Raw genomic sequence first — 254,204 nt, forward strand, 5'->3', positions numbered from 1 at the left:
AGCTGCTTCGGAGTATTTTTTGCAATGTAAGTAATCAATTTTGTACCCAACATGTCTTGTCCAAGAATACTTTCTCTGAACTCATGCACATCAGCCATTTATAATACAACAAAGAATACACTGATTATATTCCAAAACATATAAAATATTCAGTGGATAATAAACTAGTGGGGCGCATGGCACCGTAAGACTAATTGTTGGAACTTACCGTACCGTAATTAAATATTCGAAGAATAAAAATAATCAGTCAACAAAAATATCTATGAATAAATATTATAAAAACTAGAATTTACATTATTTGTTCCTTGTAGACAAATTGTGAAAACTTATTAGCTTTTAGACGACATTGTTTATATATGTTTGAATGAAATGCTGCCCCATCCAGCGACGGAGCCAACAATATGTAGGTTCTTCCTGCTGCTAAGCATCAAGCTGGTCTAGGCTGTGAAGGCGAATCAGTAAAACAGATATAGGCTTTTGATGTTTATGTTTATTTCATGATTCTTGTACACTTTACATATAACTTGAACACTGAACTTAAATATAACTCCGTTGATTACTAAATACTACTAACTCATTAACTGAACGTTAAGATAACTAAATTATAAATAGATAAAATTTTGATTAAGTTTTTATAATATTTATTCATAGACATATTTGTTTACTGATTTTTTTATTCTTCGAATGTTTAATAACGGTTCGGGAAGTCCCAGCTATTTGCCTTAAGGCACTTGTCAATTTTTTCGTGTTGGTTTTCTTGCATTTTGTGGTCGACATTCGGGATTGACGTGCATCTTGTAGATTTATGTATTCTTGTGGATACCTCTCGCATTTCTGACTATTAATTATTCATCTGGCGAAGAACAGTATAAGCCGAATAAGTAGCTCGATATACTCGGATCATAGTATCCAAATTAATATGTATCATTGCAGCTTTCAAAATCAAAGGCTTCTTAGCTCTCATTTGAATGAGCATAAGTGCTTTTCTTGTCTTAATGTCGTATTCATACCATGGAGTTTTATATACAGAAATCGCGACGTCGGCACTCTGAAAATAATTTTTAAAATTAGAAGAAAACCTATTTTATTTTGTTATTCCCTCATATTTTAGAGAAATTTTTCCAGTGCTCTAAAGATATATATGTTTTAATAAAGATTCCTTCAGATCATAACGTATCTAGTCCGACTATCAATTCAAATATACAACAAATTGGACTAAATGTTGGAACCAATTTTAAACCTAAACATATGTAGTTAGACCAAGCTATCAATAATCGACAATATATTCAGTGTTATGGTACATTTGTTTCAATTATTGAGTATTTTTTGCATTCATTTTACCTTCAAAATTATTTCATTTGCCATCCAGTATGTAGCGACGACTATCAAAGAGTAACAAGTTCCAAAACCAATATTTATTATCAGTTCCATTCCGAAGGGTAACTAAAATAAATAAATGTAAAATAATATTATCTGCAATAAATTGAATCAACTCTTTGAATTTTTGAAGAAGTTTAAACTACCACTTTCATTAATTATACAATAAAGAGTTCATTTTTGTGGGCTAAAAGTTAGCCCTTTAAATGTGTAATACGTGAAATAAAATTTAATAAATTTCTATGCATAAAATTATTTACTATTACACATAAATATAACTTGATCATTCTCCAACTCATTGTCGCCTATGATGCATTTGAAGATACAAGCTTCTTTGTAAAAAATCTTGTTTTTTATATATACTATTTGAGTAACACTGTTTTTTCAATCAGTTGGTGTAACTAGCGGGGTGGGGCACGATGGCCTCGTGCCTTAAGGCAAATTGCTGGAACTTCCCGTACCGCAATTAAAAATCTTAGTACGCAACCCAAAAACAAATAATACAAAACATGTACACATAATTAAAATCTCCGTGAAGTATCTGATAATTTTATGTACATATGTCCAATAAACATTTTTGTCATTATGCCAAATGACATTTTTTTAACTTATTTTTATTGAGAGTCCATAACCGCTAAACCTGCCCAAAAATTTAATCAGTTCTTCATCTTGTCAATACAAGTAAAATGTTTTTTGAATTAAAATTAAAACTGAGTTACCGTTTTTGGCACTTTTTGCCGTGTATCCTGCCTTCGCCAATAACTAATCAGAATGACTCCTTATCAATACAAATCGAATGTTTTTTTAATTATTCAAATTGGTTGATTCGTGTTCCCGAATTTTTTTTTTATTAACTCTTTTATTTACAACTGTCCAGTAAAGGACATTTAGTAAATTTAATGAATTTACAATAGTCCGCCGAGAAGGGACATTGTATATTACATTGTCACGTTGGAAAAAACAACTCAGTAGTTGTTTTTTCCTTTCTATATAAAATTCACAAAATTTTATTATTGAATAATTACTTATAAATAATGATTAAGTTATTTCTTTTTTTTTCTCAGGAGAGTTGGAAGAAATTGAAATTGTCGACGAAAATTTGTATCCGCACACACACACACATACATCCATTTTTTTAAGGTATGCGATTACTATAACTTGCCCTACGGGAAGTTAAATATTAGTGATATATTTTTAAAAGGCACCAAATCTTACATAAGACAATAGTAGTTAATTCTATCAAATTTAACTCCGGTGCTATATGAAATACAATATAAAATCACGTAAAAAAATACAACTAAAATTTCTTTCTTTACTTTAGTACGTTCAGAGTTTACTTACCAATGTCGATCCTAAAACCGTAGACGTCAACATAAGTGTAAAAACTGTTAATTCTATCGCCAGAACTGTCTTGTATACATATTGCACGCCCTCTACAAATCTAGAAAAACAATATAGTTTTGAGAAATGTGAAAATATATTATAATTATATTCTTGTTTCCTTACTCAATACATTCCAAATGATACTGAACACATCTGCAAACGTAATCATATCTTTTTTTCATCAATTCTGCTTCATCCTCCTGGGGATCAACAGTAACGTTCTTGATGTCTTTTATGCGAAAATTTAGTAAATCCATTTTGCACTTGCCATAAAATAAAAACAGCAAGATGTACGAATAATTCGTATAAAATCCATGGATACCGACTGTTGTAATGATTATTTGTAAAATAATATTGAGGTACCAATATTTATTCTCATCATATGGATGCCACAAATGAAAAGGCATTACTTGAACATTCTTCCAAACTGCAAAGCTGACTATAACATATGCATAATAAAAAATTGCTATAGGAGTCGTCCATATATATATTACAGTACTAATCTTTTTATACAAAATAATGAAGCGTTTCATGATGTCTTTTGATCCTTTGTTTCCATAGTTCTCCACGAAGTCCATTTCTTTGTACATTGAAAGCATTAGTTTGTTAAATTTATCCTGATTCACCAAATAAGTATAAATTTTAGTCAGGTTTACGGTCTGCATGAGGCAGGTACCCCAAGTTAACATCATATTTAAAGCCTCATCCCAATGTATGAACAAATATATGTACATAAAGGCATTCAAAATTGTATATATTATTAAAACAATGTATCCCATAATTCTAATCAAGCCTTCGAATCTCTCACCCTTGTAATGTACTAGAAAAAGGGCGCGCAAAAACAACAAATTCCTGTTTAATATACTATTTGATATTAATATGGAGTCCATTTCAATTTTATTTTATTTTGCAAAAGTTTAATTACTAATATACACTAATTATTAGTTAATCAATGAATAAACATCACTTAAATACGACTTCGATTCTTAGATGCAATTCATAACGTTTGAAAATAATTTTTCTAAATAATGTCCCATAAAATAGTTGAGGATTTTTTTTGGTCTACTAAATCAGAGTCGTACTGAGTGAAATCTGATTAATTTTTCAATTCTCTTTGCCTAAATATGTACATAATGATAAACTAAAAATTAAACTATTTATTTAAGCTTATAAAATAGATCGTGTAACAAAACAATGATAAAAAATATATTAGCTAAAATAAAAAATTACAATTACCATGTTTAAGATTATACCTAGATACGCTGCTGATCTTATAAATCTTTCTATGAAATAAAGTATATGTAATCAAGAAACACTAGAATTTATATAATAATAGCTTATTTTCTCAATTCGGCTCTAAAGAATACTTCTTTATATGTTCTGATGTCTTAACTCCATAGTATTATTTTCAGTAATAAGAAATTCGATAATTTGACTTATTTGAATTATATATGGAATTGTCTATATATTACCTTTTTAAGGTAAATGCTGTATCACCATGGATCTTAACAAAAATTACCGTGCTTAATATAGTAATTATGATATATAATATTATTATCAATGAAATAAAAAATTAATGGTTTTTATACATATTATATTTATACTTTATGATATTGTATATATAGTACATACAACTGAGGCATTTATTTTTTATAAATAAGTCCTGTACTCAAATTATGTCTAAAGTCATTTCATACGCAACAAATTCATGTATTCCTATAAAGTTGAAAATATTAATATATTTGATTTAAAGTCGTATTAATTTACGCTTTATAATCAGACTGATATATTTAAATTGACATGTTTTCATAATAACTATTTTATGCAAATAAGAGCAATTAATCACACAATACCTGGATTGGATATGAACTTTATTACATAATAAAATAATTAAGCAAAAAACTCAAAAATTAAATCTTTCTTAATTCTTTTATTAAAAATAATTAAGAATGGATTTATTTAATATTCATTCTAATGAAAACTTATTTATATCTTTAATAAAACTTAATTTTACAAATATGTAAAACTCTAAATTAATGTTTAATATCTTTTGAAAACTTACTGAAAAATACTCTGACTGTATTCAATTTAATCTAATTTTGTTTTTCTAAATTCTTTTATTTTTGAAATATAGAGTTTGCTCAAAAACATCTTTATAAATTAGAACTTTCGGAAATTCAAAGCAATGTCCAAAACTTAAATGACGTGTAATTTTAATGGTAATTTAAATAGAAGCAATGTGCCTTATTTAATCGTCAATATTACAATAAAATTCACATTTTTTAATCCCAAACTAATATAAAATCAGAATATTTTAGCTACAAGCGCATTTGTTAAAATTATGAAGTTATTAATAATAACTAGAGTAATCTACAATATTTATTTTGCAACTGCTAACTACTTACATAAATAAAATAAAGGATAATCCCGAATACATTTTATGAAGATGTCAGTCTTGAGTATTGAATCATGTTAATAATATTTTTGAAAAAAAAAACAATCGATTAAAATACTGTAAATTCTTATAAATATCTCATTACATTAAATATACATCTAACTGCAATATATGTTTCATATATTATATCAACATTGTTAACTTCTGTAAAAGTTTTCTGTGTGCATAAAATTAATAACATAGATAATAAGCTTTGTTCTAAAGATACTCGTATATATTAAAATTTATCTATAATTTATTTTATGTATATTTAAAAAACACTCTATAATAAATTTTCCTTAATAATTAATATTGACTATCAATTTTTGTTTCATTTTATTTAAGATTGTTGAATTTGTTGCTAGTGATGTTTTGCCCAATTTAGAAATTTTGTGATATTGATATTACTAGAAAACATGAATATTTTTTTAAAAATCTCACATATATTTTTTTTATCATAATGAGATTAGTAGGAGCAATGATGTAATAAATTTCTTCGTTATCATTTTTTATGTTTTTTAACTAAAAACAAATTGTTAACAAAGTAGCTACTTTTGATTGAATAATAAAAATTAGCAATAGGGGCCGTTCAAGTATTACGTAAGCACTATAGGGGGGCGGGGGGTTATTGATTTGCTTATTTTTGGCATTTTTGCTAAGAAATTTGCTTACTTTTGATGACAAAGGGGAGTGGGGGAGGGTAAATAATTGTAATAAATCTGCTTACGTAATACTTGAACGATCCCATATAAAAATTTTTTGGAGGAAAATTTGAATACATATTTTTTTCGATGTTTGGTCATTATTTTTAAGATTTTATATTACATCTGTATTTCCTCAAAATTATCTACGTTTTTATTAAAACCTAAAAATCGTACTTTACTTCAGTAATCCAGAGTATTATTTTTTGCATTTACCATTAAAAGTAAAAATTATTTAAATGCGCATTCATTTCCTTAAATATTTGTATACATTTAATAATCCAAAAAAATCTTTTTGATACTATACCAAATTTTAAAATATATAATTCGGGTGCCATTACTTCAAATTATTAGTCTATTTTTGCAAATATGTATGTAATAGCTTTAATCAAAAATCTATTATTTTATGTAACTATTAATCATTTTCCGTGGTTTGCATTTCTCACATGCCAAAAATGTTAATCAGAACTAAAAATATTGCTTATGACATTTTGTACAGTTCTTATTGCTCACGAAATAAACAGCTAGAAAGCATATATAATAGTATTCCTAGTTATATCTAATAAAAATGTTAGTTTAAATACCTAAATACCACATTTTTCAAAGCTCGTAATTTTGATTCTACATACAGACTAGTATTACGTTTCATATTTACACCCAACTAGTTAAATTATTTCTATTTGTTTATTATTAAAAGTCTTTCGAAGAGGCCATCTATAATATAACATTTAATGCATAAAAGCATATGTAAGACATATTAAATTTTCTACTACTTAATTCAAGAGAAACTAAAGATAAATAAATAAAAAATATATATAATAACTATTTATATAGCGTATAATACAATAATGAACAAACTAATTGATAAAAAAAATTGATCAATTTGTACAAGAATAATTATCCGTAGATACTCGATCGACATATTTGTTTAAATATTATTCGATATCAAATATCAAATTCATGAAATAGAAAAATTATAAGAAATAATCTGCCTAGGAATAAAAGATGAAAAGTTACTTTGCCTATTATTACTCAATTAGACTAATTATAAAAAATTTAATACACAATATATTTAGACGTAAATTACTTTACATATAAAGTCTATCGTTATAAAAAATTCTTATTTAGTTCTATGTGGTGCAATAAATTTCATTACGGACGTTTTGTGCATATTATAAAAAATTTGGTTTATCAGTAAAATCACATACAGTTAAAAACTTCAATTGTTTAAGACTTGGTAAAATCCATATGTTTTCTATTACTAATACTATTTTGATAAATTAAAATTATGAATAACATCTGAAAAGCTACAAAATCAAACTATAAAAGACGCTTGGTCTTGGTATTGACTACGAAAATAATGTGACTATAAGCATTTTATCACAAACCAATTAGGCCAAAACATGACAAACATATATTCCTTATTATTTTTTGAGATCTCTTATTTAGAGGGATTTAGTAAATTTTCATCATACATTTTATCACGTTAATTACTACAAACATACTAAATCAAAATTTCCAAAAATAGGAAACAGTTTCATTCACAATTTATACAGGGTGTCCCAGACCTTAACGTTAAGTCGAAACGGGGCGATAGTATTGGCCTTCATAAAAACGTGGGGTAATTGTGTTATTAATTTTTATTGTGGTCCTAGAAATGTTCACGATTATGGTTCCAAAGTTTAATTAAACAGAATTAGTAAAAATTAACCACAATAACCGAAAAATGGTCATAAGTTTTACTAGGTTGCGCTCAAACAACGTGAGATAATTTCCTTTTCTAAATTTTTTCAGGACAGTTAAAGTCAATACTATCGCACCTTTTCGGCTTGACGTCGAAGTCAGGGACACCCTGCAAATATAATTTTACGACTAAATAATAATGACTTCAAAATATTATCCTTTTGAGATTATTACCGAAAATAAATAGCAAAAAGATTATTTAATACCCTACCTTCGATTCTTATATGTATACCATTGTGCCTCAACTAAAGTATTTTAAACCAACAACCAAAAGGAACTTTTCCAAAAATAATTCAGAATCGAGGACTGCGATGTGTGCAGCTCTTCCTATGAGTGCGTTGGCTGTGTTTGGCAGAGCATGATGGACATCATATCTAGCTAAAGTAAGACTTCTTCTTGATAGCATTGGTGAAAGAATGTTGTGCACCATTTCTCGGTATGCTTTTCCGGCAGGTGATGGGTCTCGAGCAGCAGCTCTACAATCAACATTTTTGAATTAAATTAAATATGTTACATTTCAAATACGAACTTTATGATTATTAAAAACATACCTGCATAGTTCGAGCCGAGCAGAATGCGCTGGAACGTATCTGTCTTGACCAGAACTACAAAGTAGTACATGTCTAAAATGGTGTAAAGTACTTCGTTCACTTAATCGATACAAAAAGCATTGTCTGACATCAGAAGCATCTCTTAAACATAACTGCAGCAAAGAGCCAGATTTCTTCCACTTTTGCATGAACCACATTCCTAAAATTAGCATTTAATTGTAATTTGTAACTGTTGCTATTAATTTCAAAATATTATCAAAATTTTGCATACCCATATTGACCAGTCCACTCGAATTATATAAGGTTCCTAAGTGTGGTCCTGACAAAGACAAGAATGTATGTAATCGCGGTAGCAGAGGTCTCATTTGAGGTCTTGCAAGCGCTGAACGAACTATAATAGTACCCAGTGAATGGCCGACAAAACTTATTCTTGATGGGTTTAGACCTAACGCTTCTATGTGATACATAATTTCCCCAACAAGCCTGTAATAATAATACAATTTCTAAATTCTATTACAGTAGAACTCCAATTATCCGAATTAATGGGGACCGGGACCCATTCGGATAATCAAATATTCGGATAATCGGAGTTTTTTTTTAAATTGCCATTGGAGAGAAAAAAAGTTACGTTTTGATATTACACTATTTTTTTTATTGAATTAAATGAAAGAAACATGACATTTTCACATGTTTTAAATATGAATAAAATGTTGTAAATAAAACTTGTACTTATGTACAAGTTTAGAAATAAAAATCATTGTTTTGTAAACATCTCCGTCAAATCAAAACAAACAATGTGCCTACACTGGCTTTGTTGGTGGAAGAATAATAGCGCACTTAGACTTTTTTTGGACATTTTTTTTTCTGAAAGTGATTCGGATAATCGGCGATTCGGATAGTCGGAGTTCGGATAGTCGGAGTTCGGATAATTGGAGTTCTACTGTAGTTACCTCCATATATTTAACTGTTTTGCACTTACCTGTCGGTCATACTTTCAAAATCTGAAAACGTATCGCCTTGATTTCGTTCTGACATCAAGAACTCAAGCCTAGCGCCGGGCAAACCGAGTTCTAAGTATGTTTTAACAAGGCGTAGATCGGCAGAATTTCCATCCAGACCATGGACGCAAACGATAAGATGGACTCCACTACCAGGAGTCAATGCGCGTTCAGCGTCGCCAGTTCCTCCAAGTAGATGCTGAAAGTAAGGTCTTTCTGACGCAAACGCTTTTCTGAAAATAAATCATTTTAAAATCAATATGTAACTAGCTGTAAGTGGAATTTTGTCTTAAGGCAATTAAGGCATCGTGCCTTAAGGCAAATTGCTCTAGCTTCCCGTACCGCAACTCAAAATTCGAGTAATTAAAAATAATCAATAATAATAATCAATAAAAGTTGATCAATGATTTAAAACTTTTAATAGAATTTCGAACCATATTAAATCATTCTATCTCAAATTATATATTTTGAAATATTTTGGAAATTCTAAACTTTTTTTCAAAGCAATCGTACTGCTTTAACTGAATAAAGACGAAATATTAAAGCGCGTAAGCGCCGCGTCGCCGTCTAACGCGTAAACATTGGTACGTAACTCATAGGAATGTAAACAAAATTTATACTTATTGTTAAAATCTCTATAAAATAATTTGATGTGCATATGTCTAATGTTCATTTTTGACCGCCAAATGGCTCATTTTTTTACTTTTTCCTCCATATCTCCATAGTTATTGCACCTTTCTTTCCAAAAATTTGAACTTATACAAAAATTATTCAAATCGGACACTCCGTTCTCTCAAAAACTGAGTTACCGTTTTTGGCACTTTTTGCCCCGTATCTTCGGAACGGCTGGACCTGCCTTCGCCAAAAACTAATCAGCACGTCTCTTTATCAATACGAATCGAATGTTTTTTGAATAATTCAAATCGCTTCATCCGTGTTCCCGAAATCGTCGACGAAAATTTGTATCCGAACACACACATACACGCACATAGACACATACACACACACGCACACATACATCCATTTTTTCTAAGGTATGCCAAAATATGCAGCAACCTTTGAAACGTATAGATATATAAAAATTTTCATTTTTAATTTTTTTGCGATTACTATAACTTGCCCTACGGGAAGTTAATATTATTCAAATATTTATCGAGCATTAAATTGATAGTGCTAAATTTTTTATATACATTCGAACAAAATTTTAAGCGATAAATAATTTGTGTGATTTAATAGTGTTAAGTACGTACTTATCCGCATAAAGTGATGAAGCATAATCCGCACGTAACAATCGTTTAAATTCTTCTCTTTTCCGAACAAAATCCTTGTATTCTTGTTCATCTTGTTCCGTGATAGCTTCATTTCGCTCAGAGAATTTTTTAGACGTTGGCAAATGGTTATTTGCAATAGGAACTGATATTATTGACCGTGATAACGCTTGTAATTCTCCACTACTTCTCGACTTGCATACCGGCCTTGATCTGATAATGAATCGTTGAATATAGTTGTATAACTTAATAAAATATTGTCATATCATAAATGATTAAATATTTTTATTGTACCTAAAATTAATTTCAGCTAGCCTCTGTTCACAAACGTGATATAGTGGATTATCTATTGAATCCGGAATAGGATCACGAAATGCTTTTGGTGGTCTGGCAGGAGCGGGGGTATCTCTAAAAGCTTTTGGTGGAGGTAAATTTACCGTCTCTTCCGCATGCCTACTATCTGTAAGATCATATTGAGATCGTGATCTTTCCCCAGGTGCTTCTATTCGCGAAATATCAAAAGACGGCGGCGAAACGAGGCAGTTTTCAGTTATTATGTCCTTTTTATTGCTGTGTATGGTTTTATGAATAGATTTTTTGGTTTGTCTACGGGGTTCAGTTCCATATAGCCTATAAATTTTCAATACAGAGTTTAAATAATGTCATATGTGATTATTTTATTTAAAGTTAAATTTTTATTATATTTAATATTTACCTGCAACCGTTTCCATTAACAATGTGGTTGTTTTTTGTTTGTCCATTTGTTAATTGTGCGTTATTGTGATTAAAATGATCAGAATTTCCATTTTGAGTACAGCTAGCAAGCATTAGTTGCTCTAATTTTTTTCGTAATTGTTCGCCGTTTAATTGCCGCTGTCGACGCACACTATTTGAAGTCTCTAGTGTATTGAATCTAAGAAAAAAAAGTGTATTTATATATATCAAAAGAAAATAAATGATATATTATAATTATATTACTTTCTATGTTGTTGGATTTCTTGGGGTCGGCGATCTTCAGCGCTGGAAGACGAAGCCCAGCCACTTCTTTCGCTTAGAGAAGATGCCGAAGTATCGTCTTCACCATTTTCTCTTGAACCATCAGCTTTAAGTAAATTTGGTAGACTTTCGCTATGTACTTGAGTTCCGTTTGTGCTGCCACTATAAAGTGCCTATATAAAACGTATATTAGTTTCTTAGTTTTGATTACGCACCTCTAAATTTATATAAAAATAGTTTATAAATACTTGAAGTCGGAATGGTACACTGGCTGATGCACCCATTCTGCTTTTATTATTGGTGTCATCATCGCTACTTGATGATTCTCGTCGCCATTCGACACCGTTTAGATAAACATCTTGGGGAAATTTGTATTGATGATTGCGCGCGTAACTTTGCGATTGATTACACCTATTCTTTACCGGTGGATATGAGTTCCTAAATAAATTTCAAGAATTCCTTTGAATAAAATTATCACTTGTTAGTATTATAATTTAAAAAGTTAAAGTTTGAACCTAGGAGGTCGAGTTATGTCTTCATCTTCATTATCTAAAGAAACACCACCACGAACTCTTGCGGGTGCATTTCTTCTTGGTAGAGAAGAAGTACTTCTCAAATGGTCAAGACTTTTACTGTGACGAGTAGGCAGTGTACTGCATGCTAAACTAGTTTGGAAATCATCCAAAGTAATTGTTGCAGCAGGCTTAAAAATTTATTTTTAAAAATGTCATTGTTTATTTGTTTAAAATTTAATATTTTTATTAATATTATTAAAGCATACTTTGTATTTGATATGTTGTTGTAAAGGCAACTGTTGAACTGGATGGATATTGCGAGGCTTGGGAATGGGTTGCTCTATAATCGGTTGAGTTGGGCACGAACAGTCAATAGAAACTTCAGCAGGGGCCGTTGTATTGACTTTAATATCTTCGTTCAATATCGATGTATCCTATTAATATGAAAATAAATTGATATTAATTTCCTTTATATGATGTATTATTAAAATTTATTATGGGGTACCTGTTGATAACGATCTTCAAATATAACAGGCATACCAGCTGGATCTCCGTCTAGAGCTGCACAATGTACAGGAAGAGCAGGTAAAGATGGCAAATATCTTGATCGCACCAGGTCCGTGACGGCTGCACGGGCCTGATGTCCTCCATCGCTGGCGGTTGTTGCTGTGTGACGCGGATGAATCAGAACAAAAAATGCTTCAGCAAATCTACGTACTCTGTAGTGAGCATAAATATGAAAAATAGTGTTATTAATTAAATTTTTGTAAGATGAAGATGATTTATCAATTTTATACCTCAACTGGTGATGTCTTTTTGCGAGCAACTGATGAATAACAGGTTGGCTAGCGGCTTGAAGAAATAAACGCCATTGTAAAATATTCTCGGCGCAAAGTTGCGCTATGTCTGAGTTTGCCCGAGCCAAAAAATCGTCTTCGGCATCCAAAAACTGAAATTTCAGAAATTGTAAATAAAAATTGTGTAACATTATTATAAACAATTTTCTCTTTATATTGCGGTATTAAATGGGTTACCTTTGCTAGATCAGCCATTTTTTTAAGGCGATGTGCCGGATCCGTTCTCAATATGGCAGGTGTTGATTCTATACGTCTTTTCCACTGCGGCATAAGATTGGCATAATCATCCATTGTACTTCTTAGAGAATCCAATGAACTGAGAAGAAGCGCACACACTTCTTGATGTACTTGCCTAAAAATATAAATTGATAATTCCAAATTTTTTAGTTCCAAATAACTGAGGTGTGCCTTTTTAGGTTGTTAGTGTTACGATATAATTAAAAAAATTAACCTGGCATGAGCGATTTTCGTATTGCTTCCACCGCACTTAGGGCCTCCTCCTTGCATTACACCTTCCAAAGCGGTTCCTCTTGATGGTAATCTGCTCGAACCCATCCATGACTTATTACTTCGTGGCGTACTAAAAAGTTCATGTGAGAAAAAAAATTATCTAAATTTCAATAATGTCCAATAATCTAAATGTTGAAATTAAATAAGGCGCATGCAAGTGCTATTAATTTTAAATAATTATTGTCAATTAATTAACTAATAATTAATTTTATCATTGAAATTGAGGATAAAATATTGATAAAAAAGCACAATATACGACATGTTAAATATTTATTGTGTTTATATGTATAAGCCTTCTTAGTATTTCTATTAATATTCATAACGAACTTGTCATAATACATTTTCTTGCTGTCATGATATTACAAGCCAAGTTAAATAACATGCATAATTTAGAAATATGACCCATCCATGTAGAGCTAGGTTATCCTAATGTATGTACATATATATTACATATACAGTACACACACTAGAGAATGCAAAACGTATACATTCCTTAAAATGTCTGCAAGCGTATTTAAAATAGATTTATATAAGTAGAAAGTTAAAAAAGCCAAAATAAATAAACAATCAATCTTAAATAATTTTATATTTTGAGTAAACTCACCAACTCTGGACATATTGCAGTATACTCTTCCTGTGTTATTGTACAAGCAAAAATTTTTAAATATTTCAATATTTATTCAAATGCATACATTAAATTTTCATCATCAGGAAACACTTACTTTATATAAGGTTGATGAAGTGCAACTAGACTACCGTGGATGCTCATACTAACAGCGGCTAAATGAAAATAATCAAACAGGATAGGCAAGTGATAATGCAGACCTTTTAAAGGGCATACTTGAAGTTGTAGGGTGCGCGTAGATACCTAAAATTAAAAATTATTTAAGCAATAAATTTTAGTTTTCTAAATCAATAATTAATGTTGATGTTTTCTAACCTGAGATAACGTTGTTGGCGTTGGTCCTCCGTTCACCACAGGTTGTTCAGCAAACCAAAGTTCAACAATTAATGAAAACTCGGCTCGTCTTAAAGATTCTGTCACGTGCCGACTGTCCACTGAAAAAATAAAAAATAAATTAATAAATATAAATTAAACAAGATAGTGTCCAATCAGAAACAATAATTCACTAAAACTATCATATTTTATTCGATCAAACTTGTCTATTTGTATATTTATTTATTCAGACAAAAAGTTGAGCAACTTAAAAACTTGCCAAGGAGATGTACTCTAAAGAGCAGCAAATCCCTAAGCGGTACTTCTTCATTCCGATATAATATTTGAAACGTTCTGCTTCCAGCAATGCCTGCTCCAAGTAGACATGCAGCTCCGCCACCGCTCTCTGGTAATGCTGCTTCAACTTGAGCTGGGGCTGGTCGAGAACTAGCCCGCAACGAAACGCGCACCTGGTACAGCCTAATAAAACATATAAAAATATGCCTTATTTATTCCATTTGAAAAAATGTTTAAATATTACATAATAGTTCTTTTATTACCCTCTCTGAAACAGATCGACATTGTAGAACTTGCACAACTCTACGGAGAACTCTAATGTAGCTTGCAGGTCGCCCATGCTACCAACGGCACGGGCGCGGTCCTGCTAGCCTGCTTCAGGTGCGCGTCGCCTCCTGCGCTAGCTGGACCTTGTCGAGTGCAATTTATTCGACCGCGTGGAGCGGTGCGCTTCGCCGTTTTTACGCCAAACCATTATCTAATTGACAACAATCATATTTGATTTCGGTGTCGCATTTCCTAACTGATTATTATTAACAGTATTATTTCATATTCAGAAAATTTTAAGAATCGTAAATTGTTTGGAAAGAAATTGATGTTATACATTTTTACACCGGATATGAGAAAAATATTAGGGTAGAGCGGGACTAGTTGAGCATAGGGGCAAAGATAGAGGTTTGAGAGAAATAAACATCCCGCGATCGCTAGTGGCCGCTGGACAAATGAGTGAGGCTCGGGCGTTTTGTTTATTTTGAGACCAAAAAGTAAAAAGTAATTCATCACGAGTTTTCGTCTGGTTTAGTCAAATGTTATTTATTTTTAATCAGGTAAATGGTATTCTTCCATATTATTATAGTACTTTTAATATGCACAGAGATTCTGGGTATAATTCTCACTTTTTTTTTATAAACTCACGTTTATTTTGAAATTCCGAGTTCGGGTTAGTTGAGCACAGTTGCTAACCTTGTTCTGTCACTAAGACAATTACCATTAACTTCCAGAAATTAATTATTATTTTTAGGATTTAATCTAAGTCTATTAGTAATAATATAAAGAAATAATGATTTTAAACAAAAATACTGAATATAATAGTAAAATAATTCCTAAGATACAATATTGTTTTGTTGATTCTACTTTTCGTTAATTATTCAAAGCAAATTACTATAAGTTTTGTTTTCTCTGTCAATAAAGACTACAAATATAATACTGGTTATTAAAATTTTATTTTATTTCATCACTAATCGACATTGAACCTATGATTTTATTATACTTTCTTAGTGCTTAGTACATTGAGCGTACTTGATTTTTTGCATTTAAACAGCTGTAGCTTTCAAATTTTGCTTATTACCAATAAATAGTATTAATACTTTTGTTAAGCGATAAACAACAAATCCATTAAGTCGTATAGCAATTTATTGAGACTTTTCATTGAGGAGCTACATCCGTTTAAGTAAAAATTTGCTCAACTAGCCCCGCTCTACCCTATCTAAATTATTATTATTACGTAAAAATGTAATTTGTACACAGGGTGTTATCTCAGACCTTGACGTCAAGACGAAACGGAATGATAGTATTGACGTTAACTATGCCCTGAAATTTTTTTTTTAAATTATCTGACGTTGTTTGGAATTTATGAGCTTTTAAACCTAGTGCTATTAGGTTCTAGTTACCTAGAGTTTTGGTGAAATTAGCATCCTTTTGGTTTATTGTAGTTAACTTTTATTAACTTTGTTCATTTAAACTTAAGTAATAAAATAAAAACCTAAAAATGACATGTTTTTTTGCTAGTACATTTTATTCACAATTCTAATCATCGTACGAGTAACCTTCAACGTGCGAGAGAGAAACTTTATTTTTTTATCTAAAATCATGTCGTTTTTAGATTTTTATTTTTTACTCGAAATTGTTCAATAATAAAATTATCAAGTATATTACTTTAATACTTTTTCTGAAGGAGGGCCACCCAAAGTCCAACAATTTTAAAAATTCTCCTTCCGCTCCTCTAAACGGCGGCAAAATACATAATAATTTCCGAATTGGCGAGTGAAAAGGGTTAATTGTTGAAAACAGGGGGAAATTATGTTATTATTTTTGACTGCGGTCTTAGAAATGGTATTCACGGTTATGGTTCCAAAGTTTAAACAAACAAAATTGAGAACAGTTAATCACATTAACCAAAAAACGATCATAACTTCACCAAAGTACTAAGTAGCATGTGAAAGCTCATTATTTCCAAACAACGTGATATATTTTTTTCCTAATTTTTTTCAGGATAGTGAAGGTCAATACTATCACTCCATTTCGGCTTGACGTCAAGGTCTGGGATACCCAGTATGTAAACGAATACATCAATTGCTTTAGTATTGTTTAGAACTATTTTTGTTTATAAACTACTATAATTTAAAAGTTGTGGTAATAATTTAAAAATTTATAATATTTTAGACGATTTTCGTGTATATAAATAAATTGATTAATTAATAAATATATAATAACATGAATTATATTATAATAACATATTCAAATGTTGAAGATCGATTCAAAATCCTAACTAGAAAACCAGCTTTTCTGTTATCTTCTCTGCGTATATTATCATACTCGATGTACAGAATAGTTAGTGCAATTGTTCATAATTAGAATAAATATTATGGAGAGCAATTATACTTTTGAGAACGTCTATTATTATAATAGAAAAGCAAATATAAGTTGTTTCTCATTTCCGATAGCGCAGTTAAATATTTGAGAGTGATCCGCATGAAACAGAATTCATTTTGCGTAACCGTTGTTACGGCTCATTAATACAGATATGCTAAATGTATGTTTAATTAATGTTGAAATGAAATTTATGCGTTAATTGACAAATTTATGCATATGGCAACGGTATCACCATTTGCTTAATGTGCCGAGTAATTCAATCGGAATTATATTAAAGAGATCGTTTTGAAACGATTATTAGATTACCGAATTACACCGCATGGCATGTCAGGCAATTCAAGTAAAATAAAGCATTGTAATAAGAATAAAAAGCTTATATCACAAAATAATCATAGTATTGATATCTCAATTAAGTATCAATGTCATAATAATAATTTCATCAATTGAGCCGATTTCAGTTCATATTCTACATGCTTATATGTTCCAAAAACACAAAAATTCTACGAGTTGAATGATGTGTTCAATAATAAAATAAATTATAAAAAATAATTCAGTTGAGCATATAAAAGTTTACTCCCATATAAATTAATTGCACTTGTGGCAAAAAGTTGAATATATGTTCGAGAAGTTGATAAACTATAGTAAAAATACAGCTGAATTATTTGATTCGATGAACCTTTATTTTGTAAATCATAACGAATAATAGTGATTGAAACAAATAAATGTAATGTAAAATTAATTGATATATTAGGAGCAATATGAGGCATACAAAACTTTGTTTCCAGAACAAAGACTAAAAGTTGAAAAAATAAAAAGTTAAATTTAATTAGCCATGATATTATTTTGAATTAATTGACATAATGTTGAAATATTGTGCCATACGGCGTTCTGGTCTGGCATATTTCAACATTATTTCAATTAATACAAAATAATATCATGGCTAATTGAATTTATATTTTTATTTTGTTAATTAACTTCCCGTAGGGTGAGTTATAGTAAGTGACCAAAAATTAAAAATGTACATTTTTGCATATCTTCACGTTTCAAAAGTTTCTGAGCATTTTGGCATAACTTAGAAAATTTGATGTGTGTGTGTATGTATGTGTGGATACAATTTTTCATCAACTATTTCAATTTTTTAATTTTCTCATTTCCTTTTCAATTCAGTTTATATAATTCTTATTAATATGAAATAAGTTTCTTCATTCTAACTCCGCTTGATCAAGTTTTGTTTATTTACTTATCATGTAAACATATATAATCATCAACATCCAATTTATAAGCTTTATATTATCTCTATAAAATACAAATAATTGAAGTTACAGAATTTATAATAATCTATTTGGAAGCATTTAATTACTACGGTACGGAAAGTTTCAGCGATTTGCCTTAAGGCACGATGGCATGCACCACTAGTTTCAATTATTCTTTCAAAAATGTATTTTTTACAAGATACCATGCCAAGTTTAAGTGAATTTGTAATATTTGCAATAGTAAATGTGGGTAAACCTACGATTCTGGGGGTGGATATAGAATATCGAAGGGTATAAGCTCATATCACGCCATTGTGTTTCCATGTCTGAGCTTCTTTATCGTTTACGAGCTTCCTACTCGTAAATTTATATTGAGGAGTATTTCCCAGGAAAACCCATTACTTATAACGCGTTTGACTCATATGACTCACGGCCTTTTCTATTATTCCGATTTCCCGATGAAAGAGATTTGAACCAATTTTATTGCTTAACTGATTTGATTGCATTTTTTTAATAGTAAAGGGCGTATATAATAAGAGATTTATGAAAAATTACTTTTGTTTCAAAAATAAAATTTATAATTTTCAATAAATTATCGTGGAAATTTAAAATTATTTACAAATTTCTTGTACGTCCGATCCTATCAATTATAAACTCTGTTATAACGTATAAAAATTCATTATAAAATTACTACCATAAAATCAAATGACAACACAAACGAATACTATGAGTGAAAATGGAAAAAACAAGTAGAAAATATAAATTTTTGAGAATTTTCATTATATACTTAAAATATTTCTAAATTAATGCTTAAGTATATAACATGTTCCTGAAACATCATTTAATCATTCTAAATCGACCAGAGTTCGTCGATTAATTTTTGAAGCCATGTAGGTGTAAAAAAATAGTAGTTCCGAGTTCGATCCCAGCCCCCGCCAGCTTGATATCAAGCAGTATGTTATTATATTTTTACCGGGGGAAATAGATCTCAAATATGATATCAAGTGAAATTGCCTCTCGTGGGCATTGTTGCTACATATATATGTTCATCACAATTTGATAAACATATCAAATATAATCTGCACATATATAGGTAAGTGGTTCATCGCTAGATTGCCCTCTCGAGATTATAATAGGATATTGAACAGAAATACGTTAAAGCACACATACTTTTGATTGATGTTAAAATATAAAAAAAGGAAAAATATCTAGTACTAGCATTCTCTAATATAATATAATAGTATAATAATAATAATCTACTAAGATAATGTGCACACGTAAGCAGTAGCACGTCTTCTGTGTCTATATACAATGTAGCTCATGTAATAATTCATAGCAATCATGTAAGTCAAGGTTCTGAAAGACGTGTAGTAACTTCTTTGCATCATATATTTTAGTAATATTATGCTCTTTCAATAATAACGAAAAAGTTTTAAAATGTAACAATAAAAACACACCAACTACAATTTAATTAAAAATAGAAATTCTCGTTTTAGAGACCAATGCATCCAAATCGTCGTCGGCTCGTATACCAAAATAAACGTTTTCGATTTAGAGCTGCTTAAATAATAAATGCCTCTTTCACAAGTCTATGCTGACCTGCCTCAATTTTAATATAGCATAAGACACGTGTTACGTATTTGTATAAATTTGTAAATGGAAATGGGAACAAGTCATTAAGTTGATATGATTTAATACTACGATAATTGGGGAAAAGATATAATGTAAACATCATCGTGTCAGCAAAATGTGTGAGAAATTTTAATTTACTATAATAGATTACTGTAGAATAATGGATTATGTAATCTATATTAAGTAACATAGATTTGATAATTTGCAAAACTTTATTTATTTAAATTAGCTTATAAGTTGTAAATTTGGTAAGCGTAAATTGTAGTTTGGATTTTCTTCTAGTCTTTAGAACAAAATTGTCATACACAATTGTTTTGATCGTTATGCTGAACCACTTACAAACTAACATCAGATAATGAGTGTATTATAATACTTTTTTATTTGTTTCAACAGAAAGAAGAAATAAAATACTATTTCAACGAGATGTCAACCCAGCGGTTAACTATTTTTCCTCGTGTGTCGATTATGTTAGTATCTAATAGTTATGGGGGTATGTTGCAGCAATGCCCTCGCAAGAATATTTCCACTTGAGGTCATATTTGAGGTCTATGATCCTAAGTGAAAATCGGTTCTCTGGGGTCGAACCAAAGACTAAGAATTGCCAAACCCACGTTCTCCATCGACAGGCTCGTTATGATGCAAAAAAATATTTAAAACTATGAAATAATTATAAAGATTATCTATGATTCATCATCAACAATTAGTATAAACAATTACTTTAAAATTTATGATATGGAATATCAAAAGATCTTGATTCTTCTATGCCTTACTACCACACGGTTTCAGTTATTCATCGTCCAATATGCTGTCGAAGCATTTTGAGATTTCCAATATAATTTGTAAGGCACTTGTACAACAGTTATTTTCATACAATGATGGATCGCATATATTTTGATGTGGGTCGGTGACTTTCAAGTGAGATCGTCTCAATTCTGAGCTACTCGACTCATAATGTTTATTCAGCAAATGTACAAGCATCAAAAGCAAATGAGCATAGATACATCAAAAGTAAAGTTACCATAAACCAAATGATTTTAAACTAATGATTGTTTATATGAATTTATATAATAGAGTACCAGTTTAAATACAAATACATCACAAATACTGAAATAGAAATTTTTTGCACTGCATTGCATCGTGTAATGAGATTCTTAAAATATTATCATCGTTGCATTTCTTATCAAAAAAATTATATCAACTTTCAATATATTTAAATAGAACTATTTAATCAAATATTTTTATCAAAACCTATTTTATACTTGTGTTTGAACCAAACATGTATACAAATATTTATATCAAATTCTAATGACGTTAGCAGTAAAGATTTTTGCTATTGACGCTTGCAAAGGTGTGAAGAATTATGTTTTTTTCTTATAGACTATAGTTTTTCACTATTGTGCTTTTTTTTCAGGAATTAATTTATTACTTGAATCCAAGTATTGAGTATATTTAGAATATTACTAGAACCATATTATGATTCTTCAATATACATTATAATTATATTTAATTCATCTTATCCAATTTATGTCGATTGCTTTATCTTGTACCATATATTTTCAAATTCGTAACCTTGTTTAGATAAAATGTTACCTTTAATTAAACGTGAATTTGAACCTCATAATTATATTAAATCAAATAATATAAATTTTAAAATTCAATTAAAGTTATAAAGGATTTTCATTTATCTCAGTACGTGCAGTAATACTGGCGGAAGAACGAATTTATAGATTATTCATGAAAAGCAATTTCTACAGAAAGTTTGAGTTTCATTCACAAGTTATTTTTAATTCAATTTGAAGTCAGTTATTTTCTAAAACTATTCATGAGAAGGTTCTAAGTAAAATTATATTTTTTAATTACTTTTGATATAGATAAAAATAATTTCTCACACGCTTCTAAATATTCTGCAAATATCCAATAGCCTGTTTTATGGCCACTTCGATTATATGAGACTCAATAAAACATTTTTCTATATTTTGCCTAAATTATGATTTTAACGTCATTTATTCTTATAGTAACTTTGCAGAAAATTGAGCTTTCTGGGTATATAAAATCACTCAGGTTGTCATGACCGTTACTCGCCGTAACTGCTTGATAATTTAATATAAACTTACTTTATGACTGACGTTTTCAGCTTTTAGATTTAATTTAATAAATTTCAACGTTTTGATTACTGTCGGGGTAAATATTTTATAAATTTAGCTATTTTCATTGAAAAAATAGATAATGTTTCGAATTATTTTAACTAACAATAATAATATAATACTAATTGAAGTAAAGTAAATAGCTCGATCGATTAAAACTAATACACAGTATATCATTCAAAATATTTTTGCAGACATCGAAAACACGCAAACTTTAGTGATTTATAGACAAAAATAGAATTCTAGAAGAAAATAAATAAGCATAGCACTAAATACACTTTTGCGACCTTTATTGCAACAAAGAATAGTGATATTATTAAAATAAATAATAATGATTAATTGAATGATAGTAATCATATTTTGAATAAATTAAATGCAAACGGCAATTAATAAGCAAATATCAAATACATTTTTGTGACCTTGGTTGCAATAAAAAATATTAATTTTATAAAAATAAATAATAATCATTAATTGAATTTTGCTAATCATATTTTGATTTATAAACTTTAAATGAAAACAACGCCTGCTAAAAACAAAACACAATTAGAGTAAGAAGCACGTTTCATAATAGTAGGTACTCGGAATTGAATTACTGTATATCCGAATGCAAAAAGTCATTGATATATTTGATAAATATTTGTATTAAATAAAAATAATTAAACTATAGATATGTGTTACGCGTTTGCACATATATGGATACATTATATATCTATATTACTAATTAATTAACAACATCATTTTTCACTAATTATTCATCAGCATTAACGCAAACTCTAGAATCTAAATCTATTTGCAAAGAATTCACGAAATGAATCAATTACTCAAATCGAAAATGTTAAACTATCAATTTTGTCAATTTGAATCCATTAAGAATCTAATTAAGAAGTAAATCACAAATACTAAGTCGATCATATATGTATATTATTAAGAAATAGTTATTAAAATAAAAATCCACCATGTATCTGAATGTTATAAAATATTTGATCAACTTAAGTTATAATCTTAATTTATCTTGCTGCTGCTATTAATGCTATTTCAAATTTTAAATAGTAAGGCAACCAAACTTTAAAAAAACATGTTATTTATCATAATTCTATTTATTGCCGTTTATTTTTGAAATTAACAAAAATATATTGACCTAGTTTATCAACTCACCTTCCTTAGAAAACGCAATCAACTTAATTCATAACTCCAAACATGTATCATCAAAATTAATCATAATTTCAATTTATGTCCACGTTATTTCACATCATAATTTGTTTCGCGCTTTATGTAAAATTAATAACAGTAATAACACTGAATTTAATTCAATGTAATGATTTAGTAAAAATTATTTTATAATTAAATTCACTACAATAAAGAGTGTATAAGGGTAAGAAATTATTCAAGATCACTTAATTAACCATCTACGTTGCTGCCCCGTAGCACACGCGTAGTTCTGGATTCGTTGTCCGGAACTCCAATCAAATTTATTGGTTATTGTATCAAATTTAGCGTAGAATGCACAAGTTCAAGTTATAATCGTAGCACTAGTATGTTTGCACGAAGGAGTAATACGAAAATTGGCCCATTATTTTGGTAAAAGTACTCTATTTTAGCATAAAATTAATTGGTGTTATTTGCAATCTAGCAAGGAGCGACTTGCTTGTCAATACTACTCGCATACCAATTTTCACGATTTTGATTGTGACATTACGCCATGACATCGCGTAAAAACGCGGTGCGGTGGGAGGAAAAGCGGACGCATGCGCTCAGATCAAATGCAAAGATCTTGCAGTGTTTTGGTACATTTATGCTTAAATATATAAATTTTCTTCTCAATCTTTCAGTCAATCCCTAGAAGATAATGAGATGCTTCGAATTATGTATTTTAAATTTAATTGTAATTGGTTAAGGTTTGACTAAAGGTGACTAAAGGGCAAATTGAGGAATCGGGCAAAATCACCCCCTGATTGGATCAGAAGGTTGCATTGTTGCGTTATATTATATGTAACTCTACTTCGGATGTTAACATAAAATATAAATTCAAAACTAATCTTGTAGTGTTTGGCATCGTGCCTTAAAGCAAATTGCTGGAACCTCGTGTGCCGAAAATTAGAATCTTTAGAAACACTTTATAACAATATTTAAACTTTGAAAATATTAGATTTTTGAGAATTTTGAAATATTTTTCTCTAAAAATTTCTATAAAATATCTTATAATTTGATGTGCATATGTCTAATAATCATTTTTGACCGCCAAATGTTTTTTTTTATTTTTTTCAGTCGATCTCCAAAAAAGCTGGACCTGTCTTTCCAAAAATTAAATCAGTTTTTCATTTTGGCAATACAAATAAAATGTGTTTTGAATAATTCGGATTGGACAGTCTTCTCAAAAAACTCAATTGTCATTTTTTTATTTTTTTTGCATTTTTCCCCCGTGTATTTGCGATGCACCTGCCTTTGCTAGAAATTAATCAAAACGCCTGCCATCAATACGAATCGAATATTTTTAGGATTATATAAATCGGTTGATCCATGTTTGCAAAATCGTCGACAAAAATGTGTATTGGTACATACACACATACATCCATTTTTTGCGATTACTGTAACTTACCCTACGAAAAGTATAAAATATTAATTTTAAAACTTAATTTTAAAATTTCTATTAAGTGGTTATCATTATTTTATAATCACATTTTTGCTTTTTCAATGGTTTATTTAATCCAAATAAACATAAAAATGCATGTAAAATTATGCATATTATGCATATCCCAAAATATCCGTTTCAAAAAATAGTAAAATTGAGCGTTATATAAAAAGTATTATATATAAAATATGTTTGTCGATTACTTGATAAATTTTATATTTTTATGCCATGTTTCTACTCTTTGAAACTTGAGCATCAAGTATCCTTTTCTTAATTCTGTATTTCGTGCCTGGAATAATAGTTCAATTGAGGACAGCTTATCATATATACATTTATACACATATACATAAATACATATGTACATATATAAATAATGGAAATTCGCTCATTTAAAAGATAAGTATAATTTAACATTCTTGATACACCCCCCCCCCCCCACGAAGTAACGCCTATCGACGGTTTCCGTGGGGGCCAGGGGCAAGGGTAAAGCGAAGGTTTTAGTCGGTATTATACCTAGGCAGTATTGAGTCCGACATACCCAGACAAAAGACCAGTTTTGGTTGCATAAAGGCATTTTTCTCGCTATACGACAAATATATATATATATATAAGAACCGCACGTGAGAGATAGATAATATTCGCCTAATATTCCTTCAAAATTTAAAACAAGAATTCAAAAATATATCGATTACTAAAATTTATATTTACCTGTTGAACGCGCTCATTTTTCAATGGTTCTGTAACTCGTGAAATTACACGACATCCTTCTCCTCCCGCGTATTGAATTATATCAACTTGAGGTCTGAAATTGACCTTCTTCGTCTGCTTCTTCTTACTCGGATAAGCTTGATAGCAATATGGTACTGAATAATTAAAAAATAATAATGAAATTGGTACTCAATTTAAAGAAAGGTTTACGGTTTATCTACCTGTTTCGTCAAAGAAACTCCTAATTCCAATATCACCACCATCTCTTTCAATTAGCTCAGAAGATTTTTTCTTCAGAATGCTGTTAAAAGGTGATAAATCTTGGCCTTCACAAGGGATGCTTTTTCCAATATTTATTTCACTCTACGATGATGAGGTAGATGTTTATATTATGATTATCAAGTAAAATTTAAAAGTATATACATATATAAAGAGAGCGCGTGAGATGATAATCTGCAAAAAATGGTTTTCATAATACCTTTTAGAAAATTTGATGTAAAATGCTCAATCCAATAACAACTTGACCAATCATTATTGGCGCTATATTTTAAAATCGATTCAAACACCGTTTAATTTTTTTACGAAAACGTGAACGGAAAACAATTTTTTTACTAATAATTATACCAATCCCGATTAATTTTAATATTTTTATCGTTTTTAAAAAATTTAGTCAATTGTTATAATATATTAAATAACGTATATGTAAAGTTATTACATTATCATCAGATTTTTCATCTTTAAATATTTTTTTTGGCTCTCCAGGGTTACTTCCGATAACGATGAAAGAGCATGTCTTTGCTTCAGATATTGAACTTAGTCCTTCACTCGAAGAACTTGCTATACCTTCAAAGTAAAAAAATGTGTAGTACATTTAATTTTCTTGTGATACTAAATAATAATTAATTATTTAACTATGGAACAATAACAATTTTATCATACTTTCATCAGAACTGCCCGTTGCGTGGCAAAGTTCGTCTAGCAATGAGTTCTCTTTACAAATTTTAGATTCTTTTCCGAGAGAATTATCACATGCAGAAGAAATTCTCAAAATGGTAAATTTTTCACAAAAAGCATCATCTGAATTTTCTGATATTTTAGAATTTGGTGGATTTACATGATTATCATCTGAAAAAAAAATGAATTATTAAAATAATAATTATTCAATTTAATTAAAAAAGTATAAATAAGGAAATAATTTGTCGGCTTTATTATCACATGTAGAAGAAATTCTCAAAATGGTAAATTTTTCACAAAAAGCATCATCTGAATTTTCTGATATTTTAGAATTTGGTGGATTTACATGATTATCATCTGAAAAAAATTGAATTATTAAAATAATAATTATTCAATTTAATTAAAAAAGTATAAATAAGGAAATAATTTGTCGGCTTTAACATTAGGTAAAAATTTTATGAAAGGTTTGATCGACATTCGCGCTGGCAGAATTTGCAAAAACAGAGACATTTCTACTATTGGTATGACCAAAATAAATTTAGAAATTTAATAACTACTCCCATTTGAAACGAGCAAATTCAAAATATTATATAAAATCCATTTCAACATACTTGTAGGAAAGTCGCAAAATAAACCAGCGCGTTTGGAAGCTTTCCGTGTCGATTCACCTTTTTTATTTTGTCCCGCAGCTATTTCCGATGGGCCTGCTGATTTTCTATTGGCATTACTAGGAGAATTAGTTCTATTCAAACGTCTTTTGTTTCTAATCCCTTTTTTCGTTTTCCCAAATCTATTGTTTGTCTTGGCCGGTTCACGTTTCGTATTAGTTTTCTTGAGAGGCATTTTGTGGCCCTTGACACTGCGCTGGCTCTATATGGTGTTGATCTTTATGTAATACATTTCTAGTATATTTTTATTGTGATGACCTGACAGATTTTGATTTGAAGGCCTAAACTTTTTCACCGAAACAAAATCGGACGTTGCGCTCTTATCTGAGTACGCGTTGAATAAAAATAGTTTCAAATCTAGATAACTTTTAGCCGAGAAATAGAGAATTTCACTTTGAAACGTCGTTGGAAACGTAACATTTTTCATAATTATTGCATGATTTCAATTATTCAAGAATTTCAATCTTGTGTAATTACTTTTTTTACATAAAACTCTCCGAAAACTTTGTTGAAAATATTAAACATTTACACTTGTAATAGCTGTTATGCAGTATTTAAGGCATGTTATATTTGGTTGTCAAATATCTCCCTTCCGCCTTTTTGTATTATAAACCAATAGCAAAAAAGCGGAAGGGAGATATTTGACAACTTAATATTTTTTTTTTTTTTATTATTTCTGTTAATTTTAACAATCAGATTACAATACAATCTATAAGTTAAAAGTTATGGTATTGAAAATCAAAATCAAAAAGAAAAAAAAAAATAGAATGAAATTCTAATACAAAACAGGGAAATTATGTTGTTGACGGTAGATCGCTGGGCCATTTTCTTTTCAGGCGTTTTAATTTTTCGGCTGTTTGTACTATTTGCATTTCCGGATTGACGTGTGCATCCAATTTGTTTTGAAAGATAAAACTTCTGAACAACCTAATATAAAAGCAAAATAAATTTCGTAACTGATATGAATTTTCTAAATGAACCTTAATGTCAAATATGTTGATAAACTTATATTTTGTGGGTCTTTCATTTTAGGACCCTTATATCAAACGAAAAATATATATAAAAAAAACTTCTTGCTCAGTTGTATTCTTTGTTTTTACAGAAGCAGTTGTTTGAATTACAAAAAAATTTTTTTCATATTGTATCTTTTTTTTTATATATATATATGATTTATTGGCTTTATAAGCTAGTACATTAGCCATATACTAAAATACATAATATCTACACTATCTCTTAAAGTCTTACGTATACAAAAAATATAAAAGCTTTTATAAAAATATTAATTTAGAGACAGATAAAAGCTGGAAGAGAAAATCCAAAAAAATATGTAATATCTTTCCCCATATTACTGAAAAAAATATTATATAAATATTATTAAAATGAAACTAGGAGTAACATTTTGCATTTATATATTCTCTAACTAATATTATAATGATAATTATGACTATTGTAGTAAGGTGTTGCCTTTAGGTTTCAATTTGCTGTTGATTATTTCTTGGCGTTTAATTTCTTCTTGTTCTTTCAATTTTGCACTTCTCTCTAATGCAAAATCTATTTCTGAAGAAAGAGTAACTATTTGTTTAGCAATTTCACGCTGCTTAGTTATCTTTCTCAACCGATTCATCTGTAATAGAAATATGACTAATGTATATACATATGTACACACACACACACACACACACACACACACACACACATATATATATATATATATATATATATATATATATATATATATATATATTGCGCATGCAAAAAATACAAGGAATTGAATTTAAAGTCTTATTTCAAAAGTGAATGGGGGTAAATATATTTGGTGCCCTCATACCGCAAATTGTGTCTTAGAATCCAGAGGTAATAATAATAATCACAATAATACTAACAATATATATATATATATATATATATATATATATATATATATATATATATATATATATATATATATGTATATACAGTATAATCTCACTAATCTGGCATCCAATAATCCGGCACCCAACGCCTCACTATTTTTTAAATTATATAAAAAAATTAAAACAAATATGATTTACATGTGAGAGATTGATGTCTGGATAATTTTAAACAAGGAATTTGCATTATATCCATTTATCCAGCATTTTAAAAACAAATTAGAAGAACTTGCTTTTCTTCCTGACCAAATCTATAACTCAGACGAGACTGATCTGTTTTATAGGCCGTTGCACAATGAAATGCATTATTTTATTCATAATATCACTATGACTTTTTTGCTATAATCCAGTAATTCAAACATTTTAATAATCATGCACCCACCCATGTTTAATAGTGCTGTATTATTGAGATTACACAGTATATATGATTACTATTTAGTAATTATTATGTTACTGTTGATTATTATAGACTTATTTGTAAAATGTTATTATGTTAATATATAATGTTAAAGGTAATAATGTTAAAGCCATTCTCTAAAGTCTTTGGAGGCTTTAAAGTATTTAATAAATTTTAGACAAAATATGATAATTCGTTTACTCCTAAAGGTGTGGGTCTTCCATCCAAAAATGTATAATCTGGAAGATTTGCTAAGGGTCCACCACGATTTGGGTTTTCCGGCAAGTCTCTTTGTTTTCTCCATTCTTGATTTAAACCAACTTTGAAAATTTTATGTTTGGAGCGTGTGATTAAAACTGTAAAAAAGGGGATAATAACTCAAATATTTGTAATACTTGTAATATACAATAGAACCTCGTTTATCCGGACCTCAGTTATACGGATTCGCGATTATCTGGACTCCCAACGGCGATCAACTTATATGTATATTCATACCTACAAGTCGAATTTTTGCATGAATATATATGTACATACATAAAGAAGCTTCAATTTTTAATAAACATTAATTTTCGTTGATATCTAGGTATGTATTTCTTATTTTTAATAGATACACAACATTATTGTTCATACATCCGATTATCCGGATTTTCAATTATCCGAACGACAATTAGTCCGGTTAATCGAGGTTCTACTGTAGTTCAAAATTTCTTAAATGAAAGATATAGGTTAGGTACTTACAATAAACTTGAGAAAGGCTCTTTTTCGCAATTATCACACTTGAATTCATTTTGTCCAAATAATTAACAAAATGAATTTATATTAAATATTTCTAATTGTTGTGTTAAATACTAATTATTCAATTATTCGTATTTTACATATTAAAAACATATGATCCAGTATCGACAACTGTCAAAAACACCATTATGTATGTTCAGAGCACAGGAACAAACCGGGGTTGCCATCTATGAGAAAATTGATTATTAAAATATTATTGCAGTTTGATTTTACTTTGTCACAAATTTTATTAAAATATTCATCTATTTTGCAACTACAATTATAAAAGCGTTAAATTTTTTTGTCAGCGAGCAACTAACTAACTGATATAAATGTCTTATTGCGAAAAAATATTTGTTTACCTTAGGTAAGAATGTACTATGATAACAAAAGGAAATGCATATTTTGATTATGGTGAATTAATAATAACAACCATTTGAGTACGATTTATTGTCAAATACTTTGCTGTAATTCAAGGTATTTATGAAGTTTTAGTTCAGTTATAAGTAGCCATCCATATCCATGTTGTTAAAAAAAAATTGACAAATTAAAAGATGGGTAACAATGTGAGTACTGCTACAAACAATCGTGAATTAGTGGAGAACTTGATAGCCTCTAAATATTTACAATCAAATGAAATTGCTGATGGATTTAGAATTGTCGATAGAGGAGATTATGTATCACCTTCAAAAAGAGAATTTGCTTATGCAGACTGTGCTTGGAAGTATAACGACCTACATCTTTCAGCCCCTTCAATATATTGGTAACTAAAACTATTTTAAAGTTAATAACATATATATCTAAAGTTTTATTAAAGCTTTATACCCTTTATAAATTTCACTATAGAGTCTATGTTCAAAATTAATTATAATTTTGGTTAAAATGTTTTCTAACGCTTGGAATGGAAGTTTGTTTGATTGTATTTAAAATACTGCAAATTTCTAAGTCACTCCGCAAATGATTTATATAATTTTTGTCTATGCCATTCATAACACTTCTGTTATGTTAACATGTATATCTTATACTAATTCTAATACTCATGAATTTAAATATAATTATTGCTCATATTCTATTTAGATTATCACCATTTGTATATATTACAGTTTTGCGCTAGAAACTTTACAAATAAAGCCAGGCATGTCTTTTTTAAATATTGGATCAGGTACTGGTTACCTAAACACCATAGTTGGATTGCTGGTCGGGGAATACGGTATAAATCATGGCATAGAAATAAATAAAGATGTGATTGCCCATGCCGAAGTGTGTATTGATAGTTTCATGGCAAATACTTTGCCGCAGATAAAAAATACTAGTTTTTGTAGACCTACACTTACACATGGTGATTATTTTTAAATAATATATTTTTAAATCATTAAGAAACATCAGAAATATAGCATAAATAATTAAATATTATTATTAGTAGCAAATGCGAATCATTCATTTTCTAATAGGCAATGATATTTTAAATTGCAATTATTATTGTTTTGTAGGTGATGCATTTGCGATACTTCCTAACATGTTATATGACAGAATCTATGTAGGAGCTAAATGTACAGAAGTTATGTCTAACTATTTTAAACAGTTTCTTAAGGTAAAATAACAAAATATTGTAATATTAATCTTAAATTAAATTGAGTATATTTTATTTAAAAAATAATGTCAGGTTGAAGGCTGTTTAATATTACCTATATCAAATTGTCTTTGCTTGATACAACGATTGACTTCTAAACTGTTCCATTCGTCACTAGTGACTGGAGTATCTTTTGCATCTTTAGTTTCAAAAAGTCCAAAAGATCCAGCGGGAGTTAGAAACATTGCACGTAAGTATGTGATTCAACAAAATGCTTTGCATCAATTTTGAATAATATTATATTGCAGCTTTTGGTTGTCCATTGACTTTAAGAGAATCGTGCAGAAAGAGCATTCGAGACTTGATAGAAAAAGAAACACTAGCCAGAATTTCAGTTGATAAAGATTTTCAGAATATCAATGATACAAGTGAAAAGTTAAAAGACAAAGAGGTAAAAAGTATTTTTCTTTCCAAAGTGCCATGTATTCGAGCTGATCTTGTATATGAAAGAAGAATTCGTGAGTATTTTAAATTTTCTGTTCCTTAAATAAATATGTGCAATATCATTTAAAAGTAGTTCTTTGCTTTGTTGATTTAGTTTTGATAATAAATTTGCATGGTTGGTTTCATAACTATACAAATTTTAATAAGGTAATTAAGTCTTGACGATAATTACTATTATTATTATAGAAAGCAATAGTACAGATGGTGAAAATGGAACACAGCTAAGAAAAAATAATGTTCAACTCAATATGTCTGAAAAAGATATAGGTCAGTTCAGTCAATAATTTTATAAACATCTATGCAATGTATTTATAAATATTTGTTACTATTATTACTTATTTTTGCAAATTTCTGCAGAAACTATTAAAAGTGAGCACATGAATAATTGTTCTACATGTACAAAGTACATTATTCAAGATAATCAAGCCCAACACATGGAAGTAAGTATTTTTCATTTATTTATAACAAATATATAAGAATATAAAATGCATTATTAAAAATAGTCAGATGATGAAAATCCAGTTGAGTCACTTGAAGAACTAGAAATGGATATTGCTAGGTTTCGAGATCGATTCCGATGGTTACTAGAAAATGTAACCATTAGAGATGAATTTATTAGAAGGCATCAAGAATCCATTAGACATGAATTTATTAGAAGGCATCAAGATTTGGTATTAGAAAGACAGGGACAGAATGGGACTGGGAATAATCAAAATAATGATGATATACAGCCTCAAAATGAAGATAATAAGACTGATGATACAACTAATAATTGGCAATTAATAGATTTGCAACAAGATATTACAGACTGGAATGATAATGAAAATGTTGAAGCTGAACAATCAATCACCAAATGCAAAACTATAAGCAAAAATTTAATCAAAGATAGTTCAACCATAAATAATGCATCTTGTTCACATGAAGGTGAGCTTATAATATAATTCTTATTAATTCCATATTATTTACCAATTTTCTCTTCAGAAAAGGCTCCAAAACGGTCTTCAGATTTTGATAATGAGAGTGAATCAAAACGTTTTGGGACTTCTCAAAGTAGTAGTGATGAGGTATGCATTACTTTAAAATTATTTGTGAACTGATCTGAATTATCAATCTATAATTTTTCATTTTAGGACGAATTAGAGTTTCTAGATGACATAGATGATGAGAAATTACCCTCATCATCTTCATCTTCATCTTCGTCCTCTACATCATTCACTTCTTCAACATTGGACAGCCCCCCAAATACAGACACAACAGATTCAATGGAATCAATCTATGCATTTTCAAATCAAAATTTAGCGCGACATTTGCTATTAGATCCTGATGACTGTCAAAACGTTTTTCTTACTTACCAACAGAAAAAAGAACAAAAAACACAAGAATCTAAAATATCAAAGGAAATTTCTAGCTGGCCTGTTTATAAGCAGTTGACGTAAGTATAATATGAAGATTTATGAAGGTTTTTGGAAACACAACTATTATTAAGCTTAATTATCTTTAGAGATAGAATTTTAACTTAACTGATGTATGTTTTCTTCCAGATTTATTAAAATTTTTAATAAAGTCGTTGATGAATTGCCGCTACCTCCACCCATTAAAAACTATATCATGATCATTGATTTGAATTACTTAGTACGCTATGATTAAATTAAAATTTGTTTTAAGTTAAAAATATTTAATTATTCAAAATAGTGTCCTAGTTTCTGAAGTATAAAAAAAATTGTGATAAATAACAGGTTTATTTTATAAATTGAAATGTAATATATATTGAGAAGTAAACATTATAGTTATATAGCAATGGTTTATCTTCAAAAATATTTAATTCGCCAAACCCAACAATCAATAAATAATAACGATCATGCAGCAAATCCAGCAAAGAAATCCGAAGCATCTTTCATTTTGCTAGAGGGTAAATTTTTCTTCATTTCTTTCTTTTTATTGTGTTTTTCTTTAGTGTTTGCCTTTTCATAATCTTCAAAGTATTGTATATTCCAAAATTTAATATCATTATTATGAGATGACGAAGCAATTATGGTTCCATCATTTGATATATCCATTGATTCAACAAATAAATTATGTTGCCCTACCACTCCTAAATGTCTCTGAGGGCTCAAATGCGTTGCACGAAGTATACCATCTTCTCCAGAAGAAACTACAATATTTTCTGTTACCGGTATTAAACAAGATATTAATCTCTTAGGTCCAGGTAAAGAATCACAATGCAATCCAAATTCATTCCAATTAAAACTATACAAGCGTCCTTTACTGCTACCTGCCACAATTTTGGTTTCATAATTATAAAGTCCTAAGCAAGTAAGTTCCTCCTCATATTCTTCTGATTGCACATGAATTTTTCTAAGTAAGAATAATTCAAATATGTAAATATATTTATTTTTATATACAGTAATTTGATCATTAGTTTTGTACCTCATGTTTATATTTATTGTTGTCAGTGACCCATCACCACTTGAGCAGACTAAATATTTTTTGTGGTCATTAGTTATCATGTCAGAAATATAATCCTCGCACTTTTTTAAAGAAAACAATGGGTCTTGCTCTTTGACTCTTAAATCCCAAATTTTAACACATCCATCATCATCTCCTATGTGAATAATAGATCTTTATATGATAAATAAAAAATAATAAAGAATATATATAATACCTGTAGCAAATATATTTTCATCAATAATTGTGAGGCAATAAGCAGGTACCTCATGTGCTTCTTCATAATTTCGTATAAATTTACCACTTTCAACATCAGTCAAAACTATCGATTTATCCTATTGTAGAAATATATTAGAAATAAATAATAATTGTCATTTAATAAAATTATCAAACGAATTTGATATACTACTGTAGTAGTCAAACATGTAACAATTTTTATGATAAATCTGAATTTCAATCACTTTTGCATGTATTATCAACTTATTACAAATGCACCTCCTATTTTCTTTACGAAGCTAATTTACATAGTGTGTTTTATATTACCTTTGCAGTAGAATATAGAATATTACCATCATCACTGAATTCTATATCACGACATGATTTTAGATGGCATTCGTGTGTTGCTATAAGTTCATTTGCATCTGTACTATATTTATAAATTTGTATATCTCCTAACATATTTGCTACTCCTAACAAATCATTTTTGGGATGAAAACATATATCAGCATTAAACTCTTCTGTGTTTATATCGGGTGGATGATTTCTTTGGAATTGTTGTGCTTCTTTGATTGCTTTAATCAATTCATCTTCATCTTCTTCTAATTAATATATTGAAGAAAGATGATTATTGAAAAGTATTGCAATTATGATTAATATTATTAAGATACTACTAACCTTGATTCTGTAAATTGTTTTCGGAATCACTATCACTACTTTCAGCATCGTTTTCTTGTAAAATTTCATCATCTTCACTACTTGAATCTGACATTTTTATAATATTTTGTATATATTTATTATTTTTTTTAAAGATTTTGTATCTAAATTATTTATTTAATATTTTTATAAGTGCGTGTATTTTATAGGTTAGAAAAGGGTATATTGGTAAATAAATTTCCCGAGGTGTCATAAAATTACTTAAACATAAATATATTTTTATATACATTCGTAAATAATATATGATAATGGCTGAATTATTAAAATGACGTAATGTATTATAAATATAACTATGAATGGCTTATTTTCATTGATTTTAATCCTATAACAAGAAATTACTTTTTCGAAAATTTGCCCAAATCAATCAGTTAGATTAGTTAATTAATAAATGAAAAACAATATGATTAAATATTAATTGGTTGACTGTAAAGTATATTGATGTAATTATATATAAAAAAAATCAATTATATTTTTAAATAAACCGCTCTTATAGTAGCAATAACATACCACAAGAAGATTAAATGCGGTAACACATGCGATCTCGATCTGTCGAATCTCATGCAACTCGAAATAGATTATTTTTGGAACTTTTTTCAGAATGTGCGAAATCGGGATTATATCATGTTAAAACAACAATTTCCATATTAGTAACTTATGAATAAAGTCCTCAAGCGGCCTTCTTGCCGCTAGCACGAAACATTTTTAAAATAATTCACTAAAATGGCAGCAGCGGGTGATAATTTCAGCGTCTGGTTAAATGACAAATTGCAAAAATTAAATACTGATGAAACTGTTTTTGGCTCTTATATTACTGGAATTCTCGAAGGCGATGAAAGTCATGAAGAAAAAGTTGAAGCTCTAGAAGGAATTTTGTCAGAAATAATTGTAAGAGTTGTATACCTTTGAAAGATAAATATACCTATTTGATTCTAAGATATATTCGTTATTACGCAAAAATATGACTATGAAGAATTATGCATTAAACTATTTCATGTTAACTAGTAACAGATATGCTTGTTTCCCTCTGGCAATCTAAAATTATTTGCAGATCAGTGACATACCAAGTGTGGTAAAGGAGATAGTTGATAAATGGATTAGTACAAGACCTAACCAGGAGGAGAAACTTGCATCAGAAGTTGAAGATGTCGATACTCGATTAGCACGTCTTTTAGAATCTCAAACTTTAGCAACAACGGTGCAGAGACAATATACAGCAGATGAACTTCGTATTAGAGAAGCAGTATTAGCACAATATAGTCAGTTGTCAGACGAGGTGTGTTGTTGATATTCAATATGTAAAGAAATAATATTTGATGCTAACATTAATCACAGTACAAGAAGTAGTTAGCCATCTGCTTCAAAGCTAATAAGCAATGCCACTAAAGGATTTTGTTCTAACTCCAGGGTGAAGATGAAGAAGCATCAGGGTCGGATGCAGAATGTGATCTGGTGAAAAATACGAACGTTTCTGATGTTCTTCAAGCCAATAAAGAGAGAAGAGAGCAGGCAAAACTTGAAAGCCAGAAAAAGAAAGATAAAGACAAAGAAGACAGGTAATTTGAATGGATGTTGGACACTGCTGTTTTAAACTATAACAAACAATTTTTTCATGTGATTTTTATATTATTTCTTACTATTGTTATTCTAGAGAAAAACAAAAACAACAAAGAGAAGAAAAAAAGGAGAAAAGGAAGACTCAAAAAGGTGAAAGACGCAGGTAGCATGTTCGATACTCATATTTTCTAAATCATTGTGGTTGTATTTATTTCATTTTATAATTTATTTTTCCTATAATATTGGTAAAATATAGCAGGTTTTGTCACTAGTCAGTACTTGTTAGACCTTATTGTATATATAGCAAAATTTTGATCAAAATATATAATCAATATTTTAATAATTATATTCAAGATTTAATATGTTTAAAATAGAACTTGTTACTTGAGTACATTATTTTTTTGTAGTTTGTCTTATCTATTTCAGGTACTTCAGCAACAAATGTATTTCTTGCACAGTGAAATATTAACTGCTAATTTGTAATTATTTAATTAATTGCATTTAGTTGCAATGCAATTTCAGTATATTATTCTTATATATGAAAACAAAATTTGTATTAGTTATTAAATTTAATACTACATACATTTGGAAAAAATAGTATTATAAATTTTGGTCAGACACCTTCAGAGTGTCAAAGTAACGCTCCTTCAGAGCGTCAAAGTGACTCCTTCGGAATATCTCGATCAATTTTAGTGATAATTGTTTTCTTTGTTAATTCAACGATGACAGATCACAATGAGTACAAACTCCACCTCAAATTTTACATACAGCATACTTGTGTTTCATTATTAATTTAATGAATATAAATAAGAAGAAAAAATATAGTGTTTCGGGTTAATTTTGAGAGTTTTGTTCATTTTTGCTTCAGAGATTATAATATTTGATGCTTAGCTATTCTGGTCAATTTCAGACCAAAGTTTTAATCAATATTTAGTTGAGAAAACAGAGGCAAATTACTTTTAGAAAATACCTAATTTCACGAAAAATCGATGTTTCTTTATTCCGTTCGGATCATGTTCCACTGTGGCACTGTTGCTACTTTGAGAAAGACTTTGTTGAACTTGAAAACTATATTACTAGTCTATAAATATTGAGGTTTCACAATTGAGGTTTTAGCACATACTCTAAAATATAGAATGCTGGTGCCTAAGCTAGCGGTCCATCGCCTTTCCTTTCCTTTCATTTTTGTCACGCGATTATGACTTTGTTTACAATTATGACTTTGTTTACAAAACCGATGAGGGATACTATACCTACGGGTATAAAATATCCGAACAATGTCAAAAAAAAAGTAATGTTTCTCAAAATTCATGGATATATCAAATATTCGAAGATATTCTATCCACAGATTTTTTAACAAAGTTTTTGCCTCTTATTTTTATGAAATATTCAAAGATATCCAAAAATTGGTGGATAATGCGTGGATACCTTTAAATATTTTATTAACTTCCCGTAGGGCAAGTTATAGTAATCGCAAAAAAATCGGAAATGAAAATTTTTATATATCTTTACGTTTCAAAGGTTTCTGAACATTTTGGCATACCTTACAATTAGAAAAAATGGATGTATGTGTGTGTGTGTGTGTGTGTGTGTGTGTGTATGTATGTATGTACGTGTGTGTATGTATGTGCGGATACAAATCTTCGTCGACGATTTCGGGAACACGGATCAATCGATTTGAATAATTCAAAAAAAAATCGATTCGTATTGATAAGGAGACGTGCTGATTAGTTTTTGGCGAAGGCAGGTCTAGCCATTCCGAAGATACGGGGCAAAAAGTGCCAAAAACGGTACCTCAGTTTTTAAGAGAACGGAGCGTCCGATTTGAATAATTCAAAAAACATTTTATTTGTATTGACAAGATGAAGAATCCATAAAATTTTCATGAAGGTAGGTCCAGCGGTTTCGTAGATATAGAGAAAAAAGTAAAAAAATGAGCCATCTGGCGGTCAAAAATGATCATTAGACATATGCACATCAGATTATCAGATATTTTATAGAGATTTTAACAATAAGTATACATTTTGTTAACATTCCAATGGGTTCCGTACCAATGCCTATGCGTTAGACAGCGACGCGGCGCTTACGCGCTTTATATTTTGTCCCTATGCAGTTAAAGCAGTACGATTGCTTTGAAAAAAAAAGTTCAGAACTTCCACATAATGTCAAAATAAAGAAAAAAAATTTTTTTTCAAAAAAAAAAATTAAATTTTTTTTTTTTTTTTTAAAAAAAATTTTTTCAAAAAAGGTAATTTTTTGTCCAATTTATAGTTTCTCAAAAATCTCATTTTTTCAAAGTAATTTTTTTTCAAAAATGTTAAACGTTTTTAAAAAAATAATAATTCTTGGTACGGGAAATTCCAGCAATTTGCCTTAAGGCACGATGCCTTAATTGCCTTAAGACAGAATTCCACTTACAGCTAGTTTGAAAATAAAAACACAAAAACTCAGTCAAAAAATCCGTGGATATCTTTGAATATTTCATATAAATAAAACGGTAAAAACTTTATTAAAAAAATCCATGGATTGAATATTTCATAAAAATAAAACGACAAAAACTTCGTAGATAGATATCTTTGAATATTTCATAATAGTCCATGACTTGAACTTGATATTTATAATATATTCATGTTTTTGTTAAATTAATATTCATCATATTCATGCTCAATTTGAATATAAAAATATCAAGTTAAAACCTTAGGTATATCCATAGAATAATTTTTTATTCTTATTACGGGTGCTTATGACTTGTAAGAATGAATAATGTAAGAAAAAGGAAACAAATTCTGGGTCTCTCTATAGTAGAGGAAAAATATAATGAACAACATATCACCGATGTGCATGAGACTCAGGTTTAACGGAAAATTTTTGTGTTTAAGTGGTGGCGACATTGAATCATGGCGCAAGGGATTGTTTGTAAACCTTCTCGTTTGACATTGTTGACATAGGACCTTACAAAGAACTTACAACATACAAATGTTTGTGGCCTATTTTTTTTGGTTTTATTGATTATCACTTGAAATTAAGAATTTTATTATCAATATAATCTTGTCATACTATATTCTGTCAACGTTTGGTTCATATTAGTTGTTAATTTCTACAGTTTATTGCATTTCATACTATATGTGATAAAATGACTACTGAAGAAATGGATTTTAATAAAATTTGCCGAGTATGTTGTAGTGAAGGAGTTATGATGTCTTTATTTAAAGTTCAAATGTCGAAGAAATTAATGGCCTGTGCCTCAATACAGGTAATGCCCAGATCAATGACTTAAAAATATTGTAATAAAGCAATTATCACATATTGATTTATTGAAGGTTTGGCAAAATGATGGTTTACCACCTCAAATTTGTAATAAATGTGCTGCAAAGCTTCATATAGCCTTCCAATTTAAAAAGCTGTGTGAGCGTTCAGATGCACGCCTCAGACAATATATAATTAATCCTCAAGCAATGTCTCAAATTCAACATCAGCAACAACAACAACAGCCACAACAACAACAGCAAACTGCACCTCCTCAACAAAATCAAGGTTGTGTTTATGTTGAATGCACCCCAGCTCTAGATAATTTAAGCGAGCCTAAATATTATGAAAATTTACAAACAGTTTCATCACAGGTTAGCCCTCTTTATTTTCAATTATATAACTCAAGAGTGCTAAAAATATTTAATGAATTATCTTTAAAATTGCTTTGCTATTCTAAATAATAACATTTCTATTTAACAGTTGTATGCACAATCAAATTCTCTTCAGCCTTTACAATCATACAGCATTCAAGGTTTACATGTGCCTTCAGTTCAGTTTCCAGTTTCATCAGCTCAATATAACACAGTTCATCCAAATGGACATATACTAATTGGACAGTTGCCAGGTATTTGATCATATAAAATATTTTAATTGTCAATCTTTTTATACTTTTTTCTTGCAGTATCTTCTGCAGGACAAGTGGTAACTCTAAATAATGCTCCTGTTCAGTCAGTAGCGCAAATGCCAGATAATATAATGAAAAATACAAGTACTAACAGTATGCGAATGATCAAGAGGAAACCTTTGCAAGGTGTTATAAGATCTACAAATGAGAATGATGGATTTAAATGCTCTATATGTTTTAAGGAGTTTAGTTCTGCTTCAAAGTTAACTAGACATGTTAAAACTCACTCAGGGGAAATGCCTTATAAATGCAAAGTATGTCACAAAGCTTTCTCTCATAGTGGAAACTTTAAGGTATTTATTGAGATCAAAATTAAACTAAATTTTTTATCAGTATCAATAGATGCATACAACTCTTTTTTGCAGGTCCATATGCGAATGCATACTGATGAAAGGCCTTTTGTTTGTTCAGTGTGCGATAAAGCCTGCAGACAGGCGCAAGACTTGGAAAAACATATGCGCACACATACAGGGGAGAAGCCGCATGTTTGTCCTGTTTGTCAAAGGGCTTTCTCTACTTCCAGTAAGTCTGAAGCATGAATATATATTTATTGACCTATTTTATTTCTATATTTTTGTAATTTTGCTCCCATTTGTTATCTTTTCCATTAGTCAAAAAAAGTATCAATATATTTACTTTGTTTTTATTAGGTAACCTCATAGCACATGGGCGTATTCACACAGGCGAGAAACCTTATGTCTGTTCTGTATGTCAGAAAGCCTTTTGCCAATCAAATGAATTGACAAAACATGTTAGAACCCATACCGGTGAAAAGAGTCATGCTTGCACAATTTGCCATAAAGGTTTTAATGGCTCTTCTACTTTGATTGTTCATATGAGAAGCCACACAGGCGAACGACCCTACATATGTAGTATCTGCAATAAAGGTAAATAGCTTGATAAAGGCCATTTTGCTAAGAGCATTCAAGATTTAATGTATTTCATTATCTAATTTCATTTTATTTACTATTTATTTGTTCACTAACTGTTTATTAAATACCTGAACATAATCAATTCAAATTTCTCAAAATACACCACTTTGAATACAGTGGTTAAATATTTTAATCCAATTTTATATATTGCAGAAATAAATAATAAAATGTATTAAGTTTTATGAATCATAGAATTTTTAAATTAATAATTTAATTCATAGTCCTATTTTATTAATGTATGAATTTGTACAATTTGAAATGCATGGTTATTATATGTTATATTTATTACGGTTATTGTATACTCTTTATTCTATCACTTCAATTTTAATTATAATTTCCTTTTTAGGCTTTACACAATCAAGCTGTTTGGCGGTGCATATAAAACGACACACTGGAGAGAAAAACTTTCATTGTGAAACATGTTCTCGTTCATTCGTAACAAATGCTGATCTAAAAGAGCATATGCTTACCCATAGCTCTGACAAACCCTTTGGATGCAATATGTGTAATAAAAGATATTCTAGAGCAAATGATTTGAATAGGCATACAAAAACTCATGCATTGTAAAAATAAAAACTAAATGTACATCGGGATCTTTTTTTAATATTATTTCTCAGTTATAATGTAACTATAAAAATATGAGTAGCATACTACTACTGATATGATATATTATATATCTAGATAGATATAATATATATATATATATATATATATATATATATATATATTATATATATGTATATGTACATAATATATTATATAGATATATATAATATATTATATCTATCTAGATATATAATACATCATATCAGTAGTATATTATATCTATCTAGATATAATATATATAATAATTTTACTAATAGTAACAATAGATTAGAATATATCATTTATTTATGCGTTTTTCTATAAATTATATTACCGCTATTTAATTGTTTCACATTGGTCAATGCCGTTTTCCGAAAGACAAAAGTCATTAGTGTAGATTACTCGACGTACATACACAATCCAAATGTTAACATCCACTAATGGCAGCCATATTGGAAACAAATATCATTTTGACGTCGTCTACCGTTTGGTAGTGTTGATTTTTATTAAGAATTTTTTACGTTTAATGTTACTTTGATATCAGTTTTTACACATTAAGTAATATTGTGACTCAAATTACTAGAATTTTAGTGCAGTGACAGTTCTGTGATAGTTTGAGGCAAATATTGTGCCACTGTTATTGCGGGACCTTGAAGTCTACAAGTGAATTTTTCTTTTGTTTGGATATAATATATTATGCCATTCTTGTCAGGAGGTAGGATAACATTGCAATAATGCACCTATATACATTTACCGAATGCATGTTTTATTGCGTGTCAATTTTTGCGGTAAAGTTAGGTTAGCTATATCTGTTTCTGTCAACCTTCAAAACAAGCTTTTGGAGGGGACCGATATGTTTATTCGACTGTTCACAGTGCCTCTGATACATTACGACACATTGCGACATATCATAAATTTGTTATAAATTAGCTTTAAATATCAGGTTAGAGATGTCTCATTTGTAAATTAGAACTAAATTATGTCAATTGTAGCCTCATACCAACTTTCTTGTTACTATTGATATTTTACATGTTATTGAAGTAATTAATTTGTCAGGGATCTCAATTTATTATGCAGAATCACGAAAATGCAACTAGAGTTACTTTTACCAAGCAAAAACAATTAAATTAAAGTATTTACATTTGACGTTTCTAAAGTCATAGAACTCGCACTTGCTATTGAAAAATGACACAAATTTCTGGATGCAGATATAAAAACAGAGCACTGTGTACTATGTACAGCCTCATTCATCATTGTAAGATGACTGTAATTAGTTCTTTTCTTCAATTTTTTTTCATAAAGAATTTTTTTGAAAAAGTCAAAATTAACATTGTCAAATGATATGACTTATTCACTCTTTATACTAATAAATAAATTAAAAAAAATTTTAGATTTATGATCTTTTATTTCTCGTAAAACACACTTACCACTTTAAGATAGTTATTATACTTTCTACTAAAGAATACTAAAGAATCAGAGTACTTCAAGTATTTCTTTAAGATTTTTTATATGAAGAGTAATTTATTAAAATAATTATTTGTGCATACTAGTGGCACCATTATATAGAAACCCTCAATGAAATGAACAATTTATTTTATTTACAAATTGTAAAAGATGTTTCTAATTATTAAATATGTTAATCTATAATTGAGCCTTTCGTTTAAATTGTACCCTTCTTTTACTCATTTATATAAAAAAGTTAATTCAATTAAATTGCAAATATATCATTCTATCTATTTTATGGCAAATCTATCGACTATAGATATATTTTTGATAAGTAACATGCATTATGTTAATAACTTGTCTGAAATTAGAGTGAGCAACTCGAAACTGACATTAATTGTCGACTTATGTGCTCTTTGTTAATTTAATGAAACTGTACTTGATATTTTGCAAAAATTTTATCTCTAAAAGAACTAAAATCCGTAGCTTTTAATCTATGCAGACTTTTTTCAAAGTCAAACTGAATTCTTCTATTATCTCGTTACCATAAAACAAAAAATGCTGTAAGCATTAAATAAGTTGGAAAAGTTTGCTCAAAATTATGAGAACATTCCAATTAATTATATTGCAATCAAACAGCTACTATAGCTGTAAACATTTATTTTTATGAAAAACTTTGATTTGCATTACATCTTGTAATGCGATATGTAAGATTATAACATTTCATTATGGTTCTATTTTATTTATATTGCCCTTGAACATATTATCATTTTTTAACATTGTTGTAAACATTTTACGTTATTACAAATATATAATAGCAATATAATATTGCTTTGAAATTAAAATAGTAATTTAATATCTCTACAGCTGCTTATAATTTGAAATTTAAATATATACTAAATGAATAAACTTTTAATAGTAATATAGTTTATATCTTTGTCGTAAAATCTTTTATGCAATTTTGCATTTAAGGGGGTTGTTCTTTTTTTTTGTTATAAAAAGTGCAAGGTATTTGTTTTTGTTTTTCTCGAAATGTATTGATCATAGAGACATGCGTTTTTTTTTTAAACAAAAATTACAAAATCATAAAATATTAAGAAATTTTATAATTTTTTTTGTCGCCGTCATTTGTTAACCAGGAGGCGCCAAAGTGGGCATTGAAAAATCGATCTCTTTTGCGGTGCCACAGATAAATCCATTCGAGAAGCTTTGCAAAAATTTTTTGCTTAATATTACCAAGTTGTTTGAGGTAGGGGGACTAGGTATTGCAGTGGTGAACAAATTAAAAAAAATGCAAGTCGATCCGACTTGCATTTTTTTTTTAATTTGTGGCACCGCATTGGAAAAAGACAATTTGAGAAAAACCTATTTAAAGTTTTTAATATAATGTACAAAATACAACATTTAATTTAATGTACTAAATACACCATGGTGTTCAAAGATGCTGACACATTAAAAAGGTCATGTGCATGAGGTATTATAATGAAAAAGAGAGCAGCTGGCATACAATAGCTCCGGAGCAATGAAAAAAACGGTTTCAGAGGATCATACATATAAAGATATATATAAATATAACTTCGTCAAAAAACTAATGTTTTTATCTTTCCTAATATCAAAAAATCTCAAAATCGAAAAAAAAATAAAAAAAGAACAACCCCCTTAAGAACGAATAATAACTTTTCGAATAACCATTTTACATGGACTTTTACGAGTTAGGTGTTTTCTAATTATAAGAATCCAATATAATTTGAAAAAGTATTTCATGAAAATATAGTTTTGTATTATGAATTTTCTTGTAGTAAGGCTTTCCAAAAGGTTATTAACAAATAGCTGCTTTTTATTTGACCACGTGGTTACTTGGTACCTAGTATATCATCCGATGGAAAGTTATCTGTTTGCCTAAGGGGCAATGAAGTATTAAACTTCCTAACATATTCAAGATTTTGTAAAATGGTTCTTTAAAGTGTATCATCTGGTAACCTCTTTGACCACCGGTAAGATGTCAGCGCCTGCCATTATCGGTCTGCACTCGAGTTTTCCGGCAGGTTAAATCCAGGTAGTGTGGCGCTCTCTTCCAATGCTCCGTCCGCGGTAAGCGCTCAAGCTCAGAGCACACCGGACGCTTACCGCTTAGGTAATGACCTTCGTTTCGTGACGTACTCGACCGCCACTCGCTCTGTCGGAAACCGACGAGTGCTTCATGCCGAGCGCACACGAATGGATCCGGGTCAAAGCCGAACTCGTGCCTCAATCAGCGCAGATACAGCGGCTCTCAACGTTTTGCAAATAAAATCAACAAAAAATGATAGTTAAGAAATTCATATTTCATGAAAGTACTCGTATATCCATTTTCAAAATTTGACAATGGTCAAGAGATTTTGTATTTTTAACTTCCCGTAGGGTAAGTTATTGTAATGGGCCGAAAATCGAAATTGAACATTTTTACATTTCTCGACGTTTTGAAGGTTTCTGAACATTTTGGCATGCCACAGAAAAAATGGATGTGTGTGTATGTATGTATGGATACAAATTTCCAGTCACGTTTTCGGGCGCACGGATCAACCGATTTGAATGGTTCAAAAAACATTCGATTCCTATTAATAGGGAGATGAGCTGATTAGTTTTTGGCAAAGGCAGGTCCAGCAGTTACGGAGATAAAGAGCAAAGAGTGCAGAAAATAGAAATCGAGTTTTTGAGAGAACGGAGCATCCGATTTGAATGATCAAAAAAACATTCAATTAGTAATGATTGGGAGAAGTGGTTATTAGTTTTTGGCAAAGGCAGGCGCAGCTATTTCGAAGATTCGGAGCTAAATGTGTAAAAAATGGCAGTTTTTGAGAGAACTAAGCGTCCGATTCAAATGATTCAAAGAACTTTCTGCTTCTCTTAACAAAATAATTGGATTTCAAAAAAAATATTTTTGTATATCAAAAATAATTCAGATTTTATTTTTAATTCTGACTATAGTTCTAATATACTTTAAACAAATAATTTCAACTTTGCAATTCAGTTTATATAATTCTTATAAATATTACACAATGTTACAATATTAATAATAATCTATTTGAAAACATTCAGTATTCCTCGAAGATTTCGTTACGGCACGGGAAGTTCCAGCAATTTGCCTTAAGGCACGATGCCATACATCCCACTAGTTTTAAGGATATTTTTTCCACAGTTTTACTTGTTGTCCATTTCAGGACAGATGTAAAAACTACTTGAACGTTGTGTTGTAAAAAGTTGTAAAAAAAACAGTTGTTTTTGGAAAAATATGTTTCCTTTTTTGGGCACCAACTTGGACCAGCTCAATGATATCTAGTCTTTCAAAATTTGGCTCAGCTGATAACAAATATGATTTCCAATCATATGCAATAATTTCTATTCATAATCCCTAATTATTACGAATATTTGAAATGTGATAGTTTATTCTTACAGTTGTCAAGAAATCAAAATATCTGTATTTAAGGTGATTATATTGTGTGCTAAATCAGGTTGCAAAGTAATTCGATTAGTAACTAATTCTCTTTATATAGTGTAATATGTACAAGTACCCACGTTGCCTATGTTTGCTATATTAATTGTTATGGTTGACATCCCACCGCTGCCACCATGTAAAGCTGGTACCCCAAACTGCTACCAAATAATGTTGTGCCACCGATGATGCCAACAATATGTAGATTCTTTCTGCTGCTAACAAAGCTGTCACCAATCTGCGTAGTTTGTATTCTGACCATCATGGTGGCTTATTATGTTATTTATAATTATTGCGAACATATCCCTTACAAAGTATATAGGTAATAATTACGAATATTTGAAATTTGATAATATATTCTAACAATAGTCAAAAAATCGAAATATCTTTATTTTAGCTGATTATATTTTCTGCTAAAACAATATGTCCAAGATTGCCCATGTTGGCCAAGAAATGTGTAATATGTACAAGTTGCCAATTTGAGGATTTTTATTCCTTACGTGTATGGTATCGTTTCTTTCGTTTATCTTACATTTATTTATCATGTTTAAGTGTTTATTTCATTGATTTGAACAGCAATCAGAACTTAAGAGTCAGTAAGCTGTTGGGCTAATTTCTTTTAATACTACGCCGGTTTTACGGATGGCAATCCAAACAGTTGTCTATCTTTGTGTGATAAATTTTATTAATACAATTTCTGTAATAGGGCGAATATTTTATTGATGCAATAGTGCCGGATGAGGACTATTTTCACTTGGAAATATATATATTTTTAAGTGAAAACTGATGTCACTCCTGCTTGACATCAGACTCCTCGAAGCAGGATCGAATTCGAATCCTCTGATTCAGGTCCAGTCGCCTCAAACACTTACAAACGAGTGAACCCTATATATATATATATATATATATATATATATATATATATATTTCAAGTTTGAGCCGAAAAATCTTTTTGTATCTCTGCTTTATCTTTGAGCGTGAGCTATGTTTATTCTTCGCGCACAGACTGAAACTACTCTGCCTTTTTATGATAGCAATATGACTACATTTCTTCTTCTGTTTTATACGTAATTGTTCTTTATTATTATTATATTACGGCTAGAGAGACAATACACGCACACGAGCTTTTCGCAATTGTTATTACAAGTCTCTCAATGCGACGTCCTTATATAACCAAGTTGAGTGGTCTTACAGTTTGCTAAAACTTGCATATGATTCATTACAATCGAAACTGTTATCTGCATAAAGTTTCAATATCGTGATTATTGTTTATTATAATTTATCCAATTGTTATCTTAATTAAAGTTTTCAAATTTTAGCATATAGAATCTTCAACTTTTTTAAAATTTTAGCTTTAACTTTATAAATAATCAATTTATTTATTTAATTTATTTCAATCAAACAGTCGTTTATCCATGAATTTGATAAAACTGCTCTTACAATAACTAAAATATCTACACTAATTCATTGAAAATTGCGCTTTATGAATCATGCATTTAAAATTCGTTATTTAATCTTGCATTCCCTCATTGTAGTTTATTCTTCATGCGATCGATACTGCTCGTATGCTCTAATTTCATTTCGTAATAGTTTGTATTTTATACTTGTATTTTGAGTATAGCATGGTTTATAATCATTTATAAAATAATTTCATTTTCAAAAGTAAAAAAAATAAGTAGAGTGATTTTTTTATAATAGATACTCTTACTGATTGCTACCACTGTAGGTAGAGTGATTTTTTTATAATATATACTCTTACTGATTGCTACCACTGTAGGTAGAGTGATTTTTTTTATAATAGATACTCTTACTGATTACTACTCTAATTAATTTCTAAATGATTTGATTTCTAAGATTCACCTAGAAGAGTGAGAGAACTGTGAAAATGCCAAGCAGTGTAAAAAATCTTATCATTTTATACTTTTGCAAAAGTTTTTTTTACTGGTTCTCAATTTATAGATCTTTACCAGTCCAGGATTTTTTTATGTAATTATGATAAATGCATTAATCCCAGCATTTAGTAACCGCAAAAAATAGAAAATGAAAGTTTTCGCATATTTACGTTTCAGAGCTTTCTGAAAATTTTTGCATATCTTTGCGTTTAAGAGGCTTCTGTACATTTTGGGATATCTTAGGAAAAATTGATGTACGTATGTGTGTGCGTTGTTTGAATACAATTTTTGTCCACATATCGGGAGCACGGATTCAAAAAACATTCGATTCGTATTGACGGCGAGATGTGCTGATTAGTTTTTAGCAAAGTCAGATCCAACCTTTACGGAGGTATGGAACAAAGAGCGCCAGGTCAACCAGTTTCTGAGAGAAAGGCACATCCGATTAGAATGATTCAAAATGCATTCGATTTGTATTGGTTACATTTTTGCGCAAGGTGGTCCAACTGTTTGGGAGGTACGGAGCAAAAACAAACGAAAGTAGTTCTTGATTGTACGGCGTATCCGATTAGAGTGATTTAGAAAGCATTGATTCATTTTTATTGGTGATTGATTATTTTTATTTTGCGAATGTTCAATTACAGTACGAGAACTTCAACAATTTGATTTGTTGCCAGTTTGATACTCAATTAATATCTCCAGTGAATCTTAATTTGAGTATAGACTCTTCTTTATAAAGGGTTTTTTTTCGTTTACTTAAGGGGGTATTCTAGTATACAGCGATGAATTTTAGGTCATTTTTAAAGTGTCATAAAAGAAAGCAATGGATGTTTTTACTATCCATTTTTTTACCACTTGTTTACTAATATTATTAAAATACAAAACAAACATTAAAAAATAAAAAAGTTGAAAATTGTAAAAGCTAGCAGCTGATGAAGTGGGTGGTCTCAAAAATTTGCCACCTCAGTCTTGACATGATTTCAGCCCTCCTAGCTATCGGAAATGCAAAAAATAAAAAGATTATTAATCTACAATGATGTCGCAATCGGCTGAACTAGCGATAAGTAAAAAAATTTTTTTTCACAAATTGGCGACTGTTTGAAAAAAAAAAGGTTTTTTTTACTGTTTTTTTGGGTTTCTCGAATTTTTTAAAAATAGTAAAAAATAGGAATTTCGGGATGATTCTAATTCAGACTGTAAATAGATCTATAAACAAGACTCTCTGAAAATTTCAAATAAATTGGTCGAGTAGAACTCTAGAAATCGTGACAAGAGTACTGAAAAACTATGTTCTGAGAAAAACGCTTTTAAAGTTTTGCGTGAAGCCAAACCAATATGGATACCGAGTCAGTAAAATGCCTATATCTCCGAAAATAATTCAAATTTTCAAAAACCTTCTCGTGCCCATATTCTTAGATAGTTAAACTCTGAAAATATGAAATTAAAAAAAATCGATTTTTTTGAATTTCTACACTAGAATACCCCCTTAACATTTATTTAAATAATTTACGCATTTTGTTGCTATTTGAGAGTCTGTGACAGATTCTCATTTGTAGGCAGGAAAGCAGGCATGCGGCGGGCCACATTTGCTTCTTGTATTGCATGGTGTGTGGAAGTAATCACAGTTGTTTCACAGACATTACACACTAGCACAGTGATCTCACATTATAGCTGAGTTCACATTATGATCATTGAATTAGTTTATTTCTAATATTAATGAAATTAAGAATTTTCTGGCGTAATTTTAGTTTATCTCGGAATAGATTTGAAAATGCTATCTACCATTTTTGTTATTTTATATTCTATCTGAATTCTACGATAAAAGGATTAAGTTTGTCTAATTAGGTTTCATTCCAGTGATATTATATGAAGTAAAATAAACGTTAAAATGGTAATTGATGATTAACTTCTCGAGGGAGAAATTGGTTTTCGCGAAAAAATCCGATTTGTTAATTTTATGTTTTCTCGACGTTTCAAGTCATTCTGAAACGAATGAGACCAAACTTGTAAAAAGTATGCACGTTAGCCGATTTTTGACTTTTTGTCCACGTTTTCTCGAAAACGGCTAGACCGATTTCAAAAATTTAAAAGCCTGTCAATGTATTTTGATGAGGACTATCGTTGGCCAGTTTTGCACGACTATTGGCTGAGCTGTTTCTTTGAAATTAGTAAAAAATCTTATAATTTTTATCCACAATTCTGAATCGATCGAATTTAAAAACTATTTGAAATATGTTAATTGGGAATCGTGTTGATTTATTTTTGGTAAAGATCGGCCAGGTCGTTTCTTCATAATTAAGTGATATTTATGAAACTTTGTATGGCGATAGATTTCATTCTCTGAATAGTATGTTATATACTGAAATATTATATTATTAGTAAAATATTATAGGCCTTCGAACGATAAGCGGTTGAATTATAAAAATTCACCACAGTTGGGAATTGCGCCCCGCGCTTAAGGGGGTATTCTAGTGTAGAAATTTAAAAAAAAACGATTTATTATTTCATATTTTCAAAGTTTAACTATCTAAGAATATGGGTACGAGACGGTTTTTGAAAACTTGAATTAGATATAGGCATTTTTGGCATCACGCAAAACTTTAAATGCGTTTTTTTTTTCAGAACAGACTTTTTCAGTACTGTTGACACGATTTCTCGAGTTTTAATCGACCGATTCACTTGAAATGTTCAGAGAGTCTTGTTTATAGACATATATATAGCCCGAACTAGGATTATCCCCATATTCCAATTTCTACTATTTTTAAAAAAATCGAGAAACTCAAAAAAAGGTAAAAAAACACATTTTTTTTTCAAACTGTCGCCAATTGGTAAAAATTTTTTTTTTACTCATCGCTAGTTCGGGCGATTGCGACATCATTTAGATTAATAATCTTATTATTTTTTGCATTTCCGATGGCTAGGAGGGATGAAATCATGTCAATCAATTTTTTGAGACCACCCACTTCATCAGCTGCCTGTTTTTACAATTTTCAACTTCTTTATTTTTTAATTTTTGTTTTGTATTTTAATATTATTAATAAACAAGTGGTAAAAAAATGGATAGTAAAAACATTCATTGCTTTCTTTTACGACACTTTAAAAATGACTTAAAATTCATCGCTCTACACTAGAATACCCCCTTAAGCGATTCTAATCAGAATCTATGCCGTCGTGCATATGCCTTGTAGGTGTCAACTGATTGCAGTTGACGTCCGCATATAAATAAAATGGATGAAATTAAATGATATCATTTGAAAATCACATTGTTTAATTTTAAATGAAAGCAAAAATATTATTTTGGAAACAAACAGTTGAACATTTTATCTAAATAGCTGAACCTCAATTCGTATTGATTAAGTTGATTATGAACACATCGTGAAATTAGTCTAACTTGCGTTAAGGCAAAATGTTACTTACAACTAAATTATTTGAAGTAATGAAATTGGTTTAACAAATTCACCAGGTTGATCATCGCAATGCATTTTGATAATGCAATTTTTTATATGATGAATGTGTAAAAGCTTTCGACGCGGACCTAGCCTTCGAGCTTTGCTGCGCTATCGCACATAACGCAACTCCGCGGTCCGACGTCAGCGTCACACATTTTGGAATGAATCAGTCCAACGTCGACCGTCAAACGTGTCAGGTCGACCATCAGAACGTAGACATGAAGTTCTATGTCGTGCCGGTCTATGGCGCCAAAATCGAATCAATTTAACATTTTACGAACAATCGTTATTTTTTAAAAACACACGAAATATTTTTGCAAATTAAATTCTATAAAACAAAAAACTGTTCGAGTACGATAAAGTGTTTGAGTTTCATTCATCATCTCTATGTGCTGTGTGCATTGTGCAAGAGTTTTGTTACGCATTTTCTTATTATTATGTAGTGCATGTGATATTCTTTGTAGTGTTGTGATTATTGTTTCAAGAATTTATATTATAAAGAAACGTTGTTTTTGTGGGATTATAGGCACGTAGCTGCGGTACACCTGCTGGAAGTATCACAAAGGTAATTTTAAATCAGGTGTGACGCGATGTTGAGTTTGAGAAATATTGTATATAGAAATAGCGTACACACAAGGTGCCCGTGTATAGCAGGTTGCCAATACATAAACAGATGCTTGTAGAGAAAGAAAACACTTCTCGAAAGACAAACAACATTCGCTAGATACTTGAAAATAAACAGTATAAATAAAGCGAAAAATTTGTATAACGTGTTTTTTAAATGTTCGAAGCAATGCTTCCAAGGTGAATTAGATATCAGAACATAGAGATTATACAGTTATTAATTTAGGGTAGCAATCAAATGATCTAAATAAATATAACCTTTTTAAAACGTTCAGTGAGACGAATAATCAGCAAAATGCCTAATTAAATTAAAGAATTGAGTACCTAAACTTTCGTTATGATACAGAAATTATTTAAAACCGGCAAAGAACATGCTTCTAATATTATACAACATTTTTAAACTGATATTCGAAAGCAACGTCATACCTTGATAACTTTCTACAATGTACTTTTATAATGTGCGCATATCATTTACAAAATATTCAATAAACGATTGAATGAAATGCTAACTTTGTATGTATTTTGCAATCTTTAATTCAAAATGTAATTATGTGTTCGTATAATAAGTTTGTGATGTTTTATGTGATGTGGTGTGTTGATATTAGATTTTTTTAATTGTCAAAATATGTATCATCAATATAAATATCGTTCAAAGAAAGCATCTTATTTGTATCATTCATTTATGTGTAGAGCACATAATCTATGTTTAGTTCACGAAAGTGTCATTATTGTAATTTGTATTCCCTATATGTGAATTTATTTCATTTTATAATTCACGTTCAAAATATTTAATATATGAAAAATAGAATAGGAAAAATTAAGTTGTATTCGTGGGCAATCGTTGTTGATTTTGCTCATGAAATTATTAACCATGTGGTGTACGGTTGTAGAAAAAGTATCTTCTAATTCAATTTGGTTATTTTTTAAAAATCTGCAGAATTACTAAAAATTATGTTCTGTATTAGTAATCCAAATTTTCTTATCTATCTTATTTCTATATTGCCCCATTATCTATGTCTTACACATTCCTAAACTGAATGAGATCGCATATTGAACTTTGATAGAACTAGTAAGAAATCCACAAACAACATAAACGTGTTGAAAATTTTAATAAAAATTATTTGAGCGAGATCAAATTATTTTATGATCGATTGTAGGAACGACCCTTGCAAAAAATTTCAAGTTCCTATATATTATTTTTAAATTCATTTAAAACAGCAAATATGTATTAACATTGGTTACAGTTTTTGTTTTATATCATGAGTTATCAACATTTATATGAATAATCAGACCTACTGCATTGCTTTCTACTTTCTAAAGTTTCCTTATACATATGTTCATATTTTTCCAATTTTAATTTTTCTATAAAGTAAAGTATTTTTTACTTTCCGTAGGGTAAGTTATTGTAATGGGCCGAAAATCGAAATTGAAAATTTTTACATTTCTCGACGTTTTGAAGATTTCTGAACATTTTGGCATACCTCAGAAAAAATTGATAGGGAAAAGAGCTGATTAGTTTTTGGCAAAGGCAGGTCCAGCCGTTACGGAGATACGGAGCAAAGAGTGCAGAAAATAGAAATCGAGATTTTGAGACACCCCACTAGTTTTTTATTTGGTATACACCAGTCACAGTATCATATCTGAAACACGAGGAGAGCTTTCATATCTTTTTTAATACCGATCAGAACTATGTTAGTCCTGTAGCTTGTTGTTTGATAAATGAAAAACTAGCTTAAAAAAGTCCATAAAGGTCTCATTTCGCAGGACTACATAGGTAATAAACAGTATAAGTACGGGGATAAAGTAATGGTAATACGAGATTCCCAGGTCGATATGTATATTATTCTCGAGAGCAACTTACAAGAAAAGTTTTTTTTTGAAATTTTATATCAATCGTATGATTTGCGACATGTACTTTTGTGGTAGCAATATCATTTGTACAACGCAGTGGATGCCAAGATTATCAATCTTTATTGAGAAAATAACAGTAATGATATAAAAACTTTGATGATGTAATTCATATATTTCATATATCATTTTTTCTTGTGCGTTTTGTACATTGCTTTCCTTTGTAATATTTTCACTTTAAATAGTTTATTTCTATAAAATTTTCGATTTTAATTTCAGTTCCAAAGTTGGTCTTTATACAACCTATATCTATAGATATAGGGTAGAGCATTGCACGACGGTCCATTTTGACTTTGAGCAATTATATTGTCAAAATCAAACTAATTACATCACAACAAATAACACATATCAAACAAACAATTCGACTATGTTCAGTAAACTTCTAGTAAATTTATCGTTTATAGTAAAACAAAATTCACCTGTTGCTTTCTAACTCATAGGCGAGCTAAAATGGGACAGCCAGGGGACAAACAGATCCAAAGCCTTATTTTTAATTTTAAGGGATCTATGAAACAATAGCCACATTATTAAACCAATGTAAGATATATGTGTTATGGGTACAGTTTTTACAGAATTTACACTGTATATAACCTAGATCTGGTATTTTGTCAGAAATATTCACCAGCACAGTTGAAATTTAATTTATCTTTTGTAAAATTGACTTTTCCCACTTCTTACTTTTTTATTTACAATTTTTTTCTGTTCCTTTTCCAGAGTAAAGATTCAACTTGCTCTTTCTACCCCACCTATGTGTAAGCTTTTATAGAGGTTATATAAAAAACTGTTGAATCGAACTTATAACTAGTGGGATGTATGGCATCGTGCCTTAAGGCAAATTGCTGGAACTTCCCGTACCGTAGCGGAATGTTCGAGGAATACTGAATGTTTTCAAATAGATTATTATTAATATTGTAACATTGTCTAATATTTATAAGAATTATATAAACTGAACTGCAAAGTTGAAATTATTTGTTTAAAGTATATTAGAACTATAGTCAGAATTAAAAATAAAATATGAATTATTTTCAGTATACAAAAAAGTTGAAACAATTTTTTTCCAAAATCAATTATTTTGTTAAGACAAGCAGAAAGTTTTTTGAATCATTTAAATCGGATGCTTAGTTCTTTCAAAAACTGCCATTTTTTACACATTTAGCTCCGTATCTTTGAAATGGCTGGGCCTGCCTTTGCCAAAACTAATAAACACTTCTCCCAATCATTACTAATTGAATGTTTTTTAGATCATTTAAATCGGATGCTCTGTTCTCTCAAAAATTCGATTTCTATTTTCACACTCTTTGCTCTTTATCTCCGTAACTGCTGGACCTGCCTTTGCCAAAAACTAATTAGCTCATTTCCCTATCAAAAGGAATCGAATGTTTATTGAACCATTCAAATCGGTTGATCCGTGCGCCCGAAAACGTGTCTGGAAATTTGTATCCATACATACATACATACATACACACACACACATTCATTTTTTCTGAGGTATGCCAAAATGTTCAGAAACCTTCAAAACGTCGAGAAATGTAAAAATTTTCAATTTCGATTTTCGGCCCATTACAATAACTTACCCTACGGGAAGTTAATTATCAATACAGCTTATAAAACAATTAAAAAACATATATTAAAAAATTATATTAACCAAAAAAGAAAGAAAATACTTTTGTTGTGGATTTTCAAACATTGCCATTTATTTCCTGATAGCGTCGTCAAAGAATCAAAGTGATGGCTGGTTATAAATATTTTTCCTTCTACTCAAATATTGTTAAAAAAATTTTAACGTTACTGGTTTTTGAGATATAGTTGGTGGACCTTTTTACCCGCGGACCATTAAGCTTTGCTCTACCCTATAGATCTTTTTTTTTATTATCTCTTTTATTTACAACTGTCCAGTAAAGGACATTCAATAAATTTAATGAATTTACAATAGTTGGCCGAAAAGGTACATTGTATACTACAAAGGCATGTTGGAAAAAACAACCCAGTAGTTGTTTTTCCATTCCATATGAAATTCACAATATTTTATTGGTAATTATATAATTTTAACTATCTACTTATTAAATAATTTCTTATAAATAATGATTAACTTATTTCCAATTTTTATGAGAAGAGTTGATGGCTTAAATCCAGTGGCGCTTTTCTTTTCAATCTTCTTGGATAGTTCTCTGTTATCAAGGAGTTTGCTAATGAATTTGGGTGACTGATTAGCTTGTTTCTATACTTGTGTGCTGTTTTTGTTATTACTTCATTTATAATATTATATTATTATTATTTAATTAAGGCATAAAACACATATTTATCAAAATGAAGCTAATTATTTTTCTTACTATTCGAATGCGCTCAACGAGTTCAGATAATTTACCGCATGTAACATCTTTTATGCTGTTATGTGTGCCATTGCCGTTGGTATTTCGCTGCAGGTCTTACTGACTGCATCACTGACCAGTACCGTTAATATTTTGCTTTATTCTACCTCCTCCAACAAACAAGAGTTAAATGTGTACACTTGCCATGATGATTTTTAACTAAAATGATATCAAGCTCAAAATCATTTATTGGAATGAATATTAAAAGTAAAAAAATGAATTAACTAGCTCAGATGAGAAAGTACATTGGATGAGAATGAGTTTTGCTTTTATTCTGCGCTATTTTTTGTCATAATTAATATATCTAATTAACTTAATAAAACTAGTAATAATGAGCGGATAAAACCTGAAATTTAGGCGAAGAGATTGTAGAGATGTTCTACTTGATTCAACTGAATGCACAATTTATATGAGGTCGACGTGTACAAATATAATAATCAACAAATAATCAGTTGTATTTATTACGATATTACCATGTTTTTGTTAGTTTAGTTGGTAGTGGTATAGGAAAATTTATTTTAGTTTACCTATTATTTCTAATATTAAACTAAATTTTTGGACATGAGCCTGTGATGTAGAGACTAAATTAACCGTTTAAAAAGGAGACATTTCTTGATGAACGAAATTTAGTTGTCGAAAGACATCACAGACGCTTAAAAAATATTCTAACAATTCTCCTGCCAAACTGTCTCCAAATGTCAATTGGGCGAACAACTCGTTTACTTTTCTAAATCATTTGGCCCAAAAATAGATATGTCGTTAGCGTAACGACAATCACCTAGTATCTTTCATAGAATTAGAATATCGCTATATCATTGCAAAGTGATAATGTTGATAAAAATCCATATTGAATTTGTTTATATGTTTGAACTCAATAATTTCAATATTTAGTATCATGACTGATAGTTAAAAAAAATAAATGGAAATTTTTACTTTATTCCGGCTAATAATTACATATTTTTAAATTCAAGACTTTTCAAGTAACTTGTTCTTTCTGTTGTATCTTCATTCAAATAATTTTGAGTGCCTTAGAATCGTGTGATAATTAATGCCAAATACAAATGTTTCCTCATTAAGGAAGATTGTAGTTCATGCATGTACGTTTGTTATATTTATTTATATTATTACAAAAATTACATAAGTATACATTTAGTTCACCATCACATAAGACATCAGATGTACTAGACAAGAAGTGTAATACAACATTTCTGTCTAAAAATTGGAGCGATTCAAAAAGTAATAAAAATTAAATAGTAAATAAGTAAATTTTTTTAACATTGTCTCTGGATCGTGGATTCTAAGAACATAGAGAATGTTATATATTTTATTTAAAATTATTTCACTGTTTTTTATTGTCTGTGCACAGCACATAAAGAACTCTAGTATTTACATAACTTCATAAGGGAGTATTGAAGTTCACACATATGTGCTAGACTAATAAATTTGAACCGGTTGCACAAGTCTATTGTTACCATTTTGAGGATCACACGCAATCTGCCGGCTGCCTACTTAATACATTTTCTATGAACTTGCTAGTACATATCATACATACATTATTATTTATCAATATTTAATTGCTCGCGAATTTTTTCTTGTTTAGATAACATTTCAAACTAAATCCGAGAGTCACCATCGTCTTGAGAGCTGGTAAAATAAAGTAACATCATCGCGTTTTCTATTTTGAGTCTTTTTTGAGATTTACTTATAAGGTATATGGATCCTCGCGGATTTATTATAGACCTTAGAGAGCAACTCGCAACTTCAAAAGAGAAAAACTACCGGTTTACAAAATTATTAAAATATAAAAAATAGAGATGAAAAAAAAAATAGATAAGAAGAGAAAAAAGCGATGGAAAGCAAAAATAGAGATAGAAAAAAAAGAGATAGAAAGAAAACAGTGAAAGAGAAAAGATAGAAAGAAAGTAAAGAGAAGAGATAAAAAGAGACAGAAAAAATTAGAGGCAGAAACAGATAAAAAGAGAGAAAATAGTTAAAAAAACCTTAAAACGTTAAAAAAAGAGACACAAAAAATTAGAGACAGAAACAGATAAAAAGAGGAAAAATAGGGTAGTTAAAAAACCTTAAAACGTTAAAAAAAAATAGATAGAAAAAATTAGAGACAGAAACAGATAAAAAGAGAGAAAATAGGGTAGGTAAAAAACCTTAAAACGTTAAGAAAAGACGGAAACAATTAAATAGAGACAGAAACAGATAAAAAGAGAGAAAATAGGGTAGGTAAAAAACCTTAAAACGTTAAAAAGAGAGAGAAAAAATTAAATAGAGACAGAAACAGATAAAAAGGGAGAAAATAGGGTAGGTAAAAACCTTCAAACGTTAAAAAAGAGATAGAAAAAATTAAATAGGGACAGAAACAGATAAAAAGAGAGAAAATAGGGTAGTTAAAAAACCTTAAAACGTTAAAAAAATAGATAGAAAAAATTAGAGACAGAAACAGATAAAAAGAGAGAAAATATGGTAGGTAAAAAACCTTAAAACGTTAAAAAGAGAGATAGAAAAATTTAAATAGTTAAAAACAGATACAAAGAGAGAAAAAAAATGGTTCATAATCATTCATTTTTCTTCTCAATTACATTATTTTATACAATTTTGTTATCTAATTATTACGTTTTTCTATTTATCATTTATTTGGCCACAAGTATATTAGCAATAACCAATACATAAACCTGTGTTGTTTGATACTATAAATGTGCATAGAGCATTGTGTATTGTTTAATAAATACTAGTTTATTACCTCTTTTTAAACAAATAGTTTGCATTAACTTCCTTCTAATCTTACAAAGCCATGAGATAGATGGCGTTGGTTTGATGAACTTTAAATAATTATTAATAAATACTTATTCATTACCTCTTTTTCAAAAAATAGTTTGTATTAACCTTTTCCACTCGCGAATTCCGAGATTTATATGAATTTTGCTGCCGTAGCGGCGGCTTCCGAGTTGAAACGGTTAATTTTTTTTGTAATCTTACAAAGTCATGAGATATATTATGTTGGCTTGATTAACTCTAGATAATTATTAATAAATAGATACTAATTTTCAATAATTACTAATTAACTTCCCGTAGGGCAAGTTATAGTAATCGCAAAAAAATCGAAAATGAAATTTTTTATATAAATTTATGTTTCAAAACCTTCCGAACATTTTAGCATAGCTTAGAAAAAATGGATGTATGTGTGTGTGTATGTGCGTGTATGTGTGTGTGTGCGGATACAAATTTTCGTCGACGATTTCGGGAACACGGATGAAGCGATTTAAATAATTCAAAAAACATTCGATTCGTATTGATAAGGAGACGTGCTGATTAGTTTTTGGCGAAGGCAGGTCAAGCCGTTCCGAAGATATGGGGCAAAAAGTGCCAAAAACGGTAACACAGTTTTTAAGAGAACGGAGCGTCCGATTTGAATAATTCAAAAAACATTTTACTTGTATTAACTGATCGAATTTTCATGAAGGCAGGTCTAGTGGTTTCGGAGATCTAATAAAAAAGTAAAAAAAAAGCCATTTGGCGGTCAAAAATGATCATTAGACATATGCACATCAAATTATCAGATATTTTATAGAGATTTTAACAATAAGTATAAATTTTGTTTACATTCCTATGGGTTCCGTACCAATGTTTACGCGTTAGACGGCGACGCGGCGCTTACGCGCTTTGATATTTCGTCTTTATGCAGTTAAAGCAGTACGATTGCTTTGAAAAAACAGTTCAGAATTTCCAAAATATTTTAAGATAAATGAATTAAGATAGAATGATTTAATATGGTTCGAAATTCTATTAAAAGTTTCAAATCATTGATCAACTTTTATTGATTATTATTATTGATTATTTTTAATTACTCGAATTTTGAATTGCGGTACGGGAAGTTCCAGCAATTTGCCTTAAGGCACGATGCCCTAATTGCCTTAAGACAGAATTCCACTTACAGCTAGTTAATCTTACAAATCTCAATTCAAGTGTGAATTATAAAATAGTAGTTAAGGTAACGAAACTTTGTTCGTAGAGTATATATTGAGTCAATACACTGGAACTGGCATGTTTCTGGTGCGCTCCAGCCAGCTCCACGTGCGTCTGCATATCCATATATTACATACATTAAACATTTCTGCGTAGTTCTTGTTGTGTTGTGCTCGATCGGCGATCGCGCAACGTCGACCGTGTATGCCTTGCATATGTCCGCGAGCTGATGGCTTGAGTCAGGAGCCGAGCCGCTAGCGACGCGTCGTTCTAGGTTGTGTGCGCACGCGTTTGATGCGCCGTTGCCAGGTGTAGTCTACCATATCGCGATAGAGTCTTAATGGGTTTGGGAAGCGCTTTGTGACTCTAAACTTACGGATATACAAATTTTAAGTTTTTTCATACTTTTGTACTCTGAATTAATTCTGTGCCTTTGCTGTGCTTGTAAAAAGGATATTTCTACTCAATCATCAGAATTCAAAATTTTTGAACTATTTTTCAGCGCAATTGATGAAAATAATGTGTGCAAATGTAAAAATCATTGACTATCTGTATTGACTAGTAGTATTATTTTTTCTGATTTAGATGGCATCTCATGAGTCCATTTCTTCTTATATAATTATGAAGATGGAAATATATTTTTTATCCTGAAGTCAATTACAAAACATATAATGTGTTAATTATTTGCACAATTGCTTTCCAATACGTAAATGTAGCAAGCATCAAACGCAAATGCAAAGTATTAACATCTTCTGTTCAATCATTGTAGATAATACAAAAAAAGAAATTCATACCCTTGAATGTTTAACAAAATATTTTTTTGATTTGGAAACATTAAGAATATATATTTTTTCAAATTCGATACCAGTTAATATATGAATTGATTTATCATTTGATGGTTAATTATATCATAGGACTATAGTAAAATCTTAACTTTTTATATGAGGTCAGTATTAAACTGATCTGCTGATGTATTTATCTGGGCAACTCATATCACTGTCATGACTACCCTTATTAACTTATTATTCCTTAATAACTAACTATTAAGGAATTGCAAACAAAGACAATGACAATTGAACTTACTGTTGTTTTTTATGTTTATTGTTTATAATTAATATATATTTTACGAGTATGTGATTTGTTTATATATTTTTTTAACAGCAATCAGAACCTTAAGTCCTATGAGCTGTTGGGCTGAAACTTCTCCTCACTTCGCATTTTTTAGATGGTAACCCAATGGTTAATCCATCCATATTTGATGATATTTGTTTTTAGAATTAATCTAATAGGGCTGACTTTTTTTTATTGGTGCAGCAATGCTGGGCAAGGGCTATTTTCACTTGGAAACATATTGCTATCTATATTTCCAAGTGAAAATCGTTGTCACTGCTGCCTGACAACAGGCTGTTCGAAGCGGGTATCGAACCCGGGACTTTGTGAAAAATTTATAAACAATTTTTCGTAAACCATTTTTCAATGGCAAAAGTTTCCAAAAATTTATTTTTTGTATTTCAATTAACAAAAATTTTAATTATATATAATTTTAAGACATTTTTCAATTTAATCTGATGTTTAATTTTATCATAGAACAATACTAAATTCTTATCTTTTTTGAAATGAGATTATTATTAAACTGGAGTGTATTTATCTAGACAACCCATATCACTGTCGTGACTACCTATTTATTAATTATTGAGGAATTGTAAATCAAACTCGATACCAATTGAACTTAAATGTTATTTTTTATGTGCAGTTGTTTTTAATTAACAGATATTTTTTTAGTCAGTGTTTGTGAAAAAATTATAAATATTTTTCATTCACTAGTTTCTAATGGCTATTATTTTCCTCTTGTAAGCCTGTGCTTATAGTTTTTGTATAAATAGTTTGCAGAAATATGTTAAATAAAAAAAATACAATTTCAACTAGTAAAAATTTAGAAAAAATATATAAGTTTCATTTAATTATAATTTGGACATTTTTTAATTTAACCTGATACAGCTATGATTTGTGAATATTACATAGATATTAATTTGAACTAATAATTTGAACTGGAAATATGAACAAACAACACTTTTTTTTGCACTAATTTATTAAATAATAATTTTCACAAACGTTTCGAGACTAGGTTTGTCTCATCATCAGTGTGTTATAATTTAAAATTTAAAATATTATTATATACTATAATTATAACACACTGATGATGAGACAAACCTAGTCTCGAAACGTTTGTGAAAATTATTATTTAATAAATTCGTGCAAAAAAAAGTGTTGTTTGTTCATATTTCCAAATTAATATCTATTATCCACTCAGAATACATTTATTACATAGATATATACATTACACAGTCGAATAATCGAAATTTACAGTTGAGACACATAAACGCTTTATATGAGCCATAAGTGCTTTTATAGACAGTAAAAACAACATCATAGCGCAAGCCACATAGACGTTGAAAAAGTTATGCAAACCTACAAACTCGAAGCATTTGTCTTGTGACGTCACTTCTGTCCGAACGAGAGGGGGCCGATAGTGAATTCGTTATCGCTGGTCGCGGATGCTTCTTCGCTTATCGATATTTTTCTACTATATGTATGTACACACAAGCCGGAGTGTTTTTGTTGTGTTTGAGTCTATCATATGTATGAAGTATAGATTCGGCCGACTAGATGTTGATTTATCGTGTTTGACGGTGCGCTATCACGCGCTTAGAGAATAGGTTAGGGATAACGCAGACTATTCTACCATAATCGGCTAGAGTATTAATCAGCTCTATATTTGTTTAAAACCACGGATTAAGTGCATTCGATATTTTGTCCTACGATCTTTAGATTTTGCTATGAACTGCTAACACCTTGCTAGACCACTTATGGAACGCCCATTGATCATATGAACGGTGTTTTTTTAATGATTTTTGAACAATTTTTCTTCTTCTTGGTGATATTTATATTATGATAAACATCTTGTTTGACAAATTTTTTTCTCTGCTTTGTTGTTCACATAAACTACGAGCTATTATATTTCATTTTCAGTTTTTAGGGGGGTATTGTAGTGTAGAAAAATCAAAAAAATGTTTATCTTATCTAACAAATTTTTTTTTTTATTTTCAAAGTTCAACCATTCAATAATATGTGTACAAGATGATTTTTGAAAATTTAAATTATTTTTGGAGATATAGCTGTTTGAGCATGATAATCCTCTTCTGTTTCCTTACTTTTGCTAAACTTTAAACGCGTTGCTCTCAAAACTGTCTCTTTCAATACGATACAATATTGTAAAATTCTCGATTTTATACTAGCCTCATCGCAAAATTTCAATTTTTACTATTCTCAAAAAATTCGAAAAGTGATAAGAAAAATGATTCTTTTTTCAATTAGTCTCCATTTTGCTAAATATTTGTTTTTTAATTTATTCTTATTATAAGCCACTACGACATAATATTTCTAGATTAATAATATTTTTTTATTTCGGATTACTAGGGGGGTTGCAATCGTGAGCATGGTTACGAGTCAATTTTTTGAGACCCCCCACTTCATCGACTGCTATTTTTTTTCTTTTACTTTTTACTTTTACTTTTACTTTTTTTTCTTTTACTTTTTACTTTTTTTTGTACCCTCGTAACTTTGATGAACTACCTAAACCTTATGCTTTTACAATAGAATACCCCCTTAAGTTATAGACCACATAACCCACCACTCATTCTGTGATACTTGGTGATTTTTTAAAATTAACTTTCTTTCCCCCACCCGTGTATTTCAGTATCTAAAAAAATTGTAAATTGTAAATTGTTTGAAAATTATGGATCTTTTTCATAAAATTTTGTTACAAAATAAATTTCTTTCAAGATCTTTCGTGATTTTTGGTGAAGCTTCTTCTTCCCTTTTAAGTTTTACTTGATTAAAGGATGGTAGTTGTAAGAAGAATAAGCTAAAACATTGTTTTATGTAAAAGTATTATATAAACTAGTCCAGTTGCGTTTGATGATCTTGTATATATTTGTTATATACTTTTTAATGTTTAAGTTTTTTGATTTGATCTAGGCTATCCATATGATCTTCTTCAACGTCTGACAGAGGTTTTAAATACTTAAATACTATATCATTGCGATTTTTTTTAGTAATAATAGCGATCAAGATAAGCTATTGTTACATAAAAAAGAAAAAAAAAGATAGAATGGAAAAAAATAGTAATTTAGAGTTCATTCCATGGAGAAAATCTAGAATGAAAACTTAACATTAGAAAATTACTGATTTCAATAGGGTGTAAACTCACTAGTGTAATACTTTTATATTATAACAAACATTTTGTTTGACAAATTTTCCTCTCTGCTATAATTTTTATCCTCTTCACTTTGCATAATAATAAGACATTATTTTAATATTTAGATTTTAATATTTTACATTTAACAGACTATTAATTCCAAATAATTCAATTTCATATTTCAATAACTGAATAAGATTTAGTAGCAAACATAAAATGCAGTTTTTAATGGAATCTTATTATACGTTTCAGAATGAACGACGTTTTATTATTATTTTCTATTCGAGTTTTATAATTTTTTTTCAATTATAAATAATTAGATTACGCATTCGGTATATGCAATTAACATAAAGCGGGTGTCCTTATTTCATTATCAGTGCAAATAACATGAAACGTATTTGCCTGTCTTGAGAATTATTAAATTTTATCTACATTGACCTATTTTTTACTTCTACTTAACAACTTAATATTCGCTACAAAGAACACAATGTTTTAAAATTTTATGATTCACACAAATTAATAATTATTGACAATAGTGTTTCTAGGAAATGTGATTGGCAACAAATGTGAATATTTTCAATAATTATAACTAGGTGTAACTTCATCGTATATTGTAAAAATTCTTGAAGATAGTGTATTTCAACATTATAATAACATGTATCTGTATGACTCACATTAAACATTATCTATTCAAGCAATAATAATTCTGTCCCGATAAATCTGGAATTCTGATTCGTACGATCCGTATCATTTACAATTCTAAGCAAACATCAAAGCTGTTTTAAAACAAACTTCTTATATAGTTAACAACCGATGATCGTGTATTGTGAAATAAATTATTGTGACGACGTATTACGACTAAACGCTAGAGCAAAATAACTATCTTTTAACATATCGATAAGAGAAATGAAAGCGATATTTAATTGTTATATTCAACAATATATAAATATATCTATATTTTTACCTTTATTCGGGTTAAATAAAGATATCTTAGCAAACCCTGATCTCTATAAATCACATTGATAGTTGACAAAAATAAATATTTGTGTCAACTTACTAGTGTAATACCTTTATATTATAATAAGCATATTGCTTGAACGTTTTTCCACTAAACCACCAACATTTATTTCCTCGTTTTTCCTCCAACCAAAAATTTACTAACTTGCTTAAGATTCAGGAAGAAAGAATACTTTCTTCTTGAATCTTAAGCAAATAAGTATTTTTTTGAGTTGAAATTGATATAGATAATGCAACCTACCATAAATGTATAAAAGTAGTGAAAACTCTAAAATAACATTCAGGTTTATAATTTCGTTTTATCTGACATGTATGCTAACTTCGATAAGGCGATATAGTAGTAATAGTCAAAAACATTTTTAATATTGCTATTGAATTAAAGTATTGTTTTTGACAATGTACCTGTTATCGTTTATTAACTTTCCGAATGAGGAATTTGTTTCCGCGAAAAAATATGATTCGCTAATTTTGTTTTCTTGACGTTTTAAGTTATTCTTAATGAGATGAGACCAAATTGGGAAAAAGTGTGTGTGTGTTGTGAATAGAATGAGACCGAATTTTGACCTTTCCAGTCAAAAGACTTCTTAAAAACGTCTGGACCGATTTCAAAAAATCTATTTAACCCACAATTCGTTTTTAATCGATTTTACAAATTCAAAAGCTGTTCTAAAGATATTGATTAGTCGTTGATTAGTCTTTGGTTAAATATCGAACGGGCCATTTCTTCGAAATAAAATGTTCAAAAAATGGTCAAAAAAATTTAAGATTTTTATGAAACTTTTTATAACGATAGACTTTGTAGATTGAAATAAGCGATTGAATTATAAAAATTCATAAAAATTTATAAATTTTAGCGTGAGCTCGAGCGATTCTAATCAGAATCTAGGCCAAAGCATATATATGGTGTTTTGTCGATAGCTACTGATTACAGTTGACACAGACACTTAAATATAATACATTTTTAGAACACGAAATAGATGGAATGAATTGCGTTAAACAAATTAATTTATACAATTAAAGTTATCAGAAGTAGGGAGAAGTCTCCTAATGGCGGACACCTAAGGTTTTATTTATAAATAAATCAAAAAATATTTTACGAAATGTTTATTAAATTATGATTTATGTTAGATAACAAAGTTAGAAATTTAAATAAATTAGCAAAACCGCAATCTTTGCTATAAAATAATCAATACTATCGATCAAACTTTGGTATCAAAAAGTATGATTTTAAACAGTGGCACCTATTACCGGACATTCCAAAATAACCTGCATTGATCACATATGTAGCCATCTCCACACTCTGGAATGTATGTAAATGTGTGTTTGACAAATATTCTTATATATTGCAAAAAAATCACTATTCATCCACCCTTTTTGCTGGACCACACCGATGCTCTCAGCTGGAGCATTCATTATAAGATTTTCATTCTTTGACTCCAATTAGAAAAATTGTATTGTTTTTTTTAGTGAAAGTGAAACTTCTATTTTCGAAAAAATAGTTGAACTCAATTCTTGTTGATTAAACTAATTGTCTACAAGTATCGGGATGTTGATGCAACTTGCCTCAAGGCAAAATGCTACTTACAACTAGTTATAAATTTAATTTACAATTTTTTAAGGTGATAAAGAGCACTAGGCGAAATAGCTTTGTCACAAACGCGTTGTAGCATGTATTCCCTTCTTTTTGTGTTTATTTCATCTTTTATTTTTATTAACTTCCCGTAGGGTAAGTTATAGTAATCGCAAAAAAATCAAAAATGAAAATTTTTATATATCTTTACGTTTCAGAGGTTTCTGAACATTTTGGCATACCTTAGAAAAAATGGATGTATGTGTGTGTGTGTGTGTGTGTGTGTATGTGTGTGTGTATGTATGTATGTGTGTGTATGTATGTGCGGATACAAATTTTCGTCGACGATTTCGGGAACACGGATCAACCGATTTCAATAATTCAAAAAACATTCGATTCGTATTGATAAGGAGACGTGCTGATTAGTTTTTGGCGAAGGCAGGTCTAGCCGTTCCGAAGATACGGGGCAAAAAGTGCCGAAAACGGTAACTCAGTTTTTAAGAGAACGGAGCGTCCAATTTGAATAATTCAAAAAACATTTCACTTGTATTGACAAGATGAAGAATCGATCAAATTTTCATGAAGGTAGGTCTAGCGGTTTCGGAGATATGGAGGAAAAAGTAAAAAAATGAGCCATTTGGCGGTCAAAAATGATCATTAGACATATGCACATCAAAATATCAGATATTTTATAGAGATTTTAACAATAAGTATACATTTTGTTAACATTCCTATGGGTTCCGTACCAATGCTTATGCGTTAGACATTGACGCGGGGCTTACGCGCTTTATATTTTGTCCCTATGCAGTTAAAGCAGTACGATTGCTTTGAAAAGAAAGTTCAGATCTTCCACAATATGTCAAAATAAAGAAAAAAATTTTTTTTCAAAAAAAAAAAAAATTTAAAAAAAAATTTTTTTCAAAAAATTTTTTTTTCAAAAAAAGTAATTTTTTGTCCAATTTATAGTTTCTCAAAAATCTTATTTTTTCAAAGTAAATTTTTTTTCAAAAATGTTGATCGTTTTTTAAAAAAATATTAATTTTTGGTACGGGAAGTTCCTTAAGGCACGATGCCCTAATTGCCTTAAGGCAGAATTTCACTTACAGCTAGTTTTTCTTTTAACTCTGAGACTACCGACGCTATTTGGATTTAACAGCGCATGAGTATGTGAGCCGGGCGACGGAAATACCCGAATTCTATTTTAGAAAGTGCTTTTCGTTTGCAATTTCTCTGGCGCGTGTCTCGGCCGCTATTGCTATTGCGACACGGAGTCCTCGTGACGAGAGATGTAACACGCAAGATGTGTGCGTATACTCGCTAATTTTTTAAGACAAACGTGGAAAGAAAGGATTTTGTTAAGTTAAAAATCAGGTCTTAATGGCAGTTTTTTTTTTCAAATCAGATGACTTCGAAAATTTTGTAGTCATACGAACAAAAAGAAATGAAATTTTTTAAAACGAGATCAACTTAATAATAATTGTATTAATAAATGATGAGGACTGATACTTCTATATTTCTAAAATATGTATAATGTCACTTTTTAGATAAATGAATTTATTTTGTACCAACCGATTCACTTCTTTGTAAAATCTGAGGTGCTGAAAATTTTACAGTATGTTCCGTATGACATTAGAAAGCTGCTGTAAAAATATTGCGATTGTAGTTCAAATAATTGAGATATACGCATTTAAAAAATGTGAAAATTTGAAAACGGGGAGGGTGAACTAACTCAAAAGTTCTTGCATTGGTTGATAGATATTTTGAATATCTACATTCCTTTCATAGACAGCAGCCCTGTTGCAAGCGTTTAAGGGGGTTGTTCGGTTTTTATTTATTTTTTTCGATTTTGAGATTTTTTGAAATTATGAAAGCTAAAAACCTTAGAATTATTTTAAAAAAAAACATCTCAATATCTATTTTTTTGACGAAGTTATAGATATATATATCTCTATATGTATGATGCTCTGAAACCGTTTTTTCATCGCTCTGGAGCTATTGTATGCCAGCTGCTCTCTTTTTCATTATAATACCTCATGCACATGACCTTTTTAATGTGTCAGCATCGTTGAACACCATGGTGTATTTAGTACATTAAATTAAATGGTGTATTTAGTACATTATATTAAAAACTTTAAATACGTTTTTCTCAAATTGACTTTTTTCAATGCGGTACCACAAATTTAAAAAAAAAACTACAAGTCGGATGGACTTGCATTTTTTTTAATTTGTTCACCACTGCAATACCTAGTCCCCCTACCTCAAATAACTTGATAACATTACGCAAAAATTTTTTGTGGAGCTTCTCGCCCCAAAAAAAGGCCTTTTTCAACACATTTTTTAAATAGCTGCCATTTTTTTCCTTCTTAATAATTTTTGTTTAAAAAAACCGCATGTCTCTATGATAAATACATTTCGAGGAAAATAAAAACAAATACCTTGCATTTTTTGTAAAAAAAAGAACAACCTCCTTAAATGTGTTTGGCGTTAAAAAATCGAACAGTCCCTAGCGAACGGTGAGGGGTATTAGAGAAATGATTATTAAATATATATTTTTTTTTAATTATTTATAGCAAGGGCGAGCAACCTTTTTAACCCAAGGGCCAATTTAAATTTCAAAATTTTATGGCGCACGTAATTTATATATATATATATATATATATATATATATATATATATATATATATATAAAAAAATAAATAACTAATTTTGTATGTATAAATATGTGGTATATAAATGAAAGGGGCAGCTAATACAAATTACATTGATAATTTACCCACTGCATTATACTTAGTGAATCGAGTGAGATTTCAATAACTGTCCAGTTTTCTCTCAAAATCTGTAGTTACTAAATGCTTGGCGGGCCGCAGTTTACTCATCCTTGATTTATAGTATCTATACTGAAATATTATTTTTTTTTATAAATTATTAAACTAAACATTATCGCTAACAACTTTTGCAATATGTAATCTCACTTGTTAAACTATGAACACAATGAAATACGATTATTATTTCCCAAAACAATTTTATCGCCGGTATTTTTTAAAATTCACGTACCATGATCAAATGTAAATCCGAAATGGAAAATATTGTTACGCAAGTTTAATCGATTACGTAGTTTTTTTTACGTTGGCCCGGCTAGCAGTGAAAGTAATGCCGAAAATAATATGCGGAGGTGAAAGTTAATTTGTTCTTATTAGAAATCTGCGTAATTATTTTGACAGAGCAACTTGGACTAAACATATAATTTAGATTAAAATTTAGTATATTAGATACTTTTTGATATTTAATGTAATTTTAATTACATGCTTATATTATTATTGATTTAGCTTTACATCGAAATTAATTACCTAAAAATATACTGACTTAGTAGCGTTTTAAATATTTTATTGAATCCAACATGAAGGTGCACCAATTACATTAATTCAATAACTTGATTAGAAACCATGTGCTGTGAATTTATTATATATTTTTTGGTAATTTAGTTGTCGCAGTTAATGCAATATTCCATCCTATTAATATTTAGAATTTCACATTTGACTGTAAGAGAAATTACTGTTCTAGTTGATATGCTAATTCAAAACTATAAATGATCTAGTGGCGTGTTTTTATGTTTGGATGTAATATTTAAAATTTATTACAGATTATTTAACATGTTCTGTTTTTGTTAAATAAATTGAGTTTGATGAAGTGTGTTCAGTTTTAGATGTTATTTTTTACATATTTCATGATCTTTCGTGATGTATAAGATAAACGTAAAAGGCAAAATATAATAGAGCTTTTATTACATATATGAAAAAGGAGAATATTTATTGGACTAAGTATTTGAACTATAATTATAAGGTAAGAGATTAGAAACACTCATGGAATAATGCCGTTTATGCCTAGGATTGGGTAAGAGGGATTCTAATGCAGAATATCCTTGAGAGCTATATTAATAAACGCATACATTAAGAAAGATATTTCATTAAACGCGATCCAGTACAAACGTGCTTTTGATTCATATAGTTGAGCCATGATTATAACCATAATTGTTATGGAAGGCTTTTAAGGCATAGAAGCTTTCTCGTAGTACATATTTAATAATAAGTGATTAGTTATGCAGTTTTTTGTGTTCTGCATTCTGAGACGGATCGCGTCACAGGCGCAAAATAGCCAGTGGACGCGGCCGACCGTGAAAATATTAAAAGTGAATCGGGAGCACGGAGTGCAACTTCGCCGACTCTTCCTTTCATTCTGCGCATTGCGGATGGTAAAGGACAAGATTTTTATGATGGAATGAATCATTCCTGAAAAGATATTTACTAACTGCGAACTTGGACGTTCATTAAGTTTCTTGATTCTAAACACACCTTTTTTAAGAACTTAGTTGATAACACCGCTTACAATGAACATACAAAACGCATCTATTTTTTGCTAACTAAAATTTTATAAAGTTGTTTGGATTTTTTTTTAATTCAATAACTTGTTAACTTACCGTAGGGCAATTTATAGTAATCGCAAAAAAATCGAAAATGAAAATTCTTATATATCTTTACGTTTTAAAACCTTCTGAACATTTTGGCATACCTTAGAAAAAACTGGATGTATGTGACGATTTCGGGAACACGGATGAAGCGATTTGAGTAATTCAAAAAACATTCGATTCGTATTGATAAGGAGACGTGCTGATTAGTTTTTGGCGAAGGCAGGTCTAGTCGTTCCGAAGATATGGGGCAAAAAGTGCCAAAAACTGTAACTCAGTTTTTAAGAGAACGGAGCGTCCGATTTGAATTCAAATTGAATTTTACTTGTATTAACAAGATGAAGAACTGATCAAATTTTCATGAAGGTAGGTCTAGCGGTTTCGGAGATCTAATAAAAATAATGCCATTTGGCGGTCAAAAATGATCATTAGACATATGCACATCAAATTATTAGATATTTTATAGAGATTTTAACAATAAGTATAAATTTTGTTTACATTTCTATGGGTTCAGAACCAATGTTTATCCGTTAGACGGCGACGCGGCGCTTACGCGCTTTGATACTTCGTCTCTATGCAGTTAAAGCAGTACGATTGCTTTGAAAAAAGTTCAGAATTTCCAAAATATTTCAAAATAAATTTTTCTTCAAAAAGACTTTTTTTTCAAAAAAAAAGTAAATTTTTGTCAAAAATTTATAGTTTCTCAAATATCTATTTTTTTTCAGGGTAAATTTTTTTAAAAAATGTTAATCTTTAAAAAAAAAAAATTTTTGGTTCGGGAAGTTCCAGCAATTTGCCTTAAGGCACGATGCCATGCGCCCCACTAGTTTTTACAACAATTTCACGTATACTTCCGATAAGTGCTTTGAAAACAATTAGCAAATTGAATCACAGAACAAATAGATATGAATGAACATAAAAACCAATGATTTACCCTGTATAGTAAATCGCAGTTTTGACGGAAATCATTCTATCACTGATTAGTCTTTGTGTCATACTATTTATAATTACTTTTGTCTGTTAATGTAGTCGACGTATTCGACTACGAGAAGGAAATTTAGGCAATCCATAAGTTATTATATAAGCTTGAATCATAAAAAAATGTACTTCAGGTGAAGAAAGTATGTAGCATTCCGAAATAATATTTTGAAACAAATGAATGTAATCATACTTTTTCTGATAGGTGAATAAATAAGTATTAAGTCTCATCATTATTAAGCAAATAATGGAATTGCCTACATTCACATACATGTTTCTAAATTTGTTTATATATATTGAAATTCTTTCTTATAGAGTTACTGCTTACTGTCTGCTGTTAAACATTTTTTATAATAAAAATGTTATTTCAAAACAGATAATTTAATAATGAATTGGTTAATCCGTTAGATAATTTAATAATGAATTAGTTTTACCATTCCAAATTTTGTAAAGTGTTGTGCGAAGATTTGTTTAAATTTATGTTCTCAATATTGACATGTCTGATGATTGAACTCACAATTATTCGACATATGGTTAAAACCAGTTTTATTAAATTTTGAATAAATTATAATCATACGCCAAAATATTTAGAATAATTATACACCATCACTTTCCATGCGGAATGTCACATACAAATGACTTCTTATTTGGTCTTTTTTTGTAGAGAACTTCTTAGTCGTTTTTATACTGCGTTGTTAACTTCATTATTATGCTTTTTCTAATTTTATTATATTTTTTTGAAATGATTATTATACATAATTATCGCAAAGTATTGCAACACTTAATTAATTAATTTCAATAATTACATTCTATTAGTTACAAGTTCCCAATTGGTTTATATTGGTGCGCCGTTTGGAACGGCCTTATATATCACCAATTTTTTAGATTTTTTTTTATCCTAACCGATATTCAAGAATGATAATAGCGCTCACATCCGATAGAACACGCTTAATTATAAATTTACTAATAACTATAGACTGAAATGACGTAATTTTGACGAAACCAGTTTGGCTATAAGAGAGCATTGGTTGCTAGATTCACGGAGGTATATTAAATCCATAGATGTTCATCTCGTGAACATTTGGTCTAAAAGACTAATTTTTGGAAAAAATCATATCACGATTGCTATTTTTCTACTATTCTGTTAATAAAAGTATTTTGTTTGAAATATTATGATAAATAATTCTAAGATTTTACCATCGCATGAGACTTCACTGGATTTTATTTTAATTTCATTATATTATAGAACTCATGATTACTGAGGAATTCGCGATGGTATGTTTATATTGAGCCCGGATCAGAATATTTAATAAGGCTCCGACTGTAGATGTATTATGCCATCTCTTGTATCTGTTTGATACATAATGAAAAGTTTAAAATGTATCACATATTGTTTTGTAATGCGAAGTTGAAAATTAAATATTGTATCACTTTCATTCTTTTATATCATTTATGTAGCTATCAAAAAATAAAACAAGAAACAAAAGCTCTGAATTTAGAGCTATGGGGGCGTCCATTAAAAATTACGAAATATTACATGGTGGAGGGAGGGGTATTGTAAGATATTACGTGTATTTATTTTTTAACTAATTTTTTTTAAAAAGTTCAAACATTTTCAAAAAAAAAAACAAATTGTACAATTTTTTCACGTAACTAAAAATACACGTGATGTTTGGTGGGGGAAGGAGTTAATTTTGAATATCACCATGTATCACCAAGGGAGAGGGGGGGTCCAAAAATCCTTAAAAATTCGCTTACGTGATTAATGGACGCCCCATATGGGGTTTGAATCAGAGGTCTTAAGTTTGATACCCTTCAGCCTGATGTCAAGCATAAATGACTTTTGTTTCTTTTTTTTTTGCAAATATAGATAGCTAAGTGGAAGGCCGGCATTACTCCGTCAATAAACATTCATCACTATTACAGAAATTGGAATAATGAACATTCATCATATATGGAGATGGGACAACTGTTTGGGTTGCATTCTATCAAAACCGGCGTGTTAGTCGAATTTTTCTCTTAATGCTTTTTTAATCTAAGAATTTTTGCACATTGTATAAATAAATCAAATGAAAATTGTCTAAGGATGGTAATGTATCTTGTTTTTTGAAGCATAGGATCGCCTCTATGGTTTCGGTTGAGATTATCATTATTTTTTTTCGTCCCATCCGTCTTCGAATCGCGTGCGGTCTGGAATCGTGAGCGGACTCCAAGTCTCCGAATGATATTCATCTTCACGGTAGCACGATCACTGTTTTATCTCTAAACTCCAGTACATATATGAATTAGTATGAACAGAGACGTAGGAAAAACTTTTGGGAAAACTTTATTAAGCAGTAGAATCTTTGCAAATTACGTTATTGTTTTTTGCAAAGCTGTTGTTCGCGCCAAACCAAAGCGTGCGATATATTGATATAAACAATAAAGCGAACAATCAAAAATCATATAAAATTGTCAATCATTACTATATTTGTTTACATTGAAATTATTATAAATACAATCATAACTTGTAATTAATATAAAGTAAATATATACAGCTATAATTAAAGTATTTTAAAACAAATTCGTTTTTCAAAATTCAATCAATCAAACAATCATTGAAAAAACATTGGTCCTTCGAACCGGATTTGACATCCAGTAAAATCATATAAAAAACAGCTGTTTTGTAGAGGTTTACTTATCTTTATAAATTGATTTTAATGTGTAGTACATTCGCAAGAAGTTTTTGAATTTTAAATAATTAGAACTGACTAAAAACTTACTCTCGCAATGAGAGTAACGGCGAGAAAGACATTAGCATGTCATATGAAATTTAGCGTACATTTGACAATAAAATTCATTAGTATATCCATCATTACAACCATTTCTTTCCATGAGCAGTTTAATAATTATTTTTGTAATATATTTGTTTTTATAATAACTTTTTGTGTATTATATTTCTTGATTTTGTAATTTTGTTTTAAATATCTTCAAAACTTCAAATTAAATTATATATTTAAAAATCAACAGTATATATTTAACTTCCGTAGGGTAAGTTATTGTAATCGTCCAAAAATCGAAATTGAAAATTTTTACATTCCTTCTCGTTTTGAAGGTTTCAGAACATTTTCGCATACCTCAGAAAAAATGGATGTTTGTGTGTGTGTATGTATGTATGGATACAATTTTTCGCCTACGTTTTCGGACGCTGGTTGGTTCAAAAAACATTCAATTCCTATTGATAGGGAGATGTGCTCATTAGTTTTTGGTAAAGGCAGATCCAGCCGTTCCGGAGATACCGAGCTAACTCTGCAAAGAATAGCAGTTTTTGAGTGAACTAAGCATCCGATTTGAATGATTCAAAAAACTTTTTGCTTGTGTTGAAAAAACAATTGTCTTTGAAAAAAAAATTACTTCTAATTTTTTTTCCAACAAAAATTTTTTTTTGTATATCGAAAATAATTCAGATTTTAATTTTAATTCTGGCTAAAGTTCTGGAGCTCACTTATATACTTTAAATAAATAATTTTAACTTTGTAATTCAGTTGATAATCTTACAAATATTAAAAAATGTTACAGTATTTATAATAATCTATTTGAAAACATTTAATATTTTTCGAATACTGGAATATTCTCACGGTACTGGAAGTTCCAGTAATTTGCCTTAAGGCACGATGCCATACACTACTAGTTTATGTTAATGTTTATACATAATCTTTCTACAAATATTATGATAAAATTTTATATAATGTATATAATTAATAATAATTATTTGCATAATTAACCAGAAAGTAGATGAAGGACTTACGAATTGCGGCTCTGTTAATTTTATTTATGTACTTTTATACGAGAACCATGAATATAAGACACATATTTTAAATAAGTATCATATGCAATTATTTTAATCATGTTTTGTAATTTTGGAGTTTGAGTTCATTATTTATTATGATGCCATATAATTATAGTAGTATATTTCACAATTTATATAATCACTTTTGATTATCTGTGTATTAGCATTTCCTAATATTCATTCAAACCGAGCATTGATATCGTTTGTACTTGCGTTTTTGAAGTAGTATTTGTATTTTATTAATAAACAAATAAAATAATCGGTAAGATATATTCAAATACCACCCAGAACAAATATTTCATAATTATAGTGCCTATAAATTAAAATAACTTATGATATTAATGCAGTAATAATTACTTCTATCTCTGGAATATTGATGATTATTATACACTTTCATTGTCACGCTATGGGCGCCGCGCCTGATAGATTAGATTTATTATTTTGCCATTTGCAAGTATAAATATATTGATATATAGTGGGTATTGATAAACAGTTTGTCATTCATTAACTTAAGTATTATATTTGCAAAGAGATTTATCGACTGATCATTTCTCGCCAGTTAGTCAGTTTTATGCAAATTGGGTTTTTTCTACTTCGATACTTCTGAGTTCAGTGGTTTATTAATTCGTGACGTCAGAATGGCTTTATAGGGTTAGTAACTTTGATTTTTAAGCGTAGGGAATTAATGATTTTGCGGTAGTAAAAGTAATAATGATTCTTTCTTATTTTGCAAATCAAACATCGAGTTCAATTCCTGGATACTAATTTATTTTGTTATATGCCCAAAATCTGTATAACTGATGTTAAATTAGGACTATCAATAAAGTTTCTTCAAATTCAAATATATAATAATATTGGAAACTATATTTTACATAAACTTAATAAAAAAATATCAGGTATTTTTTTGATTTAAGAAACAGCAATTCAATTAATTTTATTCAGTATTTTCTTTTATCTTTTAATTGTGCTAATTTACAATCTAATTGTTTAATGTAGTAATAATACTAATTCAAAATAATTTTCAAAAAAGATTAATAGAAGCGGTATAATATTGTGATATTTGTTCCCACAGACCATCATAATTTATTTTGGATTGTATAAAATTTAAGAAAGTTTTGTCTCAAATTTGATTTCTATTATCTATTTATAATAAATTATTTAAAATAATAAGTGCTTTCGGGCATATTCTGTCTGTACTATATAGTCCATAGCACAAGCGAATTATATTGAAATAAGATATAATTTTCGGGCAAATATAACATCTATTGGGAAATCAAAATCTAATAACGTCCACGTATACATTAGCATTTAAATTATTGGATTACCTATATAAAATACACAAGCTATACATATGTATATATACATGTGTGTGTATATATAAATGTATATAAGCGTAAGAAATAATTGAAGTCATGATTTTCCTAACAAAGATGTGTAACCAATATTTTGATTTAAAAACAAAGTTCTACTCTGTGTTTAATAGACACGACGAAGAAAAAGTAGTTGAATGTCGTGGAAAGTGCATTAAAATTATGCACCGTGACGCGTGGTATTTAAGATGCACTTTTGTGTATTAAATTTTTAAAATCTCATAATAAAAATATCTATAAAGAACAGAAATATGAATTCAGTAATGATTATGGTGACAATAAAAACTGGATGTGAAAAAAATATATTTATCTTTTAATTAACGAACGATGGAGATATATCAATAAGATGTGATTGCACAAATTGATGGTAATAATTATATGAGAAATTTTTATTCACTCACTGCCGACTTATATTCTCGATATTGGAATAAGATATTTCCAATGGGCTTAAGCATAAACTCGTTGACAATAGGCGTATCTATTCTCAATAGGTTTCACAAGTGTATAATCGTACTATTTAAATGCACTAAGCCGATTCCTGTTACATGAAATTGCAGTCGCGTGAATTAGAATAATTACATGTGAGTTGTGAGTACGGATCGAGATTAGCAAATTACGAAGTGCAACAGCTGTAATAAACCAAGTTGTTCTGCTCTCAGATAATTACACACTGAATACGAATCTTTGTTATATATTAAGTACTTTCAAACTTTTGTTTACTGCGTGTACGGTAATGGCATCTATTTCAGTCTTAGCTAATTGTATGAAGTATTTATTCATTTAGGTATACAAAATCATTCACAGAATGAATTATTCATTGATGAACTTCTCGCAATCTGCTTTATTTTGAAACCTTTAGATTATGAAAAAGTTATTAACTAAATTAAAGTTTTAGATATTTAGAATAAACTTTTTTTAATATTCTAAACGCGTTATACCTTTGCCTTTCATAGATGCGTGTAAATTAAAGGTTAATTTAAAATTCTAGCAGTGGCCAAAATTTCAATGCACATCAAGCATACATATTTAATCATATGTATGAGTTTGTTTTTATTTAAAACAATTACTGGATTCGTGATACTTTTCTAAATACTATACTAATTTTTGAATTTGTTTGGTTTAAGAATATTAATCAGATAAGCGTGATTTATTGAACACATGCCACATGCATGTACTTACCTTTTTGACCAGTCCTTCTTGCATTAATTGGGTTCAGTTATTATATTGCATTAATTGTATTAAATATCATATTGCGTTACTTCTGTTTTTGTTAAATAGAATATATCTCAAAAAATGAGCAAATAATATTTATTTCGTCTTATTTAACAGGTGGCCGCTGCAAAGCCCCAAGTGATCTGCACAGTCCCAGCGCGTGTCCATGAGAGACACATGTCCATAGCCGTCTCCGAGAATGCAGGGTAAGTTACCAATTTTCAACTAAACTAGCTGTAAGTGGAATTCTGTCTTAAGGCAATTAGGGCATCGTGCCTTAAGGCAAATTGCTGGAACTTCTCGTACCAAAAATTATTATTTTTTCAAAAACGAATAACATTTTTGAAAAAAATTTACTTCGAAAAAAATAGATTTTTGAGAAACTATAAATTTGACAAAAAATTACTTTTTTTTAAAAAAAAAATTTTTATTCGAAAAAAAAATTTTTTTTTGAGAAAATTTTTTTTTTTTTTAAAACAATAAAATTTTTTGAAAAAAAAATGTTTTCTTCATTTTGACATATTTTGGAAATTCTGAACTTTTTTTCAAAGCAATCGCACTGCTTGAACTGCATAGAGACGAAATGTCAAAGCTCGCAAGTGCTGCGCCGCCGTCTAACGCATAAGCATTGGTACGGAACCCATAGAAAAGTAAAAAAAAATTATACTTATTGTTAAAATCTCTATAAAATATCTGAAAATTGGAGGTGCATATGTCTAATGATCATTTTTAACCGCCGAATGGCATTTTTTTTTTACTTTTTTCATTAGATCTCCGAAACCGCTAGACCTGCCTTCATAAAAATTTGATCAAATCAACATCTTGTCAATACAAGTAAAATATTTTTTGAATTTTTAAAATCGGACGCTCCGTTCTCTTAAAAACTGAGTTACCGTTTTCGGCACTTTTTGCCCCGTATCTTCGGAACGGCTAGACCTGCCTTCGCCAAAAACTAATCAGCACGTCTCCTTATCAATACGAATCGAATGTTTTTTGAATTATTCAGATCGGTTGATCGGTGTTCCCGAAATCGTCGACGAAAATTTGTATCCGCACATACATACACACACGTACATACATACACACACACATACACACACATACACACACACATACACACACACACACACACATACATCCATTTTTGCTAAGGTATGCCAAAATGTTCAGAAACCTCTGAAACGTAAAGATATATAAAAATTTTCATTTTCGATTTTTTTGCGATTACTATAACTTGCCCTACGGGAAGTTAATAATAATTAAAAATCACTCATTTATTATATAGCTGCTACTCATGATATTCTAACCAATAGTCTTCAAAGTTGTACAAATTTAAAATAAATTGAAACCCATGCGCAAAATATGTAAACAAGCTTATCGTTCAAGTCAAACAGATTTTGTAGCACATTGTGATTGAATTGTAATATTTTGCTTTGAAAACACGCTAATTAAAAACAAAATTAATGACGTGCTAATTTTGGTTCTTAAAATAGGAATTTTATATCTTCACGTAATATATGTGAGTTTAAGGGGGAATTTGGGGATATTCATAATTCTAGTATAGAAATTATAGAAAAATCGTTTTGTTTTTTTTTCATATTTTGAAAGTTTAACTATACGTGTACGAGAGGATTTTTCAAAATTGAAATTATTTTTGAAGATACAGCTGTTTAACTAGGTAAGCCTCTTCTGTTTTTTTCTTTTCGCAAAACTTTGAACGCGTTTTTCTCAAAACTATCCTTATCAATAAGATGCCCACGATTTCTCGAGTTCTACTGAATCGATTTACTTGAAATTTTCAGAGAATGATCAGGTTCAGAGAATACACTTCTTTATAGAGCATACTAGTTTCATCTGTAAATTTCAATTATTACTATTTTTTAAAAAAATCTAGAATATAAAAAAGGTGGTTAAAATGATCTTTTTTCAGTCGTTATTTTGTCAAAAATTAATTTTTTAACTTAATCCTAGTATACGCCATTGCGACATCATTCTAGATTAATAATTTTGTTTAGGATTACTAGGAGGGCAATCGTAGGCATGGTCACATGTCAGTTTTTTTAGACCCCGACTTCAACTACTGCAAATTTTTAAAATTATTATTTTTTTAAATATTTTTTCTGTATTCTTGTAGCGTTTATAAATAAATTTAAATATAAATGATATTAAAAAAGTATTACCTTTTCTATGATGATTTTAAAATGACCTCAAATTCATGCCTCTACCCCTTAAATATTTCAAACGTGCAAGATCATTATTTAAATTAATTACTATTGTGTTCAAACGAATGTTTCATTCAGTCATTATACACATCTCGTATATTATATCTTAATAACTTTATTGAACTTATGGGCTAAAATAACTCAGGGTGAATAATTACTATGATAATAATCAATATAGTTTATGGCCAATATTTATTATATCATTATATAATTTGCCAGTTGTAATCCATGTATAAGTTGATGATAGAGACGTCTGAATTTTCTATTGTAGTTCTCTTAGTGCGCAGTTACATATGTTTTAATAGAATGCCATAGATATGCATTCAGATTAGTGTTCGTCACATAATGACTTTTGTTAAGTTGACATTATCTATATGCCGGTTGCAGAAATGTATTTGAAAACCATATCAGATCGTATATAAATCATGAATAATTTCTCGTATGACTCGTATGACTCGTTGTAACAATAATCATTTTCATCAACTAATGCACTTTGTTATAAGATGATGGTATGAGTTAAAATGTTAAAAATTATAATCACTTTTCAGTTTCCGCAGTCTTCAGATATATCTAATTGTTGTTGCTAATACTTTTGACATAAAATTTTGTACTGATTATAATAAATAAATATTTTTTGATGAAAAATAATAATATTGAAATCAACAGCCATTTCTGGTATAATTTACATATTATTGACATGAAGTATAAGAAAAAATCTTACTTTTTCACGAAATTTTGGTCTTCCTAAACCAGTTCCCATTTTTATTCTAAAGTCATATTTATTTTGTATTGTTGCAATTAATTGTATAAATTAAAATTATATTTTCATAATGTAATTTTAATATCATAGTTAAATCTTTATTGGTGCTCTCTGCATTTGTGTTTTAATTTGAAACGCGTTAGAATGAAATGAAATTGAAACTTTTCATTATTGATTTTATGTGTGCATTTATAACTTTGTTATATATGAAGGAAACAGGCCGTTTATTATATGCATAAAACGTTGAAACGATGAATGCAAAATATTAGCTATAACTAACGCAATATTCTGCAATTTTATATGCTGTTAATGCAATTTAGAATATCAGTATATAATAAAAATAATAACATAATTAATTTTCTATTCTCTGACTTATTGGAATTTAATACAGAAATTGTATCTGCTGATTTAATTTTGTATTTTATTGATTCATTTGATGTTAATTTTGCGTAGTGTAGCTGAATCCTTGGTTATTTATTTCTATTTGCAAAGAAACATCAATGCCCGCGCTCGGTGTAGTTCATAAATCTATTTGTAATTTACAACGTATCAAATAGTACATGATGAAGAATGAATATAAATTTTGCTCATGGCACTACATGCATTTACTTATATTCAGTTCATGCAAAAAATATCATCTCTAGTGCTTTTATATTTAAATTTGATATTGAATTAGAAATCTTTAATATCTTTATGTGTTTATATATTATATCATATACACTTTCATCTAGAGAAGTATTTTTGTACTGTTTATTTTCACATAAACGCGTATAAAATACGTACCAGATTCGATATCCAATTCAAACGGTGTGACTAGTAAACTAGACCTAGATACGCACCGATCTGGCGATAATTTTCAATTGAGAAAGAGTTCTCTTCCGCAGTCAAGATAAATGAAGAGCTAGATGACTTTTGCTTTCGATTTTTCTTTATTTTATAAGGGCTTAAAAAACAGTATTTGTCGAAGCTAATTACAGTTAGACAATGGAATTATAATAAACATTTATTTAAACTGGTTGTTGAACTATTATTATTGATAATTTGATCCTAATATTCCTAATGCTATTTACGCTTTAAATATGAAGTTTAAATTTCTGAAACTTTGTTTTATCATTATTTCGCTAAACCAGGTTATTAACTTCCCGAAGGAGAAGTTTATGTTTTCATCAAAAAATCCGATTCGCTAATTTTATGTTTTCTTGATGTTTCAAGCCATTCTGAATCGAATGAGACCAAATTTGGAAAAAGTATGTGTTTATGTGTGAACAGGTTTTTTTCTTTAATAATTATACCTACACGCACATACACACACACATGTATATATAATATATATAAATTTCTTCTTATAGAATATTTTCATTTTCCAAAAATAATAAGCTACAAAAAAAGCTCCTAACCGATGATATACTACCTCAAGCTCTCGCCCTTCTAGATTAGTATCCATGCTGCAGATAATCCATATGTAGATATTGCATGTCGTTTATTTATGTCGTTGGTGCTGATTTATTTTTAGTATCAGGAAAGTGAACTCTAAGCAACGTCAATTTAAATATAGCAATTGCATATGCGTACGTACATAAATGTAGTATGTCTTCCAGCGAAGTTCTACAAGCCAAAGTTTATAGCTGATGCGGCGGTATAACTTTCTATATCAGAATCTTATAAGAAAGAAATGACCGATTTGTTGTGTCTTTTAATAGCATTATTGCATATTTTGTGATTCATTTTTTTGCATAAATATTTGTAATGGAATTAAATTTCTTATATGTATGTAAATTAGCAACTCGTTTTTATTCGCGAATACTTTTATTTAAATTATTATTATAATGATTTATAATTATTATTATTTTTATATTATTTCTATATTATTTCAATTATTTTTTCTTTAATACATACATATTATAGCTCTGTGACTCATAGAGTCATTTGACTCTCATTGTTATAATTATATAGAATAAAATATTATCTATATTCACGATGTTAATAATATGTATTTATGTATCTTTATTTTTCTCATTTTCCTTCAATAATTTTAATATTCAACACGTTCGCGGACAGTAGAATTTTCAGTAATAAGGCTCAAAAAAATGATTTTATTTTTAAATTTCTTGTAATACTCAAAATTTGATTAAACACCGTTTATAAGTGTAGTCAGATTATCATATTTTAATCGTTAAATTCTATGGATGCTATAGCATTCACGTCAAGTATTTTGCTTCTAATTCTTGTCCAAGCTAATTAGTAACTACAGGAAAGGATAAGATAATTGAAAAATACCTAAAGCATCAATTAGTCATTACCTTGACAGGTATAATAATTACAAATTCGTGAGGTTATATAAAATTAGATTTATAATATTTGACTTTAAAATTTGAATGCTATAGCATCTACATCGTTCTGCATTACAATGAAAATGTATGCTATAGCATTCACGCCCTCGTACGTGATAAAAGGCAAAAAGAAAGTGGATATTTTCAGAGATGTTGGCACATTAAATATTTCCTTATTTTATAATTGAATTTTGAAAAGCAATAATTTCTGAATTAGTCCATCAGCCCCTTTGAATCCAGCTCCCACTATACTGAGTCGTTATATGTTTTATTGCTATTTTGGTATTTCCATCTTGTCTCATGGCTTGGAACTATATATCCGGTTGAGTATTCATACTATTTCATAATAATTGTAATGAGTTAATTTTTTATGTTTTATGCGTTCGACCGTAGAATTCGTCAGTGGACAATAATTGAAACTATGTGAAACCTGAACTAATTCAGAGATTTTTGTTTCCCAATATTTGAATTTAGAAATGAATTTAATGTTTGAATTTTGGTAATGAACTAATTATAGATGTAGATAAAAATTTATTATTTTGAATAATTTTGTCATCTCTTTAACTATAAAGCATTATATATGGTGCGTGACGCTTAAAGTCTTTCTCTACGTCTTAACCGAAGTTTTGTATATTCAAAATTATGGCTTATCTGTGTCTTCAGGCATTTTTTTGATAGTTTCACTGATATATGTGAATATATATCTTGTAATACGTGAAGATGTATGACGTTTTAGCAGAAATCTAAAATTGTTTTATCACGACTGAATTTTCAGAATATTTGTACAACAATCAAAAAACCCTATTGCTTCACATCGTGGAAATGATTCAGTTGGCCGGACATATATTTATTGTATGTTCCTAGAATATGTTAGTGCGTAACATAATTTAGCAAATCCACCAAACCGTACATATATTTTATCAAAACACTTAAAATGTTTTTTTTATGTTGTATTTTTCGGTGTGATAACTTTTGTCAACAGCTCTATTTTCGTCTCTTTCATTCTACCAAAATCACGCCTTGACATAGTTTCGATACCAATGACAACTTTTTAATGTAGGCTAATATTGTGCATGCAATAAGTGGGTTTAAGCAAATTCCACTCACACCCGCCAAAATTATTTTGAATTCAAGTAATATCTATCATCGCTCATTTGTGTTAATTATATATACCAAACTATTGAATATTTTTTATTTCATATTGATTCAGTGCGATATTAAAAATCGTGGTTCTTTTGAGCTCGTTAGGTGATCGTTTTTAATTATCTGCTATAATTAACATTTTACAATAAGCCTCTTCGTGTTGTGCAATAATATCAATTTATTTTTACTTAGCAAATAAATTCTTTAATTTACTTTATTCTTTAGAACTTCTCATTTTGTATTTTATTATTCCACATGTGTGTATAAAGAATTACAATAATCATTATTTCGTATATCATTTTAACATGCAAAAACAGCATTATTTAGCCACACGTAATACATGGTTTGCGGGCGATTATTATTTGTAATCGCCGAGATACGAGGAAAAACAATGTAAATAGTTTTGAAATATTCAGGCATTATTGGATCAAAATTATATGGCGTTAGTAAAGCTCTATAAGTTTAAATATAAACAATTGGCTTGTTGAAATCATCGGAAGGTCAATAATAATTGTACTCTGAAAATAAGTATGCTTAGGCCTATTATGCTATGTATACTCATATCTTTTTTATATATAAGGATACTATCTATTTTCACATTGAGTTTTAATTTAAAAAAACTTACTATGTAGACAAATTTCATCACATACTGAAAAGTTCAAAATGTGTAATGCAAATTATGTCCGTTGAATACTTTTATTGCTGTCTAACAAAGTAAAATGTTAATTACAATTTGCAATACTTTTTGTATTTTTAACCTTACATTTAGAGATAGAAAGTTAATTAGAATGACTATAAAACTACCTTGGGAGGGTGACTAATAATAAATAATTATTTTCTGCGTACAGATATAATAAAGGTAATTACAGTATAAATCATTTGCATCAATTAAGTTATATATTTAATTGTAAAGCAGAAGTATTAATGTTATCGTATTGCTGTTGATGCTATCGTTAGTGTCATAGAGTGATAGTTGATGGATATTCTATTCATTTTTTTTGTACATTTAACGCCTATAAATTGAGTGATACCCGCTAATTATAAATTATTTAAAGCAATGAAGAAATATTTATATGTAGCATAAAGTTGCCAAATACTATTTTCGTATCGAACATAGTATTGTAGGTGATTGTATAAAAATGCATGATGATAAAACATATAAATATTGAACACAAATTTTAACTCGCAATTAGAAGAAATTGTTTTATGATTCTCTAAGTTTAAATTTTGTATATTTTCTCAAATATTTTAGATAATATAAGTTCTTGGATTATTATACTAGAAGCTGATCGATAATCCATCAATGGTATACTAGGGATTAATTTATTGTTTGCCCACGCTTGCTAATATAAGTGAAATCGCCTATTGACCTTCCATCATCTCTGCGTGTGTAACATATCATTGCATTATGTACGTATTACATTTTTTATGATCAAACCTATATACAGACAGCTTATAAGGAGGTTTTACCAATATTTTTAGATACTGCTTTATTCTTACATGTTATGATACTTGATACTCTTTCACTTATTAATTAATATAAGCTTTCTTTATATTATCATATTAGAAACCTAACCTAACTACCAACTACCAATACTAAGTTTTAAGGGGCACAACTAGTGTAACCGCCTAAAAAAGGTGATTTTTGGGAACTTATATTAAAAAAACTACTTTATCAATCATTTCAAAATTTCAGAAATATATTTATACATGTTTTAAGAATACATAGTAAAATTTTTGAAGAAAAAAATTAAATTTTTTTTTAAGTTATCGTCGATCTCCAACGGCGCGACAAAAAAAGGCCCTTCACTGCTGCAGTGATTCCAGCCTTCTACGTGGATGAAATTAAAAAAAAAAAATCTCATTAAACTAGATAATATTGTCTGTCAAATGAACTACGATAAAGAAAAAAATCAAAAATTGACAAAATGACGACGTTTTTTAAAAAAAAGTCGAATTTTACCCAAAATTTTGGTCGTTTTTGGACTGCCAAAATTCGATTTTTGATCCGATCAAAAAATCGATAGTCATTTTACGGAGAACTATATATAGAACATGTAAAAAAAAATTGTGATCGGATCATTTGTTTTTGAGTAATCGCTGCAGCAAATTCGGAAAATGCTGTTTCGAGAAAAACGCGTTTAAAGATTAAATGATCGTTATACTATATACTATATATATACTCTTTAAATGGTTATGATTCAAAAACTATTTAAGATATCGATTTAAAATTTTGGTATGTTATTTTTTAAGGTATAACCTATCGAATTATGAAAAAAATGAAAATTCGATTTTTTGAAAATTGCACACTAGTTGTGCCCCTTAAATCAGTAGCCTTTTATATAGATGTGTTCAACATTTTCTTAAACTGGAAGATGATACGAATTCTATAGTCGCTTAACTTCTTGAGATACCAGTTTTAAGAAGACTGAAAAAGAAGTTTTCAAAATTCAATACTCAAGACCATTAGCATTATTACATTTTTGGAGAAATGAGTGGAGTTGGTGAATCACACATTGTAGTGACAACTATTGACATATTAAGATTTAGCACAATAATTTCACTGAATTGGACCAAATAGCTTATAGGATATTATATTCTGATTGCAGCTAAAATAAACATAATAAGAAAAAAATCTGTAGGTAATTGAGACTTATCGTTCAAATTACTTAAATATGTATGAATAATTGCAACATAGTATATGAACCTAGAAATAATGCCAAGTATGGGGAAAATAAAGATTACTGATATTTGAGCGGCAAACTTACATAATCCTGCTTCTTGTTTGCGACTTTGCTGCCGGTAACCCACGCACGCTCCACCTGTGCGTGCTTGTGATATGTCACGAGCTTTGACTGTTTATTTTCAACAACGATCTGCGATTGAGTTGTATGAGATTATCCTGTGTGATTTGCCCACCTTTTGCAATGAAGCCCTTTCGTCGGCTACAAGTCATGTCTCGAACACGCGCTCAGGTTTAGACTAGATATACATTGACGTTATTGATCTCTCTTCAAAGCTAAGATGGTAAAATCTTATTATAAATTATGGCAATGTTTTTATTTTTTAAAATATTAAATTTATTCAAATTTTATTGGCTTATTTGTAAAAACAAAATAATGGATTAACTAGTAGAAGTACAGTTGAACTCGATTTGATGTCGTCAGTGACTTGGATGGATTTTCATAATTCATAAGTTTAAAAAACCATTTCATTTGAAACGAATTGATGCAATTAATTGTAAATAAAATATATGTGCAATATATCTTTTAAGGTTCTACTTTTACAAATAAATTCAGATAAAGTGATTAGACTATTACTTATATATCTTATGCATAATTACGATTGTTTTTCATATTATTTTTTTCGATCTATATCTTTTTGTTTTCAAGCCTTAATAAAAAAGAATAAAATTCTGTTTAATTTTCTTCATAATTAACTTATGTTAATAAAATTTATCTCATCAGTCACCCAAATTCAGTAGCAAACTCCATAATAACAGAGAACTATCGACGTAGGTTGAAGAGAAAAGCGCCACTTGATCTAAGTCATCAATTTTCTTGATAAAGACTAAAATAACTTAGTTATTATTTATAAGAAAAAAAAGTTAAGATTACATCATTGTCATTAAAATATGGTTAATATTAATAATTAATATTAAACTATTGAGTTGTTTTTCCAACATGTCAATTTAGTGTACAAAGTCTCTTAACTGACAGTTGTAAATAAAATAGAGAATAAAAAAAATCACTTATGCCAGTCAGTTAAAAAGTTCTTTTTCATATTTTTTGATAATGCTCGTAAAATTTAAAATAAAAAATCGAAATTATGAATGTGGAGGCTGTTTTGGTATATAGCCCTTGGAACTTTTCATTCGCAAATTTTCTCATTCATAACGCATACTTTCATGTAAGTTTGCTTTACGCTTTATATTATTTTCAGATATTTGATGGGGTGTTGTAATTTTATTAAAAGCAATTGTAAACATTCAATTTCAGCCAATATTTTTCAAACAATCCGGGACAAAAAGGTTAATCCGGAACAAATATAGGTTTTCGAAAAACCCGGAGACACAAGGTGGAAATTTGGGTACATATGGTCACCTTAGTTAAGACTATTTTGCAAAATTCTTAGTTTTTTAAATATGTTTTTATTAATTATTTTATAATTTATTTAATTAAATTATAAACTAAAAATTATTGATGTTATTAAACTATAGTAGTTAAAGATCTAATGTACATTTTGCGTTTGAAGTTGTGCTTGATATGTGATACTAGCTTTTAACAATCTTTCCACCGTTTGTCTGTGATCTCGGCTTTACGCACACAAGTCTTACCAATTATCTTGTTTAATCCGGTGTAAATTCTGTTTGATTATAATTATCACAGTAATTGCAAATATGTTCAAAGGGGTAGGTACCCTTTAAATTTGTAATTTTGTGTCAATTTTGCCGAGCGTTTTAATTAGATTTTTAATTACTGTCGTCTTCATCATATAAAAATATCGTTTGCTCAAGACTTTTACATCATTATTAAAAACAATGAAATTGTTTATCGCTGGAAAAATAAATTTGCGTTTTGACGAAGGGTTGTATTGAAAATGGAATTATTTACTTTCTCCTTGTTATTAAAAATTATAATTAAAAATGCTTTTATTTGAAGAAAATGGTATTTTGTAGAATTTTTTTGAATACGATGAAAGCATAGGTCACATAAAATTACAAATTAACATACGGAATATTTACTTATGATGCAATAAGTGTTTGTATGCATGTTATTGGTGTGCTAACTTGTTAAAATTAACAATTGCATGTTTGAACGATAAACGGTACTATTCGGATCTAAAGATTTCTTGTAGTCAATTATTACGGCATTATTTCTAATTATGCACAGCGTTCGCTTCGTGGGCTCCATGTAAAAAGATGATTATTTAATAAGACTCTACGTGATATACGCGCTTGAATTTCATACTAAATTATTATTATATGAAATGGGTAATTGCATGGCATCATGCTCTTTTAATAATATTCTATTTCAACAGCATGGTCCGTAACGCGTGTTAGCCACAATACGAATTCAAAATTAATGTAATAAAAGTTTATGGTAAAAATTTAAATGAAATATCTAATTCATTGTGCTTTTGATGCATTCTATTTTCTTTTGATGCATAACATTGAGTTACACTTTTCCCAGACTTTTTAATATATAATTCGCTCGAAATAAATCTCATTTTTAAGTATCTACATATGACTTCTTGAATTCACTTTTGCATACCTTATCAAATCACATGAAATTAATTTATCTTGGTTTCAGGTGTTTGTCGTGTTTCTATTGTAATAGAGACTTTTCCTACGCATTCCATAATTTCTGCCTCAAATAAAATCTTTAAAAGTTATTACAACTTTAGTTATTAATTTTCCATAATTAATTCCAGTTTTAGTATTACTAGAGTTATGTTTGTTATAATTATTATTATTATTGGTGTGTTTTTGCTTGTATTTCCCAATTATTTATATCCACTGATGATAGCTTGAACATATATGTCGAAACATATGGAATAGTAAAGATTATTTAAACAATATTTCTAATATATTATGTTACAGAATAATTATTTTATCAATAATTGGTACGCAATTTATGAACAAGTCAATAATTGATAATAATATTTTTCACATGAAATTAAATGAACAAAGATTTTCATTGAAATTGTATTCTGCTGATAGTTTCGCACAGACAACTATGCTATTGTGGTAATCTCTAGAAGACGTAGCATGGCACCAATGATGCATTAATTTTATTACAAGTTAATAAATAAATTCAAACTAAAGACTTGTTCTGTATTAAGTCTGGATAAAACTTGTGTGATCTTCTTGCTGTGATTTCCAACCATATTTTGTATAAATGTAACAAATTTTGCTTTGAAATGTAATGAATTTTCCAATTTGTTTCAAAAAAATATAATATGGTTAATCAAAATTTCATACGTAGCAGAATGCTCATAACTTTCACCTAATGATAAATACTTTATTTAATTATATATGTATATTAATATTATTGTTAAACTATGTCGAACCCAATTATAACGGTTATTAAATATATATCATTATATGAAGTTTTTTTCTTCCTTAACAAATATTTTTCTACTCCAGATCTCCCTTCTAGAATAAAACTATTTATATCACCTCTTATAACATTAATGATGTTACATTTTGATAATGATACGTAACACAAGAAAATAATAGAATCAGTTCCCCGTAAATAAAGCAGATCTCAAATGACATTTTCTACGGTACACCGAGTAATAATGCAATCAAGGAGATAACAGTTTTCCTATTCCCTTGGTATAAAAGCATAGGATACATCCTTGGCATTAATTGGGACTGTGTATATAAATTCTTACAAGTTGTTATTAAGTTTTGTTAGAGATTTTTGCTTCACTTTCTTCGTGGTAATGATGTTATTGAGTTCTAGGACTTAAGATTTTTTTAATTGAAGTTTTCTAAATATAAATTTTCTACAAATATATAGGTCATGCTTAATCATTTAGTATCTGGTATATTTGAAATTCATGACAATGGAAAAATGTTCATCAATGAGGTAGAAAACAAGAACAGTAATCATAACAAACGCATTCAGTTTATTATGTGATCAATTATTAGATGATTGTTTTCTCTCTTAGTTACACATTTGTTTTATTTGGAATCTGAACATATGATTATCCAAATCTTATGCTGTAGTAATTCAATTACGGATTGCTTGCGCTGAACCAGAATTCAAACTATTTGCATTCCTGTTGGTTTAACGTGGAATTCTTCAATATCTCGAGAGCGCGTATCATTCGAATCACTGAAATAAGACAACGGCTGACAGCAGATTTATTCAAGTCCATTTATGCTACTTATTGTGCTTTTATGACCACAAATCCAAGAAATTGAGTCTGTAGAATATTCATGAAAGGAAATAAGTTTAATAAATAGTAGAACCTGGGTATACCAATCAAACTCTATTACTCTATTATTGCTATGAATTATAAGCAATTGTTTTTTTTTGTTGAACAGCAATTACAACTTAGGAGCCCTAATAATCTGTATGGCTAATTTGACTCCCAAACAGTTGTCTCATCCCTATGTGATAAATTATATTATTACAATTTCTGTAATAGAACGAATATTCTGTTGATGCAGCAATGCCGGATGAGGTCTATTTTCACTTGGTAACATATTCATATCTCTACCACTACTTGACATTAGGCTCCTCGAAGCAGGATCGAACCCGGGACCTCTGATTTAGTTCCACTCGCTCTAGCCACTTAGACAAGAGTCGGTCAATAAACATTAGTTAATTTTTTTTGTCTAAATTGTAGTTTATATATGAATATCTGCTGTGGTATTGAAAATTCAGTGAGAAAACTTTCGTTATTAGTGGTTTTTCTAGCTTCTTATTTTAAGGTTTCATTCTATCACCAGCAGTGATTTTTTTTTTTTTGAATCAGAACCTAATAGTCCTATAAGCTGTTGTGCTGATTTTGACTTGATGCTAGTCTGTTTGATAGATGGCAACCCAATCAGTTGTCACATCTCTGTATGATATACTATTATTATAATTTCTGTAATAGGGCGAGTATTTTTAATATTGCTGCAATGCCGGGTGAGGGCTATTTTCACTTGGAAACATATTGCTATTTATATTTCCAAGTGAAAATCGTTGTCATTAACCAGCAGTAAATGAAATTAAATTTATTGATTTTAAAATAAATGTTTGTCAATATATGTCAAATTCGTCTGAGGGATATGCGTTCAGCTGTGATCAGTGGATGTAGGCATCTTTCTACTACTTCGACTAGTTATGGTTTCTTCTGCAATACTTTTCATATTGTCTGCTTGATCGTCTAAATGCGCATCGTTTTTTCAATTAAATTGTAATGTCGATTATGAACAGAGATCATTAATTAAACTTTTCGCAGATTTCCAATTCAAAAATAATTTACCGACTCTCATCTTAATCTGCATGTGTTGTGCTGTGCGCACCGTGATTTTGGCGGCCACCAACCATCATTCGGCCAATCAATGCCGCGGACAACTTTCACTTCTGCGTGTTACGCGACGGCCATGTTCAACTGATTTTAATGTTAACAACGAACAACCAACGAACTCGCTTTTGTATTTGTATATATTTGTTACGTGATCTTACGTGGATAATAAATAAACTACGAGCGAATATGTACGTGTTCCCAAAGTACTTTTCTATGTATTGTGCTCGAGTTCGCTCTAACTCTAAATGCTTGTTGATAAGTCATAAGACCAGAAACTGTCAGGTGGTAATCGTTTGCAGAAAAAAGGTGTATTATGATCCTTCAGCTTCAGTCCAAATACAGAAATATTTAAATTTAAATTTAGTAATGATAATTTTTTTTAGATCCATGATTTAATATAGTATTAGAATATGATCTTTCATTTGTGATGAAAATATATAACTTTAGGAGGGAGAGGTACAATTTTAAGGATTTTCAATCACGCTCTTGCGTTAGTTTAAAGATCACATCGTGTATTGTAATATTCTTAAGACGAAGTGTTTTTCGTTCATGGTATTGTGAATGCCTTATGATTTTGCATGACATTGCATGCGGTGAATTTTAATTCATATCGTCATTTTTGTCTTTGTTCAGACCTTATTTGGTTCCATCGTAGGTTGCTCAGTTGACAAATTATGAATTGAATATTGAATAAATATTGTTGGTAATGCAAGAAATTTTTAAAAATTGACCGTCAGGATTTACTTATTTTTATTAAAACAAATATTTTCAATTTATAGTACTATAATTGTACTTTTTTCAAATAGTATTTGATTTCATAAAAACCTCATAACTAAAAGATGAAGCAAGAGAATACATATATAATTAACTTCCCGTAGGGTGAGTTATTGTAATGGGCCGAAAATCTAAATTGAAAATTTTTACATTTCTCGACGTTTTGAATGTTTCTGAACATTTTGGCATACCTCCGAAAAAATGCATGTGTGTGTGTGTATGTATGTATGGATACAAATTTTCAGTCACGCTTTCGGGCGCACGGATCAACCGATTTGAATGGTTCAAAAAACATTCGATTCCTATTGATAGGGAGAAGAGCTGATTAGTTTTTGGCAAAGGCAGGTCCAGCCGTTTCGGAGATACGGAGCAAAGAGTGCAGAAAATAGAAAAGGAGTTTTTGAGAGAACGGAGTATCCGATTAGAATGATCTAAAAAACGTTCAATTAGTAATGATTGGGAGAAGTGTTTATTAGTTTTTGGCAAAGGCAGATCTAGCCATTTCGAAGATACGGAGCTAAATATGTAAAAAATTGCAGTTTTTGAGAGAACTAAGCGTCCGATTTAAATGATTCAAAGAACTTTCTGCTTGTCTTAACAAAATAATTGATTTTGGAAAAAAAAATTTGTTTCAACTTTTTTTGTTACAATATTAATAATAATCTATTTGAAAAAAATCAGTATTCCTCGAACATTACGAGATTTACGGTACGAGAAGTTCCAGCAATTTGCCTTAAGGCACGATGCCATACACCCCACTAGTTAAAGAATTAATTACAAAATAGACATGATGGTTGATAAGTCAGGTCTAATTATCTAGTTTATTACTTTATATATAAACTATGCAAAAATATAATTGATTTTCTTTTGTTTCAGGTAAGTTCTATTTCTTGAAAATTATGCTTAGTAACTTCTGCGGTTGCGGTTAAGGTTTGAAATATTTTTTGCATGGTAATCATTTGCCATAAAAACGGTAACTAATAGTTTATTCCAATCCAAAAGATAAGATTGATTGTTATAGCAAATGATATTATATATTCAAGCATGTCGGAAATTCAAATTATTTCAAATGCATCAAATCGCGGAGTCAAGTAAAACTGTAAAAAGTTTAGGTTGGTAATTTTGTGAACTCTCATTGGTCAGTCGTTGCTTTTAATACTGAGTAAGATAATATTACAAAATTATGTTATTGCTTTATTATAATAATCGAAATTTTTAATTTTCTTGGATATGAAACTGGTTTCAACTTTCTTTGTATCAATTAGAATTAATAATTTTTAAATTAATTGATTAGTTTGTGTAAGTGGTTTTCATCTCTATCACATTTTTGTTCATGATTATGTTCTGTTCTTCAATTCATATATAAACTTGAGTTGGGCAATGATCGGTTATCATTCCATACACTTCGTTACACGCTATGATTTATTATAACCCTGAATCGCGTTTATAACATTTCTGCATGCTATTTTATGGATGAGATCGAATTTACAATTACCAGCAAATGTAAACTAAAATTTAAGAATTGACCATTCAGCGTTTTCATGTGTTTGTCTCTGTTTCCTTGTTCACATACGGATACTATTGATTAGAAAATGACTAGTTTCGTGGTTAATCTAACATTTATAAATATTCAAAGTGGCTCCATTTTCTATTTTCGTTGGTAATCTTTTAGACTCTATTTAATGGAAAATATACGAGTGCGAACAGTATGATAATCGCGTTTAAAGTTGTTTCAGAGTATAATGTCGCGCAAGGTCAGTTACGGTGCAATGCACAGATATAATTAGTGCAACACTGTGTGGATCGCGCACACGATTCTTTTCCTGTAGATTCTTAGCGTTGCTACTATTAAACGTATATATTCCAATGGAATTGATAAAATAACACAAAAAAATATTTTTTGTTACACTTTAAATATGTATTTATTTCAACTTATTTTATTAGCCTAATATCCTGCTCTCTCTAATAATATTTGTAAAAACTTGCTCGATAGCACATGGTAAATAAGTTTTTTATACAAATGGATTCATGGAATTTATTTTAATAGAATACTACGTGATCATAATTAGGTCATATTTTATAAATTGTAACAATATTTTGTATTTATACTTTGTAATTGTATATTCAAAATATTTGTAGCGCACGTTTTTCATGACATACTTGACATAAATATTTGTTTCGCAACATATATAAAACTCTGTGTTCGTCATTTAGCTGTAATTAAATTTCATGTAAGTTTCAGTAATAAGATACGATTATGTCGGATTTTTAATTTTAAGTCATTTGTTCATAATTGCTTTATGACGATAAATGAAAATATCGTATTTAAATATGGTGCACAGATAATAATGTGAGATATGCATTATGGATTCAAAATATGATTAATACTAATATTGGCGAATGGTGCGAGTGCTGTAATCTACTTATTCGAGTATTTTTTTTATAATTCTATTGTTATTATTTTGGTGTTATTTGTGCGAATTAGACCGGAAACGAATATTGTAGCAAAGTTTATTGTTACAACACGTTTCGTGTCCTGTATGTTATATCTAAGAAGCGATAACACCGGTATACCGATCAATGTTTTCCCGTGGTTTTGAACCTATATCTATGTGTAATATAGGATTTTGAGATTCTATGAGTTAGTTATTGAGTTCACTGCATGATAAGGATGTATCAAATATGTTTTATTTTTATTCCTTCCACTACTTCATGTTATCTAATTCTACTTTCATTTGTTATCTAATGAACAGAATATAAATTCTTTGGTTATTCTTTCCTCAAATATTGATAAAAATGTCCAAATAGGATTATACTTACCTGTCAATGCGTGCTAATGTCTTCTTCTTTGCGGCTGATTCCGAAAATTTCCACTGGTTTCTTAGCAGGCGCATTCAATGATAGCTGTCAGTAGAGCTTCACAAGGAGTAGATAGCGTTGAAGCACACCCTGAGGTCCTTGTCAATCTGATTCAAATACATTACGTCTACCGGAAAGTTCTATCCGAAATTGTGACATCATCACTGCACGTTCGGCTCTATATTTTTATCACTTAATGAATATATATTGACGTAGAAAATAAACTATAACAAAGTTGATTCAAATTAGTCTTAAGTGTGAAATGACAGTTTAACGTAGCGACTGGTAAAGTTCATTTACAAAACTGTATATTATACAAATTTTAAGAAGGAAGAAATTCTACAGTTTCTGATAGATAGTACGCAGAATAGATTGTCGAGCAAGATCCTTTTCTGGCAACATTAGAGATCCCCGAAATACTTATTTCAGCTCAACAAACCATTTCGTATCATTTGCGGAGGATAGGAGTGGTGTGGAAGTACTCAAGATGCAAAAAGTCAGAAAAATTTGGATGCTCGAGTTGTCATAAGCACATCTTTGCTCGCTGGTAACAAAATCGAGCCCTTTTTGAACCGAATGATAGGCGGACTTTATACAACCTCTGATTATTATTTGTTTTTCTCTTACAATTCTTTTTGACGAGCCAAAAACTCAAAAATTTCGAAGATTTCAAACAAGCTTTGGTTCAATTTTTCGCATTAGAAGATTAAACATTTGTCAGAAATGGTGCATTCCAATTGCCTTCAGGTTAATTAAAATTGATAATAATAGCAATGATATTATTTAATTAAGTTAGTGGATTAAGTGGTGGATGAAAAAAAAAATATTTTGTTTTATTCCACTTTCTGGCAGACCAATGCTTTTGCACGTTACCATTTTTAGAGTTAAGTGTTTTTCAAGCCTTTACCACCAAAGCGTCTCAAAAAAAGAATCTGCAATGATTTACTACAAAATATCACATAACATCTAAGAAGGTGCTATAGCTGGATACCGATCCTTCTCACGCAGTCAAATAATATATACCTCTAATAAAATATAGCTGAATGTGCTTTGTGTAGTTTGCTATGATAAATAAATAAAAAAAGTGTTTTTTTCTTAAATCTATTCAATTTATTCTCTAATTATTCATATCATTGAATACGATTTATGCTTAAATAATTTGTTCGATCTTTTTCGGTTAAGAATATGTTAATTTCGGTTTACTGATGAAAGGTACTTCGTATTTAGTTACTCGATGATTAAAGTTTAAAAAAAAATGCTTTAGTTTGAATGAAATATACCAGCGCTTTGCCTATACAACGGGTGGTGTTATAAGCAGATCGATATAAGCTGCCCCAGCACGCTCAACAGCGGCGGCGGGTGGCGGCGCCTTTGTGCGTCGCCGTTGATACGCACGCGGAGGTTTTGTGTTCGCCTCCTATGGCGGTGAAAACAGCTCACACCTCCATTCGAAACATCATACAGAGCAAATTCTGTAGCGTAACAGCTGGCAAATATTTCACTTAAACTGTTTTATGCAAATACACTAGAATGATTAACTCGTGCTAGTGATAATTCCAATTCGAAATCGTCGTTGGCATTTGCCGAAAATATTGGGTTGGGGAAAAAGAAATCCATTATTTTTACGTGAACTTCAAGACTTTATTTAACATGTTTTGCATTGTCCGATTTAGGTCAATATGCACCATTTTGTTCTATAATTTGTTGCCATTTTAATGGTAGCTTCATTATACCTCTCTCATAAAAGTCTTGGTCCTTATTAGCGAAAAACTCCAGCAATTGATTTTCACACTCTTCCCTTGATGCCAATTTCTTATCACTGAAAAAGTTTTGCAATGCAAGAAAAAGATAGTAATCGCTTGGTGCGAGGTCCGGACTGTATGGTGGATGCATCAAAACTTCCCAACCAAGCTCCTGGAGTTTCTGACGAGTCACTATAGAAGTGTGTGGCCTGGCGTTGTCCTGATGGAACACGACACCTATTCTGTTGGCCAATTCTGGCCGTTTCTGGTCAATTGCTTGCTTCAGACGGTCCAGTTGTTGACAATAGATGTTTGAATTTAATGTTTGGCCATATGGAAGCAACTCGTAATAAATGATTCCTTTCTAATCCCACCAAACGCAAAGCAGAACCTTTCTGGCCGTTAGTTCCGGTTTGGCCACCGTCTGAGCTGCTTCACGAGACTTTTATGAGAGAGGCATAATGAAGCTACCATTAAAATGGCAACAAATTATTGAACAAAATGGTGCATATTTGACCTAAATCGGACAATGCAAAACATGTTGAATAAAGTCTTGAAGTTCACGTAAAAATAATGGATTTTTTTTCCCCAACCCAATATTATTGTTCATATAGTGTGTCTATAAAAACACTTTTCTAAGCATTTTGTAAGCAATAACCATCTGAGATATAATATGCAATGGCAATATATTACATGCAAATAATTTATTCCCTGAATTCACATGCACATTGATTGTACATTATGAAACAATTTAAAATTTGATCAAGCTTGTGCTATTAATAAAAATAAATTCGTGTGTATACTTTCACAAAATCTCAGCTCTCTTCCTAAAAGCCCAAAACGCAAATTCAACGCCACCCCTCCCACTGTGAAAATTTTGTTTGTATTTTTGAACGGTATCGTTTTCGCGCGATACGATGGTTACCGGGGAGCGCATACATTTTCATGTTTACTTGTTTGTGTGTCGTCCAATCGTGCTTATAATTACGTTCGCAAGCGCTTTATTGATTTTTAAGTGGGCAACACTTATTACAAATATCTACACCTGTATCGCGTTTCAAATTTCAGATTTTGTTACCTTAATTGGCAATTTAATTAGTTCCATCAGTTGTAACAACCAATAAAAAGTAATTGTACATTTTGTACAATACATAGTCGCAAACAAATTTCCGACTACATAGATAGTCGGAAAATATATAAACATAAATGATAATTTAAATAAGACAAAATGATCAATTCTCATAGAAAATAGAAATGTTATGGTAATGCTACGTTACGCGACTAACATGTTTATTTTATCCGAGAACTGGCCCCAAAAAGAGAAATAATTATAATATTTTTACTGTATATTTTGCTTTCCAATAATTTCCACTTTAAAAGCTTTTGAGAATGATTAGAAACTAATTTAGAATATTAAATATTATAATATTAAATTAATTTTCAATATTTGATAGAAAATCTGTAATAACTGAAGTAATTTATCTTATTCATTGAGCGAAAATTGAATGTTGGGGAACCTTTCTCATTTCATGGATTGAAGGGTTGAAATGATTAATTGGCATGTTTCATCTTATACAACGGTCGGTTGTCGTAAAAGTTTTTCGAATGTTATAGAACTTCACAAGTATCTCCAATTAAGCCTCCATCAAATACATTCGTATTATATTAGTAATCTTACTTGGCAATTACTTTCTACTTTATCATTTGAAACAAATACTAAGACTAAACAAATAATAGACTAAATCTAAGATTTCATCTCGTTTTGATTTAGTTGTATCGACGAAAAATTCGTAAAAATTGATATAATCACATTGATATATTGAAGTAAAATGCAGAGTGTAAAATCATGAAAATATTTCCCGTGCAAGATATTATTGAACGGAATTTATTGAAAAACAAATTTACAAGAGCTTATTTTTGTTAGCTTTGTAGCACCTATATTGAATAATTGCTCTTTGAGATTTGATCCGTCGATAAGATCCTCTCTGGCATATTAATATTTCTCTCCAGTGGCAATAATACCGTTCCGATGTTTGTAATTCTATTGTCGGGGTTCGCTGAAGAGCGGCGCGCAGCAGGTATATACGTGCCAATTATCATCCCACATAATTTCTGCTTCAACGATCTTTGCTTGCTTATTTATTATTGACACATAAATACAAACGATACCAAACAAACAACTGCATATAGAGTAATCGATTTTAGCATAAACTTCTAGACTAGAAGTTCTAGTATTATTAAACTATTTAATCAGTCCTAATTTTGCATTATTAATAATTTATCTATTGTTAATAAATTAATATAATTCCGACTTTGATTCTACAGTTAACGTTATGCAACTGATTGTTATACATTAGTAATAAATTTGAATTAAAAATACAAAATTATTTTTATCAAATTCCTTAGACATAGTACCGTGGTTTCCAACCCGTGGGGGCGATCCCTCAGGGAGGCGCATGGTAGTTGCAAATAACCAAAAAAGGTGAAATGATATAAAAAATTAATGAATATATTTGAATGTGTATTCTGACTAATGATATATTTTATATTATTTGTTGCCTGATAACTGAATTATATTAGTAGAGAATTAATAAACTTAGATTGTTAAAAAAAATTAAGCAGAGCGCGGTAAACCACTGTCACTGTAAATTATATATAATTTTCAATATTGTATGAATGTACTTAAACATTGTTTATGTAAGATTTTAAATTGAATATGTATTGAAAGTATTTGTTTAGTATTATTTTTGAGTATTTTACCAACAAAGACTTTCATTGCCAACGACAAGTTTTCCCAAAATCATTTGAAGTCAGACAGATGATGAATTTTTGAGGAATAAATTTGTAAAAACCATGTTTTAGTCATGGACAATTGTTGTTGCGCGCGAATAAGTAAAAAAAAATACTTATTCATCTATAGGTATGGCTGGAAAATTTCCATAACCCTTAGTATTAAATTAAATGAAACTGTTGATAATAATAGTATATAATTTTTAATATTCTATTTTAATAAACATGTTTCGATATTTGTTTATTTGATGTTTTATGATTTTATGTGGCTGATTTATTTTACACGAATAATTAAAAAGTTAAGTGTGAGAATTGATTCATAATTTTATTTAACGCGGTTTTACATTTAACATTACTTATATTGATGTACATACATTTTGGTATGGACTATAATATAAAAAATAATAATTTTAATTTTTGTAAAAATACAGCTTCAATCAGCGATATAATTGTGGGGTGGGATTAAAAACTTATTACAAAATATATTCAATTTATTTTAACGTGAAAGTTCAGAAGCTTGAAATTTAAAGATTCTGATTGATTTTGCTTCATCCACTGAATCTATTGAGTATTAAAAGTATATGATTATTTAACTCGTACATTGCATAATTATTTGAGAGCTTAAATGCTGAGCAAGCGTTAATTTTGTTTTACATATGCATAGCGGGCAAGTACTAACATATAATGCATTTAGTATTTCAGTGGCAGGTTTGTGCAATGGTTTAATATAGCGAGTATGTTGCGTTAGCATTTTGTGCTTCTGTGTTAGTGTTTTTTTTAAATAACCTACTTTTGAAAATATCTATTGAAACTTTTTTAGGAAATTTAATTTCCTCATGTGCGTCAAAGGTAATATTTTTGTGTTTTCTAACTAAAATTTTGTGTGCATTTATGTGAGTGTCTTGATTTATTGCAATGCCAGGTGAAAACGCAAGGTACGTGTTGCTTGGCCTACTAAACCCTGTCTTTTATTATTTTTATAGTTTTACATCCTTATATAAATAGTAAAATACAAATACAATACAGTTAAAAGACGTATATAAAGTTTAATTATTTGTAATTAGTCAGTGATAATCTATAGAGTGATGATTGCTAATTAACAATAAATTATGTCTTAATTATGAGCTGTACTGCTTAACAATTATGAAGCAGTTTATGTATGCTAATAATCTTACCGAAATTGCATTGCTAATGTTTATTGCTATAATAGGACTTTTTCTGGGTTTATTAGTTCGCTATTGCTTTGAATGATCTCTATTTATTTCTTTATCTCACTATCAAATGTTTGCAAATATTGAGTATACGCCAAAATTATATACATACATAAATCTGCTTGAAATCGATTATACATTAGAATATCATTACTTGATAACTGACCTGACCCATTCGTTGTGATATTATTCCTTGCCCTTCGCGACATGATATTCGAATATTTCCAAATACATCATTTGTTTGTCGACTGTCTACACATTGTGTTCTAATAGAATATAATAATATGAATGATTTTTTTGGTTTGCTTTGCAATCACATTTAAAAAAAGACACATGATTCAGTATAAATAATTAATTAATAAATTGTATAATTAACTAATTCATTCGATAACTACTATATTGTAGCAGTAGGAGTGATTTTCAATTGAGATTAAATGAAAATAATGATATTATATATAGTGATTTTTTTAAATAATAATGATTATTTTACTTATAAAAAATCATATAAATACATTTTTAATAAAAAGTGCTCAAATAATTTTTACTGAATTGTGTAGGCGTGGAATATGTATAAAGCTTGCAAATATCACATTTAACTTGCGAATGTGACAAAGCACTTCAAGTGATTTATACGAGACGTGGGTACTCTTTCTAATTGTATGAAAAGCTAAATATTTTATTTGGCTGCTTTCGTTAGCATTCTCATTTTGACTGACTGGTTATAGGTGTTTGATATTTGTATTTTTCCATGGCATTGTAATACTGTCAGCATAAATGACGGTGGAATAATATAGAATATAATAAAATATAAAATTAAAATTTCAAACTATCACATCGTGTTGATGTAGCCAATTTATATACGTTGATATTAGGATCGCATTTTGATATCTAGAGGCACTCACAATTTTTTTATAAAAATATCTGAAGCTACACCAATTGCCATCGAGATTCAGATTCATTCAATTTCCTTCCGGATATCCGATGTCAAGATAAATTTATTTTACCGGATATCGGATATTGATGTTGTACTTTGATATTTGGTGAAATCTTGATTCGTTTCGTTTCTTATCAAAATATTTCTTGGCATCTGTTAATTTAAGTTTGAAATTATATAGACATTATTAATAGACTCAATTGTAATTTATATATATATACATATATATATATATATATTATATATATATATATATATATATATATTCGATAAATATTTCAATAATCGTGTGTATCGATTATTATAACAGCATCGAACTAGAGTTGAGTATTTAACGAATGCATTTGCGCGTTCGCACATAATAAGAGATATCAGTTCGAAAAGGTCAGTAACAAGCGTATACTATATGGAAGAAAATCAATTCCATAACATTCGATAAAAACGGTTTTGCGCGCAAATAAAAAGATTAAAACGTAATTCAAAGCATTACGTGTGCATTATGTTTTTGTGTGATGTACCCATACTTCTCTCTCAGGAATATTAACTGAAACAAAACAATACCGAGATACGTTCGCAGTACGTATGTAGAGAAGCCTACAGCTGGTAGTACCGAATGGGCAGTATGAAAAGTATGAAGCGATATCAGAACAGCTATTTGCACGCTAGGACAAAAAAATATAGCATATGATATTTATAAATATCTCCAATTTGTACATTGACTAATTTGTCTCGTGTCTAACAAAATAAATGATTGCTATAGGGATCGTTCAAGTATTACGTAAGCAGATTTATTACAATTATTTACCCCCCCATCCCCCTTGTCAGCAAAAGTAAGCAAAGCTCTTACCCGCTACCCCCAAGCTTACGTAAACATTTTGCAATTAATGTAAAGAAATAAAAATACTACCTATGAGGTAATCATCATCCAGACTCTCCTGCCACCATGTCAACCCAAAATAAGCAAATCAACAAACCCCCCGTCCCCCCTATAGTGCTTACGTAATACTTGTACGGTCCCATAACATAATTTGTTTAAATCAATTCCATAATATATTAAGTGCAATGTGAGTTTTGTCCAATTAAAATGTATCATACAAAATAAAACTAGGGTAGAGCAGTGCTAAAAAGCCCGCAGAAAAAAAGTCCACCATCATTATCTCAAAAACAAGTGATTTTATTGATACTATTTTGAAGTAGAAGAGAAAAGATGTATACCACCCAGCCATCATTTTAATTGCTGTCAGGAAATAAACTGTATTGTATCTACATTCATACCAAAAGTATTTTATTTAGTTCGAAGTTTTTTTTGGTTTTGAGCATTTGTATTTTGTTCGTGATACATGAGTATAATTTTTAAATATATATTATTATTGTTGTTTAAGGATATGTATTGTTGTTTTGAAACTAGATCAGTTACTTCTATAAGAGCTCACATATAAATGAGGTGAAACGAACCAACTAAATCTTTACATTGGCAAAAGTATAAACAATAAGAAGTAGTAAATAAAGCTTACACCTCTGCTTATATTTCTTCCGAATATCAAGATCAAGGGTATATACAAGATAATCTTCGCAAAAAACGTTCCTTAAAAATTGAATTTTCACATTGGATAAATAATGTAGCTACTATTTCGTAAAACACATTTAACATTAGAAAAAGAGGTTCGATCTGTGTACTCCCGAGATATTCCTCCTTACCCTGTCCAATGGACAAAAACGGATGAATGCCAAATTTTAGAAAAATAGTAAAAAATCATTTCTATAGTAAGGAAGTTAACTGGGAATTTTACTGAACATAGCTCGATACTTGTTTCTTCGATACGAGTTATGCACTACCATGTAGTTGATTTAGTTTAGTAAATAAAATTACTGAAAGTCAATTACTGGACCTTTGTGCTCCTTCCTTATCCTATCATCTAGTTCACAGTGTATGCAAGAGCCTGAATATTTCATAGTTTTAAAATATTATTTTTGCGATGTTTTTTTTTGTCATCTATTCTATGAAAGTTTTGTTACTCTTTAGATTATTTAAAGAGAACGTAAAAGTTTTACATGTATCCTTCAAATAAAAACGCAATTTTGAATTTTCTCTTTAGTCGTACAACATTTTTGTTATTCTAAAATGCAAATAGGCCAAAACTCTTATAACAGGCAGCAAGTAGTTTTGGTTGAAAATATTGTCTATTAAATTTTACCTATATTTCAATAATATGATTACCGTGTATATGAGCCTTTAGATTTCTGTCTCGTGTTTTCGTTTTCGTTCGTTGGCTCGTAGGTCCGCCTTGGCGGATCGATAAAAGTCCGTGGCGTCGAGACGCTGTACACTCCATGCTGGCAGCAAATACATCCAAAAACACGGACGACACGATGCCTTTTCATAAACGACAGCAATTCATCGTCCCATTGCTTTCTTATTTTATTCCATCGCATCCATAACCATTGAGAAGACGTTTACCATATTATCGTTAGCGCTGTTTTTACTTTTGCTTTGATTTTATTGAGGCAACACGGCCGGCTAACGTGTAGTAGGAAAATAGATAACAAAATCCACGTGCTTTTTTTTTTAAAAGAATTACCTAACAAGTGGTGCATTGCATAGTGCCTTAAGGCGCAAATTGCTGGGACTTACCTTGCTGTAATTTAAAATTTTTAAAAGCTTTAAATATTTTTGAAAGATAAAAAAAAATTTTAGCACTGGGGAAACATTATGAATCTTGGTATGAAACCCATAGAAGTGTAAACAAAATTTGTACTTATAATTAATCTCTATAAAATATTTGATAATTTGATGACATATGTCTAATGTTTATTTTTGCCCGCCAAATGGGATCATTTTTACTTTTTTTAATAATCTTCCGAAAACACCGGACCTACCTTCCCAAAAATTTAATCAGTTCTTTATTTTGCCAATACAAGTCAAATGTTTTATGAATTATTGAAATCAGACTTCCTGTTCTCTCAAAAACTGAATTACCATTTTTAGTATTTTTTGCCTTGCATCTTTGAAACGGCTGGACCTGCCTTGACCAAAAACAACAAATTTTCATTCTCTTTTTTTGCGATTACTATAATTAACCTTACGAAAAGTTGCAAATTATTGACGATGTATGAAAAATGAAAAACGGATTAGAATAGACAACATACAAAATATTGAAATTAATGGATGATTTTCCTGAAATCTTCGTTACTTTGAAGAATTGTCATAGTCCCTATTTTGTCAAAGAATTAGTTGAATCATTCGCAATATAATCATTTTATTTATATGTTATAAGCGACATCCTAACATGAAGGGCTTAATTAGTGGGTTTAGTTGAAAAGGAACTCCTACATATTTTCTTGAAATTTACATATTTTTTTTGAAATTTAACTTGTTTTTAAATAGTCTCAAGTTAACTCAACTTATGAAGGCATATTCAAAATTTATACTTGTTCGCTGGTGGAAAAGCAAAAGCACTATATCTTACATCATATGGTTAGAACATTTTTTTAGAACAAAAAGCTGTTCGGAAGCTGTTTTAAGGGTGGTTCTTAATTTTGCCTTTCTCTAAGCTTAGGCTATTATTTTCCTCGTGGTGATTTTTGCATGCGCCAATAATTTTATTTGCTGACAAGTGATCTCGACACGAACGGGAGTAGAGGATGGAAAGAAACTTGATATAAAATTTGAATTGTCCCTTTGTCAAACTCAGTTCATTGTTTCCTTGCCTTTTGTTTGAAGTATATACGCCTCACTTCCCATAGATTTCTCAAGCTCTCCTAATAAGTTATTATGAAATATTTTTCCATGTTCTTGTGTTGCCAAGAGCGTATCGCTAAAAGTTTACCTTATTCTGGTAATAAGACTAAGTACAATGTGTTTATCAGATAATGTTATTGTTATGAACATGTTTGCCGTTCGGAAATTTTATATCGTGGTAACGTTATCACCTTTCACATTGAACCCATTTTTGTTTATGTGTTTTGAGGGATTTCTGAATATTTAATCAAAATGTCTTAATTTATTTACTACCATAAGAATTTAGTAAATGTCTGTGTACTGTTCTTAGTATAAATTATTCTAAGTTTGCATTACTATTATATTTGACATTTTTTAATAATAAAGCGATCCCTCTGGAATACTTAAAAGAATGTATCAATACATGCACCAATTTAACGTTAGTGTATACCAAAAGTATTATTTGAGAAAATAAGCAAAAAATAATGGTAAAATATTTAACTTCAATTCCTTAAAAAGTGAGAAATCGAATATATGAATTAGCAACTCAAATTATAAAATTATGTACATCATGAATTACAAATTATAAAAATCCTAATAATTTTGTTTCTTTTCAGGTAAGAGTTGCTAACGTTTTCATTTCCGCTACATAGTGGTAAGCTTTTATTTTTCGCCAGTTAAATTATCTATATAATATTATTTTGTTGAAATTGATGAATCACAGATTTGGATTAGGATAATAAAATATATTAAACTAGAATGCAAATATACGCACTGATGAAAGAAATAGACACTTATGGCGCCATGTGAGAAAAGTGCGTTAATTTGGCACTCAATTTTGACATCATATGTCAACACATATATCATAATTAGTATCAGAGTAATAACTATAATTATATATTTACCTTATGACAGAAGAATATGTTAAGGCAGGCGTGAATAATGCTTGCTTTGTATAATATTTATACGACATCACAAAAATTTAATACGCTTTGGTGATCACGTATACTTATTGTATCAGATAGGTGTCAAATTTCGTAACATAATTGTGTCTATTTTGTGGTGACTTAATGTAGTTTTTATTTTTAATGTATAAGCACTGTCGAAAAGATTATGGAAATAGTTAGGAATTGAACGAATTAATTTTATTTTTATTAACACACAAAGTGTTATTTCTGGTACTGGGACTATATATATACACAGACAAATCAATATTTCAGTGCTATATTTTTTCGGATGAATTATTTGGAGCAATAATTTTGCAAAATGTATGTTTCTTTAGACATTTTCAGTAATGAATAATATTCACGCATATAATGCTATAATAAAACTGATAACACTAATGAATTATTTTGTTTCAAATCATTTGGGTATGTATTTCATAAGAGTATGACGAATTTCTATTAAGTTTTTGATTCTTTTATGCCTAACTTTGTTAATTGATTTTTTCTATTTTTTATTATTATCTGCTTACTTTTAAAAAAAGGATATAAACAACGTAATTTTTTATCATAGAACAGTGATTTTATTTAGTTTTAAACATAGAAAATTCAACATTTGATTGATGATTGCAAAATTTACTTTTCCTAATTACTCCGTTGATTTTACTGTTCCACTTATATTTCAAAATATTACTTCTCGATATGGAATCAATCTGAAATGAATATTCATAATAACTATTTATGTGCAATTTGAACGTGTTATTTATGTGGGTAATAAAATAGTTACAACTTAGTAATTCTCAATAAATCTAGTCTTCGCACATATACGAGTTGGTATATGGCGGCAGACGGTAAACTAGCTTCATTTGCTGAGTCTTAAATCTTTGTTTCTATTTAATTTACTTGGCTTGCGTATTCTTGTTTGATCAATCTATCTCTTTGCCAATGGGCTTGATTTATAGAAGTGATATCTTTTTTGCTACAACATATCACAGAGAGAGCGGAAGTATTGCACTCGTAATTTCATAAACGACAAATTTGGTAAATTAGATTATAATTTAAAAAATATTATAATCATACTTCAAACATAAATAAAATATTTTCGTGTTTCTATAAGATAATCTTTTTCATGATGTTTAATACAACTCAGGGTATCATATTATCTCAGTGTTTTTTTTTTGAATAAATTTCTTATCTCATCCCTCTATTTGATTTGTACATTTTGCATCAAATCCGTTGCACACCTGGAAATATCGATAAAGCCATATAATATATAAAGGAATATTAGTATAATCGAAATTTCCCAAGAGGATTTTCCTCGCAATGGACTGTAAATCGTCGTCCTTTGGTCTTACATTATTTGCTTTATTTATCTCGAGCTTTCGAGAGTAAAAGCTGCACAGCGTGCGTTCTGTGTACTCTTGGTTTTATTCCTAGTACTCGTCTTTTACTGCTAGCGAGATGTCCTAACGGTAGTTGCTCGTTCCTTCTCTCTGCGCTTCATTTTATGTTCATAATATGTACTTCCACCTAGTATGAAAATAGATATAACGGTCAGGAGGAGGATCCGTTACGATTTGACGAAGTTTTCCGGGGAATAGCAATTTTTTCATTTTTTTCATGTGTCTAATAATTTTTATAATGTTAGAACTAATTCTTTATTTCCCGAAGGGCGAGTTATAAAAAACGCAAAAAACACGAAACGAAAATTTTTGCAACATTTCAAGTTCTCCTGAACATTTTGGCATACTTGTGAGAAAATAGATACATGTGTGTATGTGAGTGCTATAAGTGTTTTGTGTGGATACAAATTTTCGTCACCACTCAACCGATTTGAATGATTCAAAAAACATTCGATTCTTATTGATGCCGAGACGTGCTGTTTAGTTTTTGGTTAAAATAATTCTAGCCGTTTCAGAGTTAGCAAAGAATGTATTTTACTTGTATTGACGGTTTGAACTTGTTGACAATGAAATTGATTATTTTTGCGATAGCAGAAGGCGATTTCGGAGAAAAAATCTAATAAATTGACATTTGTTGGTCTTAAACAATCTTCACAAATCATTTTTATAAATTCGTATTCGTATTTTAGAAATATTGAAACACAGATGAATGGTAGAAAACTAGGCGGGTAGACAGGTAAATAGGTATACAAGTAGACAAACAGGAAGATAGATATATAGATTGGCAGACAAGGCGACAGGTTGACAGGTGGACATGTAGACAAGTAGACAACATATAGATTTCAAATATTTAATGATTAAATTGATTATTTACACATATCGTGCCTTAAGGCAAAATGCCACTTGTACTAGGTCATGATAACTTTATCCAATTATTACAGTTTTTTTTTAAATAAGAACGATAAAAAATAGTCCTGTTTAAAAATTTTAGGTCACAGCTAATTAGATCATTATTATTAAGGCTACCAGAATAAAAGAGTCTTCATTACACCTTATATTTAATGTAGATAAAAAAAATCAAAAAGCCTTGAATTTACACTTCATCATGTTTTCTCCATAATTTTACCTTTTGCTGATTTTGACCTGATCCCAAGAGCTTACTAACGCATTCCGTAATATTCCATCGTATGTTACAAATTTTAGACTAATTGTATCCCCTGATAATTACTTAATTTACCGCCATTGTGTTATTTATGTTGAGTTTCCGTAGGTGGTTTTCTTCACCATGGGTTCAATGGTCGTTTGGTAATAATAATTAATGAATTAATAAGGGATGGCTGAGATTTTGATTCAAATGTTACAATACATAATGCTGTTGTTTATATGTAATATACTAAAATAGAGTACAGTTCTAGGCTAGCTTGAATTATAATATTGTGATCTTCATTTTATTGATCCTTCGATGATTTTTTGCAATTTATTTTGTGTAGTTTATTAATTACTTTTTTATGTACAATTCATTATGGTATGGCCATGCAATATAATGCAACAGTTACAATTTAAAATATCATTTAATATACGTGATTTTAACTTGGGTTTGGAGTTACAAGGATTTGCTAAAATATGAAAATACACTAATTTTGATGTTTGTAAAAGTATAATTTAGTATCAAATATTTCTATATATGGGCCAGAAATTACATAATTTCATTACTATAATAATTTCACACTTACACAATTAGGATCGAAAGACGGTATTTGTCACAAGTGTTATTGAGAAGGTTAAAGCGGAGACATTCCCAATTACTTCGCGAAACCGTATTATCACGTTAAGTTTAGATGCTAATTTGAGAACGGAATTGTATCGTATTCAATAATTATTAATTACATCAACATCTCTTAATTGTACATTTAATTAAGATTCAAATAATATTGCAATTATGACCTAAAATTTGATTGGTGATCAATTATAGCGTATACTATTTTATAGGCAAAAGTACAGCCTTATTATTCAATACATTTCTATAATTTGTATTAATGCCGCTAACTATTAAATGTGGATTTTTAATTAAAGAAAAGTGCAAATTACATGTATTAATATAACTAAACTCCTGTAATTACAAATTCATGATTGTAATTCAACATGAACAAACAAACGTTTTAAAAATTATGTAAATGTTATAAATTAATATAAGTATATTCTATGAAACCGTTTATATACGTATAATCTTTGGTATAAGCCAAATTATATTATGATAAAAATTAATATACAAATCTGTGCAAATAATTTTAATTACAAATTCAGAATCTTCCTCAAGTGAAAAGACGTCAACAATTTTATTTAGATGAATAATATTAGAAGATTGTGTTAATGCCACGGGGTTATTCACTCCATTCGCTGTCCAATATAATTTGCGAATTAAGCCTGTGATTAATTCAGATTAAGAAACCTTTTGCTAATCTCCTTTTAATTTAATGGTCATCTCATAATTAATATAAGTTTTTATTATCTTGCGGTTTATTACCCACGCTTTAATGGAAATAGCAAACCCTTTACCATAAAATTATTATATACAGACCTAAATTAGAATATTAAGATGGAAAATGAAATGAATTTAAAATGAAACCATGAAAATGATTTTTCTTTATAATTTCACACCAATTATAGTAATAAATCTAACATTTCTCTTTCTTGATCACAATAACTTTGTAAGTATTATTTATTATATATAGAGACCCCACATTGAACAGAACGTATTGATTTCATCATTGTTTTTATATCATTAACGAAGTTGATAAGTTTAGTGATTTTATGATACTCTGTTGATAATGTACAGTATCCGATTTCAAAAGCTAACATCATAAACAAGTATCAGGGTTACCGAAAACAATATATAAGGACAAATAACAGGAAAATCTATCCTTTTTTAAATAAATTAATATCAAGTGATAATAATTATTCATAAAATGTATTCAATAATTATTTATAAACATTTTTTATGAATAAAACTTTTTTTATCAATATATGGATAATAATATGAATAAATCTTTTTTATGATAATCATAAGTCTTTATACTTACAGTGTCTTAACAATTCACTTTTTTATTTAATACAACATTTTTTCCTCGAAATCAGAAGAGTTTCTATTTCTGAGTTATGGTCATTATAAATAAAATATTTTGGCACGTATTGTTCTGAATTCTCTATATTTTTTATTTTGGTGCATCTGATTTATTTGATAAAGTGTCTAATGATATATCAAATTGATATAGGTATGACTTTGAAGTTATTTTACGCTTGCAACAGTTCTGTGAATTTTCGGTAATTTTTCTTCCCTGAGGTCTGTGATATATTGCAATAAACTATAAATATAATTTGATTATTTATAAAAAGTTATTTTCTTTGAAAATATTTAGATGCAAAGTTTTGTGGGTTTGCATCTCTCTTTATTACAGAAACTTTTATGTTCGTTCTATTCAAATAGATATTGTAGTGCATTATGTATTTGCATAAGTGTATGTTATTTCAAAAATACAAGCAAAAATTGTTATTGTGTGGAATTTTTAACATTATTTTTTCCTGTTTGATGGTATGTGATAAACCTATGTAAATATGGAGTATAAGTGATATTTTCATAATTTTATTTTCTGTCAATATTCGGATATATGTATTAGAAAATTTGATTTAATTTTTTTTTAAAAACTAAATTGAAATTTAGGAAACTACTAAATCACAATTAAGAATTAATAATTTTGAAGCGACATTAGCAAAATATTATTTTCTATCTTTTCTACTTGGGATGTTATAACGGCTGGTCATTAAGGGATATTACACATAATAATATATATTATACGTTATATAAATTTATGATCATTACGCTCGTTTGTGCTTTATACTAATCCTGATATGTTCCACTTTAACGTCGTAATTGCCGCGAATACTGACATGTGGGTGATCTTTTAATTAAACATAATCACATGAATGCAAACATTAAGGGATAAAGATGTGGCAGTTGTTTTAATCTAAGCTAATATGATTAGAGCTACTTTAATAATATACAATGGGGCCAGTTCGGGATAAGAGTTTATTCCACTTTACTTAAAGTTTTTTTGATCAAATTCTTACATTCACCCTTTCCACTCGTATGCTGCCGCTCCGGCGATATCACGCATATGCCTTTTGCAAAGTACGAGTGGAAAAGGTTAATATTCAGTAAGAAACACGTTTAGATTAAAGTTTATTCAAAAGGAGGAAAACATTAGAAACGCTACTCGATAATGAAGAAAAGGTGCTAAAAAACTTTAAATAGATGATCCGTTTTTTAGGATCATTACAAATATGATTCAAGGCGTCAATAATTACCTTCAAGGGACATTAATTGGTAGATCATAGTGCTATTTAAATTAATTTTAATATTAATCTATTCAAAACTGAACTTAATAATTCACTATTGTTTCTACCATATAATTTATCTCAAACAATGCGAGAGTTATAACATAAGTTTGCTCTTGAATGGATGGAAGGTAATTGAATAGTGATGTCGATGTTCCGCAATGAAAGTGTATTGTGTAAACTCTGTAACTCGCTCACAATCAGTTTCTATACCACTGACACATTATATTAGTAGACTGTCAGCCAAATGACATCATCTTCAAGTGTTTTCAAGTTCGAATCTCAAACTGTGGGATTTTTAATATAATGGCAGTTTGGTAATAATATAATTATTATGCTTAAGAAAGTTTGGACATATCTCGCTTATAAAATGTTTTCACCTAAATATGATGATGTAGAGTAAATATTTTTGGAATTTCACTTTAATATAATTTTTAATATTTTCTAATTTCGGCAATTTTAATAATTTTTAATAGTTACATTTTAGAAATATAGGGCAATATAAGTCCTCCTTTTAATAACATTCAAATTGTCTTGAATTAATAATATGCATATGAATATTTCTCATGTTTTTTGTTCGTATTTATGATACTGTTATGAGGAATATTATCGATTTAAAATTTCAAGTGCGTGTTGCTACACAATAGACACAGATCCATCTTGTAGAACATCAGACAATATGGTGTAAGAATGATCGTTTTATAAGACGGGCGTCTACGGCTCCCTGGGCGAACAAAATCACGCAATAAAACACTAAATCAGTGTTACTTTATCATTTTTATGAAGTGTGGCCCACACAATCGACATATGACATACGTGTTAAAATAACACAAGAGCTAGCGTGTTCTTCGGTCTTTCAGTATAGTTTTTTTAATATACAAACATTTGTTTTTAAAAAAAGAATTTCTTGAATATTATAAAAAAGTAATTCAGAACAGTAAGAATGATTTTTCTACTATTAATATTATAGGGGCTGATTGTCAATCAGTATCAATCAGTGATTGATAGTCTCTATTCCTTCATTTTAGTATTCAACATAGCTTAATGCTTCAAGATTCTTAAATTTATTGACTTTTTGTGTATTTTAGTAGTAATTTATTGAGCAGTGTTTTTATGAATATAAAATGAACTTGCTTTTATCACATAAGTATCAATATATCCGTGAGGTGAAGAACTGGTGTAGTATTGACGTTTTGATTAAAACACACATCTTTTATTCAAAATCGAATAAATTAATGTGATAATAAATTGATGTGATATCTACACCACATTCATTTACAGGTATGCTTTTGTTTAAATAACAGGTATCTTCACAGAAGAAATAAATTATATGATGTTTTTACAAAGCTCGCATTTTTTGGCTTGTCGGTTGTTGGATTGATCAAAAAGTGACATGTCAAAGCGTTTGCCAAATCGCTGTAAATGACGATAACATGCCTGCCAAAATAAACTTCTAATTCGGTTGACTCACAATCAGTATTATTGAATAATACATGTTAGTGGGCTGAAGTAAAATAACATTACAAATTTACATTGATAGGTCGTTTTATTGCGTATCAGAATGATCATAGAGATATATAATTTTTACAATTGTAAGTGAATTAAATAAAAAATCTATATGTAATGTATATCTGCTTGTATGTGTTATATTAACGTTACTATTGTTATTTAGTAGTGCTTATAATTTTTTATACAAACAGTTGAAATGATTTCACAAAACCTATTGAATTTTCCATAAAACCGTAAAAAATCAAAGCTATCAATTTATTATTTCGCCTTCAGCTGTTTGAAAATTTATCAATCGCACTTTCCTCTTACATGTGTATGTAGGTGTATTTTGTAAAAACACGCAATCATGTTGATTGATCACAATTTAAATAGTAGATATATATAATATCTTGGTATGGCAGGCAGTGTTGTGGGTGAAGTAGAGCAGACGAAACAAATAAACTTAAGTCAGAATCAGAACTACGTTAGTTCGCGTTTACCGGATGCGCGAGCCGCGGTTACATATGATTCATTAGCCGGTTTCGTTTTCTATATATCACAGATTCTGCACGCAAAATATTGTATCGCATTTTTCTTATGTGAAATTAATCGAATTGGAAAAATATAAATTTACGGTAATAGTTACAAGTTGATTTGAAAAACTTAAGAACTTTTCATCAATCATTTTCAGACTCATATAAATATTGCGAACTCATATCAATTTTTGTGGGATGCAAAGTGAGTGTTTTCGTTTTATCAATAGCGATCAAAATAATATTATTATTTTCGAGTATAAAGTTAAGGGGAGCAAAATTGAAATCAATTAGTTCTTAGCAGATACTTGATTTAGCCAATTCTCCGGTAAATAGACCGTTGCCATAACAACGCTATGTTATGTTACTTTCCTGGTTTTAGTACCAAGAACTGTTTAGTACCTGCAGTCAGACATTTTTGATATAAAAACTAACCTAGAAAACTCACAAACGTAAGAAAAATAATGTTATTATAACTCCATCTTCATGATGTACATTTATAACACATACATAAGTTTAGGTTTTGTAAAACACCTAAAAAGCTTCACCATAACAACGTTATGTTACGACCTATCATACCGGAGAATTGGCCAGTAAATCAAGTATCTGCTAAGAACTGATTGATTTGAATTTTGATAGTGTCATTAATCCGTCACAAACTGTGTTACTAGCCAAAGAAGAAATATAGTTAAAACCTAGAGTCTTTAGTTGCTTAGTTGGTTTATAAATTCCTAAAAAGACTGGTAGTTAGAAAAAAGACTTTTTCGGGTACTAGATATTTTCTAGCCGTAGTTAAAATTAAAAGTGATATACCTACTGTATAATTAAAATAATTGTGATAAAAATATTTTGCGGTTATGATGATATATTTTATGTGAAAATGGATTGGAATATCAAAATTTATATCTTTAAGTTGACCAGGGCCCATTCGTCATTGCACTTTCACTCAAAAAAATATGCAATACAAATTCGATTTTTTATTTAAGTTTTATAACTTTTAAAATATCTCTATTATTTTATAATTATAAAACTGATATACTGAGTGTTATAAATAATGAAGAATCTTTGAAATTAGCTGTCCTTCAACCTGACCTTCTGTAAGGTTCGGTTAAAACCGCTTCATAATTTGATGATGAAATACTTTGCCGAAGCTTTGCAAAAGGAAGCTCATAAAAAATATTTTGGTATATCAGCGCGAAATGGAATTCAGACAGAAAAACTCTAACGATTCTGCCTAACTTTCTATCAAAACACAAGTTGTATTTGTTTTATTTAAAATATGGTTTATTATTATGAATCTGCATTTAAAGCAACCGTAAATTTGCATACTACGACAGATCGCGACTTATGAATACGAAATTTTAATACTCACTTCTGTTGTTGGTAAATGAATATAAATGCGGAATATCATAGACGGTTGACGAAGAATTATAATATTTTTGGTTGACAGATATTTTGCTTTCTTTTATTTGAATAATTAATATTTAACTATTATATGAATAATTAATATTTAACTATTATATCCTTTATTGGGTTTTTATTGAAACAATTTAATATTTTTCAAAATTATTATTAAAATTTCTGTGAATCGTATTTATTATTTAGGATTTTTGAATATATTTCCTTGTTACACTAATTGATTACCATCTCATTATGTTTATACTATGATAATGGATAGCTTTAAATTAAAATATGATTCATGGCATAAATCTTTATTGAGTCATTTAAGTAAATATTTAAAAATTTTAGTAGATAAGATATATAAAAAATACTATGGGTAAGATATGTAAATATAATTTCGTATTTGTAGATGATTTCGTTAATTCCGAAATATATATATTTAATTTTGATGAATATAAACTAATTCTAATTTGCCAACTTATTCTCAAATTGTCCGATAGAGACAGAGTAAAGAGATAAATTGTAATCATTATATCTAGATAATTTATAATATCTTCAAATTTAGTAATTCATTAGATAATTCAATATAGTTTTCCACATTTTGTAATGATTATTTTTAAATTCAGGAAACAATCGGTTGTTAAGATAATATCTGAATATATATTGAAAAACGATAGGAAAACTTCGACGTAACATCGAACCAAAAAATCTGAAATGAATGTCCTCCACGTGTAAATTATGAAACCGGTAGACTTGACAAACACCTTATTACATTTTCCACGTTTATGATTCGGATAAATGTAAATTGTAAATAATTGTATTGTTGTCAACTCGAACCGTGTGAGCCCGAAAGCGCGTTGAGTTTGAAGCGTGGCGATACGAAGCGATTACAACACCTCACTCGGCTGGAATTGACCTGGAATAATGCGCATTGTTCTATTAAAGGCCGAATATAAAAATATGTTAGAGAAAGATTTTGTAACTTATTTATGAAGATCCGGAAAATTTGGGTATAGTTGCGTGTTCTAGGGAAAAATAACGCAGGATAACATAATGGTATTTATTATTCATTTACTTTATATAAATATATAAATATAAATATTATATTTAATTTAAATTTTTAATTTAATGCGAATGTACATTCAGTACTGTTCTTATATTCAATTAGAGGAAAGTCCCCTAGTGGCGGACCTAAGGCTATTTATAAATAAATTAAAAAATATTTTGCGAAATGTTTATTAAATTATGATTTATGTTAGATAACAAAGTTAGAAATCAAACTATATTAACAAAACCGCAATATTTGCTAAAAAATAATTAATACTATCATTCAAACTTTAGTATCAAAAATATGATTTTAAACAGTGGTACCTAGTACCGGACATTTCAAAATAACCTGCATTGACCACATATGTAGCCATCTCTACACTCTGGAATGTCTGCACATGTGTGTTTAACGAATAGTCTGAGATATTGCATAAAAAAGTCACTATTCATCCACCCTTTTGGCTGGGCCACTCCGATGCTTTCACGTGGTGAATTCACCATAAGCTTTTCATTCTTTGACTAGGAAATACGAAAAATGGGGGTATGTAGTGACCGTTAGCACTCATACAGAATAAAATTAAATAATTGGAATAAATTACGTAAATTCTCACAAGAAATATCAATCAATATGTTTACTGTCCGGGACTAAGGGACGACTTAGTGTCCCGTGCTAAGGGACAGACATTTGGTGGTACCTACTAAAATTTTATAAAATATCTAATAATATTCTACCATTTTACGGTAGTTTTAACACAAATTATTCTGAATTTGAACTATGAGAACTATTCCAAATGTGTTCAAGAAAAACATTTACTTTCTACCTTACTTTTGCATCTGGCTAATTTATAAGAAGTTTTACTTCACTTGGATGTACTAATAATAATAAATAATGTCTAATAACTCTTGTTCCTAATTATAATTATAAATTTCTAATTATTTTTGTAATTTGTTTTCATTATATTTTTATTCTGATTTTGAATGTCGTTCATGGACGACATGTTCTGTGTTGGCCTTTGCTTCACTATGAGTTAAACTACTGGATTTTTTTATGATTTATTGGCTTTATAAAAACTATTGGATTTGCACCATTTGATTTTGCAATAAATATTATTGAAATTAATGTATAAATTTGTTTATATGAATGAAAATAATTCTTATTCAGTATTCTTTACATTTTTATTATGCATTGAAATATATTTACTTCATCTCTTCTTGTGAAGAAGAAAATACAGTTAAATTATGCACCAGAGGTCGCGAATCAGAAATTTTTTTATATGATTAGCATTACATAGTTACAATTTTATCTATCATTATGTCTATTATTATTGTAGAGTATAGTATAATATTCATAGTTCCTTTACTGGTTGACATCGATCCCATTATAAATAACTAATTATATCTAATTATGTCTCCAGAATTGGATACCTATAAATATTTACTTTAGGTATGGATATTGTAATTTTCTAGATCCACTAATAAGAACGGAGTTGATAGCTGATATAATATGGAATAGATTTTATGTGAATGTGTGGAAACTATGCATATTTTTCGTAGGCACTTGTAAGAAGTTACACGTTTTTGAAATCACTTTTTATGATTAATATCTAATATTGATGAAAATAGTGTTGAAGCTAACATAATTTTAGTGCTTAGTTTAGTCATGGGTGTATGCTTTAAGTTATATAAAGTGAATATTAAAATAAAATTAAATAGAGAAATAGTATAATGCTAGAAATTTACTTTATACTTGAGCAATATATACTCGACGTGTAAAGCTTCGGTTGATGTTTCAGAATAAGTAAAACAATTAACTTCGTCGGAATTTAATATTTGTCATAAAATCTTTTTCATTGTTTAAACATTTACAAATATTTACATGATACAGGTAATATTAAGTAATATTTGCCAAACAATTTTAAAAAGATAATTAGCATATGTACTTTGTCCTGCTTTCTGTCTATTCGAGAAATTTGCCAAATGAGATATAAAAACCATTATTATAACAATCGAGATTTTTTTTAAGTTCTCAACTGCATTTAGAGTGGAAATAATAGAAAATTAATTACATTTGTTCTACTACTTTAATTTTTTTTTAATAAGAAATCTCTATAATTATTACAGATTATGATTCGTATCCTTTGAATATCATTTTGAATTTGATTTTTTATACTTAATTTATCATACTAATTACTTCTAATTGCTGATTTCGCCACTGATTTTATAATTTTAGACTGTCTGCCTCAGAGGCGACAGAATGAGCGATTCGTGCACCATTCCAGCAACCATCAAACACCCTTGACTACATTACATAAAGCGTCGACCGTCAGATAACTGCCTACGAAATTCACGAGGTTATGCTGGTATTGTTATCCATACTAGATATGATTCTATTGTTGGCGACAGCTTTCAAGCTAATTTATTAATTAGTGATTGTTCTTCATTCAAATTTACTTACTATATGGGGCAAAACATTATGCACCTTTACACCATAACAATTTAGATATGTTTAGTGTTTAGTTATTTTTTTATGAATAATATCATTCAATCTGGCGTATGACATAAATTTTATTTGCTTTTCCACCTTGAGATAGATGATACATTTCTAAACATTTCGAACTAAATTAAACAATTGCATAAAAATATGAGTTATGAAATTTATAAATACACTCGGTTTTATGATTTGTTGTATCATGTTTCATTATAGCGTATAAATGACTATGACTCATTGTTTATTGCAAAATATGATTTAAAAACATATATGTTTAAATAAATTAATTTGATGTCACTTTTGTTTTGAGTTTCTTCATACTAACAAACAAAATACATAAATTAATACTAGTAATACATATGTCTTGCAACATTTTCATAGTATTCGATTATCCATAATTTAGTGTATCGCATAAACGATTCTTTATTTATGAAGCATATATGCAAAAGATTACATTCTGTTTATTCTTATTACATTGAAAAAAAACATAACTTTGCTCTCATAGCAAAACTCTAGTGCTGGGCGTCATTTGCAGTGTAAGCAATTTATCAATATATCTTGCTCCTTATCTGAAAGAATTTTATAAATTCAAGCTTGAAAATATTTGAGACGATAGCCATGCAAGATAATACAACAGAAATTGCCTTTGCTTCGACGTTGTGCATGTTTTTCTTGCAGGTTGGCGACGTGCCTAGAATAGCTGACATTGTTTCTTTTTTGGCCAAATGCCTATAAGTTTTATAAATCTGGTTCTCGTTTATAAACGCACTGTGATTTTGATTTTATTGAAATGCTGCGAAATATTAATCTTAACAAGAAATATGAATTTCAAAATGAAAAACGGTGTTTTCGGTTTACGGATTTATATATTCGATGCTTGAGACATGTGTCTTGGCCATATAATATCGTTTCTTAGAAAATTCACTTTCTTTGGTAACATCTTCCTAAAGATGGGCAAAGACTTGATAGAGGTGTGGCAAATGGTTTAGTCTTACTCCGATTTCGACTATAGCCACCACAATATTTAATTAAACATTTCTATTTTATGTACAATTTATATCAGAAAATTGACTTTGGTATTATTATAATATTTTTTACTATAATTTGTTCTTACCAGTTTTTCTTTACATGGACAAAATTACATATTTGCTCCTCGGGAAATCTGTAGCAAAGTACATAACATAGAGAATCAAGGCCGCATTGGACTCTGCACGCGGTTTTATCTCTATTGCATCGTCGTCACATGTACTATTACAAACTAACTATTGAACAGTCGTAGCCAACTTTTCTAATGCACTCAAAACTGTTTTTTTATTAAAATATTTCGCAATAAATAAAAGTCGAAAAGCAAATTTTGTGATATTCTGTGATATAAAAAATCTGTAAGTAAGACGACCACATTCTTGGAATTTTGTATTTGGCAGTTTTCGTATTCATACGTAATAACGTATTATTTCATATAAGCGTACTCGTTGTATATATCATTTTCAGATATTTGATGGGTAATTAAACTTTATGATCAAGTGTGAGCAATAATTTAAATCTGTACTTTTCGAAAACCTTGCTTTTAGAAAAACCCGGGACACAAGGTAGATCCGGGACTGCTTCCGCCAGACCGGGGTGTATGGTCACTTTTGTTTAAATTAATTACTATTCTTCTTAATTTTTCAAATATTCATTTATTCGCTTACAGATAAGTAATAAATAATACCTGAACAAGATAGTAATAAAAATTTATAAAATAATGTTTCTTTCACAAGCTATAATAATTTTTGCAAGAACTTAAGAGAGTTATAATAATTATTACAAGAAATAAAATGTTAAAAATGGAATTTTCAAAATTCATTTTCGTGTTTATTTTTGGTTCGGTAATATGAATTAAAAAACTAATTTTTTCCAGCCGATGGGTAGTTTGGTATTTTATCCAAAAGTTTGGATAACACTGTCTTCTTTCGTTGCGCAACCGCGAGCGCAGGTACCATACCATACTCGCAGCATACAACAACTTATTTTACTTGCGTTTTCAACGGTCGCTCAACTGCACGTTTGTATCTATATACGTTTCATATTATGTACACAACTAATGCATGTATTCGAAGTATGAATTTATGTCCAATGTACATCTGCAAGCTGAGAATGTGTAGGATCTCATATTTACAATATGCTCTGAGTGTATTTATAGAATAAGAGCAAAACTGATTAAATGGCTGAACGTGTCAGTACTCGTAAATGGTAAATTTATTTGCGTTTAACGCTACTATGCGTAGGCAATGACGATTTCTATGAATCACAAAAGGGATGTCATATGTTTTTTTTGATGATTAAAAGGTTTCATTCTAAATGGATCTATTTTATTTTATACACTATCCCGAAACAAGTGATACATTTTATGACTCGCCAAAGAACTTCATTCACAGTCTTGAGATAAATAATTAAAATTGTATTAGCATTTTTTTATTAAATTACATTTTTTGTATAACATTGATCATACAGTTTGATTGTTTCATGGTTTATTACCAAATAACTTTCAAGCTTGCAAAATTTCATTAACGCCTGATCATTTTTTTAGGAATTTGCATGGGTGACATCATCGTGATTGAAGTGATGATATTACAATATGAAATCAAAAATAACCTTGTGTGCAATATGATACTAAGTATAATGATTTCCATATATTACAAATGTCCTTTAGAACTCATATACTTATTCATAAACAAAGGTATACTTATTAATTGTATTGCACCTGCGAGCGCATAATAAAGAATATTTTCCCTCTCCTAATAAAATATTATAAGTAGATATGAGTAAATGTGTATTTCAAATAGTCAAATTAGCAGTTAACACTTGTCAAAAAAGCAGGATGCACTTTGCGACAGTTCTTGCTGCCTCGGAGTTTAAAACAATCTCAAAGTAGCTAAATGTATGTTCTATTAGGCACCTGATAATGACTCTATTTTCGCTTTTAATTTGATATTGATTCAAATTATTTGATATTGATTCAATTATTGCTCAAGAAGATATGAACTTAGACAATATGATAATATATTCATACGGATATGAATAATTGAATATGATTTTTTATTTTAGTAATATTTTTCATTATTTCCCTTTTGTTTTTATTTTATATGTACGTTACCATTTTAATACTACTTTGAGCTTGATAAAACGCAAAGTATCAAAACTTTTACCAGCTGTCCAACCAAACAGAAGTTTGTAAGTGTGCGTGTTCTAGTATTATAGCCCGACATGAAGGCGCCACTCATCCTGGACCTATCCTCCGCCGGTGACGCGCGAGTAGTTATGGCTCGTTGTCATACTGCTGCATTCTGCCCTGATGCAGTTCTAAAAATGTGGTTCGAAACTGGGATATGATTTAGTAAAATTATCGGAATGTTGTTAATAGATTAATTCATGAATAGATAAAGGGTAATTCATGAATAGATAAAGGGTAATATATAAGCCATAAAACCTAGCTTATAGAATTAAGGGGGTCTTCCTATGTGACGGCCTGTTTTTTAGGGATATTTTAGGATTTTTTTTCTACGACCAGTAAATATTTAGAGCTTCAAGTTTTTTATAATTTATTAACACATATTTGGACAGTATAAATATAAAATTTCAGCTAAAAATATTCTGTCACACTAGAGTTACAGCGCTCTGAACACCCCCGCCTCGAAAAAAAGAGCTCCCACTTCCTCCACGATTCCGGCTGATCGGCTTATCTGAAAAAAAAAAATAAACGGCGTTTTAATTTGTAGGCTTAAAAGCACGGAATGACCTATAATCAAATGAATATAAAAAAAATTTGATTTTTGATAGACATTTAAAATAAAAGTTGCAAATTAGGCGGTTTTTTTTTTGTTTTTTGCTATAAAAAAATCGAAATTTCGATTGATAATAGTTCATTCCATGCGTTTAAATATATTGAGTGTGCCCTGTAAATTTCAAGTAATTCGGTCCAGCCGTTTCTGAGATACAATGGAGGAAAGTTTGAAAAACACAGTTTTGAGAAAAACGCGTTTAAAGTTTCTAACTGCCAACTCAGCGCTCCGAACCGCTCTTTCTTTTACCTGCTGTATCTTTCAACTGATTTTTTCAACCCATCACATAGGAAGACTCCCTTAACATAGTTGTGATTGCTGGTATAATATAATATAAAAACTAATCATGACATCGTGCCTTAGGGCAAATTGCTAGAATGTTTTGAAAACTTTTAATTTTTCTATATTTCAATTTTTTTTTGAAGATTAAGATTTTTTTTCAAAGCAATCGCGATTCATTGCCGTTTTAGAGACGAAACATCGAAGCGTCGCGAAAAATTGTATCCGCACACACACATACGAACACAAAAACGCACACACACACATACATCCATTTTTTTCAGCTATGCCAAAATGTTTGAAACGTAAAAATATATAAAAAAATATTTTCGATTGTTACAAGTTAAAAATCGTTAATATTACTATGGTGTTACTGACTTATCATTAGCTGGGCGTAAGTTTTTAAACAGAAATGTGGAAAATATAGTACTTTACTATTTAATAATGTATCGTATTTTAGAGGTTAGGTAGTGTGACACGAGCCTATTTGCTTCAACGATGTGTTTCGTGTGCGCCATATACACGAGCTCAGCGACTATCGATACGTCTGAGCTGACCCACTGACCCCAATACGGCTCGCAGCCGAGAACGCAGCCTTTATATGCGTGGACTGTGCGCGCGATTTTGCTTCACCACTAATAGTGTTTTTGAATGTATTGGAATGGTCGGTGCACATATTCATTGTGTTACGTGTGTTTTTTCGATGAAGCTAGCGATGATCGAATAAAGTAATTTGCAAAAATTTATTATTTCTTTATGCAACTTTTATACACCTATTGTTATCAATATGTTGTTGGAAAAAAATCGTTTTTGACATAGCACATCATAGTGAACTATATATAAACTTTACTGTAGTGTTCTATAGTAACCTAATAAGGATAAAATCGTATTAAAAACTAGTGGGGTGGGTGGCATCGTGCCTTAAGGCAAATTGCTGGAACTTCCCGTACCGTAACGAAATGTTCGAGGAATACTGAATGTTTTCAAATAGATTATTATAAATATTGTAACATTGTCTAATATTTATAAGAATGATATAAACTGAATTGCAAAGTTGAAATTATTTGTAAAGTATGTTAGAACTATAGTCAGAATTAAAAATAAAATCTGAATTATTTCCGATATACAAAAAATTAAAAAGAAAAAAAAGTTGAAACAAAAATTTTTTTCCAAAATTAATTATTTTGTTAAGACAAGCAGAAAGTTCTTTGAATCATCTAAATCGGACGCTTAGTTCTCTCAAAAACTGCCATTTTTTACATATTTAGCTCCGTATCTTCGAAATGGCTGGGCCTGCCAAAAACAAATAAACACTTCTCCCAATCATTACTAATTGAATGTGTTTTAGATCATTCAAATCGGATACTCCGTTCTCTCAAAAAGTCGATTTCTATTTTCTGCACTCTTTGCTCCGTATCTCCGAAACGGCTGGACCTGCCTTAGCCAAAAACTAATCAGTTCTTCTCCCTATCAATAGGAATCGAATGTTTTTTGGACCATTCAAATCGGTTGATCCGTGCGCCCGAAAACGTGACTGCAAATTTGTATCCATACATACATACACACACACATCCATTTTTTCTGAGGTAGGCCAAAATGTTCATAAACCTTCAAACCGTCGAGAAATGTAAAAATTTTCAATTCCGATTTTTGGCCCATTACAATAACTTACCCTACGGGAAGTTAATAAATCCTTAAAAAAAGATGAAATTTAAAAATTGTCAATGAAAAAAAGAAAATGAATAATCATAATTCTTATTAATTTATAAATATTCTCACATTTATAACTGTAGAAAGATATAAAAAGAAAGATAAAAATTATAAGATTAGAGATGATATAGATTTTTCTACTATTCTGGTCGTATAACTGACAATGAGGGGCCGATTCTGCCCTAAAATGGACCTAAATTGAGCAATGTTATGTAGAGACTATATTACGAAGCGCTTCTCATACAAAATGAAACAAAATGTCAAAAACAATGTTATCATAACTGCATCTTTGTGGTGTGGTATAACATATGAGTGAATTTGCAGTTTATGTGTTAAACGCCTGATCACACAGCAAGGGATTTTGACAGTATTTAGTACCATTTTGTATGAAAAAGGATACGTCACATAGTCTCTACGTAACATTGCTCTATTTTATGGCAGAATCGGCCCACAAGTTAGAAAATCCCGCTTGCTACTTATTTATTGCTGTTATAATACCACCATTAAATTTACTCTTATAATACTTATCGCTCTTACAATGAACTTACAATTAAAACTGAATTCAGGTATATCTTTATGAACGTTTGAAGTATTCATTTACTCTATTATCGCAAAATTATAAATATCGCATAATAGGACATAAAATAAATAATTTTATCTCATTTCAAAATTATTTGTAATTGTAACTTTATTAGGCAGTATTATATCCATCATCAGCTAGCATTTTATCAATGTTCTTACTTAATTTTTTGTTTGTTTGTTTGTTGCCCTTTCCACAAACGATTTGCAAATACTTATAACAATGCTTTTAATTTTGGGTTATTTTAAGACAATTATTTTTAAACTTTGTCACTCTTTGTTTCTCAATTTATGTACGTTATAATAAACAATAATCTTGATTGGTTGTAAAGAAAGAAAGAAAATTGGTTTGCCATTTAAATAGCGCAGTGATATATAAGTAAATATATTTGTTTGAAGTGATAAAGGAATATGTAAACTTTTTGACCAAATATGAGTTGAAGTATCAGTACAATAATTATGCTTACGATATATGATATTATTTTACATTAATCAATAACCGAAAGAATAATATATTATTTCTCACAATTGAGTGGATGAGTATAGGGCTTACAAATGATCTGGACATTATTACATTAATTTTTCTTTAATAAAATATTATTAATTTAACATTAACATTTTAATAAATAAATAAATTAATATATTTTTTTTAATTCAACATTTTCATGTAAAATTATTTAAACCTATCAATCTGAAATACATTTTTCCGCATGTTGTTTATTTATTTCATTAAGAATGTTATAATTTTTCTGTTGATGTATTTGAACTCTTATAAATTATTATGTTAATGCAATAAATTTTATTCTATATGAAGAACTTATACATTGTGTTTAAAACAAAAGAAACGAAAGCAAAATGAAGATTTTCAATATACATTATCATTGTGTATTGAGCATAATATTTAACAAAAAATATTTATTCAGTTTTATTTATTCAGAGATTAAGGAGAATGTAATCTATACAATGATGCGTGTTGCGTTCATTGCTGGTGATAGCATTCATTTTTATAGCAGATAAGGAAAAATTTGTTAGCAATTATTGGCTCGTCGACAAAAAATTAAAATTATGAAAAAATGCGTATCCATATATATTAACATTATCTTATTTATTTAAATTAATACTTCGAAGGAGAAACTTAGAGAAAATAATGCTTGTTTTTTATAGTTATCAAAGTCATATATTTGGTTCCTTATTATTTTAAATTTTTTATATAGTATTTTGCTCTTATTTTCTGATCATATTGAGCTGTATAATTATCCCTAATGGAAAAAGTGTGTCAGTAATGCAATCCTTTAACTACCGCCCTTGGTTCAAATAAGGAGTCTCTCAGTAGGCCGACTCCCATGGCTAGGAACCCCATGGTTAGCCTTAAGGGCAAGTGACACTATTGCAAATGCAATTTCGCTCGTGCTGTGTGCCACTTAAGTCCAACACCTTAGTATACACTATTTGAGGCTTATCCAGCTGCGTTTACGTGCACGAGAATGTTTTTGTGAAATCGTTTTATTCATCTTATAGCATTATTGCTCTTCAATATATTTATTATATTATGTCGATATAGCTAAATTACCTAATATCTGATATACTTCTTATTTCTAGTTGCTTTTTTCATACTAACTATATCTGATATAATTTTCTACTATATCAGAATATAGTATATGATTTGTGAGACTGTTGTATTACTATTATGTGCGGTAATTTTTATCAAAAATTGAATATATGCAAACAGAAAAATAATTTGTGCTTTAACTCACTTGTATGAGTATGTGTAATGCGTTGGCTGCGGCATCATCCGCAACCTTTGGCATCATAGCGGCTGATAAAACGCGGTGCAATGTCAGATGCGAAGGTTGACTTGCAGGTTGATAATAATAAAACACCAGCCTAGCTCGCAAAAGACTGTTGGTTTCTTAAGTCTCCGTAGTCCAAAATACATTTATGATTGAATAAGATAAAAGTTTGAACTATATATAAAATTATATATAATATAACTTGAATATTGCAATGATTAAATAAGACTCTTACAATTAGTAAATTTAATATGCTTTAGTCAATGTTCGTTAGAATCTGCTTTATATGTTAGAATTACCCTCCCATGTATGTGCATCTTAAATCATCTGCAGTTCTCCACAGGGCAATCCATAATGTACACGTTCCATGCACGCAATATATATCCGGACAAACCGACTATTGTTGTCCAGTGTACTTCAGGGCTGATGAAATTTAATTGATGGCTTTTTAATAAAAGTATTTTCATCGCACACGTTGAGTTGTATAATCCGTTTTACAAAACCTGGGGCAGTCTTGTGTTAGTGTTCGCGAAGAACTAGTCTAATATTATTCACTGCAAAAGGATGATCTTAACTTTTCCGTTACGATGTTGAAATGAAAGATTTTGGCGAAGACTATGTATCAATTAAATAATTAAAAATTAAACATTTTTAAAAAATAAGTTTTTAATAGCCGGTAGCTGATCATAGGGTCGGCAAATCTTATTATACGACTTGAACTCTCATGATTTGAGATTTTTTTGAAGTTGCACATAATAGTGCTCAGTTGCAAGCAACAATACCAGCGCGGTGCTGTGCGGCAAGAACAAGACCATGTTACTATGACGCAACCGTTACCGCAGCAACATCGCACATCATATACGCGACGCCGCCGCCGTAACCTAGAACCTGCCCCACACACTAACACATTTATGCAGCAATCATAGAGAATTGCACTGCTGGCCAGATGCAGGTTTTAGTTAACGATAGTGCACTTACTCTATATAATTCCCACAACCGCTTCAGTAACTATTGTTAACAATGCTATTATTTTTTTTTTCAAATGCAAATAGATTAAATTGATTTTTATAACAATAAGTATATTTGAAATTATTTAACACTTGTTCAGTTTAATTTATAACCATATTTATAGTTACTACAAATATAGTTTCAATGTAATGATTACCTTAAATGGTTTACCAATATATCATTTTAAGAATGATAACACTGATAGATATAAGATCAGAGTAATGCTATATTATCCACCTGCTCTTTACAGCCTTACCTCAGTAATATGCTAGAAAGCATATCAATAAATAACTTTTTTTAAAACAAGAATATGGGTTGTATGTTGACTGTCAAATATTTTGTTCTTCAAACCGACAATACTTACAACAATATATCACTATTGTTCAATCAATGTTCTATAATACAATTTGACTATACCTGATGCATTTGGACCGTTGATACGATAACTGTTTCTTGGCTTCGTATTTGTAAGAATACGATGTTGTGCTATACTCTTTTATCATAATATGCAGACGTGCATGCACATATAATATAGGCTATATTATATGTGCATGCACGTCTGCATATTATGATAAAAGAGTATAGCACAACATCGTATTCTAGCTAACAATACTACCGGCTTCGTAGAATGCTCTTCGTTTTATTTTATCTTTGCCATCGATACTGTTTACAAAAAAAAAAAATATTTTGGGAACAAAAATATAGTAATATAATATTGGCTTAGATGTCTACAGAAATCAGCTTCATTACAACTTCATTAATTTGAAATCAGATAAAAATCCCTTGATTTGTACACGAATTCGTAGACAGACCGAGACGTTTCGTACCACTTTTTCCTATTTTTCTCATAATTCGGTTTGATTACGCTCGAGGGTTCCCGCAGTGCAGATTTTCTTGCTGTGACTACATTATGTTAGTAACATATCAGCAAGTCTATACGTTGGAACTTTGAAAAGAATTATCTTAATTAATATATGAATATGATGAAAAATCGCATAATTTATAAAACTATATATTTTATATCTTCTATATATATAAAAATATGTCGGGTTTTCTTTCCTGACGAAATAACTCCAGAACGCACCGATTTCGACAATTTTGCATTCTTTGGAAAGGTCTCGGGCTCCGCAAGGTTTATAGCTAAGAAAAATAGTGGTGCATGGCATCGTGCCCTAATGCAAATTGTTGGAACTTCACGCACCGTAATTAAAAATTCGAGTAATAAAACATAATTAATAATTATTTTAAATAATTGCAAATAGATTATCTTCTATATATATATAAAAATAAGTCGGGTTTTCCTTCCTGATCAAATTTTTCCTTTTCAAATATAAAACAAACAAAAATTTTCTTCATCTTTCTCGCGAAACCATCACGAATTTAGGTGGCGAAACGGAGTTCGTCGGGTTTGCTAGTTAATTTATAAAACTGGTTTATATTTTATTTTAGTACAATTATATTTAATTATTATATTTTAACCTAATTACTTCTAATCATTATAAAAATATTTTCAAAGCGAATGCATTCATAAGAATTATGAAAATAGTAATAAATTATAATTAGAATTAGCACGGATCATAGAATCGTTTTTAGTCTAAGTTTTTATCAAAGCTGGACATTTTTGTGCGTCGTACAGAATCATGTGCGTTTGTTGAGGTAAAATTGTCAATTACGATACGTTCCAAATAGCGACATTAAAATCATTCTTTTATAGTTTCTTCTACGTGAATAATGAACATTAGAAATCTTGTCCTTGATGTACCGTCTCACAATGGGATGTATAAAATGATTATTATTAGAATTACATAACAATTCAAGCTAGCTGGATCCCAACCGCTGAAGAATAAGGCCCTTGGTTAATTTCATTATTTATATTTGCAACTTTTTTCATGTACTGCTCATACACATTGGTGACCTATTTAAAAAAAATCTAATTATTATCGAGAATTGAGAAATAAATTTTTATTTTATGTAGTACGTTGATGTATAGCAAAATGTATTTAATATGTAACTAAAAATCTCGTTTTAGTAAACTAATATTCATTAAAATTAATGCAACTGATTTTATTTCGAGAAAGAATTATTTTCATTCGCTTATCTACTATTTCTTATCATATCTTTGTGTTAACCTGTATACTTATAAGATTGTTATCTTAGTTTATTTGATATGAGGAAGATTGGTTATTTTAACTTATTTTGATATTTTTGATCAATATTTCTCATGATAAGTCACAATACTAAATTTGTTGCGACATATTAAATACATATATTATTTATTAAATTGATTATTAAGTAATTAACATATTAGACATTATTTATATTTTTTGCAATTTGTTTTTAAATAAATTAATAAAAATATATTTCTAGGCTCGGCCCGTGTGAGCTGTCGCTGGACTGGACTCTGTCGGGGAAAATGAGCGGCGTGAGTCCGCTGCCGCCACACAACAAGAAAATACGACGCAAGACAGATGCTAAACCTCAATCACAAATGTATGCAATAAATTATTACCGATTTATTGAAAATATCGTTATTTTTTCTGAAGAGATGTTGGTTGTTTTACGTATAAACTATTCGAAATTGATATTTGTATTTTGTTGTCAATGTGTTCAATGATTTGGCATTTTTGCAATAGTATCGCGGATCGCTTGTATAATGTGATTATTGATTGGATCGTCATTTAGCATTGTAATGCCACGTCTTTTTATAGAGTCATATATCTTAGAATGTTGATTCGTTGGCTAAAAACAGTCATTACGTCATTACGCCTGAAAAATTGAATAACTTTCACTTTTTCGTATATTTTTTGTTCCGTTATGCTTGAGACACCATACGTCTCGAAACTAAAGTGAAATTTCGTTTACTAAAACAATAAAATCCTGCGTTAAGTGTTCGTATTTTTATTTATGAAAAGGTAGAGTCACATTTGTTTCATTTTTTACAATAACTTATTTTTATTCATAATTTTTTGGATAATTTTCTATCTTAATATTAATATAATTAATTTAAGATTCAAACATTAAAAATGAATTAATATAGACAAAACTAGTATGAATCATTAGTAATGGTTTCATATAGAAACCAAGTGGGATTAAGCCCAGAATTATGCTATGTTAAAATTTATATGTATTTTTGTAGAAAATATTATTTATATTAGCATTATTTATATAATAAATTTCAGAAATAAGAATAACAATGAGAAACGACGTAGAGAACTCGGCAACGAGTACATGGAACAGCTGGGGGATCTCCTACAGATCAATCTGAAGGAGATGTCCTCATGCAAACCGGATAAAGCAGCTATATTAAAAGAAGCTAGAGATACTGTAAGTATGACTATTTAATGTTCGCACTTGTAACAATGAATAATAACAGAAAATTGAACATTTCCATCTTCATTTTTAAACGGAATTATTTATGCAATTATTAGCGATGAAAATATTTTATGTCATTATCATGATCTTGTAGATCCGCAACATACTCGCTAAGCAGAACAACTGTTCTGTGTGCCCTATCGGCTGTGTGGACTCTGCATGCAGTCAACATCCCGTTCAACAAGGGGAAGTTTCTTCAACTGAAACCCAGGCCGTACTAGGCGCAGGCCACGTCGGAGCGCGCAATACTGAAATTGCCTCTGTTATCGAGGTATAATGACTTACACATTGTTAAATTACATTGTTCTATAACGGTTTGTAGTTGACCGAATGTGTAGTCAAAACACAGTTTAAATCATTATCATTTTTACGCAGTCGCTTCACCATTATACTGCCACGCTCGGGCTGGTTGTGCTTCAAATCAGTGCGGAGGGTCGCATCGAATGTGTAACCGAAAACATCTCCGACTTGATCCGCTGGACTCGCGCCGAACTCCAACACAAGAGCATTTACGATTACCTACATGAGAATGACCATGACAAATTACAACCGATATTGTGTAACTTATCAGCAGCAACAACACAATCAACGCTGTGGACGCATCAGTCAGCGCTAACAGACGGATCAACTAACCAGCAACAACAATCGTTGCAACAACAGCATTCGTTTAAGCCAAGGGCTATCCGCTCACGACTTTGGATCAAACCGGCAAGTTTTACCATACTCATATATTGCAATATTAACGAATTTAGAAAACTTTTTTAACTAATAAATATTAAACAGGCATCGACCGGTGATGCAATGGAAGATCAGCATTCACGTTCGACCTACGAAGACGTGTTAATCACAGCTAGTCTGATCAAGACCGATACGGACGAAAACACAGGAACTGTAGGCACACCTTCAATGTTGTGCGTTATCCGGAGGCCGGACGACGAAAACAAACATCACGTTGCCGATAATACCCTAATGCCCCATACGTCCGAACATGTCACACTCAAATTGGATTTGTCCGGGAAAATAATCGGTTAGTAGTTTTCTTTAATGTTCCATATTATTATGCAATATTTTTAACATTATTTTTGTTATTTTGATAAATGTTATATTGTATTATATGCCTGCAATATGACTAATTAAAATTTAGTTTTGATTTATCATTTGCAATTCTAGATACAGATTTTGCGGACCAAAACTTAAGAAATTCTTTATCTAAAGATGTGATAGGAAGATCTGTTCAAGAAATGTGTCACCCACAAGACGTTTATCAAATCAATAGTCATTTAAAAGATATTATGCAATCTTCAAATAATATGGCTCAATCACAACCTTATAGGTTGAAAGTAGGAACAGGGCCTGATGTTTATGTGCATGTTAAAGCGCAATCGCGATTGTTTAGATCGAATCCTACTACGAAAGACGGAGATTTCATTATGGTTACGCACACACTTCTATCGTAAGTTCAAATATAACGCTCGCTTTTTTTTAAATTTCTTTTTAATTTCAATATGAAATTTGTCTGCGAGAAATGTTATTTATATTTAAATTTCAGAGAAAACGAGATAGCAACACTAGAAGCAACAGGTAGTTTGATAACCCCATTGGCAGGTGGCAGTCACCATAACAATAATAATATTAATAATCATAGTGGTTTGGGTGGCCCACTTTTAGCCGCCACAGTAAACGGAACTCGAAATGGAGTCAGCTCGTCTTATGATGGAACAGGTGACACATAATGACTAAAATAGTTTTTTTAAAGAATGGACAAAACCTTAAATGAGCACTTATAATGTTTCAGAAGACGTATTTTTCAATTCAGACCTGAACGACTTTTTCCCGCACTCAACATGGCCCGAAATGGACCCCGTACCTACCTGGGACACGCGGCCCGATTCTCGTCAAAGTGTGACGCCTGTATCAACACCTACCCCTAGTGTTCCTGGATATAGTCCTGCAGCTGCACCCATATGTCCGTCGCCTCTGCACGCATACTCTGCTGGTGTCGCATCTCCGGTTACACATAACAAATCGTTTTCTAGTGGTAGCAGTTCGCAGCCAGGCGGTCATTCAAGCCCGTCTCCATTGTCTGCCCATTTTTCAACATCTGCAGCGACAGTTGGACATTCTAGTCCTTCACCACTGTCGAGTCATTTTAATCAAAATACGACAAGTCCTTCTCCAGCGGCCCAGAATCCTTCCACACCATCTGCACATCAATTTTCGAACGCGTTTTCTTTTGGTCAATGCGAATCTCCTTTTGGTATAGATCCACCACCGTCAGCTGACACTAAACCCGAAATAACTCCTGAAGTTAACAATCACGATTCTGAAAGACTTAGAAACCTATTAACCAATAAGAGATCACAATTGACAAATAATAACAGTAATACAAGCAGTAACATGATGCAAAAACACCTGTCAAATCAAAATCAACAAAAGTCTATGATGCATCAATCAAATAAGGATGGAAGCGATTTGCCGAGAAATTCTATGGATAAATCTGGTCATGAGAGTCAGGAGATCAAAAATAATAATCGAATACTAAAAGGATTGCTTAATCAAGAAGATGAAGAAGATAAATGTGATAACTCTTTACAGCAACCCCTTTTACCACCTCCAAGACCGAGGGCGCAGCAAACACAGGATAATAAGAGTGGAAACCACATGTTATTAAGGGTGAGTATCTTATATCAAGTATTAGTTCTAAATATTTATTCTTAAAAGAACAAACGTTGCTCATTATTTATTGAATTATGTTGTTTACATTTTATCTTTCAGTTATTAAATGAGAAAAGTGATGATGATGATCCAGATACTAAAGTTAATAGGAATAATAGTGAATTACGAACACAACTTCTTAAACAGGTATATGCTACTATATAAATACATTCTTATTTATAAATGGGTATTATAGGAAAATTTTTAATTTTGCTTTTTACTTTTATAGAATCATGATGATTCAAGTAAAAATACTAGTGATAATGATGAAGTTCTTAGTATTCTGGGTCTGCAGGGTCCTGCCAATGACAATTTTTCAAGACCACGGAAAAGACATTCGACTGATCCTGATGAACATGCAGTCACTAAGCGATCAACAGATTCACAAGTATGTTAATTTGTTAAGTATATGCATATATAAATATTTATTTATATGTATATATTAAAACAAATGTGTTTCAATGTTATAGGTTACGTCAACAGGTCGAAGCAAATTATGGGAAAATAATAAAATGTTAGCTTCGTTATTAGCTAATCCGCCTTCGGCTCCTACAAAACCCCTACCGAATCCTAATCCGGTTTTATCGAGGCCGTTTCCTCCGGATTCAGGACCGTCGAAAATCAATGCCAGGTTGAGTACGGCTTCACTTCCGCAACCAGCGGTACCCGTATCTCAGCAGCAGCAACAACAAAACCAAAGTCAGCATGGAAGCAATATGAGTGCGCAGCAACAACAACAACAGAATCAGTCGCGGCAAACGCATATGCAAAGGCATGGGGGATACTTGAATCAGGCGAGTAAAAAAATAAAATTGAGGATTAACTTTATATGCAATTTATTATAAGTTTTATTAATTTCATATTTTTTACAGATGTTGAGCAACAGTAGTAATGTCGATAACAATAACCAAATAAATCAACAACAAAATATGGTCAACAAAATGCAACAAAGGCAACAACAGCAACAGCAAGTACAGTTTCATAATAATGAAGTTCCGCAATATGCAAGTCCGGCTGCAAATACAGGACCCGATTTCAGGTATATTTTGTTTCAAAAACAATAATGAACAGTAAAAGTATGAATACTCAAATTTATAATCTTTTTAATTAGGTCTACTGGAGCTGAAACCTATGACTCATTATCTGATATTTTAGAAGTATTGGATAGTCAAAATGAAACATCATCTTTTCTTACAAGTCTTATAGGATCAACAGGTAATTAAATTCACTTACATGTTTTAACAGAAATTAAGTTATTATTTTTTGGTTTATTATTTTTTAAGCTACGTAATAATCGTTATAATACCATATTCATAAATTTTAATTAAAAAATTTTAGGTGCCACGAATGTCAATAATCTAATGGGTCCCAGGCCGAATGTGAGCTTAGTGGATGGCGGAGGGGGTGGTTTGCACAACGCACAGCAGGCGATAAGTGAGATTCAGAAAAGTCTTATGCAATGTGAAACTGATGTGAATCATGTAGGATCACCAACAGTTTTACCTAATACTCCACCTGCATATCCAACAAATCAACCACAAATGGTATGGTACTTTTTTCATAATCATCTTGTTTTAGTATCATGTAAACATGTTTTTATTGATAGGTATAGTAATTTAATTTTTTCAAAGTTTTGTTAAATTAAATTTGATTTTTCAGAATCAAAGCCAAACCAATTATTTACCACCGCCTGGTTACCCAGCCAGGACTGGACGATATCCAGCGCGATCTCCAGCTTATTCACAAAATTCCCAGCAATTTGCAATGCAGGTAGTTATTTCATTTGCTAATTATTTCATTCATTCATGATCATTTTAATTTATATTTGATCTATAACTTTATTTAGATTACAATATAATCTTTACACATTATTCTTTTCAGCGACAAAAAATGTTTAGTAACTTGCAACAAAATCATTTGCAAAGGTTGTTGCATCAACAAAAGCAGCAGCAAATTGTGGTTCCCAGTAGCGCGACTGCTTCCCAGGATCCAATGCAAATTCCAGGTGGAATTGATTCTTTATTGAATAATACAGCTCCTCCTAATGTTACATTAACGAGGTAATAATATAAAACTAATGGATTTGAGAGTGATATGAAACTTGATTTTGAAGATTTACAATGAATGCTTTGTATTGAATAGGTCATCTGGAGTTCAACAAGAACCTCAATTATCACCTGGCTTTACTAGTGGCATGATATCTCCAGCCTCACAACTTTCACCAGGACAAAGGGTTATGCAATCTGGACCATTTAGTCCTCATACCTCACAATCCCAAGGTAAAGTTTATTTATCTAAATCTAATTTTTAAACTATAATGAACTATTCAAAGCATAAAATATACTAAAATTAAAATAATTTCTATAAGGCGTTTGATTTATTTGCAGGTTTTTCTAGCCAGGGGATTGTACAACAAGGAGCAACACATTCTACTCCTGCTTTTTGTAATACAACTTCTCAACAACAATGGTCTCAAGGATCTCAGGCACGGTTGTCAATGCAACAACAAAATCCTATGCTCAATGCACAACTTAATGTAAGTTTAACTTTAATTTTTTTTTATGTATGATCGTGTAATCATCGTGTAATCATATACAAAAGAAACTGTGTACGTATTATAAAGACTTTTTTATACCAATTACGTAAAAATAACAAAAATTCTTCAGGCTGGCGGTGGCACGGCTAATGCGGGCGGATATCAAGCAGCCGCCCGACAGCAGTTTGGAGCCCGTGGTCGGCTTCCATCACCTGTAAGTGCAGCGGCTGTTAACTCTCGGCAGAGCCCATTTCCTACGATGGAGGCGAGTTTTGCATCACCGTCAGAGAGCCCAACAGCTGCCACATCTTCAGTAGCAACAGTTACTCAACATCAGAATGCCGTTTACCCAGGGCAAAATCACAGTAATCCAGCTACCGCTTACCAAAATGCTAATCAGATTAGACTGCAGAGGCAGGTCAGCGCGCCGATGGCAACGCAACATTTGCCAGGTCAGTTGTAGTATTTGTTGTGGTAGAGGCAACTTTTAATACTATAGAATTTTCTGATTTTTAAATAACTTATATCCTAAATAAAAACTATATAATTTTGAGTTTGATATATCAAGCACAGGAATTGTTATTTTGAAAAATATAATATGTTAAGCGAATTTGAGGAAAGGAAAACCACTTACAGATTTTTTTCTGTTAATCTATATTATATCTGATGTTTCGATATTTTGGCATGGCAGTTTGATTAATCAGGATTCTTATCTCATCCTAATTTTGTTTCTACAAATAATAATCATTTATTATGCATTTGGAGAATTAGAAAAAAATGCTTCTTAGAAATTCTTTAATGAATATTATGTATTGTGATAAGCTTACGATTTTAAGAATGATCATATTCTATGCCTGGATGAGTAGTATTAAAAAGTAGAAGTAATAGATGATACAAATTTTACTTACATGATATGTTTCTTATATTTTATTCAAATAGTGAATGACTAGCAATTTATTTAAGTAGAGTTGCATAACCTAATTACGATTAGGTATAAGAAAATGTTCATATTCAGTATGGCACAAATTGGAACTTGGTTGAGACAATCGTTTTACATTCCAACAATTATTTTGCTCTAATGTGTCCAATACTAATATGCACAAAATATATAAAAAGTATAATGATATTATTGCATTTTATGAAAAAATGCAGTGTTTTAATATGATAAATCATGATAACTCAGACTAATATTTAGCTGATTTACTGTGTTTTTATTAATAGTTTATAATATATTGATATTTATAGAATGCAATAGTATCCACATTTATGTATATAAATACCTATTAATTAGTTAATAATTGTTTGTAAGTGGTAAGCATTTCGAGTAATGTCTTGAAAGGGTAATTATTTTCACTAGTATTTGAATTGTAAAGTTAAACATAAGTAATCATAAGAAAAAGCTAAATCATATCAATAGAGGTAAAAATGAAGATAAAGCTTTTAATATATATATGATTATTGTATACAATGACACAGGTGGCGTGGGCTCGCCACGTTCGTACGGAACACAACACGATAATTATCCACCAAATTCGCCTCTGGCCTACGGGCCCCAGGATGGCCTTACGTACTATGACGCCATGGCGCGACAACGACAGCAACAATCTATGCCCAATAATGGTACTAAATTTGAAACCAGAAAAATATGAATCACAAGCAAAATATATCACTACTTTTTGTTTTGGATCGTTTCTGTTGGAGACGAGTGCGCACTTGCTATCTTTGATTTCATTCATTTCTTTGACGTTACATTCACTGTTAATTTGTTTTTTTATTAGTACATCATCACACTTTTTGATTTGTTTATTATGGTTTCATATAGATTTCAGCAAAGTTCGCACTCGTTCTACTATACTTTTCGGGAAGTGTAATTGTTATTTTAATTTTTTTCGTTTGTCTATTTTTTCATCTTTTCTTGAGTTTTGTGTCTCATCGTCTCATCTAAATCTCTAAACCTATCATTATATGTACTGCGTCATCTTGCACCTAAATGTCAACTCATATATGTAAAATAATTGTGAGGCCTGATTGCCGGTTATAATTTTTCCTCATTATTTTTATTTTTTTTATATTGAAAATATTTTCAATATGCATTAAAATCGTTTTCTTATATCATCTACAATTATTGTGACTAATTCTAACATAAATCATCTGTGATGTTCATTGTTTCATTGTGTTTTTAACAAATAAAAACGCACTTCTAGCTATTGTAAAGCCAAATAATAGGGTATTTATGAAAAACCATGTACTACTTAATATGTTATATCAATCATCTGTGAGTTTAATATTTTATTGTTGATATGGTTTTAATTTATTATTTTAATTTATTACATTAAAAGCATCAGCTTTGTAAAAATATTTTTGCGCCTGAGATATTTCATACTCTTATAACAATGATTATTCAACTTCTAAAATTAATATTCAAGGAATGAAGAATGTTATTACCGAATTGCAAAACATATGCTGGTTTTATGCGCTTTCTGGTGGTTCTAATCAAATTTAAAAAGTGTATATCTGCTGTAAATTTTACACACGATGCCGATTTTTAAAATGTTTGTGATAACTGTTTTTTAAATATAAAATTTGTAGGAGGGTTATTAATTATAGCATGCTTAAACTGATGTCTCACTACATGAACTAGTCGGATTATGTTTTTAATATCATACCCTAAATAAATTAATTTAATGAATAAACAGCAAAATGGATTAAATTAGACCAATTTTGGTTAGTATACTTTAATCTATATTAGTAACTATTATGTTTGTGTTTATTTAGTGCACGTCAATGTATTTCTGTTTATTATATGTATGCTCATGTAATTTATGTAAATGTTTCTGTAGGTTAAGATTTGTATTTAATATTTTTTCATATTTTTTTGTTCATTTAATATGATATAATTCAAGATAATGTTTAAAAATATTGGCTTTACTGATTTATATGTAAAATACTTTATATATTTAAATACGAAATTGGAATGGTTTTCATTCAGTTTAAGTTTAGAAAAAGAAGTTGCGTGACACAAGATTAAAGATTTATAAATTAAAACGAATTATTTTGAAAAGAATTAACTTCTTGAATATATTTCTATAGAACCAAATGGTTCGTAAAATTACAATCGACATTATGTTAAAAATAATTTAAAAAAAAATCAGCTTTGTGGATGCTCTAGAACTTTGTCAATAATTTTCTTTTGACTTTTTTTTGGAAAATTAATTAGAAGTTAAACAGTATTGTTAGTTAAAGTTGAACTTTATTCTTGTACGCAATGTTAACTTATACCTTCACTACAGATTCTAATTAATATTGAATTTACTTGTTTGATAATGTTCTTTATCATTCTTAAATTACTTCAAAATCTTATATTCAATAATAAATTATTTTTTAGGGGGTAATAATGGCATGAACACAACTTCGGAATATGTTCGACAAGAGTTGCGAGCAGTGGTCGGGGCGCGGACAGGTGGTAGGCCAGGTTCGCAGGGTTCCAGTCAACATCAACAAGTCCAGCAGCAACAACAACAAATGGCCATGAGTCCCATGGGGATTGGTCAAATGAACCCCATGGGACTCACGAATCTGAATACAGGTCAGATGGGTGGAATGATGCAGTCATCGATCATGCAATCTCCGTCAGATTTGGACGCGTTAGGTCTAGGCTTCGATACCCACGGTATGTTTCCAATACTTCTTAATTTGTATATTGTCTGTTGTTGTTTTCATATATTTTCTATTTCTCATATATTGCTGGCACCAATTAATAATATTTGAATTAAATTGGATGCTTTAACAAAATGTGATTCAGCTGGCAATATTATAGAAGTATCGAATATATGATTATTTAATTGCAGTTTTTCATTGCTATGCTCCGGGTTGTTTGACTGTATATATATAAATAAATGTAAATGGACGCTGATTCTCAAATGTAATTGGTAATCATTGCATGTTTAATTCAGAGCTTCCTTGCAAGTAAAATTGAAAGTTTTATGTGCACTTTAAAATGTTATAACATTGCAACAATTAATATATCGCTCTAATTATAATGATGGAATAAAATCTTCGAATTAGTTTCACGTTTTCTTTAATAGCTGCACAAAATTAAACATCTTATTACAAAATGTTATTCATATTGAATGAATTTGTGTAAATATTGAACGTTGTAAACATCGGTTTATATTTTTTTTTCTGCGATTGTTGTAAAATTACTAATGGACATGAAAACTATGAAGTTAAATATTATATTAAAATTAAGTATTTCTGAACAACATTTGAGAATCAATGTAAGTGTATATGAAACAAAATGTTGCTAAGATCGCATTGCTCCTTTTAATAATGGGGATATTATAATAATTGCACTTAATATAAATGCACCATCATTTATGAGATTTCAAAAATACACATAATATTTAAATAATTCAATTACATGTTTGGTAGGAAAAGGGGTGTACATTGTGTGTTACTAACCATTGGGATTAGATTTGTAAATTTGCAATTTAATTGCCACAACCAAAACTTAATTTTCATTATATTGAATATAATTGTCTGCTCAAGACAATGTAATCTATTTCAGTTGAAATAATTTTACAGCTTTACAGCTCAAATTTATAATATTAGCCCGTTTTTGAAGATTTGAAATTGTTTACCAGATATGATGGTATTGATGAAGCTGATTCTGATTTTTGAATATAATTACATTTATGACATCAACTCAATCTATTACGAAATAGATTTGTTACCCTTGAACAGTGATTCCATACAAATTTGAATTTGAAGAGAAATCAAAGTTATATAAATAACATCGTTAGTAATTAAAAATGCCTAATTCGTGAAAGAACAGAGTTGGTAGCATCGCATTTTTTATATTATTTTAAAAGGATGCAAAAAATTAACAAGTAGATTTTAAATCGTATTGAAGTGTTTTTATAGGAAGTAATGTTTGTAATGTAACCGCGGTTTTTGGGTTGTGTTATTTGTCAGGTGCCGACGGCAAGCTGTGGTCGCCCGACTTGTCTGACGCGCCAGCCACCTCGCCACCTCTGAGGGTAAGCGCGCAACGTAATTGAAAAACAAGTTTAAATAGTATAATCAATATATGATTTTAAAGCAAGTATTTTGATGAACAAGATTGAGCATTGTGGCTTCAGATATTTGTCGAATTATTTCTTAAAAATCTTAAGGCGCTAAGCATTCGAATATTTTAATTTTATATATTTAATTTATAATTTATTCGAATAGTGTAATCGCTCACTAAAAGTCAAATTTTTCTCTAAGAATTTAGCTGATTGTGTAAACATAATTATAATTAGGCGTAATTCTAATAGTATTTCTTAATATTAATCTGTTGTGAATATTTTTCAATCTTGATTGAAACTACTGATTTTGCCAATGAATATATTGTAGTTGGATATATTGTTATAAATTTACTCGGATGCATATATCGTCATTCATAACTTCGAAGAAATATTCTTGGTCACATGCAAATCTTGTATATTTGAATAGTTTATTACGTATTATTGATATCGATTATTTTCTGATAGTAGTATTTTGCCAAACGTATAATGAGTACAATCTTATTTGATTATCTTTATTTTTGGAATATTTCTGCCTTTTATTTTGAATATTTTTATTGCACGCTGTATGAATTTATTGTTGGTATATTGTGTTTGTACGTGGTAATTGTTATTAGCATATAGTGGTATGGTATATAATATATATTGCATGTTCTGTTTTTATTTATATATTATATTTGATACTGTTATATTACCCAGAATATAAAATGTATTATTATGGAATTGTATTGCCACTACATTTTCAGAGAATTACGTTTTACATTTAAATTTGTACATGATTGCAAAAATATGCACTTGCATCTATACTTTATTCATTTATAATATAAAGCAAATATATTTAGACAAATCATTATCAAAATATTTCCTATTTGTTTAAACATTTATCGAATTCAGTTCATGGCATTTTATAAACAATCCTAGGTGATCAAAATATTAGTGAATATTTTTGACATGTCTATCTATGTATTTTCAATTTCCTCATGTTATAGCGCATATAATATAGTAATAATATTATCCAACATGTTTTCTGACTTTTATATTTGACCAATCGGTTTTATCATAATTTTTGTGAATTGTGTGTTCATTCATAAGATTGATGATCTTCAAGAAGTTCATTTATGAGTTTTGATCACAATCAATGTTCGTAGAATGATTAAGCTCTCATTGGTTTTGAAAAAGAGATCAAATATTTATATGCACTTGCATCTATACGTTATTCATTTAACATATAAAGCAAGTATTTAGACAAATCTTTATCAAAATATTTCTTAATTGATAAGACATTCATCGAATTGAGTTCATGGCATATTATAAACGATCCTATGTGATCAAAATATTAGTGAATGTTTTTGACATGTCCATCTTTGTTATGCATTTTCAATTTTATTATGTTATAGCGCATATAATATAATAATAATATTATCCAGGACGTTTCCTGACTTTTATATTTGTCCAATCGGTTTAATCATAATATTTTCAATTCATAAGATCTTCAAGAAGTTCATTTATGAGTTTGGATCACAATCAATGTTCGCAGGATGATTTAGCTCTCTTTGGCTTTGAAAAAGACATCAAATGCTTATAAAGTTGAAATGAGAAAAAACTTCGCATACAATCATTAGAATTTTGCTCAAAAGCTACTGTTAGAATTCATATAAATTTATATTAAACAATTATATAGTTCTTGCTTATTTTAACATTGCATATTTGTTATTAACATCTGCTTTAAGCTTTTATAAAAGTGAAAGCCGTAATAATATCACAGCATATACTAACATATTACTAAATGTACACAGGCTATAAATTTTGACATTTTTATGGTATATTTTTTTTGAGGACCGTTGGAATATTTTTTAGCTTACAATTTATGCAATATGCATATAAATTTCATGTTAAAATTTTTACAAAGGACTAGGATTGTTTAAACTAAATGTAAGATTAGATATTTTTGTTTCAGAGTGGAGTTAGAATTTTTGATCTTCTCATTCAATATGTAATTTGTACGTGAAGTTTGAAGTTATGTTTTGTATTTAAATCTTGACGTATTTTACTTATACATATAAATTTGTTTATTAGTTTTAAAAATAAGCTAATTCGTAGTGTAATGATATTAAAGTAGTTAAGTTTTGTAATCAGTTTAGTAGAATGATAAAATTTTTCGTTTCGTGAGTTTGTTTCGTAACAACAGCGATCTTGTCTTTTCTACACGCTGTTGTCGGTTTCGAATTAATTTTAATTTATAGATATTTTGAGTATGAGATTATGTTTTCTAAAGAAATTTAACCTGGTGTAACGATGGATTGCTATCTTATGCTTCTTTATTCTTGTAGAATAATAACATTTACAATAAATCTTAGCAGGAAGTTAATTATCGAATTACTAATGAATGGATTTTGCAGACTACTACGGAGGAGGGGGCGCAAACCGGTGACCAGAAGGAGTCGTCACTTTTACAGAAATTACTTTCTGAGTGAAGTAAAAGCGGCCCCTGACCTGTATCGGCGCACTGTTATATGATGTAACAGTTGTCGCCGTTTCGTGCTGTTGTTATTCGCGTCACCGTTCCACGGGCCCGCACACTTTTGGGACTAGTAATTGTTTATTGTTGTTATCTTCAAACATTGTTGTGTGTTTTTCTGATTATACTTTGTTTTTGTGACGGGATATTTGTATTGGTTACAAAAAACAACTAAATGTGAGTCCGGACAGGGTTTGGTGCGGTGCGCGATCTTTGTTTAAAATGTGATATGTGAATGAAACTGAAGAAAAAAAAATTAAAAAAAAAATGTAAAGCAAAAAATAAAAAGGAATAATATTTGTACAGAGATAAAATGGCTGGTGCTAAGTTACAAAACTATTGAAGTATGGATTTAAAATTATTATTAGAGATATATTTATATAGATTTTAGTCTTAGGGTATGTAATGTTTGTATGCACGTATATGTATATATGTGTAAAAAATGATGTTCTTTATTGAAGTTTATGCATGTATGTATATATGTCTATACATTTATATAATGAGGAAAAATACTACAACACAAAAAAATTATTGAGAGTTATACTTAGAAATAATCTACATAGGTACCTCAGTGTTTATAAGACAAAAGTAAGTGGTTGGGTTAGAAAGTCGAGGCTTGTGGAACTACGTGGGGTTATTTCAAAATAAATATTTTCAATATATGTGTCGGGGTCCAAGTATACTCCGTTGTAAATGTATAAATAAAACAGGCCGACCCAACTTAAGAATTTTCTGGAAATAGATATTTAAACATTAGTTGACAAAACACGTTTTACTGAAATCAGAGTACATAACTTCAAGTGCATTAATATCGCTTATTCTACTTCAAAACAAAGTATTTTAAATATAATACAAAATAGATCACATTTAATAAATATACATAGTATTTTAAAATAAAACAAATATAAAATATATTCAATATTTACTTAACGATAATAATAATGAATACTAAATATAACTATTCGCGTTTCTCAATAGCTTCGTTTTTAAAAAACACTGCCACTTTTATTTTTATTTGAGTTGTCACTCAAAAGTTTGGTAAAAATATTGTAATACTTTGTCCTTTTCCTTCATTCATTCAATATTGAGGTAACTGACTAATAACAGAGGCTTTTCATACTTAATACTTAAGGATTGTATGCATTTTGCAAATAGTAGTTTTGTGATTTACACTTTTTCCTATTTCTAAGGATCTCTTGGCAATTTTGACGTATGCCCTCCATCAAACAAGCCACACTTTCTTGATAACAGTGATTTTTTCAGTAGTTTTCTTATAAAATTAATTTTTTATACGTAGGCTTAATTAAAAGTTTTATAGATAATATTACGATTAAAAATATTAATACTACGAGGGCGGGAATATTTATGTAAGATAGTTTTTGAAGATATTTTGGAGACTCATTTTGGCATTTGATTATAAATTCTTTGTATATTGATTAATATTTTATTTCAATCTTTTTAAATATTTTATATGATCCTGTTATGAGAAGTTATACCACACTTTGTTAATCAAAACATAAAAATCACTATTTTTATACAAAAAATTTAATACATTGAATATATTATTTTAGATTTTGATCAGGCACATAAAAATAGAAATGGAAATTGTCTGATATTCTGTATGATTAAAAGTCGGTGAATGTTAGTCTCAAGTAAACTTATATTGGCTCAAATATTAAGAGATGGTATGCAAATTGCATAATGACATTAGTTTTATGCAAGGATCACGGTTTCATAAGCAAGTTCTTGACTTTCAAGAAATGCGATTTTATAAAATTGTAGAACTGATATTTCTTTACTTGATCTTGATATCCATCCCTTATCCTGTTAATATCTCGTATTTATGAGATATTTGTTTTGTGGTGATGCAAATTCATATAATAACTTTATTGGTATAATATGGGTGATTTTGATCAATTTCCCAAGTTTCCAAAGATTTTCAAAACAGCGCAGCATTTAATGTGTTTTCAGAACACGTTTGAAAAGAGGTTGTGTATAATGACTTGCGCTATTTGGGAATGGCAGGTGATTGGCCACTTGGATTATTGTATAAATCAACGAACAAAAAATGTGATAAATTAACAATAGATTGATGGAATTCTTTATTTAATTGTATTGTACTTATGATTTGATTATTTTATTAATATTATTATTTATATAGCAGAAAGTATATATGGCATAGAAAATTTTGTGATTTTGTTAATAGCAAATATATTAAGGAAACCAAGAAGAATAATAGCATACAAGATATGCATGTTTTGAGCAATAACATTCTCTACATCAAATTTTAAGATTACATAGATTAAATTTAGAAAAATTATGTTTCAAAATTGATTGAATTTTGTTTACTACATGTACCGTTTAAAAAAAAATAGATCCTCAGGCAAAAATTTTCAATCCTATGGTCAGTCACCTGAGCCAGAATTGGCATCGCGTCCAGCGGCTGTGTTAGACATAAATAATAAGAGTATGTAAATGATATAATATTTAGAATTTTTGGCATATTAGTGCATAATTTTAAGGTAGAAAAATCTACATAAATATATATTGGTAAGTGCTAAATATAATTATTGCGTTCCGTAGGGTTTAATATTTAAGAGTATATTAACATATTATGGTACATACAATCGTGAAGATATAATTTAGATTGTATGTATGATGAACAAACTTGTGCGACTGCTTGAAACGAATTTTTCTTTGAGTGGTATGCTTTGGAAAGTCATTCAAGAATATTTTTGTAAAGAAAATACGATATATTATTGTAATTGCATATTTAGAACGGCATGCGTGATTCAAGAAAATTTATGATGGCTTTCGCACTTGTTTCTACATGCATTACCAAAAATACTAACTGTTATATTTTATAAAAGAAAACATTTTAAGCATACGTTAACTCCTTTTTTTTTGTACAATATTTTTATGTAATTTAAAGAAGCGTTAGAGATTATGCATGTGAATCAAAGCAAAGATATATATGAGTATATAAATATTTTAATATATCACACAGAATAGACACTGTCGGAAATATTCGTAGAACACACAATTATACCTGTAAAAACGCCACGGCAGATATAGTCGACTCCACACAAAAGTGATTTAAGAAAATAAAATTGGTATTGTTTATATTGTGTAATGTTATGTAGTTTTATGGCAACTCAACTGTTGTATAAGTGAAATACTCTAATTTTTGGGTCAATCAATGTGATTCTATATATAAACCTATAAATATCTACTATATATTTCCAGTGATATCATGTCTGAAATTGAATATTGAATGTTAAATTTTTGAACAGAAATTAAAATCTATTGATATTTATTTGCAGAATAGTATGGGCTGACATACGTAAATGTTTTAAAAGATAATAAAAAATCAAAGATTAATAATTGTTTATGACTTAATATTCTAATTTGAACATAGAATTTACTTGAAATTAGTTTTAGACATTCATCATAATTTTTTTTTAATAAATACAATAGTTGATAAGAAATTTTAATTGAAACGTTTACGTACGTTAGGCTTTTTTATTGAATGATTACCTTTGTTTTGTATTGTGTAAAACTCGCGATCGTTTACTAGTTGTTTTCTAAATATTTTATGACTGTATTATACAACCGTTACCAATGTAAGATGTTATCATGAAAATAATTTTATTAATGATTCAAAAACATAAATTTTGAATTATTCATAGTTTTTTTTTATCACTTCCGTATACGTAACTGATAGGAACGAAAGAATATTTTTGTGAAAAAAAGACAGTTGCCAAGCTGCCGCATAGGTCATAAAAATATAAACATTCATTAAGTTCAATGCTTTTTCGAAAACCAGTGAAGAGATCTCTGTGATACTTTGCAAAGATTAGTTGTTTTGTAATTTTTAGCCCGATCATAATTTTATTAAATAAATGTTATGTATGCAGCAACGATTTTTGTTAAATCTATATATACATACTATATATAAATAATTGTAAGAATATTTTACATACATATATTTTACATTAAAATTTTTGTACATATTGTTAATTTAATAACGAGCTTTACAGAGTTTTATCATTTGTTATAGTTTTATATTCTTATTTAAATTATCTTATAAACTTTTAGAATATCATCTTGATCTTTTGTACAGTTTGTTAAAAATAATTAAATTTATGATGTCTTTGCTGGTTTCTGCTGATCATATTTAAAAGAAATACTATGATTGCACAGTCAATTATTAAATGCAAGGAAACCCAGATATAAAAAAACATTATTCATAAATTTTCTAGAAGTATTATTTTGGACAAAGAAAAATAAATTGATTCAGATCGAGTATTCATATAAACAAATCATATTTTTTGTACATAACAGAAGATTTACAAAATAACTATGATAATAGATGTCTGCACTATAATGCCTTATGTGAATTTTTAAATGTAGTTGATAATACATATATGTATACATATATACAATTTGTAGAATGCATACATATATGATATATTTAATTAAATGTGTTGTTATATAAAAATATAATATAAAGAAAATATGGGTTTATAGTTTATATTTGTTCACTAACTTCTTAAGTTCATAATAAAAATATTTTAGTGTTACATATTATGTGTTATATATATATTTTAAACATAATATTCAAAATATAACACGAGTCTTTTATTTATATTTAATTTCTGTATGTTCAAATAGAACTTAAAAAAAATTAGGCAGTGCTAACTCATCTTAAATTTTGAGGAACAAGTAATTTTTTATTTGCTTTCTTAACTTATTTTTGCATATTTCAGGAATATCATGTTTTTTGTATGATGCTATAAGATTTTGTGAAGTAAATAGACAGAGAAAAAATTTGAAAGAAATGTAATTCGCCGAAAACTGGACCTTGAGTAGACCTACATCGACTCATCAGAATTTTAGGACGTAGAAGACCACATGTCCATGTTTACCGTTGATGACACCGTTGATGTGTAAACGGCAATTTCCTTGACGCATGTTGCGGTATTTCAATTAACACACGAGGTAATAATGCATGATAGATCGAATCATATAGCAAAAATCAATATCAAAGTTAAACAAATTCTTTGTGTGCACTTTAAACTATAGCTAGTAGGGCGGTAGTTTGTTCTTTCTGGTTTTCGTGGCGTTTTCTTTGTTCGTTCTTGTCTATTTTTACATCCTGCGCGCTAATGGATTTTTTGCCCTATATCTCTAAAGAAACATTTCTCCGCAGAATCGGAATTACAGGGAAACTTTTATTACGCGAATCGTTTCCTTATACGTATTTCTAAACAAAATCGTTCTTTTTTGCTAATTTTGTTACTTTATGTTCGTTTTAAGAAAATACTTATAATCGATTTAATGATTGCTATATATCGTATATAAATTATTGCACTCCACCATATTATTTATTTGTATAATTAATAATTAAATTTTTGGTAAAATAATTACAATTTATTAAACACAGTTTTGCTCGATATTTGACAAAAATGACTTTTTAATATTTTTTCTAGCTTTAGGCAGTGTTTCAATAATTATTTCTATTACAATTATTATTATTAATTAGCATTATTTCAATAAAAATAATTTGTGTTTCTATTATACATATATTATTGTATTTTCAATATTTAGGATTAGGTTGCCAAAGTCGTATTAGTTAAGAAATAATGCTATATATAGGATAGGGTAATTAAAATAAAATAAAGTTTTAAGCATTTATTGAATCTCAAGGCATTTTGGTTGCCTTATGATTAATAGTGAGTGAGATTTTAATTTATTAAATTAAAATAGGTACTACGATACGTTACGTATCGAATTTTAAAAAAATATGCAAAATTTTTCACAAAAAATTAGCTATTTAATTATTTCTGTTTCACGAAGTCGGAAAGTTCTGTTTTAAACGTTTGCTTACTCAATTAAAAAGTTTTATTTAACAGTACCAGATGATGTATTTTATAATTATCAACCATAATATGAAAGGGGTACGACTAAGGCGGTGGTACGACTTGAGCAACAATTTGAATCTATGTATTTTTTTACAAATTATTTTATTTTTCTTTTAACTAATAGAAAATTATTTGCATAATTTCAATTCATGCTAAACTTTAGTAACGATTATAAAGTCTTTAGTAGTCTTCTAAAATAACTACTGAGCTATATTTTTCTAATTTCAATTTTGAAAGTTATTACCTTTTGTATGTTGTTCCAATATATTTCAGCTTAATATTACATATGGCCTATCGTGCAACACGAGATGAATCTCTATATTCTCTTACTATATCCACGGTTAAGCGGAGATTTTATCTACAGTAGTGGAGTTGATGTTGACATTTTTTGTTTTATGTGAAAAATCTTATTGTTTGATAGAAATATGTAGCTCAATTCGGTTACACATTGGAATTTTTAATTTTGAAAGAATTTAATTATACAATTATAATAAGGGGTTCGACTGACTAATCTATCCGGAGATTGAGGGCAGTTTACTTATGTTAAATGTTTTAATCGGTTTGATTTTTTTTACAATAAATATTTTTATATGACAATATTTTTTTATGATAAAATGCTCGTCAGTCCAGACTAATTCTGAATGCGTCAATAATTTGTGAACTTCCCTTAGGGCAAGTTATAGTAATCGCAAAAAAATCGAAAATGAAATTTTTTATATATCTTTACGTTTCAAAACCTTCTGAACATTTTGGCATACCTTAGAAAAAATGGATGTATGTGTGTGTATGTGTGTGTGCGTGTGTGCGTGTATGTAGGTGTGTGCGGATACAAATTTTCGTCGACGATTTCGGGAACACGGATGAAGCAATTTGAATAATTCAAAAAACATTCTAATAGTATTGATAAGGAGACGTGCTGATTAGTTTTTGGCGGAGGCAGGTCTAGCCATTCCGAAGATACGGGGCAAAAAGTGCCAAAAACGGTAACTCAGTTTTTAAGAGAACGGAGCGTCCGATTTTAATAATTCAAAAATCATTTTACTTGTATTGACAAGATGAATTATTGATCAAATTTTCATGAAGACAAGTCCAGCGATTTCGGAGATCTAATGAAAAAAGTAGAAAAAAAAATGCTATTTGGCGGTCAAAAATGATCATTAAACATATAACACAAATTATCAGATATTTTATAGAGATTTTTACAATAAGTATAAATTTTGTTTACATTTTTATGGGTTCCGTACCAATGTTTATCCGTTAGCCGCCGACGCGGCGCTTACGCGCTTTGACATATCGATTCTATGCAGATAAAGCAGTACGATTGCTTTGAAAAAATTTCAGAATTTCCAAAATATGTCAAAATAAAGAAACCATTTTTTTTTTAAAAAAAAGTAAGTAAGTAAGTTTTAGTAAAAAGTTTGTCAAATTTATATTTTCTCAAAAATCTAATTTCTTCGAAGTATTTTTTTTTCAAAAATGTTAATCGTTTTTAAAAAAATAATAATATTTGGTACGCGAAGTTCCAGCAATTTGCCTTAAGGCACGATGCCATGCGCCCCACTAGTTTCGATATGCGTGATATGTGTTTAGATTCCTTTTTGAAAATCTGCATAGTATATTGAAATATTTATATGCAACCGACCAATCTATACAGATTTTTTTTGAGAATATGTGGAAAATAATTATTTTTTTTAAGTAATGTTTTATCAGATGACTTAGTGAATATACGTAAATTGACTGATTTCTAAGATGCTGAATGTCCAAAATGTTTTAAAATCCCTTTGAGATTTTTACAACAATTATTTTTCGATGCCAATTGTATGTCATTCTAAAACACAAGTAAATTAATACCGAATGCAATGCCAAATAACTATAATACTTTTCTCTCCAATTTATCGTTTTTTTACATAATATGTGCGTGAAATATTTTAAGATTATTTAGTGAAAAATTTATAAAGTGTATTGAAATAATCATGTCACCTGTGTTTTATAGTTTTATTTATATATAAACAGTGTAAAATCGAAAAATTAGTAAAACTTAAGATGTATAAGACAGAATAATGACTGATGTTTAGGAAGTTGATGAGCGTCTTGAGAATTTTTATTTTTCATATATGAGTCTATATATATAGATCGCCATTTTTCTAATTGTTAATTAAGTATATTAATTTTTAAATATAATAACCCAATTATTTTTTTTCAATTACTCATAGTTTTATAGAAATCATGGGATTATTGTATTTAAAAAATAATATACTTAATTAACAATTAGATAATGTATCGTTATTATCTATATGAGAAATAAAAATTCTCAAGGCGTTCTTCAACTTGCTAACTAGTAGATATTATTCTGCCTTATACATTTTAAGTTTCACTAATTTTTTGATTTTTCACTATTTCAACAAAGTTTACAATGACTAGCTGCTTTTCTATACGAAAGATATCTTGTACTACCTATATTATGTATTATGAAGATCTGAAATTGAGTTAGATTTTTCGAATTCTGTTGCCTTTAACTTATTTATTTTATCAGATTACGGCTTTTGTGCCACTCAATTGGACTCTGTTCCTCTTTTTCTTTTTCTAGCGATTGGATACTGTTCTCTCGTTCATCCCTCACTACGACGTAGCATTCGACAGTATGGGTTTGCCAACTGATTCATATTTAGGGATGATAAAACCAATCAAATTAATATTTTGTTCATTATTATAACACTATTTTTAGCAACCATAATTAAAACAAGTTTACGATTTAATAGATGTAGAAAAGAGCGGGGCTTAAAGGTAAAAACAAGTGAAGTTAAGAATTTTCTATCAATAATATTTGAAAGTAGAGGGGAAAGATTTATAACTATACTTTCCCTTCATTCTTACGACGTTGCCATTAAATTAAATTATAAAAACATTTTACAAGAAATAAATCGAACAAATAGTTATTCAAATTCTGCTGATGAATATTTCTTACCTAATACCATCTCGAGGTTATATACAGTGCTATCTCTGTAAAAATTGTACCCATAAAATTGATATTTTACATTGTTTGAATTATGTAACTATTATTTCGTAAAATCCTTTCAAAACTAAAAATACGACATATAGGATCTATTTGGCTCCTGGCTGTCTATTTTAAACAGCTTATTTGAAAAACAGGAACAAGTTTTTGAAAAATATTTCTACAATATAGTCACATAGTTGTTTGTTTGAGATGTGTTATTTGTTGTTAAATTTCCTAAAGTGCAATTGGACTTGCTCCGCTCTACAAATATATATATATATATATATATATATATATATATATATATATATATATATATATATATATAGCTCCAAATTGAAATTCTATTTTAATAGTTAAACTTTCTGATCAAAAAGTCAACAAAATGATTCCAATATAAATTTCTCGAACAGTTCTAAAACTCTGAACCCTGAGTATATATTATAGATAGTATTTCTATTTCGTAATATGACGGCTTTATGATTTTTCCAATGGAGAAAAAAGAGATGGAAACTGCTTACCGCTCTCGGGTTTTAATTGACATGTTCCATACCCCCTTTCAAAAGAATATTTTCTGTAAATGTATTACTTTTCTGTAAAGTTTTTCAGAACAGTTCATGAGATTAAATTTAGATTCATTCGTTTTTAATTGAAAGCTGGTGTGGCTGGTTTGGTTCATTATGTGGATGTTATCATTGCGGTGCAAATGATAATGTATTGTGGGAGTTGTAATTAATATTAAAGTATAAACTCCCGACATATAAAAAAATATAAATTTATTAACTATAAAAATATTTCGATATCAAAAATATACATGACATGTCCCATTGTTTTTTTACAAATCAAAACCAGCCTGCTTGATATCCCCACACACTCCCTGCCCAGTGTTGATCTCACAAAAGAAAATACAGGGAAACACGTTATAAAAATGTGGTGGGAAAGCAGATTATAGCAGACCAGTGTTGTAATACTGGTCAATTACAAATTTCCATGTTTCGTCAGCAGATCCACCGTATGTGGTGATTCGACTTGCCATCAACTCCATATTCTGCATAAGGTTCTGACTAAAAAACATGTGGAAAATTTCCTGTACCTCGATGTCGGTGAACTTCTAAGATTCAGCCTCGATGTAATTGGTATTAGTTATATCAGAATTACTTAATGTTTAGAATGCATAATTTATGGGTACAGTTTCGATCAGAGAAAGAAGTTGGCTCTTTATCCAAATCAGGATCATTGGTTTCTTTGACATAAGAGTCCAGAATTGTGGAATCCAATAAATTATGTCAAATTTTGTTTTGACTCGTCGTTGTCACCGATAATGGGTGGTAGCATTATAAGACGATTTGTTGAGTTAACAGAGAAAGAGAGGTTGAATTGCATTCCAATGAAAAGTTCAGGCTCCAAATTATTTTTTCTGTCAGCAATAAATACTGAGGTCTGGGTATACCAAATGAGTAACCTCGGAAGTCTGATCCAGATAGTAAGTGCGTTAACTATGATGGATTGGACTGGACGTACCTTATAGGTCGTCTCTGAAGACCAGTGATTATGGTGCTGCGTCAAAATCAATTTTTCTTAAATCCTCGAAAAATAAAACTCCTTTATCTTCATCTATCACGTCGGGGTCACCAATGTGGGAGTTGTAATTAATATTAAAGTATAAACTCCCGACATATAAAAAAATATAAATTTATTAACTATAAAAATATTTCGATATCAAAAATATACATGACATGTCCCATTGTTTTTTTACAAATCAAAACCAGCCTGCTTGATATCCCCACAGTATTATGATGTCGTTTTTCAAATTATATATACAGTTAATAAAGTATATAATAACGAAATATGTTAAAATTGTATAACGTATAATGAGAGTGTGTAGAGATAGGATTACGTTTTTAAAAAATTATTTGCGCTTTTTTTACCATGGAAAATCAGCAAATTTTTAGTTGTACTTAGAATGTCTAAATCCAAATGCCATTCCAGTGATTGGTCGTTGGTAAGATCACAAAATATGTGTAACAAAACTTACTGTTGTCCTAATATTATTGTAAATTTATTATGAACGATTCACATGATATATTTTTATTTTGATGCACTACAGAAGGGCTACTTTCACATCATATATCTATATTTTCTAGCAAAAACCGATATCACTACTCTTTGATATCAAACGGTTCTAGGTGGGTATCCTTTCAAGGCCAATGTAAGATAATAATTGAAACAAAATTTCAAAGAAAAAACAAAAAAACTATTGCATTGAATTTAGTAAATATAAATTTCTAAATATTTACACACTAAATAGTTTGTTATATTCAAAGCCAGACATTAACAAGCGCCTGACTACAATATTGTTGATATAGTTTGATGTATTGCAGAGAGGCGCCTTTGAGATCTCTCAAAGTATGATGGGTGAATCGTGTTATGTTTAATGGCTACATAACGTATATAATTCAACTATTCCCATAAGATACACCTTATATGCTATTACGATGTAAGCACATACAAGCATAAATAATTTGACTTGATATAGTTTCAATATTTCTGAAATAATCAGATGAATTAATAGTTTACTTTTGTGCCAATACTGATGATAGGCTCAAGGTTTTTGGAAAAAAAATCTTGTTTTGACCGAAGGTTGGGGAATATAAAAAATCGGTCAAATGACTTTTCTCCTCAGTAGGGTAGTGTAGTAGGGTAGGATGTGGCACAAAGGTCTAATTTTACAATTTGACATGGCAAAAACCAAAACCAATTATAACATAACAAATACCACATATCAAACGAACAACTATCTGGCTATGTTCAGTAAAACCTCATCATTGTGGAAATGTGTTTTTTATACCGTTTTTCAAAAAATTTGTAACCTGGTCGTTTTTACCCTAAAGGCAGGGTAAATTGAGACAGCTAGAGGGCAAACTGACTTATTCTAATTTTAAAGGGCTTTTACAAAATAATAGCTACATTACTCAACCAGTGCAAAATATGAATTTCAAGGTGCATTTTTACAGAGATAACACTGGAAATAACTTTGGTCTGGGATTTCGCCAGAAGTATTCATCAGCAGAGTTGGAATATATATTGCAAAATTGCTTTTTTTGACATAATTTTCTTCTTTAATTGATGGTTATTATTTTCTACAGCTTTGTCAGGGTAAAGGCTCATTTGGTCCTTTTTAACCCACCCAGTTTTTTATGGATGTTATATACAAAAAACTTTTGAATCTAAAATCCTTCATACATCTTACAAAGCAATTAAATAACGTATACTAAAAAACTATGTTAAGGTCTATTAAACTAAGCAACAGTGATAACAACCCGAAAAACTGGCAACGAAGAAAAAACCTTTGTTATGGATTTTCAAACATTTGCGTTTTCCGTTAACGACGCCGTAAGAGAAAATGTGATGACTGGTTATATATCTTTTTACCTCTACTTTCAAATATTACTGTTAAAAAATTCCTAACATTACTCATTTCTGAGATATCGGTGGGAATCCTTTTTACCTGCGGACCTTTAAGCACCCTATAAGCGTAATAAAAAAAAATTAGTTCCAATATTGTGTAAAACAAAGGATGATCAAGTAATCAATATCAAATTTCATACTACGTGAAGCGAAAGCTCGTTGAATTAATGTCAGTCATTAGGAATCCGATTGTTTGTAATTGGCGCGGTTGCAAACATCTGCACCGTTGTTTGCATCCTGGACAAGTGGTGCCTCCGGTGTCTGCACGCGTTACTTCCGGTCACAATTCACCATTGTGGGGGCAGACTATGGTTGAAATCTAACAGAGCGTATTGATTTGCTACTTTGTTTTATTGAAATGCCGGTGAATCGGCATCAGGACTCTATTTGGTTTACTGCTGGAGATCAATAAGTGCAGGGGTCATCGATATTAATAGAATCAGTGTAAAGTCATTAGACCGAGATTTTCTCCTAACGTTTTATTATTAACTTCCTGTAGGGTAAGTTATTGTAATGGGCCGAAAATCGAAATTGAAAATTTTTACATTTCTCGACGCTTTGAAGGTTTCTGAACATTTTGGCATACCTCAGAAAAAATGGATGTGTGTGTGTGTGTATGTATGTATGGATACAATTTTTCGTCCGCATTTTTGGGCGCACGGATCAACCGATTTGAATGGTTTAAGGAATCATTCGATTTCTATTGATAGGAAGATGTGCTGATTAGTTTTTGGCAACGGCAGGTCCAGCCGTTACGGAGATACGGAGCAAAGAGTGCAGAAAATAGAAATCGAGTTTTTGAGTGAACGGAGCATCCGATTTTAATGATCTAAAAAATATTCAATTAGTAATCATTAGGAGAAGTTATTATTAGTTTTTGACAATGGCAGGCCCAGCCATTTCGAAGATATACAGCTAAATGTGCAAAAATGGCAGTTTTTGAGAGAACTAAGCGTCGAATTTAAATTATTTAAAAAACGTTCAGCTTGTTTTAACAAAATAATTGATTTTAGAAAAAAATTGGATTTTTTTATTTTTTAGTTTTTTTTGTATCGAAAATAATTCAGATTTTATTTTTAATTCTGACTAAAGTTCTAATATACTTTAAACAAATAATTTTAACTTTGCAATTCAGTTTATATAATTCTTAAAAATATTAGACAACGTTACCATATTTATAATAATCTATTTGAAAACATTCAATATTCCTCGAACATTTCGTTACGGTACGGGAAGTTCCAGCAATTTGCCTTAAGGCACGATGCAATACACCCTTCTAGTTTGATTTTGAAAATGCATAGTAACTTATATTTTTTACATAATTTTTTTACAAATTTTCATTTACTAATAAAAAAATCATTTCTGCTTTATTGATAAAGTGACCTTACCGTCTCCTTAGAGTTTTTTAAAAGCAATATTATTTTCGGATTCAAGTCTTTTGTTTTGGATTATCCAGAATTTTTTAAAGTATTTTTTCTCTACAACTTATTTTAAATATATTTTCACACCATCGCTAAATGTTTTATTACTGTTTTATCACCGTTACAGTTAATTAAGAATAAAATTGTTCAGGACTTCATATAGGCCTTAAAAATGAAACAGACCATAGTTAAAAAAAAAATTATTTACGTTGCGGATTGACCGGGACTGCCCTGGAATTTTCTAGAAGCAATATTATTTTCGGATTTAAGACTTTTGTTTCGAATTGCCCCGAATTTTTGAAGTATTTTTTTCTCTAAAAAATGTATTTTTACTTGTAACAGTTAATTAAGAAGAAAATTGCGCAGGACTTTATATAGGGCTTAAAAATGAAACAGACCATAGTTTAATTAAATTTTTTTTTCTTATATGGTAATTCTGATTAAAACTTTTTGCTTCATTTAAAAAAACGGATTTTTAGTGTATCCTTAAAAAGTATTTGATTATTAAAACAACAATGAAAAAAACATATATATGATTTTTAACATAACTCATTAAAAATATGGTCATCTTTTAACCAATGATATAATTATAAATACTATAATATTTATTTGATCATATTATGGTTGTATTCATATGGTACTTCATTCATCATTTTATGATTTATTTTAATACAAAGATATTTACATGATTAAATGATGATTATTTCTAATTTTATTTATGTTCATAAAAAAATCTCTATGAAGACCTCCAGATTTTACAATTTTGGTTTAAAATATAAACATAAAAGTTATTTCTTAAATAATAGACCAATTTTTAAATGCGGTTTTAGGGTATATGATATAAATACCAAAACATTATTCATTTAGAAAAAATTGACAACAATTTTAATAAAAGTATTGGATTTATGAGAGCCCTTAAGTACAATTTATCAACATTTTTACAATATATATATATTTTTGAATAGTCTTGAATTTGATGTTGATATATATGTTTAATTTGAGTTTAATATTCGGGCAGTTCGCCACGAGCAGCCGACCCAGTCGGATCTAAATACAGATAAAATATCTACCTGCGATTTATACCTGTGCTATTGCAGTATAAACAGTGTTCAGTTGTAATATATAGTACTTAAATTAAATAATTATTGTGATAGTTTTTGTGTTAATAAATAGTGTTTATTAGTGATTAGTGAAATCATTTGTTTAACTCATGAGTCTCCCCTCGGGGAACTCAATGAGCAACTCTTTGAACATACCCTTATCAGAAGTAAATAATGTCCTAAATGATGATTCACAAACTTGCTCAGATTTTGTTACTGAACAATTGCGTTTAAAATTAATTCAAACCTCTCAAAAAATGTTAAATTCCTCAGCCGCCATGGAAACTGATACTGCGCAAAATAGTTTGACAAATTCTTGGCAAACTGTGACGAGTGCAAAAAGAAGAAGAATCAATAAGCCGACCGAAACTTTAAAGTTGACGAACAGATTCAACGTTCTTGCCAATAATGAAAAATCAATAATTAATGACCAACCATCGTCATCATCAGCAAATACTGAAGCAAATTCTCAGCCAAAAAAGGAATTACCACCGCCGGTGTACATTCACGGAGTAACAAATTTTCCCGATATGATTAACGTTCTAAAACCGGTTTTGCCCGATAACAGTTACACAACAAAAACCTTGGCTGACAATGTTATCAAATTTAACGTTTCAACAATAGCAGACTATAGAAACTTTGTTAAACTTCTGAAACAACGCAATGTTGCTTATCATACTTATCAGGTAAAAAGTGAAAGAGCGTACAGAGTTGTTCTGAAATATATTCACTCAACCACTAATGTTGAAGAAATAAAGCAAGAGATTGAAAAAAATGGACATAAAGTGCGTAATATAGTTAACGTCATACACTATAGATCAAGAGAACCGCTTAATATGTTTTATGTAGACTTAGAACCAAATAAGAATAACCATGAAATTTTTACTGTGAATAAAATTTTAAATAAAATAGTACACTTTGAACCACCGATACGATCTTCACAAATCATCCAGTGTAAAAGATGCCAAGACTATGGTCACAGCAAATCATTTTGTAATAAGCCACACATGTGCGTTAAATGTGGAGATGAGCACCCCTCTAAGTCATGTACTAAGACTAAAGAAACTCCAGCTACTTGTGCTAACTGTTTGAATGAACATACTGCTAATTTTAAAGGGTGCCCAGTATATCAGAAAATTATTGCAAGAAGAGAAGAACACACGAACAGACCATACGGTAACCGCATTGAAAATCAATATGGGCCAACAACTTCTAAGAACATGGACCAAGTAAGGCATGCAAATTCTCATCATATGACATATGCACTAGTTATGAGATCACAACAATTTCATCAACAGGCTAATGCAAACAGTGAAAACTCTGCTGGAAATTTAATAATTTTCTTAAATGAATTCAAAAATATGTTCCAACAATTGATGAATCAAAACAACATGATCATAAACATGTTATCAGCTTTCATAAATAAAACAAAGTAATCACCATGGCGAGGTTTATAAGGATTGCGTTATGGAATGCAAACGGGCTCTTGAAGCATAAACATGAGATTCAGTTTTTTCTTTTCGAGAATAAAATAGATATACTCCTTGTTAGTGAAACACATTTTACACATTACTCAAATATGTACGTCCCGAACTATAAATTGTACCACACACCACATCCGGATGGAACAGCCCACGGGGGCACGGCGATTCTAATAAAATCTGATATTGTTCACTATGAGCTGCAAAATTTTTGTAAAGAACAAATTCAAGCAACTTCTGTCAAAACAAAACTGATGAATTACGAATTAGTAATTTCAGCCGTATACTGTCCACCTCGACATATTATTAACAGTTCCCAATTTTACGAATATTTCTCAATGCTTGGATCAAAGTTCATAGCTGGCGGTGACTTTAACAGTAAGCATTCTCTCTGGGGCTCAAGGATATCTAATCCAAAAGGTAAACAACTGTATGAGATGATCCTTCGACATGGTTTCTCCACCTTTTCAACGGGCACACCCACCTACTGGCCAGCCGATCCTAAGAAGAAACCCGATCTGTTAGACTTCTTTGTCGCTAATGGTCTAAGTTTCAAATGTGTTGAAATACAACCTAGTTACGACCTCTCATCAGACCATTCCCCCGTGATAGCAACCATATTCTCTACGGCTGTGAACCTGCAAAGAACTCCAAAACCTCATTCTGCTAAAACTAATTGGGAACTATATCGCCAAATTACTGAGAAAAATACTAATTTAAAAATGAAACTCAAAACATGTCGAGAAATAGAAGATGGTATTGCAACATTCAACAAAACTCTGCTGGAAGCTGTTAAGGCTGCTACACCTATAGATCAACAAAATCAAAAATATTCTATTCCACTTGAAATAAAAAAACTTTTAAGTGAAAAACGTAAAGCTAGGCGCAAATGGCAACATACACATTTACCGTCTGACAAAAACATTCTTAACAACTTGACTAATAAGCTTAAATCTCGGCTTAAAGAACTAAATGAGGAAAATTTTAATAATTATGTACAAAGCTTAAATCGATATGATAACTCTATCTGGAAACCGATTAGGAACAGGCTAAAACCGGCTCTCAGAAATCCGCCTTTACGCCGTAACGATATAACAGGAGCAGTAGGTGATGATCTATCATGGGCAAGGAGCGATGGAGAAAAAGCTGAATTATTCGCCCAACATCTATCCTCAGTTTTTAAACCAAATCCTGTTCGTATCTCTTCAAATGATCTGGATTTAAACCCGTTTGCACCAGTGAATAAGGGCAGCAGCTGTCTTAAATTCTTTTCATTGAATATGGTATTCAAAGAAATAGCTAAACTAAAAACTAATAAATCCGCTGGTTTTGACTCAATTACACCGAAACTGTTGAAGGAAATGCCCAAAAAGGGATTTATCCTACTAACATACCTATTCAACGCTATAATTAGGCTAAATTATTGGCCAGTACATTATAAAACTTCAATAGTTAAAATGATCCACAAAAACGGTAAAGACCCATATAATGTATCATCCTACCGACCTATTAGTCTCCTACCAGTGGCATCAAAAGTATTTGAAAAACTTTTGCTTAAACATATACAAAACAATACTAATGTAATTCCAGACCATCAGTTTGGTTTTCGAAGACAACACTCGACGATTCAACAATGCCATAGAATTGTGAACATCATCCACAACACCTTAGAAACAAAACAATTCTGCTCATCAGTCTTCCTTGATGTAAATCAAGCTTTTGATAAAGTATGGCACAAAGGATTAGTGTATAAGATAAAATCATCTCTCCCAATTGAGTATCATAAATTGCTGGAATCGTATCTTCAAAATAGACGGTTTAAAGTTAAAGTGAATATGGAAACTTCATCAGCCTGCTTGGTTGAAGCAGGAGTCCCTCAAGGAAGTGTACTGGGTCCATATCTATACCTGCTCTATACTAGCGATTTTCCTACAGATGAAAATTTAACAACTGCAACATTTGCCGATGATATTGCTATTCTATCCTCCGATCCTGATCCAGTTGTTGCATCGAGAAGGCTCCAGAGTCATCTAAGAGTCATTGAAAAATGGACTAGCAAATGGCGTATAAAAATTAATGATAATAAATCAACTCATGTAATATTCACACTCAACAAATCTTCTTGCCCAGCAGTTCAATTTCATGATAAGACAATTCCAGTTAAACACTCAACAAAATATCTCGGGATGATATTAGATAGCAAACTAACCTGGAAGCAACATATACTATCGAAAATAGCTCTAGTGAAAAATAGAGCTAAGGATCTCTATTGGCTCATAGGTAACAAATCAAAATTGCCTATTGAAAACAAACTACTAATATATAAAACAATAATAAAGCCGATATGGACCTATGGTGTGGAATTATGGGGATGTGCAAGAAAATCCCACATTGATTCAATCCAACGAGCACAATCAAAAATTCTGAGGCAGATCGTGAACGCTCCATGGTATGTCAGTAATAAAACCATTCATGATGACTTGAACATACCATTTGTGAAAGATGTTATTACCAGTACCAGTCATCGCCATTTTGAGAAGTTGGAATCCCATCCCAATGACATAGTTAAACATCTTCTTCAAGAACCCCGATCTAGGAGGCTCAAAAGAAAAGTCCCAATTGATTTGAAGATTGAGCAATAAAGACCAGACTTAGCCATTATTTACCTCAGCCAGATTAGCTGACCACTCGATGGAGTGGCAGCTATTGAAACTTTTAAAATTCAGCCAATTTATTATGTGTGTGTGTATGACTGTGTGTGAGTATGTTTACTGTGTGAGTGTGTTTAAACATAAGCATAATAGCTCATAGAATTTTGTAAATTCTGATTGCTATTAAATAAAGTATAAAAAAAAAAAAAAAAAAAAAATATTCGGGCGTAACCTCAATAAAAATAATATTTTTATTGATGTTACGCCCGAATATTAAACTCAAATTAAACATATATATATATATATATATATATATATATATATATATATATATATATATATATACGTGTATATATTTAAATTATCGTTTTATATTGCATTTCCCAAGCAATAAATAAAAAGTACGGCTATTCAATCGCTTCATAAATGCTATATTTTATAGCTGATTTAATATCTGTCAAATGATATATTAATATGTAGTAGCAATTTTTCTGCCATTCAATATTCAAGCATAAATAAATAAATATTTGAAATTTTAACCCGAATGATTTCTGCTGTAATATGTTTAGTACCAGAAAGTGCTGATAATAATCTTATGTAATAGAATCAATATTTACCATACTTCAAGCAGAAAAGATATCTTGACAAATAAAATATATTTTTATTTCTGTTGCAACTCATAAGTAAACTCTTAAGTAAACAAAAAAAATTATATTCGTTTGGTCAATTGTAATCTCGTTTCTGTAGAAATTACCATCAGTTGTTGGCCAGATAACCAAGTGAATATTCCATTGGTTTCATGTAAATTAACGAAGAATTAGTTTACAATCTGATTGGATATTAAGAGATCGCATCGATCATGTAGCACAGCTCGTTAATAATAAATCATATGACAATTAGACAAATACGTCATTGCGTTAATTAATTAGGCATGTTGTACTAATGACATGATAATTAATTTAGAAATCGGATGCTGCAGTGTAATACAATAGATGCGGGCACCTATATCTTATGTGTGTTTTGGGTTTACATTATGCATTGCGCAATTATTCATACATGATTAAGCCACAATCGCGAACTGGTCAGAGAGCTAGTAGGACAATCTAATCGGTAAGCAATAATAATTAGAAATATTATTTTTAAAATTATTGTTTTTTAACTATTTGGGGACGGCTGCCCACCTGAGTGGACAAACAAGCTCTATGAGGCACAGGCTATTTTATAAACATTGACATAGTTTGCATCGAAAAGTTGAATAAATTACATATAGCAGTGATAAACATTGTTGTATTTTGAAAATAATTTTAAGTTATTTTAGCAGTATTTTTAGCATTTTTCTTGGCTATATAGTCTTTTTTTAATATTTAAAACGACCGAGCGCTTTTAAATATAGCAAAACGACAGGTAAATTTTGTGAAATAAGCAGCAGTAAAGATGAGTTTCAAATAGACATTCATACAGACAAATTTTACGAAATTACTATTCGCATCGAAGATAGTGATGAATGTGATGATGATATTATCCAACCAACGAAAAGAAGAAGTTCGACAAATTAAATGAAGAGAGAAAAGACATTAGCGAATGTGCCGATTCTCCTTCAATAATCGAGTTTGACATTCATCAACAAACAACCAAGCCTACAATTACCAAGCAATATAAGACATCCAATAGATTATTTCACTTTATATTTTAAAAAGGAATTATTAGACAATATAATAGAAAAAAACAAACCATTATGGCAACAAAAAAAAATGTAAAAATATACTGACTAATCAGTGGCACATTCTAAAGAGAAAGAAAAAAACTATTGTATTTTCTGTTCTGACAGAAAAGCACCAGGAGTCAGGCGGCGGATAACATATTATTGTAAAACATGTCAAAATCAACCAGCTATGCATTTTGGAAATTGTTTTGAACGTCACCATTCTTTATAAAATGATCAAAAATAAATTAATATTATAAATGTATGTCCTTCAATGACCACAATTTTTTATGAAACAAATTGCACAACATACACAATGAAATCAAGTTTACAGCCGGTACAATTTGTTTTGAAATTGGTGCCGTCCCGTAAGTGTTAATATTAGCCGAAATGCAATAAATTTCATCATCATAATTAATATACTACCAGATAGTTCACACGAATTATTATTTAAATTAATTAAGCTAAAAAAGTATATACTAAAGAGTTCTATACAATCTTATAATTATTAGGTTGGCAACTAAGTGAGTTCGGCTTAATCCAAATAAAAAAAATACTTTTTGTTATTAGATAGTAGAAAAAATCTGTTATCGATATATAAAAAAAGTGTTTTTTGATCGAGTATCTAGTTTTTGTTTGGCAGTGTCAAAATTAATTTCCCAAAGTTCGTTTTGGTGTTTTTTTTTTGCTCAAAGATGGAAAACGTCTGGTCGTCCAGCTAAGGTTGATCACAAAGGAATAGCTCACTTTGATCTGTTATTACTCACTAACTATAACTGGAGTAGAAAAAAGCGGCCTGAATTGACAAATCACAACCACGATTTATTCCATTATTGATACCACATATCTTTGGCCATTCGGAAAAAAATATTGAAGCTTGGTTGGGATATTTTGCCACACCCACCACATAGTCTTGACCTACACCACCTGATTACTTCCAGTTTAGATCTTTACAAAACTCCTTGAATTTAAAATAATTCAATGATGTTGAAAGTTTATCTGGTTTGGTGTCCCAAATTGTAACTGATTCAGTTTTTTGCTAATAAAAACCAGAAGTTTTACGAAATTGAAGATGACAAAATACGAGTATCAGTGATGAAAATGGATAATTCTTTACAGAATATAGGTATATAGGTCATAAAAATATCTTTGATTGTCTAACAAAAATTACTTAGTTGTCATCCTAATAATAACGCTCTGAATAACCTTTTGTTATTTCTGCATTGTAATTAAAATTATTAAAAATAAAAAATGTTATATGAATGTGGTAATCACAAACTCAACCTCTACCTCAATTTTCAATTTTATTGTACGAAAATGTAGCCATACTGATTGTAATAAACTTTACTATCACCAGCGCTCGTCCTATCTTGCCAAAGTTTCCCTTTAAAATATTATTACAAGGAATATTAAAATTTATGTTTCTGGGTGTAACCTCCATATAAATTTCAGTTAATAACTCAACAGCTAATTTTATGACACCTTTATTGCCGATAGGAGAAATGATCTATAATAATAAGGAGATATTGTATAATATTATTAATCAAAATTGGTAGGAGCATTTAAAATAATCACTCTTTTATATGAGCATCAGGTTTTATTAGTTCATTATATATTAGTACTAGTATAATGATTTTAGCAAATAAATATGTACGTATGAGCTTACATTGAAAATTTTAATATTTCATCTGAACCAACAATGAAAATTAACGGTATTGCAATAATTCAGAAAGAATCTGTTTGTATATAACACGTTTTATATCCGAATGAATGAATTTATAGTGCTATTGGCGAATAAACATATTTCAAAGAACGATTCGCTGAGAGTTACGTGATTGGAGCGATTTCACACTAACATTGGACACTGGACACAAATTCCTGGGATATTTTATACTATTATGTTATTAAATAATTTTACTTGTACCTGACAAAGTACTAGGCATAGGTAAAGGACCAGGGAAAGGTAAACAACCAGCCAAAGGTAAAAAACCAAGCAAAGGACCTGGTATAGGTAAAGGTAAAGGACTAGATAAAGGACTAGGTAAAGGTAAAAGACCTGCTAAAGGTAAAGGGTCGGGACAGCGGTGGCGATATCGGTTAGAGCGAGGGGTACGACAAACCAGTCCTAGGTTCGCTGGTTCGATTTCCGCTACCGCCAAGCCTGACATCAGGCAACTTTGATGTCAAATTTTCACTTGAGGTCATAGATCACAAATATAGTCTCAAGTGAAAATCGCCTCTCGTGGGTATAGTTGCACATACAGTAAAAATTTCAGCAAATACTTCGAGTATAGATAATTAGTCTTTATACCTAGTAGACACGCCGCTGGGTGTTGCTACTATCTTCTGGTTTATATAGTAAGATAACTATTGTTAGCAATCTCTGCTTAATGTGGAATTCTGTCTTAATAAAATTAGGGCATCGTGCCTTAAGGCAAATTGCTGGATCTTTCCGTACCGCAATTCAAAAGTCTAGTAATTAAAAATAATCAATAATAATAATCAATAAATGTTGATCAATGATTTGAAACTTTTAATAGAATTTCGAACCATATTAAATCATTCTATCTTAAATCATTTATTTTGAAATATTTTTAAAATTCTGAACTTTTTTTCAAAGCAATCGTGCTGCTTTAACTGCATAAAGACGAAATATCAAAGCGCCGCGTCGCCGTCTAACGCGTTAACATTGGTACGGAACCCATAGGAATGAAAACAAAATTTATAATTATTGTTAAAATCTCTATAAAATATCTGATAATTTGATATGCATATGTCTAATGTTTATTTTTGACCGCTAAATGGCTCATTTTTTTACTTTTCCTCCATATCTCCAGAGTCGTTGGACCTGCCTTTCCAAATGAACAGTTCTTCATTTAGTCAATACAAACAAAATGTTTTTTGAATTATTCAAATCGGACGCTCCGTTCTCTTAAAAACTGACTTACCGTTTTCGGCACTTTTTGCCACGTATCTTAGGAACGGCTAGATCTGCCTTTGCCAAAAACTAATCAGCACGTCTCCTTATCAATACGAATCGTATGTTTTCTGAATTATTTAAATCGGTTGATCCGCGTTCCCGAAATCGTCGACAAAAATTTGTATCCGAACATACATACATACACGCACACACACACATACATCCATTTTTTTAAGGAATGCCAAAATGTTCAGAAGGTTTTAAAACGTAAAGATCTATAAAAATTTTCATTTTCGATTTTTTTGCGATTACTATAACTTGCCCTACGGGAAGTTAATAAATAAATAAAGGTAAATGGTCAGGTAAAGGCAAAGGTAAAGTAGCAGGTAAGGTAAAGGACCAAGTAAAGGTATAGGTGGTCAGGTAAAGATAAAGACCAGATAAAGGTAAAGGACCAGATAAAGGACCAAGTAAAAGTAAAGGATCAGGTAAAGGGTTAAATAATTATTGGACACAGTTTAAGGCATTTATCCACCCTTTTTACCAGTTCCTCATATATGTAATCTATTTATTATTATTTCTATCTAATAAAAATCTAATTTTAATATATTACCAACTCCATGGTGTATCATAACCAATGGCTGTGAATATGAACTCGCACATTTTCTAAAAAAAAACATATTGTATTATTCGAAAATTGAAAGTATTGAATCGGCCATAGAGCGTATCGTGCCTTTGCTATAAATTATACATCTGGCGAATGCTACTGCTGTTGCGACTGCAGAGCAAACAACAGTTTTCCAATTTCCTCTTGTCCGAGCGGCCGAGATATACGCGTGACCACCGACTCGCGTCGTAAAGCGCCCGTCGCATCGATGGCTAGTTTTGAGTACCTTCGAAACGGACACGGTTATGCGAGAGGATAACCAAAAAAAAAAGAAAAACGATGCAAAAAATATTATTATTGTTATTATCATTGGAGTTACCTTACCGTAGGTCATTTAATGATGCGAGAGTAATATATTTCATTTACCATCGCTTGTGTGCCAAGCAACTATATCCTTTGTCTAAGGAACTGTAGAATGGATATTGGACAGTATAGATATTATTTTTATTTTTGTCATATTATACATTTATGTAACATTCTTTTTTTAACTTCCCGCAGGGTAAGTCTAAAATATCTTTTTTGCTTATCTGCATATTTTAGAGGTTTCTAAACATTTTGGTATACCTCAGAAAAAATGGATGTATGCGTGAGCGTATGTGTGCCGCATTTCTGTATCCGAATTTTTTCGTCGACGTTTTCGGGCGCACGGATAAACCGATTTGAATGGTTCGAAAAACATTCGATTCCTAATTGAAATGTGTTGATTAGTTTTTTTGCAAAGCACGTCCAGCCTTTTCGAAGGTACCGAGCAAAAAGTGCAGAAAATAGAAATCCAGTTTTTGAGAGAACAAAAAATCCGATTTGAATGATCTAAGAAACATTCAATTCGTAATGATTAGGACAATTAGACTTTGACAATGGTAGGTCCAGCCGCGATAGGCAGCAAATGTGCAAAAAATGGCAGTTTTTTAGAGAAATAAGTATCCGATTTGAATGATTCAAAAAACTTTCTGCTTGTTTTGACGAAACGATTGCATTTGGATATTTTTTTTTGATTTTTAACTTTCCGTAAGGTAAGTTATTGCAATCGTCTAAAAATTGAAATTGAAAATTTTTACATTTCTTCACGTTTTGAAGGTTTCTGAACATTTTGGTATAACTCAGAAATATATATGTACGTATGGATACAATTTTTCGTCTACTTTTTCGGGCGCACGGATCAACCGATTTGAATGGTTAAAAAAACATTCGATTCCTATTTATAAGTAAATATGCTGATAAGTTTTTGGCGAAAGCAGGTCTACCCGTTTCGGAGATAGGGAGAAAAGAGTGCAGAAAATACAAATCGAGTTTTGGAGAGAACAGAGAATCCGATCTGAATAATCTAAGAAACATTCAATTCGTATTGATTAGAAGTGGTGATTAGATTTTGGCAAAGGCAGGTTCAGCCGTTTCGGAGATATGCAGCTAAATGTTAGAAAAGCAGCTTTTGAGAGAAATAAGCATCCGATTTGAATGATTTAAAAAACTTTCTGCTTGTGTTGACAAAATGGTTGCTTTAAATTTTTTTTTGTTTTTTAACTTCCCGCAGGGTAAATTATTGTAATCGTCCAAAAATCAAAATTGAAATTTTTTACATTTATTCACGTTTTGAAGGTTTTTGAACATTTTGGCATACCTCAGAAAAAATGGATGTGCGTGTATGTATATATGGATGCAATTTTTCGTCCTCGTTTTCGGGCGCACGGATCAACCGATTTGAATGGTTCAAAAAAACATTCGATTCCTATTGATAGGAAGATGTCCTACTTAGTTTTTGGCAAAGGCAGGTCCAGCCGTTTCGGAGATACTCAGCAAAGAATGCAGAAAATAGAACACGAGTTTTTGAGAGAACGGGGCATCCGATTTGAATGATCCAAAAAACAATCAATTCATAATGACGGCTGATTAGTTTTTGCCAAAGCCAAGTCCAGTCGTTTTGGAGATACCGAGATAAATATGCAAAAAATAGCAATTTAGTATCCAATTTGGATGATTAAAAAAAACTTGAATGTGTTGACGAAACGATTGCTTTTAAAAATTGTTTTTTTTATTTTATTTTTTTTAATCTCAAAATTTTTTTTAATATGGAAATAAATCCGAATTTTAATTTTAATTCAAGCTCAAGTTCTGGGGCTCACTCATATACTTCAATTAAATAATTTTAACTTTGCAATTCAGTTTATATAATTCTTAGACAATCAGTTTAGATAAATATTAGACAGTTTACATAATTCTTAGACAATTCAGTTTAGATAAATATTAGACAATTCTCCTTCATTTTAAATTCGATTGATTAAATATTTCTTTACGGTACGGGAAGTTCCAGCAATTTGCCTTAAGGCACAATGCTATACACTACAAAATTTGCATCCGCACACACACAGATACTCGCAAACATACATACACACATACACACATACACTTACATCCATTTTTTCTAAGGTATGGCAAAATGTTCAGAAGGTTTTTAAAAGTAAAGATATATAAAAATTTTCATTTTCGATTTTTTTGCGATTACTATAACTTGCCCTACGGGAAGTTAATAATATCACTTCTTGGATATTGAGTAAGATTCTCATTTGTTACTTGTTTTATTAACTTCCCGTAGGGTAAGTTATAGTAATCGCAAAAAAATCGAAAATGAAAATTTTTGCATTTCTCGACGTTTCAAAACCTTCTGAACATTTTGGCATACCTTAGAAAAAATAGATGTATGTGTGTGTGTGTGTGTGTGTGTGTGTGTGTATGTATGTATGTATGTATGTATGTATGTGTGTGTATGTATGTGCGGATACAAATTTTCGTCGACGATTTCGGGAACACGGATCAACCGATTTGAATAATTCAAAAAACATTCGATTCGTATTGATAAGGAGACGTGCTGATTAGTTTTTGGCAAAGGCAGATCTAGCCGTTCCGAAGATACGGGGCAAAAAGTGACAAGAACGGTACCTCCGTTTTTAAGAGAACGGAGCGTCCGATTTGAATAATTCAAAAAACATTTTACTTGTATTGACAAGATGTAGAATTGATCAAATTTTCATGGAGGTAGGTCTAGCGGTTTCGGAGATCTAATGAAAAAAGTAAAAAATAATGCCATTCGGCGGTTAAAAATTATCATTAGACATATGCACATCAAATTATCAGATATTTTATAGAGATTTTAACAATAAGTATAAATTTTTTTTACATTTCTGTGGGTTCCGTACCAATGCTTATGCGTTAGACGGCGGCGCGGCACTTGCGCGCTTCGATATTTCGTCTCTATGCAGTTCAAGCAGTGCGATTGCTTTGAAAAAAAGTTCAGAATTTCCAAAATATGTCAAAATGAAGAAAACATTTTTTTCAAAAAAATTTTTTGTATACAAAAAAAAAAATTTTTTTCAAAAAAAAATATTTTTTTTTTCAAAAAAAAAGTAATTTTTTGTCAAATTTGTAGTTTCTCAAATCTATTTTTTTTTAATTAAATTTTTTTCAAAAATGTTAATCGTTTTTAAAAAAATAATAATTTTTGGTACGGGAAGTTCCAGCAATTTGCCTTAAGGCCCGATGCCCTAATTGCCTTAAGACAGAATTCCACTTACAGCTAGTTTGACTATTAAATTCTAACAATGGTACTGAGGTAGTTTCTAGTTTCAATCACCGTATGTGATTTAATGTCGTTTTTAGTTTCAAGATGCTCAGCGTTGTAATTAGCTTGATTCAAGTGATTGATTTGATTTGAAACATCAAATCAAATATTAATTAAATAAAAACGTTCTTGTCCTTTGAAAGAATTAATAGTCCATGTATGTGAGCTTGGACTAACACTTCACTGCCACGTATAGGGTGTAGTATAGGGGTAGTACAGCATTGTTTCCATGCTATTAGATTTCCGCTGGGTGTATCGCGAATCGCCGTGTGTTTTGTTGCCGACTGTGTAACTTACTAAGGTTACACAAGCGCAAAAGCTATTTGTTTCAGATTCAATTTTCTGACATTATATTGTGAAGCATTAGATGTACAATTCAATTGTATTGATAAAATTGAATTAAACAAATTTAGGAATATAGTATATGATGGATTTCTATATATACATATAGATATGAATACACATGAACACACATATTGGGTATATTAATATATATTTATCTGATATATTTCATACTATAATATAATTATATACATGGGAAAGCTAGGGGCTAAACGTAATGAGGGTAACTAGTAACTGGCGTTTTCAACAGGATTCTAAACAATAGTTAACTTCCCGTAGGGTAAATTATTGTAATTGTCCAAAAATCGAAATTGAAAATTATTACATTTCTTCACGTTTTGAAGTTTTCTGAACATTTTGGCATACCTCAGAAAAAAATGATGTCTGTGTGTATATGTGTGTGTGTAAGTATGTATGTATGGCTACAATTTTTCGTCCATGATTTCAGGCGTACGTATCAACCGATTGTTCAAAAAACATTCGATTCCTATTGATAGAGAGATGTGCTGGTTGGTTTTTGGCAAAGGCAGGTTCAGCCGTTTTGGAGATACGGAGCAAAGAGTGCTCCGAGAGAGAAATTGAGTTTTTGAGAGAACGGAGCATCTGATTTGAATTATTGAAAAAACATTCAATTTGTAATGACGGGGAGAAGTGGTGATTGGATTTTGGCAAAGTCATATCCAGCCGTTTTGGGTATACCGAGCTAAATGTGCAAAAATGGCAGTTTTTGAGGTAACTAAGCTATGAATTAAATGATTCAAAAAACTTTCTGCTTGTTTTAATAAAATAATTGGTTTTGGAAAAAAAAATTGTTTCAATTTTTTTTTTAAACAAATAATTTCAACTTGGCAATTCAGTTTATATATTTCTTATAAATATTAGACAATGTTACAATATTTATAATAATCTATCTGAAAACATTCAATATTCTTCGAACATTTCGTTAACGTACGGGAAGTTCCAGCAATTTGCCTTATGGCACGATGCCATACACTCCACTAGTATTATAGTGATTATAGTGATTATAGTTTGCGATGAATTGTGGAAAGATTTACTCAGAAACAATGAAATTAAATTAAACTACGAATTTATATCACACACAAACTAGTTAAATTTTGTCAAAAATGGATTTAATCATTATTATTAGTCTAAAAAAAAAATTGGCAAACATATTATTATTCAAAATTTTACATTTGGTACAAAAATGAAGAAACCATAAATCAACTATATATGAATTAACGACTTTGTACAAATTTGCGCGATACAAATGTATATTATATTTTGAAAATTAACAATTTGAGAACCACTGAAATAAGCCCAATATCAAAAATGAAGTTTTCTGCATTCATTCAAAGGTTTTGCAAAATGATTAACCTTCGGTGCACATCGTTATTTTTCGGATCGGACTCGATTTGTTGCAAAAATTTAGTCACATTTAGATTGTGTATTGAACAGTTCTATTGAAAAATTAGTGTAGCAATGTGAGTCATCCATAGATATTAGTCAGAAATTTGAAAACTATTATTGCTAGTAATGGTATATTGAGAACTAAATATTATTTACATGTTAGATAATGTATTTAGATAAGGTTTTCTTATTTAAGGCTATTACAATAAAAGTGCTGCATATTTATGCAGCAATGCTGTACTGCAGAATGTGTAAAATCTCAGCTGAAGGAGTAAGAGTAACAAAGTAAGTGCTGAAATTGATATAGTATTATTTTTAATATATATATATATATATATATATATATATATATATATATATATATATATATATATATATATATATATATATTAGTCCCACGCCTCACATGCACTTTTTAACATTATAATCTCAATGTTCATCATGTTTTCGAACATGAAGATCAATTCAATGTTTTAATAATTATGAAATTATGATAAAAAAGAAAGCTAGTTTTTTATTCCGCTTTCTGAATTATTCTAATAGGTATGATTAATAGGAACCTCCGTTCGCTCAAAAATTGAATTTTCATTTTTTGAACTTTTTGCCCTATATTTTCGAAACGACTGGACCTGCTTGCTCCAGAAACTGATCAGAACGTCTTTCCATCAGTAGGAATCTATTGATTCTCGAATCATTTTAATGGAAACTCTCAATCACGTTGGCAAAAATTGTATCCGCACATACGTGCAAACACACATACACATACATCTATTTTTTCTAAGTATTTCATTTTCGATATTTTTGCGATTACTATAGCTTACCTTATGGAAAGTTAAAATGTTAACAATTTTTTAAAAAAAGATATATAATAAATAAATTTATTATTTTTATTAACCCTTAACTAACAGGTGCTGTCATACTCGTGACGTTGTAAATATTCTGAAATAATATACACGCGGCATAACGTACCAATAAGAATTTTGAACTTTTCTTTCATTAATTTTCAAAATGAGCACATTGTAGAGGGCGTCCATTAATCACGTGATCGATTTTTTAAGGATTTTTGGACCCCCGTTTCCCATGGTGATACGTGGTGATTACGAGCTACGAGAAAAAGTTGTAAAGTTTTTAATTTTTTTTTGAAAATGTTTGGATTTTTTTAAAAATTCAGGTATTAAATAAATATATATGAAATCTTAATATACCTCTCCCTCCCCCACGTGATATTTTGCATCACTTAAAAACCTCACGTGATACACGCCATATCAGATGAATACAATTCTATTCAAATCCATTAATGGGGCTCGCCCGTAGGTAAGTGGTTAAGAGCGACGGGGCTTGTTTTAGAGGTCCCGGGTTCGATGACTACTTTGAGCAGCCTGTTGTCAGGCAACAGTGACAAAGATTTTCACTTGAAAATATAAGGACTATAAGATTCTGATTGCTGTTCAAAAAAAAAATTTAAAAAAATCTATTAATGAATCGATATTAATTATGGAATTTCTCTCGCTTTGGTTGCACTTAATTTCTTAAAAATCCGTCGACCTACTGGAATAGTTTTAGGTAATGCGCTCGTTTGTTAAAGTCCAAACAATGTGTTCCAATGCATAGATTGTGATCAGCCCTATTGTCTTATATATCCAATGCAGCTATATTTCGAATATATGTGCTGGTAATAAATAAATCGTGTAAAAGCGTTCGTAATTGATCAATTCGTTAAGTGTAGTAACACCGGAGTCATAAATCGTATACATACGAACGGACAGACGGACGGACGTGAACAGCCGTTGCACACGAAACTCTCTGCTCTTACACTACATTTGCTGATTAGATCGAACGGATCGGAGAACAAGGTCAGCTTGGCATAAATCAACCTACGAACCAAACAGAAGTTAACAGATTGCTCAAGTCCTTCTTTGAAAATCGCTAGTTTTTTTGTAATTTGTATTTTTTTGGCATTGTTCCAATAATTACCTATTCCTATTGTTTGTGATTTTTTTTATTAATTTTGAACAGCAATCAGAACCTAATAGTCCTATAAGCTGTTGTGCTGATTTTGACTTGATACTGGCAACCCAATCAGTTGTCACATCTCTGTATAATATATTATTATTACAATTTCTGTAATAGGGCGAGTATTTTTATTGGTGCAGCAATGCCGGGCAAAGGCTATTTTCACTTGGAAACATATTGCCATCTATATTTCCAAGTAAAAATCCTTGTCACTGCTGCCTGACAACAGGCTGCTCGAAGTGGGCATCGAACCCGGGACCACTGAAACAAGCCCCGTCGCTCTTAATCGCTTACTTACAGGCGAACCCTAATGTGTTTAATAAGTTTTTGAACTTCTACTCAGTGGTTATGATTTTAAGTTTGAAAATTGATGGAATGATGATACTGAAGAGATATTAGTTATTGGATCTTTTTTGATATGTTGAAGCACTTTTATAAGAATTATTGATTTTATTTTAAATTATAACTTACATAGTTGAGTGCTAATATCTTAATGTGTCCTTGTTGACGGTTCATAATAATTAACTTTCCCACACCATAATAATCCGTTTTACCTGATTCGACCCTTATCGTACGAATAAGGGTGGAATTATAAAAGTTTTATATTAATGTTGTATTTGGTACTGAACTTACAAGCTTAAAATTATTAACTAATTTTAATATGATATCTGATAACATAAGATAATGCTTAATACATAATACTTCTCAACAATGTATAAAAAGTAATAAATCAAGTTTACATATTAACTTGCTAAATGCAAAGAGTTTGTTTAATTTATCTCTCTAAATAATTTATCTTTTTATGATAATCTGTTTTTGTTACTATAGAGGAGACTGGGTACGGTTGTGACACTTTTTTTGATCACCAATAATTTTGTTAATTTGCCAGATAGCTTGAAGAAAAGTAAATTTAATTGAACATTTGTTTACAAGTAAATACTGATATTCTGTCCTTAAGTACATTGGATTAGTCATACAATCAAATCTTACCCGCAGGACTCCAAAGCAATGATGGAATCTTGTTTGAACAAACATACTTCTTTTCTTTTTGGGCCCAATCTCAAAATCAGCTTAGTGATCGAGGAAACGCGGTGAATTACCCCAATTTGGGTAAAAATAGATTTTTTTGGGGGTAAAAAGTATGTATTTTTAGTTGATATTCACTGAATTTGGTACGTAGTTGTTCGTATGGGGGTAAACTCTCTTTGCCATGGGGGTTAACATCAACTTAGACAAGAATATTTTGGGGTAATAATTAAAACAGTTTTCCGACCGCTGGTTTAACTGTTATGACGACTTACTCAGTCTTTCCTAATTAATAAATTTCATGGTTTTTTCATTTTGCTATAAAAAAGCGCATCCTTGTTACAAATTATATATTAAAATTGATTTACTAGTAAACATCTCAAATCACATATTAGGAACGTAAGTTGGCAAACTCAGCTCAGAGAATAAGTTGTTCTGTTAAAAATAAAATAAAAAATAAAAAATCTTAAATCAGAACGTAATCATTTTTTTAAATATATAAGAATCGTGTGCATTTATTTATTTATATATTATTCAGGATCGATAAGAGGCTATCAAACTAGTGCATTTACAATATATGAATTTCTTTTAATTGTTCTCGTTAGAGCATTTAGCCACATATATTATATACTGTTCGACATTGAACAAGTATAAAAATCATTAGTATATGATATAAGATTTTTTTTCAAATATTTATTTAATAGCATAGATATTATGTACTATCATATTCCTTTATTAGATATTATATTAGGAATTTTACATATATTTTTTATACAATCTAATGCAGATTGTTAATATTAAAAATATTACAAAAAACTTTACTAACTTTGAATTATGTTGTTTTGTTCATATCATTGCTATTTTTGGAATAAAAAATAATGTTGCTATCAAAATGGACATTAAATAAATGATTTTTCTTGATGATACCATGTAGACGTTTTTTCATTTATTCTGTTTACTCTTAGTCAGCAAGTAAATCGGTTATGTAAATGGCGCTATAAACTGAGTAATAATAAAAAAAAAATCTTTCATAAAAGCATAGGCACTTAATTCTTGTGATTATAAGGCTTGTTTTGCACTATATACTTGTTTATTTTAACTTGCCAGCAATAGAAAATAAAAATGACAAAGTTGCAATTAAATTTATTTGTGGTTTTATGTCCAGAGAATTAATTTACTTCTTTCATTTTGTAGTCGTTTTTCTATCAATAGTAAAATCTAATAGTTAATTTTTAAATAGGTCAATGATTTCGAATTTAAAAAATAGTACATTTTATGTAATTATTATTAATAGTGAATATAAATCATACACGTCTTAAATATTTTTCGATATAAGTATGCAAAAAATTTGCACATGAATTTTATTTCTCATTGTGTCTACTATCACAATAAAGATTAAAATATGAAATTATTAATAATTGCGTAGTAAAATTATAAATTTTTTATAACTAATTTCATTTTACAGAAATATGAATAAACCTTCTAAGTAAACATTTAATAGGTAATTAAATATAGTATAGGTATATAGGAATATAGTAAAAGAATGTTAAAATTTAGATATAGATTTGAGATAAAGAATAAAATAAATAATAAGTTATAATAATTAAACCTTAATTACTTATGATTACTGGTTAAGTCTGCTACTGAGTATGTTCTTTTAATTTAACGTCTAGTATCAAATAATTTCATCAATATAAATATCAATTTATTTTATTTAATTTTTGTTACAATAAATCTCCCACAATAATGATAGGATTGGGCCTGCCAAAACTTTGCAGTACATAATACAAGTTCGATACCTACTTTCAAGAATCAAGCAGTAATGATATCTGTTTTCACTTGATATGGATCAGATATATTATATTAAGAGTACACCGAATAGACATTTTAGTGCTTGCTAGGTTGCTAATCTCAGTATTAGAACAAAAACTATTAAGAATTTCATCCAATAGGGATTGCTCGACTGAGTTGCTTTTTAATAACATAAGGTTAAGGAATCACATCACAACAGCTCATGTGAATATTAGAACACATATAGATCTGAATGCTGTAAAAAACAGTTATCGATTATTACCGTTTCAATGTGCAAACAGCACTATGTCGTTCTACTATAACGAATTCTATTATTTTCGTACTTCGTCAAGTTGATAGTATTTCTGAAAGTATCCAGACGCAATTACTCAATGTCACCTTTGTTTTTCTTTAAGCCTGTTTATCAAATAATTATTATTAGTATATTTTTCGTCTGCTCATGAAACCTTATCGATCTTCAGATTTCCATCGTCCTTTTAGGCAGAGAAACCGTGCTAAGCATTGGTTTTATATTTTTATACCGATATTATAAACATATCAATACCAGATTTAATCTCCAGCCAGACTGAATTGAAAGAATATTATTGTATTGGAAAAATATATTTATTCAATTGATATGGGTATAGTCGAAGTAGACTTAAAAAAGTCTCGAGAATTTCTTAAGCATTCTCAATAATTGTTCATAAAATAATAGGTACATAAATATTTTGACTATATGTAATGAATTAAAGTTTGTTTGTTTCATAACTGCTTATTTTTAATCTTTGATCTTGTTTGCTCGTGTTTTGCCGCAGGGCACGCAATGTTTTGATAATATTTAAACATTTTTTTGACAGCAAGATAAAATACGCTTTTCTTTTATAAATATTTCTGCCTTGAAGCATTTATTAGCTTTATAAAGGCTCTGTCTTAAAGATAATCTTTATTAGCTTCCTGCAGGGTGGGTTATAAATATCTCCAAAATCAAACATGAAAAACTGAAAGAATGTATATGTAGTTCACGTTTTCGAATCAATTGAAATGGATCAATCGATTTGAATGATATCGATTTATACTGACGAAAGGCAGACCCAGGGACCGATTCTGCCGCATAACAGAAAAATGTTATGGCAAGGTCATGTTATGAAGAACTTTCCATACTAATATTGACAAAAGCCATGAGGTTGGTGTGCATTCGGGCGGATTTCTCAAGTTGTGTGATGGAAAACATAACCTAAAAGCCGCACAAATGTAAAAAAAAACGATGTAAGATAACAGTGTGTTTCTGATATAGCTCCATAACATACGAGTGACGTTGCAGTTTTTATGTAAAACACCTGAATGAACAGCAAATACATGACATTTTGACAAGATTCATTAGCGTAATATATGGAAGTCGGAGCGTATCATGGTCTTGCCGTAACATTTTTCTGTTATGCGGCAGAATCGGTCCCTCAGTCGTGCAAACACACAGTTGTAGTAAATTGTCAAAAGTGCAATATCATTCTATTGCATTACATACACACTCTGATTTGGTATTCGATATTTGATCATTTACATCTACTCTTTGCAAAACTTTTGGGCCGATTCTGCCGCACAGCAGACCAATGTTATGGCAAGGCCATGTTAAGGCCCAAGTTCTATACATTATGCTACTGAATCATACTGAATACTGTCAAAATGCCATGTACTTGCTGTGTACATAACCTGCTACGTCACTCATATGTTATGGAGCTGAATTAGAAAGACCATGTTGTCTAACACCGTATTTTTGACATTTGTGCAGTTTCTAGGTTAGGTTTTTTATCTGACAACCTTAGAAAAACGCCTGAGTGCACATCTACCACAAGACTTTTGTCAATATTTAGAACGAATTAGAATGGAAAGTTCTTCGTAACATAGCCCTGCCATAACATTTCTCTGTTTTGCGGCAGAATGTCCATCATAAAAAATGTTCCATTGTAATTGACTTATAAGGTTCTTTTGTTTTTGTTTTACCATTATATCGGCTTTGGTGTTTTAAATCCATACACATTAACTCGATAATGACTTGTTTTCGAGTTTCCAATAGGTTGTTTGTTTCTGTGGGCTGCAGATAATATTACTTGCACGTGTTTATAATCAAGAGAATGATCATATTCAGAGTAAAAGTGTTAAAATTTACATAATTATAGCAGGTAAAATAATAAATTAGATTTTTAGGTAGATACAGATTTGTAATATTGATAATATTTGATGATATGATTTCCCTTAATCTTATTCTAACATTAGTTGTTTAGGAAATATTCTTTTCGATGGAAATAGCTTCTTTTCTCACATATTCTAGTGACTAGCACATTTTATCAATCTTTTATATATATGAATTACAAATGTAACTATAAAATTACTTATAACTTAAAATCAGACAAACATCAGATCAGATGCAACTAAAACTTGGATTTTTATGTAAAATAAATATAACTTGTAAATATAAGTGTTTAATTAAACTACATTAATTTCAAAGATCTTGAGGAAGGAAACAATCTATAATCCCAAAGCAAATATTACATTTATATATAATTATATATAAATAATTAATTTTTTTTTTGAAAAAAAACGCCTTTATTTCATAGAAATAAGATTATCCAAGATTTAGATTTGTTGCTCATATTTTAAATATTTGTTTAATATTAAAGTTTAGTGTATAAAACTTTGTATAACAAATAATGGATTGAATTGTATTTATTCAAACAGATTTAATCCTGATTAACAGATCTTTATACTAATCGTTCTACTATCTTAAAACTGGAATATACTGTGTCTTGATGTGTTTTTTGGAAGATCAAATGTAAAATTTGACTAATTTATTCTTAAATACCTAATGTATGTAAATTTACTTGGTACTTATCTTTAGAAGGGTAAAAACTATTTCTATATATCTATTAAAATTTGTAAATTGAGTGAAAAAAGTATGTAGGTACTAGAGATGGGTAACTCACTCCGGAGTTATGACTCCGATACAACTCTTCCCTCGGAGTGAATCCGAGTGGAGTTGTCTCACCGGATTTGTCATATCCGACTTCCCTAAACTGGTACTAAATCTGTTAGTGCGTTTTTGCTTTGGGAAGAAAGCTTTCTATCTCACAGGCAGTTTTATGACCTTTTAGGTATACGGTTTTTTCCAGAAAATACAAAAACATTACTTCAAAGATACAGAACAATGAAATGGATAGTAAGGGATCATATTTCTAACTACGACAATCTTTGGCCGTGAATGACGGCAATCAGGAATATACATACCGAAAAATACACGAAACAAAATACAATTAATCAGGTTTTTTCATAGCCTGAACTAACAATACTTTAGAGTGAAAAATATATCAGTGACGTCAATAGTATTTAAGCAGCAAAAAATATATAGTATATATATATAATATTAAATTTTTACTTTTACACAATTATAAAATTGAGTAAAAGTAATAATATGCTAATCGAACTACCCGATATAATATTAATTCTCAAATGGAAATAGCAGAAGAAAAAATTAGAAAGCAGTAGTATTATTATTTGGTGAAAATATTTTATGATGAAAGTGTTGCTTTTATTACAAAGTTTACTACATTATTTTTATATAAAATTAATCCAAAAAATCAATTATTTTCTCATCAAAAGAAAATAATTAAATTGAATTTGATTCTCAAGTTTTGCGATTTTACTTTGGTCAACACTGTTAAAATTACGAGTCATTGAGTCGATCATGTGGTCGACCGAAAAATTTTACAACTCGTCATTTATTTGGGAATTTTTTAGAAAAAATATTTTATTGTTATTTTTTAACTTCCCGTAGGGCAAGTTATAGTAATCGCAAAAAAATCGAAAATGAAAATTTTTATATATCTTTACGTTTCAGAGGTTTCTGAACATTTTGGCATACCTTAGAAAAAATGGATGTATGTGTGTGTGTGTGTATGTGTGTGTGTGTGTGTGTGTATGTATGTATGTGTGTGTATGTATGTGCGGATACAAATTTTCGTCGACGATTTCGGGAACACGGATCAACCGATTTGAATAATTCAAAAAACATTCGATCCGTATTGATAAGGAGACGTGCTGATTAGTTTTTGGCAAAGGCAGGTCAAGCCGTTCCGAAGATACGGGGCAAAAAGTTCCGAAAACGGTAACTCAGTTTTTAAGAGAACGGAGCGTTCGATTTTAATAATTCAAAAAACATTTTATTTGTATTGACAAGATGAAGAATCGATACAACTTTCATGAAGGTAGGTCCAGCGGTTTCGGAGATATAGAGGAAAAAGTAAAAAAATGAGCCATTTGGCGGTCAAAAATGATCATTAGACATATGCACATCAAATTATCAGACATTTTATAGAGATTTTAACAATAAGTATACATTTTGTTAACATTCCTATCGGTTCCGTACCAATGCTTATGCGTTAGACAGCGACGCGGCGCTTACGCGCTTTATATTTTGTCCCTATGTAGTTAAAGCAGTACGATTGCTTTGAAAAAAAAGTTCAGATCTTCCACAATATGTCAAAATAAAAAAAAAAATTTTTTTTTCAAAAAAAAAAAATTTTTTTTAGAAAAAAAATTAAAAAAAAAAATTTTTTTTTTTCAAAAAAAAACTAATTTTTTGTCCAATTTATAGTTTCTCAAAAATCTTATTTTTTCAAAGTATTTTTTTTTCAAAAATGTTAATCGTTTTAAAAAAAAATAATAATTTTTGGTACGGGAAGTTCCAGCAATTTGCCTTAAGGCACGATGCCCCAATTGCCTTAAGACAGAATTCCACTTACAGCTAGTTAATTTTATTTTATTCATAAATTTTTATTTAAAAAATTAAATGGGATTTACAAATCCTTAGATGCATAAACAACGCTCTATAGAACACATTTGTGTCGAGTATTTCGGTTTCAAAGTTGTCGGAGTCGTGGGTTGTTAAGCGGATATAACTCCTCCCTGAAGCGGAGTCAAATCCGAGTCTATATCATCCGAGAATATATATGACTTATATATGCAAACGGAAAATCAATAAATTAAGTTATCACATAATTAATTATTATATAATGTCATTAATCATCTGAGAATATATATGACTTATATATGCAAACGGAAAATCAATAAATTAAGTTATCACATAATTAATTATTATATAATGTCATTATCTAGAACTTTTACAATAAACTTATGGTAACCACAAAGTTCAAGGTTCAAACTCGCGTTCCGAACAACCTGATATCAAGCAGTTGAGATATTTTTTTCTTGAAAATGTAGATAAAAATATGTTTTGAATTGAAAATAGCCTTTTGCTGCAGCACATATCACATTACTAATAATCTAATAATTGCATCACAAAGAGGAACGACAATCATTGGGTTGCTTTTTTAAAAAACTAGATAGTAAAGAATTTATCACGCAAACTCGTACAACACAAGAAGGTTGTTGGTTTAAAATAAATAAATAGAGAAAAAATCTTTATATCTGCCTCCTATTATGTGAGATCGAAATCCAAGTATGCATTTGCGTGTTTTCTGTTTTGCGATGCATTTTCCCAATGCACACATAATGTGCCATGTGTTATCCAGCTCAATTCAGGAACGAGAACTATAATCACTTCGATTCGCAGAGGATGCGATTCTGCGTTTGCAAATACGCATCACAATGGCAAACAACTAAACATGTACGATTGTACCAATATGCAAATATCTATATAATATAATATTGGTGCTATTTGGATTTTTTACCAAATCTACTCAAATGATTTGAAGTGATAGCATCTCTTGAAATGAACAATTCCTCTAATTGAACTAAATGTTTGAGGTCTGCACGCATATTTATCTATTAAAGAGATTATTTTTATAATATTTTATATAGAAAATTCTTCTGTAATGATGTTTGTATGGATACTCCTCCTAAACGATTATTTGGATTTTGATAAATCTTTTAGAAGGTTGTTAAGGAAAATGTTCAGAATTTAAATGATTATTAAATATAGTAATATTGTAGAAATAATTGGAAAGAATTCCAGAAAACAACATGTCATTGTTTGACATTGAAAATATTGTTATTACTGTCATCTGCCAGAAATTTCAATTCTCTTATGAGCCTAAATAATATTGGAATATAATATATGCATGATTATGAGTGAAAAAAATATTATAATATTATAGCCTAGGACATCTAAGATGTGCCAAAAATTAAAATGATATAAGATACTGTATATGTTTGGCAGAAATTATGGAATTCAGTTTGACATATCAATTTTTTAAACTTATGCATGTCTTATTTTGCTTTATTTTACTAAATTATTTCACAATACAAAACATAAAATTACTTAATCAAAAAATTATTTATGAGTTTTGTTGTGTTAAATATTTTTTTGTTTGGCATTGGTTACAAAATATTTAGTTAGTTGATCGTAGAATGAATAGTGCACATATGAACAGGATTTGACAAATTAATTCACATAAAAGATGAGCTTAAGTAATAATGTGTATTGAATTATTAGTAAAAAAATGTAATTTAGATATTATAATTACTATAAATCAATTATATTAGAGATTATAAAAATTAAATAATCCAAATTAAAATCTAATTAAAATACTTTAAATAATGGAAAATAAAATATAATGTAATTTATAGGCAATATTAGGACAAAATTTATAGGACAACGCCTGTCATATATATATATATGTTTTAATTTTATATTTAATTTAATATTATACAAATTCCTTATCTTATAAACCGTATATTTAATTTTCATCACTATTCAGTGAAATTTAATAATTGCTATTTAGGATAAATTAACAATTTGAAATTGACCAACATATATTTACATATAGACTCAGATCTATCTATAGTTTAATTGCTAAACAATAACTAATTAATACATTTTTCTCAACAAGTGAAATCAATTTTTATAATGAACTACCATATGTTTTCATTTAAGATTCAACTAGCTGTAAGTGGAATTCTGTCTTAAGGCAATTAGGGCATCGTGCCTTAAGGCAAATTGCTGGAACTTCCCGTACCAAAAATTATTATTTTTTTAAAAACGATTAACATTTTTGAAAAAAATTTACTTCGAAAAAAATAGATTTTTGAGAAATTATAAATATGATAAAAAATTACTTTTTTTTGAAAAAAAAAATTTGTATGAAAAAAATAAATTTTTTTTTGAAAACAAAAAAATTTTTTGAAAAAAAACGTTTTACTTTTTTTTGAAAAAAAAAATTTATATGAAAAAAATAATTTTTTTTTTGAAAACAAAAAAATTTTTTGAAAAAAAACGTTTTCTTCATTTTGACATATTTTGGAAATTCTGAACTTTCTTTCAAAGCAATCGCACTGCTTGAACTGCATAGAGACAAAATGTCAAAGCTCGCAAGTGCCGCGCCGCCGTCTAACGCATAAGCATTGGTACGGAACCCATAGAAATGTAAAAAAAAATTATACTTATTGTTAAAATCTCTATAAAATATCTGATAATTTGATGTGCATATGTCTAATGATCATTTTTAACCGCCGAATGGCATTTTTTTTACTTTTTTCATTAGATCTCCGAAACCGCTAGACCTGCCTTCATGAAAATTTGATCAATTTTACATCTTATCAATACAAGTAAAATGTTTTTTGAATTATTCAAATCGGACACTCCGTTCTCTTAAAAACGGACGTACCGTTTTTGGCACTTTTTGCCCCGTATCTTCGGAACGGCTAGACCTGCCTTTGCCAAAAACTAATCAGCACGTCTCCTAATCAATACGAATCGAATGTTTTTTGAATTATTCAAATCGGTTGATCCGTGTTCCCGAAATCGTCGACGAAAATTTGTATCCGCACATACATACACACACGTACATACATACATACACACACACACACACACACACACATACATCCATTTTTTCTAAGGTATGCCAAAATGTTCAGAAGCCTTTGAAACGTAAAGATATATAAAAATTATCATTTTCGATTTTTTTGCGATTACTATAACTTGCCCTACGGGAAGTTAATAATCTCTTCAATTCGGGCCAAAACTATTAACTATTTCAGTTTCTAGGTAATTTTATTCTAGTGCTAGTTTTAATAAGTTTTGGTTATCCCGGGCTTTAGTGCTGGTTTATTATTTGTTTATTATTCGTTTAACTCTTGTTTAGTGCTTGTTTACGACATTTCTAGTTCTAGATTTAAAGTTTGATGAATATTGCATTCTAGATTGAGATGACGTAGAAACAATTCATTCGTAAATCTAGAAAGGGTTGGGATTGCCAGATTTTAATTTTTTTATTTTTATATTACTAAAACACAGCCTTTCTACTTCTTTACCGCGAACTTTTAAGCAGCCTTCTTCCCTATATTTAACAATATATTTAAACTTAATTAGTCTGTTGATCAGAATTAATCTTAGATCGTCTGGAATAATGTAAACTACAATAAACAATTATACTTATTGAAAGTAACTTTTAACATCCAACCACCTTTAATCCTTGAAATACAGATTATTTTTTTGTTACCTTGATTTTGTTTCGATAAATATTTTCCCGCTGCCTGCGTTTTAGTTTAAATTTCGCGATTGTCTTCGGGGCACGCAAGGCCAATAACAAGGCAATATATCAAACCGGTCACACGTGCCCCCCTGACGGTGTGGGCGCACAGGTGTTGATTAATGGCTCAATAACTTTCCAATACACCCCATAACTCGTGCAGCTTGTGGCTCGTTTCCAAAACATCAGGGAACCAGAGTACGAGTATGTGTATTTCAGTTCAGTATTTTGCATAAACATCGCATACCTTATAACGATAATCTACAACCTTTCGATGGGACATAAAATATTAAATGTTCTGAAATTTCATTATCTATGGTGATACAGGTACAGATTTAGGACATACTTTATTATACGTAAAAGACCATGATAGATACTTTTTTATTTAATATAAATTACAGTTATAAATAAACTCTGAATTAATTGATTTTCTCTCTTGAGAAGATTATTTTTGATCTAAATTACTAACCAGTTTCTTTCATTATCTTATAATTATAGCGATCCTATTATTTTTCGAACTTTTCTTGTTCCATTCTTATTCTTATTATCGAATGATTTCATAATTGGCTCATTAATTTAAAAGAAAATGATTCAATGTAAAATAGATTAAATATTAGGTACACACACACACACACATATATATATATATATATATATATATATATATATATATAAATATAAATATTTGTATTTTTCTGCATATTTTGTTATTTATTATACTCTAAATTAATACATACTTTTACAAATTATACATTAATTTGGAAAAGTGCAAATTGTTAATCGGATGTTATTTTTTATGTCTTAGCACAAAACTGTTATTTTTATATATCTTATTTAATCAAATAAGAAGACTGCAATACAAACGGTTTTACAGAGAATTATTATTCTACTTTCTGTACATGTTCTATAGAATTATTTCTAAAAAGAAAAAAAAATCAAAAAGGAACTAAAATACTATTATAACAAACAATTATACGATGATTATTATACTAAATTTATTTAATTTAATATTATTAAATAATTTTACTAATATTGTTTACCAAAGTTTATCATTCAAATAAAATAGTAACAAAGTTATAAAAATAAGTAGCTTTTATAAAGCTCCTTAAGTTCACTCATACTTCTTAGTATTATTTTATTTAAATTATAAGAAAGACTAGTAGTTTCAGAGGTTTCTGAGCATTTTGGTAAACCTCAACAAAAATTGATGTGGGTGAGTGTGTATTTTTGTATGTATGAATACAATTTTTTGTCAAAGTTTTCGGGAGCACCGCTCACCCGCCGGGGAACCGGAGTAAATTAGCCCAAATGGGGTAAATATGGAATTTTTAAGGGTAAAAGTATGAATTTTTAATTGATATTTAAGTATGGGTGTAATCTCTCTTTGTCAAGATGGTAATATCATCTTAGACAAAAATACTTTGGAAAAATGATTAAAAAAGTTCAATCGATTTAAATGATCCAAAAAGCATTCGATTCTTATGAAAATTAAGTTTTTGAGAGGACAGAGCATCCGATTTGAATGATTAAAAAATCATTTAATTCGTAATAATGGGGAGAAGTGGTGATTAGTTTACGGCATAGGCAGGTCCAACCATTTCGGAGATAAAGAACTAAAAGTGTAAAAATTGCTGTTTTAGAGGGAACAAAGCATCCGATTCGAATGATTTTTAAAAACATGATGCTTGTGAAGAAACAATTAGTTTTTGAAAAAAAAATTTTGAAAAAATGATTCGTATATTAATTTTATTTCGAGCTAAAATTCTGCAGCTCACTTATATACTTGAAATAAATTTAGATAATTAATTCTAACTCCGCTTGATTAGGTTTTGTTTTTGTCCAATTTATAAGCTCTTAGATTTTGTCTATAAAATACTACTAATAAATGTTACAGTATGAATAATAATCTATTTATAAACATTTAAAACTTTTCGAATACTTTGTTACGGTATGAGAAGTTCCTGCCATTTGCCTTAAGGCACGATGCCATGCACCACTAGTTTAGTATTTATATTTATTTTCCGTAGGACAAGTTATAGTAATTGCAAAAAAATCTAAAATAAATTTTTTTATATATCTTTACGTTTCAAAACCTTCTGAACATTTTTGCATACCTTAGAAAAAATGGATGCATGAGTGTGTGTATGTGTGTGTGTGTGCGTGTGTGTGTGTGCGTGTGTTCGGATACAAATTTTCGATGACGATTCGGGGAACGCGGATGAAGCGATTTGAATAATTCAAAAAACATTTGATTCGAATTGATAAGGAGATGTGCTGATTAGTTTTTGGCAAAGGCATGTCTAGCCGTTCCGAAGATATGGGACAAAATGTGCCAAAAATGGTAACTCGGTTTTTAAGAAAACGGAGCGTCCGATTTTAATAATTCAAGAAACTAACTTTCATAAAGGCAGGTCTACCGATTTCGGAGATCTAGTGAAAAAAGTAAAAAAAAGCCAATTGGCGGTCAAAAATGATCATTAGACATATGCACATCAAATTATCAGATATTTTACGGAGATTTTAATAATAAGTATAAATTTTGTTTACATATTTATGGGTTCCGTACCAATGTTTATCCGTTAGTCGGCGACGCGGCGCTTACGCGCTTTGATATTTTGTCTCAAAATATGTCAAATTAAAGAAAATATTTTTTTTCAAAAAAAGTGATTTTTGGTCAAATTTATAGTTTCTCAAAAATCTAATTTGTTCGAATTATTTTTTTTTCAACAATGTTAATCTTTTTAAAAAAATAATAATTTTTGATACGGGTAGCTCCAGCAATTTGCCTTAAGACACGATGCCATGCGCCCCACTAGTTTATGGGTTCTATTTGCACAATATATATTCCTGAAATCTTCACCACAGGTATATTCCTGCACATAAAATTCCTATTGTTCCAAACCTTCTTTAAATATTGCTTGTGCATCTCCTTCAACTGTCCATTGGAGGAGTGTCAGTGATGTGTAAACCGAAAACTGCGACCATATTACTGCCGGTATGCCAATCGACCGAGTTTGTGATGTTCCGACCGTGGCGAATGCAGCCGCCGGCCGCACGCGAGCACGTTCCCAATGTATCTCCTGTCCACGGTATATATCTGTATGCAACAGAATTCACCACCGGTCGAATATATTGGAATTCCCAATGTCCGCACGCCAGAAATGCACCACCGACGGCAACTCAGGACAAAGGCAAACGGTGAACTGATTAACAAACAGCGCTATTTTTTTCAAAGAAAAACTTTTGAATATTTCAGCGGATAGTTTGCCAATTTAAACTTTGCTGTTATGAAAGTTTCTTTGAACTTCTATGCACTGAATTTTAACTATTGCGATAAAATATTATGATTTGTACGATGAGCAATTTATTGGGTATATATACTAAGATGGAACTTCTATACTTGCTAAGATCTTGGCAAAAATATTTTTTTAAGATTTTCTTCCTTGGCATATGATGTATTAAAGTATTAATGGTCAATGAGCATAGTTTTAAATTGTCTAGGATTTTTTGAATTATTTTTGTATTGATGTAATCTTTTCATTAAATTCTGGCTTATTTCTCCGAATACACATATAAAAAGTTTGATGTTGAAAGGTAATTTTGATTCAAAATCTACATTGATTTATCCTATATGCCCTATATATAAGGTAATATCCACTACATATTACGATTATAGTCAAATTTCATCTTTTCGATATCTTAATCGTATTAATTATATACAGTATTTGGTAATATTCTAAATTAACTATAAGATTCCGTCTGAATATGTTGTATCATTAAAGTTTTTAAAATCACAAAGAATTTAATTTGACATAGAAAGAAATACTGTATTATTTTAATTTTATCAACACCAATTTTTAATCATTATTATTATTAGATTTTCTGATATTAGTTACTGTTATTATTCTAATAATTCATTAACTTTATTATCATTATTCATTGAATACTTGTTTATAATACTTTTTAAATTTAATATATTTGACAAAATTTCATTTATTTTATTTGTGTATTTTAAGTACAAAATCAATATCTGTTATTAATAAAATTGTTAGTTGCAACATAGTTTCAAACATAAAAAACAATATTTTCACATGTTATTTGATGCTCACGCTATTTCAATTAAAGCTTTTAAATGCAGCACTTTTTGTGAACATATCAATTTGTTATTTTTTATTAATATTTGTAGACATTTGTATAATAATATGAGCTCTTGTATAATAATATGATGCTGTACTATATACAAAATATATATTAAAAAAATACAATAATTTATTTAAATAAATTTTACATTTTATACAATTGATATCTTATTAAAATTATACCATAAAAAAGTTTAAAATATATAAATTAGTTAGAGATACCTACTATTGACAAAGGTCGCTGTTTTAACTAGAATATAGACACTGCTCTTTTTAAGATAGTTTTTTAATGTTTTTAATGCTTTACTCATAGAATTTAAATACTCATTCTTGAAAATAGGTAGCATTTGGTTACAGAATCCCATTCTCCTCAATATTAAACTGCAATGTTTGGTTTATTGGTCAACCATACCATTCAGCACTCACACAATTTATGTTTGGAAGGCATAAAAAGTAGATAGCTTAGAAAAGTTAATTTGGCAGATCTTTATGAAATTGTACTGTTGATCAGAGTATCTCAGAACTACGAATGGGCACGTTAACTTTGATTTTCTGAAATTTCATTTCCTTCAACATTAGGTACATTTCCTTTCACATTAGGTACATTTCCTTGTCCCGCTTTGTCTGCGCTAATGGTTTCCTTATCCTTGCATAATTGCGCGGCAGCGTTTTGTTTACCAACGGGTGGCACAGGTAACAGGTATTGTTCGGTTCTTGTAAAATCAGACAATTAAATGCAATACGCTTGACTGTTTCACATCAAAGCGCATTTGATTTCAATGCGAAATGCAGAGCACATCAAACAAATATATCGCGATGCCCATATAAATGCGCGTAATTGGGCATCAGAACACTGGCACAGATATAGGTGGATATCATCATATTTCATCTGTACATCGCAGTAAATATAAAATCGATTCCATTGTACGCTCTAATTTGGTATATCGCTATCCAGAGCTCTTTTGCACTCATACCAGAAAGATGTGCCTGGGATTATTTATCTAACCATAAATCGTATTTTGGATCCAATAATTAGTTTATGTAACTAACACCCTGTGCAAGATTTGCGATATAATATCAATGCCGAAGCATTATCGGCTCATTCTGAAAGGCGGTGACCGTGAAATGAGATTGAACGCTATAGAGTATTAAATTATGATATTATTCTACCTTTTCTGAGCCCTTTCCAATAAATCCGTTAACGCGATTTTTTGTAACTTTCTGAATTTTTCACATTTCATATTTTATTTGGTAAAAATTACAGAAATTTGATCTGGCTTTTTATTATCATTACTTGGTCAATTAACTCACATATTTATATAATCCTAATTCTATATTCTGACTTGCATCCATAAATTTATTCCTTTGAAACTTTCCATATATCATTATATTTTATATGTAACATTTATTTTAAATTATATTATATGTTATATAATCGTCTTAAATTACATAATATCTAGATATGAAGATTATTACTAAATACATAAAAAAATATAAGTTTGAGTTCTCACAATGAAAAAGCGACATAATAAAATTAACTTTAATCATAAACAAAAGTTTGACAGGTCAAAAGAAATAATATTTTTAACGAATTCAAATATGAAAAAATACATTAATTATTCCAACTTATATCATAGGCAATATTACAAATCACATTTTAGATACAGAATAATAAAATTTATCAAATTTGAATAAATTTGGGCGGTTACAAATTAAAAAAAAGCCGAAAATGACGTTTGTTAATATTCCGGGAAATTTATGAATAAATTGATTTATGATTAAGATTTAATCTGCTTAAGTTGTTCATTCAGGTAAAAATCACAAAATTATTATAAATCATGATTGAAAACTAAATATTATATCATATTATATTAAATTTCGAAGTGCCATAAATCAAACATTTAATAGATTTGGACTCGGATTCCTCAGTACTTTATCCATGTTAGTTTCAGGGATAGTATGAATATGAATTTATAGTCGGAAATTTATATTATAAGTGTTTCGTAAGTAATCACAAATTAAAAAAAATGTATTGAAATCGATGAGTATCTAATCATAAATTTATGGAAAATTTCCAAAGAAAATATTAAAGGCTTATAGCAATTTCCCAATAGTATGTGACCAATGAAACCATTCCTAAATATAGCATCATAAAATATGTTAAAATTTGATTAGCAAGGTAAATAGGACGTAATACCATTTAGGATATAACAAACTTATAAAAGTCACTTGGTTATTCATAATACATTTTGTAATGTACTAATTTATTCAAATGTTTAATTATTTCATTTTATTTATTATTTAAGTTTAAAAAAACACGTTAATCAATAGTATTGAACCATCATTATCAAATTTCAATCCAGATTTTATTTATTTTTGTATTGATATGAATTCTTTATAACAAAAGGTTTGAAATGCTGGTTGTCAAACGGATTCAAATTTCAATCAGGTGGATTTTAATAAGGGCCGTCGCAACGCGAGTCTGGATATGCTAGTATATATATATATATATATATATATATATATATAATAATTTGGTATTTTAATATAAATATAATATAATTGTTTACCCAAGTAGGTTTGCGCCATGAGAGCACCACTAGTCAATTATTCACTTTTTCTCTTCTACTTATTATTTTCATTACCATTTCATTACCACTATTCATTTTTTATACAATTTACTGCATTTTTTTTTTGAACTTCAGCTTCCATGATTCTTAGACCTGTGCTTTTGATTTCGGTTCCCTGTCTTTTCTCTTCTTGCGTAAGTTATCAATCATTTGCATTTTTCTTCTTCCCAGTCTCTTAAGTCCTTAAATTTTGCCTTTGACAACGTCGTGCAGGAGGAACTTTTTTGAACTCCTTTTGAAGAATTATATATATATATATATATATATATATATATAAATATATAATTACCCAGTTTGTAGTCTTTAAAACATAATTTATCTGAAAATTCATTAATACTAAAAAAGATAATACGTATTATAAAATATATCTTACCATATTGATTTGTTTTTCTTCGGATCATATGTTTTATCTTCATCACATTCTTCATAATTTAAAATTCGGCTCCATGCTCTAAATAGATACTCCGGGCGACAGCTTTCTCGTATAGAACAAAACAGAGAGCGATCCCCGTTTTTCCCTTTTTCTCGAACTCCTGAATTTTGTGCAGGTACCGCCCGCTATGAGAGCGAGGCTCCTGCTCGCGCAAAAGTTTCGGGTGTTTTACACAAAGTTCTGTCTTAGGGAAAATCGGTATAAAGTGTAATAAACAAAGATGATTGCTTGATAATCCACCTGTAATAAATTATATATGTATATATATATATATATATATATATATATATATATCTATATATTAGGGCGGGTTGATTTTAAGGTCATTTAGGCACATATGATTTTCTGATTCTAGGTATCAAAATAAGATACTTTGCTGAAGAAAAATTGGCCCAAAGATAATGGTTAAGTTTTGAAAAACTACTCAGGAAGGGTCTCTGCGGGTAAACGATGGGCATGTGTGGATTGGCCTTCCAAAGTTAGTGAGTGGACCCGATTGGAGCACTCTAAATGGGTCAAAATGAAATTTTTCAAATTTTATCACTTATTTTTGGGTCAATCACATCAAAATTCATTTTTGAGGTATGGTTTCTTCAGTTAAGTATCTTATTTTGATACTTAGTATCCGAAAATCATATGTGCCTAAGCAACTTTTTTGACCCATACAAATCGATCCGCTCTAATATATGCTTATATATTATATATAAGCATATTATAAATGTTGCTATTTAATGTTGGAAACTTTTTCATTTATGTGTTGAAACTATAAATATCAAATACATTTATAACAACTTATGCTTCTTATAGCTAACTATACAATAGCAACTATTATAGCTTATTACAGTGTACATATAATTTTTATTAACAAAAGAGCAAACCAACTATGAAAAATTATACTCACTAATTGGTAGAAAATCGGAAATATCATACGCAAACAAAACAGTAATGTAACCCTATTAGTATCATATAGAGCTACGAAATAAAATTATGAGATGTGCAAGTACATCAAACATAAAATCTATATAGCGTATCCTGAACAAAATATGTATGTATTAAAAGTGATGGTGGATATGCCTTGGTATGTACCTAAAAGGAGAGAAAAATCCGAAGTTGTTCCACAATCACAAAAAAATCGATGAACATTTGCACGAAAAATGCAAATCATCGATTAAACGAAACAAACAAAAACATTCAATACAAAATAGCCAAATGATCTGCAACTGTAAATCTATTTAAATAAACAATGTAAGTTTATTCAAATAAAAAATGTGTAATTTCAATGAGTAATTTACCAATGCAGCTCAAATCTCTGATTTAATCATTACTCAAATCCTGATGATTTGAAATTTGATGAACAAAAATGTAGATATAAATATAATTAGTTTGTATATAATCTATCGGTAGTTTTTCACCAGCTTTTTTCAATGTGATGTCTGAAGGAGTTGTGCAACTATATCACTTGGATGACTTTCTGGCTTCTGAATATGATGTCCACTTCTGAATCTTATAACTTTTTCTACGAAGTCGATATTGAACGCCACGTGAAGACTTGTTGTTGACGAACCGAAGCATCAGTGATCTGCCTGATAATTATATATTTTTTAATAAAAATCGATCAGACTATTTATTGGAATTACTTGCAAATTAGCACATTTTGGAACAAGTTTATCCAAAAATTATGATTATTAACAATATTACATTTGTATGATAGCAAGACGAATATCACTGCAACAAATTTGCTAGAAATATATTTTTGGATATATAAGCCACCAAACTCACCTATTTTCTTTGACACCGCGTTACTTCCGTAGTTGCTGGTGTCGGCCATTACCATGAAGAGGACGTGACTGGCTTACAGAGTCGCAGGTGCCGCTCGCTCCCGCCTCTCCTGATAATGTGACCAGAACTTGTTCCGTCGGCTTTCATCGCATTCATATTTTCGGCTTAATGTTTACATACTGATGCCTCTCATGAAATTTTGCTTTTAACGATATTTTGGAGGAGTATATTGCATAGTTGGTTACTCTGAAATTAATGCAACTTTCAATTGGGTGAAGTATTTGAGACTTAGCAGTGAATACTGAGAAATATTATATATATATATATATATATATATATATATGTATATATATACTACTTTTTTGTTAGAATTTATTTTTTGTTAATCAAGACTTTAATGTCTTAATATATACTACTGAGTTTTTTTGACGTTTGAAAAAACGACATTAATAAAAATAAAAATATTAACTGACTTTGGACATTGAGTTTGTTTTACCACAAAAAATCATGTAACTAACAAAAGACTGAGCAAAGTAAACATATTAATTGAAAGGAATAACTCCAATTCAAAAACATTAATTAAAATTTGATAACATGCAGCAAGTATACAAGAAAAGCTACGTTTATTAATATAAGTAGATTTAAGAAAAATAAAACAAAATATAGCAAATCTTCTGAAATCAACATTTTTTTCTCTATATAAAATAATCGTATAATCCGTATTAAAAGGAAGCTTGAGTTAATCATATGCTCAGAGAACATTGTTTTATATTGTTTAGAATTTTTTGAATTATAAATAAGTTGATTCATTTTCTTCCTAATATATTAGGACTTCTCTTCAATATAACAACTAACTTCAATATAACATCTAAACATTTAACTTTATAAACTTAATCGGTAACTCTATCGAATGAGGCTCGGATTTTAAAGAAGAAAAAAAAAGAACTAAAAGTATTATAGAAAATAAAAACTAACAATAAAAAAAACCTTGATCAGAGAATTGCTTTTTTAAAAGTTAAGAAAAGTTTTCTAAAAAGGTAAACAAATTACACCTGCATATTTACTAGATAAAGAACAATATGAATCGGAGACTTATAAGAAAGAAGGAATACCATTATTGTTGTTACTTTATTTATTCAGATACTCTAACCTGTTTAAATTTATACTATTTATTAAATGTAAGTTTATACTTATTTATCTATCATTATTGTTTTTACTTTATTTATTTATATACTCTAACCTGTTTTAATTTATATTATTATCTGTGAGAATGGAGCGGACAAGATCTAAATTTTTATTCCAAAAATTTTGATGCTTAAAAGAATGGTTTCATCAATTAAAGAAATGATAATAGATATTTTAACAGAACGAGAATGATAAGAAAAACAAATAATATATATGCCAGAAACGTATTGGCTGTAATACTTCATACCAATAAGATCCAGCGTTGAACAATAAAACCTAAATACACACACACACACACACACACATATATATATATATATATATAATATTACTTATTTCACAGCCAAAGCGTCAAGATAAAGTAGAAATTTACTTAAAATTGTTCAATTTCGAGATAAATATGAGTCTCACTATTTAGCTAAAATATATACAAAGGTAATTAAAACTAAATCATCCAATTTCTATATACATATGTACCTTTAACTGTTTCTAAATAAATCTCATGTAAATGAAATTTATTTTTATCATTACTAAAATGGTAAATATTTATTAAACAATATTGTGTAATCAATTATATAATTATTAGTAAAACAAAATAACATAACTTGCGTGGGACAAATAATTCAATTGATTAATTTATATTCATTTAGTCAATATCTCAATTTTCTCTAAATAAATCTTATAGAAATCGAATTTTCTCCTACGTCCCATTTATTATTATCAGATATTTATTAAGTAAGATGGACGTTGATTTCAATTTGCGCAACAGGAATTTCGGGTCTATTTATACGTATGTCTCTATATTTTCATCACAGAGAGGAGACAATACTTGGCATGAAGTCAGATAACGAGCTGGAAACACTCTCAACATTTTACGTCATTTAAATGTACCGCCAACGCTAACGTGGTAGTTAAGTTAAGTTCTTTAAGTGTCAGTTCCCTTTTGAGGTTTCTTGTCAAGTGCGAGCGCTGAAGACTCTTGACCTGAGGTGAAAAGAGGTGACTGACTCTTCAGAATGTCACTTTATTTCAAATACACACCCGACGTACAGAACAATATAGGCGAGTGCCTGGCTCACTGACTCCCTTTTAATTATCCTTTCAAAGGGCTTAATACGCGAATCTGTTATTTGCTATCGCTGATTACCTTTCATAGAATCGAGGTCTGATAACTTTCGTAACAGACAATTTATTTATGGATTTTTTGCATTAGGCTTGTGCAATTCATATTGATTATAAATAAATATAAAATCATAATTTTTGGTGTTATATTTTATATATTATATATTTACATATACATATTTGCGTTTAATTATATATATTCTATTGATTTGATAGAAGAGTTTTGTCAAAATTATTTATAAACTAGTGGCAAATTATCGTGCTTTAAGGCAAATTGCAGAAACTTCCCGTAGCAAAAAAACTAAAAAAATTTTTTTAAAAAAAAACGTTAATTTTTTTTAAAATGTGATAAAAATAAATTTTTGAGATCATTAATTTTTTTAAAAAACTAGTGGGGCGCATGGCATCGTGCCTTAAGGCAAATTGCTGAAACTTTCCGTACCAATTTTTTTTTTTTTAAATATTAACATTTTTGAAAAAAAATTACTCTGAAAAATTAGATTTTTGAGAAACTATAAATTTTTGACAAAAATTTACTTTTTTTTGAAAGAAAGACTTTTTGAAGAGAAATATTTTGGAAATTCTGAACTTTTTTTCTAAGCAATCGTACTGCTTTTACTGCATAGAGACGAAATATTGAAGCGCGTAAGCGCCGCGCCGCTGTCTAACGGATAAGCATTGGTACGGAACTCATAGGAATATAAACAAAATTTATACTTATTGTTAAAATCTCTATAAATTATCTGATAATTTAATGTGCATATGTCTAATGATCATTTTTGACCGCCAGATGGCATTTTTTTTACTTTTTTTACTAAATCTCCGAAACCGCTAAACCTGCCTTCATGAAAATTTGATCACTTCTTCATATTGTTAATACAAGTAAAATGTTTTTTGAACTATTTAAATCGGACGCTCCGTTCTCTTAAAAACTGAGTTATCGTTTTTGGCACTTTTTTCCCATATCTTCAGAACGGCTAGACCTGCCTTTGCCAAAAACTAATCAGCACACCTCCTTATCAATACGAATCGAAAGTTTTCTGAATTATTCAAATCGCTTCATCCGTGTTTCCGAAATCGTCGACGAAATTTTGTATCCGAACACACACACATACACGCGCGCACACACATACACACATACACACACATACATTCATTTTTCCTAAGGTATGCCAAAATGTTCAGAAACCTCTAAAACGTAAAGATATATCAAAATTTTCATTTTCGATTTTTTTGCGATTACTATTACTTGCCCTACGGGAAGTTAAAAATATGCTGTAAAAAATAAAAATTTATTTAGAAATGTGCAGGACTATTACAATCTTATTTCACTTGTACACGCGATAATTCATTTTTAATATAAGTTATTTTATATCCGTATTAATACGAGCTTGAACTAAACCATATATCCTCGAACAACCATTGCAAATAGGGATGAACAGATAACAACAGTTATTATTAGCTTCCCTAATTGCATGTCTCGCGATTGTATATTGCAACATATCAATTTTCTCTCATTAATGCATGCAGGAGTGTTCAGAATATCTGGATATTTTATTGCTATGCATTTATCAGTGACAAGGTTCACGTTTTACAAGTTAGATTAAATGCATCTGCAAAGTAATCAGAATTATTTATATTTGCACCTTGGAGAGAATATCTATGAAGGCGACGATTTGTGTTCCTGAAACTTTAGAGGATAAATCCGGATTTTTTTGGAAATTTTGTAAATTTTAGTCCTACGCCTTTGGAAAAACTTATACTAGAGTTTAGTATTTCAATTACTCAGTTTTAAATATACTAGATTTTTGCATATAGAGCTATTTCAAATTCTTAGTCTATAATAAAATCATGTTTTATAGATAATTAAATAAACATTAAACAATTACGAATTATAGTTTGTTCGAACTAAAATTTATTTTTGCGATTATTCAAAGGATAGATTCGAAAATATACACATTTTATGAAAATTTATAAAATTATACATCATTTTAATATTCTCAGATTTACTAGTTAATAATCATAAATTCCAAATCAATTAAACATTCCAGCGTTGTAAATTTTAATTTCAATTTATGAATTATTATCGCCAATGACTAAATGAACACAGATTAATCATTTAAATTATTTGTCCTATGCAAGTTATGCTGAAAATATTTCGTTTCACTAATTCATTCGAATTATTCAAAAACATTAAAATCATTGCCCGTATATGGAGAAATAATAATTTATACATGATATTTAGCAAACAAAATGAAATATAATTTTGCTTTTCGTAATCTATTTATCCTGCCATTAAATTTCATGTTACTATTTAAATCTATTATTTATTAGAGTACATGCAATTGTTTGTGCGAATATTTAAATAAATATAACAATCAAAGAGAAATAAATAAACGTGATTGGTTACCACCAAACAATTTTATTTATATAAAGCATTAATGAATATTAGATTATTATTAATGAATATTTCAGTTAAAATGAAGCCAGTTAATTAAGACAATATATTTTTGTTTGATTAGTGAATTGAAATAACACAAAATAATTATTTTTTGACTACATACATATTTTATTATACCTTGTTTCATATAGTTTAAACGAGAGATATTAAAGCCCTGTTATTTAATTATTTCGTAAAAAAGTCTATTAAGAGTTACGACAAGCACCATAAACCGTGCTATTAATTCAATATCGATCGCCAATAAATTAATCATGGGGGATCAAAAGTACTTGCGAAAGGATTTACTGCATTTCATAGTGTGAGAGCTGAAATTATTCTTTAAAATTTCATAGAGTATTGTAATATGAAAAAAAATAAAGGAAGGGAGAAGTTCCCGAGTGCCGGACACCTAAGGTTATTTATAGATCAATCAAAAAATATTTTACGAAATGTTTATCAAATTATGACTTATGTTAGATAAGAAAGTTAGAAATCAAACTAAATTATCAAAATCGCAACCTTTGCTAAAAAATAATTGATACTATCAAACTTTGGTAACAAAAAATGTGATTTTACAAAGTGGCACATAGTACGGACATTTCAAAATAACCAGCATTGAACACATATGTACCATCTCCATAATCTGGAATGTCTGCACATGTGTGTTTGATAAATATTCTTAGAAATTGCAAAAAAACACTATTCATCCTCTCAGCTGGAGCATTCATCCTAAGATTTTCATTCTTTGACTAGGAAATACAAAAAATGGGGGTATGTAGTGGCCGTTAGCACTAATACAGAACAAAATTAACTAATTAGAATAACTTACGTCACTTCTCACAAAAATATCAATATGTTTACTGTCCGGCGATATGGGACAACTTAGTGTCCGGTGCTAAGGGACAGACATTTTCGTTTATTTGGCGGTACCTACTAAAATTATTTAAAATATCTAATAATATTATACTTTCTATTTAAATGCATAAATATACTAGAATTACATCAATTGATATTTAGGTTACGCCGTGATTTTGCGCCTAAAACAGCAATCGGTTGCTCCCGCCGTGGCCGTGTGCGTCACAGACGAGGCTTGGCGCGTGATCCAGTACCTGTGTGCCCCCCATGCCCCTTTCATTTGTATTTTGATATGAAAAGATTTACACTCGCTTAAAAAGTACGTGGTAAATACAGTGTCCGGCATTAGGTGCGTCCGGCGTTACGGGACTTTCCTCTATAATCAATTAGATTATTGGTTAACTTTTAGTATTATATTAAGTGTTGGATAATGACATTGAAAAAGAGGCTGAACATATATGTGTTCATATATCAGACAGACATAATAAATAATTTTTCGAATTTGATACCAATTTCTTAATTGGTGAACATTAATATCACCAAAAGATTCCGTTATTTATTAATAACTGGTACTTATATAAAATTAGATCACCTTGCTTGTAATTTTGCTGTAAGTTGAACATTAGCAATTGATTACCAGAAACTGTAGATTCTATTATAAACTTATCGACTTTTAAATTAAGTTTTTGACTATCTTGATTTAAAATATAATATTGCAATAAATTTAACTTAATATTTGGATATCAGTTCCGTACTACCACTTGGAGTCAGTAAATTATCGTATTTCATATATGGACGCGATTATAAAGTAGCTACGCCATGTAGATGTTGGCGAATGGCTCTTGGGACGTGAAGTTCTGAATCCAGACTTCATCCACTATAATACACTAAGTGAAAGATTGTGCTATATTGTAATTAACTTAAAATAACTTATGTTCACCGAGAATTAATACATTTAATTGCCCTTGTGCTTAATTAAATGCTATTCATAATAGAAGAATTAAAATAAATTATTAAAATTTAAATTAGTTATATTAATATTGAAATAGAGAGCACTTAATTTACCATATTTATTTATTATTGAGTTATTAGTTTTTACGTTTTGTATTTAATTATGATGAACTGATTTTTATAATTCATGATAATTGTTTACAAAAATGATTATCTATGCTTTTCGAACAAACCGAAAATAACGTTTTACTAACTAACTTTTAATAACTTACTTAATTAATGTGATGTTATTCAACTTAAGGATTGAACATGTAGATGTAAATTCCAAAATTCATAACGAGTGTAATTAAATTAAAATTAATTATAAATGTAAATAAATGAATATACCCATGAGTTTGTTAAAATAATCAAAAAAATAGAATTGATTAAATTTGTTTGTACAAGCCTTTTTTTAAATTTCTATATATAATTATTATGTATACTTACACTTGAAAAATATTACTATAGAGAAATTCGCTAATATGTTTAAAATTGTAGTAATGTAATATATCTGCTCTGTTAAATAAAGCACATTTTTTGCTGTAAAAGTAAATAAAAAAATCCAGAAAAAAACTCATTTAATATACCATTTTAAGCGTCATGGATATGAACACTAGTTTATGTACCATAAAAATATTAGCATTTAAATTTTAGATAGGGTTTACTATTTTTTATACTGATAAAAATATATGAACTTTTATATTCACACGATAATACACATACATAGTTATTGGACAAATATTGTGTGCTGAATTCATAAGCGTCTATCAGTTTGCAATTCTATTTTCACAAAACTAATTTAAATAATTTAAACCAAACCAATTATATCATAACAATTAAGACACTTCAAATAAGCAACTATCTTACTATGTTCAGTAAAACTCCCAACTAATTCAACATTGTAAAAATGTGTTATTTTGCTGTTTTTCAAAAAATTGTCACCTCTTCTGTTGACCCCATAGGGAAGGGGGGGTGTAAATGGGAGGGGAAGGCAAAGAGATCCAATGTCTTATTTTTAATTTAAAGGGATTTTATGAAATAATAGCTACATTATTCAATCAATGCAAAATATAAAATTCTTGAGAACATTTTTTACATAGATAACACTGTATGTAACCTAATATTTATTATTAGAGTTAGAATAATTATTTATTTTTTAACTTCTCGTAGGGCAAGTTATAGTAATCGCAAAAAATCGAAAATGAAAATTTTTATATATTTTTAAGTTTCAAAACCTTCTGAACATTTTGGCATACCTTAGAAAAAATGAATGTATGTGTATGTGTTTGTGTGTGTGCGTGTATGTGTGTGTGTTCAGTTACAAATTTTCGTCGAGTCCGGGACACAGATCAACCGATTTGAATAATTCAAAAAACATTCGAATCGTATTGATAAGATTAGATTGATGTGCTGGTTAGTTTTTGGCGAAGACAGGTCTAGCTGTTCCGAAGATACGGGGCAAAAAGTGCCGAAAACGGTAACTCAGTTTTTAAGAGAACGAAGCGTCCGATTTTAATAATTCAAACAACATTTTACTTGTATTGACAAGATGAAGAATTGATCAAATTTTCACGAGGGCAGGTCTAGCGGTTTCGGAGATCAAACAAAAAAAGTAAAAACAATGCCATTTGGCGGTCAAAAATGATCATTAGACATATGCACATCAAATTATCAGATATTTTATAGAGATTTTAACAATAATAACTTACGCGCTTTATATTTTGTCTCTATGCAGTTAAAGCAGTACGATTGCTTTGAAAAAAAGTTCAGATCTTCCAAAATATGTCAAAATAAAGAAAGTAATTTTTTGTCCAATTTATAGTTTCTCAAAAATCTAATTTTTTTTAACTAATTTTTTTTAAAAATGTTATTCGTTTCTAAAAAAAATATTAATTTTTGATACGGGAAGTTCCTGCAATTTGCCTTAAGGTGCGATGTCATGCGCCCCACTAGTTAATCTCTTGTAATATTATTACTTTACCTTAATTTAGTTTTTTATTGTTTGAACCTTTGTTAAGATAAAGGTACAGTTCGTCCTTTTCACACTATTCGCGTATAAGTTTTTATAGATGTTATGTAACAAATTGTTATTAACAAAAATCTAACTTAACATTAACAACACAGCTTATAAAACAATTATGCACTTTCTTATCAGCAAATTCTGTGAATTATAAATTTAGAATGCCTTCAAATAAAAACATTAAATATGGGATAAAACCTGGAGCATTTATAAAATCGTTTGATTTTGTACTAAAGATCCGTTAAAAGATATAGAACTATAACATTACAAATTAATATTGAGTTAGTAATTGAATTACTATTCAGATCAAGTTTATATCGTCATCATATTTGTGGAAAAATACACATATTAAAATAGTTAGAAGTATGATTCAAAAATAAAAGGAACATTTATTTATTATTAAAAATAGCCGCTAAAATCATAAATATGTTTCAAAAATAATTTCTAATTATTTATTAAATTTCTAAGTGAGTTTTCGACGCCTGTGCCGGGTGGAATTCACCCTCGTCCGTGCATCTGAGCTTATCTCGTGATGGATTTGGCATATCGCCCGCTGCCAGTAGTCCGTTCGCCTAGCGACTAACAGCTAGTAGCGCCTAGGTCGCGGAGCAGGCAGCCAGGCTAAGCCCCGGCTTAAAGCGGCTCCGGGGCCATAAATCTCAAAAACATTTCTACAGCTACACTACGTGGCCACCTCTACCCCGTTAACGCACTCATATATGAGAGGGAGTCGAGATCGAGAACGAGAACGAGAACGAGATGTGTTCAAGGTTATGCTCAGTTTGAAATTTTGCAATATTTCCGTTATTCTAATTCATATTATAACAAGTGGGGCGCATCGCATCGTGCCTTAAGGCAAATTGCTGGAACTTCCCGTACCTAAAATTGTTATTTTTTTAAAAGATTAACATTTTGAAAAAAAATACTCTGAAAAAAATAGATTTTTGAGAAACTATAAATTTTTGACAATAATTTACTTTTTTTTTAAAAAAAAAGACCTTTTGAAGAAAAATTTATTTTGAAATATTTTGGAAATTCTGAACTTTTTATAAAGCAATTGTACTGCTTTAACTGCAACGAAATATCGAAGCGCGTAAGCGCCGCGTTGCCGTCTAAGGGATAAATATTGGTACGGAACCTATAGGAATGTAAACAAAATTTATACTTATTGTTAAAATCTCTATAAAATATCTGATAATTTGATGTGCATATGTCTAATGATCACTTTTGACCGCCAAAAGGCATTTTTTTACTTTTTTTACTAGTTCTCCGAAACCGCTAGACTTGTCTTCATGAAAATTTGATCAGTTCTTCATCTTGTTAATACAAGTGAAATGTTATTCGAATGATTTAAATCGGACGCTCGTTCTCTTAAAAACTGAGTTACCGGTTTTGGCACTGTTTGCCCCATATCTTCGGAAAGGCTAGACTTGCCTTCACTTGCCCTACGGGAAGTTAATTATTTAGGTTTAGATAGTTTGAGAAATTTGTCGTTAATTTACCCTTGAAATCTATTCACAAACTTGGCGTCGAAATTTAGCAATGATATTGATTTATAAATTTCTATATATCATGGAACTTAGATAAACTATAAACATATCGTCCTAATTACTAAATGTCTAATAAAAGACAACCTTGTATTTAAAATAATAAAAGCAATCAATAGCAGCCTAAGTCTACGATCTATAATAATCTTGAGTTGATAAATTAATCAGTAGACTTCAAATGAATCGTTAAAAAATGTTAGTGTCCTTTCATTTTTTTTTTCATATAAATTGAACATTATTTGAAATAAATTTACTATTTATGAAATCTTTTGAACAATTGCTCAAATTAAACGACATTGTGAAATTTAACATTTAAATATTCACACAAATCTTATCTTACTCGAAAAGCAGTTAGAATTACCTAAGTAGTTTATTTGGCAAACAGATTTGGCAAGTAGTTTCATATAATTTCTTTGAGATTTTCCAATTTTCTTTAAATTTTGAGTCTGATTGGCCTACGTGTATAATCCAAGTAATAAAATATTTCACGGTGCAGTATAACTTTACCTATAGTTGAAACTATACATTATGGATATAGTTAATTATTTGTTGTATTTTTTAAATTTTCATAAGATAAATGATGAAATGAATGAATTTTTTTTCTTAATCTTACGTTTCAAAGCCTTCTGATTTTTGTATATCTTAGAAAAATAGAAATATGTGTGTATATATGTAGGTGTGGATACCATTTTTCATCATAAAAGATTCAAATCAAAACTTTAGATTCCAACACAAATACGTGTGCTAGTCAGTTTTTGGCAAATAAAGAGCGAAAAGTGCAAAAAATGGCAATTAAGTTTTTGAGAGACGATTCTATATATATATATATATATATATATATATATATATATATATATATATATATATATATATATATATAAGGGTTGAATGTTAAAAAGCCGCTCAGGGGAGGTCCCGGGGGATGAACCACGGGCATGGGTGAATCGGCTTTCCAAAGTTGGTGGAGGTCGGTCATATATTTGGATGCGATTGGGGCACTCTTAATGGGTCAAATTGGATTTTTACAAATTTTAGCCAGAATTCATTTTAGAGGAATAGTTTCTTCAGCAAAGTATTTTATTTTGATCCATAGTATCCGAAAATCATGTGTGCCTAAGCGACCTTTTTGACCCATACAAATCGACCCGCATATATACATATGTATGTATGTGTATATTTGTTTCATGAGATGTGTTTGATCTTATTTCTGTGTTATTGCATTTATAACTATTCACGGCATAAAATCTCTTCATTATGAGAAGATATGAATTAATATACAATGACAAAACTGGTATTATAAAGGTATTCATCATTGAAGTTGTGAGCCATTATCTGAAGTTTCAAAACTTCAAAACTAATGATTTGGGTATTTCTAGTTTATTGATCTTATAACTTCACAAAGGATGACTAGGTATTATGAATTAACAAAACCAAATATCATAATGTAAAATTTTGATTGTTTGATAATAGAATTTGGTAGAATATTCTAAATACATAAAACTAACGAATTGCAAACACAAATATTTTCTACGTCATAATGTAATTATTTATATTCATGACAAGCCTAGATTATACTTTTGAATATTGCCCACTGATGAGTTATCATTGACGACAAACATTTTGGTTGTATTATTCAAATTACAGAATGCACTATCAAATATTAAATTCACGTAGTGTTTCAGTCCGAACTATAACGAAATACAAACAAATTGAAGAAACAGAAATAGAGTCAATGCGGAATCGCGCACTCAAGGATCTCTGCTTACATCTCGTTATAATATTCATGACGCCCAGGTACAATGCAATTATTCCGACGCGGCGCGTTCTCTTGTTTTCCCGAAGAAGCTACGCCGTAGAGCATGTGCAGACAAAGAATTTTCAACGAGGTCCGAAGGAAAAACGAACATACATTATATGATAATAATTATTCATTGATTTTTCCAAACTTCTTTCATGCTAAATTAAAACAATTACACATGCATAAACAACTTTTTAATTGAAACTGCTCAACATAAATCGAAATTTATTGCAAAACTACTAAAAAAAATCTAATGTATAATAGTAACATCTTGAATATCTTGCAAACAACAAATCTTGAGTAAATTGCAAACATTTACGATAAATGTTTCATTTACAATCCAAGTATCAAATGTGTTTAATATTAAAACTAACAAATCAAATGAAGGGCATAAAGTATGTTTTACTCATGTTACATAAACTTATGATAAACTAGATGTTTATAATTATACATATTCTTGAAACTAAAAAAAATGAGTACCTATAACTCGACTACAACGACTTTTCATGATAAAAGTCTCATACACAATCTCATTTAAAAATATTTAAATTAAGCTTTTAAAACATAATGTTTCGATGAAGAAGTTGTCAATAATTATAATTACTCATAGTTGTCTCGAACCGACAGGTTTTTCTAACATTACCTTAACAAGTTTTATATACGCTAAATATACTTTATATACTTTATATACGTTACTTAATTTTTTCACAAAATAGATAATTGGGCAGCACTAAATTATTTATTTAATTTTTATAAGTGTTATGACATACTATAAAAATACTTGTCGATAATATCATTGTTTTTAATTGATGTGTGCAAAAGTTTTTAAATATAATTTTTATCATGGAAATTTATTTACGTAATTAATTATTTTACAATTAATTTTCAATTGTAAATGGTCGAGAAATAATAAATGTTTTAAAATAGATAATTATATATACTGTAACATTGTCTAATATTTACAAAGTTAATATTACTTACTTAAAGTATATAAGTGAGCTTTAGAACTTTAGCCTGAATTAAAATTAAAATCTGATTTATTTTCGATATACAAAAAAATTTTTTTTTCGAAAAGCAACTATTTTGTCAACACAAGCACGAGTTTTTTGAATCATTCAAATCGGATGCATAGTTCTCTCAAAAACTGCCATTATTTGCACATTTACTTTCATATCTTCGAAACGACTAAACCTGCCGTTGCCAAAAACTAATATACACTTATACTTGTCATTACGAATTGAATTATTGGATTATTCTAATCGGATACTCCGATCTCTCAAAAACTTGATTTCTATTTTCTGCACTCTTTGCTTCGTATCTCCGGCTGGACAGGTCTTTGCCAAAAGCAAATCAGCACATTTCCCTACCAATAGGAATCGAACCAACCAATCCATTTTATTTGAGGTATGTCAAAATGTTCAAAAACCTCTGAAACATAAAGATATGCAAAAAACTTTAATTTGCGATTTTTGGCCCATTACTATAACTTTACCTACGGTAAAATTCTTTAATGTAATAATCTTAAAAGTAAACCAGGACTCAATATAAGACAAAAATTTAAATTTATTAAAGCATAATTTAATCAAATGCATGTTTTTTTTAAGATGGTTGGTTTCGTATTTATAGCTCCGAATAGTATCCCTTTTCTTACCTGTGTTATAGAGCAACTGCTGTGGTATTTCCTCAGAGAGAAGCCAAGTCTCGTATTACATTTTCATATATATCGACACGATCTTATCACTTGGCACCACCATGAGCTGGCCCCTAACTACATTGTAAATTTCGTACTGGCCGCGTCCGCGTCCGAAACGATCCCAAACGGTGCAATTGAATCCGATTCTAATGTTTGAATTCTATATAAACGCGCACGTTTTATTTGTTTGGATTTTAGAAAAGGAAACACTATATATAGATTGAATCCGGTAAATGAAACCATATTTGTTTAAATTGAATACAGGCACATTGTCGCGGTTTTCTGGGACTTTCCGCATATAGGGACTCAAAAGTTATATTCGAGGTTATATATTTTATATGTGGTATATGCAGTCCTATCGATAATAAGCAAAGTAAATTGTTTAAAATATAAATTTATTATAATTGCTTGTACGTAACTGGTTTGGTAAAGCATTTATTATTTAACCATTTGCACAAATTGCAACACATTTGTTTCATAATTGCAATTTGAATCACGCCGTTTTCCAATAAATATGTTCGTGAAAGTGCATTAAAATATTTGGTATTATTTTGTCTATTTATTTAAATATTATGCATTGATAATTTGATTTTAATAAGCAATATTTTGCTCTCATTTTACACACACACACACACACATATATATATATATATATATATATATATATATATATATATACGTGGTCTGTTCAAAAAGTACCCGGAATTACTAATAATTAAATTTCGCGGGTCTGGAGTGTCTGATTGTCAAAATTTTTCTTTTATTGTGTTGGTATACATGCCCCTAAAGTATGATGAAATTTTCAGCTATATTCACTGTTTACTTTGTCTGTGGTAGTCGCTAAGGTTCGACGTGTTTTTCTGAGCTCGGCGATTTTTACAATGGAAGAATTGAAAAGTCAAAGAATTTGTATTAAATTTTGCGTAAAAAATGAAATAAAGTGTTGCAAAGTGCAAAAATTCACCAGATATGGCTCCGTGTGACTTTTTCCTATTCCCAAAGTTGAAGAGACCCATGAAAGGACGGCGGTTTTCCTCGATTGAAGTAAATCGCTGAGAGTGCTCAAGGACATATCAAAAAGTGAATATCAAGGGTGCTTCGAAAATTGGAAAAAACGCTGGCATAAGTGTATTATATCTGGGGGGGACTACTTTGAAGGGGACCACATTAATGTAGACGAATAAATAAATATTTTTTTGAAAAAACGAAAATTCCGGGTACTTTTTGAACAGACCACGTATATATATATATGTATATATATATATATATATATATATATATATATATATATATATATATATAATATATTTTTGAATAGTCTTGAATTTGATGTTGATATATATGTTTAGTTTGAGTTTAAAATTCGGGCGTAACATCAATAAAAATAGTATGAGAGTTTTTTTAAAAGTTTATTTATTTAAAATTTACACGTTTCGGCTAGCATCTTAGCCATCATTCAGTGGTAATCAAATTAAAATTTTGTATCCTAATTAGCAAATGAAACCATTATTAATCCATGGTATGAGTAAGGTAAGGGGCCCAGTTTCTGACCTTTTTAGAGTGACGGTGGAGGTTAAACTATAATAATTAATGAAGTTTTGTATATCATAAATTAAATAAAATTTAAATAAATTATTAAAGAATGTGTAGTATATAAGTAACTGTTTTTGAAATTACACTGAAGATGAGACACACCATGGTCTCGAAACGTCTGTAATCATAAAATAAAGTTGTGTTAAACAAATCTGAGTGTTGTTTTGTTCATATTAAACAATTAATATATATATATATATATATATATATATATATATATATATATATATATATATATATATATATATATATATATAGAACGCACAGCACTCTGTTTGCACTTATTTAGTAAATTTATTTTTTTAATTTTGCAAAGGGTTGGAGACTATATTTGTCTTATCCTCAGTGTAATATATTAATAATTTATAATTATTAAAATATGGATATAGAAATACGCTTTAACTGTTACATGATCATTTGTTTACTGACTATTTATATAATAACCCAACGATTGACATATTTATTTAACTCTATTCGACATATTTATGTTCATACTGCTTGATATCAAGCAAGCTAAAAGAGCTAATTATATGACAAGTTAAGAATTTGCTATAAAGCAAAAAATGAAAACTAGTAGTCGGAGTGGTCTAAATTTTCAGTGGCTATTCATTAAAGTCATAATAAATGCATTTTCTGAATATTAGTCGGATCAGAGCAATTTTGCTTTTTACTAGAAAAATTTGTCAATACCCCCCCCCCCCTCGCCCCCGTTGCGAGAGTTGACGATTTTATCAGATTGCTATAAAATAAAAACTAGTAGTCGGAGGGGTGCTCAGTGCCTATTTATTAAAATCATAATAAATATACATTCTAAATATTCGTCGAATCAGGGCAACTTCTGTTTTTTGTCAAAAAAAATTCATATATATACCCCTGTTGCAAAAATTGAAGATATTGTCAGACAGACTACTATAAAATAAAAACCAGTGGTCGGAAGGGTCTAAATATTCAGTAGCGATTTATTAAAATCATTATAAATATACTTCGCAAATATTAATCGAATCAGAGTAGCTTTGTATTTTACCCAAAAAATTTGTCAATACCCCGTGGCAAGAATTATAGATTTTGTTAAATTGCTATAAAATAAAAACTAGTAGTCGAAGGGGTTTTAAAATCACTGGCGATTTATGAAAGTCATGATAACTTTACTTTTTAAACATTTAGCAAATCAGAGCAACGCACTTGTAACTTGTTTTTTACCCGAAAAAATGCCAATACCCCCCCCTCCCCGTTGCGTGTATTGACTATTTTGTCAGATTGCTATAGAATAAAAACTAGTTTTGGCACAAATGTATCAAAATGGAAACTGATGATACTGCATGACCTGACTCATTTGAAATTAAATAATTGTGTTCATTGACAATAACGCATTATCACCTTATTACCGTCATGAACGTCTAGTTTAATTTACTGACAATAGATATCAAAATACATATATATCCAGGTTATTGTAAGCAGCTCAATAGCCTGCCAGAAACACCCGCCCCTGGTATATTAAAACGAACGACAGTGTTGACTGATTAATGCATATATTACTAACGTATATTAATATTAAATCGAAATTGTACCTAACCCGGTTTATGTGTGTTTGACTCAGAAATAGATTATCGTTTATTATGCAGAAATCAATTGGTATGGCGATGTTGGCGTTATTGTATTTCACGATGCCAAGCACGTGTACTTAATTTCATATCGGAAATTGATATTATAAACTATATCACAATACATTATTAGAATAATTCGAAATTTGGAATGAGTTATATTAGATTTATGGTCGTTTTTGCTTCATGCTTAGTTTTGTTATATATATATATATATATATATATATATATATATATATATATATATAACAAATGTATATTGACAAAGTCTAATAATCAGGCATAAACATGAATAAAAAATGTAAATTTCTTAGAAAAACTATTAAAATTAAAAAGAACTTACAATTTGCTAATCTTAGTATTAAAAACAGAAATTTTGATAAATTGGAGCTCAAAAGACCACGAGTAAATGGTCCACCACTGATGTCTCAAAAACAAGTACGTGGTCTATTCAAAAAGTACCCAGAATTACTAATAATTAAATTTCGCGGGTCTGGAGTGTCTGATTGTCAAAATTTTTTTTTTATTGTGTTGGTATACATGCCCCTAAAGTATGATGAAATTTTCAGCTATATTCACTGTTTACTTTGTCTGTGGTAGTCGCTAAGGTTCGACGTGTTTTTCTGAGCTCGGCGATTTTTACAATGGAAGAATTGAAAAGTCAAAGAATTTGTATTAAATTTTGCGTAAAAAATGAAATAAAGTGTTGCAAAGTGCAAAAATTCACCAGATATGGCTCCGTGTGACTTTTTCCTATTCCCAAAGTTGAAGAGACCCATGAAAGGACGGCGGTTTTCCTCGATTGAAGAAAATCGCTGAGAGTGCTCAAGGACATATCAAAAAGTGAATATCAAGGGTGCTTCGAAAATTGGAAAAAACGCTGGCATAAGTGTATTATATCTGGGGGGGACTACTTTGAAGGGGACCACATTAATGTAGACGAATAAATAAATATTTTTTTGAAAAAACGAAAATTCCGGGTACTTTTTGAACAGACCACGTATAGTTAAGAGTTTTTCAACAACAATATCTGAAAGTAGAGGTAAAAAGAAGTATAATCAGCCATCACCTCGATTTTTATGAAGTTGCTATCGGGAGATAAACGGCAGTGTTTGAAAATCTATAGCAAAAATATTTTCTTTTGCTGTTAGTAGTGAGCACTGTCGTTTAGTTCACGGGACCTTAATTATAATTATAATATAATTTTTAAATATTCCTTATTTAATTGTTGTATAAGATGTGTTAGTTAACTATAAGATTTAATATAACCTCTATATATATTATATATATATAACATCTATAGAAGCTTACGCATAGGTGGGATAAAAAGAGCCAACTGAACCTTTGCCTTGCTAAAGTAAATAAAAAAAAGTAAATAAGAAAGTAAATTAAGTATTAAGAGCAATTTTACAAGAGATAAATTAAACTAGTGGGGTGCTTGGCATCGTGTCTTAAGGCAAATTGCTGGAACTTCCCGTACCGTAATTAAAAATATTGGTAGTCAATCCATAAAAATTTACACAAAATGTGTACACATTATTAAAATCTCTATAAAATATCTGATAATTTGATGTACATATGTCCAATAAACATTTTTGACAACCAAATGACATTTTTCTAACTTATTTTTATTGCGAGTCCATAACTGCTGGACCTGCCTTCACAAAAATTCAATCAGTTGTTCACCTTGTCGATACAAGTAAAATGTTTTTTGAATTATTCAAATCGGATGCTCCGCTCTCTTAAAAACTGAGTTACCGTTTTTGGCACTTTTTGCCCCATATCTTCGAAACGGCTAGACCTGCCTTCGCCAAAAACTAATCAGCACGTCTCCTTATCAATACGAATAGAATGTTTTTTGAATTATTCAATTCGCTTCATCCGTGTTCCCGAAATCATCGACGAAAATTTGTATCCGCACACATACACGCACACACACATACAAACACACATACATCCATTTTTTTCTAATATATGCCAAAATGTTCAGAAACATTGGCCTACGGGAAGTTAATTAAGTGTAAAGAGCAATTTTACAAGATATAAATTAAGTAAACAGTTATTCCAACTCTGCTAATAAATATTTTTGACGAAATACCAGATCAAGGTTTCATACAGTGTTAGCTCTATAAAAATGGTATTCATAAAATTGATATTTTGCATTGGTTGAATAATGTAGTGATAATTTTGCTAAAACCCTTCAAAATTGAAAATTAAACTTTAGACTTATAGCCTGGCCGTTTCATTGATCCCGCCTATGGGGTAAATAGGACCAGATGACAAATTTTGGGTAACATAAAAAAATAACACTTGAAAAAGCAAGAATTAGCTGGAAGTTTTACTGAACATAGCCTGTTTGATATGTGTTATTTTTTATATTTACTTCATTTGAATACAAAAATATTTACATATAGGCATATGTATGTATTATGCCATTTTTATTAAAATTATTTAAGACATTTCAAATTTTGACCTATGGCAGATCATTTAATTAAGATTGTGAAACGAGTGTATATTTCATTTCTCCATTTATTTTATATAAAAACGTTCTACTATATAATCGGTTCGTGAAATTTAATATGTTTTTTTGTTCGATCATGCACATACATAAAAATGTGGGCTATAAATATCCCTTTTCAGCGTGATAATATTAAAACATGCCATATTTCGTGCTCGCCGGAACTTTGGATTTAGACCCAATAACCGTATCTGAATAGATTCTAAAGCAATAAAATATAAATAAATTGATCAAAATATATCATGTATGAAAATAGGGCTTCATAATATTTTCGGGGAAATGTGCGGATATCATGTTTGTTTTGTTGTGAAAACAGCGTCCGTAAATTATTTTTTATATGAAATTTAGTGGAGGTTTAATTCAATCTTCTACAAGATAATAGTTTTGAACTCATATAGTCAATTATTTGTCAATAGTCTTGAAAATAATTATTACTTAATTGTTTTTTATTATTTACTGCAATTTCACTTACTTATTGATCTTTGGCCTTAATTTTCTTTATAACATTAGATATAAATATTATTTTATTTAAACGTTCAAATTGAGTTTTCCTAATTCGATTAGATAATGGGCCCTTGGCGCTCGTTCTAAAATGCTTGAAGAGCTTTTGAAACAGTTCGGACATAGTAAAATCTGTGTCAAATTCAATAATTAATAATTCTCTTCTCGGAAGTCGATGATAATGAGCGACCGGATTTCGAGAGCTACGTTTGTACGTATTTTAATTAAAATTATATTCCGATGTTTGTAAATGTCAAAAGTCCTTTTGACAGTTATGGATATTAGATTTGTTAAAGCTCTTCTATATATCCGGGCGTTAAAGTTTGGACTAAGAAATGATGAAAATTTTGCTTAAATAGATTTGTAAGAAATTTTGATGTTCTTTTCAAGTTTTTAAAGTCTAACATGGCATGGAGCTTTTCAATATTATTAAAAACTTACAAAAATACAATAAATATTTTATTAACTTCTTGTAGGGTAAGTTATAGTAATCGCAAAAAACTCAAAAATTAAAATTTTTATGTCTTTACTTTTCTGAACATTTTGGCTATTTGTCGGTCAAAAATGATCATTAGACATACGCGCATAAAATAACAAAGAGGATTTTGTGGAGATTTTAATAATGTGCATCAATTTTGTTAACATTTTTATGGATTCCGTAATATCGTTTGTCCAATAGACTGCGACGCGGCGCTTACGCGCTTTGATTGCTTTGGATAAGACTCAAAATTTTCAAAATATTTCAGAAAAAAAATTTTTTTTTTCAACAAGTCTTCAAAAATTTAAAGTTTAATTTTAAATTTTTGGTACGGCAAGTTCCAGCAATTTGCCTCAAGGCACAATGCACCACGCCCACTAGTTTAACGTTGTTAGTTTTAGTATATTATTTTGTTTGATCTAGCAATGATTATCAATTATAAATGTAATTAATAAATAATATAATTAAAAATTTTCAATAACGTATAAAGAAGTATGTTCCACATTAAAATATATTCGATAAAAATATAGAAGAATTAGTGAAAAAAGAAAACTTTAATAAATCTATAAAGATATAAGTTAAAATAGTCAAAAGACATATAAATTTAAGCATGAATTAAATTGAACTAATTTCTAATTTTAGGGAACACATATAATTTTCCTGCGCATAACTGCATCAAATTAAAAATATTTATATTTTACACTAAAAAATTATAATAATAAACTTCTATCAAATTCAAATATGTAGGTTTACTCTTGGGTTTCCATTTGAGAAAATACCAAGAAAAATAGAAGTTTAAATCTTGAAACTGCTGACTGCAGTTAAAATATGAGATTACTATGAAAACTATTATAAAAAAATAAATAAATCAAAGAAAAAATTTCTTATCATGGTTATTTTTATTATTATTATTTATTTAAACTATAGAACCTAAATAACATTCATGTTATTTAGGACACTAGTTTAAAATATTGACACTATTGCCCTAAGTTTTCGAGAATTCATTATTTTTGTCAAACTATGATTATATAAATATATATGTATAAACTTATGATATATCTATATATATATATATATATATATATATATATGTATTAATTTAATTACTAACTTAAGTCTATTTAATACAAAACTGCAACCCATAATAATTTATAATTTTTCTGAAAACGAACCTAAAAAGTCTTTAATACTTGTGGATAGTTTAAAAATAATTTACCGCTGTCATAGTAAGTTATTTCTTCAAATTAATAATTTATGAAATTTGTTTACCAACCACTCACCTAACGATTTATACATTTGCGCTTATAATAACTCAGTATAATTAAATTACTTTTAGAAAGAGGGAAAACAGGGTATATGGGCAAAAGCGAGTTAAGTTGCCGAATTTAAGTCGGCTGTGAATAATTAACTCACTTTATAATTGAGATATATTAACAAATTATACGGTGGCTGATTTTTTTGGAAAGAGCATCAAATTGAAATTGCTTCGGGCAATAATTTCTAAAGATTTGATAAAATAGTATAAACAAGCAGACATGCAACTAATTATTAATGCAACTTAAATACTATATATTATTAATAATATAACCATGAATTCATATAGTTGTTTCTTTATTAATTTATTTTAAAATGGCTTTTGATTAACTACACCTTTACCCTAACAAATGCACTTATTGCATGTGCATTTTGCAGATTATGCAATCAAAAAGAAACAACGTGCATAATTTACTATTGCAAGATTTATGTAAAATATTAAACTCATACTAATTGTGCAGCTTGTGCTATAATAGCACATATGGAAATATTTTACAATTAAGAAGTTAATGGATTATTAACGGTGACCAAATTATAAAAAAAATACGTAATTATGATTTTTGATATTGTATATATGAATATGGTTTGTGGTTTGTATTATTATGTTTAGTTCATATTATATATTAAACTTATAGTAATTGTATGGCTTGCGCTATAATAGTACACAGAGAACTTTTCTACAATTAAGAAGTTAAAGGGTTTTTTTAAGATCTACAAATTATAAAAAGTTACTTGTGGTTATGATTTGTGATATTGTATATATGAATATAATTTATGGTTTGTTTTATTTTGCTCAGTTCATAAATATTTTTCAGTTAAAACAAATGAATGAAACAATGAAATTGTCTGAAATTCTGATTATAGCAAATAAGTTTTACATGTAACACCCACATCATTTTATATAAATATATAAAAATTTTTACATTTAAGATTTTAAAAAAAGTATTTTTGCATTTTTTTATAAATAAAAATGCTAATTAATACTAAGAACCAATAAAATTCTTTCCATAATAAAAAGTTATAGAAATATTACAAAATTGATCACTAAAGTCCAATATATTTACCTACAAATATTACAATAATTTATATATAAGTTCAAATTAATGAAGATTCATTATATGAACGACGTTTTAATGAAAGCACAATATATTATTTTATGTTGCATTTTTAAATTGCATCACTAATTCTTCTAATAAAAGTTGTGATAAAAATTAAAATTAAAAAAAAAAATAATGAGGACATTTCTGACAAAATGGAATCATATTAAATGTTCTCAAAAACTACCGTATCTTGAAAACTACCGAATGCACCAATTTAATTTTTTTGTCACAATCTTGGTGAAGTATAATAACAATGTGCACCAAGTTTCATTAAATTCGCATCTTTCGCTCTTGAGAAGATACCATGGTGCGCCTGTTTAAATATTTGGTAGTTAGTTTTTCATAAGGATCAGCCATATTTCGTAATTACTTGTGAAAAACTTTTTTTTGAAAAAAAAAATTGTATAAAGTTAGAAATTATAATCTAAACTAAACTAACATAAATTTTATGGAAAGACAATACGTGATTTAATTAAAAATTCATTAAATTTTGGAATAATGGGCCGAGTTTTAGAGATCGGCTTCAGGGGTTCAACGAGTTTTTGTATGTGCGGATTTGCGCACTCTGATTATTTTGATTATAGATTATTAATCTAAATAGTCAATCGTAGATTGCATTTATTATTTTTTAGAGAAAGCAAAAATTTTACCAGACAACTATTTTAACTGTTTTAGTTGATGGTTTCCAACCATTTTCATTCAGAATCACGGTCGAGAAATAATAAAATTAGCGAATTCGATGATTTAACGACAGTAAAACATCTTTGAGAAATAATTATTTAATTTCAATATTTTTTAATTTAGGTTATATGTCGGGAGAGCTACCTAATTTTGAAAAGAGTTTGCTTGTGTAAGCATGTGTATTTCAGAACATTAACCATTTTTTTAACTAGAAAAAATGGGGCGCCTCGCAAACAAATCGCCACTGGCGAGAGGCGATATGCTAAATTCCTTCAGCAGCAGATTGTGATCAGAAGTGTCAGTTTTTAAATATAGATATTTTAAAAATTGGTATACTGAAGTTTAAAACGTACAAATGCCTAGTAATTATAATAAGTGGTTAGTTTATTTTTCTTTCCTACAATTTCTTAAAATAATTTCTAGAGAATTATGTACATTAACCTAATTTTTCCTAGAGAATCATGTGCATTGGCATAATTTATACACTCATAGTAAAATATCTTAACTTGTTAACCCTACGTTGATGTATACACTAAACTATTTTACATCGTACTTTAATTATCAACTCCTGTGAAAAATATGCATTTTAATTCCCGCCCGTACACGTGTAGATGTCACATAGCCGTTAGTTGGCACGCAAGTTGGTCGGATTACGACCGCTTCATATACGTCCAATTAAAATACAAATTGCACGAATGCCGCATATGGCGATAGAATTCACAAGAAATGAATGCAATATTATTTTATATATGATAAAAAAAAAACTGAGCTCGACGCGTGCAAACCGCAACGCGTAATTGTCAGAGGCGATATGAGTGCATGTTAAATGCGTTTTTTTACCTTAACTATGTGCATAGTTGATGACTTTAAAAATTGTAGTAATTTTATGAGCATTATGACTTTGTTATGACGGTTATAGCATTAAATATTTTTACGCTATTTATAAAAATGATGAAAATTGAAATAGCATCAATTGTCAGAGGTAAAAACTTCCACAACTATAATAATAATAATATTAATATAATACCAATACACACCAATATACAATGTATAGAAATAAAATCGTTTATTAGTTGATTTAACACGAATTTGTACCAGTTCACAGATTCTCTACGTTGCAGGTCTTGTATTACCAATTATACCAAAGTGAATATATGTTATTGCCTTGCCTTGCCTTAACATATATATATATATATATATATATATATAATAAAATTGTTTCTTGGGCATCCATCCAGTAATTAAAAAACAGTTTTAATGAAAAATGTTTTTATTTATAGAGAACATACGTTTCGGGTCTGGATTTGACCCATCTTCAGTGCTACAATTAAATAATTCAGGGTTACAACTTAAAACAATATAAAAAAATACATAATTAACAGACAAAAATAAGTAAAACAATGTATATGAAAAGTATATATGAAAAACAACCATAAAATAAACAATGTAAAGAAACTCACCATACAAATAAACTTTGAAAAACAACACAAAAACACAAAATTGCACGAAAAATAAATAAAAGTGAAATAAAAAATTGATGAAACGTCGAGTTATGAAAATTTTTAAAAAAATTGTAAAATTAAAATGAATGATATATTTTATTATAAAAAAGCTTATTCCAAACGAACATGTTGTTAGTTTGGAAGTTGTATTACGAGTGTGTACGAGAGTAAAATGTGTGCGAACGTGTTTGCGGAAAATACTGGAAACTGTATCGTCATTGGTGAGAGAACGGGATAGAGAGAATTTTGGTGGTTCCATATTACGAAGATTATTATATTATTTCACCATCTGAAGAAAAACCTCGCTTTATATATATATATATATATATATATATATATATATTAGGGTGGTCCTTAAAATGGTCATTTTCGAATTTCCTTGCTCCCAGGGGCTCAAATGGTTCCAAATTGATATAAAACGTTTCTCTGAAAGTATTAGCTCTTAATTTTAACGTTTAGATAGAGCGCAATTCAATCAAACTTCGTATGGAAAGAGCATAGAAAAATTTTTGAAAATTAAAAAAAAATGTTTTAGGTATAGCTTAGCGACAAATGGATGAGTTTTATTCATTCATTTGTTTGCTAAATTACATCTAAACTTATTATTTTGAAAAAACATTTTCAAATATATATATACGGTGTCTCAGGCCTTAATTTCGAGCCGGAATAGGGTAATAGTATTGATCTTAATTGTCCGGAAAAAAATTGTCTTGTGGTGCAGGGCATCGTGTCTTGAGGCAAATTGCTGGAACTTCCCGTACCCTTACTTTGACTTTTGAAAACTTAGAACTTTCTTTTATAACTGTTTTTTTTTCTTATAAATATCAAAGCGCGTAAGCGCCCCGTAAAAAATATAAACAAAATTGTACTTATCATTAAAATCACATTAAAATATATGATAATTTGATATGCATATGTCTAATGATCATTTTTAACTGTAAAATTACGTATTTTTACTTTTTTTATTAGATCTCCGAAACCGCTGAACCTGCTTTACCAAATATTTAATCGTTTCGTCAGTACAACTGAATTACTATTTCTGGTACTTTTTGCTACGTATCTCTGAAACGGCCCGACCTTCCTTTGCCAAAAACTAATCAGCACGTCTTCCCATTAATATAAATGGAATGTTTTTTGAATTATTTAAATCGGTTGTTCCGTGTTGCCGAAATAGTCGATAAAACTTTATATTCGCACACACACATACAATAATTTGTTCTAAGGTATGCTAAAATACTCAGAAACTTTTGAAACGTAAAGATTTATAAACATTTTCATTTTCGATGTTTTTTGCAATTACTAAAAAGTAAATAAAATAAAATTATCACACGTTGTATAAAAATTATGAGTTTTTAAGTGCAACCTAGAGTGGCAAGAGCTTTGGTGAAATCATGACAATTTGCCGGTTACTGTCGTTAACTTTTATTAATTTTGTTCATTTAAATATTGGAACCGTAACAATGAATAACATTTATAGAAACACAGTAAAAAATACCATAGTTGCTCCAAGTTTCAAGAATTAAAAGTTTCTATTGAACTATGAAAATACTAAAATGTATCGGTAAGTTTCATCAAAGGCTGGCGCATTTAATTAGGTTTGTAAAATAGTAAAATCTTAAAGATATTACTAATGCGCTAAAAAAACATTAAACACATATGAATTGCTGTCTTAGTATTGACAGATTGAACACTAATTTTTATATTATTTATATTCTTTGGTAGAAAACATATAAACATGGGAAATTATTCTGGCGCTATTTGAAGACATGTAAGAAAAATAAATATGCGACTCAAACGTTACCGAGTAAATAATACGAGAAATGCTTTTGTAAATAATAAACATTTAACGTGAATATAAATAATTCTTTTCTTTATTCGAAATAATGCTAAAAATCAATTTGTGCGTTATTTTTAAAGTAAATTCTCATTTTGCACGAGTCACTATGCTAGACCGTTCATAAAATAATTTTAATTTTGGCATCGCGAGAGAGAACAAATATTTATGTCCATTACCTACAAAATAAACCACGTCGAATAAATTGTGTTATTAAAAGATTTCATTTGCAATGTAGCTCGTGTATTTTGCATACACGCATACATTTTAGAAAGGGCCCTAGGCAAATAGCGGCAGATCAAAAGGCGGACGGGTGGCGATTCCACCCATTTCTTCCGGTTCAATGATCAAAGGAATGTAAATTCGCATTAAAAAAATGTTGATAGATAGAAATACGTTTTACACCGATAGACTGAAACTTTTCAGCATGGAATGTTAATTGTCGTTTAATATTTGCTATAAAGGGCTTTGTACTCTATGTCAGAGAATCAAGAGTAGAACTAAATGTTAAGAAAATACGTAATATACCGCATTAAATAAATTTTAAATATTATTAGTTTAAAAATTATTTTTTGTTATAGTCCTAATACAATTAACCTAAACGTCCATTTTTTAATGAAGTTTCATAAACATTATCCGATCTTTAAATTTCAACATAAAAATGTTGATAGATAGAAATTGTTTTATACCCATCTATTATTTGGTAAAAGGGACTCTGTAATATATTTACCAGAATTAAAATATTTTTATATACATTAAAATGAATAATAATTTTTACTTCACGACTTCTTAAGAATTTGTTATTGATTTCCACAAAAAAATGCAATAAATTATAAATTTAAAAATTCAACATAAATGAATTATTATGAATTTTCCTCGTATTATTTGTTGAAAGATTATATTAACTTCCCGTAGGGTAAGTTATTGCAATCGCCCAAAAATCGAAATTGAAAATTTTTGCATTTCTCGACGTTTTGAAGGTTTCTGAACATTTTGGCATACCTCAGAAAAAATAGATATGTGTGTGTATGTATGTATGGATACAATTTTCCAGTTACGTTTTCGGGCGCACGGATCAACCGATTTGAATGGTTCAAAAAACACTCTATTTCTATTGAGAGGGAGACGAGCTGATTAGTTTTTGGCAAAGGCAGGTCCAGCAGTTACGGAGATAAAGAGCAAAGAGTGCAGAAAATGGAAATCGAGTTTTGGAGAGAACGTAGCATCCGATTTGAATGATCTAAAAAACATTCAATTTGTAATGATTGGGAGAAGAGATGATTAGTTTTTGGTAAAGGCAGGCCCAGCCATTTCAAAGATACAGAGCTAAATGTACAAAAAATGACAGTATTTGAGAGAACTAAGCGTCCGATTTAAATGATTCAAAGAACTTTCTGCTTGTTTTAACAAAATAATTGATTCTGACTAAAGTTCTAATATACTTTAAACAAATAATTTCAACTTTGCAATTCAGTTTATATAATTCTTATGAATATTAGACAATGTTACAGTATTTATTTATAATATACTATTTGAAAACATTAAATATTTCTCGAATATTTCGATACGGTACGGGAAGTTCCAGCAATTTGCCTTAAGGCACGATGCCATACACCCCACTAGTTTATTATTAAGTTTATAAAACCGTCCAATAATCTGAGAAATATGTTTCTTTTGTTTCAGGGATTGGTTAATTAACTTCCCGTAGGGCAAGTTATAGTAATCGCAAAAAAATCGAAAATGAAAATTTTTATATATCTTTACGTTTCAGAGGTTTCTGAACATTTTGGCATACCTTAGAAAAAATGGATGTATGTGTGTGTGTGTGTGTGTGTGTGTGTATGTGTGTGTGTATGTATGTATGTGTGTGTATGTATGTGCGGATACAAATTTTCGTCGACGATTTCGGGAACACGGATCAACCGATTTGAATAATTCAAAAAACATTCGATCCGTATTGATAAGGAGACGTGCTGATTAGTTTTTGGCAAAGGCAGGTCAAGCCGTTCCGAAGATACGGGGCAAAAAGTTCCGAAAACGGTAACTCAGTTTTTAAGAGAACGGAGCATCCGATTTTAATAATTCAAAAAATATTTTATTTGTATTGACAAGATGAAGAATCGATACAACTTTCATGAAGGTAGGTCCAGCGGTTTCGGAGATATAGAGGAAAAAGTAAAAAAATGAGCCATTTGGCGGTCAAAAATGATCATTAGACATATGCACATCAAATTATCAGACATTTTATAGAGATTTTAACAATAAGTATACATTTTGTTAACATTCCTATCGGTTTCGTACCAATGCTTATGCGTTAGATAGCGACGCGGCGCTTACGCGCTTTATATTTTGTCCCTATGTAGTTAAAGCAGTACGATTGCTTTGAAAAAAAAGTTCAGATCTTCCACAACATGTCAAAATAAAGAAAAAAAAATTTTTTTTCAAAAAAAAAAAAAATTTTTTAGAAAAAAAAATTTTTTTTCAAAAAAAAAAAATTTTTTTAAAAAAAAATTTTTTTTAAAAAAATTTTTTTAAAAAAAATTTTTTTTTTCAAAAAAAAACTAATTTTTTGTCCAATTTATATTTTCTCAAAAATCTTATTTTTTCAAACTAATTTTTTTTCAAAAATGTTAATCGTTTTAAAAAAAAATAATAATTTTTGGTACGGGAAGTTCCAGCAATTTGCCTTAAGGCACGATGCCCTAATTGCCTTAAGACAGAATTCCACTTACAGCTAGTTTTAATTTATTATTTACTGTAATTCGAAGTAACTCTATAATAACAAAATGATGCGAAAATCTATTTTTAGAATAATTACAAAATTAATTTGAAACTTAAAAATTTAAATACATTTTGGAATTTATTTATTTTGTTTGATTAATTAATTATTAACTTACTGCAGGCTCTACTCTACACGTAAGTAATCGTGAAAAAATCGAAAACGAAATATTTTGTATATCTATGTTTCAAAGCTTTCTGAATATTTTGGCATATCCTAGGAAAAATTTATTTATGCTTGTGTTTGTGTGGCGGTCAAAAATGAGCATTAGACATATTCACATTTAATTGGCAAATAATTTATGAAAAAATTTAACAATGAATACAAATTTTGTTGAAATTTGTAAGAAAAATCAAAAATATTGCGTTTTTTGGAAATGGACTTAAATTTTAAGGTTAAAAATTGTTAGCTTACGGTACGGCAAGTTCCAGCAATTTTCCATAATGCACTATACTATGCACCACTAGTTATACATTTAGCAAATTATAAAGAAAATTTAATTTTAATAAACGTTTGAATTTTACTACTAAAACTATATCAGATTTTGTAATTTAGTCATAAATTAGTTTCCACGATGGCCAATTTGGCAGTACCCACTCCAGTGTGAGCGCACTTTTCCAAGTTCCCTGCACGATCTAAAAGCTCGGGGCATACATTTCTTAATATTTCATCGCGTCTAAACGGCGCTCCCATGTGGGCAAAGGAAGTAATGCCTTCCTTCTAGAAAAAGTGAAATATTAAAGGCGTGCATCGGATAGTAAGATATATTCGGTCGCTTTTGAAAAATAGTTAATAGCCCGAAACTCGAAAACGGTCGACCGTTGCGACGACTAACCGCAATATATTGTAAACACGGATATTACGTGGAGGAAAAACAAATATCATCATTTGGGAAAATGAGATATACGAATGTGTGCATATGGTATCTATTTCTAGAAGAAAATGAAGCAACTATCGGTTAAGGGAAATCAGTAATATACCATTATCACTACTAATCTCAACATTGCTACCAATTAATATTAAGTATTTAGTAATCTATTCTAATTCTCCTTGGTATAATTGATATTATGTTCTTTATCAAAATAATTATAGTCAGCAAACATTTTGTTTATAATATAACTTTCTATGTTGATAAGTTTTAATTATAATAGAAGTAGATAACCCACAGTTTTAATAGAATAGATTAATTTATGAAATTTGTTTGTATAATCCAACTTCCGAAATTTCTTAGCAATCCTTCATTTTTATACTAAATAAATATTTTTCATAACGATTAATTTTTTTTACTTTTGAGTATGGTTATGATACGCTATATTAAAATAAAAGATATTCGTTTCTAAGAAAAATTTTCTTTGATTATACATTTTAATAATTATTGAATTTTTTCAGTATAGCAGTGTTAAATGCTAAGAAAATCGAAGGAGGAAAATTTGACCAGGGTACTTTGGCGCTCTCTGAAGTTTTGTGTCGTCGGAATCGAGGTAAAATTTAGTTTTTGAGTAAAATACCTCTTTGTATGTATTTATTTTATATTGGCGTAGCCTTAAAATATTCCAAATATTTTGAAATTTGAGAATATGTTTTCTTTTCTGTTCAAAAATATCAATCTTGATAGCCAATGATCACTGATTTATACGACAGTTGAGCATATTCGTCAATACACAAAATTGTGCCACATCTCCATGACGAGCATATTTTTTAAAGTTTACTCGTTAATAGAATTATGATTAGGTGAAATTATTAATTTCCCGAAGGAAAAGGTTATGTTTTCACAAGAAAATCCGATTCGCTAACTTTGTTTGTTCGACGTTTCATTCTGAAGCCAATGAGGCTAAATTTAGAAAATGTATGTATGTGTATGATCAAATTTAGACCGATTTCAAACATTTAAAAGCCATTCGATATATCTTGATGAGGACTGTCGTTTGTCAGTTTTGGTCGACGATCGGCCGAGCCATTTCTTCATAAATAGCAGAAAAGTGAAAATTTTATGTCCACGTTTTAGCCAAAAATTCTGGCTTTTAGGTAAAACTGCTGATAGTTTTGCACAAAGATCGGCCAAGCCGTTTCTTCGTACTTCGCTGTTGAATATTTTTTTGGAATCAGCAAAAAAATAAGTCTACAAAACTTCTCTAGTAGAATAAATAATATTATCATTAATTTAAATCATTATATAATATCTGGGAAATTTTATCTAAATATCTAAATCTTAATTTCGTTTGATTAGGTCAATCATTACCCATTTCGGAAAGCTCATGCAACTTGCCTTAAAGCAAAATGCCACTTTCAACTAGTTAAATGCTGATTTATGATTTTCGTATTATTCAACTTTCTAAATTAGTTATCGCGCTTATATTTTTACATTTAATATTTGCATTTACGATTAATTAGTTTCGAAGTTTTCTTGATTAATTTGATCAAGTAAGAAGGTAATTCACTTACGATTTTTAAAAAGTCTGCCAATCAGCTAGCGGTCGTGTGAAGTAACCCCAGAAATTGGGGCGCATGTCTGTGGGATTTAAAGTTATAACTTGCCCGTTGACGTAATTGGATGGCCCGACTGAGTTCTTGAAAAAGCGAAAGACTATTTGATTGAACTGTCACATTGATTGGAATTAAATTATCTGAAGCCAGTTATCCGGAAGTAAGAAATTGCCAGCGAAAGCATTCGCGGGAGTTATTTTCGAATAAATTTATGCAATAAAATGTGTTTTTCATTTAAATTGCGTATTAGCAGAAGCCTTTGCGGTTCGAACATAGGGAATGGCACTACGTCATCGCAATCAAATTATCAGGGGGAAAAATAATTGTAATGAGTTTAGGTGGAAAAAATCGGAATAAAATTCACAATTATATGCCTCTAACAGAATATTTTATTGCTAACAAAAAATTATAGAGACGTATTGCAAACAATGAAAACAAAGTCAGTAAACAGTGACTGGATTTTTATCAAATATTTATAATAATGTATAATTCATAAATTTTAAAATTGTTTCTGTAGTTAAGTTTATTTTGAAAGTGTTGATGGCAGCTAATGAACCACTATAAATCATAATGGAATCTTGCAAATGATAAAAATGGCTTGAACAGAGTATTAGATGCAAGAAATTATACATAATTTAATTTCAATAATATTTGACCTCTTACACCAATTATTATCGTTTTCAATAATAAATGTTAAAAATTAAAAAAAAAAAGTTAATTCAATATACTATGAGAATCAAATTATTTTTATCATAGCCTATGAACTGTAATAGTAAACTACCGTACTCTACAATATGTACTAGTATACAATATCATACTATAATGAAAATAATATGATTCTCATAATCAATACTGGACTAGCGATTTTTTAATTTTTAACTTTTATAATTAAAAACAATAATAGTTGATTTGAGAGGTAAATATTATTGAAATTAGGTTCATATTAATATATAGTTTCTATGGTTATATAATTTCATATAAATAGTACTCGGTTCAAGCTTTTTTGAGCATTTGCAAGAAAAGCAAACATTTTACCAAACTATAAAACATTATGATGCATTATATTCACAACTTTTTTCCGATCACCTTTTGACATTGTATTTTCAATCATTCAGTTTATGAAATATTTTATAGAAAATAAGCATACATCAGTAACATTAATAGCTTGATATCAAGTGATACTCAATTTCACTCGGATATATAGATCCAAAATATGTTTTCAAGTAAAAATGGTTATTACAGGGCATTCCTGCATCTAATTAAATGATATATAATCACAATTTAATATATTTAATCACAATTTAATATATATAATCATAATTTAATAAAAGTCTCATATGTTAGGTTGAAACTTTTAATGGCAAATATTTTTAACAAATATTAGGAAGCTTTATTACTGAATTTTACCTGTTTAAATAGAAACGGTTATACTGTTCAGATATTTGATCACTGATAAAAGAAACTAGTTGTGTATGGCATTGTGCCTTAAGGCAAATTGTTGTAACTTCCCGTACCGTAACGAAATTTTTGAGGAATATTAAATGTTTTGAAATAGATTAATATAGATACTATAACATTGTCTAATATTCATAAGAACCAAATTACAAAATTTGATTTATTTGAAGTATATAAGTGAGCCTTAGAGCTTTAGTCAAAATCAAAATTATGGTCTGAATTATTTTCTATATACAAAAAAAAATTTAAAAACAGTAAAAAAAAGAAATTTTTATTCAATTATTTTTGCATATTCTATATATTCTCGATTTCTATTTTCTGCACTCTTTGCTCCGTATCTCCATAACTGCTGGACGTGCCTTAGCCATAAACTAATCAGCACATCCCCCTATCAATAGGAATCGAATGTTTTTAACTTCCCGTAGGGTAAGTTATAGTAATCGCAAAAAAATCGAAAATGAAAATTTTTATATATCTTTACGTTTCAGAGGTTTCTGAACATTTTGGCATACCTTAGAAAAAATGGATGTATGTGTGTGTGTGTGTGTGTGTGTGTGTATGTGTGTGTGTGTGTGTGTGTGTATGTATGTATGTATGTACGTGTGTGTATGTATGTGCGGATACAAATTTTCGTCGACGATTTCGGGAACACGGATCAACCGATTTGAATAATTCAAAAAACATTCGATTCGTATTGATAAGGAGACGTGCTGATTAGTTTTTGGCGAAGGCAGGTCTAGCCGTTCCGAAGATACGGGGCAAAAAGTGCCGAAAACGGTAACTCAGTTTTTAAGAGAATGGAGCGTTCGATTTGAATAATTCAAAAAACATTTCACTTGTATTGACAAGATGAAGAATCAATAAAATTTTCATGAAGGTAGGTCTAGCGGTTTCGGAGATATGGAGGAAAAAGTAAAAAAATGAGCCATTTGGCGGTCAGAAATGATAATTAGACATATGCACATCAAATTATCAGATATTTTATAGAGATTTTAACAATCAGTATACATTTTGTTAACATTCCTATGGGTTCCGTACCAATGCTTATGCGTTAGACAGCGACGCGGCGCTTACACGCTTTATATTTTGTCCCTATGCAGTTAAAGCAGTACGATTGCTTTGAAAAAAAAGTTCAGATCTTCCACAATATGTCAAAATAAAGAAAAAAAAATTTTTTTCAAAAAAAAAAAAATTAAAAAAAAATTTTTTTTAAAAAAAAAATTTTTTTTTTCAAAAAAAAAGTAATTTTTTGTCCAATTTATAGTTTCTCAAATATCTTATTTTTTCAAAGTAAATTTTTTTCAAAAATGTTAATCGTTTTTAAAAAAATAATTTTTGGTACGGGAAGTTCCTGCAATTTGCCTTAAGGCACGATGCCTTAATTGCCTTAAGACAGAATTCCACTTACAGCTAGTTTGAATTATTCAAATCGGTTAATCCGTACGCCCGAAAACGTGAACGAAAAAATGCATACATACAAAACACGCATACACAAGTCCATTTTTTCTGAGGTAAGTCAAAATATTCAGAAACCTTCAAAACGTGAATATACGCAAAAAATTTTATGTTCGATTTTCGGCTCATTACTATAACTACCCTACGGAAAGTTAATTAATTAAATATGCAATAAATATTATGACTATTGAATTTATTACATTTATTATTAATTGCAATATTTTATGTTAATATTCGATCACGTTTATTGATGGTTCAATAAGTACTGATTCTCGCTGGTCAATATGTACCAATTTTTTCACGATTAATAAGGGTTGATCTATAAAAAAATCGATATTATTATGAAATTTGGTACATTGAACTTTTTAGTAACGTTTTTGATATAAGATCTGGTTTAATCAACTTATATTATTTAAATATGGATTCCACTATACTTAACTTATTACTCACTCACATATTTATTGCTTATTACATAATAGCCCTCCGCAGTATATATTTTTATCTACAAATTCTGCTTCTAGCACATATTTTTGAATACTCCCTTATTCTTGTAATTTAAAACACATATACTCGACAATAAGTTAACATTTTCAATTTCGCCTGCGAATGTATATAATTTATCTATCTACCTGATACAGAGTATGCTCCTGGCTGGTATTGCTCCATAGTGCTCCAGTAATAATGTAGCAGACAACTTATATACACTTATACGGCAGACAGAAGTGCGCGGCAAAGATGATAGAGTGCGGTTTAAGATTTTAGTATATTGCAGCTTGCACCGTGCACCGTTCGCGCGCAGTTTGCGGTCGCGCGGGAGTGCATTAAGAGATATTGTGTAATACATAAGGTACATGCGCGCCGTTTCTGACACAATCACGGTTTGTAGACGATATATTTTTAAGTAGCAATAGTCCTCTTCATTTATCTTGAACATTCACGAAGATATATTCACAGCGCATATAGGTTATGACCTTATTATGCCACTAAAGCTTGCGAACGATTTATTGTGAATGGGAGTTTTCAAAACTAACTAATATTTGGTTAAGTACGAAGACTAGCTACTACTACGGGGTGCGCCATTTGTGTGGTCAATGGAAGTGTGGAATAACTTGAACAATTTTCTATAACATTAAATTGATCTGTAATCTCAAGCAAAAAATAGTATGATACTGCTGGCCGAAGTTGGCATCAAACCTGAAACTGGTGGCAGCTAGTCCTCTTTTACACTTGAACATGTTTTTTTTTTTAATTTCTATTATTGTGTAGCACTGAAGTATTGCCATCAAAAGACTATTCCTACTTGAGGCTATCTATTTGAGATCTGTAATCTCAATAAAAAATGCTGGCCAAAGTTGGCATCGGCTGCAACTATAGGGAGCGCCATTCAAATGTGGTCAATGAAAATGTTGAATAACTTATACAATTTTTAATATATTCTGATTTTTATTTATTTTATTATTATATATAAAGTCTTGTAATTTTTTCCAGCTAAGTCGATCAAATGACACCCTTCACTGCGCAAACAAAACTTCACTCTTTTTTCGGCATCCCCATGACATTTGCCAGCATTTCAGGCAATATCGCAGCGATTTCAGCTCGAATGTTGTTCTTCAGCTTGTCTAAAGTTTTTGGTTTGTTGGCATACATTTTACTTTTCCAAAATCCATAACAAATATGTCTTCGTTGGTCTTGGTGGCCAGTCGAGATGCTGGCAAATGCCATGTAAAAAAAGAGCGAAGTTTTGTTTGCACAATGAAGTTCGTTATTTGATCTACGTTGTTTTTTGAAACTAGCTGAAAAAACAGTAAAGCTTTAAATTAAATAATAAAATTGTTTATCAATATTTATTGAATATAAATTGAGATAAATTTGATTGAGATTATAGATCTCAAATAGCTAGCCTAATGTAGGTATATCCTTTCGGTGGCATTGCTGCATATTAATGAAAATTAAAAAAATATTCAAGTATAAGAGAGTACTAGCTGACACTAGTTTCAGGTTCGATCTCAGCTTCGACCGGCATTATTTGCCTCAAATTGTAAATCTCAAATATGGCTTCAATTGGGAATAGCCTTTCGGGAGCATTGCTGCATAAGAACAAAAAGTATAAAATATTGTTCAAATATAGTAAACAAATAGAATGCAACAAATGTGTAACAAAGCTATACGCTAAAGTTATTAAAAAATAAAACAGTTACTAAATGTCTTCAAAATTAGATTATGTCGTATGAGTATTGCCTTATCTGTTTTAGTCCATGACTCACTGTAGCATTTATGAAAATTAAAGCCCTCATGGATAACCTTATGGATAACCTTAATTCTCTAAAAAATGTTTTGTTCTCTTAAAAAAAATAAAAATGAAGAGTTGTAGGAAAAAATTACAATGACATTATTATGAACATTCATCGTAAGAATACTTTTAAAAAATGTAATTAAATACCAAATATCAATAAAAAATATAGATGGCAATATGTTTTCAATAAAAATGATTCTTCCACAGTATTGTAACATAAAATTTAAAATCATCAGTATTAGATTTTTTTCAGAATTAGAATTCTAAAATTCTAATAACAAAATTATATCAAATATAGTTAAGATACCATAGGGTTACCTTCTAAATAGCTACACAATTGAGAAATATCATTTTAACAGCTTATAAGATTATGAAATATATAATTGATTTTAAGCTATTTTATAATTTGCTGTTCTGATGAAAAAGAAAAACTATAGCAAAAATGTTAAGGTCGTGTAGAGTCAATTTTTGAAATGCTCATCTGCTGGACGTGAGTCCCATATTGAAAATTTTGGCTTATTAGCGAACAATTATGACGGAATTTAGTTACATTTCTATAATTTCTACAACGATAAGTTGTAGTTTTAAGGAATAGCCTTAAATAAAGAAAATTTCTGCTCTTGGCAAGCTTCATCCCTTTCCTAGCCTCTTTCTCAATATTGTATATTCTCAATTTCCTAGAAGTCATGGAACTGCAGAGAGTACCAGATGTCATAAAACAGCAAAGTGACTACTACTTTCTTTACTACATCTAGAATTGCTACATATTACTTAAAGAATTCTGCAGATATGTAGACTATAAAATTTATTTTCTATCTGAATAATTATAAACAAACGCGTATTGTATTAGTATAACTGCTAATCTTTACCATATAAACAAATATATTAACAAAAATTGATAAAGAATATATGTGTATATTTATAGGAAAAAAATTGTGCTGACTTCTTACTATATCTGCTCAAGTTTTTTAATGAAAGATTATCTAAAACTTAATTAGTTAAAATGATTTTTTTTTCTTCCGTTGCTATAATTCAAATTTCACCTATCATATGTAGTGACTGGTGTATGTGTTCAAACAAATATGCCCGTTTTAGTATTATAGTATGATATAGTATTAAATTATAATAATTTTGATATATCTAAATTACACGTATTATAAATGTACTCTTACCAAAATTACAGTCTCAGAGTCGCTGAATTCACTATCTTTCATCATTCCCAATGATTATTATCAAAATGCGTTTCCATTGACAAGAACTATCAGCGAAAATATTTCGATAGTGATCAGGTCTTTACTTCGGCGACAAAGTCAACTTATTATATTATTTCAGTTCCTAGAGTGAACATTACATATGCACATATAAAGTAACAAGTTTTCCTTTCATCATAGTGAATTTTACGCTAACCTATTTCATAGTACCTCTCAAAAGGAACGATTACCATATCGCTAATGATGGCTCTCGATGCCGAGGGCAGTTCTACTTTCAAACTGCTTGAGGCTGGAGATAAAGGAATATTTTCTTTTATAAAATATTGAATTTTTTGTATCTATTAGTTATAATAAAATAAAGGAACTTTAAAATTGATGTTTTGTAAAATTAATTTTAATCTAATTTAAAATTTGTCATTGAATTTTTTGCAAATTATTTTTTACGTATTTTTCACCTTATTATTTAATTTTATCTAGCTTGATATGTTTTAATATCTATAAATGTAATTAGTTAACTACACATTTGAACCTGTTATTTCAAGTTTCTTTATTCGAATTATATGCTCGCAATGGAAATCGAATCACTTGACCAAAGCCACCGAAATTGTTCTCGAGTGACGTTATTCGAATTACAACCCCAGACGAAAACTTTGTCGAAGGTGCATTGACTCAGACACACTCGATTTATGAGCGGTTCAGATTACATACAAATCTGTTCGTTTAAAAAATAGGAAAGAAAAACTATCACACTCACTACTTCAAACTTAACCCTTTTCAATTTGCTCTCAATTTTTGTTTTTTTGTTTTGACCAGTAATTAGATCTGTACTTACAAATAGTGTTTTATGAGCAGTTGTGTGATATTTCCTGCAATCTAACTCTACTTTTAATAGTGATGTGATGTATATTGTTGCAATGACTTGAAAAACTATTTTTACTTAGTGACATATTTGGTTATACATTTTCAAGAAAGAATTCGTATCGCTACTGCTTGATATCAGGTTGTCTGATACGCGGTTTTGAACTTGGAACTTTGTTTGCAAAGTTATACACTTGACACTGCTTTGAGAACCACAAATAATTTACAAATTGTTTCAGGGACTGCGTTACGAACCCAAAAAAAATAAGTTGTAAATGTTTATTTTATTTATAATAAAATGAAGAATTTATCGTATCATTATGTTATATTAATCTTTTTTTTACTTTTTTCTAAGACATTTTCTAAATTACATAATATCAAATTACATAATAAGATAATTTCAAAAAAATAAACTAATTGATAGCTATGTCTAAATGGCGATGCTGTATTGTATGAATGTTAGTATGAATTATAGTATGGATCTATATAAGATTGTTATGGTTTGATTAGAATAACAATAGAGTATTATATGTGTGAGAAGAATATTCGATATGAAGACAAATAGTGTAATTGATAGCGTAATTAGGGGAAAGTCTCGTAACCCCTGACGGCACCTAAAGCCGGACACTCTATTTAACACGTATTTTTTAAGCGAGTATAAATCTTTTTATTTCAAAATACAAGTGAAAGGGGCGCGCGGGGCACACAGGTGCAGGATCACGCGCCAAGACTCAACTGTGATGCACACGGCCACGGCTGGAGCAACCCTTTGTTGTTTTAGGCGCAAAACACGGCGTCACCTAAATATCAATAGAAGTAATTCTAGTATATTTATGCATTTATATTTTAGTGGCATTCAAAACTAAAAGTAGTACTTGATTGTTATCCGTAAAATGGTAGAATATTATTAGATATTTTAAACAATTTTAGTAGGTACCACCAAATGAACGAAATTGTCTGTCCTTTAGCACCGGACACTAAGTCGTCCCTTAGCGCTAGAAGTAAACATATTGATATTTTTGTGAGAATTGACTTAATTTATTCTAATTATTTAATTTTGTTTTGTATGAGTTCTAACGGTCACTACATACTCCCACTTTTCGTATTTTTAGTCAGAAAATGAAAATTTTATGATGAATGCTCCAGCTGAGAGCATCGGTGTGGCCAAGCCAAAAGGGTGGATAATTAGTGATTTTTTTTGCAATATCTAAGAATATACGTCAAACACAAATGTGCAGACATTCCAGAGTATGGAGATGGCTACATATGTGTTCAATTTTGAAATATCCGGTACTAGGTACCACTTTGTAAAATCATATTTTTTGTTACCAAAGTTTGATTGATAGTATTAATTATTGTTTAGGAAAGATTGCGTTTTTGTTAATTTAGTTTGATTTCTAAATTTGTTATCAAACATAAGTCATAATTTAATAAACATTTCGTAAAATATTTTTTGATTTATTTATAAATAACCTTACATTAGTAACTCGGGGACTTCCCCCTATAGTTAATAATAGAGGTAAGATTAAAAGTGTATTAATAGAGAAGGCCTGATCGAACATAATGGATAGCCTACTCAAAAGTAACGACATTTCATTTAAAATGAAGTATTTAAATAATAATTTAAATATTATATCCATCTATTGAACGTCGGTGTGTGCGAATCAAGCTTAAACTAGCCGTCCCGGAGCCACTTAGGGTCTCTCCGTACTCGTTACGAGGTTTTGCCCAGTCAGCGGCGCAGTTCATTTATCATCGTCCTCTCCACTAGTATATATAAGCATAGAATTTCCGCTGTGGAGAGATTCACCATCAAACAGCTTGTCCTGTTACAATTTCTTCTGATATAGCGATTGTTCTCTTCAATTCTATTCAGTACTACACTTTGTGTGCTTGCCCAGTAGCAATGAGAAGTAAGATCTCTCCTTGTACAGATTTGCAACGGCGTTTTTTGCGAGAACTGAGAGATATATGGACACAGACATAGCTATATATATATATATATATATATATATATATATATATATGCGTTTATGCAAATACAATTTCTATAGTTAAACAAACGTATTGTTGAGGTCACGATTAAGCACAGACTTTATATCAATACAAAAATTGAATACGATTTTCAGTCATACTGGTTGAAAATATATACCATATATATATCTCTGTAAAAAAGGAACTTAAAATTTATATTTTGTATTGGTCGAATAATGTAGCTATCATTTCGTACAATCTCTTTAAAATTAAAAATAAGACATTCGATCTATTTGTCCCCTGGCATCCCATTTTACCCCGGGCATGAAAATAGATCTGGCGACAAATTAAAAAAAAACAGCGAAAACACATTCTTTCAATGATGAATTAGCTGGGAGTTTTACTGAACATAGTCAGGCAGTTGTTTGTTTGATATGTTATTTTTTTGTTTTATTGCACTTAGCAAGCTATACACACAGTTCATTCAGCTAATTTACAGATATATTTATACAGGATATGTGTTAATTGTTGTAATTAATTGGTTTGGTTTTCACCATATAATTGATCAAAGTCAAATTGGATCTTTGTGCCCCGCCCTATCCTACTCATATAAAAAAATTGGGCAAAATGAACTACTGCATTAATACTGAACAAATATTATTGCAATATTGACGTCAATCAATTAACAATTTTTAATCATTTTAATCATTCGAAAACAGTAAATAAATAAAAATTATTAACAAATCTTTTTTATGAAATGTGTTTGTTATTCCAAAATCTCTTATTAGAGCAATTTAAAATAGTTAATGCATTCCAATCAAATTCAATAACTGACAACTAAGCTTTTCCATAACTGACGTTTTCATCTAAACATAAATTGGACATTGCAATATTGCGGCATTAATATTTAAGATTCTATATAATAAAAGTTTTCGGATAAGAGTATCACTAACCAATTATAACTTCTTGGCAGAAGTTTTACTCGAGTGCGCACAGAACTTCATCAATCAATTGTGATCAATCAATTCTCGTGCGTTTGCTGGACGGTTATATTTTAAGAGCGGAAAAAATGGGAAACTAGGTTGCTTATAGAAAAGATTTTGATAATATAGTATTTTTTAACTTTTCGTAGGGTAAGTTATGGTAATCGTTCAAAAATTGGAAATAAGAAGTCTTGCATATATTTACGTTCCAAGAAAAAATTGATGTTTGTGTATGGATGAGTGTTTGAGTACTTGCGTATGTTTGGCTATAATTTTTAACCACATTTTTGGGAGCACCGTTCAACCGATTTGAATGATTCGATTCGAATTCTGCTGGGATGACATGCTGACTAGTTTTTGACAAAGCCGAGTCCAGCCGTTTTGGAGATACGATGCAATAGATGCAGAAAAAAGAAATCAAGTTTTTGAGAGAATAGACTATGCGATTTGAATGACTTAACCCTTTCCACTCGGATGCCTCTATTTTAAGTAATTGACTCTATGAAATATGATATAAATTGAACTAATTAATCCTAGCATAAAATATTCAATTAAAGTGAAATTAAAGTTTATTTCTCTCAATTTATCAATTCTAATTTATATTTATGTAAAATTCTCATTATCTTCCAAAGAACGATTTTTTTCCAAATTGTTTGCAATTTCTATTCAAAAAATATATTTGCATGCTTAAATGAAATGTTTGAGGTTGCATTACAATGCCTCGTTTATTAACAATTTATAATAAAAAGCAATTCAAATATGGAAATTAAAATTCAATCATGTTTCCGCATATATTCCAACTAAAGCAAGCAATTTGAAATGAAAACCACATTTGTGCAATAAAACCAACATCATAAAACCAGACAATGAAGCATTTCATTATATTATTCTTTGATAATACATTTTGAATATCATTCAAAAATGCATTTACACATCTCCTGCATAACCACGAACAAAACCTATAATACGTGCTATTCTTTTCATCTTTAAATTCCTCGGTCTGCGCGAATAAAAGGTTCAAATGGTTTTGCCGCTTTGGTGGAAAATTGTGTTCGTGGAACAATTCAAAAATAATTATTTTATACAGTTAATCAATTGTGTCAGGTCAATAGGCAATTCACAATCCAAAATAATGATATTGACTAAATCTATCTAATTTTTAATTTAGAAATATGATGTACAAATGAACGTATACAAAGTCCTATGAAAATTTGATTGAATTATGAACGGCATTTAGTCTAAATTACATTATATAAATATACTAAAAAAAGTTAATTAATGAAGTCAAATATATTTTTTCAATTTCTTTTTGAAATTATCATAACAAATAAATTATTGTACTAATATGACTACTTACTTGTTGCATTTTTAGTTTTATTTGTCTAACTGGTACATTCTCGAGAATTTTATTCGTGTAGACCAGCAATTATCTACAATCTCCATAATAAAAATGCACAGCACAACGCGATTCCACAAAAGCTTTCACAATGGATATACGCTTTCTTTATCCTCGCTGGCTTTACGATTTTTTTACATATTTTAACTGAAAATTTATAATTCTTGGCAAATCATAATTGCGCTAGAAAAATACAAAATAAAATTATAGAAAACGTATATATGTATATGTGAATATAATTAATTCAACATGTATGTGTTCAACTGCATTATTTAAGCACTGATGCAAATGCTAATATTTAAATCTGCTTTAAAGCTTCTGCAACATTTAATTTTTTAATCGTGTAGCATGCTCAATTAATATATATTTTAAATAGACTTTATCCCACAATATCATATAAATAGATATTTTACATTAAAGTTATAATATATTATTCTATAATATTCATATTTACGTACAATGCTTATAAATTATTGTAATTTCTACCTCCAAAAGTAATTGTTTGAAAATAATTATTCAAACGCATCTAAAATATTTTATTGGTATTTTTTACAAATTATTTCGAAAAGAAGATGATAATTTTGGTTATATATTTAGCTTAAAATTAGCATGATTCTTTTCAAAAATAAACTATTTTGAATAATTGGTTACTGAACCTCATTCTGTAATATTGCTCATTTTTATATTAGGCATAATATAAATAACGTAACTGCGTCATAACCTCCAGAAATAAGGTGATTTGAATAATTAATTATTCAACCGCATTCTGAAATGTTTTATTTTTATCCTGCTATATTATAGCGACTATTTTTGGATAATTATAATGATTTTGATTATGCATAAAGCTATATTTATATCAAGCATAATATTATATAACTTATCAGCACCATTGCCTCTAAATGAAAGGAGATTTGAACAATCAATTATTCAAACACTTCCAAAATCTTTAATTTCAATCCTTGTACGTTGAAGTATAACAGGGCACAAATGTCCATTTTGACTTCTAGTAATAATACTGCAAAAACCAAACTAACTAATTAACTAATTGAAGTATTAAATTGCAGAAATATATTTTTTGGATAATTTTCTAAAATTGATCAACTGATTCTTTTTACACCATAGGCAGAGTAAAAATGGACAGCCAGGAGGCATAAAGGTCTACTATTTGATTAAGGAGTTTTACAGAATATTAGCTATATTATTTAGCCAATACAATTCAGTTTAATTATTAGTTTTAATTATGTAAAAAGATAACAAATATCTTGTTTTGGTAGGTAATTCCATCATAATCAGACTAACTGTATCTTTAAATATAATTATTTCAATTATTATAAATACATTTTCTCTTCGTAATACATATTTAATGGGCACATTTTTTACAAAGATTATACTGCATACTATATTTGTGTGAAAATTTGTCAGAAGAATTCTTCTTTCTATTCTTCTATATTATTAAATATAGAATAATGTAAATTTCATTATTCTTATTTTAATCAAAAGTTAATCAAGAAGATTTAAAATAAAGAATATTGTCAAATATTTCTATATATTATATAAACAGAATTCCAAAGTTGAAATTATTTATTTAAAACATATAAATGATGTTTATAACTTTAGCTAAAATTAGAATCAAAATCCGCATTTTTCAATATTAAAAAAAAATAAATAAAAAAAATCCTTTCCTCAAAAAACAAGCGTCTCGTCAACACAAGCAGAAAGTTTTTTGAATCATTCAAATCGGATGCTTAATTCTCTCAAAAACTGCAATTTTTTGCACATTTAGTTATGTATCTCCGAAATGGTTTGATCTGCCTTTACCAAAATCCAATTACCACTTCTCCCCATCGTTACGAATGTTTTTAGATCATTCAAATCGGTTGATTCGTTCTCTTGAAAACTGAAATTGATAGCACTTTTTGCTCCATATCTTCGAAGCTGCTGGACCTGTTTTCGTCAAAAACTAATCAGAACGTCTCCTCATCAATAGGAATCGAATGAGTTTTGAACCATTCAAATCGAATAATCCATACGCCCGAAATCGTCGACGAAAAACTGCTTCCACACATACACACAAATATACATTAATTTTTCCTGAGGTATGGTATGTCGAAATGTTCAGAAACCTCTGAAACGTGGAGATATGCAAAAAGTTTTATTTTCGATTTTTGGCTTACCCAACGGGAAGTTAATATTTCATTCTTGCGTTATTACTAGATTATCGAGTACTGTATAATTATCGTAATTATTCTGATAATGTAAATAGAAATTATATTTAATTTATTAAATATATTATTATTAAATATTATAATTATTAAATATATTTTTTTATATTTAATGTATTGTTTCGAATGATCAAGTATTCGAACGCATTCTTAATCTGTTATTTCAATCAGTAATTTCTTGGAGATTTTAATAATTCTGTATATGTTTTCACTAAGTTTTGTATCAAGCATAATATTACATAACTTATCAGCATCATTACCTCCAAAAGTAAGCAGTTTTGAATAATTATTCAACCTCATTCCTAAACCTCTTATTTCCCTCGTCTATGTGCATAATATTGCATCCTATGAGCTCGGCGTACGGTGGAGAGCGTTATATCAACGTCGAAATGAGTACGAAAGGTCGGGTATAAAATGCAACCGGTGCGGAACAATATTACTTAAATAATAACGGGTTATAGCACAGGTAATTACAATTGTATCGCACACAATATGTTACTGAAGCTTATGTAGTAGATTTTTGGATATAGACGATGCAGATATTGACACATGATAGTGAATATCGAACAGGTTCATTTTATTAACTTCCAGATATTAAAGTTGGATACAATGGATACTGAAGTTTTATATTATCGTTATGTATCAGAATACTTTAAAAACAGTAGATGTATGTTTGTGTGTATATGTGAAGTATATATAATACTTTTGTCATAATTCGATTATCAGATTTTAATTTGAATGTAAATGTATCTATAAACTAGTTGGTATTGGTTTTTTGGTTGTTATATGAACTTCTCGATATGTGTAAATAACCGACCTAATTAATAAAAACTAAATTAATTTATGAGTGATTAAAAATATTCTAAGTGGATTTATTACACATAATTGAAATGTTCAAAAATCAATAATTTTTATAATTAGACCAGCTTCCGTAGGACTCTAATGGTTTAGTAAGTTCATTAAGACCAAGTACTCTATCGTTATACCAAAAAAATTATCTAATTTTAATTTTAACAAACGCTAAAAAAACTACTCGTTTCCTCAAACTTTGATGAATTTTTAAACTTAAACTACTTGTCGTAAGGCCGTATTTCAGTAAGTTCTATAAGACCATGATATCGCCAAAAAAAGTTGCGTAAAAGCAGCTTAATTTTTTTATCAACAGTTAATTACAAGAAAACGGCTCGGTAGATTTCCACCTAAAACTAATCAGTATCATTCTGAACTAATATCTTTCAACAATTTTTGATTTTTTAAAATCGATTCGGTAGTATGAGCTTAAATGTGGACGAAAAGTTTAACTTTTTTTTCAAATTATAAAGAAACGGCTCGGCAGATTGTCTCACAAAACGAACAAACGACAGTCTTCATTGAGATACATCAAATGGCTTTCAAATTTCTGAAATCGGTTGAGGCGTTTTTGAGAAAACGTCGATTTACGGCAAAAAATCTGTTCACACACGCACACGCATACTTTTTCCAAATTTGGTCTCATTCGATTCAGAATGGCTTGAAACGTCGAGAAAACATACAATTATCGAATCTAATTTTTTGATAAAAACATAAACTTCTGCTTTGGGAAGTTAATAAAAAAGTATTTCTATAAGAAATACTCTAAAGATACTAGTTTTTTGAAACAGTTGTGCGATAAATGTAATATTTATCCATTTCCATCATATTCATTTTCAACTCGATTATTATGAAACATTAAATAGTTGCACTTCGATGCACCGACAAGCAAATATAAACCGATCGCAATAAAACTACAACCACATTATTCTCATGTAATAACCGCATAGTTTGTTGACCTGGTCATCATTGCATTTTCAGGCTCTGATACTATAAATTTACCCAATAGCCCCACATGCAATCATGTGCTCGTTATAAATTATTAGATTATTTTAAAAATGTGAATTTTCATTTTATGAATCATTTAGGTATAGAAATATCAGAATCGGCAAAAATGCTGGCATAAGCAGTATTTATGAACGTACTATACAAAAAACTGAATGAATATAAATATTGATGAACTTAACTACACAAAAAAATTTTATCTAAAAATTGGCGCGTATATTGCACGGTATTCCGATTCAGTATAGAAGATACAATATTTTCAAGTTATTCTAAAAGAATTTATAATTGTAATAAATCTTTTTAGAGGTAATTATTAATTGCTCAATTGATTTAAAAATATCATAAAATTTCATTTCACATTGGTTAAATAATGTAGCTATTAATCCGTAAAATCCCTTTGAAATTAAAAGAAAACGTTGGAACTCCTTGCCTTCTGGCGTCCCATCTCATTTTTCCTAAAAGGGACACAAATTTTAGAGAAAGAGTAAAGGAACACATTTTTATATTTAGAATTTGATTGGTGATTTACTGAACATAGTTTGAGAGTTGTTACATAAGTAGTTTATTTAGTTTAGAGAATATAATTATTGAAAGTCAATATATGTACATATATTTTTTAATTATTTATAAATAAACCGTTCCCTTCATAGAATATTTTATCTCCTAGCGACATCTATTTTTCAACTGGGCCCTATTCCTTTTCTTTCCTATTTGATATTTTGTGACTCATCTAGTTGACCTTGATAGAGAATTCAGACTCCGAAGATTGTTGGTGGGACAGTATAATGAACGACTTGTAACGGATAACACATAATTCTAATTTAGTTTTTAATATTTTAGATTTTAAATTATAACACACTGATGATGAGACAAATTAGTCTCGAAACGTTTGTAAAATTATTATTTAATAAATTAGTGCAAAAAAGAGTGTTGTTTGTTCATCTTTCTAAATTAATATCCACTCAGAATACATATATATATATATATATATATATATATATATATATATATATATATATATATCTTATATTAGCACGTGTTCCATAACTTACTCCTGTTCAGACGTGTTAAAATGTTCATACATGCTTATTTATAACTTTAACAGACTGATACGGTAAAAGTTTCTCTCTAATGTAACTGCAACAGTCGAGAATCGCAATTGTACGCAAAGATCCAGAATTGTCGTTAAAATCTGTTTTCTGTATGTCTCTAGATTTGCATTCAAGAGCATTACCATGGAAATGAGTCTGGCTGCAAGAAAATCTAGTCAAGTGTGTGTGATAGTTACATTCTGCTAGAGGTGATATAGGGAATTCGTATTACCAGAGAGATAATCAGATTTGTGGATATCTAAACTTAATGATTGTCAATATTGTATTGTTGGAATATTTTATTCAATCAAATCAAATATATAAATAATGTTTAATTGTTATATTGCATAGCCTGCATGTCTTTGCTTTTCATTATTTTCTCGTGGCAGGTTTTAGTGCTCTTAATAAAAAATAATCATGTCCGACCAATACTTAGTTAGTTGTTGTATTACTTCTCATAGTAGGCATAATAATTTAAAGTTAGAAAATTAAAATATTAACTGAAGCCTAATCACACAATTAAAATTCGATACACGTCATACTATAAATTATAAAGCAATATTGGAAATCGATTAAATCACTGTTCTAGTACATCTCACATTTGAACAAAATTTTAAAATTATCGGTAAAATATGCACTATATTGCAATTAATAATATGGGTTAATCATACAATATACAAATAATTGAAAACGATAAATAATATCAGTATGATATAAAATTAGAAAAATTGACTCAAAATAATGAACAGTTAAATTTTGCATTTCATTATTTCTTCTGGGACATTGCTGCATCTAAATATGAAACATATGATAAATTCTAATATTAAAATCAAATCAAATCTTTCTAATTAAAAATATCGTAAAATTAGAGTTGTTAAGCTTGTTACAAATTAAAGTAATAAACTTAAAATTTGCTTTTGAATTATCTTTCTATTTATATAATAAACTATTAGCACTTCTCGGAAATTGGGGAGCGTCCATTAATCACGTGAGCGAGTTTTTAAGGATTTTTGGACCCCTCCTCCCCTTTGGTGATACATGGTAATATTTAAAATTACCCCGCCTCCTCCACCAAATATAACGTGTATTTTTAGTTACGTGAAAAAACAATTTTTTTAGATTTTTTGAAAAAGTTAGAATTTTTTTTGAGAAATCAGTTAAAAAATAAATACACGTGATATCTTACTATACTCCTCCCTCCCCCACGTGGTATTTCGTGATTTTTTGTCACACCCCACTCTCCCTAATAACTACACGTGATTAATGGACGGCTCCCTTGTTGCATTTTATAAATCATGTTTAGATAAAATTCTGATAATAAAAATCAAATCAAATTTAACTAATTAAAAATATGGTAGTAAAAGAAGTTTGATCTGCACAACATGTTATAATAATGCTAAGTTCAAAGTTTAAGTAAAAAATCGCACAAAATTACTGCTCATTCCATAAAAAATAATAATATTAAAGATGATAAAATTGGTTTTACCTTTTGCATTACATTTTGCAGATTTTGTGTAACCTGATGTTCTCCTTTTCTATGTTGTCTTACAAGTAACCACTTTTTTATAATTATTGAATATGACAGCCGTGAAAAATATTTTTAGATATAATTATTTTCAATAATTCACTTGAATATTTATTTTTATTGTTGATATAATTAAGACCTTAATCATTTGCAAGTACCTTACAATTATTCAGACCATTGTCTGAATTGAGATTAGTTAATTTTTTTATTTATATATATATATATATATATATATATATACGTGTATGTTTAATTTGAGTTTAATATTCGGGCGTAACATCAATATTGATGTTACGCCCGAATATTAAACTCAAATTAAACATATATATCAACATCAAATTCAAGACTATTCAAATATATATATATATATATATATATATATATATATATATATACTCGTATATATATATATATATATATATATATATATATATATATATTAACAAAGTCTAATAATCGGGCATAACATCAATAAAAAACATGAATTTCTTTCAAAAATTTATTTTAAATCCATACGTTTCGGCTATAATCCTAGCCTTCATTCAGTGGAAACTAAAAATAAAATTAAAAACTAAAACAATTGAATTGGAGTGAAAAGAAAAAATAAAATAGTAATTAGTACTTACAATTAAGTTGATCTTAGTGTTAATTTGGAAAACTTTAGTAATCCATGGTATTAGGATATGGTAATGCACTACACTATGTATTATAAACATTAACTTGAAATTACACAATATTTTCACAAAATACTGATTTGAAAAAATCACAAATGGATAGTGTGTTATTCGTAGACTGGTTGAAGATGTAATGGAGAAAGACATTTTTCTAAAAAATATTTTTACCAAGATTCTGCACATGTGTGGAACGAATTGTAAAACCTTTGCGCGAACGCTTTTATTGTTTTGTAAGAAATTTGGAAATGTTATCTAAATAGAAGAGATTTGTGTCGCACAGCGTGTTGAGTTCATTCCGTTTATTTATTGTCTTATTGTTATAAATAGTTAAAAAAGATCCCTCTATAATTCTTCGTTTAAATAAATTTTGTTCAAATTGTAGTACAGTCGGATTAGAAAAGTCCATATTGTGTTTTAAAGTGTATATATGGTCTGCAAGAACTGTTTTGAATTGTTTGGGGTTTTTTGAATTGTTTTATTTGTTGTAGCCGTTTATTCAGGTTCTGGCTAGTTTCTCCTATGTAAATTAAATTACAGTCTAAACAATTTATTTGATAGACGAGATTTCTGAGTCGTTCAATATTAAATGGGGTTTTTGTCTTGGTAAAAATAGTGCTAGTAGTTGTACTAAAATTGGTTACAAGTCGAAGTCCAGATTTATAAAAAAGTTTTTTCCAAGGAACATACAATTCTTTAATGTATGGCAAACATATTACACCAGAATGAGTTTCTGAGTCAGGTAAATCGTTATGTACTGTGCAATTGTCCATTTTATTCAAAAGGTACGTTCGTCTGTTACTAGTTACGGAATTTATAAGTTTTAGGGGATAAGAGTTATCTGTTAAAATTTTTGTAATTAATTTGATGTTGTTGTCCCAAAATGTTTTGTCCGATAGAAGTATTGCGTGGTCCGTTAGATTTATTATAGTACCTATTTTCATTTTGAGTGGATGATAAGAAAAGTAATTAAGGTAGCGTCCGGAATTAGTCGGTTTTTGGTACCAATTTGTTTTAGTTTGTTATCTGTAGTACGTATAAGTTTTATGTCTAAGAAACTGATCGAGTTCATTGTCTCCAATTCCACTGTAAATTTTAATTTTTTATTGACGTTATTAAATTGATCAATTATCATAGTGACATCATCGCTAGGGATACAAGTGATAATGTCATCTACATAACGGTAATAAAAAATATGTTTATTGTAATTTTGAAAATTGTATTTTCAAGGAGTTGTAAGGATATTTCTGCTAGAGATGGACTTGCTGGGGACCCCATTGGCGCCCCAAAATTTGATAATAGAAAGAGCCATTAAATTCAAAATAAGTATTAGAGACAATGAACTTGACAGTTTCCCTGAACCAGTGTAAAGATAAGAAGTCAACGGGGAAATTTTCATTCCATCGGATTGTTATTGCGTCTAAAATAAGGTCTAGGGGTACATTAGTAAAAAGTGAGACTACGTCTAAGCTAATTAGTTTGTAGTTGTCTGGTGTATAATTTATCTTGTGTTTTAAGTCAGTAACGAGTTCATAAGAATTTTTTATGTAGTGTGGTGATTGTTTTGTTATTGTAGTTAAATGTTACTTATGTATTTTGAGAGTTTATATAGGGGAGTATTAATGTCGAAACTATGGTCTAAGAGGTAAATATTTTTGTGGACTTTGGAAGGCCATAACGTCTGGGAAAATAGGGTGTAAATTTTCAGGTCAGAAGTTATCTCTTTTTTAGTTGTTTGTTTGTTGTAAGTTTGTCTAAAAATTTATGGCACGTGCGGTTTATGTAGTCAGTTGGATCGCTATTGGTAATTTTGTAAGTATTAGTGTCAAGTAATAATTCAGATATTTTATTTATATAGTCTTGCTTGTCTATGATAACAGTGATGTTGCCTTTATATCGCTTTAGTGACCACTATATCCGGATGATTTTGAGAAATATTTTGCATGCTTTAAGGTCTCTAAGATATTATCGTAAGTTGTATTTTTAGTATTGAAGGAATTAATATGTTGGATGAATTTTTTACAAAAAAGATTTCTAGTGTGAATTTTAGTTTTCGGATCTTTAATTGTTGTAACCATATTCTAAATTACTAAGCAATTTAATAAAGTTAAAATTACGACAAGTAGCAGGAACGAAAAAATTGGGTCCCTAAAGCGAATATGTACAATAGTCTGTCTGGTATGTCGATAGAAGAATAATTTTTTAACCATTTATCAATAATATTTTTATCTAAAATTATTTTGTTATTTTCTAATTTGTTTTGTAATAGTTTATTAAATTTGTTAGTATACGAAAGTTTCAAACTATTGAACTGTTTGTTTGTTTCTAAATGTTTCTAAATATAAAAAGTTTCAAAATATCGATTTCTATTCTACTGTGCGACACAACCAATTTGTGATTTTTCAATCGTGTTTCTAAAATTACAAATATTTTTGATACACTGTTAATTGTGAGTGTAATGTATTTCAAACTAACTTTTTGTAACTATTGTATTGGGAATTATTACTATGAATTGGAATTTTTTAATGTCTATTTCGTAAATTAGGACACAATTTTTCTTTGCGACATCTTAATAAGAACACTTGTTTTGTTGAAATTTATGATAAGTTTAGAATTAGCTTAGAAATTTTTTTAAATTGTGAAAAATGTAAAACCCGTAATTGCGCCTAATAAATTCAAAAAAGACAGGTTGTGATCTGCAAATATTTTGCTTTCCTTGTAATCTCCAATTGTTGTGCTGTAGAGTGACCATTTTCCTATTATAATGACGTAGTGGTTTCCATGGATAATAATTGTGTAGTTGGAATTTTAGTATTTTTATCTTGTATAAAGTACTGAGAGTAATGAATCCTTTTTTCAGCCCAGGAAAATATTTTGTATGATTCTGAATTTGATGTTGACATATGTATTAACAAAGTCTAATAATCGGGCATAACATCAATAAAAAACATGAATTTCTTCT

General features: G+C 29.5%; 7 protein-coding genes across 10 annotated transcripts; 4 read left to right on the forward strand and 3 right to left on the reverse strand.

Moving 5' to 3' along the window:
- Positions 1–7,879: 7,879 nt before the first annotated feature.
- On the reverse strand, positions 7,880–14,907 carry LOC113383225 (protein FAM135A-like). The gene is made up of 20 exons (XM_026621478.1): positions 14,831–14,907; positions 14,551–14,750; positions 14,274–14,392; positions 14,056–14,201; positions 13,938–13,967; positions 13,275–13,403; positions 13,001–13,175; positions 12,764–12,915; positions 12,472–12,685; positions 12,233–12,400; positions 11,967–12,154; positions 11,700–11,889; positions 11,434–11,624; positions 11,171–11,368; positions 10,750–11,085; positions 10,438–10,668; positions 9,169–9,420; positions 8,461–8,672; positions 8,190–8,388; positions 7,880–8,114 (listed from the first exon to the last, which is right to left on the reverse strand). The coding sequence occupies exons 1-20, from the start codon at positions 14,905–14,907 to the stop codon at positions 7,880–7,882; spliced, it is 3,642 nt and encodes a 1,213-aa protein (XP_026477263.1).
- Positions 14,908–28,648: 13,741 nt separating this feature from the next.
- LOC113363898 (39S ribosomal protein L52, mitochondrial-like) lies at positions 28,649–30,403 on the reverse strand. The gene is made up of 3 exons (XM_026606380.1): positions 30,253–30,403; positions 29,716–29,870; positions 28,649–28,831 (listed from the first exon to the last, which is right to left on the reverse strand). The coding sequence occupies exons 1-3, from the start codon at positions 30,299–30,301 to the stop codon at positions 28,652–28,654; spliced, it is 384 nt and encodes a 127-aa protein (XP_026462165.1). The 5' UTR covers positions 30,302–30,403; the 3' UTR covers positions 28,649–28,651.
- Positions 30,404–30,777: 374 nt separating this feature from the next.
- Positions 30,778–34,103, forward strand: LOC113373806. The gene is made up of 11 exons (XM_026614083.1): positions 30,778–31,051; positions 31,392–31,627; positions 31,779–31,879; positions 31,952–32,108; positions 32,167–32,376; positions 32,549–32,629; positions 32,720–32,802; positions 32,866–33,286; positions 33,344–33,426; positions 33,493–33,794; positions 33,904–34,103. The coding sequence occupies exons 1-11, from the start codon at positions 30,843–30,845 to the stop codon at positions 34,007–34,009; spliced, it is 1,989 nt and encodes a 662-aa protein (XP_026469868.1). The 5' UTR covers positions 30,778–30,842; the 3' UTR covers positions 34,010–34,103.
- Positions 34,104–34,161: 58 nt separating this feature from the next.
- On the reverse strand, positions 34,162–38,477 carry LOC113383234 (WD repeat-containing protein 55 homolog). The gene is made up of 7 exons (XM_026621489.1): positions 38,441–38,477; positions 38,265–38,354; positions 35,702–35,788; positions 35,351–35,625; positions 35,025–35,142; positions 34,790–34,964; positions 34,162–34,717 (listed from the first exon to the last, which is right to left on the reverse strand). The coding sequence occupies exons 1-7, from the start codon at positions 38,475–38,477 to the stop codon at positions 34,219–34,221; spliced, it is 1,281 nt and encodes a 426-aa protein (XP_026477274.1). The 3' UTR covers positions 34,162–34,218.
- Positions 36,316–37,476, forward strand: LOC113373816 (coiled-coil domain-containing protein 43-like). Its single transcript, XM_026614093.1, has 4 exons — positions 36,316–36,625; positions 36,789–37,013; positions 37,145–37,293; positions 37,389–37,476. The coding sequence occupies exons 1-4, from the start codon at positions 36,461–36,463 to the stop codon at positions 37,459–37,461; spliced, it is 612 nt and encodes a 203-aa protein (XP_026469878.1). The 5' UTR covers positions 36,316–36,460; the 3' UTR covers positions 37,462–37,476.
- Positions 38,478–40,426: 1,949 nt separating the features above from the next.
- Positions 40,427–42,746, forward strand: LOC113363705 (zinc finger protein 2-like). The gene is made up of 7 exons (XM_026606187.1): positions 40,427–40,547; positions 40,615–40,914; positions 41,024–41,168; positions 41,226–41,521; positions 41,594–41,750; positions 41,879–42,115; positions 42,507–42,746. Exons 1-7 carry the CDS (start codon positions 40,428–40,430, stop codon positions 42,725–42,727), a joined length of 1,476 nt encoding a protein of 491 aa, XP_026461972.1. The 5' UTR covers position 40,427; the 3' UTR covers positions 42,728–42,746.
- A 485-nt stretch (positions 42,747–43,231) lies between these two features.
- On the forward strand, positions 43,232–149,026 carry LOC113373304 (nuclear receptor coactivator 3-like). Of its 4 annotated transcripts, none has more exons than XM_026613617.1 (25): positions 43,232–43,460; positions 80,691–80,779; positions 134,335–134,457; positions 135,147–135,291; positions 135,434–135,610; positions 135,715–136,047; positions 136,123–136,366; positions 136,510–136,792; positions 136,889–137,061; positions 137,135–138,012; positions 138,115–138,201; positions 138,284–138,442; positions 138,525–138,848; positions 138,927–139,093; positions 139,166–139,269; positions 139,393–139,598; positions 139,714–139,824; positions 139,936–140,114; positions 140,197–140,333; positions 140,442–140,590; positions 140,721–141,042; positions 142,067–142,210; positions 143,976–144,260; positions 145,565–145,629; positions 148,056–149,026. In XM_026613617.1, the coding sequence occupies exons 2-25, from the start codon at positions 80,751–80,753 to the stop codon at positions 148,128–148,130; spliced, it is 4,899 nt and encodes a 1,632-aa protein (XP_026469402.1). In that variant the 5' UTR covers positions 43,232–43,460; positions 80,691–80,750; the 3' UTR covers positions 148,131–149,026. The 4 variants fall into 4 exon arrangements, with proteins under 4 accessions (XP_026469402.1, XP_026469414.1, XP_026469422.1 ...); XM_026613623.1 differs by lacking the exon at positions 43,232–43,460 and adding an exon at positions 53,441–53,566; XM_026613629.1 differs by lacking the exon at positions 145,565–145,629.
- The last annotated feature ends 105,178 nt before the right edge of the window (positions 149,027–254,204 follow it).

This window comes from Ctenocephalides felis, unplaced genomic scaffold (assembly GCF_003426905.1).
Source record: "Ctenocephalides felis isolate EL2017-DRISC unplaced genomic scaffold, ASM342690v1 CF-g0.4_SCAFFOLD_00845, whole genome shotgun sequence".
Taxonomy (NCBI): Eukaryota; Metazoa; Arthropoda; class Insecta; order Siphonaptera; family Pulicidae; genus Ctenocephalides; species Ctenocephalides felis.

Coding starts and splice junctions, on each gene's coding strand:
- LOC113383225 (XM_026621478.1), bottom strand. CDS start 14,907: ATGGGCGACCTGCAAGCTACATTAGAGTTCTCCGTAGAGTTGTGCAAG. Junction 13,404..13,937: donor CTGCAATATGTCCAGAGTTG/GTGAGTTTACTC, acceptor TGAACTTTTTAG/TACGCCACGAAGTAATAAGT. Junction 13,176..13,274: donor ACGAAAATCGCTCATGCCAG/GTTAATTTTTTT, acceptor TTATATTTTTAG/GCAAGTACATCAAGAAGTGT.
- LOC113363898 (XM_026606380.1), bottom strand. CDS start 30,301: ATGAATTCAAGTGTGATAATTGCGAAAAAGAGCCTTTCTCAAGTTTAT. Junction 29,871..30,252: donor GAGCCTTTCTCAAGTTTATT/GTAAGTACCTAA, acceptor CCTTTTTTACAG/TTTTAATCACACGCTCCAAA. Junction 28,832..29,715: donor GAAGACCCACACCTTTAGGA/GTAAACGAATTA, acceptor TTTCTATTACAG/ATGAATCGGTTGAGAAAGAT.
- LOC113373806 (XM_026614083.1), top strand. CDS start 30,843: ATGGGTAACAATGTGAGTACTGCTACAAACAATCGTGAATTAGTGGAG. Junction 31,052..31,391: donor TCAGCCCCTTCAATATATTG/GTAACTAAAACT, acceptor TATATATTACAG/TTTTGCGCTAGAAACTTTAC. Junction 33,795..33,903: donor CCTGTTTATAAGCAGTTGAC/GTAAGTATAATA, acceptor GTTTTCTTCCAG/ATTTATTAAAATTTTTAATA.
- LOC113373816 (XM_026614093.1), top strand. CDS start 36,461: ATGGCAGCAGCGGGTGATAATTTCAGCGTCTGGTTAAATGACAAATTG. Junction 36,626..36,788: donor GAATTTTGTCAGAAATAATT/GTAAGAGTTGTA, acceptor AATTATTTGCAG/ATCAGTGACATACCAAGTGT. Junction 37,294..37,388: donor GATAAAGACAAAGAAGACAG/GTAATTTGAATG, acceptor TTGTTATTCTAG/AGAAAAACAAAAACAACAAA.
- LOC113383234 (XM_026621489.1), bottom strand. CDS start 38,477: ATGAAAGGAAAGGAAAGGCGATGGACCGCTAGCTTAG. Junction 38,355..38,440: donor GCGATGGACCGCTAGCTTAG/GCACCAGCATTC, acceptor ATAGTTTTCAAG/TTCAACAAAGTCTTTCTCAA. Junction 35,626..35,701: donor AAACAATTTACAGAATCAAG/GTTAGTAGTATC, acceptor TATATTAATTAG/AAGAAGATGAAGATGAATTG.
- LOC113363705 (XM_026606187.1), top strand. CDS start 40,428: ATGACTACTGAAGAAATGGATTTTAATAAAATTTGCCGAGTATGTTGT. Junction 40,548..40,614: donor TGGCCTGTGCCTCAATACAG/GTAATGCCCAGA, acceptor GATTTATTGAAG/GTTTGGCAAAATGATGGTTT. Junction 41,751..41,878: donor AAGGGCTTTCTCTACTTCCA/GTAAGTCTGAAG, acceptor TGTTTTTATTAG/GTAACCTCATAGCACATGGG.
- LOC113373304 (XM_026613617.1), top strand. CDS start 80,751: ATGTCCATAGCCGTCTCCGAGAATGCAGG. Junction 135,611..135,714: donor AAATTGCCTCTGTTATCGAG/GTATAATGACTT, acceptor ATTTTTACGCAG/TCGCTTCACCATTATACTGC. Junction 139,599..139,713: donor CAACAAATCAACCACAAATG/GTATGGTACTTT, acceptor TTGATTTTTCAG/AATCAAAGCCAAACCAATTA.